This window comes from Stigmatopora nigra, chromosome 11 (genome assembly GCF_051989575.1).
Source record: "Stigmatopora nigra isolate UIUO_SnigA chromosome 11, RoL_Snig_1.1, whole genome shotgun sequence".
In the NCBI taxonomy this organism is placed as follows: Eukaryota; Metazoa; Chordata; class Actinopteri; order Syngnathiformes; family Syngnathidae; genus Stigmatopora; species Stigmatopora nigra.
Window position 1 is genome coordinate 12307763 of NC_135518.1, and position 256166 is coordinate 12563928.

At 40.6% G+C, this 256166-nt stretch overlaps 27 protein-coding genes and 3 long non-coding RNA genes across 47 annotated transcripts in view; 16 read left to right on the forward strand and 14 right to left on the reverse strand.

Moving 5' to 3' along the window:
* Positions 1-364, forward strand: part of kpna3 (karyopherin alpha 3 (importin alpha 4)) — an 11464-nt gene extending 11100 nt beyond the window's left edge. Inside the window, exon 17 of the mRNA XM_077727714.1 lies at positions 1-364. This exon is cut by the window's left edge and continues 3133 nt beyond it. The gene's annotated coding sequence lies outside the window, so the exon portion shown is untranslated.
* Positions 365-799: 435 nt separating this feature from the next.
* On the forward strand, positions 800-4843 carry LOC144204467 (RCC1 and BTB domain-containing protein 1-like). Of its 7 annotated transcripts, none has more exons than XM_077728472.1 (13): positions 800-965; positions 1144-1291; positions 1779-1992; positions 2103-2253; positions 2334-2500; positions 2595-2765; positions 2821-2934; positions 3035-3177; positions 3254-3444; positions 3545-3671; positions 3778-3929; positions 4007-4149; positions 4221-4843. In XM_077728472.1, exons 3-13 carry the CDS (start codon positions 1867-1869, stop codon positions 4359-4361), a joined length of 1626 nt encoding a protein of 541 aa, XP_077584598.1. In that variant the 5' UTR covers positions 800-965; positions 1144-1291; positions 1779-1866; the 3' UTR covers positions 4362-4843. The 7 variants fall into 7 exon arrangements, with proteins under 7 accessions (XP_077584598.1, XP_077584600.1, XP_077584601.1 ...); XM_077728474.1 differs by having other exon boundaries at positions 801-965; positions 4007-4137; XM_077728475.1 differs by having other exon boundaries at positions 801-965; positions 2836-2934.
* Positions 4844-4952: 109 nt separating this feature from the next.
* On the reverse strand, positions 4953-6263 carry dnajc15 (DnaJ (Hsp40) homolog, subfamily C, member 15). Its single transcript, XM_077728480.1, has 6 exons — positions 6106-6263; positions 5674-5725; positions 5488-5561; positions 5335-5411; positions 5199-5269; positions 4953-5116 (listed from the first exon to the last, which is right to left on the reverse strand). Exons 1-6 carry the CDS (start codon positions 6217-6219, stop codon positions 5046-5048), a joined length of 459 nt encoding a protein of 152 aa, XP_077584606.1. The 5' UTR covers positions 6220-6263; the 3' UTR covers positions 4953-5045.
* Positions 6264-7409: 1146 nt separating this feature from the next.
* On the forward strand, positions 7410-18638 carry plekhm3 (pleckstrin homology domain containing, family M, member 3). The gene is made up of 8 exons (XM_077728701.1): positions 7410-7476; positions 8203-8695; positions 10565-11491; positions 13205-13350; positions 13405-13598; positions 14221-14284; positions 16655-16812; positions 17244-18638. Exons 2-8 carry the CDS (start codon positions 8263-8265, stop codon positions 17398-17400), a joined length of 2079 nt encoding a protein of 692 aa, XP_077584827.1. The 5' UTR covers positions 7410-7476; positions 8203-8262; the 3' UTR covers positions 17401-18638.
* Positions 18639-19808: 1170 nt separating this feature from the next.
* Positions 19809-23509, forward strand: fzd5 (frizzled class receptor 5). 2 transcript variants are annotated; one of them, XR_013327909.1, is made up of 3 exons: positions 19809-19972; positions 22576-22651; positions 23112-23509. XR_013327909.1 is itself a non-coding variant. In XM_077728584.1 (2 exons), the coding sequence occupies exon 2, from the start codon at positions 20201-20203 to the stop codon at positions 21932-21934; it is 1734 nt and encodes a 577-aa protein (XP_077584710.1). In that variant the 5' UTR covers positions 19809-19972; positions 20195-20200; the 3' UTR covers positions 21935-22559. The 2 variants fall into 2 exon arrangements, 1 of the variants encoding a protein (XP_077584710.1); XM_077728584.1 differs by lacking the exons at positions 22576-22651; positions 23112-23509 and adding an exon at positions 20195-22559.
* A 1301-nt stretch (positions 23510-24810) lies between these two features.
* ccnyl1 (cyclin Y-like 1) lies at positions 24811-29744 on the reverse strand. Its single transcript, XM_077727887.1, has 10 exons — positions 28633-29744; positions 28393-28467; positions 28247-28290; positions 27881-27981; positions 27763-27798; positions 27632-27683; positions 27381-27500; positions 26442-26608; positions 25677-25839; positions 24811-25570 (listed from the first exon to the last, which is right to left on the reverse strand). Exons 1-10 carry the CDS (start codon positions 28793-28795, stop codon positions 25454-25456), a joined length of 1038 nt encoding a protein of 345 aa, XP_077584013.1. The 5' UTR covers positions 28796-29744; the 3' UTR covers positions 24811-25453.
* Positions 29745-30050: 306 nt separating this feature from the next.
* Positions 30051-32666, reverse strand: creb1b (cAMP responsive element binding protein 1b). Its single transcript, XM_077727888.1, has 7 exons — positions 32559-32666; positions 32332-32478; positions 32142-32242; positions 31870-32021; positions 31614-31796; positions 31323-31476; positions 30051-31255 (listed from the first exon to the last, which is right to left on the reverse strand). Exons 1-7 carry the CDS (start codon positions 32661-32663, stop codon positions 31111-31113), a joined length of 987 nt encoding a protein of 328 aa, XP_077584014.1. The 5' UTR covers positions 32664-32666; the 3' UTR covers positions 30051-31110.
* Positions 32667-48068: 15402 nt separating this feature from the next.
* Positions 48069-63092, reverse strand: klf7b (Kruppel like factor 7b). The gene is made up of 4 exons (XM_077728629.1): positions 62628-63092; positions 52091-52634; positions 49824-49947; positions 48069-48929 (listed from the first exon to the last, which is right to left on the reverse strand). Exons 1-4 carry the CDS (start codon positions 62727-62729, stop codon positions 48878-48880), a joined length of 822 nt encoding a protein of 273 aa, XP_077584755.1. The 5' UTR covers positions 62730-63092; the 3' UTR covers positions 48069-48877.
* A 5606-nt stretch (positions 63093-68698) lies between these two features.
* LOC144204732 (MAGUK p55 subfamily member 4-like) lies at positions 68699-73562 on the forward strand. Its single transcript, XM_077728875.1, has 20 exons — positions 68699-68742; positions 69298-69451; positions 69517-69635; positions 69697-69769; positions 69846-69934; positions 70035-70166; positions 70250-70331; positions 70388-70473; positions 70542-70613; positions 70689-70885; positions 71133-71209; positions 71408-71440; positions 71552-71572; positions 71738-71776; positions 71854-72027; positions 72152-72232; positions 72313-72406; positions 72478-72586; positions 72659-72793; positions 72859-73562. The coding sequence occupies exons 2-20, from the start codon at positions 69436-69438 to the stop codon at positions 73042-73044; spliced, it is 1815 nt and encodes a 604-aa protein (XP_077585001.1). The 5' UTR covers positions 68699-68742; positions 69298-69435; the 3' UTR covers positions 73045-73562.
* Positions 73563-74028: 466 nt separating this feature from the next.
* LOC144204731 (transmembrane protein 237A-like) lies at positions 74029-77188 on the forward strand. Its single transcript, XM_077728873.1, has 11 exons — positions 74029-74189; positions 74816-74973; positions 75097-75216; positions 75297-75399; positions 75470-75624; positions 75714-75837; positions 75934-76125; positions 76206-76279; positions 76634-76721; positions 76794-76915; positions 77018-77188. Exons 2-11 carry the CDS (start codon positions 74910-74912, stop codon positions 77083-77085), a joined length of 1110 nt encoding a protein of 369 aa, XP_077584999.1. The 5' UTR covers positions 74029-74189; positions 74816-74909; the 3' UTR covers positions 77086-77188.
* Positions 77189-77509: 321 nt separating this feature from the next.
* Positions 77510-80078, forward strand: cnot11 (CCR4-NOT transcription complex, subunit 11). The gene is made up of 7 exons (XM_077728872.1): positions 77510-78259; positions 78618-78782; positions 78855-79007; positions 79091-79293; positions 79356-79558; positions 79640-79736; positions 79810-80078. Exons 1-7 carry the CDS (start codon positions 77956-77958, stop codon positions 80005-80007), a joined length of 1323 nt encoding a protein of 440 aa, XP_077584998.1. The 5' UTR covers positions 77510-77955; the 3' UTR covers positions 80008-80078.
* lcp1 (lymphocyte cytosolic protein 1 (L-plastin)) lies at positions 80067-85626 on the reverse strand. Of its 3 annotated transcripts, XM_077728870.1 has the most exons (16): positions 85481-85626; positions 84835-85005; positions 83713-83788; positions 83494-83642; positions 83302-83425; positions 83042-83174; positions 82714-82961; positions 82513-82655; positions 82342-82437; positions 81856-82051; positions 81698-81776; positions 81522-81636; positions 80797-80927; positions 80610-80733; positions 80410-80534; positions 80067-80339 (listed from the first exon to the last, which is right to left on the reverse strand). In XM_077728870.1, the coding sequence occupies exons 1-16, from the start codon at positions 85574-85576 to the stop codon at positions 80207-80209; spliced, it is 2139 nt and encodes a 712-aa protein (XP_077584996.1). In that variant the 5' UTR covers positions 85577-85626; the 3' UTR covers positions 80067-80206. The 3 variants fall into 3 exon arrangements, with proteins under 3 accessions (XP_077584996.1, XP_077584995.1, XP_077584997.1); XM_077728869.1 differs by having other exon boundaries at positions 82342-82655; XM_077728871.1 differs by having other exon boundaries at positions 82342-82655; positions 85429-85550.
* Positions 85627-85870: 244 nt separating this feature from the next.
* On the reverse strand, positions 85871-97841 carry nek5 (NIMA related kinase 5). The gene is made up of 23 exons (XM_077728622.1): positions 97810-97841; positions 97601-97731; positions 97416-97512; positions 97256-97353; positions 97111-97194; positions 96974-97044; positions 96805-96891; positions 96680-96734; positions 96439-96552; positions 96286-96354; positions 88328-88382; positions 87885-87970; positions 87735-87802; positions 87518-87661; positions 87347-87425; positions 87172-87276; positions 87022-87102; positions 86849-86926; positions 86711-86785; positions 86443-86638; positions 86232-86372; positions 86109-86172; positions 85871-86024 (listed from the first exon to the last, which is right to left on the reverse strand). Exons 2-23 carry the CDS (start codon positions 97724-97726, stop codon positions 85871-85873), a joined length of 2127 nt encoding a protein of 708 aa, XP_077584748.1. The 5' UTR covers positions 97727-97731; positions 97810-97841.
* A 1079-nt stretch (positions 97842-98920) lies between these two features.
* On the forward strand, positions 98921-101407 carry dhrs12 (dehydrogenase/reductase (SDR family) member 12). The gene is made up of 10 exons (XM_077728493.1): positions 98921-99066; positions 99350-99483; positions 99553-99635; positions 99695-99787; positions 99854-99935; positions 100070-100131; positions 100231-100335; positions 100403-100493; positions 100851-100988; positions 101064-101407. The coding sequence occupies exons 1-10, from the start codon at positions 99011-99013 to the stop codon at positions 101174-101176; spliced, it is 957 nt and encodes a 318-aa protein (XP_077584619.1). The 5' UTR covers positions 98921-99010; the 3' UTR covers positions 101177-101407.
* A 183-nt stretch (positions 101408-101590) lies between these two features.
* wdfy2 (WD repeat and FYVE domain containing 2) lies at positions 101591-105799 on the reverse strand. The gene is made up of 12 exons (XM_077728492.1): positions 105467-105799; positions 104908-104975; positions 104551-104624; positions 104428-104482; positions 104206-104356; positions 104004-104116; positions 103731-103857; positions 103462-103567; positions 103290-103391; positions 102891-103021; positions 102711-102819; positions 101591-102384 (listed from the first exon to the last, which is right to left on the reverse strand). Exons 1-12 carry the CDS (start codon positions 105601-105603, stop codon positions 102355-102357), a joined length of 1203 nt encoding a protein of 400 aa, XP_077584618.1. The 5' UTR covers positions 105604-105799; the 3' UTR covers positions 101591-102354.
* Positions 105800-106755: 956 nt separating this feature from the next.
* On the forward strand, positions 106756-113882 carry ints6 (integrator complex subunit 6). The gene is made up of 18 exons (XM_077728577.1): positions 106756-107292; positions 107424-107501; positions 108450-108599; positions 109455-109544; positions 109616-109799; positions 109891-110016; positions 110171-110316; positions 110388-110540; positions 110625-110757; positions 110822-110916; positions 110995-111105; positions 111167-111385; positions 111459-111585; positions 111655-111797; positions 111881-112066; positions 112161-112530; positions 112599-112692; positions 112768-113882. The coding sequence occupies exons 1-18, from the start codon at positions 107182-107184 to the stop codon at positions 112859-112861; spliced, it is 2610 nt and encodes an 869-aa protein (XP_077584703.1). The 5' UTR covers positions 106756-107181; the 3' UTR covers positions 112862-113882.
* A 198-nt stretch (positions 113883-114080) lies between these two features.
* On the reverse strand, positions 114081-116948 carry serpine3 (serpin peptidase inhibitor, clade E (nexin, plasminogen activator inhibitor type 1), member 3). Of its 2 annotated transcripts, none has more exons than XM_077728389.1 (8): positions 116802-116948; positions 116002-116277; positions 115391-115606; positions 115066-115299; positions 114692-114991; positions 114542-114628; positions 114398-114481; positions 114081-114184 (listed from the first exon to the last, which is right to left on the reverse strand). In XM_077728389.1, the coding sequence occupies exons 2-8, from the start codon at positions 116267-116269 to the stop codon at positions 114132-114134; spliced, it is 1242 nt and encodes a 413-aa protein (XP_077584515.1). In that variant the 5' UTR covers positions 116270-116277; positions 116802-116948; the 3' UTR covers positions 114081-114131. The 2 variants fall into 2 exon arrangements, with proteins under 2 accessions (XP_077584515.1, XP_077584514.1); XM_077728388.1 differs by having other exon boundaries at positions 115066-115326.
* Positions 116949-117921: 973 nt separating this feature from the next.
* trappc2 (trafficking protein particle complex subunit 2) lies at positions 117922-124012 on the forward strand. Of its 3 annotated transcripts, none has more exons than XM_077728263.1 (7): positions 117922-118036; positions 120058-120177; positions 122384-122461; positions 123219-123320; positions 123410-123552; positions 123653-123740; positions 123860-124012. In XM_077728263.1, the coding sequence occupies exons 4-7, from the start codon at positions 123228-123230 to the stop codon at positions 123956-123958; spliced, it is 423 nt and encodes a 140-aa protein (XP_077584389.1). In that variant the 5' UTR covers positions 117922-118036; positions 120058-120177; positions 122384-122461; positions 123219-123227; the 3' UTR covers positions 123959-124012. The 3 variants fall into 3 exon arrangements, with proteins under 3 accessions (XP_077584389.1, XP_077584390.1, XP_077584388.1); XM_077728264.1 differs by having other exon boundaries at positions 120058-120167; XM_077728262.1 differs by lacking the exons at positions 117922-118036; positions 120058-120177; positions 122384-122461 and adding an exon at positions 122892-122983.
* On the reverse strand, positions 118300-122546 carry fam124a (family with sequence similarity 124 member A). Of its 2 annotated transcripts, XM_077728259.1 has the most exons (4): positions 122377-122546; positions 120742-120773; positions 119085-119803; positions 118300-118875 (listed from the first exon to the last, which is right to left on the reverse strand). In XM_077728259.1, exons 1-4 carry the CDS (start codon positions 122430-122432, stop codon positions 118414-118416), a joined length of 1269 nt encoding a protein of 422 aa, XP_077584385.1. In that variant the 5' UTR covers positions 122433-122546; the 3' UTR covers positions 118300-118413. The 2 variants fall into 2 exon arrangements, with proteins under 2 accessions (XP_077584385.1, XP_077584386.1); XM_077728260.1 differs by lacking the exons at positions 120742-120773; positions 122377-122546 and adding an exon at positions 120416-120706.
* Positions 124013-124353: 341 nt separating the features above from the next.
* Positions 124354-126004, reverse strand: rab9a (RAB9A, member RAS oncogene family). Its single transcript, XM_077728261.1, has 2 exons — positions 125763-126004; positions 124354-125151 (listed from the first exon to the last, which is right to left on the reverse strand). The coding sequence occupies exon 2, from the start codon at positions 125091-125093 to the stop codon at positions 124482-124484; it is 612 nt and encodes a 203-aa protein (XP_077584387.1). The 5' UTR covers positions 125094-125151; positions 125763-126004; the 3' UTR covers positions 124354-124481.
* Positions 126005-126966: 962 nt separating this feature from the next.
* Positions 126967-145776, reverse strand: tlr8a (toll-like receptor 8a). Its single transcript, XM_077728289.1, has 14 exons — positions 145636-145776; positions 142112-145158; positions 132036-132142; positions 131181-131273; positions 130936-131055; positions 130749-130868; positions 130290-130424; positions 130089-130216; positions 129781-129838; positions 129266-129487; positions 128272-128346; positions 127657-127752; positions 127322-127584; positions 126967-127263 (listed from the first exon to the last, which is right to left on the reverse strand). The coding sequence occupies exons 1-14, from the start codon at positions 145636-145638 to the stop codon at positions 127156-127158; spliced, it is 4575 nt and encodes a 1524-aa protein (XP_077584415.1). The 5' UTR covers positions 145639-145776; the 3' UTR covers positions 126967-127155.
* Positions 140061-141227, reverse strand: tmsb4x (thymosin beta 4 X-linked). Its single transcript, XM_077728288.1, has 3 exons — positions 141074-141227; positions 140534-140644; positions 140061-140466 (listed from the first exon to the last, which is right to left on the reverse strand). Exons 2-3 carry the CDS (start codon positions 140631-140633, stop codon positions 140441-140443), a joined length of 126 nt encoding a protein of 41 aa, XP_077584414.1. The 5' UTR covers positions 140634-140644; positions 141074-141227; the 3' UTR covers positions 140061-140440.
* A 651-nt stretch (positions 145777-146427) lies between the features above and the next one.
* On the reverse strand, positions 146428-149481 carry LOC144204145 (toll-like receptor 7). Its single transcript, XM_077727949.1, has one exon. It carries the CDS (start codon positions 149379-149381, stop codon positions 146520-146522), a length of 2862 nt encoding a protein of 953 aa, XP_077584075.1. The 5' UTR covers positions 149382-149481; the 3' UTR covers positions 146428-146519.
* Positions 149482-150554: 1073 nt separating this feature from the next.
* LOC144204147 (uncharacterized) lies at positions 150555-165273 on the forward strand. Its single transcript, XR_013327835.1, has 3 exons — positions 150555-150764; positions 161514-161574; positions 165167-165273. It is a non-coding gene; the product is annotated as an uncharacterized LOC144204147 (long non-coding RNA).
* frmpd4 (FERM and PDZ domain containing 4) lies at positions 150688-174225 on the reverse strand. Of its 5 annotated transcripts, none has more exons than XM_077727944.1 (17): positions 173899-174225; positions 162619-162738; positions 159690-159841; positions 159443-159545; positions 158754-158799; positions 158505-158609; positions 157931-158038; positions 157730-157861; positions 157042-157161; positions 156810-156946; positions 156518-156644; positions 156336-156425; positions 156036-156218; positions 155832-155961; positions 154817-155758; positions 152976-154070; positions 150688-152354 (listed from the first exon to the last, which is right to left on the reverse strand). In XM_077727944.1, exons 1-17 carry the CDS (start codon positions 173940-173942, stop codon positions 151297-151299), a joined length of 4692 nt encoding a protein of 1563 aa, XP_077584070.1. In that variant the 5' UTR covers positions 173943-174225; the 3' UTR covers positions 150688-151296. The 5 variants fall into 5 exon arrangements, with proteins under 5 accessions (XP_077584070.1, XP_077584071.1, XP_077584072.1 ...); XM_077727945.1 differs by lacking the exon at positions 173899-174225 and adding an exon at positions 170245-170684 and having other exon boundaries at positions 150689-152354; XM_077727948.1 differs by having other exon boundaries at positions 152212-152359; positions 173899-174224.
* On the forward strand, positions 169556-175709 carry LOC144204146 (uncharacterized). Its single transcript, XR_013327834.1, has 3 exons — positions 169556-169737; positions 172496-172547; positions 175574-175709. It is a non-coding gene; the product is annotated as an uncharacterized LOC144204146 (long non-coding RNA).
* A 4234-nt stretch (positions 175710-179943) lies between these two features.
* Positions 179944-192091, forward strand: LOC144204200 (rho GTPase-activating protein 6). The gene is made up of 13 exons (XM_077728019.1): positions 179944-180192; positions 186197-186356; positions 186427-186498; positions 187263-187528; positions 187604-187802; positions 188575-188630; positions 188707-188857; positions 188931-189079; positions 189820-189999; positions 190326-190423; positions 190490-190680; positions 191318-191395; positions 191484-192091. Exons 1-13 carry the CDS (start codon positions 180034-180036, stop codon positions 191843-191845), a joined length of 2121 nt encoding a protein of 706 aa, XP_077584145.1. The 5' UTR covers positions 179944-180033; the 3' UTR covers positions 191846-192091.
* Positions 192092-192607: 516 nt separating this feature from the next.
* On the forward strand, positions 192608-195574 carry LOC144204476 (uncharacterized). Its single transcript, XR_013327898.1, has 3 exons — positions 192608-193311; positions 194132-194315; positions 195427-195574. It is a non-coding gene; the product is annotated as an uncharacterized LOC144204476 (long non-coding RNA).
* A 17144-nt stretch (positions 195575-212718) lies between these two features.
* On the forward strand, positions 212719-222614 carry mid1 (midline 1). Its single transcript, XM_077728665.1, has 10 exons — positions 212719-212949; positions 214071-214777; positions 217233-217328; positions 218885-218992; positions 220225-220373; positions 220449-220576; positions 220907-221050; positions 221119-221280; positions 221896-222103; positions 222174-222614. Exons 1-10 carry the CDS (start codon positions 212937-212939, stop codon positions 222520-222522), a joined length of 2064 nt encoding a protein of 687 aa, XP_077584791.1. The 5' UTR covers positions 212719-212936; the 3' UTR covers positions 222523-222614.
* Positions 222615-223528: 914 nt separating this feature from the next.
* Positions 223529-237146, forward strand: cog3 (component of oligomeric golgi complex 3). The gene is made up of 23 exons (XM_077727964.1): positions 223529-223723; positions 223908-224054; positions 224123-224184; positions 224715-224880; positions 224971-225045; positions 225180-225272; positions 225384-225509; positions 225793-225873; positions 225953-225996; positions 226064-226190; positions 226411-226502; positions 227934-228073; positions 229235-229395; positions 229480-229588; positions 229658-229776; positions 231515-231604; positions 232742-232862; positions 233159-233247; positions 233321-233455; positions 234681-234756; positions 234904-235031; positions 236262-236360; positions 236502-237146. Exons 1-23 carry the CDS (start codon positions 223553-223555, stop codon positions 236529-236531), a joined length of 2481 nt encoding a protein of 826 aa, XP_077584090.1. The 5' UTR covers positions 223529-223552; the 3' UTR covers positions 236532-237146.
* Positions 237147-256166: the final 19020 nt, after the last annotated feature.

Below are 256166 nucleotides of genomic sequence, written 5' to 3' on the forward strand. Positions count from 1 at the left end.
GTCTTAATCCTCTTTGGTCATGTTGCAAATATTAATATAGCCTCTCTTCTTTAAAAAAATATATCTGAAGGTGCAGCTTCCCACTTTGAAAACTTTTGTTATGAAATATTAACCCACCAAATGTTCTATTTGTACATGTGACCTCCTATACGCACACACATACACCCCACATGCTGGTTGCCATGGCGATGCAAACACATTTTTACTTGTGTGCCCCCCTCCATCACCACAAGCCATCGTCGCCACGTAAACTCATTGAGGGGGAGTTTTTCATAGCATTTCTTCTCATGGCACCCTCAGGACGTGATCTATGTGGTTCTGATCCGAAGCAAAATAAAAACCTGCTGTTCAAGCCGATTGGTCATCCGACGCTTGCAAGTGTTGTGATTTGTTTTAAGAAATTATTTTTAAAAATCACATTTAAAGTGTTATTGGGGTTGGGGGGCACATGATAGTGTATTTGGTTTGTACTCATTTGTATTGTTTTAATTTAGTTGTTTTACATGCTATTCATATATACCCCACCTTGTATTTTCTCAAAGAAGCAGAAGAAAACAGCAAAAGGCCCCAAGTTCAACTAAAAATCAGTGTTTTTTTATTTTACTTTTTGTACTACCCACTTGCTCCTTTAGTTCAATCAAAACAAGGTAGCTCGACTCTACGATCGACTATTTAGCCTGCGTCATAAAGCGACTTCCGCAAACAAGATTAAAATCAGTGTTGCCAGATTGGTTGGCTTCCTGTCCGTTTGAGTTTATACGTACGTCATTATTTCTAAGTTGCTTTAATCGTTAATCTTGCTTTCGCCATAGGGAATACTCATCCAATAATGCACTTCGTAATGGGTCATGGAAAATATTGTTAGTTTATAAACGCATAACAATGAATTAATTAAAACAAAAACAAAACAATCGGAGAAGAACTGTATCTCCCATGATGCTCATCGGCGACACAGCCAACACAATGTAATCATTTCTGTTAAGTCTTTTTTAGTGGTTCCAACGCTAACATTTGACTGAAGAAGGAAATAACTTGTCTTAAAGGGGAGTTTGTAATTTGGGGTTTTTATTTTATTGAAGTGAAGTCGTATTAAGGTGTTTTGAACTGGAGACTGTCTTCCCAATCTGGCAACTCTATTTGCAGGGGCGACTGAGTACACGTAAAGACTTCCTCACAGTCCTGTAAACGCCAGTAAACATTAGCGACCAACGGCCACTTTAGACCTCGAGTGCCATGGTGAAAACCAGTAAAAGGCCTGCTTCCTTGGAGCCCAAGCACGTATTCACACAGGGTGAGTTTTGGTCCAAGAACTTGTTAATTGTCGATGCTAATTAGCTCGGGAGCTAGCTAAGCCGCCGCTTTATAAGGCAGAACCGAACCACTACTCTAGTTAGGATGGCGTTTGGGACTTCAGTCATTTTAGCTTCCCTTCCGGCGTTAAACTAAGTCAAACCAGTCTCAACTTTTTTTTAAACTTAACAGCCAGTATTGTTGGCTTTGAGATGATTCGGTGCGAACCGATGCAATTAGGGTTTGAACTCAGGTGTTCTCTTTTAAAGCGGATGGAGCCTTTCAAAATAAAATATCCATTAAATCATAAACTGACAAATGAGAAAATAACTTTATTCAGCAGGGTGACATCCCTAATGATCTTTTATACCCAGCAAACTTTTCTATATAAATAACAACATGGCCGAACTGTACCCATGGTGAACTTTTTTCCCCCCAAGCGGTCTGTTTTTTTGTCAAAATATTGAGACACCTTTGCTGTTTTTCAGCACCCTTCACCGCCTCCGATTTCCACCTGAGGGGTCTCCTTCCCACGGCTTTCGCTTGAGGCTTCCCCGACTTGGCATTGAGAACAAAATGGTGGACGTCTCTAAATGGCCGCTATTCAGTCTAATGCCCCCCCAGGATCTGGCTTGCATTTGGAAAGCGTGCGTCTTTGGCGCGTCCGCCAACGAGGCCATTTACATAAACCGGGACCATGAGGTGAGTTTATACCTATATTACATCATATCTCACGATTCCATCTGCTCGAGCGAGTTTTGACAAATTTCTTGGTAGTGGATTGCGCAAGCCAATTTGAAAATGTTTAAAAGGTGTTCGTGTTGGGGCTGAACTGCAGCAACTGCCTATGCACCGGTGACAACCAGAGCACCATCGTTCCCAAGAAACTGGACTTTCTGAGCGGTAAGAAGGTGGTCAGCGTGAGCTACGGTAGCGGCCCGCACGTCCTGCTGGCCACTGAAGGTACTGTCCAGCCCAGACACCCATTCCTGTTAAGAAAAACATATTTTCTTGATCCTAATGATTGATTTTTCGGCCTCCAGAAGGGGAACTTTTCGCCTGGGGCCACAATGTCTACTGCCAGCTGGGAAACGGCACCACCAACCAAGGGCTCTTGCCCGTGTTGGTATCCACCAACCTGCTCGACTTCAAGGTGACCGAGGTGGCGTGTGGCTCTCACCACTCCATGGCACTCACTGAATTTGGACAGGTGCGCCTTCGGATATTTAACGTTAGCCGAGATGCTAACGGTATACGAGAAGCACATTTTGTGTCGATGCCATTATTTGGACAAATGGTACTAGTCATCCTATCAGGTGTTCGCATGGGGTTACAACAATTGCGGTCAGGTGGGTTCCGGTTCCACAGCTACGCAGCCCCACCCGCGTCGTGTTTCCAGCGGACTCCAGACCAAGATCGCCGTCGGCATCGTCTGCGGGCAGAACTCGTCCATGGCGGTGTTGGACAATGGCGAGGTGAGTGCCCAGCCTCCATCTTGCGCTAACCGAACGCTCATCCCGGCTTGACCAGCCATGGTTTGGACAGGTGTACGGTTGGGGCTACAACGGCAACGGGCAGCTGGGCCTGGGAAATAACAGCAACCAGTTGACTCCCGATCGACTCGCCGGTTTGCGCGTGCAGCAGGTGAGAAATGACTAAAATTGCGAGAAACTAAAATGGCCCAATCGGGGGTCCCCCAACATTTTTCCATGGTCAATGTTTTTCTGTTTTTTTTTATCTCCAGCTGGTGTGCGGTTATGCGCATTCCCTGGCGCTAACAGACGAAGGCGACCTGTACGCGTGGGGCGCCAACGCGTACGGCCAGCTAGGCACGGGCAACAAGAGCAACCACCTGAGTCCCGTCGCCATCATGGGCGAGAAAGGAAGGTGAGGCTCGACGCCGTTCTGGAATGTGGATAAAAAAAGGGGCGTGGCCTGACGGTTTTGGCTCCTCCCTCGCCAGGATCGTGGAGGTGGCCGCCTGCCACTCGGCGCACACGTCGGCCGCCAAGACACAGAGCGGCCAGGTGTACATGTGGGGGCATTGCAGGGGGCAGACGGTCACGCTGCCCCACCTCACGCACTTTAGCTGCACAGACGACGTCTTCGCCTGCTTTGCCACGCCCGCCGTCATGTGGAGGCTCCTCTCCGCAGGTAGAATAGCCGAGTGGGCACACGGGGGAATTCGCAATTGGAGATTATTATGGTGCAAATAATATTAAAAAAAACATTGACCTTTGTATTTTTTTTGCAGAGTTAGATGATTTTTTGACGGTGGCCCAGTCACTCAAGAAGGAGTTCGACAACCCGGAAACAGCCGACCTCAAGTTCCGTGTGGATGGCAAATTCATCTATGTGCACAAAGCTGTTCTGAAAATCAGGTTAGACGCACATAAGAGCACAAAAATGGAAGGCCCACAGCCTAACTAAATCTGGCTACCATTTTGATGTAAAGAATATTTAACACCCGTTTTTACCCCACTTCAGGTGCGAACATTTCCGCTCCATGTTCCAGTCGCACTGGAACGAAGACGCCAAGGACGTGATTGAAATCCAGCAATTCTCATTCCCGGTTTATCGCTCCTTTCTGGAGTTCCTGTACACGGACGACGTGGAGCTGCCACCAGAAGACGCCATCGGTCAGGCCAAGGAACGGCATCCCCATTCAAAACCCAATCTTTTAACACTTGTTTTTTTTTCCCGTCATCCCCTGCAGGCCTCCTGGACCTGGCCACCTCCTACTGTGAGAACCGCCTGAAGCGCCTGTGCCAGCACATCATCAAGCGCGGCATCACGGCCGACAATGCCTTCACCTTCCTAGCGGCATCCGTGCGCTATGGCGCCGAGGTTCGTTCCGCGGTAGGAAGAGCCCCGCCTTCCCCTCTCGCTCTCATTCTAATACTTCATCTTCCCCGACCGTTTTTGGTCAGGATCTGGAAGACTTCTGCTTTAAGTTTTGCGTCAACCATTTGACCCGAGTGACGCAGACAGACGCCTTCCAGCAGATTGACGGCGACTTGTTGAAGGACTTTATCTGCCGAGCCGGACGCTGCGGCGCCTTCAAGAATTGACCGCACCGCAATTTCATTCCATCCCAAAGATTCACCGAATCGCCAGATGACCGTTTGCACTTGTGGGAGGAGCCAAACGTCTTCCTCTCTCTCTCCAGCACTTGGAATCAGAAGTAAGATGTTTTCTAAGTATAGTGGACTAGTTTGTACCTATGTGGTGGCACTTTAAGAAAAAAAAACTCAGGTTACAAAAGACATTCAATTTATTAAGGGCGAGAAATTGCGGTTATTAGATGATTAGGGCACCTGAGGCGACTGCTGGTGGGAGTTGTGCTGCTATTTTTGCCCCCAAATTTGTGGAAAATCAGACTTTGTACAGGATTCATTTACTCCGTTGCATCTTAACCCCTGCCCCTGTATAATTCCCCTATTTGTATTTTTTTTATAGGATATGGAACAATGTTACAAATTGTTGAATTTTCTGTAGCATTTGGACACCCAAGGGTTAATGACCACTACTATTAAACAAGATTTGAATTGAACATTTTTTTGCACAGAACCCAAGATTTTAGAAGTATTAAACAGCACCACCGATATTAGATGTATTTAGGTAGGAGTTAAATGGATAACAAAAAACTATAAAGACATATCTGTGCCTTAGAAGAAGACTTTAATAAATATTTGTAAATGGAATTAATCAAGGCCTAGTGGAGAGATGTCCATATTAGTGGGAAGAAATGCAGGTCACCGCTTCAGCTCTTTTTCGAGAAGATCTTTAGCCTCATTGATTTTGGCTGCGAGATAAGGCGAACCCCCTGTGAGTAAAAATAAAATAAACAAACAGCAAAATTAGCTTTTTTTTCATCATCAAAATATCTTTGATGATGGGTAGGTCACCTTTATCAGGATGGTTAAGGACCATGATCCTCCGGTGTGCCTCACGTACTTTGGCCTTTGTATTGACCGGACTGAAATGGCACATGAAGATTAATGACACGTTATTTGGCGTCTAAATGCTTTTTGGCAGCCTTACCTGATTCCGAGGACGAGGCTAGCTTCCCGTTTGGACATCTTGCCCTCGAAACCTCCTTTGTAGTATGACGAGAAATTCTGTCAATCAAAGAATGTGGTTTATTTTTAATTGAAATGACAAAGAAAATAAGAAGCGAGTTTAAGGTTAACTCACCGACGTCGGCATTTTTCGGACCGTATCTGTAAACATCTGGCCGAGTGGCTTCCAAAGTTGCAAGGCGTAGCGACCTAAAGAAAAAAACAATGTGATGGAGAAGAAACACAGAAGGAAAAAGTATTTTAGTCTTGCTAATATTTTAGTAGGATTTTTTTTTAGGAACAGAAGTATATAAAATCATACCTGCAAAACCTGCAGCAGCAACGCCAAGGCCGACTGCAATTAGCGCACCACTCTGTTGACAAAAATTAACATTACTTTCCCTTTCAGATCTGTTGAACATCTTTTAAATGATGACGTAAGACAAACAAAAATGCTAATTAGTATTGTTAAATGTTCACTATGCATGCGTTCTTTTGCTAAAAAGCATTCTATTGCCTTAAATTTAATTTCTTTCATTTTAAGCCTATTTTTAATCTACTTTTAACTTTTATAATTTCCTCAGGTAAAGATTTAGCATAAACGTTGGTTAAAATATGACGTAATAGTTTTATGCTTGTGTAAACAGCTAATGGAAGAGCGAGCTAGTAGCGGTCAGCAAGGTGACGAACTAAAGACTTTTTAAAGATCGCGTCCCTTAACAGACATTTTTTAACTTGTCTAAAAGACACTTACCAGCCGGCGGTCAATCTCTGCGTCGCCCCTGGTGTTTGAATTCGAACTATATTCAGGGTATCGCATCATTTCTCCGCCATCCATGGCAGAATAGCTGCTTGAGGAGGTCGCCATGTTTGTAAAGGAGCTTCTAAGCCTGTGCACTGACTAGTTCTGCTTTACACCCTTCAAAATAAGAGCGTGATAAGGAAGTGCCGCACGTCAAGGAATTTTGGTAGGCAGCTGTTGGTGTAGTTCATGTTTTGACCACAAGATAGCGACATTATTTAACTTAACTATCTTAAAACTGATTCTTTTGAATTTATTTTAAAATACTACTGACAACTTTTGTCGTATTCTTTGCAGTGTATTTCTAATATTGCAAGTGTATGAAGTAGGGTGCTTTACTTTTTGTGGGGGTTTGAGTAGTATTTTTGTGGCATTTCTGTGCAGCAGTTCTAGAGTTTCATGTTGATGATAGCTGTCCAACCATGAATACTTAATTACATAATAGGGCCTTTTCAAACTTGTGCTAGGATATTTTAATTCGTTTGCCCACTCCATTTGAGGTCGGAGGGAAACGAGTGTACAATTGCTCATTAGCTGTCAGGCCTCCCACCTCAAATGGCTTGGACACCCATGAGCGTCAACAGTAGCCAATGAGATGCATTGATTTGCAAAGTCAAAACAAACCCATACGGGTTTTCTGCTTTGAGGCTGAGGTTGGAAAAGCGAGCAGACACCCACGTGTCGTGTTTCCACGGAGACGGAGCCCACCACTCGAATGGCGGGCCCTCTTTGTGCACCGCGCCCGCTCTTGGGGTCAGAGCGGCGCTTGTCAAGCCGAGAGGGGGTCGCGCGAACCCCGTGACAGATGAAAGCGTATTCAATGCCATCATCATTTTGTCATCAGGAGAATGAAGAGATTATGCAGGCTCATTCAGAGGGGAAGCACTCAATGGCACAAAGGAAAACAAATATATCTGAAGGGAAAATGGCCATGTAAAAAAAAACATTTTGTTTTTATGCAAAATGCTTAGTTTTTTCAAAAATATTTTTTTTAGGGAAAAAGGATAACAACATTTTAGGAAAATGTTAGTTTTTTGCTTAATGTAAAATGTTTCTGATCAAAAAGTACTTTAGAAATTGGAAATTCATAGCTGTAAGAAATAAATCGATATATTCTTCATTCCTACTCTAAAATATTAAATTGTATCTTTAACGTATGGCTATTTAAACTCATTCATATTAAATGACCGTTAAAAGCATGCCCATAAAATAACAATAAAAGGCTTTCCAAGGTCGAACATAAATAAGTTCCGCTTCTAGTTTCCACCCGGACATTTTATTCAGAGGGAAGGCTTTCAAATGACTAGATGGTAAACATCAAAGGTGAGTCCCCGTTCATCTACTTTTTGTTCTGCCAATACTGATGCTTTCAAAACAACCCCAAAACCGTTAAAAATATCTCATAGCGAACGTTTACGTTGCATGAAATTGGTCAATTTTAGCATAAATAGTTCGAGGATGGATAGAAAGCCAAGTCGTTAGCTCCCGACTCATTAGCCTGCCTCGCGTTACATTCCAGAATAAAGATATTGAGCCTTTTTGATTAAACAAGGTTGATGAATTTGTAATTGAATAACTTTAAATGTAACTATTTAGCTACATCGGGGCGTTTTGAGAAGCTAGCTTCCCTTAGCCGAGCATCATGGGAGGCTGACCGTGACGTCACCTCTGTCCTGTTTACAGAGCACAGATGCGTCTATTTTTCTCTTCTAAAAATTGACAAATACTAGTGAAAAACAAATAATTGTACACAAAATACTGTATATCCTATTTTCTATGCAAATATTTAATGTAAAAAAAAAAGTTTGTCCGGGTGTGACCTGCGATGCGCTAATGGCGTTTTCAATAATTCATACAAGGAGACAAAGAGGCTGATCCCAGCAGAAAAATCAATCAGACCGACCCCGAGGCAAAAAGAGCACACAAGTGGAAGGATGCTAAAAATTTAGCTCAACTCTGACTCACATCCACCTAGCTATGAAAAACCACAAAGCTACAATATTTCCCCTTGCACTTCCCATTTAATCTTCCCCCTTCTGCCCTTCTTAGATCACCACGCAAGGTTCCCGGCCTGCCTGTGGAAAATGTCGGGACGTCTCCACTAGACAGATGGAGGACCCGAGGCCGTCGGACGCGGTGGGCAACATCAGCCCGGCTCTGGAAGCCACCGAGGACTTCGCCGCCCAGGGAGTCATGCTACATTCCGAAAAGGTGACTGAAGCAGCCGCCGCAGTGGTCAAATTGGCCTCTGGGGGCGTGCGGGGGCTCCTGAGCGGTCGGCGGCCCGAAGTGGGCCCGCTTGGGTTGGCTTGGGCCGACAGCTTGAGCGCGGCGGGCCTGAGGCACGGCGGCAAGAGGAGCCGGGCGCGATCCACCAATGACTTGCTGGCGCACGGCAAGGACGGGGCATCCAATGCCGCCTTCAAGAAGGGACACAACAGGTCCAGGTCGGATGTCAACTACCGGGCGGCGGCCTATACTGACAATGGGCTCCCTGCTGTGGACACTTTGAAGAACACTATACTTAACCAACATGTGGAAGGTCAGTGCAATTTACACTATCACCATAAGGTATACACATAAATAAGTAATTGTTAAAACTATTTGAAGTGAGGTAGAAAAATTAAGTGAGTAAAGTTGTTGGCGGCACATGACGTTTTTAGTTTAAGAGCTAATTGACTGCAAATTTCAGTGGCTGGGAATGATAAAATAATACAAAAGTACAAGGATTTTGGAAGAGAACATTTTATACTATACATTTATATATGAACATACATTAAAGAAAAACAAATCTCATGCCAAAAAACACATTGGAACCTTCTCCCAAAACCAAACCCAAAATAAATGTAATCTTGAATTTTGAAAGATTTTTTTAGATCCTTGTTGTCGTAATGGTAGAAAATGATGGTGAACTTAAATGACACACACACATACGTGCACGCGCCCAGACACACTGTGGAGGTCTCGGGGTGTGCGGGATAATAGCCGGTAATCCCGTCGGCAAATGGACTCAAATGAGGCGAGCGCGCGGGAAGCTAATTAAAGCGCCTCCTGACACGGGCGGGATTACGGCGCATTAGCATACATGTGAAAAGATAGCGGGCCATTTGGCCTGAAAAGTGCAGCGGGGACAAAGCCTGTTTGCTTTCCCCATTAGCAACCGCTGGTTAGCATTACCACAGCGTACGTCTCGTATCCTCATTCGGGCCTTTCCTTGGCGACCTTTCAATGATGTCAATTTAACAAGAAGGGATATGTTTTCATTTAAATCCCCCGCTAGGCTAAAACTCTCTGTAACCATATTAAATCTATTTAACTGTTAGCTAGCAAATTAGCATTATGTCAGTGATGTTAATTTAGCGGCCCTTCCACCGCAACAATACGTTTTTATTTAAACTCCTGAAAGGGGATAATTTGAATTGAATTTTTGACTTAGAATTGAATGCCTTTATTATTATTTTAGAAGCATAATGAGATTAATAGCTTTAGCATAAAGTGCATAAATAACAACAACAAACAAACTGACAGACAAATAAATTCTCAATAAATAACAGTAACTGCACAAATAACAAACAAAAATACAAATAAATCCTCAACTAATAAATAAAAAACCCAAAAATAACGAATAAATTAATAAATATTCCACATAATAAGAAGTAAACATCATAAATAAGCATGAAAAGGCACAAATAACAACAACAAAAACAAACAATCAATTAATAAGTGGTCAACATAATAAATAACTAGTAGTCACCATAACAAATAAGTAGTAGTCGACATAGTTAAGTAGTCAGCATGAACAAGAGGTCACATAAATCTGTTTTACTGTTAGCAAATTAGCATCCGAGGTAGTTTATCACTCAAGCGTCGTCCAGTCTAATGGGCGGCGACATTTTTCCCCTCTCGGAGCTCCGGAGCGTGACGGCGGCCATTCGGCTACTTCTCATTTGCATATTTATAAAAGCTTGGTTAACACACTGACAAATATGTTGTGATAAGATCGATGAGGTCATTTTTACTGGCTCTGATCCATTTCTTGAGCCGGGGAAACAAAGTCCCATTTTTGTCATTAGAATGAAAGTAGAATTTGCATTTTGGGCTTATTTTTCTTTTTAAATAAATGAGTGCAGTTCGACTTTGCTTGATTTATGGATACGCTAATACAAAGACGCAAGCTTGTTTCCATTGCAATCAATGGGAAAGTGTTTGAAAAATGGACCCTGCCATGGCAAACTATGATAGAAAATGTTTTAAAAAAAAATTAAACATTATTCTGGCCCACAAAAATCCAACGTTGCAATCTAATATCTCAGTAAAGTATCTCTAAGTATTATTATATTGATGAATACCAAAAAAAAACTCAAGTGAAGGCTTACTTTTTGACACAAATTTGTTTTCCAATCCCATCCAGGCGAAAAAGGAAGCATCAGTAGCAGCCTGATATTGAAGCAGGCCGAAATGGAGTACCGCGAAGGCCCGCGGGGGCGCTGGAGCCAGTGCCACGTGGAGCTGACGCCCTGCGAGCTCCGCCTCTACACCTTGGACAGCAGTGCCAACCGCCAACTGGGCACCGCCTACTCTCTATCGCACTGCCAGGGCGTGGCGGCGCCCGCTCCCGGACAGCCGGCAGACCAGCGCTCCCTACAGGCCGTCTTCTTCAACAACAGCACGCGGGTCCAACTGAGGGCCGCCACCCAGTGGGAGGCTGGCGAGTGGCGGCGACTCCTGTGGGAGAAGGTGCAGGCGGCGCGGCCCGCCAGGCAGAAGTCAGAGAAGACGGTCAGTTTCCCGGAAGAAAATGAAGCCCCGCCCACTAGGCCCACCACGTTGCCCCTCTTCAACCAGCACTGCCAAGACGTCCTCAAATCGGGGCTCTTGGACCAACTCCTGGACCGCAACCAATGGCGAGCCTTCACTTTTGTCCTGACCGGGACCACCTTGCAAGCCTTCCCCACCGAAGGCCGCGCTCCAGCATGGCGCCCCGTCCGCCAATACCCGCTAGCCTCCTGCTTGGGCGTCCAGCCGGACCCCGAAGCCCCCGATCGGGGGGAGCGCTTCCAAGCGGCGTTCGCCACCGACACCCTGAGACTCCGAGCCCCGAGCGTAGCCCGGGCTAAGGAGTGGACGGAGGCCCTGAGGGGGGCGGCGGCAGGTGCCCGGAGACCCGCCCGGGAGGAGTGCGGCGCCCCCTTGCTGCAGGGAGTGCCGATGAGGTCCAGGGAGAGGAGGCAGAGGGACCAGAGGGCCAAACGGCAGTCGGTCACCACCAGCTTCCTCAGTCTTCTCACCTGCGTCGCTGTGGAGAAAGGACTCACCGCTCAGGGATTCACTTGTGCAGGTCAGTAGGCTATTTAGCATCATCCATTAGCTTAGCATGCATGTTTTGCGGATGTGGGAGGAAAGTGGAATACCTGGGGAAAACCCATGCAAGCCCAGGGGGAACAATAAAGCTCTCAATTCAATTCAACATGCATTTTCCACAGTGAGGAGCCACTTGGGATCGAACCCACGGTCACAGAACCACAAGGCCAATACGTCAACCACTTTTCCACCGAGCCGCCGTATAACTTTTCATTTATTATTTGTTTTATTGGTCTTTTCTCACTTAACTACTTTAGGCATGTCTATATTTCACTTAAATTGTTATTGATATTGGAAGAAAACTACCATTTACTAAAAAATTGCCCATTTTCTCACTATCCTACCAAATTCATTTTATGACATAATTTAACATCAGATTTTTCAAGGTAACCTCAAATTCAGCATTTCATTTCCTACCCCGGCTTTGGCTTTCATTGTGGAAGAATCACACACGTCCTTTTTTTTTTAGCGTTCACCCGTCACTGAAGCTTGAGTGTTTTGTCAGTCTGAAAAAAAAATGACATCAAAGCTCCATTTTAAAACACACACACACATTGCGTCCTCTTAGAGGCGTACAGGTCCAGACCCGCGGCGAGCAGATGAAAGCCCACCGTCAGCCCTCACGCCGTCTCCCACCACCGTGCATTGGTCTCTCTCAGGTCAAAGTGAAGCCCCGGCCCCCACCGGATAGCCCCCCACCCCACCCCCTCGTCCCCGGCACCGCGGCAGGCCTAGGTCCAATCGGTAGACCTTTTCAGCCACGTTTGAATTCCCATTCATCTTTTTCGTCCCGGCCATAAAAGATCAGAGAGCGCTGGCGGAAACCGCCAAGAGCTTTAGCCACAATTCCACAGGAACTTAAGCGACAATTAGCAAAAGGGCGACACTCTCAAGATGGTCGACACTTAAACGATTCATTTTGTAGGGAACATCGTTGTCAAAAGCGGGAAAGTAAATATGTTCAAAGAAAGTGGTAGCTTAGCTTAGCCTAGCCACATTGTCCAATCAATTTAGCATTTACGTTCATAAACATGCATGTTTTTGAGACTTCAGCTATGAACAACCAATTCCTAACAGGTAGACGGAACACCTCCATACAACACACAACAAAGTGTGGTCTTGTGGTTGCTGATGCTAATCTGGTCTTCATATTTTTCAAGTCGTCGCGGCTTTTGATACGCCGCACCTGTGGGTTTGTATGGGTGTGCGCGTGTCTGGTATTTGGGTGGAAATGGGACAAAGCCATCAAAATGATCAGAGGGACGGATTTATTTTTTCCACCGGGTTCTTGTGTTGTGACTACAACCCGAAGCGTGGCGGCGCGGGTGGGTTTTTTTTGGGGGGGGGGGCAATGTCGTTCAAAGTTGGATTTACAAACCTGAGATTTGGTAGATATGTTTTGGTGCCTTTTCACGTAGAGTTAGGAAATTTGTCAATGAGTCATTGCCAAAAAGTCTTGGAAAGTCGGCCTTTTGCAGGCTTGTTTGGGAAAATTTAGCCCGCCACGCCAAATTTTAATCCATACTAACCTGAAATATGGTTGGCCGGTCTGCAGGTTTGTTTAAAAAAATTCAGCCCGCCACGACAAATTTTCATCAACAAGTAGACACTCAACTGTTTTTTCCCCCCTATTTACCCAAATCCTTCACTTATGATGCTAAACCGCTAACTATTTTTGTGCTATTCACAGGCTGTCAACGTCCAGTGGGCGCCTCACGAGGCAAAGCCAAAGTTTGCCACTACAGCGGCTGGTATTACTGCATCAAATGCCACCAGGACAACAGTTTCCTGATCCCGGCCCGTCTCCTTCACAACTGGGACACGAGTAAGCACAAGGTGAGGCCCAAACTCGTTAGAATGGAGCCCCGACTAAAGCCACTTGTCCATTAGGTGTCCAAGCAGGCCAAGGAGTTTTTGGAGTTTGTGTACGAGGAGCCCTTGCTGGACGTCCAGCAGCTCAATGGGGGGCTGTATGAGCACTGCGAGGCGCTCAGTGCCGTGCTGCGCTTGCGTCAACAGCTGCAGTCGCTACGCGCCTACCTGTTCAGCTGCCGCGCCACCGTGGCCGAAGATTTGCGCCGGAGGTACGCCCACACTTGACATGCGTTTGCCAGTTCATCGCTCAAAGTAGTGGTTTAGTCGGTGTCAGTTTTAGCTAAAAATAGTCTTGATTTTCTTCAGAAAATAACAAAATTGTTGATTTCTACAGTTCTTTTAATGGCAAATTTAGGATTTTTTTTTCAGATGTATTTCAAATCTTTATTTACATTATTTCAATGCTATGATGCATTGAAATTCATTTTTTTAAACAAAAAAAGTCCCTATTTTATGACTTTCAACTTCAATATATCCTGTAATCATTCCACATCCTTTTAATTCCTATTTTTTTTACCAGAATTCTGACCCATGTCCATTCATTTCCACCTTTTGGCCTTTTTTTTATACTACTTAAAGTTCAAACTTATTATTATTATTTTAAGTTTTTAGGAAAATTAGAAAAACGTGTACAAAGCGGCACTTCCATTGATTTATTTGGCCCTTCTTTTGAAATGTTTATTTTCCACGCACCCAAACGACTTCCCGGCCTTAGTTTTTGTCCGTTTGAACGCGCTCCGCCCACGCGGCCATCGAAGCAAATCCCCGTTTAAACACGGTGACAAGGACGAATGAGGCACCTGTGTTCATTTGTCTTCCCTTCCTCCACAGAATTTCCCCGCGAGAATATTTGCTGCAACACATTCACCTCTACTCCATTGCCGACCTCCAACAGGTAAACACACAAAAGCCACGTAGTATTAATTAAAATAAAGTTAAAAATTCAAAATAAAAGCACAAATTGGAGAATCCTGCATAAAAAAAGGTTAAGGGCAGAGAAAAATATAGAAAATTAAATAATAATTGGATGTAAAAAAAATCTAAAAAAGGAATAAATGTCTCATTTTTATTGATTTTAGGAATAAAAAAAAATACATTTATTTTGAAATGCCATTTGTATTCATTCATGCAGTACTTCCAAAAAGCCATACGCTAGTGTACTACTGCCAAACCCTCCCAGTTAAAATGGATGGGCTGTCTTTTGCCATAAATGCTAATTTTTCATAAAAGGCATAAAATGAAAAGCACAATGCTAAGCGTTCTCATTACAGTTAAAGATGCTAACTTTTAGCGAATATGTTTGTGTGTGTGTGCGTGCGAATGAAGCCAATGTGGCAGCCTTGAAGTGGAGGTAAATTGAGGGCTGATTTGTGGGTCTGCGGAGGCTTGGGGGGGATTTTTGGGGGGGTTGGTTATAGGAAAAGCGTCTACAAATGAGTGAAAAGTTCTTTTGTTAGTGATTATGTTGCACCCTGCCCTTCTTTTCTGTTCTGATGGGGGGGCTCCCCCACTGGCCCGCTCTCACGGTGAAAGAGCCCCGCACCCCCTCGCCCGCTGCCCCCCTCCCCAACCACCTCCTCCTCCACTCCCACACTGCTCGGCTAATTGCTCTCATTGAGAAGCAACAGGCGGGAAAACAAAGCGTGACATGCCTGCCTTCGCTCTCACACACATGTTAGCAACTTAGCATCTTAGCTCATCACCACCCAATTCTGGGTCATCTTTTTTATTATTATGTCCAAAAATGTTTTTCACAGGTAAATTAGTCATTGAAAAAGGTTTTATAAAAATAGTCAATTTTTTATTTGGAGATCACTTTTGGAAGGTATTTTGCAGGGTAAATTACATTTTTTAGCATATTTTGTCTAATTTACACTCCTTTTAAAGGTATATTATTTTTTCTTTTTGACCGTTTATTGGGAATAATTGTGCAAAATTATATTTAGAAAGTATACATCAAGGGTGCGTTGATTTTTGTTTGAAAATCCTCAGATTATAAATTCATTTGAAATAACCCAAATTATGTTATATCTTATTAATCGACGTATTTGACTAGCATATCTTTAGCTTGCCTGCGTGCGGGTTTTTGACGAGCAGCTGTTTAACGTCCGCTTTGAGAATACAAAGACTCTGCGTGCGGTAAGGAGGACAAGCTTGGACTCCAGTGTGTGTGTGTGCACATGAGTGTGCATGTGTGTGTGTATGTGGACAATCCCTGAATGTTCCCAAGATACAAAGGTTAATAGGTTGTTACCACAATTGTTAACTCTATGTACTTCCTAAACACAAAGACACCTTTTGTAAATAGATTGTTTTCATTATAAGAAGGACACGGATTCGTAAGCTAACTTAACTACATGTGCGAGTGGTTAGCGCTTCGGCCTTGCAGTTCCAAGGTCGAGGGTTTGATCCCAGATGGGTCCTCACTGTGTTGGAGTGGGCTTATTAGCCTGGGGCTTGCGTGGGTTTTCTCTAGGTACTCTGGTTTCCTTCCATATCCCAAAAACGCTCATGCTAGGCTAGCTAGTTGGATACTCTAAATTGTCTCAGTCCTGTTCTTGTGCCTTGTTATTGTCTGGCCACCAATTCAGGGTGTCCGTAGTTGGCTATCATACTAGACTCCGGCACCCTTGTAAGGATAGGCAGTACAGAAAATGATTGAATGAAAAAATAAATTAGTTTTTGTGGGACCCACCCAATAACATAGTGGGCTAAATTTGGGCCCCCGAGCCACAGGTTTGCTAAATTCCAAGCCCCAATTAAGCGATAATGAAGTTTTTGTATCTTTTAGAGTAAGATTTTTAATCTGGGATTTGAATTTTATAGCATAAATGTTTCTGAGGTTGTGCTGGGTTGTCGCATACGCTTGTTTGTGTGCGCGCACGCTTTCCTCGCGGCCCAATTAGAGGCCCGCCGTTCATTAGGGAGCCTGTCAGCACGCATCACGACAGCCATTCGTCAACACGGGCGGTGGGGGGAGCCCACAAAGGGGGGCGACCACCGCAAACATTCGCTGTCAATGTTCCATCAATTAGGAACACTTTGCACGGATCCAATAAGTGTCTTTTTGGGTGCTTTTTGCGCCATTTGCATCCAATCCAATCCAGCTAGCCTACAATGCATGTTTTCGGGATGTGGGAAAACCCACACAAGCACCCGGGATCGAACCCTTGGTCCTAAAAGTGTGAGGCTGACATTACATGTGCTGTAATGATTTGGTGGAAATTGCCAACGTGTTTAATTCTGTGCCCTCTTCTGTTCGCAGGTGATTGACGGGCAGCTGGCGCCATTCCTGTCCAAAGTCATCAAATTTGCCAGCGCGCACGTTCTGGCGTGCTCGCTATGTCGCCAAAAAGGATTCATCTGTGAACTGTGCCACAGCGGACACGTCATCTACCCCTTCCAGGACGGCGCCACCACCAGGTTGCTCTTTGTAATTCATTGACAGCAGGCGTTTAATCACAGATTACGTTTACTAATCTGGTCATTTACAGATGAAATTTATTATATTGTTATATTACACAACTTACATTTATATATAATATTTGAGATAAAGACTATTTGGACAAATTTTAGGTCAAAAATATCTTTGTTTTTAAATATATGAAACATGGAAATTTAGCCTTTTGCATTAAAATGTGTTAAAGAAAACTACAAATTAATACAAAATCACTTTAGGTCACCAAAAATAGGTACTAGATGGTTTTAAAGGAATATTTACAGCATTTGGGCTCTTTTTAAATTTGAAAATGTCAAATAACCCCAAAAATAAGCAAATTAGTAATGCTAATGAATTGGCAAGCACTCATATTTATTAAGCCTTGTTTGAAGATGATGTCATTTTTTCTTGGCAGATGCACTGGCTGCGACGCCGTCTTCCACAGCGAGTGTCGCCAAAAGTGTCAACCATGTCCTCGCTGTGTCCGTCGCGAACTCCACCGCGTCCAACGGCCGTTGTCCTTCTGGTCGCCCGATGACGACGACCCTCACTTGCCCTTCCGGGACGCCTGACACAACCCACAATGATCCCAACCAGGCCAACAAGGACTTTTTACAAGGTCAAAAAAGGTAACCGTCGTTGGAAAAAAAATGCCGAGTCATCGGAAGTGAGCGGCCCTTCGTCCCCCTAACCGCCATTTTCTAGCTAGCCTGGTGCTAAACGGGTGTTAAGACACGTTTTTACAACAACGGCACAGCTTACGTTAAAATTGTACGGGATTTTTTTCCCCTTAATGTTACAGAGCAACAACTACCGTTTGTATTCGCTAGTGAGCCATTTCATTCGGGGGGTAAAGTCGAGAAGTAGACGGGTATAGCCACAAACGTGCTAACGAGGAATTGGGATTGTGCTAGCGCAGCTAGCGCTTAGCTTATTGGCACTTTTTTCACTTTTGAAGCTCCGTTCTTGTACTAGTTTTTCTTTTCTGAAATGATTTTCTTATATTCCTATAGGAACATCACCTACCAAAAGTATAAATATATAAATTATTTTCCATCAATTGAATTGAAATCTAATTTTTTGGAGAAAAAACAAACTTAAAAGACAACAAAAAATATTAGTCATGACAAAAAAATATTTCTAAAAATAATATGGAATAGTTGTAGAATTGTCATGAATTGGAAAAGAAAATGTAAATAACTTTTGACACCCCCAAAAAAAAGACAACTAGTGTGTGTAAATGAACATTTAATACAGTATTTGATCACTAGTTGTTGTTTTTCCAGCTTAAAATGTTGTCCATACTTTTAAATGTTAACGTTCCCAATCACATTTCATGTCCTAATATAGTCTACTACGTTAAAAAGGCTATACTTACTTAAAAAAAATACTTAGCGTTTGATTTGAACAAAAACGTAACCATTTGTCATCGGGCTCATTTCAATAGCGCTCTTAGCTATTAGCCATTAGCAATTAGCGTCAATGCCGGTGCGTTCAGGTGTCACCAACCAGTGACGTTAAAACTCGCTTAACTTATTATTTGCATTTCAATGAAGGGACAAAATCTATTGTGTTATGAACATAATGTACATGTATTTTTAATTTATTTTGAAAAGATTTTTGCCATCCAGTGAAGGGAAAAACACTGTTGAATCCTGCTTTACTTTGTTTACATTACCAGCAAATAGGTTTATGTATGTGTGTTATTCAAAACCCAACCACTCCAATTTCATTGAAATCTGCACTTTTCATGTGGTTTATTTTTTGCTTCTTTCACTTTTGCTGGCAGCCAATAAAAGGTCATCCATTCCTTTTTTTGTTGTCTTTAGTGAGGCATTCAGGTTCATCTGGTATCTCATTAGCCACAATTGACGGCAAATGACGTCCAAATCAGTCGCCACGGGAAATACTGAAACGGCAGTTAGCATGGGGGTCAGCTAGCGTGTCCGCGGAGACTCGTCCAATGGCCGCCTTAATTGTCCGGGCCAATTAGTGCTGACGAGCCGGACCACAAAGCGGCAAGTGTAGCCGGCGCAGCGCCGCTTTTGTCCCGCTCCACTGGCCCGCGGACCCCGGCCCCTCATTTAGGGCCCGAGAGAGAGACCCCCACACTTGGGGAGGGAGACCTCCACATGCCAGTGCAAATCAAAACAAAAGACACTTTAAGGAAGGGGGAAGAATTACCACAATGCCAGTGTGTGTTTGTGGGAGAAAGTGGCTTTCAATGTGTCTATGTGCAACGTGTGTGTCTGATTTTGTGTATGTGTTGCTTTTTCTAAACCTATTTTTTTGTTTTCAAGTCTGGTTTATGAATGTGTTCTTGCAAGTCTGCATTTTTTGTGTCTTTGCACATTGGACTTGAAATACATAGATTTTATTTCAAGTCCAATGTGCAAAAAGGACCAAGTAGTACCCCTAAACCTTCAGTCACCCAAGTTAACCTTTGGACCCTTTGACATACATTGAAGCACATCAACGCCAATTCTTATGATATTGTCATTACATTTTTATTGAAAATGTCAAATCAATGCTCAAAATGTTCCCCCCTCTCCAAATGAATCACAATCTGCTAATTTTGTTTTGATTGCACGCCTTTTTTTACAAGCTTAACCGACTGCCTTGACACTCATTCATCATGACGGTCAGATATTAACTGATGCGTTCAAGAATCGTCAGGAAATGCCCTTCTTATATTGTCAATGTTCTTGAGGCACGCTTTCAAACACATTTAAACCAAGGGGTGATGCGTTCAAATGCATTCAAAAGTCAGTACTTGCTATAAATGTTTAATTCATATGGACTTTAGAGACCTGTTGTTACTTCTTTCTCATGAAGCTTACACAGGACTCATTTAAACGAAGTCAGTCGCCTGATTGGTTCAAACGTCGGCGAGCGGTGCTGTGATTTCCGAGGGTCCTTGAAAGCAACGGACAGGCTCACAGGAGGCGAAGGTTGAGTAATTCAGTCTGTTCCACCCTCCGCACCTGATGGGATGAGACTTGCACGCCGAGTCGCTAAATGAGCAACAAAATCAACTTTTGCCTTGCAAAACGTTACTTTTTATTTTTTTTCTAACCAGCGACAACTTCTTAAAGGGTGCAAAGACGACGGCACGCGAGATCCGTTGGATTTTTCGACCTTTTGGTGAGTTTATTTGACTTTTTGCATTTATTTCCTCTTCTTCGAGGATTCTGCAGCAGGTGGAAGTGCACTCCGCACATGGATTATTAATCAATTATAGAGACATCGCCTTAAATTTCAATCTTTTTTTCCTGTTCTACTATGAAATGGAAAAGCCCAAGACTGCAGGAGCACTTTAGTTTGGCTTCCAAGCCTTCTTCAAGGTTTATTTTTCAAAAACTTTAGGTTCAAATGGAGTCCGCCGTGAGGATCCTTCTGGTCTTGCTGGTCCAGAGCGGATCTCGGGTGGGGGCGGCATCCAAGGAGATCTCGTGCGAACCCCTGACAGTACCCATGTGTCGCGGCATCGGCTACAACCTGACCTACACCCCCAACCAGTTCAACCACGACACCCAAGAAGAGGTGGGCCTGGAGGTGCACCAGTTCTGGCCCCTGGTTCGAATCCGCTGCTCCCCGGACCTGCTCTTCTTCCTGTGCAGCATGTACACGCCCATCTGCCTGCCGGACTACCGCAAGCCGCTGCCCCCATGCCGCTCGGTCTGCGAACGCGCCAAGCGCGGTTGCTCGCCGCTCATGAGCCAGTACGGCTTCGAGTGGCCCGAACGGATGAGCTGCGAGCGCCTCCCCCGACTGGGCGGTGATACCCTCTGCATGGACCACAACGGCAGCGAGGCCGGCACGCCGTCACCCCCTCCACCACCGCCGCCGGCCTTGGCGAAGGCCACGCCCAAGCATCGTCCCAGAGCAGCGGCCGCCGTCCCTCCTCTGCCGCCCCCACCCAAGGGCGAGTGCCGTTGCCGTGACCCCTTAGTCCCCATCAAGCGGGAGTCGCACCCCCTGTACGGACGTGTTCGGACGGGACCCCTCCCCAACTGCGCCCAGCCTTGCCACCAGGCGTACTTCTCAGAAGACGAGCGAGCCTTCACCGGCCTGTGGGTGGGGCTGTGGGCGGGGCTGTGCTTCATCTCCACCCTGGCTACAGTGGCCACCTTCCTCCTGGATGTTCAACGCTTCAAGTACCCCGAGCGACCTATCATCTTCCTGGCCGCCTGCTACCTCTTCGTGTCGCTAGGCTACCTCATCCGGCTGGCGGCCGGCCACGAGCGCGTGGCCTGTGCACCGGGCGGCGCCGACCCCTCGCACATCCTCTACGACACAGGTGGCCCCGCCCTGTGCACGTTGGTCTTCCTGCTGGTCTACTTCTTCGGCATGGCAGGCTCTATCTGGTGGGTAGTCCTGTCCTTTACCTGGTTCCTGGCGGCCGGCATGAAGTGGGGCGGCGAGGCCATCGCCGGCCACTGCCGCTACTTCCACCTGGCCGCTTGGCTGCTCCCCGCCGTCAAGACCATCTTGGTCCTGGCTTTGGGCGCGGCTGACGGCGACCCGGTGGCCGGCATTTGCTACGTGGGCAACCAGAGCCTGGAGAACCTGCGGGGCTTGGTCCTGGCGCCCTCGGTGGTCTACCTGGCGGCCGGATCCTTCTTCCTGCTGGCCGGCTTTGTGTCGCTCTTCCGCATCCGCAGCATCATCAAGCAAGGCGGCACCAAGACGGACAAGCTGGAGCGGCTGATGATCCGCATCGGGCTCTTCGGGGTGCTGTACACGGTGCCCGCCGCCGTGGTGGTGGCCTGCCTGTTCTACGAGCAGCACCGGCGCCCCGACTGGGAACGGGCGCTGGCCTGCTCTTGCGCCGCCGAGCGCCAGCAGCTGGGCGGCGGACCCGACTACGCCGTTTTCATGCTCAAGTACTTCATGTGCTTGGTGGCGGGCATCACCTCGGGGGTCTGGATCTGGTCCGGGAAGACCCTGGAAACCTGGCGCAGGTTCCTGGCGCGCTGCTGCCCCTGGTGGCCCTACAAGGTGGCGGCGGCGGCCGTGGCCACGGCGCCCCCACCCATCTACCCCGACGCCGCTCTATTGGGGGCCATCCCGGGAATGTACCACAAAGCGCCATCGCATATATGACACGCCAAGTCCTTAAAACTGAAGATCTGGAACTTTTGGGCGAGTTTGACGTCCTAAACTTTATTTATTAATGTAAATAACAGAAGACAGGATTATCCATTTGGTCATCAAGTGTGAACATGTACACCTTTGCGCCCTCTGCGGGTAACAACGGGAACTGCTCAACATTGGTGCTTATTAGTTATGTGACTTGGTTTTTTTCCCCTTCTTTAATTTCGACGTTAACTTCAACGGTCAGGTTTGTTAAATGTTTTGTCATTTGCACTATATTTTTACAGTTTACAAAAACAGTTAAATGAATCATCTAGTAAGTATTGATACTTAGATCATGTTGATGTAGACTCCACAATGTTGCAAAATGTGCATTTTTCAAAAGATATCTTAATTTGAAATTGTACTTTTGATTAGCATTCCCAAAACAATCTTGCTAAGTTAATTCATTACTCCAAATTGCCTTCACTATGATTACTTGTCACCCTTTGTCTCCTTGTTTTCTTGTTTATAAAATGTGACAACTTTTAGTCCAAAAAAGACTTAAGTTCTTTCCATTTTTCGTGTGCTACTGTGACCCGCCACCCACTTGAAATCCAGTTTACATCCCGACATCCCGTCTGTCCACTTGTCCCTTTTTCTACTTGCAGCCCAAGTCACCGAAATGGAAGAAAATGTGCAGTATTTGCTTGTCAAATGTAGCAAGGAAACGCCAAAGCAGAGGCCGTGAGTATACATGATTAGTGTTTATTTTGAAAATACTCCGTGTGCAAACGGGTCTTTTCCATTTTTAAAAAGGACACATTTCACAGCTAGTAAGTAGCCTACATAGTAAGCAAAACCAACGTTAGTTTTTATGCATTTTGCTGTAGCGTCCATTCCGTAGCTCTACCTGCCTTCTTTTCCACTGGTGGCGGTGACACAATACTGAGCTGGATATCATTTCAGTAGTCAGATTAATGTCCATGTGCACCAATAGTTAATACACGTATTCCTCTCGTTTTTAACCAAATGCCTTTTGTAAAGAAGCGTATTGCTGCCACGTAAAGTACAGGCTGTTTGACCCCATTTCGTAGGCTAATCATTTTAACAATTTTAGTTGCAATGAGCTCACATTTTCACAGTTTGTGTAGAAATGTTTCAAGTTTGTGTATGTAATGTTTGGCATTTTTGTCAATCTTTTCAGGGGAAGAAATGCTGTTCCAAAAGGCATTTTGGGGCTATGCACAAACCTGCTCCACTGTCTCCAAGATATTGGCCAATGAGAAGAAGTCAAACATTTGGGAACATCTTATGTGTATGGGCCAAACTCAATGAAAAAGCTGCACTAAACAGGTCAGTTTGCTTTTGAAAATTATAACTGCTACTCAAAATGTAAACTATCGTGTCCATATTGGGCTTGTGGCATACTACCCTGACAAATGCCTTAAGTAAAGCAGGGTTGTGCATGGTTACTATTTGGATGGGAGACTCATCACTCTTATGTTTTCTCACTTAACCTCGTGAGAAGTAGTCTGAGCCACAATATACACCAAGCCCTCACTCAATCTTTACTTATAAGTATTTTTGTGGCAAACTTCATAAGTTTTCTCTTGGTGAAACTATAGATGGTGCTACTCAAAACATCTAATATCATGTACTGGTGGGTAAAGTCATGTCAAGTGTTATTTTTTTGGAGGTAAAACTACAGCAGCTCTGGTGGCTGAGTGGTTAGGGCTTTGGCCTCTAAGATCTGAGGTTGCGTGTTCAATTCCCTGCTCTGTATACCTTTTATTTATTTTTTTCGGGCCCAAAACCATGTCAATTTTATTTTATTTTATTGAAACTGCAAACTACTTCGGCTTCTAAGATCTGAGGTTGCGTGTACAAATCCCCACTCTGTATACCTTTTATTTATTTTTTTCGGGCCCAAAACCCATGTCAATTTTTTTTTTTTTACTGAAACTGTTGAGTGCTCTGATGGCAGAGTGGTTAGAGCATATGTCTCTGACATCCTAGGTCCTGGGTTCGATCCCCAGTCACTACCTGGAAACAAAAATCTTGGTTCCCTCCCTGTGTAGGTCCCTCCCCTTGCCATGGGTGGGAGGGGACACCAAGACACCTAGTCCCTCCCCCCTGCCTCCGGCGGGAGGGGGACACCGAGACAAGTGGTCCCCTCCCGCCAAAGGCGGATGGGACCAAAACACTTATACACTTATACCACTTTTTAGCAAAAGGTTATTGGGTCCCCTCCCGCCTTCGGCGGGAGGGGACATTAAGACACTTGGTCCCCTCCCGCCTTCGGCGGGAGGGGACCCTAGAGACACTTGTCTTGGCCCACCCACAACACCCTTGGTCCACCCCCGCCTTCGGCGGGGGTGGACCGACGGTCTTGTCCCACCCACAACACCCTTGGTCCACCCCCGCCTTCGGCGGGGGTGGACCGACGGTCTTGTCCCACCCGCAACACCTTTGCCCCCCTCCCCCGCCGAAGGCCGAGGCAAGACACTTGGTCCCCTCCCGCCTTCGGCGGGAGGGAACCAAGATTTTTGATTCCAGGTAGCGACCGGGAATCGAACCCAGGACCTTGGGTGTCAGAGGCTGATGCTCTAACCACTCTGCTGGCGGAGCCCCAATAGTTTTAGTAAAAAAAAAAAAATTTGACATCGGTTTTGGGCACGGAAAAAAATAAACAACAGGTATACCGAACCGGGATTTGAACACGTGACCTCAGGTTTCAGAAGCCGACACTCTAACCACTCGGCTATCGAAGTCGTTATAGTTATACTTACAAAAAATAACACTTGACATGACTTTACCCACCAGTACGATATTAGATGTTTTTGAGTAGCATCATCTATAGTTTCACCAAGAGAAAACTTTGAATTTTTTTTATGAAGTTTGCCACAAAAATACTTATAAGTAAAGGTGAGTGAAGACTTTGTATATATTGTGGATCAGACTGCTTCTCACAATGTTAAGTGAGAAAACATAAGAGTGATAAGCACTCAGTGGGTTTGCCAAGGCAGTCTTCCATCCAAGTACTAACCGAGCCGGACCCTGCTTAACATTTGCAGGTATTTGTCAGGGAAGTAAACCATAAGGCCAACTAGGACATTAGATGTAATATTTTGAGTAGCACTTATATATGCACCAAAACCAAACTTTTGCCTGTGTAAAGCACATTTTTCATAGAGTTTGGCCCACAAATAGATTACAATTGTACACCTAACGTGTTTCCCCTTTAAACATTTGTTTTGTCCCCCGAATTGACTGTACTAACATGTAAAATGTTATATTTTAAGATTAAAAAAAGATTCATACATTTCACTATGTAACAAGAATGTTTAATATAATACTAATCTTCCTTGATTTATGCTATAAATCTGTGGCAGCAATTCGTTCCGCTAATTTTGTAATGACTATTCGGCTACGCGGATGCACTCGAGCGACCGGGGTGAGTTGCGTATAAATAAAAAGGAGGACTAGGAGGGGGGGGATGTCCAAGCGGCGTTGGCGTGGGTAAGAAGGATACGAGTCCAGGCGGTCTCAGGAGAGCACGGCGTTGGAGCGACGGATGCCGATGAGGTTGTCGGCGCTGAGCGAACGGCGTACGGCGGCTCGGCTCAGGTCTTTGTACTTGTCCTCGCACAGTCTGGAAATAGCCTGGACAAAAAACAAAAGCATGTTGACAATGGCCAACAGACCGCTGCAAAATGATGGCCAACCATTTTGCAAAAAAAAGAGGGAAGTAAACTAAAAGGTAAGTTACCTCCAACTTTTGGGCGCGCTGGTTGTTGAGCGGCTCCAGCGGGAAGCTGAGGTTGTTGTCATCAGCCAGCTGGCGCAAGTCGAAGTAGTACTTGGCGTAGACGCTGGCCGGCACGTTGATGTTAAACTGCAGAAGCTCCAAGAAGTGGCGCTCCATCTCGTTCCTGCGCCCACAGAACAAGACTGAACTTTAACCAATGACACAAAATGGCTGCACACATTAACAGTTGCAGTTTGTTTCTATGTTTTTAAACACAATTCTCAAAACAAATGCACATTTACAGACTTAAACACCCCAAAGGTTATTTCAAAACCCAAAAAATATGAAGCCAACAGCCAAAAAGCAACGTCCCCCTTCATCATTCTGGTCGCCATGGAGACCGCATCCAAGTTTTTTTTGCTTTGTGGGCCAACGAAAGGTGTGTGCGTGCGCGCGCGTGGTCTCCCTGGGCAACTAATGGAGTAGGCGAGAGGAAGGCCCATTATGTGGAAGCGGCAAGAGCACTTGAGAGCCCCCCCCCCTTCCATTTCAACCCAAACAAGCCCACCTCTTCATTCTTGGCCCACAAAGACTTGTACATCTAGCCATGACAACACACTATTTGTTTTTCTTACCAAGTGCACCTCTGACCAGGGGGTGCATGTTTTTTTATGACCCTTTTAAAATTCATTTGTCGCCATAGACGATGAGAGACGTCCCTCCTATCCCATTTGACCTCTAAATTTATTAGAAGTGATCTGTAAGTACCCTAAAAAACAAACTCACATGTCCTCCACAGTGATGTCTTTAAGGATCTGGCAATAGTCGACGTTCCACACGGCCTGATCGTCCCAGACTTTGGAGGCCAGCAGGATGGCGCCAAGCACGATACGCTTCCAGTTGGAGGGACAAATGTCCAGCTCAGCGTACGTCAGTAGTCGCTCCAGGTAGACCTGAAACGGCATCAAGAAAGAGTCCAGTCAACCCGTACAAAAGACTTTGAAAAGACCCAGTGCGATTCTCAGCATGCTTTTGGTGCCCTCGGCAGGCCAGCTATTGTATGGCATCAAAACAGATGGTTTCTAATGTTTCTCATCTAATGACAAACAATTTATTAGAAGGTATTTTATACATTGTTTAGGAATGAAGTTGTTTATGGAAAAAAAGCCTTACTATACTATGTCGTTTTTTAAGAAAAAAAGCCTTACTATACTATGTCGTTTTTTTAAGAAAAAAAGCCTTACTATACTATGTCGTTTTTTTTAAGAAAAAAAAAGCCTTACTATACTATGTCGTTTTTTAAGAAAAAAAAGCCTTACTATACTATGTCGTTTTTTTTTAAAGAAAAAAAGCCTTACTATACTATGTCCTTTTTTTTTTTTTTTTTTAAAAAAGCCTTACTATACTATGACGTTTTTTAAAGAAAAAAAGCCTTACTATACTATGTCGTTTTTTTAAGAAAAAAAGCCTTACTATACTATGTCGTTTTTTTTAAGAAAAAAAGCCTTACTATACTATGTCGTTTTTTTAAGAAAAAAAGCCTTACTATACTATGTCGTTTTTTAAGAAAAAAAGCCTTACTATACTATGTCGTTTTTTTTAAGAAAAAAAGCCTTACTATACTATGTCGTTTTTTTAAGAAAAAAAAGCCTTACTATACTATGCCGTTTTTTAAGAAAAAAAAGCCTTACTATACTATGTCGTCCATCCAAAAATTCCACTTACGAGCGTGACAATGGCACATTCAGCGGTGAGTTGTGCTGCACTGAAGAGCGTCCTGACGAAGCGATAGATAACTTTGTGCTCGGGGTCCATGCAGCTGTACTCGTCTGGGACCACCTCCCTCTGTGTGCACGCACCAAAAATATACACTTTTAACTCCTTCCTTACATCAAACTAAAATGATTTCAAATGTCTGTTAACGTCAATAATAGCTGAAGTTTGTGAAGATGATTGCAATGCATGCTGGGTCTCACTGATAAAGGGTGCAGCTTCTCATCAAAGATGTCCAGAGAGCGGTTAGAATCCCTGCAAAAAAACACAAAAATATACACACTGAGTCCAAATTCACATACTTTATTGTACATACGATTGGGCATGACGTTACCTGTTCTTGATGTGGTAGTAGATTGCTAAAGTGACACTGAAAGGAGAGAAAAAGTTAAAATGGGATGCCCTTTGATATGGTAATTCTTGTTATATTTTGAATATGGTCAAATGGTCACCATTTGATTGTGCTTTTGAGGTTGGGCTGGCTGACGGTGCTGTCGTCAATAAAGATGGTGGAACACGAGCTGTACTTCTTGGAAAGTGGCCCGGGAGACACCTGCATATGGGATGAATAAAGTTTCATATAATCATATATAAAGTGCTCTTTTTGTTTTTACACTTGTATAATCATTACTAACTAAAATGGGATAAAATATTGTGATTTTACAGGCAAACTGTTCTATTTGTCAAGATCAATCTATGTATTTTCATGGAAAAAATACTTGTTTCATGTTAAATGAATTGTGATATTATATGAATAAATATATATCCAAACAAATGTGAAAAAATGTCTATTAAATGGTAAACAACATTGTTCTTACATGACTGATGTGGTTAATGTGGTTGCTTTTCCGCCTGTCACGCACTGTCAGGAAAAGAAACAAAAAAGAGATTTACATTATTATCAGGAATTATTTCATATCTGTATATATGTGATGGAGAGTAGGTATACTTAGGATTTGCTCACCGTCTGTCTGCGATTTGCAAAGGAAGATGGTGCTCACTCGGGCATGGTCTGACGGGTTGGACTCTAGAGCCAATTCTGAAAAATTCAAAAAAAATGTAAATCAATAACTAACAAAGATAATCAAAAGCAAAGTTCCCAGGCGACGCCCACCAAACCGGTTGTCCCACTAATTGTTTCTCATCTACTTTTACTTTCAATTTAGCTGAAACGCTCAAAACCCCAATAGCACAAATTACGCACCGTCGGGGACTTCTCTGTCGCTGATGTGCTGCAGATAGGGGGCGCTGTTGTCGTCGCTGACTTCCGTGCTGGTAAGGAACTCCTCCAGCCGCTCCGCCGGCTGCCTGGACGGCAACTTGGGGCTCGACTCCGGGGAGACGCAGCATGACACTGTGTTTCCCATGCCGTGACGGCCTGAATGCACTCAGTGTTCCAAAGTGGTCCGAATGCTTGTAACGCTAGGCTGCTTCCCACCGGGCGCCCCGCTCTCACGCACCAGGGCTCTGTGTTAGCATCTCATTACCTAGTCATGCCAATTGGACGCCGTCCGCCAACTTCTAGCGACGACATTCCTCGACCATTGGCTTGGGTCAATAAGTCCCGTGTAATTACCCCCCAAAAAATGGCAGACGAGGGCAACTTTTCCCTATCTCAAGCGATGTTCTTAAGCACGGTAGTAATTCTAAAAGCCGCCTGCTCTCATTCATTCATTCATTCGTTGCGCTATCGACCAGAGTATTTTAGAAAAAAAATAAATAGATATCACGTGTAAACTCACTGTAATTAACAAATTAAAACAACTTAGTCAAGTTTAGCTTGTTACAATGTTATGTCAATAAACCAGTGTGAAGCGACTTTCCGGCCCAGTTCCGGGTGTCCTACTGGGCTAGCATAAAATTTAGCCCCAGGTTTCTGCGGCCTTATCAGGACACCGTGGGAATAATATACGAAAATAAAATATACATGCAAACGTGTGTTAGTTTTACTTAAAAATAGATAAAGTACTACAACTGTTATAACACGTCGACGCGTCGATTAGCGAGGCGTCGTAAACCGCTAGACTTTAATTACGCATGTTCTCTTGGGCTTGTGGAGGAAATCCAGTCCGAGGTTTCTGCGGCCTACTACAACAATATGTGTAAATTCAACGATCCGAGACGGCTTGTCGAAATAAAATTAAATCCTCCAGACCTTCTCCCCGTTTCCCATTGTCCATGCAACTTTGGAAAATCCTCCAGAATCCGGATCGTTGTTGTTTGTAAGCCGGGTTGCTCATAAAATCGCCATGTCGTAGCTATTAGCGCTCATACCACCGAAGAATTGTTTGGCGTTGAGTGTACTGTGGTCCCGCACACTCAGGATTATAATCATTTCTATTGGTGGAAGATTCACAACAACTATTTTCTCCAGGCTGCCCATTGGTTGAAAAATCTGCCAGTTACACGGATTTGCGATGATGCTATTTTCGTAGGGTCACGCCTTTTTTTCTGAAATGAACCCTTCACTGTCAATCAGAAACATTCATATTGGATTATGGAACTATAAATGTTTCTAAACAAAGTCAGAAAATACTGCAACAAATGAGTTGTATGTCAAAATAACTAATACATTGATATAAACAATCAAAACATAAAAAGGACAAAATCAACTCGAGTACATTCGTGCTTTCATCTTTTTAACTGTGATAAAATGTTATATATATCATACAGTTGGCTGTAAGCCGAATGAAGACAATGAACACCGAGTATAGAAAAATATGGCACTGCAACCTCGTACATCGTCAATAACCTCGTAGCTGCCATGACCGCTAGGTCTTACACACACGCTCGCACACACTCACTGATGTACAGTATGTTACAAATATATCAATAAACAGCGATACATCAAGTCTACACATGCAGTAGCATCTATATACACATAAAAGTTGTATAAAAAAAAAATAAACACAAGACTGGACGTGTTACTCATGCAAACATTTGAAGTCACAGATTAGTCTTTTTCATAGCATAAAAATGCTCAAGCCTGGTCTATTTACTTTAAAAGTTAAAGAAATGATCGTAAAAAAGGGAGGCATGTTAAACTCAAGGGCATCATTGATAAAAAATATCCCATTTTTTCAGGTTTTAGAGTGTGAAAAGGTGAACTTTGTGTTCAAATCCCACTGGTTGTAGTCGCGTGGTGTCCTCCAAAGGAAAGTAGTCGTTCCTAACAGGTTCAAAGTCTTTGCTATGTACCAGGCAAAGCTTGCTCAATCTGTCCCAATATGGCTGCCGTGATCCACAATGTTATGGAAAAAAAAATTGGGATTGCATTTGAATCAAAATGATGCTAATAGTTCAGGTTATCATTTTTGAATGATTAAGTTCGGAACAAAGTGATGACCTGTACCTACAAATACTGTACATGAGCAAGTATTAAAGTCAAAGTTAGCACCAAATCTGTAGTTTAGGTTAAAAGTTTTTTTTTTTTTTTACTGCAGTTTGGAAAAAACCAATGATTTGCTCATAAATTGAGCATTTGTAATCCCTCCTGAGCCCAAAAGGACATTTTTTTAACCGATTTTCCAGTTTGTTGTAGATTGTCCACTAACGTTAAGTGTAAAATTTGAGGCAAGTACAAAGTAAAGCCAAATAGTCAAAGACTTTGAACTGGCACAAGGGCTACTTGAGCCCAAAGCGAGGACGTTGCTCCGTGCTTGTGGGGTATTTTTTCTCCTTTTTAGTCAGATTTATGACAGTAAAGGTCTTTGAGTGCTTTGAGCTCTTCAATGAGTGTCTTATTTTGGTTTTCCAGAACGGCGACTCGGTTTTCCAGACACTTGACATACTCCTTCTTCTTTCTGCGACACTCACGTGCCGCTTCTCTGTTAGGAGATAGCATTAGATGGGTGCAAGCTGTTTTATTTTGTGGGTCATCTAAGTTTTTGGTACCTGTTTTTCATGAGGCGGACCTCCCTCTTGCGGGTGACTTCTTCGGTAGCGCCTTGGGTCGGGAGGGCGGGCGACGAGGCCATGACCACCCCGGAGGTGATGGTGTTGGCGGGCGCCGTTCGGATTTGATAGGCTTGGACGTCCCCAGAGGCGGCTGAAAATGGAGTTTCAAAAAAAGGACTAAAGTATTAACATACTCATCACTCATCATTAAAGTAAAAAGTATAAAGTAAATATAAAATATTCAAATTGATATGGAAAGAGACATGAAAAAACTTTTCCCGTGCTGACCTTGCACCACCACTTGGTTACTGGGAACCAGTATCTGCTGGCCGTCACTTGTCTGCGCATACTGAAGGATGGTCGTCCCGGGTTGAGCGGCGGCGGCGTTGGTCATGGTGAGTGCCTGAAGGCCCTGTACGCCATCGGTGCCGTTGTTGGCCAACTGAATGGCGCCGCCTTGCGTGATGGCGACTGCGAGTGACGCGAGCGAGGTGGAGGTTAGCATGACAGTCGGCTCGATGAGGTCGCTTGATGAGAAACGTACTGTACTGGCCACTGCTGGTTTGGTAAATCGGCGTGGGCACGGTGACTGTGGTGATGGCGGGCGTGGCGGCCGCCGCCACGTCGTCTTCTGCTTTTTCCTCCTCGATGCGAGGGACGGCTGGCGCGTCGGATGACAGGTCGTTCAGGATTTTCCTGTTAATAGAAAAGTAAAAAGATAAGATGGGAGAAATTTTGTCAGTAGAGGTACGACTGTAACTGAAATCAGGTCCAATTATATATTATATTATTATTTTATTCAAGGTGACATCTAACCTATACGAGGGTCGGCGTGATAGGATCTCGCGGCGCTTCTGTGAGTCGGTTACGCTGTCCACTGACTCCTGTGAATCCTCACTCTCAGCAATGGTGGAGATCTAAAACAATGCAAATAAGGTGCATTATTTTTGAATTAAAATATGCAGACTTGAAAAATGCTAACGAGTCCAATCATATGAAAAATGACCTGCACAGTCTGCACTTGTGGCGACTGTATGACAGACGACTGGGCGGCCTGTATCACGCCGTGCACTTGGACCGTCTGCCCATTCGGAAGCTGCACTAGGGTGACCGTGGGACCCGTCGTTGAGCCGTGGCCCGTTGCCATGGATACCTGGGGGGAAAAAGGAGGGAAGAGAAAAGAAAAGCTGTCATGGGCTGCTCTCCCGGTACACAAACGTGTCGGCCAATTACCTGCGCCAAGGTGGCGAGCTGCGCCGCGGTGATCTGTTGCTGATTTTCCGTCTCGGCAGAGTCGGCCGTCTGCTGAGCCTCGGCTGCCGCTGACTCCATCTTCATCAGCTAAACTGGGGAGACAAATGATGATACACGTTATGCGTCATAATAGCTGGAAGACATGGACTTAAAAGTTTAAAAATGATAACCAAGTTACATTTATCCCATTAGTGAAATTATAGTCCTCTACATTGATTAGAAATAATGGAAAAGAAATGCTTGGAGTTTTAGCACCATCTAGCGGTATTGTCGAGATGTGCAACAGAATGTTGGCTACACTTGGGATTCTTGTGGGGGTAATATACAGTGATATTTTCATAATTTGTAATGAGCAACACAAACTAAACAGTAGACGGTTAATTGACTATAGATCAATGATATATGTATATAGAGACAAAAAAACAAAAGCAATAAAAAGAAAGTCACGTGTGGAAACACTAGCACAGAAAAAGTTTAGTGTATTTAATTAAAGGGAAAACACTTGTTATTTCAACGTAGCCTGGAGAGACAGATGAGTGCAGTGAATACACAATGCATTGCGTGACGTGTGTCATGGCGATAGTGGTGAGCTCACTCTTTGCGTGTCCGCTGTGCGCGCCATGATTGGCTTTGCGCATTTCTCCCTCGACTTTTCAAAAACAAGAACCGTCACCAGCACTCGCCAAGCCGCCGTGACAGCCGAGCCACATGGCCGGCTCGGGCGACGCCCCCTTCGGCCACCATGTCCCAGACGACTCGGTGTGCACACCGGAGGAGCCCGAGGGACTCTTTTTCACCAGGAACTGGACTAAATCCGGTGGCGGACTCCCCGAACGAACATCTTAGTTATGTAAAATCATTACAAAACGGGGGAATTCTCGTCGAAATTGGTCCAACGCGGGCAATTTATCGGGACAAAATGGAATTCACGCAGAAAAAGCGGGAATCTGATCCCAAACTAGCTTTGCTATTAGCTCATGCTAATCGCTTAGCCACAAGCAAAACAGCGCCAGCTAATCCGTCTCGCCTTCCATTCATTTAAAGCACCTAAATGGATTTTGGGTCCATTCGCCCCACGAAAATTACCGTAGACTCCCCTCCCTCCATCCCAGCAAAAAATACACCACCGAGCCGCCATGATTTCTTTGTTTCCTTCGGGCCGAACCCGACCGAGACAGAACGTTCCCCCTTCCAGCCGCAAGCCGTGACTACTTCTGCCGCCCTTACCGATACGGACTCCGTTCGTCTCTCCCCGGGCCTCCGGAGCTCCACTTTTATTGTGGCCGACACGTAAGAGCCCGCGTCAGGCTACACCTCCGCCGCGTCACCGCCGACAACAAGACGGAGATTGGAGAGAAGGATCGAGGCAAGCGAAGCAGATGGCGACGCCGTCCGGAAATGGCCGAAGTTGCTTTTCCGAAGATAGGCGGAAAAGGACGAAGTTCGGTGGGAAAAAAAACGAACGGAGGCGGACAGAGCCGAGGGGTCAGGGGCCCCTTTTCTCGCTAATATGTGCAATAAAATAAAAATTAAAATGTCATAATCGGATCTTTATTTGGGTAACCACTGAAAGTACCAATGGAAAACGTTTCACTAATGATCCAAACTAGTTTACTCAAAAGCTCTTCTTTTTTTTGCATTCCCACAAAACAATTAAAATATAGTTACAATTAGCCATTGAAAAAATAGCCCCACATTGTTTACAATGCACATTAAAATTTTGTGTCTTGTGGAAAACGCTTTCAAATCTTTCCTACTTACCATACTACCAAATTACAATTTCGTGCAAAATCCAATTTAAATTTATTTAATATTCAGAGGCACTTTCTACAGAAATTACATCATCTAATTTGCATTAAAGTCCAAATTAAGTTTAAAACTTAATATCAAAAGGACATGATATTCATAAACAAATGGCAATACATAGCTGTACCGCTAGAAGGCATTAAATACCACTTTAATACGGTCCTATGCTGTACCTATGAAAACACAAAGGCGTCGCTATTACCCCAGAAATCATCAAGAGTAACTTAAAATTTTGAATAAACCATTACTTCAGGAAAAAATAGTCTAAAATTAATTTAAACAGCTACAAATATGATGGTCTACCAAAATAAAAACGTGTACTCTAGTAATATTCTTCAAATATAAATGAAAACAAACCAGAGATAGCTAAATTTGTCAACTTGCCACATAAAACTTCAAAAAAACTGCATTTGTTGTGACTGCTTATAAAATACAAACCCTCGAGCTATTTTCATGTAGCAAGTTGAAACATGAAAAGCATCTCACAAAAAAATGTCCCATAGCAATTCTGACATTTAGCGTCAATGCGGCTATTATTATATGCATTTTTTTTCAAAGTGTCAAGGTGAACTTGTCCTTGAAAGTTTGTCCAGAAGCCATCCCATTTAAGCCCCTATACAATAGACCAGACAGATGGGTGACGCAAAATCGGGAAGAGTTTGAGTTTTTAATCATTGTGTGTGGGCTGAGCATGGCGGCAAACTTTGACGACGTGCCATAAAATACGGAACTGCTTGCAGTCTGCCGTGGGTGTAAAAAGTCTACCGCATCAGTAGAAGAGATGCATCTAATATTTCCAGCCTGTCTTGCTTGCGTCTCTATTTAATAGCCATGATAGCAATAGATGTCCAATTTACTTCAACTATGAAGGCTTGGTAGTAATTTTCCGAAGCAAAATGTATTGGAGTAGTCACAAAATAGTTTGTTTTCATGAATTTTTTGATTAAATAATATTTTTGATTTTAACATTGACAATATAATTTGATCACGATTGAACCTGATACTTTGCATTTCAACAAATATTGTAATTTTTGTATATTGCTTTGGAAATAAAAAATCTAAATGGACATGAAAGTATATTGCTATCCATTTAGTTCCGTAATCACTAAAATAAACATTTTTTTAATGTTTGTATCTTTTTTATAACCAGTTTCTAGTGCAAGTTTAGTCCAAATCTGCTTAAATTCTGAATTCTAAATATACAAAAAATAACTAAATCTAGCATTTAATATGTGATTTCATCTAGGAAACAGCGCCCTCGTGTGTTCAAACACAATTACTGTCTATCACGAAAAACAATGGCTAACTACCACTTACTAGTGGACACTGGTGGTAGTGCATCTAGCTATTGTTTATTTCCACCCCAAAACACACATCACGATCGATTCAGCCTAATATCTCCCTGCAATATCGCGATGTATAGCAAAATGGATTTTTTTTTTTTTAAAAAACCTCTAGACCTGGCACCTCACGGCGGCACTAAAGAGCCACAGACCCCCTCCCCGGCCCCCCCAGCACGCCCCCTCTCCGCTCCACCGAGGCGAGGACGGCGCAGCTACGCGCGGAGTTTATCAAGGCAATTCCTTTTATCATCCTCCCGATGCTCGTTGGCGGCTGTTTTATCTGTTTAATAGCGTTTTACGGCCCCGAGGCCGTAAAAAGAGCCTTTTTATTGTGACACCAAACACATTGTTTGGGGAATTGACCCCGCCTGACTAATGAACAGCCGTGAATTTGCAGCCCGTTGTGTAAAACGCAAACGCGTGTTCGCTGATGTCCCATCGGAGAATTGAACAATAGCGTGGCTCCACTTTACGATGGCGAGTGAGCCAAGGAAGCGGCCGATGTTCCTTCCCCAAGCCCAATCCGGAGGATTTTTTTTCTCGACGTGACCAACAAGAGTTTTTAATGTGTGCGCCTTATTTACAGCTTTTCATTAAATGCAACCTTTAGGAGTGGATGCAGCAGAAAATGGAGTATCTGATAGTTAAATGGACTCTATGGAGCTTCTCGGGTGAAATGCGGCGGCGGAAAGTCGTCACAAAACTTCACTTTTTTGTTACCCAGCTGTTTTTAAATACTAAAAGTTAAATTCAATGAGTTGTTAATGAGCAAATTTATTGTGACAGTGGTTAGCACGTTGGCTGTACACCAATTTAGGGCATCTGTAGTTGTCCATCCTAGGCTCCGGCACCCTCTGCGACCCTTGTGACCCAGAAAAATGAAAACTCATAATTGCCTTACCCTATCCATGATTGGTCGTCCTTTATCTCCTGCGATTGGCTGGGCACTGTTTCGGGATGCCATTTTTTTGGCTAATCTGCAATACAACATTTTCAACATCAATCCCCCAAAAACAATCATGAATGGCATTTTTTTTCGCAGAGGGATGCGAAGCAATTTAAAAACAGAGGCCGACGTCAATGTGGAAGCAAACGCGCACACAAACCGGTTAAAAAAAAAGAAGGAAAAAATCAATGGAAGCATTTGGTCTATTATCATAAGTACAGTGTTGTGTGTGCGTGTCCAGATGGTTGACTGAGACTTGGCGGCTGTGTACAGACCAGAACCAGCGTACGCATTCGTGTGTGTGTGCGTGCGTGACCTTGAGAAAGGATTCTCAGTTGGAGGAGAAAGGGATAACACACACCGACCCCCTCCCTCAATTTCTCCGCCTCCCCTAACTCCCCCCTTCAGGGGTAAGGATGAACTTGCCTTTTTTCTTAGTCTGCCTTCTCGTCTATTTTGGTCTCGCTGTTGCATTTTACATTCCATCCCCTCCCTTTTTTTCACAGATGTTGTGAAAATATGATTATAAACTTACCTGGATGCTAAATCTCCATTTCTGTTATTCTACTGACTTACTTTCTGAGTTTTATTCTAGTTTTGGCCTGTTTTGCTGTGGAGTATTACGATATTTTTCGCACCCGAGTATAAGACGAAACATCTAAAAAAAATACACAATGAATAGAGTAAACTATGTGACATTTTTTGGACGGCAATTTCTAATTTTTATCCGAAAACATGAACAAATATACATTATGTAACAGTATTAAAAAGTGAACCACAGGCTAATCTGTTAACATAACAGTTTTTCAGATAACCATATCCTTAAAAAACCCACATAACATAATGTCGCTGGTAAACTTGAGTACTAGACACAATTCCGTGAAAAAACTGCAACTTATAGTGCGGAAAATACGGTCGTTTTGTCGGAAAACAACTTTATCGTGAAGTTGTTTTTGTTTTTTTCCAAATGCCAAAAGAAAAGGTTAGCAAGAAAGAAAAAAAACAACATAAAGTGTCTCGGAGGCGCCTCGTCGGGGCGATATTTTTATGGAAGGCGCCGTAAAACTATGCCTAGACGAGGCCCGCTCCGAGGGGACCTTCCCCACGCCCCCTCTCGCTCCATTTCCTGGGCCAAGGCGGCCAAGGAGGCACCAGCCTGCCCCCAGTTGGGAGCAGAAAAGCTTGGGACGGGATGAGACAAAAAAGATCAGGTGGAAGGAGAGGACGGCATCTTTTATTCATTAACACGCACACACTTTGTTTGCCGGGTAGGAAAATGTAAGACATCGTGTTTTGGTGAGAGGTAAACGTTTAGCGTGGCACGATACGCTGCTAAAAAGACATCATTGGGATGGCAAAGGAGGATTTAGTTTCTAAGTGGCGGTTGCCCCATCCAAGATGGCTGCAGGCTATGCATATCGCAGTGAAAACGTTCTATAGCTAATTCTAATTATCCTTCTGCAGGGAGTTATTTTGTAGTAAATAAACATTTGGGAATGTTTTCTCATATTTATAACTTTTTATAATACTTTTTTTCATGTTTTTTTGGAATTATAACAATACTGATATTAAATGTATGTAAACTACGTAGTTGAAAAATTGTAATATGGATTTTTAACGTAGATGAGGTTTGCAATTTTTAGATGTTTTTCTTACATTTTTTTGTTGAGATTACTCTTAAATATATTGAAAAAGTACAATAATATACTTTAATACGTTTTTACCATCTTTTAAATGTATAACAAAGTAAATCTTACTTCAATAGCCTGGTAACCAATTCAGGGCCGATTGCTCGCAGTTGGCTGGGATTGGCTCCGGCACCCCCGTCATCCCTGTGAGAATACAGAGAAATTCCAACATGAATTATACATTTCAACTTCGACAGAAATATTTGTATACATTTGTATTTCAGGTTTTCCTTGTTCAATATATCAAGTTGTAATAAAAACTGATTTACATATTTTTTGCATTAAAACACGATATCTACTTCAAAAGTAAAAAATGCTCCCACAAGATGAACCGGCATAAACGGGCGACCAATCATCATCATCACAAAATGGTACGATTGCGCAAGGTCCCCCGGACACGCCAGACGTGGCATCCGTAACATGTCGTCAGTCGGCCACCTCTACGCCAAGCGACCTCTGACCCCCGACGGCCGCACGTCAAGGCCCGCGTCCCGTCCGCCCGACCTTCTCCTTGGACGAATCATCCCCCAATAATCCAAGACGTCGTCGTTCCGTTCCATCACGTGGCGCTTTGACGGCGGCGTTACAAATGGCGGCGAGCTTGAGGGACTTTTACGAGGAGCAGAAGCTTTCAATCACAAACGCTCATGGCTGTCGCCGCAAATACTCCCGACCTGTCAAGGGTGCCGTTATTCAAACCATAGCGTATGTGACATTATTCATTCTTTTTCTGAAGGAAAAACATCGTGGGGGGTGCTGAAGCCTAACCACTAGCCCCAGTCGGCAGCCAGCCAATCACAGACCACTAGGAGACAAATGACAGCCAATCATGGGCTAAGGGCAATTTACAGTCCAACCAGCTAGCCTAGCATGCATGTTTTTGGTACCGGTAAAAACCCACAAAAGCCCAGAGAGAACATGCAAACTCTATTAAGTGACAACCACACTGGGTTTGAACCCTCGGCCACAGAACTGCGAGGCAGATGCGCAAACCACTCATCCACCGCGTCACTCATGTGACATATTTTAAAATAAAACACATTTTAACCCACATTTCTTTCAAGGATTAAAGAAGACGACAAAAAGGAATTAAATTGGACTTCTACTCACACTAATATCAATAATATCATATCAATCCATATCAATTATCTCTCTTACTAACTACCACAACACATACCCTGCAACCCAAGCTAGCCTTGATGGAGTTAGCCTAATGATAACGAATTAAATACATATCCTCTGTAGTCCCAGTGCAGTATTAACCTAGCATAACACAAATTAGCAACAACAGAAATATCATCTTTCTACCATTCCACGCCGCAAAGTAAAAGCCAATCAAAATCCAGCGTGCTTGAACGTGCACCCCAGAAACATCCAAAAAACTAGTTTGGTTGGCGAGCCCCACATCACTCTACCCATGTATTTATTTCCACTTCATCATGCGTGCTTGAGTGGAGCCCACAACAATAACAAGCCATCAGAACCAGCAGGGACCGTGACCACCATCTGGGTACGCGCCTTTCTACGCTATCCACCTGCCCTCCTCCTCTCATTAACAAAGATGGCGGGGTGCAAACAAGCAGACATGACGAGAGCAGACAAGACGCCAATGGAGACGTCACGGGGACCCGCTGGAAAATGTCCCTCGTTCCTGGAAATATGACGAGAAGGTTTTATTTTTTTGGGGAGGAAAAGTTGCCAGGTGGAAACACGCTCACACATTTCCAGTAAATCGGCCTTCCCTGTGGATCTTCCCAATTGTGATGTCATATTCTCAGTGGATGAAAGGGAGGTCATGCTAATTAGGCCATTATTCACATATACACACTTACACACACATTCATACACACAGAGACATTAATTAAAGAGTAGAGCAGCTGAGGGTCAAACAGCAGGAAGACGAAGACCGACATGAGACGTGTCGAGACGTGCCCAAAATTGCTCCGCTGCCATTGACGGAGGGGAGACGGCCATTTTTTTTTACTTGGAGGGGCTAATATAAATTCTTTGGATTGACTACTGTTTATTGTGGTCAATGGCAGGTGCTTAAGTCAATTTTTGGGCATTTTGTGGTGGTTTTTAAAGCATTTTGCATTGTTTTTTGTTGAATGTTGGGATTTTTTTGATGATTTTTTTGTTTTTTGGTCGCTTTTTCTTTTATTTTAGGGCCTTTCAGTGTTAATTTTGGGGCATTTTGTGATGGATTTTATCATATTTTGCATCGTTTCTTGTTGAAGTTTGGGATTTCTGGATCATTTTCTTAAAAATCCTAATTTGAACCTTGTCCAACACTAACACCTATCTTAACCTCCTCCAAGCATGAACATGAACAATTCTCCCCGAATAAAAGCCAAGTACTCGTACGGCATCACGTCCTTGGCGTGTCCGCAGGTGACATCGGGCGTCGGGTTCCTGACAACGTGTCAATGTTAGCCTTTCGCGTGGAGGCCAGTTGGCCAGCGCCACCATCTGGATGTGCGGGTGTCAAATATAGGCCAACACACACATACCCACACCCACACCCACAACCACACACACACACAGTAATGAGGGGAGCAGCTCTGGCCTCCCGAGAGCAACAAGAGGCGATTTGGACATGAGGCGAGCATCTCTGACAGCCTGACAAAATCACCCCCAGCACGCGTACACCCATGTACACACACGTACACACACCCACACACTATCTGTCTATTCCACAGTCTCACTGGACCTTGGCCATGTAACCCGAACAAATACCAGTAAAAATAACTAACCAACAAGACCAAAAACTTTAGTCAAGTGAACCCATAAACTGCCTAACGAGCACTATTTCTTAACCAAATTGCCAAAATTCAGTCTGATATAAAACCTTTTTGTCTCCCCCTATTTGTGCTGTGAACCCCCAAATACAAACCACAAAAAAACAAAGGGAAAATGTGTCTATTCAAAAAATAATGGCTCAATGTACCTTTACTGCCAATCTTTCCACTTGCAGTGGATTGGACGTCTACGAGTGACAATTAAATTTAAAAAACCTCTTCAAAACGCGGTTAAAAAAAAAAAAAACAACCTTCACTTGAAATCCTAATCCTTCTCTGAAACCTTAAATCTGTTTGAAAACCCTAGCGGTAAACCCTAATCCAGTCTTTAAACCCTTTCTTGAAACTATAAGCGTCATTTGAACCACCTCAATCCGGTTTTTAAAAGCCTTACTCAAAACCTTCCCCCTTCGTCAGAAGCCCACAAAACAACTAAAAAACAAACAGCCACAAATATTACAAGCAAAAACACTACCAATGAAACCAACCAATCACTGTTGACCTCCATATTGACCCACAACCGACATTTGTTGAAAATTCCAAACATCTAATACTGAAAAAGTGATTTGGCCCTGGCACTTTCAGACTCAGTCCCAATAATACAAGTGTTGTGTGATGTTTTTTCCCAGCATGCACTGCACCTCATCCGCCCTCCCGCCCGGCCGCTCGTCCATCAAATAAAGATGAAGGTGTCGCCGCGGCCGACAATGTCTGGCATGAATGATTCAGCGCTGTTAGTCTAACGTTCGCCTTCCAGGTCAGCGCGTCTCGCCGCGACTCTGTTGGGTTCCGCCCACTTCCACAGCCTCCGCCCCCCTCCTTCACCTCATCCCACCTCGTCTTCCTCATTTTCCCCCCCAAGGAGAATCTAGCTGAAGGCACTTTTGTGCTGGAATTGACAAAATGGGATGCCATAATGGAATACACATACTTATATAGTGATTAAATATTTCAAATTTTATGTAGTTGTGGCAAAATGAGCCTTGTGATTGGCTGGGTGACCCCTGGCGTAAACTCCAGCACCCCCGGCGAGCAAAATTGAAAATGAAGGAATGACTTCCAAAATAAATGGATTAATTAGTTGAATGTTTATCAATTTGTAGTTATTTTGGTTTATTTTTGGTCAATAAATGATGTTGAAATAATTGCAAATTGATATAAAAAATGAAATTTCATTTTAGCACATTATTATTTTAGTAAAAAAATGTCAATTGAAGTGAATACAAATTTAAATGGATGGAAAATATAATATAAAAAAGATTATATATAAATATTAATATATATCTTGATATAACTAAATACATTATAGTATACTGGAGTAACATATTTAATGCTTTGATTATTTATTATTTTTTTGCATTCCTGAATGGATTTATCTAAACAAAAATAAATTTTTATTTAGTATTTCTTCATAAGTCTTTGTACGTTTGATAGTTTGACATTTGAGGTAAAAATGGAGGCCTTTTTTCCTCACTTGAATCGACTTTTAGAGGACAAAAGAGTAGTACTACGAAAGGACAACGTGAGGAACGATGTTAGGACGCACATACACACATGTACACACACACACACACGTGGACAAATGCACCGTTGCTAGCATTCCGCTCCGTCTGCGAGTCAAAGTAGGTCAAGAGAAGAAGCATTCCTAGGAGACGACGTGAACTTGTCACCTTGAATGGAACCACCAGGACGGAGACAAGCCGAGATGCGACAGAGAAGAAGAGAGAAGAAGAGAGATGAGGATGCCTCAACAACGTTGACTTCCTTAATGTCATTTCTTGTGTACAACACCACAGTTGGTGGACTACAGCTCAATCCAAAACACACTGACGACAAAAGCCCAAATGACCAAAACATTTGTTTTTAAAAAAAACCTCTTAAGTTAACTTAATAGACTTTAGGATCAAATTAAAATGAAGAGTATGGATGTATATTAAATTTCCTGATTTTCCCCCTTTTGAATCAATCAGTCATTATTTAATCTATTTTTTTAGGTTAAAAATCATTTTGTAAAATCTAAAAATACATAAAAAATACTCAAGATCTACTCAAAGCTATAAAAAACTGAATATTCAGGGCTTTTAATCCAGTTATTTTAATCCATTTACATTAAAAAAAAAATCTAAATATTATTATATTTTTGTAGCATCATGTTTGTAAAACATTTTTTTATGTGAAACCCAAAAGTCAAAATACACAAACAGTAGGTTGATTTTCTTTAACCAGTCAGACTTTTCAGTTTTGGTTGAAGAATCTGGAATAAATCCATAAATGTCATGTCGACTTGACTGTCCTGTTTTGGTCTGGTTTTCAATTGAGTCAAAGTATAAAAAAAAAAAAAATGACAGTCAATTCAACCCCCCACATGACAAATAAAATGCCCGCAAAGCTTTAAGCAGGGAAACTAAAAAGCAAATCAAAGGATGAAAGCCATTAAAAAAAGGAACAATATTTTAAAAATGTCAAATAACGTCGGACGCCGCTCTCTTCTCATGACGAGCGCATGAAAGGATGTCGGAACGCTTTCATCACCACGACAACCTGCCGTCGTTTGCACGCAAAAAAATCATCAAAACGCCGCCATGGAATTGACTTGCTGGAGGCTTTGTTTTCTTTTTAAAGCGGCGCAAGCTAACGAATAATATTATTTACCACCCAGTGTCATTTTATTACTCTACATTGTTCAAAAAACTAAATTAACTAACAGTAACAGTTGTAGCATTAGCGCAATGTGCTAATTTAGCACTAGTACACATGGTAGCACAAGTTAGCAACTAATTTTTTCACTATATATTTAATTTACTGCACATTGTGCTTCTATTTAAATCAAATATTTTATTCAAGTTTCTCTACATTGTTAAAAAAGAGAAATTTTGCATTGGCACGACGTGCTAACTTAGCATTAGTCAATAATACGCGACAACAATTAAAATTACCATAAGCTAGTAAGTTCTATATTAATTTATATTTTCTTACTATATATTTTATCAGTTTCTCTCTTACAAGAAGATTTGGAGAAATAAAGAGATTTATTGACGTTTCTAGTTGGAAAAATGAATGAAAAAACCTCCCCATCGTTAGCAACAAATGCTAAAATAGCAACAACAGACGCAATAAAAGCTGTATTTTCTCACCACATCCCCCTTTTTTTATCTCTCCATAGAAAAGGTCCCAAAAAGCCAAATAAAAACCAAAGTGCACTCAAGAGTTGACATTTTGAGGTCTATCAGGACATTTCTAAGCTTTTAATCGATCACAACAAAGCCACAGTGACCATTAGCGACAGTAATTAGCACCCATTAGCTCACAAAAAAAACAACAACATTTAACGAGAGCTCTTGATAACGAAGCTGCATCCAATTTCTGAAAATCCTTTTTTTAACCAAGTCACATCCTCTAAAAACATAATTCAAAAACTTCCAATGTCCTTCCAATCTACATTCCCTGTCACGGATACCAAAATGCGACCAATCGATCAGAGCGGCCCGAGTCAAAACGGATTAGACGTCTAACAGCGTCAATGTCAAGCCATGTTAAAGTACTCCAAAATCCATCCACATCCGATTTCTCATCTGGCGATGACTTCATGCTTTCCTCTCTAGCATATTTTATTCAGAGATGACATCATTTTACTGGAACATCCACACACACACACATATACACACATGTACACACATATACACACATATACACACAAATACACACATGCACGTTCCCATTCTGCCTCCTCGTGATCCATTTTTTTCCCTCCAAACTTGAACTCACAACCTGCACCCACACACACACATATACACACATACACACAGATATACACAAATATACACACATTTATACACACATATACGCCTCCTCACCTGCTGTCTTCCTGTTTCCAACTTCCTATTTCTTCTTCTTCAACTTGATGGATTTCCAATGAACTGAAGAAACATCACATTTTTTGTTACAAAATAATAAAACAGTGTTTGGGATTATTAGGGTTAAAAAAATTACACTGCTCATTATTTAATTATTTAAAATGACTAAGAAAACAGCTTTCGGCATCAATTGATCACATTTTGGAGAAAAATATACCTTTGTTGTGTGAATATGGATTCTTGTGGTCTTGTTCTTGGGGGTCCAAACTGGTCTATTTTGAGGGTTTTCATTCCAAATAATGATGATACTTTTTCACCAATCTGGTGTTAAACTGTAATCAATTGAGCAGACAGCTCATTGGTTGAACAGTTTGTGCCAGAACAATAAACATTCCGGAATAGATTGGACGCCCCTGCCAAACCTGTTTAACAGAGATATGTATATTAATGATATTCTCACAAAATATAGCAGTTACAAATAGTTAGCATGCAACCTAGCTGACATAATCAATGAAATGGGAACCAAAACAATGGGTCATTATTGTTAAGACCAGTTTAAAAAAATACAAAATAACAGTGATGATGTCATGATGATACATTATTAGATGTCCACATTTAGGCACTAAATAATCATAAATGTGAAATATTTACCATTCAGTAGAGCCGTGGTGATGGTTCTTGAGCCTTCTGCTTTGAATATGTACAGTACAATTTCTCTTGATAAGAACTCGTCTACATCATCATTATTATTATTTTTTTACCATTTCAATAGTTATGGCTTTGAAAATTGTTTTTTGAATAATCTGACAGAATTCCTCCACTTTAATTGGAGTGTAAATATCCGTGAAAGTGGGCCTTTAAAGGGCATTCCTGTTTCCGAGGAGGTTGTTTCCGTGACAACCAGCCCCCCCGCGACCTCTCTCTCTCTCTTTCTCTCGGCTACCGACTCGGCCAAGCATCCCCGGGCTTCCTAATTTGACGCCGACAAATCAAAAAGTTCCGGCTCGTTAGCATCTGCCCGGCTAACGAGCGCCACGTCCAATTAGCGCTAACGAAACAGACGCCAAGGAGGAGTTGCCCTCCGTCGTGTAACCAAAAGTATTTGCAGAATCCCGATTAAATTTGATACCCGCAATTACCATCCGATAAATTCCTCCAAATGCGGATTACAATTAAAATACAAAATCTCCAATTCCAATACACTAACGAGCCCCACCTAAAAAAATCCAATTAGCGCTAACGAGATGCTACGTCGTCCTCCACTGCGTAAACAAAAACGGCTTTTGCATGCTGGGAAAATATGTTCCATAAGTATAGGAACGGCTATTGCGTCCTAAAGTATTTCTAACATGAATGAAAAGACATAGAAAAGAAGAGAAGTTGAGCTTCTACCATTTATGACACGTATTTGTACATTCTTAAATAAAAAGGCTCCACTGGACACTCGTTGCATAGATATAATACAAGACCAATTTAGAAAAAACAATTATCAAACACATCCAGTAACAAAAATAAACTCTCCCTCATCAATAAACAACACGATGTCGTATCGTACAAATCAGATCGTCTCGACAATATGTACAGCGAAAAAAGGGGCGGAGTCGGTGAGCGCAAAGAGTTTTTTTTTCTCCCAAAAAAATAACTTTGAAAAAAAATGGACGACTTAAATGAGCAAATAAGCGCGTTTTTGTAGTACCGCTTTGCTTTTTTTTTTTTTTTTTAGGGGTGTGCCATTTAGTCAGTGGATGTCAAATTTGATTGAAAAATATTTGATATTGTCAAATTTGATTGAAAAATATTTGTTTGTTCAATGTAAACATTTATATTTTAAAAACTTTTTGGGGTTCAGAGTAATTATTTGCCCCAAATGAATGTGCAAGTCATGATAAGTGGTGCAATTGTGACATTTTTTTTGTTTAAAATGTAACATTTTTTTCTCTCCAAATTTTAAGTAACTTTTTGCTGGAATTTTCAACATAATTGGTGACTGTTTTCGCAAAAAAAAATGTTTTTGTGGTGTGTTTGGTTTGTAAAAATGTGCTAAACGAACGCAGGCTAATGACGCTAAAATTTGGAATTTTGTTCTCAAAATTTGATGTAACTTCTCCTGTAATTTTCCACACAATTGGTGACCATTTTCGCCAAAAAAATAATATATATGTGGTGCGTTTGGTTTGTAAAAAAGGTGCTAAACAAACACAGGCTAATGGCGCTAGTGAGTAACGTGATAGCAGCGACGCCAAGAGAGTCACGTGACTGAGTGTCAAGGCATTTGATTGACAGCTGCCGGATGTGTGACGCGTCGTTGTCTTGGCGGACGTGCGACGAGTGCGACGAGACGACGCCAGCAGTGCAACAAGTGTGATCGCGTAGTGCAACGTTGGCGAGAACCAAAGCGCAAAAGTGGTAAAGGAAGTCACGCTATTTACAAAAGCTAACGAGCGACTGTTGAGATAGCCCCGCCTCCCTCGTGATTGGCTGGTGAGTCTCTCTTTGGAATCATTCAGAGTCAACGATGCTAACCCTAAGCTAAAACTAACCCAAGAAGACCCCCGCCAATGCTAAGCTACTAGCGTTGTGCTAACATGACTTGACTAAAGCTACAGCCCGAGTGGCTAACTTGGCTAAAAAAAGCCACATTATATTAAACTGGAAGGCCGTTTTTAGCACACGCTGGACTAATTAGTTTTTTGTGTTAGTGTAGCTAAGATTAGCCGGTAGGAGGCTAGCATAGCAATACGGCGGATTTAGGCTGTTACTTTTTAAGAATGAATAGTAGATTTTTTTTTTGTTTTTTGACTGAAAAACAAATGGCGACTGGCTGAATAGGCGCAAACATGGCGAATGGATGGTTTTCTTTTTTTTGGTATTGATCGTGGATTTGCACCATGGACCCCCCTCAGGTGTTAACGGCGTGAGGGAGGGCGGGCGATTTTTTTTCCGTTTTCCGTGTCTGTGATGAACATTTCCAAAGAGAAAAGCATGTCAAGCGGCTCCACAGAAAGTTGCCATGGAAACCAGGATAAGACTGCCAGAAAAACAAAACGATGCTAAGAGACATTTGAACATGAATAGCGTGCGTGTGGGTGGTTTTTTTTTGTATTTTTTTTTTGTGGGGTTACTCCATTTTTTTTGTTCATTTTCTTTAGCCTTACAAAAAAGCACAGAATATTAGAAAAAGTCAGTGCAGTCATCGGCTAACAAGGTAGCAACTAAGTTAGCATTAGTTGCATGTTGGCATTTTATAATGGCTAATTTAGCACTTAGCTTAGCCGCTAACTTAGCAACAACTTGCTTAGCGTCATCTCTCGGGACCTCGCACATTTTGGGCCACAAATGGGAAGCTTTTGAAAAGTACTTCCTATATTTTTTTGTGTGTCCGCCATTGGCTGGTCTTCTCACATTCTGCTGAGTTCAAAACGATTTCCTCAAAGTGTCATTCGGGGAAAACATCGTTGTGGTTTTCCCAGTAGAAAAAAAAAATCAAAGTGTCGCTGCGCATTATTTTCGAGGAGAGTCTTCGAGCTAGCCTCGAGCTAGCGGCGTGCTTGCCATGAGCTAGCCACGAGCTAGCGGCGAGCTAGCGGCGAGTCTCTGGGATGTCAGATTGCGCTGGCAGCGTTCCGGTGAATTAATGCCACTAAATGACATCATAAAAAGTTGAACTGTAGAAAAACGAGTAAGTGACGACTTTTCCCTAGGAAAAGTCCCGAAGCTAAAACCGGCGTTGAAAGACGTAAAAAACGGCAAACGGGTGTGGAAGTGAACGACAAGCAACAATCTAACTACTCCTCTTCTTCGCTTGGGCGCCCCCCGCTGGTTGGGGGACCGTCTGGACGCGGGTTCGAGCGCCTTGGCGCGCATTAGACGTGACGCTTCATGTGCAGCGCCAAGTGGTCTGACCTGGAGAAACACCTGTGTACACACACACACAACCATTAAGTCTCCAGCTGCCTTTGACGGCTATGGACGTCTAATTTTGGTTGGATTTGGTGACCATTCATCCATTTCTCTGTCAGTGAAAGCACCAAAATGAACACTCTCGCATGCACACACACAAATACACACACAGGACTTAAGCGCGTCCATTTGGACAGATGGCCATGTGGTTAGTTAGTGAGTGGCAGTTTTGGGGGTCCAGCTGGTTACTTTGGGAGCCCCTCTCATTCAAATCCTCATCATCTTCACTTTTCTTTGTGTCTTCTTCCTCACCTCAAAAGGGGGAGGGGCTTTTTGATCAAAAGGAATATTGTAGATGTGTGTGGGAAAGTCAATGAGTGCATGTATGTTTGGTTTTTTTAAGTGGTTAAGTAAGTCTATGTGTATATTTTTGGGGTAAAATGTGGGTGGAAAATTGTGTAATTGTGTGCAAGTGTAAATGTTTTTAGAAATGTTAGTGGAAAACTATGTTTATGTAACTGTGTATCTGTAAATGTATGTTTCAGTGTAAGTTACTGTATTTGTGTGTATAATTAGTGGGTACATTTTTTTAATGAATAAAATGTACACTATATGTAAAACACTATCTAGTGGTAACCTCTTTCTTTAGTGTAATCTTAAATTATAATGTCTGTGTTGTGTTAGTTAGTAAAAGAAGCAAATTGATGTTGAAAAAAGTCTGACAACATGACTTATTGTGTCTGCCAATGTTATTGCATAATAATGTGTCACTGGACGTGTCAAAACTCAACTCATTTTGCTTTTCCTTTCGATTATTTACGTCTTCACCTGAGACCAACAGCCAATGGGAATGAGGATAGACTTTGTTGTTTGCGTGGGCGAATGCGTGGGCTTTTTGCGTGTTATTACCTGTCGCAGTGGTTGCACTTGAACGGCTTTGCGCCCGTGTGTTTGCGGTAGTGCCGCGTCAACTCGTCGCTGCGGGCAAAGCGCCATTCGCAGCCTTCCCACGAGCACTTGTATGGCTTCTCACCTAATACACACATACACACACACAATAGGGGGTCACTACTATGTCCCACGCCCCACCGCTTAAACACAATAAACAGTCATAAATGAGCAGGAAATTAAGCCTTTACTGGCGCACGGCACTCATTACAAATGCCATACACACAAATACAAACACAGCTTGAGGTAGTTTTATCTGACATGTAAATGAAGAAAAAGAGACATTGTTATCCTTGCAATTTGGTGTGGGTTGGTTGCCAGGTCAAAATATGAGAGGCCGTTCCCAGTATAACTAGTTTTTGATAATAAACACACTGACAGTCGTTTTTAAATGAACTAAATGAAAATGGTTTCTCGGTCATTGAGAGACTTTAGTGTTAACATTGTGACATCACGTGACCTCGGTCGTGGCGTCTCATTGGCCAGATTAACCCGCCGCTAATCCAGTGTTATGCTATGCCAATGCGCGTGTCGTTTTAATGCGGGTGGGCGGCGGCTTCTCCTCCCATTACGAGCAAAGTGGCTTCATTAGCACTTTTATTTGCCATTTAATTCAATGCTGCTTTTTGGGGATTTATGGTGAGGAGAAATAGATTTTCACAGGAATTTAGCGCTTTTTTTAATAGTTGGAAAATTGAATTAAAGTGGGATTTGGAAGGGGAAAAAAGTTTCGGTTTGAGCCAGGAAGACTTTTTCCTTATATTTACATAGTTAAATATATGCATGAATGGCCATATATGGATGAATATATGCATGGTTAGATATATTATTTGATAAATTAGAGGATAGATGAGTAATTTACTATGAGCAATGGGTGGATATTGAATAAATGGATGGGTGGATGGATGAATGTTGCATGGATGAACGCATGAATGACATACAAAGATGGACACCCAGATGCATGATAGATGGACGGTTGAACGACTAAACAAACAAACCACATGGATGAATGAACACCCGAAAACCTGTCACGGTTGAAAAAAAAACCTGCTATTATGAATGAATACACATGATTGGGACAGACAGATGTTCTGATGGCCACCATTTTTTTGCCTTTTTTTAACATGTGGGATCTAATTTCAAAAAGCAAACCCGCCAAAAGTGCTAACATGCTAACTGACAAAAACAAATAGCCAAAACACTTATTTATAAAATAAATATGAAGGGGTGTGCTCATATGTGTGTGTGTGTGTGCGCCTACACAAAAAAAAGCAGCCCATCCCCCTCGGTGCCCCCCTCCCTCCTCCCCTTGCTTGACTGAGGTTGCTAGGCAACTGCATCACTCTCTTCCCTAATTGGCTGGTGGCTTGTTGGTGTCGTTCTCTCTCTCCCTCTCTCTCTCTCTTACTCCAGCATTCTCACCCCCCCTCGCACCCCTGTCGCACGCATGCTAGCTCAGTTGCTAGGTGACTTCCCGGCAACACATTCTGGCCTGGCCTTGCCATAGTTGGCTAGCGTCATGGTTGCCGTGGTGCCAGGTCTGGACTTGCCACTCCGCGGGTGTGTGTGTGTGTAATCTTAAAAAAAGGGTCTGGCTTGAGTGGGGCAATTACAAAAGTCGGGTGTAGAAGCATGGGCTGTCTGACACCTGCGTCCATGCAACACATACACACGTGCACCAATGCGCCTTGTTGTCATATGTCAGAAATCCAAAGTTATCTCAAGACATGACACTTGAATAGTAAACAGTGTATAAATGTGTTTAGTATTGTAGTGTTTTCATGATATTTTGGAGTACCACAAGACTTTGTATACTTTTTAGAATCATTTAATTTTTTTTATTTCACTAGATTTTCAAAGTGCTGTTGTAAGTTAAATTTATTGATCCACTTGATCAATATTTAAAAAAAACGTGTTATAGTAATGTATCAAAGACCAGAATTAAGTAAAGTACTAAGAGTAAACATGCCAATGTGGTGCAATATATACTTTTTTTAGTTATTGTTTACAACCCCTGCTTGACCCACGCAAGATGGCCGCCAAGATTGTGCAAAAATTCTGGAAATTGGGTAAAAATTGAACACCAAATATTTCTTTAAATGTAAAAATGATATATTTTTCTTAAAGCACCGGTTGCTTTAATTTCCGTGCGTTTAAATAATACGCAAATATCATATCAGAACTACAGCAATATGGCAAAAGGTGCAAAATGTTAAATGTAGTCTTACCTGTGTGAGTCCTCTGGTGCGCTTTAAGATGCGAGCTCTTGGTGTAAACCTTACGACATCCGTTGAACTGACACCTGTGTATTCTCTTCTTGTTCTCCGCCGAATCCCCCGCCGAGCCTGGCTCGCCGTCACCCGGCGCCATTGGCCCCGGGGGCCCCGGCGACGTCAGCGCCCGGGCCGCCACCAACTTGGCGGCCCCCAGGCCCACCTTCTTAGCCACTAGTTTGAGCGTGAGGGCGCCCCCCGCCTGCTTCCCCAGGTGGCGCCCCAACTCGGGGGACGAAGGCGGCGTCAGCGAGGTGACGGCGGCGCTCAGCTGGGCGGCGCTGACGCCCGCCACCAGGACTCGGTCTTTGCCTTCCGTCAGAGTCTGGAGTAGTTTGGCGTGGACTTTTGGAAGCGGGACGGGTGGCGCCGTCAGCTCCTCGTCACTGTCGCCCTCGTGCGCCAGGGCCGGCGCCAGGAGGCGGTCCAGGTCCTCGTCCAACAGTTCCGAAAGTCTCCTGGGCTCCGTTTGGAGATAGCGCTCCAACTCTAAACAGGTCTGATGGACAAAAAGAGGACAAAGACAGGTTAACGTCGCACGAATAATTAAGTCATTTTGGCCAGGAGCTGCATGTGGCTCGAGAGCCACGTTCTCGTCGCATGTTCGCTCTTGGGTTCAGATAAAATTACAAAAAGCCAAACTTATACATATATTTTTCCTCTTCATGCATAATTTTGCTGGTGTGACGTATTATAGTCCACAAAATACTACTTTTTGAATGTATATTAAATATAAACTCAGTCATCAATGGGTTAAAGACAAAAATGGACAGTGAGATAAAGTTACAAAAAGCCAAACTTATACATGTATTTTTCCTCTTCATTGTACATTATTTTGCTGGTATGACGTACTATAGTCCGCAAAATACACAATTTTTTTTAATGTATATTAAATATAAATTCAGTCATTAATGGGTTAAAGACCTAAAAATGGACCATCTCGGTCATTTTGCTATGATGAATAAATATGGAAGCTGTGACTCAAATTCTGGCATTTATTTGGCTCCAAAAGTCCAAGCGTCAGCTGACATCTGCGGGTTGCATTTTTTTTTTTATACCTCAACATATATCGTCATTTACAAAGAACAGCAACGTGGGTAAAAAAAAAAAGCCAATCGGCAGGTGAGGGGCGCTTTACGAGATAGTATAAATGTATGCATGTGCCAAAAAGGGAAGTCGTGTTAATGTCAGCATCATCAGCTCGCCAGCTTGACGTCGCCAACATGGCGCGTGCACCAACGCACGCGCCATATGGAGAAAGGTCACTTTCAATAACACGCCAACACTTCATTATCTACATTACCTTGCATTGCGTTACCCTGACAATCAGATTTATACACCCTGAATATTTCATGTATCAAATCCCACGTGACATTCGGAAAACTATTTATAGACGCGCCATCCCAAAATATCGACGTTCGTAGTGGTTTTTATCGCCATTAAAATCTAATTTTTCTTCAAAACGCCAACATTCCGGCGCTATAAAGTTGCCTTAAATGACATGAAAGATGACTCAGCACGATGGCGTCGGTGTTCATTTCCCTCTTTGGCCGTGGAGTGTTTTCTTTCCCTTTTTTGTGCACCAATGACTCCTAATTAAAACGTTTTACGGCGTCTGGAAAAGAGGCTTTTTGAAGTGGCGCCGCCTCCTCCTCGGCGGACGCCAACGCTCAGATGGCTCGTTAGATTCAAAAGGCGCGTGTGTGAAGAGCAAAAGCACTCGGATACGCGTATGTCAGCAAACACCCGCATTTGTACCAGGGACACCAAATGTATCTTTTTTCCAAGTGTACAAACAGTAAATTAGCCTTTAGCTATCATCATTAACATGACATGTATATATTCTTAAATAAATCAAAGGTAATTCGCTATTATCATTTAAATGGGTGTTTTTTGGGGGAAGAGATGTTTTAAAAGTTGGCATGTTCTCCCCGGGCTTGTGTGGGTTTTCTCCGGGTACTACGGATTCAGCCCAGACCACAAAAACATCCATGCTAAGCTAATTGGCCAAACACAAGCTATGATTGGTTGACCTTTGGGTCCTCATGACCTGCGATTGGCCGGCCAGAGATTCAGGGGGTTATCCTAGTTAGCTGGGATAGGCTCTGGCACCCCTGGTGAACCTTGTGATGATAAGTGTTCCGGGAAAATGAGTAAAATGGTCTGAAATGGGAAAATGAGTCACCTATTTTAAAGAAAATCTAAAGAAATATGAATGTAAAGTTTTTTGGAACATTTAGGAAGCAGCAAAAAAATGAAAGAAATTATATATATATAGAAAATATTCTAATACAACTTTAAATTTTGAAATGCACAGCTAATGAGCCATTTTGACTTCACCTTATATATATACTACATGATACTACAAGATACTACATGATACTACATGATACCACATAATTTTTAGCATCACTTTTACTCATAAAAAACTAAGGAAATTAAAACAAAAAAATCCAAACTAGATGTGGCATCCCTAATTTAAAGCAAACCCCAATGACAAAATAATCCCATTTTCCAGCCGCATGACCAAATTTCCCAAAATGTCGACAAGTCACAAACACACTACTCAGACATGCAACCATCTAGAGACTCTCGAACACACCAACACACACACACTGAAGCATGCACAAATTTCTGAACAAAACATCACTGTCTGCGCTTATTACAAACACGGCGGCCCGAAATTAATTAAGAGCTTAATCACACGTGCGCACAGCCAACAAAACACACACACTTGACTAAGGGGACAAGGCAGGTACAAGCTTTTAATTTCAAGCATAATTTAATACTGCTTAAACCAGCTTATGCTCATTCTGTGTGTGTGTGTGTATGTGTATAGAAATGGACTATGTGTGTGTGTGTGTGTGTGTGTGTATGTCCCTGGCCATTTGAGTAATTGGCTGAGATGGAGGGATTGGAATCAGCAGTAGAATCATCTGTTCCTCCGTCAGCTGAGCTTTCTCTTAATTAAACTCTCCCTCTGTGTGTACCCGCATAAACCCGCAAAATGCCAAGGGCTCTTTGTATCCAATTCCAGTGGAACAAAAACAAACGCCCATTTTCACAGGGAAAGAAATAGTACAACACTAATGACTAGATTTAGCGAATCGAGTGGCATTTATTGGATAAAAGATGCTAATTGGACTCGTGGGTAAGAAACATTTAGGGGTGAAAAATATTGCAAAGAAATGTTAGTGGGGAGAAGTTTTCAATTTTGAAGAAAGAAAGTCAAAGCCATAAAAAGCGGGACGAAGTCGAGAGAGAAGACAAACGACGGCGCCGACAATAAAACAAGTTTAAATCCAACACGTCTTCATCGTTTCGGCCCTCAAGGTCGGACAATAAAACCAACACACACAAAAACACACACACGCAAATCGGATTGTGGAAAAAATATTTTTTTAAAAGTATTATTACCAACAAAAAATCTCACCTATTAACATCTTCTACCATTAACAATAATGTCCAATCCATTCTAACTGGGAGACCTGGCAGTTCATTCATCCACAATATGGTTCATTTAAAACGGATTAGATATGTTAATAACACAATATGATATAATAAAAACCCCAGACTTGAGTCAATGTCAAGTGCACACAAACGCACACAAAGGCAGACTGTGTGTATTGCTAATTGAGCGTGAAAGTAGCGCATCAACGGCGTGATTTAAAAGTGCGCTTGTTAATGTGTCCAGACTAGCTTCAGTCAGTCACCTTCACTCGGGCATTTCCTTCAAAATTCACCCTGACACTTTCACTCCAGACACACCAATGCAAAAGTAGTATTCTCCTCAAATACATCTGAAAATGAACTGTTTTAACTGCATTATCAGCCATTGACAACAATCGACGTCCAATTCATTTTGACTGTGAGCCTTTGGAAAGACCAGCATGAAGACATATGGTCCTCCAAACTGAAATGAGTTGGACATCTTTGTTGTCAATGAGGATTTAAGCTTTATCAAAGAGAAGAAGCTGCTCTTTGATGGGCCATTGACTGTTCAAAAACAACTAAGTCAACCAAGTGAACCTGAAGGGGACTCAGCTGCTCAATGGAATGCATTAACCCTTTGTCTTGTATGTGTGTATGTGTATGTGTGTATTTGTGTGTGTATATGTGTGTGTGTGCTGGGGCAGGATGATTTGAGCGATGAGGTCATTGTAAAGTGTGAGCATGCGTGACTTGGTGTGTGTGAAACAAAGGTTTCCAAGGGGGGGTTGTGTGTGTGTATGTGTGTGTGTGTGATGACTTCACTGCTTATGAATGTATTTATGATCACTGAACGTGTGTGTGTGTGTGTGTGTGAGTGTGTGTCTTTGTCTGGACGGATGGTTTTAACGTTAAAGTGATAGTGCCCTCACAGGCAATTGGCAGCCATTTTATTAGGGACACGTTCATAACGCCCCTCGTGAACCTGCCGTGTAAGTTATGTTGCATGGTCATTAGATTAGGGACACCTCTTGGTTTTGGTGTAAAAGTAACAGTACATATGAATACTATCAATTTGTGAAATAATGTGTTAAATTAGAAAGAGGAGATGTCTAGAAACATTTTTTGGGGTTGTTTATCTGATATACTTAACTTTTTTTTTAAAAATACCATCAAAACTATGAATGAAATTAGTTTTACACACACTTATCTACATATACTTATCAATTATACTTTGAAATTTAATGTGAAGGAGTTGATTACATTAAGTACACTTAAAAAAATACAATGTTATAGCATTTAAACTCATAATTAGTCCATAACATCAACAAATTTCCTTAAAAACAATATCAATGACGGCCATTTTGCCCCAAAAATATACACAATCCATTCATTCCTCAGTCCTCATCAAATAAAAAGACAAGTCACCATGAATAAAAGCACTTCCACCTCACTATGATTGCGACCAATCACGTCAATGTGCACAAAACGCGCACCTGCTTGCCTCGGGGGACCTTCATCTTCATCACCATCACCATCACCATCACCATGTCACCATAGTCTGACCTCCAGAGATTTTTTGGGGGGTGAGGAGGGGGGGTGCACCCACTTTGCTAGAAAGCAAAGCTGTTGGTCACATGACTGACGCGTGCACGCGTGTGTGCATTAGCAAGCCGTCCCGGGGTGAAAAGAGAAACACCCTCCACATTTCCATTTTGCTTTGTCCTGCAGTTCACCCCTAAATAATTCACATGTACTATGCGCACACACACACTTATACACACACACACACACGAAAATGGTGGCCTCCGAATGGCATCGCGGCGATGTTTGCCTCCTGGAGTAAAAAAAAAAAAAACACACTCACACACTCAAAAATGAGGTCATCTTGGACGTGTCCCAATTTACTCACTAAAAACAAAGTGGAAAATGAATTTTTTTACACTGTTTGTACACACGATCTGATTGCGTCATCATTTTTAAAGCCAAAAATTGCTGAGGTGGCAATAATGAATCACTTATCATATAATGTAATATTCATATTAGCATATACACTAGATTTGTCCCAAATCCATTAAGCTTCTCAATAAAAAATACTTAATTTTTTTTGTCATTTATAATTATACTTAACTTATTTTTTTCCATTTATGGATTGGCTGCCCATAGTTAGCTAGGATTGGCTCCAGTACCCCCACAACCCTGCTGAAAATAAGTGATTGGGAAAACGAATGAAAAAATAGTTAAGTGAAAATAATAGGATACTGGGAGAGGCTAATGAATAAAGGTTCAAATGGATTGGACGTCCATCAACGTCAATGGCACGGAAGATAATCATTGGCTTATCAGCTGTGTCAACTTGTGTATCCACTCGACATAGTATCCTTTTATTGGCTACTTCCTTGCTGTCCAACTTGCCCTCCCCATGTTAGTCTTAGTGCTGTGAGACAAACGTCTGCGCTCTTATTGCCAAGGTCACTCTCCACCTCTTTGACATGGGTCCATTCCATACACACACATACATACACACACACACACACACACATCGTTCATGCATGAAGCAGCGAAGCGGAATGTTGGCACACTGTGTTCTCCGACGGAATACGGAAGCCAGCATCTAAAACAAAGCGACGTCGCCAAATGAGCGTCCTGAGGGTCTTTGATGTTGTGTCGTTGAGATCAATTTCAACCTAAATGCTGACTTGGAGTGGATCAATATACACACACACATACACACACACACACACGAGTGGGCATACATACACAAGAGAAAACAAAATGATTTCAGGTTTTCTAATAGTTCTTGGGTTGTGGGTTCGAACCCCAATGGATCCTCACTGTATGAAGTTTACATATTATCTCTGAGCTTGTGTGGGTTTTCTCCGGGTATTCCGTTTTTCTCCCACATCCCCCAAAATATGCATGCTAATAAATACTACTACTATGTAAATCAGACTCAAACCCAATTGAACATGCTAAATTATTATTAGCTATGATGTTAATGGCATGCCAGATTTCACATCCCTTGCCTTCAATGAACTTAAATTGTATTTTTTTTATTTTTTTTTTTAAATCATGCCTACCTTGCATTTCCCCCTTTATCTTCATTTTTAGCACATATACACACACACACACACACATGGGCCATGTGTAAAGATGATGGCGACTTTCACAAGGCAACTTTGTGGTCGGGCCTTATTTGTTCCGCTTTGACGGCGGCGCGCCGCACACCCGACTAGTTTGTCGGGGTAATAGTCTCTTATTTAATCTCCCGCACCGGAGGCTGAGCGCCTCATTCGCTTGCTGAGTTATGGCTGGCTCAGGTGTGTGCGTAAATGTGTGTGTACATGTGTGTATATGTCTGTCTATGTGTGTGTGTAACCTCACCATGCAGTGCCAAGCCATCAAATTAAGATTAGCTGGCATTTTCGTCACTTTTTTTGTCAAATCTGATGATCTGCACTTTGCGGCAGGATGTCACATTTTCGACTCAAAAAGGAAGTTGGATTTTTTGTTATTCTTCTATTTTTTTCGTCAAAAGAGGACAAATACGGACAGTCTAGTCATTCAGTTTAAACGGATCGCTTCCTCTTTTTTTTATTCTCTGCTGGGTTTCCTCTTTTTGTCTGGCTGGGAAGCAGCTGGTCACTTACACAACAACGTGCGTGTGTGCGTTTGTGTGCACAAAGGACGGCCATGATTAATTGATCGGAAATCGGGGGACTATTTTCGGAAGAGGCCGCCGTGGCCACCGCGACGACTGGAAGTCAGGGTGGCCGGGGGATGTGGGTCAGGAAAGGGCCGTCCGACTCTGGCGTGGGAGGAAATGAACTATTTGAAAGACGGAGATTGCCGCCGGCTTCCGAATGGACGCCTTGGCCTTGGGACTCTAGTGTCAAAACATGGGATTTCAACATTAAAAAGCGCTCGGAGAGAGTGGACAGCCACCCGGGCAGCCAAAGTCAAAGCATGGCATTGGCCTGGCATCCCAAAATGTCATCACCCTTCGTCTCAAATTTGAGTTCAATACGGAACGACTATCACAAAATGCCTTCTATGACCTTTGACCTTAAAGTTTCAACATCTCTTCCTATTGCAAATGTGATGGAAATCCCTTGAGTCGCTCTTAAATTATCTTTCTCGGTGACCTTTGACCTCAACACCCCAAAGTTTCGTCATTTCATTTGTTTAACGCATCCTACAAATTTGATTATAAGGCCTTGAGTCACTCTTAAATTATCTTGAACACAACACTCATGTGACCTTTGACCTCACCTCCCCAAAATGGAATAATCTGACAACATAAGCTCCGCCTCCTGTAGATAGACGCCTGTATATTTGATCCACACGAAACCTGTTTATTAAAAAAAGAGAAAAAAAGTCTCACTGAACAGGTCAGCCATTTTGTTTCGCACATTTCGAGTCTTTACCCCAAAAAGTTAGCTAAAATGGCGCTTTGAATAATAAACAAGACCCTGACACTATTTCCTCAACCCCAGCAAAACTTGCTCGACACGGAAAATCCACAAAAAAAGACATTTCTTACCCTTACAACTATTTCAACTAAAAAAAAACTACTGACGCACAAAAGTCATTTACACGAAGACGATAGCGCTCAACGTGCGCGTCCCTCGCCATCCTTATCTCCCTGCACCGCCGCGATTCCCATCGGGAATTTAACGTAACGGATCGACGGCACACAGGCGTCTGGAAACTCGTCGTCGTCAATCAGGATGAAAGTAAGCCAAACGACCGCGGCGAGCAACAGGCGGAATGGGGGAAAAAGGGGGAAAAAAACGCTTAGAATGCGGTAAAAATAGCGGGATTCGAGTATCTGGCGAGCCTGGAAAGTCTGCGTTTCTTGCCGCGCACTCACACAAATCCCAAAAGGCCATCCCATCATTCCCAATCGGCACGGACGCGGCAATTATACGGAGAGGAGGAGCTGCTGCTGTCAGGCGCAACAAGGCTAACAGACAGCTCGCGCTGTTTTTTTTTTTACGTGTGTGTGTGTATGTGTGTGTGTGTGTGTTTATAGTGGTGGAGCAAAAGCGCTTGATGAGAAAGAGGACAAAGAAAAAGAAGACACAAGCGACCAAACATGACGACGAGTGTGTTTGTGTTGGCGCAGAAAGTATTTTGAGGGAACTTGACGTTGCTGGACACTTTTAAGAGGCCATATTTCTTTTTAAAGAGCCTCTGTAAAGCACAAAATGTTGGACCTATTTTTTAAGAGTTTGGTCCAAACTATAGCTAGTGGAAATAAGGAAAATATGGATGAAAGTGGCCCGCACAAGAAGCTTAAGTGTGGTTGCACTTCTAGTCTTGAACACTAGATGGAGCAGAAATGAATGTTGGGAATGTTTTTTTTTTTTATTTGAGTTTCTAAAGACGATTTGTGTAAACATTCTGCCAAAAAGTGATGTCATTTTCACAGCCTAAACTTTCTCACAGCATTGTTTATGTTCCAAAACACATTTCCTGCTAAACGGAAAGTCCCACACACAAAAAAACTGAAATGATCAGATCAATATCCGAACTAGTTTGAATTTCAACACACTGCCATTGACGGAAATTTAAAAAATGGAGTTACTCTTGAAGTGAGCAGAATTTAATTTGAGCAACTTTGGCATATGATCACTTTTTAAGAGATCAACAGCCTACAAGGAAGCTCACATTGTTGCAGCTCATTTGAAAGCCATCAAGACGTAATCAGTGCATCATGCCCACATTTGGCTTTTGTAGTCCTCATAAATGTCAGGAAGCTTTTTCTGCTCTTAACTCATTGCCTCACTCCCTGCCAGCCATCCTGGTAAAAATGGCTTACCACATATACTACAAATCAACTATTTTCCTTCTATATATTCATAATACATGACATTACCTCATACCAAATGACAACAACATCCCAAATAGAACCATTACGAAACAAAAATAGTCATCTACCACACAGTGCAGCATCCCTATTCCTACTCGAATGCTAATCGTTGCTAAAAACACAAACTATGTGACCAAAGTTAACGACTTCCTAAACCATGAAAATCCAATTCCCCCCAAAAAATGTCAAAATGGCCAATTTAACGGAAGGACAAATCCACCAAAACGTCTTATTTCGCTATTCCTAAATAAAAAAACACTGAGGCTACCTCTGAAGACAGAATAGAGTATTCCAGGGAAGAAGCACTTTGTCCCACGTTCCGCGTCGCTGGCTTTTACGCGGGGGTGAAAAAAAATGTTGAAAAATGACAGTTTTTACTGCTGTCGAGTAAATGTAGACTTAATGGATGGGACGGACCTTCATTCACTACTTTAGGCGTAATGGACATGTGGGCCACACATGCACGCGCGCGCACACACACACACGCACACACATGCGCGCGCACACACACTGGTCACAGCTGTGCCCATTCAATGTCCATCAGTGTGGAACCATCACACACACCAATTAACATACCACGAGCTCATTAATAGCTTTCAGCGAGCACGTGATTGAGCATCAATGTGATTTACGACGGGCCCTGACGTCATCACAATATTTTTTTGCACGCGTGCACGCGCAAGCAAGATGATGATACATAATTCAGTCTGCAAATTCACTGTGACAGGCGTGCATGTATTATTTAGTAAGGGGAGCCAGCGGCCATTAGGCGCGTGCGCGTGAGCGCGTACATATCAATCAGATCGACGGGGGGCGCGCACGAGAGAGAGGGGGGGTCAACATGGTAGGAGAAGAAAACAAGTTTGGCGTTGGGGGAGAGAGGATAAAGTCGTTTTTGGGGAGAGAAATGGAAATAAATGAGGTTTGGAAAAAGGACAGATTTGTTTAAAAGGAAACGCGCACGTGACTGTTTTTACGAGTGCGTGCGCGTGCACGAGTGCCTGTCAGCGGACCGCGTTGCGATCCATGTGAGCGAGGAAATTACGCTGAGAAACAAAACTGCAATAACGACAAGGCGAACTGAACATGAATGCTTCAAACTAATCAATACAATTTTGTTTTGTGTTTTTTTGTCAAAATGTACATAGTGTTTTTTTTTTGTTTAGAAAAAAAAAGATGCAAACTGACCTGCTGCCAATTCTCCTCCAAGGAAGGCATCGCGGAGAAATAACCAGTGTCGTGCACCAGTTGGAGTTCCTGGAAAATACTGTAATTAGCCAGCACGTCCATTCTTGTTGTGCACGTACAAGAAGAAGAAGAAAAAAAATGTCCACAATCAAACAACAAGAAAAAAAAAGTCCGCACGGAAGTGTCACATCCAAACAATTATTTCCCCATTTCCCGTAAGGAGAAAATCCCAGAGCACGAAGAAAAAGAAAAAACTAGAGGCGAAAGATTAAAAGCTCCAAACGAGCGCGTAGTTTAGTTCAAATTTGAAAAAAAAAATCGGGGAAAATGAGCTTAGTTTTGCGGGTTCCGCCTCTGGGAGCTCTGCTTCCGCACAAGCAGCTCGCCATGCAGGCTCGAGCTGCGGGTTGCCAGGTCTGCTCTTCGCCATGCAAGGCTTCTGCGGGTTGCCAGGCTCCACGCGAATGGGGGGGGCGTGGTGACACCTGTCGGCTGCTTGCTCGCGTGACCATATAAGGTTAATAGGCTGCGTGATGTCAGTACAGGAGGGTGAAGATGAAGTAGGAAGAGGCGGGGATTGGAGAGGACGAGGCATCCCGTTGGCCAGAGCCCACCGTTAGCTCCGCCTCTTAGTGGAAGGCGGGGGTGAGTTATTTTTAGAGGCCTTTAAGAAGACTGGAGTATGAGAAAAGCCAGTCAGTCCTGAGAGGACCTCAGAAAGAGCCTGTTCTTGCTTCTAGCTTGACAATAACAAACGGCATGAATGTACTCGAGAAGCATGATTCCAAAACAAGCGCATGTCATGTGACTTGGACGGCTGTGCTTGAAGCAAAATGTGTTGTTGATTAAAGCGAATGGACGACAAAGTGGCAGTGGTCTTGTTTTGTAATAAAATGTAACAACAACAATGTTAGAGCTATTTTATGCAATATATCAAGCTTCATTTCAAGTTTCATTTATATACTATAGTTTTATAGTGTATTTATAAAGGAATCAGATTGTAAGCGTTGAGAATGTTAAAAAGTTCTCCGAAAGCTATACAATGGGATGTTTGTTTGTTTTTTAAAACCAATTTGGGATGAAAATAATATTGCTAATATTATTGATGAATTTGAATTGGCATTGAATTATCATGTTTGCCTGCCATTACATACTTGGTATGTTTACTTTGTCCATTCTCCATCCATTGCTACATAAATGTCCAGCTAGTCCAAATGGCCTTGTTTTTTGGGTGCGTAGGTGGCCTACATTTAGTCTAAATGTGCTTGCTAAGCAGAGGGAATCACGTCGAACAAAGAAGGCATCACGTGATGTCCCCCACAGGTGCGCCGGCAGCGTCCCTGGGGACGGACGTCGGAGATGCGCGTCTCGGAGAGCTAAAGGGGCGGCAGATGGCTCCTAGATGAGCTCTTAAGACATTTTCACCATTGATTTTGACCCAGAGGGTGGACGGCTTGATCAATATGGCTGACAGATTGACAAAAAACAGCTGCTTGCACTCAAAACACAAACCTGCATCACTAAAAACCACCAGAATGTTAGCAATAGCGAGCAATGCTAAAGTGCTAAAATAACAGCTAGTTCTCCCTGATAACAGAAAACCAATTACTACTACCACAGTACTTAAATGCTACATCAGCTAGCACATTACTGACAACTAGCTAAACCGTTCCCGCGTTAGCATGCTAGCACACTCCAACTTGCGAACGATATAAAAGTCACATTGTAGCCCTCACAAATGTCAAAGTGTTTCTTTTTAAATTAAAGTCACATTGAGACGTCTCATGTGGTTAGCAGAGACAAAATGGCTGTTTAGAGCTGCTTGTGTGTGTGTACGTGGGCGTAAACAATAGAGGTGTGTAGTAGAAGGGAGATGTTATCTACTTTTACGAGGCTATAAAACATCTCGGCAGTGACCTTCCTTTGATGGCCGCCCTGGCTAATGCGAGTTTGTACGCGGCAAACATGTAACCGCGTCATTACTTTCTTGCCTGCTGATTGACAGCCGCAAATACATCATCGCTAACGTGTACGCACTCCATTAGCGGTGGTGTGTGTCCTATGTATTGTTATCATGCCACGTTAGCTTCTTTGCGCTAACGTAACGTAAATGGTGGCGGCAGGGGAATTGAAATTAACCTGGTGTGGGGTCAATTATGAGGGTTCAAACAGGTTAGCATGAAGGTTTTTTGCCGTGTGGGAGGTAAACGGACAACCCGGAGAAAACCCACCCAAGCCAAGGGAGAACATGAACTGTATATGGGAAGGTTGGAATTGTGGAGGTGTTTTTTTTCTGTTTATGTTTTATATGTACTGTTAACAGAGGCACTTTTTTATATGTATCGTATCTTGTGTTGACCCGGCCCATCTGGAAAAAATAAGATTATTTATCTATGGTCATCTGGAGGTTTGAAAATATTAATTTTGTTATTATAAATAGTAAATTTGTGATTTGGAGAGGGAAAGTAGCCAAATATATATGTATTTTTTTGCATTTGATGATGAAAAACTAATTTGCTTCATCCATCCAACTAGTGACAAACAAATCCGAGTCTCAATGGAGCGCTCTTGATGTTTGCACAGCATCGCCATGACGACATTTCTACTGGGATCTTTAGAATGTGTTTGTCGTCTCTTACCAAACGGTGCATGAGCGTTCTCCCGTGGATCCAGATGTTTCCCCCGGCGTCGTGCTTGAATCACCTGCGACCCCGTCTTTGGTGCCATGTCAACGTGACAGTCTGTGGGTTTCAATAAAATAAAATAAAAAGAATAATTACCATTCGGGTAGAATAAACCAAATCTAAAAACTTCAGCATTTTAAATTATTATGGTATGAAAAAAATGGAGGATCTAAAAAAAAGCATGTCAACAATATAACATCTTTATAAATGACAGAGATTTCAAAAAAGTAATCAACAAAATGTTCCTAATCAAAATTACATTGAATTAAATGCTTTTACTGCCATTATACAACTACAATCAGATTTAAGTCTTTACTTACAAACTTCACAAATAACAGCAACAAACAGTAAATACTCAACCATCTTTAATCAGCTTTACTATTGGGAATAAAAACCCCACAAAAAAAAATGGTCGCCTCCATGTAACCAAACCTGATGGCGACTAAATCTAACGATAATGACAATGATTTTTTGGTGTTTAGTCAGTAGGTCAGCACACGCGTTCCTCAGCCCGCCATTCATTCCGGACCAGTGGAGTCCACCAGGGACTGACATCATCTAAAAGCCTCCCCACTACATCACGGCACCCCCCACAGCACCACCACCACACCACCACCACCGACGCCTGGACCCTTTTCTGGCCCGACCCTCCATCATTCCTCCTCCTCTGCCTGCATGGCCCACTTCTTCCTCTGTGGCGTCGCCCCGGGTCCAATTCAGCGGCAAACTGACACTCTCATTTAGTTTGGATTGCGATTGGACCCCACGACCTCCCCCCAACCACCCCACCACCACCACCACACTTCCTTCCTGGAAGTAGAAGAAGAGCAAGAAGAGGCTTCGCACATAAATCTTGGCTGGTGACACCTCGCTGACCCACTTGGAGCGTCATGGCTTCTTCCGTCCATAAATCTCACGCCGTCCGTCTATTAGAACGCAAAAGTGCAATATTTGCGCGGGGAAATGCCACGCTTGACATGTAAACTTGTCCTCAAAATAACCAGGGAATTCACAGTGGGCCATTAAAAAGGAATATGTAGCATTATTTTGCCTCAAAAACAATTAACTGGCCAGAACTATTCCCTATAAAGTGGAAAGGTTTTTTTAAAGGCTGGCACACAAAAACAACCAATTACTACTTAACGATAGGGACAATTTAGCATCCAATTAGCCTAGCATGCATATTTTTGGTTATGTGGGAGGAAACTAGAGTATCAACAAAAAACCCATTCAAGCCTAAGGACAACATGCAAACTCCACACAGTGAAATCCAACTCGGGATCAAACCCTCGGCCCCAAAACTGCGAGGCAGATGTGTTAAACCACTCGACCACCGTTCCGTAAACTTGTCCTTTAAAATAATCAGGAAATTCACAGTAGTCGATTAAAAAAAGAATATGTAGCATTGTTTTGCCTCAAAAACAATCAACTGGCCACAACCATTCCCTATAAAGTGGAACGATTTTTTTTAAAGCGCTAAGCTAACTTATTTAAGGCTGACACCAAAACCCCAAAACTGCAAGGCAGATGTGTTAACCACTCAACCACTGTTTTCTTCAAGAAAGTGAATCATATAGTGTATAAAAAGAAGCAAAATAATGCAAAAAAATTAGGGAACATGTTTCACTCACAGATGTCATAAGTCGCCAAAACAACCACAATATAATAATAATAATCATCATAATAACAATGTGGGGGCAAGAAGCAAAGATTCCAGAAAAGGAGATAAAGTCAAGAACAAGTTTGTCCCAAAAAGTGCGACAAGATGGAAGAGATATCTGGCACACCTCAGGCAAGAAAAGCCATTGACGTGACCAAGTCAGTCCGGCCACACTCCATCCTAGGTGCTAATGCCTTCAACCTTTGTTTCCTGTCTTTTTTTTCTTGTTGAGCGACAGCCGGCGTCTGGCACGAGGTGCCCTTTATGTGTCACACGCATGTAAGTTGGCCATTACAGCAACACGTAAATGCTAACACGCGTGTAAGTGTGCCATTAGCATGCTTGTCATGATGCGAGCACACACACACACAGGCAAAAAAACACACACACATGCCGGCTCTTGTTACCAGGCAGAGTAGACGCCATTAGCATTGATCAGGTGTGCGTCTGCGAGTAACTGAGTGAGTGAGTGAGCCAGCCAATCATATCTTTTCAAATTAAAGTGCTCCTCATCCAAGTATTGATTTATCCATATGGGAGGAAAATATACAATATTATTAACTATAGGAGGGGAGGATAGATTTGATATTTTTTTTTGTGGCTTGAAATGACTCATTGATTGCCAGGGAGAAGGTTACATGTCCAATTTATTGAAGATAGAAGGACGGGTTGTGGATGCTCATCTTTCAGGGACACTCATGGGGATGCATGTCCAATTCTTTTTGACAGGGAGGGTTGGCAAATGAGATTAAATTCAAAACAATTCATAGAAATCACTTCTCTTTTTAGGTCAATTGGAATTTTAGAGGTTTAATAGTACATTGTTTTGGTCACACTTGTTGACAAAACGTGGGGTTTGCTCTACAGCGCCACCTGGTGATTACCAAAAGCACATTTTAATTAACAACACATTCAAAATTCAAGTATAAGACTCCGGGAAATATGAAATATGAATACGAAAGCAGGGAAACTGAGACTATGACTCCTACCCGAACCACTTCGCCTCAACTTTTCTGGGTAACAACACCCACATATTCCCATGTCAGTCTGGAAGTACCCCCAACATGTCCTGAGTTGTCCTAATGGCAGGACATACCCAGAAGACTTCACCCAGCATTCCATCCGGATGCCCGAGCCACTTCGTCTGGCTCTTCTTAATACCAATATGGATTTTATGTTCTACTTTTTCCTCGCTAGTGAAGAAGATGGCAAATGCTCAAACGTCTATTTTTTGGGGGGGGGGGGGGGGGGCACGTAATCTTAAACGCGTCGCCTTTGCAACAAAGTCGTTATGTTAAATGAGCTTGGTGCCCGCGTCCACCTCTTATGTTATAGCATACGTACGTCCTTTATGGTACACGCTTATTTCCCTGGTGCGCTCGTTAACTAAAAAAATGATAAACATAAAACGGGAATGCAGTCGGACGCTGGGGAGATTTGGCTCGGACCAAAATGGAGGCCGGTGTAAAAATGCAGACATTCTTGCTCAAATTAAAGACATTTACGTTAAAAGATTGTTAAGAAACAAATACATAAATAATGTACATAAAAAACACAAATATTTTTTTACTAGTGGAGTATGTTTTAAAATATATTCTCTAACTCTATGCAAGATGCAACATCACCCTTTGGTGGCATTTGTTTCGAATTACAAGACGTGTTAGTGTGAGAGCGTGTGGGCGAGTTTAAAGAGCTTTTACGGATTAGTTTTTCCATTTGAAGCCAGTCAACGAGAGTGAGAGAGCACAAACATCAGCGCCAGCGACCAAAGGTGAGTTGAAACTTTTTCCCAACCTGCTTAGCGGCTACCTTTAGCTCAATGCTAACCTAGCATGCTAACTATTGAGTTGGCATTGTTAAAAACAAAAAAAATCTGTATACTAAATAGCATATAGGTCTTAATGAGGACTTAAACAAACATAAACACTGTATTTTTTTATTTCGTATTATTTTATATATTTAGCTAAATGAAAAGACAACTACCCGTTACGTCATGTGACTTATAATTTTCCAAATCAATTGACTGAATTGAATGTTTTTATTGTCATTATACAAGTACAATGAGATTTAAATGTTCATCACAAATAACAACAACAAAAAAGACAAGAAATAATAACAGTAAATAATCAGTCAATAAGTAACAAATAGTAAAAAAAAAATAGTAGGGAAGTACAAAAATAACAACAAACAAAAGAACAGATACATAATCAATAAATAATAATAATAATAATAAATAATCATTGCAATCTCCCCACTTTTATTTTGAAAGAAATGATGCATGCCATTATCTGAATTCAAAGTTTCAAGACCCTTTTTTTCACGTCAGCTTGTTCTTGGAAGCACTAAGAAAAGAAAGCTCAAGCTGGCACGCCGCCACTTTAAGGTCTCCACTTCTGTCCTTTAGTGCCCCCTAGCGAAGGCAAAAAGACATGCTTTATTCCCCGGCTGTAAAATAACCATCACCATGACGCACACCAACGGTAAGAAAGACGCATTGGCAAACAATGTGAATTTTTCGCACTGGTTTGAGGCCTTTTGCACCCAGGCTTGATGGGGGTGTTGTCGACGGTGGTTGAAGAAGCAAGCGAGGCCGTCAGTAGAAACGTGATGACCACGCACCTCCACCGGATCCTCGGTTCTCCGTGGCTACGTGCCTTACTTCAGGTAGCGTTCCCATAAACAGGCAATCGGTAGAGCAAGGACATCATCTTCTGTTTACCTGCAGATTTACGAAGGTTTGTTGAAGTTTCGGGGACTACGGCCTGGTCCTTCGTTGCCTGAGGCTTCGGGACTCTCACGTGAGGTTGCCACCAACAATTGTTACACCACTTGAAGAGCGTGGCGACTGACAAAATGCATGGTGTGGTGTTGCAGTGGAGGTCCGGAGTCTTCTGCAGATGGGGCCCCAAGCTTCCGCCGAGGCCGAAGAACTTCATCTGATCCTCGGCTCTCCTCACATGAAGGTCCTGCAGGTCCAAGTGTCATGGCCTAGAATGCCTTAGCTTGTACTTGTTCTGAGAACGATAAAGATATCCATTCCATGTCCATTGGTCTTTCCAACAGGCACTGCTGTCGTGTCATGACACGGTTGCCCAGGCGGACTTCGACCCCGTCTTGGCACCCATACCGGATGAGTTGTTGGAAGACTTGGAAGCCGTGAGGATCGTTTTGCTGGACAAACACGAACAACCTCTGGTCAGGATGAATCCCAATGACCCAAGAATGGACAGAGGTGCAAAAGTTGTCCTCAACTTCATAGGTCTTTGTGTGTACGTTAGGGGGCCACCATAAGAAAAGACAAGGAGTCAGGAGAGATCATGATCGCCAGGGTGATTCGTGGAGGACTTGCCGACCGAAGCGGTGCGCCTTGGTGACGCCATATTTTAAGACACCCAGGAACAAGTTCTCCATTTCAGGTCTTCTTCATGCTGGAGATCTTCTGGCAGAGGTGGACGGGAAGCCCCTACTGGGGATGGAACCAGAACAGGTCATCCAGATCCTGGTTGGTCTGCCAGTATTTGACTGTCACTATCTGTCCTCCATTTCTTCCGTGTTTGTTTGTGTACCCAGATGAAGTCGGAGGGCGCCATCCAGCTCAAAGTATTTCCAAATGTGTCCCAGCTGTGCGGCATCGAAAAACCAGTGAGGAACCTTCGGGAGGGCAGCCGAGAACAATGGTGGGCGACCTTTGCTGAGAGTCTCCTTCTGTTGTGCCAGGTCTACATGAGGGCTTTGTTGGATTATTGCCCGCAACAAGATCCGTGCATCCCATGCCCCGATGTGGGAGTTATCTTCAGTAGGGGGGACATCCTGGAGGTCTTGGAGCAATCGGATCAACACTGGTGGCAAGCCAGGAAGATCACCAGTACAACCTCCTTTGCCGGATTGATTCCGTCTCCCGCCACGTTCAGGGGGTAACGAAACCTCGATTAGCAAACGAGCTAGTTGACCTACTATCTTCATACCTGACTTAACAGCAGTCCTTTGACCAATTAACGAACCCTAAACTGACTGACGAACCAACTAATTACTAGTTAGATTTCAATGTTGGCCTATACTACAGACCTATAAGGGAGCCTAGTATGTACATAATAACGTACATTATTTGCTCAAATACTACCCAATTTTATGGACATGTTTTATTTGTGATGATGTCATCAGTAAGCAGATGGAGCCCAAGGATTGCGTAGAAGACAAACTTGACAAAGACGAGCGTGTTGAAGAAGGCTGTAAAGCAGGTGAGGACCATGTTGCAACTTCGCCAAGGTTACCAGATCAGAGAGACAGTCTTCCGACTCAATCACCCCGTGAAATTCAACAAAAAACATGTTTCAGAACACAAAACCAATCCAATCAAATACTGTGCAACCAATTACATTGCACTATGATATACAATGACTATGATATTTATGTACACTCAATTTCTTCCATTTCAGAAGAGCAGGAACCTCAAGATAAAGGAACTTTAGGTAACGTGTACTTTGAAAATACTTTATCTATTTTGTATACTGTTCATGGCTGGAAACCATGTTTTGTAGAATTCAATACAAAATGGCTGTTGTGTTTGTTTGGTCCAACAGATCAGGAAGAAACATGTTTTGGTAGGTGAGTCTCCATCTGGCAGTCAGTTACTTTAGATAATGTAGTTAGTTCAATCAAAGTTAGTCCATTGGAATGGTCACTGATTTATTTGGTTGGTTATCAAGTTAGCATTGCAGTGTGCTAGTTCTAAGTCGGACGCATGTTATGCGTTGTCATGTTTTCAGAGCCTGAATCATCGGATATACCCGAATGGCTGTATCTGGGTAAGATAACTCCAAAGAAATACGGTGTGATACCTATCGTGGATTAATTTCTAAATGACATGGGGTCAATGTCGCAGTCTCCTCAGCGGGTTTCCGTCGCAGTTTCTGTCTATTGAGGAGGTCGTTGTCCAAGAAGCGCCGTCAATCCAGCGGTAGCGTTAGTGCCTCCTGCCCTCCTGCCACGCCCTACGAAGAAGTGGTCCTCTACCGACGAGGCCCTCAGGAACGCCACCGCCTTATGATCCTTATAGGTCAGGTCATCAATCAGTCACTCGGTCTGCTGGTTAATGAGGTTAAGTCTTTAAGAAAATTCTATTTGACTAACATTTGTAACCAGTCGGTCTTTTTGTGTCAAAATGGCGCATTGTCGTACAGGTACGCCAGGAGTATGTATCAATGAACTGAGACAGAACCTCATCAAACTCAACCCGGACACTTTTCAGGGACCTGTACCACGTATGCCACCCCTTCCTCCTGCCTACCAAACAAAAACCAATCGATCTCTCAGAACTGTTCATTGTGATTGGCTCCCACAGACACTACCCGGCCAATCAGAGCATGGGAGCAGACGGGAAGAGAGTATCACTTTGTAAACAAAGAACTCTTTGAATACATGGTGTGCAGCAACAGGTGAGATTCTCTTAAAACTGAACTTTTAAGTGCAGTTGACCTGAAATCCACATGTAAATCTGGGTTCTCAGGTTCGTGGAACATGGGGACTACGTGGGTCAGAAGTACGGCACCAGCTTCGACGCCATCAATGAGGTCATCAAAGCGGGACATGTGTGCATTATTGACATCGAGCCACATGTAGGAATACATACCCTAGCCTTACTGATACCTCTACACATTTTACAGATAGTGCCTTATTTTCTACCGTAGAACCTTGCTTCCGTGAGGACCAGGAAGTACAAACCATACGTGATCTTCATCAAAGCTCCTAGCTTGGACAAACTGGCCCAGAGCCGAGGAGATGCAAGAGTCATTTGCAGTTACCGAAACAACAAAAACCTCACCGTAAGAAAATACACCCTTCAAAACATTGGCTAGCTCCCGCAACTAAACACGGTTTCGTACTCCAGATGCAGGACCTGGCGGACTTGGCAGAGACGTCTCGCCAAATGGAGCTGAAGTACAAGCATTTATTCGATGAGGTGCTCATCAATGAGCAACTCACCGATACCTGCGCTAAGCTACATGCTGCTGTTTGGCGGGCACAGGAGGAAGCTACCTGGATCCCTGCCAGCTGGACCCGAACTCAGGACTAGCCATGTGCTAAACATGGACTCGCCTCAGGGGAAGCCATCGGGGAAATGCTAACGACTCATTTTGAGGACAATAGCGGCTAGCACCACCTGTCAAATGCATGTGACCATACAACTACTTACTGATCAACACTGCCAAGCTAGCAACTTACCTACTTGTACATACCTAACTAGCTACTATACATGCTAACCATTTGATATTTTGTAAACAAGCCACCATTGATGCCAATAATATGTAAGATTAACATCTACCCACTGACCTAAACTTACTGGAGCCTATACTTAAGTACGTATCTAGTTAGCGTCCGACTTACCTACGATGAACCGACCAATCTGAGAGCAGCTGCTTGCCAAGCTATCTAGAAACTATAAACGACTTATTTGATAAAATCCTTGAGATTTCATCTGAATGTAAAGTACAATGAAACCTGAAATTTGAATGAAAACACACATTTTGCTCTTTCATTTCAAACACAAGCAAGTGTTTACAGCAATAAAGAAGTTTTATTTCAGCGTCTTAATATTTCTGAATGCATTCAACATTGAACTCAAAAGCATCTTAAAAAAAAAACCTAATGACTTTCACACGTATTTATCTCGCTACTGACTGATCGACCTACATACGTATCGAACAAAAACACCTTGCTCTCCGTCACTGCTAATCCGCTACGTGGAGCTAATCAGCGCAAACAGGATTTACTAGGTACCGGCACCCTTTTGGGAACATATTCATCATGGTTTTGTAGACATTTATTTCCACATGTCATATATTCAGTTATATATACCATATATTTTTGAAATTACTGGATAGTTATCTGTTTTTTTGTTACATATATGCTGTTTAGAGAAAATGGAAGCTAGCCTTTTTCTTAATATACTTGTTTTATTACATGCTTTTGTCATCCGTTTAGTTTGACTCCTTTTTAATGTTATTATTAGGATTCGTTTATAATCTGAGGTGATTTGTATCATTACCAAGGAGCTTTTGCTAGCATACATTTGTGAGGCCTCCTACCAACTCAGATTAGCGTTGGTGAATACTTGGCTAATGACATCATCACAAAGCTCTCGCCAAGGGTTAGCATATGTCCACCTGTCAGTCACGCCGGCGTCCACGTCGCCACCGTGAAGACGAGCTTCCCGCACAGGTGAGTGATGTTGATTTAGGATGAGATTTTTGCCAACAGCAAGTACAAAATACACTGCTAACTATGTACTAATATTATAGCATAGTTGAATTGATTGTTGCTTAACAATAACAAGAGCAAATGTAGCAATAGAGTTTGGACTTGCACCTGTAGTAATGCAAGTAGCATAATAGAACCACAAGTTGTAGTAATAAACTTACCTTCATTTAGTATTTGGTTGCATATTAGTAATGGTGTGCAGTACTGGTATTATTTGCAATATAGGATGATTACTATAAGTTTTACATGTAACTGTAGTAGATGTAGCATTGACAGTGATAATAGGAGACGTGGGGGGTGCATGAGTACCAATGGTAATGGGTGAAATAGAATAGAATACAACAGAATCAAATAAAATGCAGCATTGGGATTGTAGTACTACTCGTGGTATAGCTGTTACAGTCTTAATATGCATAGCATCATTACAGTTGTAGACATACATCTGGTATAATTATTTATAACTATAATGTTAATGTAGTATAGCGGTCAACTAGTAAATGGTTATATAAGTTTAGAAAATGTTTTTCAGTAACCTTTATGTGTTTTAATTAAATGTGACCTGACCAAGTTACAACTTTTGCTGTTAGCTTAACAGCAGGTGATCGGTCAGACTAATCCAATCACAGCGAGCGGTTGGCACTAATTGACTGACCCGAATCACTGGTTGTCAGAGTGGTCGCCATGCCAACGGCCAAGGGCAGGAAGAGGAAGACCCGGAAGGAAATCAACGATGGCGATGGAGAAGGTGAAATTTAGTGCCAACTGCTAGTACCAATATACTACTTGTTCTGCTACTTTTAATCATACGAGTACTTCTCGGGCTAGTACCAATAAGGCTAAATATATGAAATGAAGTTTTCCTACCCAGGAGTTTGTGTTGACCTGGAAAATGAAGACTTGACTAATCAGGGCAGAGAAGCATCCACGCCAGACTTCCTAGATGCAGCACCACAGAAGAAGAAGAAAAAGAAGAGAATGCACACTATTGGTTAGCTACCCACTCAGCTTTTAGTTCATACACCTCATAGACAACAATTGTCATTCCTATTTTTATTTGTATTTTTTCAGACCAGGTGGACCATATCGACACGCCAAACGGGAACCCGACAGAAGCCGCGGGTGAAGACGAGGAAGCTGCGGTTGCAGTGAGCAAAAAAAACAAAAAGAAAAGGTTGGAACACAAGCACTTTAATTTATGGCAACCCATTTAGACACAGTTGTTGTGTTGTCATCTTCTGTAGGAAGACCAAGTCCACGGAACATCACAACAACGACCTCGGGGCTGGGAATGACGACTTTGTGGCCGACGCCCCTTCGCCTATCCCCCAGCATTCCTTGTTCTCGGCCCCCCAAGGCCAAAGTCAACCCGTGGGGAGGGTCTTTGTAGAAAGAAACAGTAAGTTTAAACAGCTGGATGTCAAGTATTGGTTAGTTAGTCAGTAAACAAACCATTAACGCTAATATATCATCCAAATGTGTGTTTAGGGCGCTTCCAGGCCGAGCGGGTGGAGCATCTACGCCATTTGGACCAGGCGGAAGACTACTTGGAGCCGAGACAGATGTCGTGGACCACCAGAGACATCGCTGTCAAAGTCCACAGCAGCTTCAGGTGTACAAAGCGTATGATTGGCCGAGGCCCGTGAAAAGTCCCACTTTAAACAGACTAGCGCTGTCAATAGCCACGAAACGACTTCTACGCTCGCAGGGTCCTCGGTCTGTTCTGCCACGGATTCCTGTCGGGCTACGCCGTGTGGAACGTGAGCGTGGTGTACGTGCTAGCTGGCGAGCAAATGTCCACGCTGTCTAACCTGCTGCGGCAGTACAACGCGCTGGCCTACAGTGCGCAGTCGTTGCTCTACCTGCTGCTCGCCATCAGCACCGTGTCCGCCTTCGACCGGTATGTCCTATATATTTTGGGCCTTTTGCGGGCTGGGGCCTCACCTTCAATTTGATTTGTGGCTGTTTCTTGGAGCGCAGGGTCAACCTGGCCAAGGCCTCAATGGCGTTGAGGGGCTTCATCACGTTGGATCCCGCCGCGCTCGCCTCGTTCTGTAAGTTCAAAGGCTAAAGATGAGCAAAATAATGTTTGTTTTCATTCACAAAGCGTACTATTGATGTTGATAGACAATAGACTAATTCCAAGTTCCTTTTTTTTTAGGTTTTCATGGTTTGAACCATTCGTGTTTTAGCTCGCTAGCACTTAGGCTAATAGTTTTTGTTTATATTGAGGTAGTTTTTTTTAAATGGTCAGTAAATAGTCATCATTTTTATGTATAGCTGTATTTAACTTTTTAATCTATTAATATATTTAAATAAGAAATGTACATTTCTATGTGCATATGTTACTCTTTTGTCACCAATGATAAGAAATACAGTATTATAATGTATCGTTTTTGTCTTTACAGTGTATTTTATAGCATTGATCCTGTCCCTAAGTCAACAGATGACTAGCGATCGCATCCACCTGTATCCCACCGCTAATGAGACTTTGTGGTAAGAATGGAACAAAAAAAAAACGAATTTTACCAGTATTTTACCATTCAGTTTATAATCCAACTCACCCAGGCCTCCTGGTTCTGAGGAGCAGATCTTGCGACCATGGATTGTGGTCAACCTGGTGGTGGCATTGCTGGTGGGCCTGGCCTGGGCCGTCATCTCCACACGGCCAGATCTCGACTACACAGAAGGTAACATAGCGTTAACTTTGTTGTTATCGACCATCGATGCTAGATTTGTAACCAATATATAAAAGAGGCCAAGTCAAAAAGATTATAAACATTTTTTTGCAGAGTTTTTGATGTCCATGGAAGTTGAAAGCTTTCCCAGAAGCGATGAGAACTTGGAACTTCCAGCCTGAAATCCTGTCTAAAAATCACTGTATTTTCAACTATTTTTGTACAATGTCTTTTACATATTTGTGGTTTTGTTGACATGAAAATAAAGTAGTGCCTTAGACCTAACTGTATTGTGCTTTCAAAATAATGGGGGCAAAACTAAAGGAAAAGAGAGCAAACTATTGATCGTCTGTTTAATCTTTCTGTCTTCATACAATCAGACAATCAATCAATCAATGACTGATGTTTTGACAGTTCATCTCAATTGCGCATGCGCGTCATAAATAACATTTGAAACGGCGGACTTAATAACCGTCAAAAGTACGTCCAAACATCCTTGTGCGTTTCTGAAGTCGACCAACATTCGTCGCGTGTTATTTACACTTTGCAAAAATACAATTTTAAAAGCGTCGTTCTTTTTTTCGGGCAAGGAAATCAGACTACGTCACTCATGATGCCCCTGTCGAAAATGGCGCTGCTGATTCGCCATTACGTTTGAACTACACGTCCCGTGATTCCCTTCTCGAAACGAAACAGTCAAATGCTAATTGAAAAAGTACAACCTCGCTGGATTTCCCCGACGTTCTTTCGAAATACGACGACCGCTAGCATGAATTAACTTCTGTTTACGGGTCCGCTAGACTTTTGAGGGACTACTTTCCGGACTCGAAAGTTGACCAGCGGGATGGCTTTTCTTTTTGCCATGGCTTCAGCGTTTTCTGTCGGTTAGCAGGGCAGAGCTAACTCGCAGCTTGCTAGCTAGCTAGCCTACTCTGAGAAGGAGCCACTGGCTCAACTAGTTGACTTTTTCTCATGTAAATATGCCAAAAGTGCAATATAGCGCCGCGTTTAAGTAGATATATAAACATAAACATAAAAAAACAAAGTGCACCATGACGCTGGCGCCGAAAGAGTTGTCTAACCTGCTGGGCATCATCTCGGAGGAGGCTTGTGGCAACACTTTCGAGGCTCTGTCGGCGCACTTCCATCACTTTTTCGGCAAGGCGGACCATTTCCGTGCAGGTTCGGTTCTCGTCATGCTCCTGCAGCAGCCCGACCTTCTGCCTAGCTCGGCGCAGCGACTCACGGCGGTCTATTTGCTGTGGGAAATGTACCGCACCGAGCCACTGGCCGCCAATCCATTCGCAGCTGTTTTCGCGCACCTGCTCAACCCGGAGCCCGAAAAGCTGCTCTCAGGTCAGTCTAATTAGTTATGCTTTGAGAAATGAGAAAATACACCAAAAATGGCTGAAATTGACGTATAATCTATTTAAAGTTGGAGAAATTAAATGGGAGCGATGAACTAATTGGTCAGAGAAATGAAAACTTTAGTTTTATTAATTATTAATTGACATTGACAGTTTTAGACGTCCAATTCATAAAAAGTTGGAGGGAACAAATGTTCATTTGTTTGCCTCCTTCAACTTCAAATTGATTGGATGTCTACTAGTGATAAATTGGGGGCGTGTCTTGGCCGGAGGAAGAACATATTTTGTTTTGGTCGTATTATTTATTGTTGTTATCATTTTTCTGAGCCTCCATACCTCGTTATCAGGTTTCCTGCCGCCCATCACGCAGCCGGAGAAGTTCTTCCTGTCGCAGCTGATGTTGGCGCCACCCCGAGACTTGTTCAAGAAGACGCCCCGCCAGGTGTCATGCATGGACGTCAGCGGCACGCCGCAGACGGTCGACATCAGCGGCCTGCAGCTGGCCCTGGCCGGTAAAGACCAGGTTTTCATTCTCCACGTAACTTCCTGACGGCTAATATTTTTTTTCTCTCCTCCCCGAGAAGAACGTCAGTCGGAACTTCCCACACAGAGCAGGGCGTGCTTCCCCAGCGTGCTGGACGACCCCGACCCGGACTCGTCCAACTCGGGCTTCGACAGCTCCGTGGCCAATCAGATCATCGAGTCGCTGGTCACTGGCCCGCGTCCGCCTCTGGAGAGTGCGTACCACTAATAACAGTAACCGCACCTGGGGTCGAGCGCTAATTCACAACAGGCACGACAAAATGTTTCCACTGTGCAGGTCACTTCCGTCCCGAGTTGATCCGCCCGCCTCCTCCGCTGCACGCCTGCGAGGACGAGTTGGCGTGGCTCAACCCCACCGAGCCGGCCCACCGCGTGCGCTGGGACCGCTCCATGTGCGTGAAGAACAGCACCGGCCTGGAGGTCAAGCGGGTCATGGCCAAGGCCTTCAAGAGTCCGTTGTCGGCACAGCAGCAGTCGCAGGTGGGGAAAAACGCCGGTCGCCATCTGGGATGTCATCGAGTCCAATAATGGCGTCTGTTTAGTTGCTGTGCGAGCTGGAGAAGGACCCCAAGCTAGTGTACCACATTGGGTTGAGTCCGGCTAAGCTGCCCGACCTGGTGGAGAACAACCCCCTGGTGGCCATCGAGATGCTCCTCAAGCTCATGCAGAGCAGTCAGATCACCGAGTACTTTTCCGTGCTCGTCAACATGGACATGTCACTCCACTCCATGGAGGTCGTCAACAGGTATGCCAAAGCCGCCGTCTTTGGAGGAAAATGGCTGACAAGAATTTCTGCCTGTTCAAAAATATTTTTTTTGCCTTTTAGGTTGACAACAGCCGTGGACTTGCCTCCAGAGTTCATCCATCTTTACATTTCCAACTGCATTTCCACCTGTGAGCAAATCAAAGACAAATATATGCAGGTAGGACAAGCGCTCATGCCGGTGGAGCCCATAGGCGGAGTCTAACGTGCGCTCTCTTTCCACCGTGGCGCAGAACCGCTTGGTGCGTCTGGTGTGCGTCTTCCTGCAGTCGCTCATCCGCAACAAGATCATCAACGTTCAGGATCTGTTCATCGAGGTTCAAGCCTTTTGCATCGAGTTCAGTCGGATACGCGAGGCGGCCGGACTCTTCCGCCTCCTCAAAAGTCTGGACACCGGCGACGCCCCCCCCGACGCCAAGACCGCCAAATAACTGTCCAATAGCTTCTGTATTATATGAGGGGGAAAAAAATAAAAACGTGGCTTGATGCGTCCATTGTTAAATCATCAGTTTTTTTATTTTGATTTAAAAAAAAAAGAAAGAAAATAAAACGGTGTTTAGTCCTCTGGTCCACCCAACGTGTTTTGGGCCAATATGACATCGGTGTTATGACATCATCAGAGATGTGGCATTATGCCCGCTTAATGGCGCGCGCCATCAGGCAGGCGAAAACGGTCATCACCATCTTGGGTTTGACCTCCACTAAGTCCTCGGGAATGGCGTACACGCGGGCGCCAACTTTCCTCGCCGTTGAGATGGCGTACCTGTGAATAATCGTTAAAATTGGCTGTTGTAGAATTTAAAAAAAACAGTTGTCCTAGAAAAAGTTCCTACTTGGCATTATTGAATTTATCTTCAGGCCCCAACTGGTTTCTCTTAAGGAGGTCGTAACGGATGGATCCGGGCTGGACGGCGTCGATCAGGTCCAGGACGGGCATACTGCTGCTGATGGAGGGGTCCTAAAGCCAAAACAGGCAGGCTTACGACTCCACTGGATGAGCCGCAAAAGAAAAGTACACAAAAAGCGGGCTTACTTTAAAACTGGAGATGCAGGAAGTCTTCTTGGCTCCCGCCAGCTTCTGATTGGTCCACGATACAATGGTGTCGTCGTTGACTTTCTGCCCGTCGCCAAGGTCCTCCAGGATGTTCAGCGTGTACCTGCCAGGCGGGCAAGGAAAAAAATTAAGTTCCCAAAGCGGCTTTCAGGGGTCGGTGGGCTACCTCCTCATGAGCTGCCACAGCAGAGCCAGTGTGAGGGTTCGATTCCCGGCGTGCAGATCGTGGCCACCGATGCCCACCAGTGAGAATTTGGCCTTCTTGCCTAGCTCCACTGCGTAGTTGCAATTCTCCAGCTTGAAGGGAAGAAGTGTATACTAATACTAATACAAACTAATACTAACATACTAATACTAACATACTAATACTAACATACTAATACTAACATTCTAATACTAACATACTAATACTAACATACTAATACTAACATACTAATACTAACATACTAATACTAACATACTAATACTAACATACTAATACTAACATACTAATACTAACATACTAATACTAATACAAACTAATACTAACATACTAATACTAACATACTAATACTAACATACTAATACTAACATACTAATACTAACATACTAATACTAACATACTAATACTAACATACTAATACTAACATACTAATACTAACATACTAATACTAACATACTAATACTAACATACTAATACTAACATACTAATACTAACATAATAATACTAACATACTAATACTAATAATAGTGTTAATAAACAGACATAGTCTTTGTCATCATTATCAACAACAAAAGCCAAATTGTCATTAAATCCAGAAACTGCGTATAAAGTATTGGTATTAAGTCAGTTAAGGTAATTTCCCCAATACTTGATGAAATCAAGTTCAATTTCCAGGGGCGTGGCTTCACCTTTTTCATGTTGCTACCCAGTTTGGGGTACGGCGGCTTGTTGACGCGCTCCCAGTCCACTGGAATTTTGATCTTCTCGTAGAGCTGGAAGATGGCCAACGCGTCGGCGAGGTCGCTGCAATGCACAGGCTGTGAAAATACGGTGGTCCAGGAAAATAATCCCCCCAAATACTTACGCATAGAGATGATTGACACGAGGGTGCACCCCCAAGGAGTTGATCCAGTTTCGGAAAGTGCGTTCTTCTCTGGTTTCTCCTGGAGAAAGGGTATAAAAGAAAAGGTTCGGGCCAGGTCGACTATATTGTCGAGCCAAGGAGGCTGGTCATTATGCCACCTTCGATGGAGCCCCAGTCAATGTCCTGGTTGTCGGGTTTCTTTAGGGCGGGGTACTTGTGGAAAAGGTTGGCCACGAAGGCCAAGTTGAGTTTGGGGTTCCCGCGAACCACATCGGTGGCCGTCACAAACTGGCGGCAGCCCAGTTTGTCCGCCTGCTCCAGCATCAACTCGGCCCGCATGGTTTCGTCTTTCTCCTGGAACCATTTTACATATAATATTTATATATTTTTTTAATAAATGGATTAAAAGAACTGGATTGACAGCCCTGAATATTCATTTTTTATAGATCTAAAACAATCTTCATTTTAGCTTTTGTAATACACATCTATACTCTTCATTTGAATTTGATCCTAAAACAGAAAGTTGGCACTCATGATCGACTTTCCCTGGCCACACAAAGTGATGCAGTGGGTCAGATTTGGCCCCCAGACCGCCACTTTGACACTTGTGGTTGATTCTAAAGACGGTTTTGAACAAGCCTCACCTGGATTCCGGTCATGTCGATTTTGATAGGAGGTCCGAGGGGGTCGTTTCCTTTTGGCGCCACCTGATGCAGAAGGTTGAAGTACGCCCTGGAGTCCTGAACACAAGAAACGCAAGTGTCAATCACTGTCTTGCCTCCTAGCATAACATGGAGATTAGCGACGAAAACTACCTTAATATCGGAGCTAAAATTGTTAATCTTGGGGACTTTAGCGCCTTCTAGGTGAAAGTTGGCCCATCGTAGCAGCAGCTCCTCCGGGGACAGCTTCATCAAGTCCTCCAGACTTTCTCCATCTCTCAGCAGAGCGATCAGAGCTGCAGACATCAAGTCCATCAAATCCATCCTGCTCCATCATGGCGAGAGTTGACGTACCTTCGTTCCGGCTGAGTTCGATATCGGCGAACAATCCGATCTTGATGATCTGCCAGAGCAAGCCGAGAACCAGATGCTGCCGTCCTTCCTTCAAGTCCTCGGCGCCGATATTGACCACGTGGCACCCGATGGCCGAGGCCGAGTTGAGGGCCAGGTTGAGGTTCTCTTGGATGGTGAAGGGGGTCAGCTTCTTCTTGTTGATGGTGCGCTCGTCGATGGTGTCTTCCACCGACAGGTTGATCATCTTGCTGACGATAGAGACGCACGCGGCTTACAATGGGGAATGGTCATTTGCGGCGGGGCGACCGCTCGTTTGATTTCCCGCTACCAGAGAATGATTCCGTCTCCCACGGCTGTGAAAAGCTCGTCCGTGTCCGGGTCGGCGGGCAGGACATGGTTGCAGTCGGGGTCTTTTTCCAGAGCTTTGTTAATCCAATTGACAAAAGCTACCTTCTCCTCCTCTGGGGGATGTAAACAAAAAATGTTTTATTCAAAGGAGCCATGTTGTTTCTTTGCAATCATCAACTATGGATTTGCAAAAGAAAAAAAAATGGTAAATCAGTTCTTCCTCTCCAGCGGATTTCTTACCCGAGTACGAGTGCTGCGTGCCGGCCTGTTCCGAGGTTCCGGCCACATTCCGGATCCCCTCCTTCTTGTTGATGGCCTTCCGGAAGGTCTTGCCCACCTCGGTGCTCTTCAGGCCTTTAACGATCTGAGAAGAAAAGAACATGATTTGACGACTTGATATTATTTTTTTAAGGGGGGTGGGGCCAGACCGACCTCAGTGAACTGCTGGAAGCTGAGCTTCTCGCTGGTGCTGGTCATCTCCTCGATAATTTCTCGGACCCTGAAACCCGGCAGGGCCAGGTTGGCGGCCCGGAATAGCTCGGTGAGTTCTCCTTTGCTAATGAAGCCATTGCCGTCAATGTCTGGGAAAAAAAACAAAGGATAAAAAAGTGGGTCCACGCACGGGAACAAAAACCTGGCGACCATTCTCACCGATCTTGGCGAAGGCTTCTTTTAGGTCGTCCAGCTCCTCCGGGGCGATGCTTGACGTGTCGGCCATGACGGTTTTCTGTGAGAGATGAACGAGATGTATAAAAAAAAAAAAAAACAAGACAGAAGAGGAACTAGTGGTTTCGTACTCTGATGCAAATGCTGGTTCTTTACTTCCTGCTTCACATCCTACACTTCCTTTCTGATACTCACCTATTTGATAGCAGGGAAGTTTTATCCAAAATGTAATGATAAAAAAAGCCTACAAATGCAACATGGCATATATTTACTTAGTTAAAAGCAGAAAATTTTGTTCAAAGTGGGTGGTGGGGGGGGGGGGGGGGGGTGGTCCTTTTCATTGTGAGCTATGATGCTGACAGCTTGACTGTCTGGGTACATTGCTTGCTGACACACTATATGTATATAGTGGAAAGGCGCATTTGTGGGGAATCATGCTTAAGGCATGATAATATTAGCAGTTGACGATATGTTTTCTATTAGTGACTGAGATGATCAAGATTAGAGCCAAAATGGATGAAACCATATCAGTTTCACAAAAACTTACTAAAAAATATACCGTGCAAAAGTTGTTATATGCCATACACAATTTGAAATGATCAAAAAAGGTATGAATATGGGAAAAATGTAGTTATGCATTCATTTTGCTGTTTGTCATCATTGCATTAAACAGCAACGTTGGCTGAGAAGGCCAACATGGCTGCCAAAATACCAGGAAACCTCAAACTTCCTTTTACTGTCATTTGACTTCTTCTTTCTTGCCATAAATAAAATCTCCCTCAGATTTGCTTTTCAAGCCACATGAGCTTCAAACTCGTGTTTTCAAATAAACATAAGAGTCGCTTAGGAAAGCTAGTTTGCAAACAAGGTTAAATGGGGATTAATTAAGCCTCACAGGCCTAAAATAATGACATAAATATCAATTAGGTATTTCAGTTTTGGGATTTGAGTTTGAAAATCCAGAGTGCATGATTTCAAGACACGGTAGGGTAATAAAATCTCTAAAATTGCTTTCAAAATATCAAAGATAGGTCTTTGAAATCGAGATTCCCACATCAGGGTGCAATCAGGAGGCCGGCGCAAAGGTGTACAAGTGGCATCGCTCACCTGAGTGTGAAGGTGAGGACGAGCGGAGGATGGCGGCGACCGGTCTGCAGCACGCTGGCGTCTGAGCGACCGATCATGGAGTCGCAGCGAGTAGGAAGGAAGTGAGTGACACACGCCTGTGGCGTCAAGCCCCGCTTTTGTCTTTATAAGGCAATGGAGGGCAAGGTGACACTAAGGAGGACATTTTACATATTATAAGAAAACATGAAAAGTCATTGTGCTCATTTTTAGATATGAGCACTAGTAAATCCAGATTAAGGATTGGAACAAATTGAGATTGCAAAATTCAACTTTGCTTTGCAATAGCAGTTTAAAAAAAGGCATAAATAAGCAGTTCGCTTTCAAATTTCAGCATTTAGAAGCATTACAAAGCAAGTTTTCAAGTTAGAGATAAGACAATAAACAACTATTCCAAGATTTTTGAGTACATTTGGAGTTAGGGTTAGAAATTTCAACAAATACAACTTCAAGGTTTCCAATCAGGCTAATGTTGTTGTCATGGTATCGCTTTTTTTACGCACTCCATTATTATTAGCTTGATAGCTCATTAAAGTTATGTCATGTATCAAGTTATCTTCTTTAGGTCATCCTTACTTGCTGTCTTTCACCCACATGAAAACAAAAAAGGAAACGATGTGAAACTCACTGGGAAGCCGTGAAGAAATGGGTCTGTTGGGCCGCTGGGGATTGATGTCTGGCAACATGGCGGACTCACGCTGATGACATCGCCCATGGACATCATGGGATTTTGTCACAGAGGCGTCTGAGTCACGTGATTCCGTGATGTCACAGCTTGAAAGAAATGTACTTTGGGCTCTCAAATCGAGGGTTAGCTCGCAATTTTGCCGTCAATGGCGGCCAATGCGTTTCAAATGATAGTGTGTTGTGCTGTCAATCAAAAACAAACCTGTATGCTGTGTATTAAACATGCTACATTTTAATGCAATCTTATGGGCAGTGTGAATAGATGGATTGCATTACCCTTTCCAGGTCAAATACTGCTTGTTGAAAAAAGAGAAAACACAAATACTGAATGTCAAGCTGGGGATTCTCCAACATGGCCGCCTTCCAACGTCACCGATCCGGCGTTGGTGTCGTCGTCATCATCGGGGGAGACAAATAAATTCCTCATGGAGTCGGATGGCGGCATTGGAGGAGGCCCAAGTTCGTCGTCTGAATCCTCAAAGTTGCTGCAATATAACAAAATGGCAATTTAACCCAAAGTGACTTTTTAATCAATGTGTTTATTGGCCGCAAACATTCCCAGTTCTTACGTATCATCGTCGTCAGACTCTGGACGCTGGTGGTCGCTCACAGAGTCTTCGTCCTCGTTCTCGTCTACGTGAAAGGGACGTCACTTCACAGTCGGTGCTGGTAAAACTGTACGAAGCGGTAACCTGCGCTTGTCGAGTCCACAGTGGAGGTCGTGACGTCGGCCTGGGCCAGGGCAGCCAGTAAGGACTCTGGGGGCTCGGGAACCCACTGCCGACGACCTCCCTCCTCCTCCTCTTCTTCTTCATCATCGTCATCCCCATCACCTGAGTGGATAATCGTCATTCATTAAAGCAAATGAACTCATAACGATCTTAAAACAAACAAAAAACGGACCTAGCTGAACATCCATGGTCTCCCCAGGGTCCACATCCAAGTTGACCAGAGCGTCCATCAATGTCTTAGGTGGTCTTCGGCTCCACCCCCTCCTGGGTTGAGCCCAATCCCCCACCTCCTTGGGCGTCTCGTCGTCTTCCCCCTCCGAGGTGTGGCTTTCCGGGTCCAGACAGATCTCGAACATGATTCCCTTCTGCTAGAGAACAATCTGAGATTTGAACGACAATAAGGTCCACCTGGGGGCGTGGCTTTTGGTCCTTCATATCACCTGATTCTTGTTTTGCAGGTCTCTCCTCTGTTTTCTGTTATCCTCCCTGATTTTCCTCAAGGCTGCTTCAATGTCCTACACAACACACGGCATCCATAACGCTGACATTGATACTTCAGTAATATTTGCACATAATACCTGCACAGATTGATTTTTTTGCTGTTCTTTAGGCTGCATCATACAAGCTTGCTCTTCTTTGTCCAGCACAAGCATGTCCTGTCCACATGGTGGCTGATTAAACAAACACAATATTATGCATTTATATATATATATTATATATATTTATATATTGTGTATGTGTGTGTATGTACCTCTGCTTCAGCTCTCAACCTCATCTGTTTCACGTCCTGCTTATATTGCTGTCTGATGGCCTCTAATTGCTTCAGGTACTCCTACAAAAACATATCAACATGGTCTTGGTTTCTAGGCAGATTTTTTTATTATTACTATTTGCTAATTACCTGTTGGCCATCCCGCTTTCTACCCACAGGTTGCTCTCGCGGTCGCATGTCATCGCCCCACGCTTTGTCGGCCCAGCAGCTCTCCGCTGTGCTGGGACGTAGACCCTAAAAAGGTCGCCATTCAAATGGATTGGACGCTTATTATTGTCAAAATATTGTGAAGAACATAACTCACTAGCTGTTTCTCCGCCCTCAGCTTGTATTGGAAGGCCTCCTGCCTCCTCTGGAGATAGTCTTCACGAGCTGCTGCCACCCTGAAACAGAAAATAGTTACGTTAGGCCAGTTAGCCCATAAACATGTTTTAAAACAAAGTAAATGCAAAAAAAGTAATTAATGCCGACTCACAGCTGATAAGGTTCCAACGATGGAGCAACAACATCTTCAAATGGCTCACAGGGAGGAAGATAAGGGGCAGGTGACGGAGTAGGCCACACGTCCACCCCATTAAAGGCATCCAATTGGACAAAGTATTGCTCGTACTGTCCAATCCTTGAGTGGTATAAATAATAATAAAGCAGAATTTAGTTGAGGGTGGCAAACAAGCCCAAATTTCATCACACACTTTTTATCTGGGTCCCCAATGGCGTCTCCTGCTGCGGCATGAAGAAGTCGCACTGGTCGGTTGGAGGGCTTTTAAGGACAAAATACATTATAAATCGCCAGTTTACACCATCTTGTTGCATGTAGCGCATGTATGTGTGTGTATTATTACCGGGTAGTTAGCTGGGCTGCACACTCGCCATTCTGGCTTGACATTAATTTTTTTCACCGGTGCGGTGCACTTCTTCATCTTTCTCTCTAAAAAACATCATATAAAAAGCTAAGTGCTCTGCAAGTGTCACTTACACATGTTACGGCCATGTGATGTGTGTTAAATACGGTATGTATGTACAACATTTTCACATTTTTATGAACTTACAAAAAAATTATTAAAAAAAAAAATCCCCCAGAAAAAAATCAGTAATGTAGTGAAGCTGCGGTATTTGAGGGATTACTGTAAATAGATTCAAAGTATGTTACTAGTGATGTATAGCTCACACTAATTTTAGAGAATCCATTGAGTGCATTGTGTTACACAGTATTTACTGCATGATGGTTGTTTTTTGCATATCTCTTATATGTGTCCTCTTAATGTGTTTTGTAAGGGTGAGGTACCTGTTGTTGCTTCACATTGGTGAATAGGCGGTACTTTGTGCTGGTGACTCCTCTCCTGCATACACATAATGAAAGTGTCAGGTTCATTAATAATTACCTTCGTCCGTAATTATCAATAACTGCAGGAAGACATCTTATTCAATTATTGACATTTAATTAAATAGAAATGGATACAACAGATAGCCTCCGGAGGGAGAGTTACAGCAAGCGTCACCGTACGACTTCCGAACGTCTCCTCGAATAGACATTTTCGTCCTATTCTTATGGTCACAAGTTACAGAGTTGTTGATCATTCCATCACGTATGAGTAAAAACAACATCTGGGACTACAATAACAATCAAGGTATTTTACTAATAACAAAAACAGGGACTAGACCTAACAACATTTAGATTAGAGTAATTATACAACCTCCTTGACCTAAGAATCATATAATATAATCATAATCATATAATCGTTACATACAGAAAAACCCGAAGTGTACGGTTACATAACGATAACAATATTCTTGTTATTGTCCGAATAGCCCTGTCCTCGTCACCAAGGGCCCACCAAATCTCAAGGACCCAGATTGGGTGGATTGTTTGTATAACCATCCTGGAACAGGCTGTCTAGGTTAAAGATGACTTGGTGTGACCTCAAGACTTTTGAAAAACAGAAAGAGAATGATTTAACAAAGTAATGAATTAATACAAAGAAAAGAAAGAGATTGATTTAATAAAGAAATGAATTAATATAACTATTATAATAATAAAACAGAATAAACCCAACATTCCCCCGTTTTTATAATATGTATGTTATTAGTCATTTCTTAGTAATCACTAAATGGAAATGTCGGTGACTGCGATTTTATCCGCCTACTCCTTACTCCCATGGCTGGTCTGAAAGAGAAAAAACATAATTATATTCGTCCAATTGGTCCTCGGATTTACCGTACTCCTGGACCTCACTGCTTTCCCCAAACCGTCCCATAAGATACAACTCATGTACTTTAGAATTTGTAGGGGCAATTTCAGTAGTTATAAGTCGGCTTAGCAAGGAGCGCAAACAGGGGATACTACATCACCCACACAATGTTAGGATAGCGGTAATTGTGCCTATAGTCCAAATCTTTAGATTTTCCAAAGGTCTTATCCCACCAATCTGACAATGCGGACGTATCTACTCCAGAGTGCTCTTGCATATTGCGGTTCAGTGTTTGCAGGCCAGTAATGGCCCTGGTGAGAGATCCACTGGGTGACGCGTTGTTCGGTATGAAGGTGCAACATTGTTTTCCAAACATTGCACACACGCCCCCTGTTTCAAGGATCATATCCACCGCTATGCGATTCTGGAACGCCATCAGACTGGTAGCTGCCAGTTGTTCCTTCATGGCCACAAATCCCTGTTCAGTATAATTTCCAAGTTTTGAACATTGTAATGTAAGTAATTTATTCTATCCACAATTTTGTTTGGGGTGATTAGAAGGAAGATAGACTCCCAACCTGCTGCGATCTGATTAGCCAGCTTATACTCATCTGGTACGCCCCGGGGGATGCCAATCGCATCAATGTATGTTGGATCTCCTTCCCTCCATGCCTCTCGACGATGTCGGGAGGGTCGACCCTTCACCTCCGAATTATGAGCCGCCAATTGTATCTCCTCCACTGTGGATGGAAAAACAGACACCGGTAAGAGCAGTGAGACCAAAGTACCTAGTCCTGCCGCGTTTCGGCAGGAGTCGTATAATTTATCTACCACCCCGCCACCATAGGCCAGAACGTGGTATCAGGGGTGTAGTTTGTTTTAGAACGCCGGTACACCACGTCTCATTTATCGCCCCCAGCTTCAGACCATGCCCTGTAAGGTTTAAGCAGGTAAAATGATTAAACAGTGGAAAAATTGACTTCCTATTTACCGCGTAACAGGATAAACACTGCTTCAATATTTTTTCTTGCCAAGTAGGACACGTTTTTTCATTTGTAAAAACACTTTTCCCCAAATGAATGGTGATTGAGGGAGTTGTTAGACCCCATCGTATTTTCCCTTGTCTGGTAGGTTATCCTAATCCTTTGTAAGATGGTTTAGTCTCAATTGAAACCATATGGAGACGTCAAACCCAATATAAAAGAGTTCCCTATAGTTTTATGGTATTGCTTGCTGAGCAATAATCTTTTCAATTAATATTGGTGTTTCCCGTATCTTATTAAGTCAGAAAGTTTATCTTACCCGTCCCCTCAATGTTTCAATTGAGACCACCCTTTTACCAAAGTAGCTCCACATAGTGCTTGCCTTCTTTACACTCCATTAACAGCGCCCAATTATCCCCCGTTTGGGAAATCCCTGTTTCAGAAATAAATTTCACAGGTTAATATGTCAGTCCAAGCTTTCCAATCTTGACCAATTTCTGCAACAAGGCTTTTCCCAATCTTTAATTTTTTTTGCTGTTAATGTACCACACATATTTCCCACCATAGATTGCCCCTTTGTATGGCAACCGGGACGTCGCCGAGTCCAAATATATATTTTCATTTTGGAAATTTGATTTAGTAGGTAATGTTAATTAAATGTAAATGTGTATGTTTCTCGGTTTACCCTCCCGTAAGAAGGTGTATCCTCAATTGAAACGCCTCCGCCTTTTTCTCCAACTGGAGAAAACAACCCTACTGTGGAAAGGAATAGAATCACAATCATCATTAATCTCATTGCCCCAAAAGCAATAATTGTTTTCAACATGACTTTTTGTCTTTGTTTAGGGAGTTTTCCTCTTGAAACGTTTCAATTTAGACAACCTTCTTACTGTGGGAAAGGTGCATCCGTGTCCCCTTTCAGTAACAAGGACCCTCCCACTTTGCGTTGCTCCGATGTTTCTTCTTTTATGCTGCTTATCAGCATCCAGTCTTCAAGAATCACCGTCGCTTCGTCCGTTTCCTGTTGACAAGCAAAATCTCCCTCTGATAGTCTAAATTTGGCGTGTGCGTTTTTTTTTTTTTTTTTTTTTTTTTTTTTTTTTTTTTTTTTTTTTTTTTTTTTTTTTTTTTTTTTTTTTTTTTTGATTGATTCGCCTCATCATCCAATTGTCTTTGTGTAGTGAATAATAACAATTTGTAAGGTCTACCAAACAGGACTTCATATAAGGTCCGCCAATTGTGGATGGTAGACAACTATTATATTAACAAAATGGGAGCCATTATCACTTATAAATAGTTTCTGGAATTCCATATCGTGGAATGATATCCATATGATCTAATAAAAATAAAATAAAATCTATATGTATTTTTTGAAATGGATATGTGGTTATGCATTATAGATTTAAACCCTAAGCCTTGTAGTGCCGTTGTAGCAAGGCCACCTCCCCCTTGTCGAGACATAGGTCTTCCCTTGACTCAAGCCCAAATTATTTTCTTTATTGATCTTTTATTGATAGATTATGTCTCGGTGGTCTGCCAATCAAAAAACACAAAAAGACAAACTATCATTCACGCTCACACTCATAAACAGAAGAATTTAGTGTGTTCAACCAGTCTAGCATCCATAATTTCATTTTGTGGGAGTAAACTGGAGTACCCGGAGAAAATCCACAAATTCTCGAGGACGCCATGAATACCCCACATTCCGGAAAGTCTGGATCCACCCCGCATTCATTAGTAGATCCTTTAATATACACACCCCCACTCTAGCATTTTAACCGTTTGTAAAAAATTACCTTCAAGTTTCACACAAAGTTATATCCTTTTTAATGCTATCAGTTTACCTGTTTGTTCCCCGAATTGAGGTGGGAATAGTTTCACATCTAAAGTTTTTATTTTTTACAGCCGCCATGACCTAATGGCCCCCTATCATGTTTTTGGAAAATCCCAATTCCCTCTAATAGCATGCCAATCACCTTTCAATGCGGCCATCCAATTTTGTTTCTACTTGTTTCAGGTGATAAGATAATCTCCCCCATTTGTAAAACAAATTCATCCACGCCTAATTTATACAACATGACGCCTATGGCCTTTATTACGTCGCCTTGACTCCAAATTCTATGAACCAAGATAACACGCCGAATTTGTAAGCGAATTTCCCCCATCCCATTTTGTTCATAGACAACCCATCTACCTAAAGCGTCACTTGTTTCAAAACATGAAAGGCCCCACTAGAATTCGTGCATCCAGCGCCAAATAGAGCCTATTTACACATTTGTCTCAAACTTGTTTTAGATATGGGGTCCCCAATTTCCCAAAATTTCCCAGAATTAATGTACTACCACATCCTGTCAAAAACCCAAAACGACTAACATAACCTGTTTCTAAGCCAGATTCTGGAATTTGGAGAATTTCTCCTTTCCCTCCCTTATCTAAGCTTGTTATTGTCACTCGTTATCACTGTAACATTCAGGCGTATTAACCCCATCGTTGCTAAAGTTCTCACCAATTTGCATGCCCTTAATGCCGTAAAAGCAACGTTATTTGGTTGTATCAATTGACCAATGCTTATCCAATCCGTAATATCCTTAAAGTCATCAATATGACCTGTGACAAAGCATATTTCCTCCTGCCAGGACAACAGACAATGTTCTTTCAAGTGCACTTTGAAAAACATTCCATGTTACTCCATTCTTAGGGAAAATATGCTCATCCTAAACCAATTATTTTATTTACAATTCACCTAATTATTTGGATGAATGCCATGAATTTTATCATGCCACTATTGTATTGTAAATTTCCCATCTGATGTCGTTAATCAGCCAAATAATTCAATACCTACTATACTTTGTAAATCACCTCATATGATGTTTACTTAAGACACGAGTCATTTCCCATAGCCTGTTACCAAAACAAAAATCTACAACAATTAAATGAGACAAATCAACCTTTTGTTGGACAATTCCTAATTACAAACTTTAATGTTTTAAAAACCTTATCGTCACCAATATACCATAATATTGTAAATTTTGTCATCCTGGCCTTTTTTTTCTTTTAAACAGCCAACCTCCTGGATTAAAGTATTTTGAATAATCAAAAAATTCTGAAATAGTATTAATATTATTTTATCCTCCAAAAGCTAGTTTCCTTTAACTAAGAGCCCTTTGAAATCCACAATTGCTCAAAAATGACTATTTTGGTCTATTTCCCAAATCCAAAGCTTTTTACCAAATCAACCTTTTACTGAACAGATTTTTCTATCCTCTTAATGCATTTCATTTTAAAACCCAAAATATCAATGCGAAAGCATTCGCATAACCTTGCATTTCTTGCAGCCCATGTATTGTTCTTATTCTGAAAAGTCCAAACAGAAAACGCAATTAGTCGTTAACTATGACCTCCACTCTTGCTGCGAAAACAGCATTGTTATCTTATGTTTACAAACCAGCTTTTTCCCTGTGCCCAAATACAACGCTTTTTAGAGAAGACAACCATTAAAACGTCAAATTAACCCCTCTTCCGATATTCAACTACATAACAATATTTTTCCAAGACCCCATATATCCAGAATATGTATGCTGCAAGCACAACAATATGGCAAAAACCCATTTTCTGCCCTCAAGTTTGCTTCAGCACCCCCAAGGCCAATTATTATTATTATAATGTCTTCACGGAAGGGATCACAAAATTTTAGTCGTTTACACGGTCCGAACGCTCCCGAAAGCCCAACACAGTTAAATCGTCTGCCCCGCGGCCCACATGTTTCACTCCCATCTAATCAGCAGCCGCTGCACCAGAAACGCTTCCCCCGCAGTTGACACATTTTTTGGCAAGTCTAGAGCATAATAAAAACACAGGTGACATTCCCTGCTAAAATTTAAATGATCATTTTGTATATATTCTTTTGTCTTTTTAAACACCATCTTCCCGCTAGCGGACGGGATCAAAAACCAAGCTGCAATAAGCCATCACATTGCTGTAAATTGACAGTACATATAGGTTATATTAACAAAGCACCACCAGCACTTGGAAATAACCATTCTAATTGTTGTTATACAAGCCCAAGCATCACAAAAAACCCAATTTATTGTAATCACAAAACGTCATACCCGGATTAACCAAATCAAATACCAGTGTCCCCATTAATTTTCTAGCTCCCTTTATTTTTTGTTAAACTTCCTCCGCGCCCGTCACCTATCTCGGTAAATATTTTCCCCGTCAGCCGAGGAGGCCCCGCTATTTTTTCCTTACCAAACAGTACTTTCCCGCCGCCACGGTCTTAAATATATCCCCGTTATCCGAGGGAGCCCCCACTATTTTCCCAAAATAGTATTTTTTAACTTCTCCCCGGCCTTATTTCGCCATTAGTGTCTGTGGAACAAGCTGTTACACTTTTATCCACTCACATATTATTTATATATGTATATTACCTCCATTAGTGTCTGTGGAACAAGCTGTTACACTTTTATCCACTCACATATTATTTATATATGTATATTACCTCTATGCATTAGTGCATATATTATCCTGCATTTTATGCATTTTAAGCTGGCCAGCAAACCCATATTTATTTATCCATAAATATAGCTGTGTAATATTTTTAAAGCGCTTTGTCTTACCAATTTTTTTTTCAAATCCCTACAAGTTAGACGTATTTTTTGGAACGTCATCCAAACCCGCCTTACAACACGTGTTTCCCATATTTTACTTTTTTGTAGTGAGTTCGTGTGCCTCACAGAGTTAACTTTATTATATCTATTTTTATTATTATCACTCCTTCGACTGTATTTCCTAGGCTTATCTTAATTTTACTGCAGAAACCACACAAACAACATACAACGTATATTCGTGCCTACCCTTTAGACACAGGACACTCCCCGGCCCCAATATTGTACCTCTAGTACAATACATTCGTGCCTACCCCTGAGACACAGGACACTTTCCAGCAAAGTGCCCCACCGTACCTGCCATTGACTAGTATAAACACAGGGTTTTATCGCCGTCACCCAGGACGCGAAACCAGCCCAACAATGGGCCTCACATACAATGTCCTTTTAACGCATTTGTAAACACCTTCACAACATGCAGACATTAATGTGGACTTACCCGAGATCCATCAGATGTCTCCCTCCAGCAGGAAAAGTCTTCAACCGCCGAGAATCCAGGCGCCCCCGTCGAAAAACTCCGGCCCACCAAGGGTTTTGAAGACGCCGTGCGCACGGTCACTTACCAGATGTCGAACAGCAGCGCCTGGGTTCTCGCTCCGGTATATTGACCTCCATGGCTCAGAAGGACCAAAATGTCAGGTTCATTAATAATTACCTTCGTCCGTAATTATCAATAACTGCAGGAAGACATCTTATTCAATTATTGACATTTAATTAAATAGAAATGGATACAACAGATAGCCTCCGGAGGGAGAGTTACAGCAAGCGTCACCGTACGACTTCCGAACGTCTCCTCGAATAGACATTTTCGTCCTATTCTTATGGTCACAAGTTACAGAGTTGTTGATCATTCCATCACGTATGAGTAAAAACAACATCTGGGACTACAATAACAATCAAGGTATTTTACTAATAACAAAAACAGGGACTAGACCTAACAACATTTAGATTAGAGTAATTATACAACCTCCTTGACCTAAGAATCATATAATATAATCATAATCATATAATCGTTACATACAGAAAAACCCGAAGTGTACGGTTACATAACGATAACAATATTCTTGTTATTGTCCGAATAGCCCTGTCCTCGTCACCAAGGGCCCACCAAATCTCAAGGACCCAGATTGGGTGGATTGTTTGTATAACCATCCTGGAACAGGCTGTCTAGGTTAAAGATGACTTGGTGTGACCTCAAGACTTTTGAAAAACAGAAAGAGAATGATTTAACAAAGTAATGAATTAATACAAAGAAAAGAAAGAGATTGATTTAATAAAGAAATGAATTAATATAACTATTATAATAATAAAACAGAATAAACCCAACAGAAAGCATATAGTCTAATGTCTTTTTTGGGTGTAAAAAAGTGTGGCTAAAAAAAGAGGTCCAGGAAAAACGTATACCGGAGCATGGCTTTTGATGAAAGGACGCTGCAGGACAGAGCTGACGGAGGGACGTTCACGAGGGTTAACCTGAACACAAGTTCCATAAAGGGAAAATTGTTTGTGAATGACCAGCACGGGCTGAAAAATTTCTAGGGCACTATTTTGTTTTACCTTGAAGAGATGTGTGATGAGTTGGCGAAGGTCATAGGAGTAACGGGCCGACACAGGGTTGAAGCGTCCACTGCATATTTTGCTGAGCAGCTGACTTAGGCTGCTGCCTTCAAACTGGAAAGGACATAGTTAATGGAGTTGAACATGGATATACACATTACATGTATTCCAATAGTAAAAAAAACTTTAGCTTGAACAAGTATGTGTATTACAAGACAGTTTTTTTTTGTAATCATCTTACTGGATGTCTTAGAGTGCAGAGTTCATAGAGGACACAGCCCAAAGACCAGATGTCCCTGTATGAGTAAAAACATCATCTTATAGTATATATATAGTATATATTTTATCAACCAAGTGTGTTCGTACGTTTTGTTGTTGTAGGGGCGATTTTCACAGATCTCTGGAGAGAGGTAGAGTGGAGTCCCCACACAAGTTTTGGCTAGTTCCAGAGTGCTATATGTATATAAAATGCACATATAGTAGTATTATAAGATAGTGTCCACTGTTTGTATGTAGGTGGATGACAACAACTTACTGAGTCAAAGTCCTTGCAATGCCAAAGTCACCCAGTTTAATTTTGACATCTCGCTCCGCTAAAAAAATGTTCTATAAAACACAACACAACATGTGACAGTTGCAACATGTTTTTTTGTCATGGTAATTTCACAGTACCTGACTTTTAATGTCTCGGTGCAAAATCTTCCTGTCATGAATGTGTTTAAGGCCGAGGCAAATCTGAACAAACCAAGCCAGGATCTGAAAAACAACAAACAACAAATAAAAATAAGTCACATAAGAAATGTCTGTCAGTCATTACCTGTTGCTCAGTGAAGAAGACTCCTTTCTGCCTATTAATCTTCATCATTAGATCTCCTCCATCACAGTACTCCATCACAATGTACAGACTCCCTCTGTCTATATACATACACCATAAATATAAATATATATTGGACACACCCCCACACACCCACACAAACCATGGAAGGAGTGAATGAAGGCTACAATATTGTCATGTTCCAGGTTCGATAAAAGTACAACTTCTTTCTTCGCTGCTTCCTTCTCCTTACTTGACATCTTAAATGTATACATGAAATAAACAGGCATAAAAATATAATGTACTAATGAGACGTTGTTATATATATCAGCATGTGCCCATAGTGACCTTTGCGAGGTTGATCATTTTGACCACACATGGCGCCTCGTCATGATTGGCGGCCTTGGCTCGTACCAGGTAGGCCTTCCCAAACGCACCCTCTCCGATAGGACGCAACACGTCGTAGGCGTCCATCCCGGGCTGAAGGACACAAAAAAATGACATGGTTAGTCAAGTTGTATAGAGTATTTAGATTTGCAGGTGGATTATTATGATACCCGAGTGCAGGGGATGCAAACAGTGGGTGCAGGTTTTCATTCCAACCCATAAAGAGGACACCTTTTCACTAATCTGGTGTCCTACAAGTGCAATCAGTGGATTGCAGTCAGGTGCTGCTTGTTTGAGCACAATTCCCATTGCTCAAAGTGTCTTTACTGGATCGCTTGGAACAAAAAGCTGCAACCACATGAGCCCTCGAAGACCGGTTTGACTATGTCAGTGCATAAGTTACATCTAGTGACCTAATTTGTTAGCATAGTGGTAATGAAACAGCTAATTTTTACTTTTATTCTGTTAAAAAGTTTTTTTTTTGGTGTTTGTTTGCCTGTCCAGAAAGCTATCATTGTCTCATATTAATATACATACTGTATTGTGGTATCTATGTGGTCATGTTCAATAATATCCATAAAAAATAAAGGATTAAATTGATTAAATGAACAATATAACATTTGCATTAAATGATGAAATGGTCAGTGACCAAAACAAAATTTAACAGACATATTTCAAACATAACGAGTCGATGGGAGTAGGTTGCCATGGCGACAGGTACACTTGCTAGCCTATAGCTATCATGCTAGAGGAATGTGTCACCTTATTTGGAATTAAACTTTGGTTTCATGCAGTAAGAAATTGTTTTACCTTTCTTTAAAATAAACGTCGCATGAGTCTGCTGACAAGCAGTGTTTAATCGCTACGTGAAACTTTACAATCCACAGGACGATTGGTAAAACAGGTAGTAGCCTAGAGCAATGTATGCTGGGAATTGTATTTTTTAAAAACTTTATTCAGATCTGGTGCAGAAACATTCATTATTCTGCGTTTGAAAGCGACTTCATAATTAGATTTTAAAATGATTACACTTGTTATTTGTCAAGTAAGTCACATTGCACCCCGTGCACTTCACTATAAAAAACATTGTATAATTCTCACGAAAAATGCAGATGATAAAAACAAATAATGTTGAAGTATATTACGGTTATGATCTCTCGACAGTATTCCAGAAACCAGCATAGTAAATACCCACAGTTTAAGAATGAATTCCCTGCTAACATGAAGTGGACAGTTCCTTTATAGTCCACAGAACGGCGCTGTGAGCAACCATGTTACAAAGGTACATTTCCGGTTCCCGAGTATCAATACATAACCTGTAATTTTCAGTTTTTAGTACGAGTGTAGAGGCTGTCACTTTTGGGGACAAATATGTCCATGTACAGGAACGCAGTATGGTTTATGAAAGGACTACAAGAATATACCAAGTAAGTGAAAATAAATAGACTTTGTAACGACTCGATCATGTTGCATAGGCGGAAAAGTACAATTTACATGCACACTGATCATGTGATTGTGCAATCAATAAATCATTAAAAGAAAATAAATGTTTTTTTTGCTTAAGCTCAACATTTTAGTCTTTTTACTATTGTTTTTTCAAGATAAAAAATACCTTCTGAAGAAACTTTTGCTTTTAAAAATCAATGTCAAAAAAATGAACATGCTATTTCCTACTTAAAGAAACTACGCATTTATGTGAATTTTGATTAGAAGCGGCTATGAGGCGGCCGCCAAGGCATTTGTGGCGTCTGATCTGGACGTGAACGTAAGTGGGCGTTCATTCCTGATCACGGGGGCCAACAGTGGCTTAGGCAAAGCCACAGCCCAAGAAATCGCCAACAGAGGTAAGTAACAGCAAACCTCAATGCCTTCTCTATGTTGTGCATTAGCATTTAATTTCATTACATTTTCAGGTGGAACTGTACACATGCTATGTCGTAACAAGGGGAGAGCCGAGGCTGCCAAGGAGGAAATTGTGCAGCTCAGTAAAAACCAGGTAAGATGGGTGTGGTCCTTTTGAACTCAACAAGATGGATGACTGGACTTTTATTGCAGAATGTTCACATCCATATCGTGGATATGTCCAGTGCTAAACAAGTGTGGGAGTTTGCACAGAGTTTTTCTCAGGCTCATGACTTGCACGTGTTGGTAAGTGGCTTACGTGCGGGTGTGTGTGTTTATTTTCTACTAAATATGCGGTTGTACTGTCACCAGATCAACAATGCCGGGTGTATGGTTAATCAGAGAGAGCTGACAGAGGAAGGTTTGGAGAAAAACTTTGCTACTAATACGCTCGGTGAGTAAAACTAAAAACTAGCAAGTTACATGGACTTGGTGGATTTTTTTAGTATATTTTTTATACATGTACTCTTTCCGCTTGTGCAAGTATTTACAAAATAAAAAATGTAACAACACTTACCTTGATTTCAGGCACATACATCCTCACTACTGCACTCATCCCAGCTTTGAAGAAGGCAAAGGATCCCCGAGTGGTCAGTGGACTAACTTCCCAAACACTATGGAAGATAAACATTAAACTTTGTCATTCCAACATCCAAAAAAATATGCTAAAAAAATCACTATTCCCACAGGTGACAGTGTCATCGGGCGGTATGCTAACACAGAAACTCAACGTGGACGACCTGCAGTTTGAGACGGGAGCTTTTGATGGCACCATGGCATACGCCCAGAATAAAGTTAGCGACACATGCTAAAAGGGGAGCATGCGGGTGGACATTTTTGCATTGTTGTTTGTTTTGGCAGAGGCAGCAGGTCATACTGACCGAGAGATGGTGCACACAGCACAAAGAGGTCCACTTTTCCTCCATGCATCCTGGATGGGCCGACACACCAGGTACAGTAATCCCTTGAATATTGCGGTTTATGTTGACCAGACATGGATTTTCACATTTTTATGAAGTTAAAAAAATTTATAAATAATTTTTAAACATTTATAGCAGAAAAAAATCATCAAAGAATTGAATTTGCGTTAATTGAGGTCAAAATGTACACACTTAAGGCCAAGCCTAATGGGTCCAAATTACTTCATTTTGGCTATTTGCATAAATTTAGCTAAAAAAGGGGACCCATTATTATTATTTTTTAAATCATTCCCAAAAATATCCGCATGTGTTCCACCTAAAATGTTATTTATTAATAACAGTTACCCAAATCAGCTCATTTCAGTCCTCTTGATTCTTCTGGTCCATAGCCGTCCAGTCATCCATGCCATCTTTCCACGCCAAGATGCAGAACAAACTACGCACTGAGGTCATGGGTGCCGACACGGTGGTGTGGCTGGCGGTGTCCGAGGCCGCTGTCAAGCAGCCTAGCGGTCTTTTCTTTCAAGGTCTGAAAATAGATCTTTTTCATGTCTAATTCTGGGGAGGGAAAAAAAGAGTTTACATCAAGTCATTCCTTCCAGATCGACGTGCTGTGGCTACCCACCTCCCACTGGCCTGGTCCAAGTCCACCATCCAGGATCAAGACAAGCTACTGGAGACACTCCAAGAATTGGCACTAAAGTTCAAACCTTGAGGGTTTTAAAATGATTTTTAAACACTTCTCCACTAATGTTTACAATACTTTATAATAGTAATTATAGTGATCAAATGGGAAATTGTATTATTGAATATTTATCTGTTGATTGCAGCTTGATTATGAGATAAACAGGGGAGTATTGCTGTTTTTTGCATACTGTTCATAGACATAAATGTACTTTTATAATTTAAATGTTGAGAAAAGTATAATATAACTAAACTAATCATGCCCATGTTCGTATGTGTCCGTTTCAATACGTTTTTGACTGGTTTAGTTCATACAAAGTTGAAAAAAATCCAAATTTCAAATTCCCAATTCATACTTATTGACAATACTAAACTCAAAATAGCAACCTTTTTGGAGGGTGATGAACATCAGAGCTTCCTTAAAAGAGACTTCAAATCGTGACTTTTCTTGTGGAGGGCCTTTTTGTGCTCCTTTAATGCATATTGTTCAACAACACAATTCAAAAAACATGTTATCAAAAACAAAAATCAACCTTCACATACAACTGTTATATTTTTGTACATCTAAGTCACTCTTCAAAAATCATAATGCAAGTTAATCAAGTCATTCACATATTAAGACTTAGTAAATGTAATGATTAAAGCGCATCACCACCAATGAGTGGACCATTCCCTTTTTTGGGACATATTTAACATATTTTCATGCCCTGTCAGCCTTTTTTTTATAAATGGCTTTTTTTCTTATACTAGCATCAGCGGGAAAGCTTGGTAGAGATTTTCATGTTATCCAGGAACATTTATATTTAAACCTTGAAAAACCAAAAACCCAAATTCCTGGCACTTGGGTGGAATGCTTAGAAAATCTTTCTTGAAGGTCATATCATTAAGACTGTTGATTTAAAAAGCTATGAAATGAAAAACATCAAAAACCATCATTGCATAATTATATTTCTTCCATCTTTGGACAGTATTCCAGTGCTTGAACATAACTTTTTGAACGGATATAACAGTAACATTGACATCAGAGCACAGCTGATGATCCAAAAGTGTGTTTTGTGCTAATACATGAACACACTGCTAGATAATAAATAATTACCAAGCGTACACACCTTTAAGTGGCATTGACAGCCACTATCCAAAATGGCTGCCACTTCCCTTTTCATCCTGCTTGAGACTCATGGACGACGTCCTTGCGGAACTTTTGGGACGTCACGATACCACAGGTGTCATGTCCCAAAGCTGAGGAACACATGTGACCCATTATAATATAACCCTTCAATTACAATTTTGTTGTCATGGCAACCAGTGAGTTAATTACTATCAAATTTAACAGAGGTGAGTCTATGGGGAGCATTACCTGATAATATTTCAGTTTTAATTCATGATAGTGATTAAAAAAGGTTGCAAAGTGGCCTTAAATGAATAATGTGCCTCACCAATTTCTATAGATATTGAGCGACACCGCCCTCCTGTGGTCCGGAGGACGTGACATCCCTTGTCAAAACTTACCGCATTTGCCCTTAAGATTATGAAATGCTTTATTTACAATAAAAATAAATTCCTACCTTTACCACTTTGTCAGTGCCAGAAGTGAGCAGGCAACCGGTAGTAGGCTCGTAATGCAAGTACACGATGGCGTGCTTGCTGTCGTGGAAGGTCGCTGTGGGGGCGCGGCTACGGAACAAACACAAAGTATGTGACCTTGGCCTCGATGGGAAAACGGCGGCAGGCGTCGTCATGCTTACTCCTCATCCGTAATGGAGGCGTGGCAGTCGTCGCATACGCGTACTTCAAACTCGAAGCCCATCAGCGGGATGGTGGAGCGCTTGGAAGAACACTTTCCGCACAGAGCTTGGCCGCACTTCCTGCAGTGATGCTGACAAATGGAAAGACAATAGGAAAAGGCTCAGGCTCCTGAATGCTAAGAATTGCAAACTAGAAACTAGGAAATGTATGTAATACAAATATTTGCCAGAAGGTGGCAGTGATGGCCCGTTTTCGATTTGATATAAACTGTGAAAATGTCAAAAACGGGATATCAATAGAAAATGGAGTTATTACAAACACTATTTTTAAGGTGCTTACTTAGTAATAACTAAATTAAGTGAAAATATAGCACTGCTAGGTGAAACATGTTTCACTACCTGACGTAGACCAATCTTCTTACTGTCCCACATTTGCTTGAAGTTCCAGAAGAAAGGCTGTTCACATTTTTGACATGAATCGCTGTCCAGCCACTCTGGAGTCTACAACAAAGTCATGGAAATCAACACAAAGTGGCCCAAGGGACTCAATCATAAGGTAACGGAGTTTTACTTCTTGTCGCGTCACGTCCATGTTCCATATGACGATGCCACCGTCAAAGCTGCATGAGATGAGCTGGCGTGTGTGTGAGGCGAAACACAAGCCTTGCACTTTGTCGCTGTCACCCAAACAAAGTGCAGTGCATGAGAAAAAACACAGAATAACTTTTCATGTAGAACAGAATTGTAATTGTAAAAATATGGGTCAAATGTACTGAAAAAAACCCTGCAAATGCAAAACAGGAATAAAAACAAAACCAAAAATCTGCCTAATATGCTTACTTGTGTCCTTGCAGTTCAATGGCGGTTCCTTTGCGCCCTCCGATGTCCCACATGATGATGGAGTGATCCGAGCTGCCTGAAAACAGAACCCTCTGGCCCGGGTCCCAGCACAGAACAGTCACACTACCTGAGGAGGAACAAAAATGTTACTTTTATATGACGACATCCAATCCTTCATACTATTAGAAAGTAGTATAGTATTTGGTCATTCATTCAATCCAATTGTACAAAGAATGTAAATTCAGGCATCAAATGGTTAATGTATTTATGTACCAGTGTGACCCTTGAATGTAGTTACTAAGCTGCAGTTGTCCTGCTCCACTTTCAAGATGGTGACTTGCCCTGACTGGTCGCCAACAAAAGCGTGTCTGGTCTCGACGTCAAATCTTAGGCAGTTGAGTTAAGGGTGGAAAAAAATAAATAAACAATTAAACACAAGCAATGGAGTCCATTAACAAATGTGTTGGAAGGATACTGCAGTCCAGACACCCATGCCGATGTGCGGTACAGTCCCAACTGCTGTCCACTTTCCGAACAGTGCCAGGTGAAGGTCTTATCCTGACCCGTACTCAGTACCCACTCCATCTCCAGAACAAATAAGACCACCGTCACCTTGCCCTGGTGGGCTACAAAGAGCGTCCGCGTCAAAAACAAACAATGACAAGCAAATATGGTAAAACATGATACACCATCTCACCCTGGTAAGTGCGTGCTGGAGTTATCTTATTGTAATCCTCCGACAAAATGAACTCCTGGAATTGAATGGTCAAAAAATGACGAGTTTAAAGTTTAGAAAATGGATTTAACTGTGGTAACTTACACAAACGCTTCCTGTGTCCGTGCCCACCAACAAACGTCTGGTCTCTGGGTTAAAGGTCATACAGGAGCACGAAGCTGGGTGCAAAAATAAAAGATAGGTTCAGTTAGTTCTGTCAGACTGATTCCCCTTAACATCACCTTAAGTATTGTTTGCAATTAAAAAAAAGAACAACATGGGCATTTTATGAGTTTTGGAGGTTAACTTGGCTGTAAACATTCTGAAAAATCACACCCACAGTTGTTAAAGAGGCACGTGACTGAACTCTGAGTTTGTTTCGGGCAATAAAACAAAATGGCTGTTTTGTAGGATATTGTTGATATGTCTAGTATTTATATAGTAAAGGAGAAGGTGACTCACTTGGTAGAGTGTGGTAGATGCTAGGCCAGTATTGCCCTCTGTCTCGCTTCATCCACACTCGAATAGTCCTGAATGCAAAAAAAAAAAAAAAAAAAAAAAAAAAAATCATACAAAGAACTGACAATTTTGGAGAAGTGTGTCAAGAACTACAAGTAAACAAAACAAAAACTACAAACATATGTAGTCATTGTTTTTAATATTGCCTGGAAGAAAAACTAAAATTACTCGAATTGTAGACGTATGTGGTAACAATAATACAACAAAACTTGAAAATAAGAACTAGATAAAGGAATGTACACTAAATTATGCACATAGAGCAACGTAATTGGTAACTAAGGCTAATAACAGGAGCACAATTTAGCATGTTGCTAGCTAGCATTTTTTATAACTAGCTTTACGTACGATGCCAGGGAACATTCGAAATATTGTTTATTTCGTACCAAAGGGCGAAATTGTCTTTCTAGTCGACTTGTGACTCATGCGGTGGGGAGAGGGGAGCGGAACAGGGCGAGAATTGCGTTTGAAAGCGGACATTGTGCATGTCTTACGGGGGACTCACCTGTCTTCAGACACGCTGATGACCCCATCCTCTTTGGGGATGATGACCGCGGCGCTCACCACATCCTGGAAACCGTCGATTTTGCTCAGCAAACATGGCTTCCGAACCTGCGGTCGTGGTTCTATTTCTGCCGCCATGCTGCTGCGGTTGTTCGAGAACCCCCACGTAGAGAAGCGTAAATCCTACGGCCGGTAGGAGGTAGGCAACCCCGGGCGGCGGTGGTTTGCTGTTGCGGGGGAAGGTGGCACTCACTCGGTCGAACAGCCAGTCAATCACTCGCAGGTGGAGGCGGGGGCAGAGCGGAGGTGGTCGGATGTCAGCTGACAGTAATCAAGCGCATGGAAAAGCAAACCGTATTTCCGGTCACATAGTTCTATGTTCCTGTTTCAAAAATAAAGTTGAAAACAACACGTTTTGGAAAACAACACGTTTTGGAATATATAAATGTATGCGATTCCCATTGCCCACCCAATTTAAATATACGAGTTATGGAAGTATATGTTCTATTGATCAAGGTTTTTAGAATTTACATTGGTGTTTACATGTTGTATATGTATATTTTTCATTGTTAAATTGGGTCAAAAATGTTTTGAGGGGCTAAAATTATACAGTATGAATGTATAAAAGCCTGTAATTGATTAATATGAATAACAGGGGGGTCATCCCAGGTGGCAAAATCTGTCAGAACCGCCTCTGGTACATAGTGCAAACCACTTATATGTTAAATAATTAAAAACATAAATTCACTTTCTTTATTTATCACCACGAGTTTTATTTCATTATGCAAACTGCGTGTTGCTCAATCGCAACCACCTATTGCTACTACTCGAGTGTCGAGGCAATTCCAGAGATCCTTTTTATATCTCTATATATTGGGGTTGTGAAATTCACACATCCAAACCATGTTTTTGTGACATTAGTGATATAAGCGTCACAGGAAGCGTGCGTCACTTTTAGTTGTCTCTCCCTATGAACTTTAGAGCGTCACAAGTTGCCATTGTCGCCAAAAGAAGTGGCAGTGGGTTCACTGTAGACATTAAATTTAGTTAAATAACGACGTGTCAACACAGCAGGCTACTTGTAATGTAACATTAGCTAGCCGCGTGTTTAGTGACACATGACGTATGTGAGAAATTACGTTCCTTTGCATTCCTGCCATCGAGGCGAGTGAGCATGCGTAGATCACGATGGAAGGCTAAGACCTTTTTTGGATATGGTAATTAGCCATTAGAAGAAGCCAATGGGACATCGTCATTTGATGCATGTGACGTTTAAGAGGCGGGGCCAAGCAACAAGGCTGCCAGTAAAACTGCCAGAAGCCGCTCGGCATGTTCAGTGCAGGGAGAAGCAGGGACCTTCAGTGGACGAACTTTGTCGCTATGAAACTTAGGTCTATTTGCGAAATATTGTCAAAATTGCCCAAAGCCCTCGTGAATCCATGTCCTGACCCTAGGGTGGGAGGTTTTTAGCTCAGTTCGCCCGTCTGGGGGGGCTCGCCACTCACTCTTCTGACACTTTTTTTGTGTGGTGGAAAGAATGTGTGAGACAGACAGTTAGCCGGCTAGCTAGTTAGCAGCTAGCTAGCCGAGGAGGTGACACGGGCGGCAAGCAGCGGCAGAACAAAAGATTTTTTATTTGGATTTTTTCTTTTGCTGGTATTTTTGGTTGTGTACTGACACCCAGGTCCATGCAGAACGCGTTGTTAGCACCACAAAATGCCCGTTTTACTTTTCCTGGTAGACACGTCCGCGTCCATGAACCAGCGCAGCCATCTGGGCACTACCTATCTGGACATAGCAAAAGGCGCTGTTGAGACTTTTATGAAGGTACTGTACTGGCGGGACACATCCCGGTCGGCCCGGGTGACATTTCCGTATTTTTCCTCCCTAGCTCAACCTGTCAACCACAAACCCCCTTCCAAACTCTCGCGTCTAAATCATATCTACTATCTCCACAGCTCCGAGGGAGAGATCCGGCGAGCCGAGGGGACCGGTACATGTTGGTAAATTATGAAGACATTCCGTTCGGGATCAAGGTAGAGTTCATGTTCGGCACATGTCGCCTTTTCACTGGACCAGACTGAAAGTGAACGCGGTGATGAGTGTCCCCCCCTTCTCAAAGCAGGCTGAGTGTGTTGTGAGCTCCACCAAAAAAAAAGAAAAAAAAGTCCTCGGCTCAGGAGGAAGCTCGCCGTTTGTGCCCCCTTTAAAACATGGCCGACATTTTGTAGGGAGCAGCGAGGAATTCTGGGAGTTATTTTTACAGACATCCTCAAGGGGGAGTGGGAAAGTGGGGGCACTCACACTCCACTTCTAGTACTTCTAACACTACTTAAACCACTACCAAGATCACTACTGTTGCTGCAAATGCCAACACCATAAAAACATTCATAGAACTACTAACATAACTATAATTTAGGGCTACTACAGTAATCACAGCAACATTTTGTGTACTATCACCACCACTAACACCAATAATACAGATGCAACTACTTGCACAAATTTTGCTACCACCATCACTACTACTACTACTGTTTATGACCACAACAACTACAGTCCTAATCAAAACTACAAATGCCACACTACTACACTTTAATACCATCACACAACTACTATTACCAATACAACTTATCTACCATTACTACACTACCATATTTCAACTACTACTATGCAAATACTATTACAACTCATACAACCATGTCATATACTAACACTATAGTAATTCACATCAAGCATAACTGAACAAAATGTATTAAGCAGAATTATTATATTAAGAAATTATTGGTTCACATTTTTCTCAGTTATGCTAACTGACATTAGCATGCACGTAAACCTGCTTGTTAAAAATCATTCACGTCATAGTTATTACACAGCTTTAGAGGAATGTTTTCTGCTTTCAGTCTCAAAAGGAAACCTGAAATGTCACAGTCTGTGCTTTTATAATTGTGTCACAAATATAATATGCGTCTACTTTGTGTGTAAAGGCGGGATGGAAGGAGAGCCACGCCACGTTCATGACGGAACTGAGGAATCTACAGGCCACCGGGCTCACCAGCATAGGCCAATCCCTAAGGACGGCCTTTGACCTGCTTAATCTCAATAGACTAGTCACTGGCATTGACAACTACGGTCAGGTAGGCGGCGCTCAAGAGCCACAAGTCCCCTAAAACACCCACCACCCGACAACCCCCCCACCCCCAGTCCTCCAAGTATCAACCACCTGCATACTGTGACAAAAACGCTCTCTAGATTCTATATTTAAATGACTCTTGACTGTCCTCAACACATACCCTAGCGCCTCCCTCCCTCTACTCAGACAAATGTCTTACTGACCAGCTGAGTCCCTATAATTGGAAAAAATATATATAATTTGCTCCACCTAAATTCCAAAAATGATTATTTCAGAGCTGGAACACTGTATTTGCTATTTTAATCTCTTCCTAGTGAAACTCAGGGCATATACAAAGCTGGCAAATACTACGAATTTTCCATAGTTTACTATATCAGTCTTTGTCTAACTGCTAAGTCCACATTTTGTATCAAAACTACAAAGATATTTTTTTTTGCCGCAATTTACATGAAAAAAATATTTAATTTTTGGCTCGCTAGACAGTAAAAGAAGGGCTTAATATCAATTTAATTAGCAGAAAAGCAGTCCTTGTTATGATCAGGGTGTTCTGTGATGTTGTTAGCCACCAAAGCAACCGGTTGCTAGGCAGTGGTACTACATTCATTAATGTAAGACAATATCCTTATTGTAAAAAAGACATTTGGATACAACAAAGTAACAGCTGTCATGGAGACGGTCTTTTTTCCCTCAATTTTATATTCATCATCCATTGCCATTTATGGAAACAGATGTTCAGTCCATTTTGACCTGGCAACCCTGAATTGAAAGTCTAACACCATCAATGGCGGCTAATAAGTCACTGTTTTTTTAGCAATATATTCCCATTAAAATAATGGCAAACATTCTATTGTTTTTGTAGGGAAGAAACCCATTCTTCCTGGAGCCCGCTATCATCATCGCCATCACCGACGGCAACAAGTTAACCACCACTGGTGGCGTCCAGGACGAGGTCAGTCATGGACTAAGCAGATTTGTCATACTTTGCGCCGAAATTTACCGTCCCATGACTTTGCATTGTAGCTCCACCTACCACTGACGACGCCCCTGCCGGGTAGCGAGCTAACCAAGGAGCCCTTCCGTTGGGATCAACGTCTATTCTCGCTGGTCCTGCGCATCCCCGGCCACGCGTCCGTGGAGCCCGATCCGGTCGGCGGCGTCCCGTCCGATGATTCGCCTATCACGCCCATGTGTGAAGTCACTGGCGGTAAGAAAAAGAAAAAAAAAACTTCTATGTCTTTTTTAAGCTAGTTACGTATGAGCTGCCTAATTTCAGTTATCCACCTTTATTTTTTTAGGGCGCTCGTACAGCGTGTTTTCCCAACGCATGTTGAACCAGTGTCTGGAATCACTGGTCCAAAAGATCCAGAGTGGCGTCGTCATTAACTTTGAGAAGACGGGGCCTGACCCTCTCCCGGTGGATGGTGAGTTCTCCTATAGAAATCTTAAGACATCTGAAAATCATCTAATTTCCAACTATATTAACAATAGTCATTGTCATCAAAGTTCATGTTTCTACAAGTCCCAAGCTAGGATAGAAACAAAAGTAGCATAATGGCTGTTTCTTTCTTGCTTTAGATGCGCCACCTGAGAAGCCAGGCCTGCAACCTTGGCATTGTTGCCACAAGCTCATCTATGTCCGGCCCAATCCTAAAACGGGGGTTCCTATTGGACACTGGCCCATTCCTGAGGCCTTCTGGCCGGACCAGAACTCCCCTACGCTGGTAAAGAACATTAAAAAAAATGTGTTTTTAAATTTTTTTTTCTAAAATGTCCTCTTTTTCCCTTCAACCAGCCTCCTCGTTCAGCGCACCCCCACGTTCGCTTCTCTTGCCTGGATGCGGAGCCCATGGTGATTGACAAGGTTCCCTTCGACAAATACGAACTTGAGCCCTCGCCTCTCACCCAATACATCCTGGAAAGGAAGTCTCCGCACACCTGCTGGCAGGTACGAGTCCGACAAAAAATGTCACTAACAAATAAATTCCAATACAAAGGATTTTCTCATATTTTTTATTTTTTTGTACTTCAGGTGTTTGTATGCAACAGTGCCAAGTACAGCGACCTGGGCCAGCCTTTTGGCTACCTGAAGGCTAGCACGGCGCTAAACTGCGTCAACCTATTTGTCATGCCCTACAACTACCCTGTCCTCCTACCGCTTCTTGGTGAGCCTTTAAATCTGAAAATACATCCATCTTTACGTTCTTACATGGTCTTCTTTCTCCACAGACGATCTTATCAAAGTGCACAAGTTCAAGCCCACCCTCAAATGGCGGCAGTCCTTTGAGAACTACCTAAAGACTATGCCTCCCTATTACATTGGGGTAGCTACAAAATATAAAAGGGCCTTTTAAAAAATTGAGCTTTCTTGGTAATCTGTTTTTTTCCCCCTCATTTTGCAGTCCTTGAGAAAAGCGCTAAGGATCATGGGAGCTCCCAACCTTCTGGCAGACAACATGGAGTACGGCCTGAGCTACAGTGTTGTTTCCTACCTTAAGAAGCTCAGCCAGCAGGTTTGACCAAAACCAAACTTTTTTTTTAAATTTCCAGTCACATGACACTATTTCCCTCCAGACCAAAATGGAATACGACCGCCTGATCGCTTCCATCGGAAAAAAGGCACCACCCGAAACCGGCATCAAGGTACGATGGAGAGGCAGTGGCGGGATCTCACTGGCCCAGCGCAGAGACTTCATTCAACAGCTTCAGAGCATCTCCAATGACGCTCCACCGCCTCTCCTGGAACTCAATCCCAAAGAGTTCCAAGGATTTCACTTGGCGCTCCTCAACAAGGTTGGCTCTAGTTTCACTCACTCCAAAGAGCTCGACAACAGGGCGCTTTATCTTTTCCAATGTCTTTCACCAGGGCCTGAAACCTCAGAGCTTCCGGAACCCTTACGACATCCCCCGCAGTCACCTTTTGGACCAGCTCAGCCGTATGAGGAGAAACCTTCTTAACACCACCGTCTGTACGCTGCGGGGCTGCGATGCAGGTACAATAGATTTCACCTTACAGCACACTCGCCATCAAATAAGGTATAAAATATCTATCTGGTCCACAGATCAACTCCACAGCGTCCCCATTGGCCAAATGGGCAACTACCAAGACTTCCTAAAAGCCGCTCCCCAACCCCTCCGCGACGCCGACCCCGAGCAGCCCAAACGCCTGCACACCTTTGGCAACCCTTTCAAGCTGGATAAGAAGGTCCTCCCATTCGCCATAGCGGCAAAACCTTCCCCATTGCGTCCTTTTTTTTAACCAAACTCCATGGCTCCTCCCCCTTACAGGGCATGATGATCGACGAGGCTGACGAATTTGTGACGAGCCCTCAAAATAAAGGGAAAAGACCCGCCGACAATAACACGACGGGCGGAGGACCAAAGAGAAGACGATGCATGTCGCCACTGTTGCGCCTGGGTCGGGCTTATACGCCGCCAATTACCCCGCCCGCTAGCCCGCGGCCCACCTCAGGTGTGTACCTGGCAGACCTGGAATACAGGGGTTCTACTCTGCATTTCCTCATATTTGAAATCAATTCCAGATGCGGACGACGAGGACGCCGACGAGGACAGTGACGGGGATGAAGACGGGGACGGCGAAGGCGAACCGGAACTGATCGTCAACCACTTGGATCAGAACCACCGCACCAGCCCAGACCCAGACTCGACCCCAGAATCGGACAATCCTAGTCCGGCAGAACCTCAGGAAAACCACTCGGACCCGCAGCACGTCTCGCCGCGGGATAGCGAGGACGAGAATGGTGAGGAAAGGGAAGAGAGCGGAGGCGGTGGCGACGACGACGTAATACTGGTGGGTGAACACCTACCTCGGTACCTGTCGCCCACCGCGCTGAAGAAGCACATCCAGACTGAGACCACCAAAGTCAACAATGAGCTCAGGGGGCTCATCACCAAGGAGATTCGAAAACCTGGCAGACGTAGGCAGCCATAACCGACCAGATTTTGTTGTTGTTGCTGATTGTCTTAATAAACTTGTTCTTTCCAGACTATGAGAAGATCTTCTACTTCTTGAAGCAAATCCAAGGCACTCTGGACACTCGACTTATTTTCCTTCAAAACATCATCAAAGAGGCGGCCAGGTACCACCACCCATTCATTTTTAGTCATAATAGCAGTAAATGAGTTCATTTTTTGGTTTTTTATTTGACATTAAGGTTCAAGAAGCGCGTTCTGATCGAGCAACTGGAGAATTTCCTGGAGGAAATCCACAACAGGTCCAACAACATCAACCATGTGGATGCACTCTGACCACCATCTTGAATTGAACTGAACTCCTAACCAACTAACAAGGACAATTTTTTTTGTTTTGTTTTTGTTTCCTGACTCGCCACACGCAGACGACCATCTTGTAGGTTTCTCGCAAATACTTTTCATCGTTTTACGATGACGAATGTGAGCTTTTGAACTTTTTTGAGGAGAAAATGAGTTGCGGTTTCTGTGAAACTAATTCGGATGACCCGCCAATCCAAAAGTGCTCCATGTTGAGTTCATTGATTTCTTTTTTTTTTTATGAAGTGGCACTTTGTGAGGAGTTTTAATTTAAATTTGAAGCTCCATAAACACAAGCACTCCTCGTAAATAGTCCAAAAAAAAAAAAAAATTGACAGTCGCTTAAAAATTTGATAGAAAAATGACTGGCAGTCAACCAAAGAACAAATAAGTGAGTGGCCATTGTTGGCTAAAAAAAATTGGAAAATACTTACTAATGATTCCGTAAATGACCCACAGGCGACCAATCCTTGACTGACAGGTGACGGAAATGACGGATACTCGTTGAGTGGTAACAAACGAGTCGTTTTGATTGGTTGGCGGTGTTGACAGGGACAAAAAAAAGCTCAGGAAGTGGCGTTTCATTTTGAACTCACATGCACTTGTGTACAATTGCAGATTTATTTTGTGTCAATTGGACAAGCTTCTGGTCGTACATGGAATTTTTTTTTTTTTTGTTGGAAATCTTCAAATGACGCAAATAGGCATTGCTTTGCGTTTTCTTTGGCGAGGGTTTGCGTGATCTTTAAAACCCACGTGGAGAAACATGACTTGTTTTCTGAGCTGGACCAAAATCTGCCATGGATTTCTTTGTATGTGAGCAGGCTACCAAAAGAGTATTTTGAATACACTGTAAAGCTGTACATAACTCTAGAGTAATATTTAAAAAAAAGATGTGGTGGATGAAATAATAATTGCCTTTTTGTAAGTATTTCCATGAATAAAAATATTTTACACTGATCGGACAATGTCTTAATAAAGTCTTGCTAAAAACTTTCAACCTTGCCATCTATTTTTTGTAAAAATTCATCATTAAAATCAACTGAAAATACTAATATTTATTATATAATGAAAAATAAAAACCCCAGATTTCATTCTGATGTGTAAAGGATATGTTTAGCTACAAAAGGGGTAAGCAGAGTGAAAAAACAACTCAAAAAGTATTAAAATTTTATTTACAAATTTACAAAAATATCGTCCCTCTTCCGCAAATGCCTGCAAATAAATATGGTTTAATATCCTAAACATTTCAAAGCGATGAGTCGGCAGGGTTCATCACTCGGCCCATGAACAAAATGGACCCTGTTGAAAATAAAAAAAACACAAAATTGCTACAATTACTTAAAATGCATGGGTAAGTTAGACTAGACTATGTTAAGCTACATCAGTTTGTGATAACATGACCCCTAATCTTTCATTTTTTTAATATAAAACAAATATCATAGAGTACTAAGCTAAACTAACATACTATAAAGTCCATTTAAATACTGACACACTAATAAGGAACTTATTTACCTGTTTTGACGTGTTTCACCAAGAACAAGAAAGGTCGGTCGGCTTTGAAAACGGGGGAGCGGGAGCGCTTCAGTAACAGCATGGCTGAAACAAATCTTAGTTTAATTTCCACTTTTCAAAGAAATATTCCCGATTTACTCTTACCCGTGGCGGCAGCCGCCTTAGTTCCTTCCTCTGTGACTTCAATGGTGACGTCGTGGAAGGCCTCGGACACGTAGAGCGATTCCTCAGCTGCTGGCGCGAAATTTAGGGGTTAACATTTCGGAAGGGCACCTAACTTTAGGTTGTACTGACCCGACATCCCAGAAAAGTCAGCCTCCATCGGGTTGAACGCGTCTCCGATTCCCATGGCGCCGAGGGTGGAGCGTAAGTTCAACCTGTTGTGCACTTTGAACCTTGGCAGAAAAACGTCCATCTTGGTTCTGCGGAGGGCGGTTTCCCAGGAGGCCACGTGGCGATAGCTAAGCTGAGCTTCTAGCGAGGACAAGGGTGTCTTTCGGTCCCAAGGGAGTACCACCTGGAGGACCAGGGACTGACCGGAGTAGGGAAGGTCCAGGACCGAGTACCTTTGGGATGATGGCATCTGGAACTGACCTGAATGGAACCACAACAGGATTTAAAAGTGGAACCCACTGATTGGTCCATTCCATCTATATTAGGTTTCTTACCAAAGCGCGCCTCGGTGGCCTGGTGCATCATGGGTACTTTAACGGTGCTGCCATCCAGGAGCAGGAACTGGAGATAGTGCGTGTTGACAGCATGGAACTGTTTTTGCCAGACGCCCCTGAACGCCACTGTGCTCAAGAGAGCCATCTGCTGGCCAGGTGACCACCATGCTAATGACGCGGAAGCCTCGGCCTGTTGAGCTTCACCGGACCCCGACAGTTCCCCGCTGCTACTTCCTGCTTGGAAAGGATGCCACCCTTCATCTGGTCGGTACAAAGCGCGTTACCGTGACAACCGTGTAATGAGGATGCTAAATTTTGGCTTTACCTTTATGTGTGTTGTTAGTCTGCTGCTGATTGGCTCTCATCAGGCTGACATCGGCCCAGGCTTGGAGATTCTGTGCAAATCCAGAAGCTAGTTTGATGCCACTCTGGACCAATAGGATGCATGTCTGCTGTAGCCACGCCTCCTTGGATGATAGTGGACTACTGCTATTGTTCAGGTCAGTTTGCCATCGCAGCAATAGCTCGTGAACTTGGACATCTGCAGATAGTGAGGAAAATTATTTAATATTACATGAAATGCCTCAAAACGCATTTCTTGAAATGTCATGTTTTTATTTTTTTTAGCTTTTAAAGTCCCATTTTGGTCGACCTCTATCCTTTCCAGGTCCACTTAAGCCACTGGACAGAATAAAGCTTATTTATGAAATATTTGTCGTCCAATCATTGCGTCCAATCAGATCGTCAAGTTAAATTCGGTTGACCAGTCGCTATCTTCGTGTTTGCGTTCCGCTGCCACGACCTCTCGACCCGGCGGCCTCCGAGCAGGCACGCGGGTAATGAGATTAGCAACGCGGTACATGGAGGCGGGTATCACCGCTCGAGCAAGCGCGCCGCTGCACGCCGCCTGGCACCAATGGTTCCGACCGCTCTCACCATTGACGTCGTAGCCCAAGGCGGCCACCAGTTGGGTCCTGGTGTCGCCCCGGGCGCCCAGTTGCAACAGGCCCAGGGCGGCGGCCGCGCCGGATGGCGAGACTGCCAGGTTGACGTCGGTGCGAGAACCCGCCACCACCGCGCCGTACAGGGCCACGGCAAAGCCGCCCTGTCGGTTCTTCAAGCCGGCCTGTGGACTGTTCGTCCCACCAAGTGGGGATGTCAGGTAGAGGAGAGCCAAAATGGCCGACGCGGGGAGCCGACACATTTCAAGTTCTGGGAAAAGATAGCAAATATTGATTTGGGCTTTGAGTGGTACACTATATTTACATTTCAAATATGGTTAGCCTGCCTCACAGTTCTGGGGTCAAGGGTTCGAAACCCGGTCGGTCATTTCTGTGTGGAGTTTGTATGTGCTGTGTGGGTTTTCTCCAGGTGCTCCAGTTTCCTCCCACATTCCCAAAACATGCATAGTAGTAGTACACTCTAAATTGCCTAACCCTAGCTATGATGAGTTATCCTTTCTCTAATGTGATTGGCTGAAACCACTAGTTGCCTGGTTCTTGAAGTCAGCTGGGATAGGCTCCAGCAACCCCTGCACCTCTTGTGAGGATACTTGGTTGAGAAAAACATATATATAAATGAAAAATTGCATTATAATTGTGCCCCTTTTTATGTTGTTGAAAACAGTGCTCCCTACAGCCCATCTGCAAAAATCTAATACTAATGCACTATGTCGTTTGTGCGCGCATATAAACGACAAAAACTTATGATGTGATGATAAAGTAAAGTCCTCTTACCTGAAAGTGTAGGGTTGCTTCTCTCTCGCAGTCGTCCACTCTTTCCACTCCTGAGTCATGAGACCACCTTAAAAGGGGGGACCCCCAGCTCCCTGCTGCTCTCTACTTGCTGCCACCGCTTCTCTTCCCACCGGCGGTGGCGGTGGCGACGGCGTCCGACTCTGCATGGCGGTGACGTCCGTACCACCGACTCCAGGTACCAGCCCACCTCCGGCTGGGAGGAGCCACAGCAAAGACCACCACCCTCTGGCCTCACCACACACACACACACATACACAGCATACCATTCAAGAATACCCATAAAAACCCACACAGGCCCAGGGAAAACAAGCAAATTCAATTGGATTTGAGCCCAGGACCCTAGAGCTGCAAGGCCAACATGCTATACACTCAAGACACCGGCCTGATTTTTCAAATACATTTTATTTTTTACTCCAAAATATAGGATTTTGTGGCCGGTAGAGGTTCTTTTCCATAATGAGGTCCAATTTGATTTGATAGGGCGGGATGGTAGCATCCAAATGGACAGACCTTAAACAGTCAATGACCCCAAGAGAAATATACCTCTTTGTTTGAACATCAAAGACACATGGCTTTGTTTTCTGTCAGGTTCAAGTGGTGGATGCACCACCGTTGCTAACGCTGGCCCACAAGCTGGCGGATTAGGGGTGCCCGCGGCATGGCGGCGCCGTCGCAAAGTGCCAGGTACGCCGTGAGGATTAGAAACGATGGAGCTGGCCCACGCCGCCGACGCCAGTGGGAAAGAAAAGAAGCATAGGAACCCAAGCGGGCGGGATTTGCACACATGGAATTAAGACCATTTATTTTTTGTTCTAATTCAAATGTATTAAATGTGTAGTATTAAAACGTTAAGAGTTTGGATCTCCTTTTTGTTGTCATCAGTTTTAGGGTATCTAGCTTCCAAATAAGGCTTGCCCAATCAATTGAGTCGATTCTATCGATTAATCCATAGGATTAGAATAATAAGATTTTTTTTAGTAATAGAATTAGTGTATAGTACGTATAAAGTGCAGGTGCAGTTATCATTCCTCACCACGGCACGGCGATAATGAGACCAAGCGTTCAGATTTTGCGCACCTGACGTTAAACAACAGAGTTAGTGCTAGCAATAGTAAGCTAATATAAAGTCAACATTGAGACCGAAAGACTTTTATAACGAAAGAAAGAAGAGGCCTTCTACAAGCAAGTTTTCGGCGCATACACTTCATTTATAGGTAATGGTATGAGGATAACATTTTGAAAGTTATTGTGTATTATAAATTCAATTTTTTTTCCGCAAATGATGGTTAATTTGTTTGTAACTGAACTTCACTGAGTGTCACTGGTTCTGAATATACGTAATAATATATCATTTATTTATTGGCAAAATGTTTATTTTTTCCCCATACTTGTGTAAGTTTTCTCCAAGTGCAGATAAAACTCTCCAAATTGTAATAATCTCTGGACTTTCTTTGTTTTTAAACAAAACAAAATGGGAAAATGTTCATATTTATTTATTCATGACCTGTAAACATCAAATTATTTACACAATGTAACAACACTCATTTTACCCATAATGCCCTTGGCCCAAATGGCAACGCGGCCTTATGTATCAAATATAAAATTCCTCTACATTTTCTTCTCTGCCTCCTTCACGCTCGACTTCCGGATAACGTGACGCCGGCACCCCCACTTTGGGAACGTACGCCGACACCACGCTAAGGTCCACGCCGCCCGTTCGGAACGTGGTCCCAGTGTCCACATCCGTTTCGTCGGCGCCAAGAAGGGCGTCCACGTTGAGGCGGAAGGGGGGGACAAGGGTGGCGCTCCTCTGGAGGGAGCCGCAGCGCCGTTCTCCGCCGCCGGGGGGGCTGCCCGGAGGCCCCGGCGAGCAACTGAGGTTAGGAAGTGAAAAAAGCGAATCGGACCGTCCTCCCCTGCCCTCTGAGGTTAGACGCCACTCGGGGTAGAAGTCCTCATCACCGCATAGCGGGAGCGAGCGTAGTGAGGCCTGATGACGGGGCGCCCGATTGGCTTGGTGATGATGGCGAGCACTCCACTGAACATCTTGTACCTGATGAGAAACACAAGAGCAATAGTCAAAGTTGTACCAGTTGGAAGTGGATTTGTCACATTTTGTCAAAAAGGTACATTCTAGTAGATGTGTCAAAGTGGCGGCCAAATCTGGCCCACCGCATCATTTTGTGTGGCCAGAAAATTCCAAAAGCAGAAATTGTAAAAAAGCAAAAAATGAGAAGAGCCCACCAAAACCCAAGTTCTCACCTGAAGCAATATTTTATTCCCATCATAGTCTTGCGTCTGCCACCTGGCATCGCTGATAGGCCTGCACGCATTGGGCAAAAGCGGCACCAGGGCTCCCACATCTCGAACCCGCACCTCGACCACGGCCGAGTCCAACGGCGCCGGGCGCCTCCCCCTTGGCAGCCTCCGAAAAGCCATCTGGACTTCCATTCTGGCGTTGGAGTACGCCACCAGAAAGCAGAAGTCTTGTTTCTTGTAGGCCAGGCGGCGCCCCAAAAGAAGCTTGTACAAGCGCACGGTGTGGGCATAGTTGTCATGGCAACAGTACAGCGTCAAGCGTAGGGTTCCTTTCCCGTAGCGAACCTGTCTGACGGCCCACAGCGGACTCCCAGAGCCCAGGGTGAAAAAGTCCTGCGTGGATGGCGCCGCCTCGGACCTTCGGCTAGCGCTCACTTCTTCGCTGTGGTGGTAGCGCCAAGGCGGGCGACCCAGCTCCTCACCGTCGCTCTCCTGGAGGAATAAAATGACCGCCAAGGCCGGTCGAGGGGTGCCGCCTCGGTGGTTGTGATGGCGCTTGGCTCCGGCGCGTTCGGAAACCCGGAAGAGTTGAAGGTCGGGGTGGAGACGGGCTAGGAGGCTATCTGTCGCCCTCTGGAGGACGCTGCCCTCACCCGGGTCTGCGATTAGGTGGACGCTGACCAGGAAGGGGTCCCGTTGGAGGTCGGACATCCACACTTCGCCTGAACAAATAAAAAAATAAAATAAAATTAATTCTACCTAAAGTTTTAAGAAAATATTATTTTAGCCAAACTTAGTCTCAAACATGTTATTTTATTACAGTTTTTAAAAAGTTACATTTGAAATGATATATATAATTTTTTTTATTTTATTTTGAAGGTTGGGTCTGCTGCTCACAAGTTCATTACGAGTTGGTTATTGCAGGAATGCTAGTTTTCCTTTTTGACATAAAAACATCTTTTCTTTGCGTTCACAGTTGGCACGTCTCACCATGATGTCATAGAAAAAAAGACCAGATGAAAGACAAAGTGAGCCAAGAACAACCATGACTCCCTGTGACTAAATATATGTCTTGGCATAATAAATGTAAGTCCATGTGAGTATTTCAAACCTTTTTCCTAACTTATCTCAACCTTTGCCCAACATTGGTATGCACACATGTTCCAAGAGAAACTATTATACTGCACCCTTGCCTACAATGATCAAAATCTTTAGTCAAACTCAACCATTTTGGTCAAAATTATATAAACTGCTTCCCCAAAACACACAAAAACTGACCTAACTAACCTAAACAAGCTAAACTTGCTAAACTAAACTTTTTTTCCCAAACATACCAAAATACCAGGGAAACTAGGCTGCTGCTCGTAACCAGGGCAACAATACAATAACAATCTGCCGATTGGTTGTGACGTGCTTCTTCCATCCACATGGCACAGCACTTCCGTTTTTTGTAGATTAACAAATCATTGGCTCTAATCCTCTTCATGACCCAGAATCTTAGAGCTGGGAGGCGGAGCAGACCGAAATCCACTCTGAAATGTCCGTCGCCATCAGTGGAAGTTAATAATGAGTTAAATGTGTCCGTATTTATTCATAAAAGAAACAAACAAAAACGTTTTAACTAATTTTGCATGTGCCTGTGTGTGTTTATAGTACTTACTGTTAGTCGATGACAGGGGACTGTAATCAGACCTGCATTGAATGGAGAAAAAAAGGGCAATTTTAACAACATGGTTGTCAAAAACAAGTGCAAAAACGTTTATATGTTTTTTTGTAGCGGCTGTAAATTTGTGCCAAAACCAATTTTAACTCAACTGTCACAATGTAGTCATTACCGGAATGCGTGGCCGCGCTAGTCAATAAAAACGCCAAGTGGAAAGGTCACCAGCCGGGGTCAAGGCACAGCGTGACGGTTTCTCTGAAGCCTTTTTTAACCCTGAAAGTGATTTATTTGCTCCTTTCCAAAGCTGAAAATGAAGCACTTCCGCAAGGATGTAAAAATAAGGAAAAAACAGTGGCAAATGTAACAATTTGAAGCTCCGTTATGCTACGTCCAAAAACTATAATAGCCACATAGCGGAAAGAAAAACAACGAACCACTATGGGATTGACTCCAATTTGACCCGACGGCTTTGGATTACCACCAAACTTCCTCTACTTTTTTTTGGAAGACGTTACTACGAACGAAGGCCTTTTAAAATCCAAAATATTCCCATCCTGTGAGGTCCGCTTTATGGAATATCCCCCGCCTGTCATTAAAGCGTCACGCCGCTTTGTCAAAAATGCAAATAAATCCGTTTTTTGACTCCATTTTCCGCTGCCAGGAAGAAAATCAAAGTGGACTGTCGGGGATTTCCAGCGTCGACGTCGTTTTTTTTAATTCCGCTATTAGCGCGTTAGCTTGCCGGTACTTTCCATTTACTACACAGCGTGGCAACATAGGGATTTTTGCAAAGTCCTTAAAAGGTGGTACAATTGTCCACTTTGAGAAAGATCAGTGTGATGGTATTTAATCCTGACATGTTGCCCTTAATCCCATTTTAGGGGAGCCCTAATTGGGAAGGACACCTCGCGGGTTAAGATTAAGGACGTGGTTTGGTCCACACACAAATGTAGTTGATAGAAAAGTGAACATGTTAATCCGCAATGCCATCCAGATTATTGACAGACAGATAGTCTAATCAACAACAATATTAGATCAGATTAGATTAGTTATTCTTGAAATGACTAAAATTATGATTCAGTCAATATTATATTAGTCCATTATATTGTGGGGGAGTGGCTAGTATGATGTCAAATATTTTATGACTTTATTCTATTTTGGAGAATGTTATTACCAGAAATACTCAAATATTTTTCATGCTTTATGTAATAATTATGTTATATATTTTTTCTTTAATTTTAATAATACTCATGAAACCTATTCATTTTTAACAAAATAACTAATTATATAGTTGTTTTACACATTAATGAATAGATTTCATTTTTTGCATGACATATACACACACCAAAATAATTTATAGAATAGAATCCCCCAAATAATAATAATAATTAACTGTCATTGACGGTGATAGACGTCCAAATTTGGCTTGGATCTCGTGAGATTCGTCATTCCACCTTGTTTGTATAACAACATCAATGTCATATGACTTGTGTCGTCCATGTATGACAAAAGTCCGAAAAACATGGATTGAAATGACAATTCATGTGACTTCAACATATATGTTAGGTGTCATATGAAGTGAAGCATCTGGTAGTGATTTCTTGCCTCATTTTTTTCTTTTTTGCTACTCACCCTGCAGTTTCTGCTCCTGAATCCTCGCACTCATCTTCTACGCAGTCCTTTTCCATCTCAAGAAGACTTTTAATGGATGTAAAAGGTAACGAGGCACATTTTTGTTGTTGGTTTAATCCCAGAAAACACGCACTACACCGGGGAAGTTGTGTGGGCTTCAATGACCGTCTGCGGGCGGCAACAGGCGAGAGACAGGAGTCAGACGATGCTGCCTTCAGTGTAGCCTGGGAAATTCAGCTATTTGCATTTATAACGGTTCCTGGATTTTCCTAAAACACGCAATTTTCGCCCCTAGTATTCATTTATTATTAAATTAGAGCCATTGAATGGAAAAAAGTACACATGTAAATAGATAAAGTGTGCTTTATTTATAACGTATTAACAATAATTGAATTTATATTATCTCTGGCGTCTTTTTAACGCACGTCTGTTAGTCGGAGAACAAGGCATGTAGTATATGTACTAGTACTGTAGTAATGCAAGCATTGACGTATCGTAATACAAGTATTTAGGTATGTTTTCATACATCGCCACCAAAAAAAACTAATTCTCTGTCGTCATAACTATGCGACAGCCATCGCTGCTTGTCGGAAGTAGCAACCTGCAGGTAAACAAACTGCTCTTACCCTTGTTAATAGCCACACTTTGTGCATAATATAACATTAACTCTGCATTTATTCATCACGTTGCTTTTGAATGTGACACGCATTTATGTTTTAATAAGAATCGCGAAGCATATTCGGGAAGTTGCGTCTATCGTTTACGCACTATAGAAATGCTGCTAACATGTCAGACTGACTGTCGTTTTATTAAATGTTTGCATTTAATTCTTCTGCTCACAGGACAGCATCATGTCTGGTAGTTTTTACTTCGTAATGGTTGGTCATCATGACAATCCAGTCTTTGAGATGGAGTTCTTACCATCCGGGAAGCCTGAGTGCAAAGTAAGTCATACTATACTACTACCTTATAAATGGTGTAATATCAAGTCAAAGATATTTGTCATTTCAGTTGTTGTTGTTTTTTATCATAGGATGACCATCGTCACTTAAATCAGTTTATTGCCCACGCCGCTTTGGATTTGGTGGATGAAAACATGTGGCTTTCTAACAACATGTACTTGAAAACGGTGGACAAGTTCAACGAGTGGTTTGTTTCTGCTTTTGTCACTGCAGGACATATCCTTTTTTTCAATGTGAAAAATTTCAGGGCGTCTGTCTACTGTAAGCCAATTGTGCATCCATTATTATTGTTATTTTCTTTAATTCCTTTTCCTACATATTCGATTCATCATGCTACACGACATAAGGCAAGAAGATGGAATCAAGAACTTTTTTAATGATGTCTACGATTTATACATTAAGGTCAGTTACTTATCATTGACATCCATAAATGATGAATTTGAGTGTTCAATGACCAAAATATACTCAATTTGAGTGTACTACATAACCTCAAATAAGTGTACATATTTTGTGTTTTTCAGTTTGCAATGAATCCATTCTATGAGACCAACGCACCAATCCGCTCCACAGCTTTTGAGAGGAAAGTCCAATTCCTCGGGAAAAAACATCTCCTTAATTGAGTGATTCCAGTAAATTTATCTTTTTTTGTATATAAAGTCATTAAGAATAATGCAGATTCTTAGTTGCTTTATTTATTGTTGGGCAAATGAATTACAAGAAATGCAAACGCTCATTATACCTTCAACTGTAAAGTATATAAAAACATTTCCCAGGTTTATCATCTTAGACAACAACCTTACCTAAAGTCTTCTTCAACATTAACCCAAAATTCAGTAACTTTCCGATATTAGTGCTTAAATAAAAGACCAGTTTTCACGTTTATCTCAATTCCGGACAAAAATCAGGTTTGTTAATAGCATCTGGCTAAGCAATAATGCAAATCTAAATATGAACAAAAATCATGGACATGTACAGATAGATTGGCACATATTATACTACTCAGGCAAAGCCACAATAAAATGCACTTCATTTATTTCTTGTTAAAAGGTGAACCGAGTGAAGGATTCAGTGCTTTCCGTGTTTATTTGCAGTAAGACCCACTTTGTGCTTCCCCACTTCTAAGCCAACGCGTCCTTGGCGGCGTTACGAGCAGCAGGCGGCGGCGCCGGAGCGAGGTTTTCTATGAAGCTTGACCGTGTCCGTGGGAATGAGGTGGTCTGCACGCTCATCCGTTGCCAAGACTCGTCGGACGGCCTCCTCGAAGGCCGCCGCCACATTGGTAGCATCCTTAGCGCTGGTTTCGTAATACGGATGCTCGCCATTCTCCTGACACCATTGGCGAGCCTCCTCGGCGCTCACCTGTCTCTCACTCACGTCCAGTTTGTTGCCCAGCACTACGAAGGGGAACTTGTCGGGCTCCTTGACGTCGGCGTAGTAGATGAACTCCTTCTTCCAGTTGCCTAAGTTGAGGAAGCTTTGGCTGTCGTCCACGCTGAAAGTGAGAAGACAGCAATCGGAGCCTCGGTAGAAGGGAGTTCTCAGACTACGGAAACGCTCCTGGCCGGCTGTGTCCCAAATCTGTAAGGTGACTTGATGGCCGTCCACTTCCAGGTCTTTGTTGAGGAATTCCACGCCGATGGTGTGGAAGAGATGGGCGTCAAATTTGTTGGTGACGTAGCGGTTCATGATGGAGCTCTTGCCCACGCCGCCATCGCCCAGGAGGATCACTTTTAGCAGGGAGGTTTTGGTGGACATGGCCGCTGGAGATTCTTGATGTGATGAAGGGATGGATGACACATGCAATGTCTCAGCGCTTTTCAAAAAGAACAGAAAAATACTTTAAATAAGGTTTGTGCAAATACTCTGAACTGAAATTTAGCGCTATCTAATATTAGCATGTATGCAGATGACTAATAGGCACTTATTTGTGGATAAAAAGAACCTACAGCTATTATTTAAATATTCCCATGTAGTTTTTTTTGATTTTGAATAGTTGTCACTCAATATTTTAGAATTTTAAATGAGGAATAGGTGGTTTTTTTTTAAATTGAAATGTCTATTCTCAGTATTGATTTTAACATAGTTTTTTTGGTGCACAATCGATTGAACTTTAGCCCCCTTTTTAAACACTTATAAACTTGCACTTAATTTGAAATTTTCCCAACTATCACACAGTTGAACAGCCTGTTTATGGTAAATATTCTAATTGACACCACATAGTCACAGAAAATAAGCTAAAAAAACAATTGTAGGACTTGAGGTTGACATTATGTGTTGTTTTATGAGCTAGAATGACTTTTAATGGATGAATATTGGCTTTAAGACTATCAAGAGCAAATGAAATTCCTATCAAAATACAATCACGAGATGCCATGGATGATTGGACACTCACTCACTCATTCACTCAGTCAGTCAGTCACTCACCAATGATTGATTTAGGCTTCCTCCACTGGTCCAGATCATGTGGTTGCAGACCCTTGCCACTCAGTCACATGCTCGTTTGTTCACTGTTGCTGTGCTCGGCCATGTAAGCTTCAATCTCACTGCCTGCAACACAGCGCTTTACTTGTAAATACTTGGCACGAAATGGCGACTTCATCTGGGAAGATCGCAATGGACGAACGTGTCAAATACTACCAATGGGCACTTGTCAAAAAAAAAAAAAACACAAACAAACACATCTTAGACGTTAATTGCACAAGTGATCAATCAAAAATAAAACGCGATCGTACACTGTCATGTTCAAAATTGTTGGCTACATATAATACATCATAAAAAACATGACAACAAACCATTAGCATAGTTGCAGGTTAAAAAAGGTATCGTTATTAGCTATGTGGTGTTAGCAAAGTTGAGAGCAAAAAAAGCGATACATTGTACTTCGATCTTTAAGGTGAAAACGCCGGTTTTAACAGGGAAAGAATGAGATATGTGTGTTAAGTGTGTTGGACATCTTGCCTTTAAATGTGACCCCAGATCGAAGCTGTCAAGTCGTTTCCTGGAGGCTTCGAAGGTTCTAAGCTAGCGTGGCTAACGTGTATGGATGCTAACGATAGTGAGCTTGGAAGGGACGGATGGCCCCGGTCATGTGACACGAGGGGCCAATCAATGAAGAGATTTCGATAACCACGAGGTGGCGACATTAATTACGCTCGTGGCGTGTAAATAACCACCACATTTGCACTTCATCGTCTGAAATGTTTGCTCAATTCTACGGTAATGTAACACGTTAATTATCTAATTTCATTTATGCAACAAAGTGTATGACTACCCAATCTATGCATTCATATTTGATCCGAATGAATGGATGCATATTAGGAGTTAACTTAGTATACATGTACAAACCGCAAAGCCGAAAAGGAAGGGGGATAACTAACATGTAAGAATTGAAAGTATTTTATGAACCATCGCTTTTTTTATGACGGATCTCGGGGCAAATATCATTAAAAATAATAGTGTAATAATTTAGTCAAAACAGCATCTTATCAATAGACAAAATTTAGAGCAACCCCAGTTATAAAACATGAATTTTAATGTTAAGGCATTCAAAGCAAAGATTTACAGCAATAATAATATACAAAAAAGTTGTGCTAACTTCAATTAAACTAATCCCTCCTAAAATAAACAATGGACATCACACTAAATTTCAAAGTACACAACAACAATCCTAATTCAAATTAATCATTTATACCTAATAAGAGATCTCATCCTTTCACTATCAAGGATTTTTCAAGGTTTACATCAATCAAAACAGGGTCATTCGAGATGAAAAAAAATGCAATCACAATTTTTGATATAACCATCAAACAATTGATTTTTAAAATCCCGGCGAGTCATCATCTTGACACGGTCCGGAGGTCAACACCACATTGTCTAATCCAATCTCCCCCGCTAGGCCTTTTCCACGTTCAGCTTCAAAGATAATCTGTAAAAAAAATCCATCATTTATAAATGTATATTTGCAAGGTGATGGAATAACTCACTGATTGTGGTGCTTCTTCTTTCCAGGCCACGGTGAGGAGCTCCGTCTGCCATTTCTGGTTCCTGCTGTGTCGTTGCTCCCAAACCGGGTAAGAGTTGTTATCCAGTAGCACCCTCAGTGTTCCCACATTATGTCCCACCACGCGGTAGCTAAAGGTCAGGCAGAAGCTGCCCTGTTGGGTTCGGTCACTGAGTAGCAATTTGAGCTTGGCTACATCTTCTGGCTCCCCGTGTAGACCACTCATAGACATGTAGTATTCACCGCCTATGGAGAAGGAGGGCTATTTTCTCTCTGCAAAACTATGATAGTATCCATTATTCTTATTTTTTTTTTTACCTTTGGTATGATATGCGACACTCCAGTCCATATCATCCGCCTTGTCTTGGACCCACTCGCATCCCCCCTGATCAAAGTTGCAATCCATGATAAACTCTAGGGGAAAATAAAATAAAAAATGTTGTATTAATACAATTTGGTAAACAAAAAAATCATCTTGCCTGATAAAAACCTGCAGAACCGTGAATATATTTAGACTTGCTTCCGATAGTATTTCGTTTATGCATTTTTTGAACTGCTTATCCTCATCAAGGGGGTGCTGGAGCTTATCCTAGTTAACTGTAGTGAATCAGTAACTAGCCAATGGCTGGGAACAAGGAGATAAAGCATAGCCAATCATAGATAGGGCCAATTTAGAGCGTTCCACCAGCTAGAATGCATATTTTGGGGATGTGGGAGAAAACCGGAGTACCCACACAAACCCACACAAACCCAAGGACAACATGCAAACTCCACACAGTAACGACCAACCCGGCATCAAACCCTCGACCCCACAACTGCGAGCCTGACATGCCAACCACTCATCACATTAGTACTATTACCTTTTGAAAAAAACAAAAACAAATTCTTAATCTACATCCCATAATTATACAGAAAAGTAACTTTTTTTTATACCTTCCTGAATGTGCGTGGTTCCAAGTTCTGTGACTCCCTTTCCTGGACCAAAAACGGATTCAAAGTCTTCAGATACTACAAAAAAAAAGCAAACAAATGGTCGTCAGTTCACTGTTACTGAATTACACGTCATTCAAAAGTCAGTTCTTTCAAACAGCAGCAGGTTTTGACCTGCCCCTTTCGTCGCTCATGTCCTGGGTCGCCAACAACTGACTAACATCCCGCCCCAGGCTCTAGAAGGCCTCCAGGTAGACAACCTTGGACTTTTCCACAGCAAGTGACAGCTGGGCTTACTGAAGCGGAACACCTTAAGTGGTCTAGTCTAAGATCTCCAGACTTGATGACAGACCATCCCTGGAGTCCATCTGTTTGCACAACATCTGTTTTGGGCAAAACTGTAATAAAAGACCCTTCTCTCGGGGGTATTTGGAAGCGGATCCAGGACAGGACTACTTGTGTCCCTTGGCTCACACATGTCAAAAGTTAAAATTCCTGTTCAGTAGCTGATGGATGTCTTAAAGCATGTCTTCTCTCTTGTTAGGTAACGTCTTTTGCAGACTTTAGTGTTTCCTCTCTAGATTTTGGGGGTAATTTGACCTCAGGTAAGATACATTTCACTTTTAGACCACACTATGCTTCGTTTTCTGAGCACTATAACCCATTTCTTGACAACTTGAGCATTATTTTTAATATTCCAGTCAGTATCGATGGGCTATTTGTTTCTTTTGGTCCAAGATCAAGGCTACTTGGACTTAAAATTCATGACAACTAAAAGTCTGGAAATGTACTCACAGATGCTAAGTTAGCCTATGTTACTTGGCTCTACTTCTATGGTGGTCGTTTCTCAACCTGAAGATGCTTTATGACCATTTCCTAAATTCCTTCAGTAAGAAAAACTCCAATGACGTCACTTAGTTGACTTAGAAGACATTTTTAAATTGTTTTGAGGACCACAAAGTCCAAGTCCCATTCAGGCAAAAGACAGACCACTTACTGAAAACATCTCCTCTGGGATTTAGAAGGTTGTCTTTGTCGTCTTCGTCCTCGGGAAGTTCTTCCACTGGGGTCACTACAGTCGGCTCTCCATCGTAGTTAAAAGGTTGTATATGGAGCCTTGGAGGCGGGGTTTCAACTGGCTCGGGAATGATATTTCTAATGTCCTCATTTCCAAATGGAACGTCCAGAAGTCCTGGACTTAGTTGAGAATCCGGGATGGCTACGAGAAAGAAGAGAAACCAGATCAAATTCGCCGGATTGCCAAGCTGTGAAGGAACGAGACTTCAGATGGTATCCAACTTGAACATGCTGTTAAAAACATTATGGCAATGTGAATCTTGCAAAAAGCATTTATTCAGTTGATTGGAGGTGCAAAGGTCATGCGGTCATTTCCAGGCCAGATGTATCAAAATTAATATTCTATGAGACAAGATAACCACAAGCAAAAGTTGAAATGAGTTGCCAAAGCAAGCAATTAATGGATCGGTTCATCTGAAAATTCCTCAGTCTCACCATTAAAGAAGGGATCAGCATTGCCTTGGTTTCCATTCCACGGCTTCTGATAAAACAGCTTCACTACAACAAAATGGAACTTTCAAGATCTTCTCCCAGACAAAATAACCCATGACCTGGACCAAGTTGAACAAGTCTTCCTATTGGTCTTCAGAAACCAAAACCCATCTTACTCAAGAATCCTAACAATTTCTGTCTTTCTCCTCCAAACATCTGCAAAATCCAACTAGCTAAAATCATAAAATCTCCAAAGATTCAGAACCTATCCAACGGAAACCTAGAGACGACTAAGTCTACATTTCTATGACCTTACCGGAACATTCAAAGCCATTCCCCCGGAATCCCGACTTGCACTTGCACTTGTACGACCCCACAGTGTTCAGACAAACGGCTTGAGCGTTGCACTTGTTACCACCGGATGCGCATTCGTCAACATCTGGAGAGGACATATTTCATCGTACTTCCCTGGTGACGACTTTTGAGTGAAGACAACGTTGGGGATACTTTACCCACGCAGTCGTATTTCCCCTGAACGTATTTCAAGTCGTATCCTTGCCGGCATTTGCAGAAGTAGCTGCCAAAAGTGTTGACGCATTGCCGATCGTAAGGGCAAAGGTTGCTTCCGGTAGCGCATTCGTCGATATCTGAAGGCAAATTCAACACAGTTTATTAAAAGATGGAGATTTCAGAAACAACAACTCCAGACACTAAGAAGATATTTTTGACTTTAGGGTCTCCCTGTCATTTTTCCAAGGGTCGATGGAACAACTGCAAATTTAGTTGCCTCTTAATGACTTACCAGTTTAGCAAAATTGCCATAATAGAACATTTTATCATGGTTTTTACTAGTTGTAAACAATAGAAACAAGCCAAGGTCTTCTTTTACATCTGACATCAGCGCTTGTTAAACTAATGATTTGTCCAGCTGTTCCTTTGAAAGTCTTTTAAAATGTTTTTTTTATGCTCACCTATGCAAGTCCTCTCATCTGGTGCCAACTGGAGACCCCCAGAGGGGCAAAGACAGCGGATCTCCCCGTCTATTTCCTCACAGCCGTACTGGCAATGAGCAAGCGAGCAAGTCCTGGAATCTAACGTGACACGGATGTGAAAATTGTCATTTGGCCATGTCCAATATGGCCACCGCCTGGGACTCACTGGCACAGGATCCATCGGGCATCAAAGTGTATCCGTTGAGGCAGTAACATTTGTAACTGCCGTGGGTGTTCATGCAGCGATGTTCGCACGGGCGAGGGATCAAACCACATTCGTTCCAGTCTGGAAATGTGGAAGCAGTTTTTTTTATTATTATTTTTATAAAAATCCAACTCCCAAACCACATTCGTTCGACTCTGGACATTTTTTTGGTAGCCCAGCTATTTCCACTTGGAGCTCATATTTACCCTGATTGCAGGTTTTCCCGGCATAGCCCAGGAAGCACTTGCATTTGTTGGGCCCGACGCATTCGCCGTGTTTACAAGGTGGTTCGCACTGAGCTGGACAAACAGTAGTCAACATATATAAGTAGTCAACATATATAAGTAGTCAACATATATAAGTAGTCAACATATACAAGTAGTGTACATATATAAGTAGTCTACATATATAAGTAGTCTACATATATAAGTAGTCTACATATATAAGTAGTGTACATATATAAGTAGTCTACATATATGAGTAGGCAACATATACATGTAGTCAACATATATAAGTAGTGTACATATATAAGTAGTCTACAGATATAAGTAGTCAACATATATAAGTAGTCAACATATGTAAGTAGTCAACATATATATGTATTCAACATATATAACTAAGTAGGAGTCAAAATAATAAATAAGTAGTAGTCAAAATAAGTAAGTAGTCAACATCGGTAAGTAATCAACATAGATAAGAAGTGGAACCAACATAACTAAGTAGGAGTCAGCATTGGTAAGTAGTCAACATAATAACTAAGTAGTAGTCAAAATAATAAATAAGTAGTAGTCCTCATAGGTAAGTAGTCAACATAAGAAGCAGTAGGAGTCAACATAGATAAGTAGTCGACATAATAAATTAGTAGTCAACATAGTAAATAAGTAGTAATCAATATGAATAAGTGGTCAGATGAATAAGTAGATACAAAAGTGACTAAAGGTGGTTAGCAGGTTGTGTAGTTCTAGACAAGTACCCCAAAGTCTCTAAGATTAGAAAATTCTGCATTTGCCATGAAAAGAATACCTGGTGAATGTTATGGGAGTGTGTGTGACCTTTCTTACCCTGACACTGGCCTCTTGCATTTCTCTTCCAGCCATAGCAACAATCCAACCTCCTCCCATAGCGACACACACCTGCTTGCTTTCCGGCAGAAACTTGCCCCGACTGCCTTTTTGTAGAGAAGCACAGAAGTTCAAGGTAAGATGCCTACCATCATTTGACAGACTTTTGTGATTTATGCAAAATACGTACTATGTTCAAAGTAGGATTCCCCATAAAATAGACAGGATGTTTTTTTTAAAGAGGGCCCCCCAAAAAGACCCTAATCACATTTTTCCTGCTTCCTGCACACACCGTCTCATTACCGGTTGCAGTGGTTTTTATTTTATGAGAAAAATGACATTTTACTTTTTTGTTTGATTTCTGAAAACTATTAGATTTTGTGTAACAGTACATGATGTAGTTTTTCTTCTATCCTGTCAAATATCGGATATTTTAGCGCGTTCTGTTTTTGTCTGCTAGTATCTTCCTCCAAGAGATTAAATGACACCCATATATTTTTAACCCGTCGATAAAGTATTTTTATGAATGGAATGCCTATTACGACCAGTCATTGGACAGCCATTGGGCTCCGTGCAAAAAACACTCGCACACTTCTGAGGTGTTCTTCAGCACCCCCTAAAAGCTCCCTGGTCCGCAGCGGCACTTGAGGAATCCGAGACTGGAGTGAAATAACCAAAATAGACCACTGGAGACTGACAGGTGCTTTTTAGACGTATTTAGTGGGCAAAGTGCAAATGGGACATTATAATAGTGCAGAATTTTTAAAAATGGTGGATGGAGATTTCAAATAAGGGCGAGGAATTTACAGAAAATGGATAAGTTATGGATTAGTCTCTATTCTGGTCCACATAGGTCAATGGTGTCAGACTATAGTATTTATATATATTTTTTCTATAAATGGATTAAAAGAACTGGATTTAAAAACCCTCAATATTCAGTTTTTTATAGATGTAAAACAATGTTTATTTTAGCTTTTTTAAATATATTTTTAGATTTTACAAAATAATTTTTGAACTAAAAACACAGACAAAATGGATTAAAAAATGACAATTAATGATTTAAAAAGGGGAAAAAAATCAGGAAATGTAATATACATCTACTATACTCTTCATTTGAATTTGATCCTAAAACAGAAAGTCAGCACTCATCATTTACATTTTCGGGCCCCAAAAAATGAGTCGGCGGGCCAAAACTTGGCCCGCGGGCCGTCACTTTGACACCTCTGACCTAGGTATTATAAAGCAAGATAGTCATGCTCGTGAAAAACTCACCTATTGGCTTCTGAAACTGGACTGGAGATGTGGAACACGAACAAAAGAGCATTGATGAACGTAGACGGCTTCATAGTTGGACTTCTTTCTCCTTTAAATTGACTTTAGATCGCCGTCCTTTTTATTTCTCCAATGCAAGAGTCTTTTTTGATAGAATTTACTAAGATACTGGCTGGCATGGACTTCCAAAACATAGGTTTTTCCTTTCAAAGCTGCAGCGCTACTACACAAGGGCCCATCATTTGAGCTTTCCTCTCTGGAAATCCGAAGACTGAGGTACTAGTTGCAAAAAGTAGGGGTGGGCTTCCAAGTGGGGGGGTGGGGGGGGGATTACTAAGACTCCTACACTCACTGAAACCCAATACATGGACGGACGGCATGGAATTCCTATTCCCAAGTCTGGAAGAAGGATGAAAACACTCACATTGTTGTCATCTGGGAAATGATTTGGGATGCATTTGTTTGCTTTATCCTTTACTTCTTCCAAGTTCACTTCCTAAACCGGTTTAAAACCACATCTGGTCTTGTTTAACCTCCATGATGGACTCCATTACATTTTTTAATGCTAACCAGCTTCAGCCATGTGATAATCTGACGTAAACTAGTTTTAAATCGTCATTTTCCAACCATGAATCGGCTCAAATTACTGTTTAGTCCTTTTTTTTAAGTAAGGAGAATAATGTTAAGTATTATTGTGGTATAAATTTGGCAGATTTTTTTGACTACTTGGTTGTAAGGAAGCAGGTTTTGTTTTCTAAGGGTATGGTTTTATTCAGTGTAGTTTGAGTGTCATTTTAAAGGGCGCTAAAAGACATCTGGACCCTTAATTTCATGTTTTTTTTGTACTTCAAGCCGAGTGGTAAAACTGTCAAAAGCATCAAGAACTTTGTAGTGCTGAAGGCTGTTATTTCACTTGCTTTTAATGGGGAACATCAATATTTAACCCTCAAATGTAGTTATTTTTCATTGAATCCTATTATAAGATGTTATTATTTACTTTTTGTACTGGTAGTGGAACCATGATGGCATTTTACCATAAATAAGTTGCTGTTTGAGACAAAGGAAGCTGTTTCCTTACTATACTATAGTATTAGTACTCTTCTTCTCATTGCACTTCTACTTGCTAACCAGTAGAGGGATTCCTAAACCAACATGCAATACAGATAGCAGTTCTTTGCTCCATAAAAGATAAGGATATGAATCTGACTGCTTTAATTCATATTTTCTGTTGATTTTACTCCACTTAAACATGTTTCCGTTGTTTTTCGTCTTCCTAGTTTTACTACAACGCAATACAAATATGATACTTTTTATGGTAGGCCATCCATTTGGTTCTGGTAATTGCAAAGTGGGTTTGTTGTTAGTTTGGATTTATAGTTTAGAAAGAAAAATGTTCAATACAAATTCCCTTAATGCATTTCCTAGCTAGTGGGCAGTCATATTTATATCTTTGAAAATAGATTTATCCATTTAATATTGTAGACATGGCAATCCGACTCATTGCGACTTTAATAGCCTTCCAAACAATAAGTTCCAATTTGATAACGATGCCATTGGCCTTATCATACGAGAAGCCCCGCCCCCACAGCAGTCAACCATGAGACAGAATTTGGTCCACTCACAAGCTTTTACTATAAAAGGAGACGATGTGACAGTTGAAGGGTGATTTTGCAATGCGCCTTCGCAACCACATCCTGCTGCTTTCAACGGGAGACGACGACGACGACATGCATCAGCTGTAATGAGACGCCACATAAAATGTTCATGCCCAAACCACTTCAAATGGGAGAAAATGGAAGTCTAGAAAAGTTTGTGTCTTAAAATAGTTGATAATGGAAGTCCTTCGCCATCCATCGAATTGACTTTCATACTCGATAGCGTCTTATTAATTCAGTTTGAGACGATACTAATAAGTAAACATGACTTTTGGGATGTCAAGTCAAGTGTAATGCTGACCTTTAGCGCCTCATTACAAAACAACGCCTGGTGTTTTTTTTTTTTTCGGAGAACTGACTTTCACTTCCATCTTTGTTCTCAACTGGAACAACCAACCACCGCGCAATGAAATTTCGAGATCGAAAACGTGTCAACAATCAAAGCAAAATGTCTAAAAGTCCAAAAAATATCATATTTAACTTGAGAAAGTCAACCATAAACATGACAATGGATATTTTAACAGATAAGCTCAGGAAACAATATTAAATATTATTATATAAAGTCAATGCAAGTCTTTTCCTGTCTCGGGCCACATAAAATCTTGCGGTGAACCCAATCTGGCCCCCAGGCCTTGAGTTTAATGGATGTTTTTTTTTAAATTTAATCAGCAAAGTGTCCTTAACCTGAAGTGTCCTTTTGATTTCATATTTATTGGCTTGCATTGTTTGGATTTAAGCGTGCGTTGGTTGGTCTTGAAAAGCCTCGTGAAAATGAAAAGAATTTTCATTTCCTGTGTTATGCTAAGGACTGACTTTGTTGACATTGCTAAACTCGGCAGTATTATCCCTGGAAAGTCTGCAATTCTGATTAAAGCGCTTTCATGGTAGTCAAAAATTGCATATACTCCACACACACATAAGTGGATGAGCTATAAATATTAAAATACAACAACAACTAAGATTTAACTTCAACTCAGAGGTATGCATATTTAAGGAAGTACAGTTGAGCAACTTTAAAGGCAGTTTTATAGTATCTGGAGGCCTTACTCCACCCTACATCTGTGCACTCAAACGTATCAAATAACCTTTTTTTTCGTGTTTATGGAAAGCATTATAAAACACCGTCAATTACGGGAATGTCTAGTTCAGGCATGTCAAATGTAGACCGACGGCCACATTCTTGAAATGGTCGTCTTGCGCGCACACTCAAAAATGTCGCCTTCAATGAGATGACTCAATGATAAAATATACGTGTACGTGAGTGGAGAATTGGCCATTGCAGTAATCCCTCGATTAGCGCGGTTAATGTAGACTAGACATGTCCGTGATAAACAAAAAAACATGAAGTAGACACACCCCTATTTAAAAAAATATATATTCATTTATTAATTAATTTGAAAAAAAAATTAAAAACATTTTTTTTAAATTTAAATTAATTTTATATTTTTTTACTTCAATGCTAAGTTCTACTAGCAAGTACAAGATGTGGGAGTGGCTTTCGCATGCAAGTTTCAGTGTAGATTTTCACATTTTTATGAACTCACAAAAAAAATGTAATTAACGAAACATATTTTCTCCAGAAAGACAAAAAAACGTGGTGTAGTGAACCCGCAATATTTGAGGGATTACTGTACAATCAATGCCTCAGCTGAGCTTAACACATCACCTATAGCTTTTAAAGCCACTTCCTGTTACCCAACATCAGAACAAATTGCTTCACGGCAGGGTTACATGCATCGAAACTCAAAAAATCCGACTCAAGAACCTCCAAGTTCACCCTTCCGTCAAACAACCTATTGAAGCACTCCACCATTTTCCTCATGTCAGGTCACATGATCCAAAATGTCACGCAACCCACCTCCTCCCCCCGGTTCTTCACTTCCTTCTGTCTTTCTGTCCCAAATCTATTCATTCTTGCGCAATCTCGATACACTCGCTCGAGTACGAACACGCGGAGTTGTCGATGGGGGGTGGGGGGTGTCGCAGCTGGAGATGCTACGCCGCCGAGAGCTTGCGAGAACACGTCACGGCGCATTAGGCTACGCCACGTCGCCCCCAGGGACGTATCCATCTAAGTCAGGAGTTCTACTTAAAAAAAATATACATGTTTAAGGGCCGAAGAATTTCAATTTGAACAAAAAGTGAACATAACCGCTTCATTATAACGTCAGTGGCGAACCATATTAGTCAACTGCATTTTTTGGATATTGTCGTCTTACGTTCAGACCTGTTTTGTGCTATGCGTTCTCCTATATAATTGACATAGAGTCCGTGCCCTGGAGGAAGACAATATCTAGCCAAACGTGTTATGGTGGTCCACTACACCGAGAAAGGTCGATAGGTTCATGTGAAGTTACTCAATTGGGATAGTGTTTTTCTGAGCATTCCAAATATATCTTTGCAGTTCTCCATTGTTTCAGTTGGATTTATTTAATATAGGGACAATACATACATATATAGTCAACATAGTGAAAAAAGCATTGAAATCATTAAGCCAGTTTTAGAGCACATGTCAATCACATACACACATAGACATACATACACATACATACACATTGAAGAATATGACATATTTTACATATATATATACACATACATACATATACATACATACACATACATACACATTGAAGAATATGACATATTTTACATATATATATACACATACATACACATATACATACACATACATACACATACACATATATACATACATACACATCATGTCCATTCATGTATTTATTTATTAACTTACTTATTACTTATCTATTTATGTCTAAAATGTCTTTTTCTGTGTCTGTATTCTCACTCTCTTGCTATTGTGACATGAAAATCTCCCAAACACGGGATGAATTAAGTTATCCAATCCAATGATTCCTCTTCAACCATCCATTGTAGACAGTGGGATATGTTCTGTGAATTTTCAAGTGCTCACCAACCATAATAACCCACAAATCAGGATCATTGCAGCATTGCTATTACCATTGCAAGCAGCCTTTTTATTTTGATACACACACATGGGCAGGCAGTCAACTTTTATTTTGGTAGAACGCTTCTTTTTTTAAAAAGAGCAGCACTTCTTCCAAGTTGTTTGCAGACATTTTTTCGCAAGTTCATATGATTCAAGCATTGGGGAATGTGCCGTCTCTCTGCAGCGCTCTTTCTGCCTTATTTAGTGACTTCTTATGTTTCACATCAACAGCCTATTGGCTCATTTCCTGGCTCTGCACTTTTCAACTCCAAAAGACAGCACAACAGAAAGAACTAGTAACAAAATACCAATCCTTCTTATCAAAATCACTCATTTCTACCAAAATCTGCAACCATTCCCATTCATAGTCTCACTGCCGGGATTCAAACCCACGTCTAATCTTCCCCAAGTCAGGCGAGTAAACCCCTACCCTTGATAAATCCATTGTATCCTTAGATTTGAGCGTTCACACCCTCAACTTTTGTATCCGACTATCCCCACAATAGCCGCCCAGAATTTTCCCACCAAGAAGACAAAGAAGAAGTGTTCTTTTCTTTAAAGACCGCCCAAAAAATGCCTCGTTTTTGGGGGCTTTTAATCCTACAACCCACTCACATACTTTTCATGTATACATTGTAAATGAACCAACAATCTTTTGTCTTTGTTCTTGAACTTAAGATATGAATACTCTTGCTCCGTATTGGCGATTGCGCTGTTATTTTCTGACTCATTTCCTTTTTTTGTGTTTGTCTGGCTTCCTTTTCCTGTTCTGGCTATCTGACTCTTCTAGAGTCAGAAAATATACTCTTGTATAAGCCTCAGTAGCCTTTTTTAAACCCTATTTTATTCCAATATTGGACTTATTGTCTGCCATTGATGTCCAATCTCTTTTGCTTCTTTTAAAATGGACACATTTTGACTATTAGGGGGAATTTTTTTAATTATTGTATTTGTGGTTTGCAATTACCACAATATTTATCAATGTCACTTGTAAAAATGTGCCACTGTTATGCGGCCCATCCCCAAAACATGCCTTAACTGGAAGCAACATTCTTTAAGCGTCCCTTCCCTTCCCCCCCAAAAACTTTTCCGAAGCCAGAGGGAAGGTTTTCTTGCAATCAGCTGACGTACAAAAAAAAAGCACAAAGCTAGACTGACTTGACTTGTTGGATGTTTTCAGAAGTTTTATTGCGTTCTGCTATCATTGCAATTTTTTTAAGCCTGTTGGATTGTCTAAAAAAGTGCAGAAATGGCAGTGATGGGTTGAATAGGGGAAAAGTTAAGATTTTTGGGAGATAATAGTAGGAAGTTTTAGGATTTTTTTTAGCTCTTTAATGAGTTTTAATCATTATAATGTATTCTTGTAATATTTCTCATTGAGCAATGTTTTTTTGCATCAACAATGCAAAACAATGACCTTTTTAGTGTTTTCTTTTTGCAAAAAACTGATTGTCACGCTATTTTATTGGGAGATAACTTTTTAATTAAGTAGATTATCCAATTTTATTAGAAATATTTGCAAAATGTCAAAAATTGAATTGATTGAAATGTTCGACAACTGCCAATCAAAGTAAATGTGTTTTGGTTTAAATTTAATGTCAATTAAACTGTAGTTTCTCTGAGAAATACAGTATATCTTTAATATGCCCATCTTAAAAAAAAAATCAGTATTTAATTGAAAAAGAATGTTGTAATATGGAATTTAGGAGATAAAAAAGTAAAAGCTTAATATGTTTCAGTATCCAATCAAATGCAAGTATCATAAAATACCCACCCTTCCTCATTACATAACTACAACCTATAATCATGTAGCATGATTATCTAATTACTAGCAATTTAAAAACAATGTCCAAAAACTATGAAATATTTATAAATGCAATAGTTCTAAAAAACAACAACAAACCATCGATGTTTTGTCATTCGATCACATTCATTTTTTCTCTTAATGGGAGGGGCTATGCTATCCAATTTTTAGATTTGCAGTCTACTGCATGTTAGCAACAAAAATCCCATTCTAGGCCAAAAACCAAAAAGAACCCTTTGTTTAAAACACAGCTGTTCACTTTCCTCAAATTACACAACTGTCATCACTTAACCTTTCTTCCCACCAGTAAAATTCCACACCACTTCCCATTTTTTACAATTTTATTTTGCATATTTAACAAACATGGATTCCAGATTTACAAAAAAACTGAAAAAAAACTGAAAAAAAACCAAAAAACATTTCTGTGATAGCATTTCCAGGTACGATCGAGTGTGCTTAACATAGGGTGTGTTTCCACTCTACCTCTCCCTGAAGTTGCCACCACAAAAATCAAACTAAAAAGACCCCCCAAAAAAGACTGTGGACCCTTTGTGAACAAGCCATTCTCCTCAGCTGTGCCAGAAACAAAAAAACGACCAAAAAATTGGCGTCCAAGTGTCGATGGTGATGGCATTTGGCCAGCCATTGCAGGTGAAGTTCACTCAAAAGGGCTTGTGGAATGTACAGCACGTCATCTTGGTCATTATGCAGTCTTTTCCTGCTCAATTGCTGCAAAAAATGAATTTTGTTAAGCAAACTTAATCATTTATAGACTTTAAAAAGGCACTAAGCTTACTTTCTTTGGTTGGCAGTGTATTCTTCTCTTGCGTCTCAGTCTTCTTCAGTTTGGTTTTGTCAAATTTGGTGACTTCATCGACACTGGGTTTGTCAGACATGATGGCGTAGACTTCCAAAAAAGAGAATCAACATAAAAAGTGTTAGTTTGAGGACTAAAAAAGCATAGTTAGAAGGAGTAAGAGTGAAAGTGGAGCACAAAGAAACAAAGAAAAGGCACTCAGGCAGCATGTGACCCAACCAAGACGCTCAAACGTGCAGACAAGGAACCAACGCCCTTTTTTTCTTGCAAGCTGCTCAAGATCCAAGCCCCCCCCCAAAAAAGACCACCCTAACATTGATAAATACTATATTTCCAAGATTATTTACAAAGCTCTTCTCCTGTTTTAAGGATTTTTAGGGGTAGCTTTTCATTTCATCAAAGTAGCCTCTTGCCTGATCAGCACGAATGTTGGGACAACGTTCAAAATGGGAGCTAAAAAGATCTTTTTTTCTTCAAAAGAAGACCTATAGAAGGAAAAAGATGACAAAATTGACTCACCAGCTGCTGGCGATGCAACGAGAAAGACGTCAAAATCGGAGTAGGAGAAGTGGCATCGACTTCCGCGAGTAGCCGTTAAGTATGATGCTGTATGCAAATGAGATGTGACGTCATCGCGCAGCTCGATGTTTACATCCTTTTTTCACATTTAATTATATTTTTTAATTCTGGATTTAACGCAATTAGCGAACGAAATGCGGCATGTGCACCAATGTGTTGTGATGCATTTATTTACAATAAAATTATAATAATAATAGTCATCTTTCTCTCTTTTTTTGATTGTGGGGATTTCCGTCTTGCTCTCAGGGGATTTAACTGTGTTCGCTCCCACTGCAGAAAAGGAAATGTTTTACTTCCAACTATTCTTAGTGGATAGAACAACAGTTTTTAGGTTCCCAAACACTTTAACAATGGACAACGTAACAACAGTGCCTACCCGTGGACGCAATGTGTAACTGCAACGTTACATCTTGCTGTTTGTGTGTAGAAAACTCAGTCAGACATTCAATTCCTTTTCAAAATATTCATTCATGGTGTAAAAATATTCATTTCAGTGTCAAAACATTCCAATATTTGTAGACCTTTGTCTCAACAATACTTTAGCCACCTACATTTAAAAACATGCTAATTAAGTTCCATTTTCATCTAATCTTAAAACAGTTTCCCCCTTTTGAAATGACAATTAGCCTTGATTAACTTTTTGGTAAATAACATGATGTTCATCTCCAAAAACAGGCACAAATGCCATTTTTGTTCACTGCACATCTTTAACCTTAACAAAAACACAAAAAGTATTTCTTCATTGTACTGTATAGCCGATGAACTGCACTTATAAAGTATTTAAAATGAATTTCAAGCCTATTCCAGCTCACATAACCCCCATTTTTTTGGATCATAAAAGGCATAGACTTAACCTACTTTCATTTATTGAAGCCTGCAATGCAATTCTCAAAATTTCCTGGTCAAAGATTAATAATAGCAGATCATTGAGACCATTGTTGTCATTTATCAAGCCAGTCACATGCATTGCATGGTCACCTATTGGAGAAATAACCAGTGTATGTTTTACTATACATGACCTGATTGTCCACCCTAATGACATTCCTCAGGTTCTGCCAAAACCAAGGCTCGGCAGCCGGCGTCTTGGGCCACTCCACCACGCTACGTCCGCACAGCCTCCGCCGAAGCCGCAACAAATAAGACCGCTGCATGACGGGTTCCAGCATCAGCAGGACGATGACGTCCACATTTTCGTCCAGTAGTCGCTGATGGGCCAAATACATGGCCAGACGGAAGACCCCGGTCTTGACGTAGCCCTCGGTCAACACAAACATGGTCTTCCGGCTGTGTTGGATGCTGTGGAGGAGATTGTCCACCAGGGGGACACCAGGCGACCAGTCTCTGTCCTCCAGACACAGAGGTAAGGACATTTCCCCCTTCTCCTCTAGCTGTAACCTTAGATTTCTCATGACCCAGTCGGAAACTTGCGGGTCTTTGGTATCGTAGGTTACGAAGACCTCGTAGGAGTTGTGGTCCGATTTTAGAGAGTGGTAGCCCCTCAATTTGGCTTTGACGTAAAGTAAGAGATAAGACGCGTCCCAGTAAAACAAGTGGGCGCTGATGGCAGTCAGCATGAAGATGCAGACCAAGGAACTGGTCACCAGGTAGAGCCAGAAGGCCAGGTTTCCATTCACGCACTGGTTGATGTCAAAGTAGATGAGTATGTGGTTGGTTTGCTTCCCAGTGGCGTCGCAAGTCACGTCTGTGGTCAGGCGGGGGATGTGTACGCCACTGGTCTCGATCCATAGAATGAAGTCCAGCATGTCACAGGTACATTGAAAGGGGTTATGGCCCAGGAGCAAGTTCTTGATGGGACTGTCAGGGCTGGTCTGGAAAGTGGATTGGTTGACCAGGCTTAGTTTGTTGTAGTTCAGAGATAGGGTCAACAGACTCCTGGCGCCCCGTAGGAAGCCGTCGTCCAATTGGGAGATCTGGTTGTGGCTCAGGTCCAGGGTCAGCAATGTGTCGGTGGCGTTAAAGTTCATGCCGGTCACGTTAGCGATCTGGTTGAAACTCAAGTCCAGGATCATAAGTCGCGGAAAACTGTTCAGTTTGTCCCATCGGAAACCCTTGAGCATGTTGTTACTCAAGCGCAATGTGGTCAAATTCCGCGGCAAGAAGTCGTAGACCTCGTTGGGGAGCTTGGTGATACGGTTGTCCGATATATCCAGGATGGTCAGATTGGTTAGATTGTAGAAGAGTTTTATGTACGAGCCATCCCTCACTTTCCACAGGTTTCCTAACAGGTTGCCATGGAATTGGAGTTCGGACAGAGATTCACTGTGCATGTGCTTGGTGGTCAATGTAGAAATGGCGTTGTGGCTCATGTTTAGCACCCTCAGGACCGGCAGATTTCGTAGAAAGTGGAGATTGTGCGTCACGCCGAAGGAACGGAAGTAGTGCGAGTTGTAACTGATGTCCAACACTTGCAGATCTTGGAGTTCCTTGAAGGCATTGTCATAGGCCAGGTCCACCTTGTTGTAGGACAAGTCCAGATAGGTCAAGGTCGGGATGGAGGTGAACTCTGTGCCGTTGAGCGCCTGCGAGAAGCCGTTCCCTGACAGGTTGAGGCAGGTGATGTTCAGGTAGCCCTCGAACTGCTCCGGGGTGATGAAGAAAAGATTGTTGGCGCTCAGGCTGAGTACCGGACCTGAATCGTAGCATTCTTGTTTGACAAAGCTGTGGGTGATCTCAAAGTACTGGGGGTGGTGGCTGGCGAGCGCCGAGGGCCATCGCTGATCAGATGGCGCCGGGGAGCCTACCTTGGCCGGGAAGAGGCGGTTTTCCGACAAATACGTCAACCTCAGGTTTGGGAACTTGCTGAAGACTTTGGAATCCGAGTAAATGATGAAATTGGTCCCCAAATTGAGCGCCGAGAGGTTTTTTAGCTCGTACAGAGGTTGGAGCGACTCGCTGGTGATTTCCCGGAAGACCAAACCCTCCAAGTGTAATGTTCGTAGCGACTCCAGGCGAGAGAAATTCCCGGAAAGTCTTAAAGTTTGGGGGTAGAGCTGCATTAGGAAGTTGAAGGACAGATCGATTTTTTCCAAGTTGGGTAGCAATGCCAGAAATCCCGCCTCCCCTGTGATTTCTCGCTCTAACATGTTAAACGAGATGAACAACTCTTTCAGTTGGGTCAAGTTCCGGAACCAGGATGGGTTAATGCTAGTTAGCGAGTTCCCTCCTAGACTCAAAGCTCTCAACTGCGTTAGACTTTGAAAGGCATCCGGATGGATTGCTAAAGACTGGTTTTTGCAAGGGACGCATGGATAGGGGGCGTTGCTGCACCTGGGGCAGTTCCCTTGGATTTTTAAGACTTTCAGTTGGTCCATACCGCAAAAGTCCCGTTCTGAGATGTACTGGATGTGGTTACTCTCTAGTCTTAGTACATGTAATGACAAGGGAAGGCCTTTGGGGACCTCAGTGAGGTTGTTGTAGCCCAAGTCTAGTTTTTTCAGCCGGTGCATGGCCCCAAAAGTACCCACTGCGATTTGCATGTGTTTCCCACAAGGGTTCCAGTAGTAGCAGTTCTTGGCTAGCAATAGCGTCCTGACTCTTTTCAGCCTGGTAAAGTTTTTTCGATTCAGGGATACAATCTTGTTGCTGGTTAAGTCCACATAGTCCAAACCCCAAGGTAGTGTAGTGGGCAGCGCCTCCAGGTGGTCACCACTTAGCTTCAGGACGACCAGTTTGCTTAGATTTTTGAAGCTGTTGTGGTCCACCCGGACAAATCGGTTCTTGTTTACCCAACTCAAATCCAGTTCGGTGAGATTAGTGAGGCCGGAAAAGGAATCGGATTTGATTTGCTTGATGTTGTTTTCCGATAAGTTTAGCACGGTGGCGTTGCCGGTGATTCCGTACGGGACGTTTTCTAGTCTTCGGTCTTGGCAGTTGTATATGATGCTTTTATTGCGGACTTGGACGGCGCAGGGGAACTTGGGTAGCATCCAATCGGGTTTGCTGGCAGTGGTAGCCGGACAAAAACAAACACAAAGGAGCAGAACTTGAACCCAACGCGTGGCAAGCTGTGGATGGACAACAAAACAAAGTCAGGCAAATAATAGTAGCTATTTGTGTAGTACCAATTCTGTCCAGTAGTTAGATTAAGCCATGCCTTTGGAATGAGAGCTATAGTGACTTTTAAAATCTTACTCCATAAACAAGTGTACTTAGATATGTAAACCAACAGATGTAGATGTTTTAAAAAAGAAAACAAATTTAAAGGAACAAAGTCCTCGAGTCAGAAACTTGAATTTCTTGTGGTGCAAGCGACATAAAAAGGATGCGGTGGCTCGTACAAAGTTATTAAAGTCAAGAACTGAGATTTTTCAGTTTCATAACTTCATCGTTTGCAGTCTGAGGGATATGTAATCAAGTTTTAGCTTAATTCCCAAGGCGAAATTTCATAAATAAATGGCTAATTATTGTGAAAATGTGGGAAAATAGGCGTTGCCAAATGTAAAATGTGATACGGTAGAGACGTTAGAATCTATGACACTCACCATTGTGGATGCTGCACAAATTCCTTTGGATTCACAAATGCTTTATTGATTATAAATTGGGAAAAGTTCTCTTTGCATTTGTTGTTTTCTGTCAAAAAAAGCTCCTATAAAAACAGCTGCGCAGGTCCATCAGGCTTGAAGAACAATGTCTCAGACAGAAATAGACAATATTTGCAGAAGTACATGACTTCCCTGTTTCATTAAATGTTGAACTTATATCAATAGTAATGTCAGCTTTTTAGACAAAAAGACATTCACACAACCAAAATGTCGTTTTTTTTTTACAATTTTAAACCCTAATACTTTGTAATGTACCAGCCTTTTTTGACAGCTTCACTTTGTATCACTTGCAGTTTTTGATGGACACAAGATTCAAAGTCCAAAACATCAACAAAATATCAATCAAGCAATAAAAATAGGTATAAATATAACATGGCAAATATTTACTCACATAGGGCGCACATAAAAGTCAAAAACTTGCTACAAAGTGGACAGTCGGTGCAGTAAATTCAAGATACTGGATGACAATATCAGCTTGACTGTTTGGATACATTGCTTGTTGACACGCTATATGTATATAGTGAAAAGGCGCATATGTGCTTAAGGCATGACAATATTATTATGATAATGTTTTTGTCTGCTACCAGTGACTGAGACGATCCAGATTAGAGCCAAAATGCGTAATACCAGATCGGTTTTCCAAAAAAACTTACTGAAAAAATCCTGTACATAAGTTGTAATATGGTGTACACAATTTGAAATGATCAAAAATTTAAAAAAATACAGGTAATAGTCTACAAATATGAAAATGTAGTCCCAAAAAGTGACAAAATTGAGAGTTAGCCCATAGGCAAATGATGTAATTCCGGTCAAACCGGTTTTATTTACAATGTCTCTTTAAAAAGGTTATTGTATTGCTTGTGGCTTTCCGTGGCTAAAACGCTCCTCACACTAAACCAGAAGTAGGGTTGAGCCCGAGGGTTAGCGGGCCACTGTAGAACCGATCGTTTGTACAAACGCTTCCGCAGTCGCAAGTACTTGGAGTTACAAGGCACGTCCTCCAATAGGATCAACACAATCACATCCGTTTTTTCGTCCATCAACCTCTGGTGGGCCATGTAGAACGCCGTCTTAAAGTTGCCACTCCGTATATACTCGTTGGTGAGGACGAACACCGTCCTCTTGCTCTCGTGGATACTCCGCGAGAGGTTGTCAATCAGCGGGTGTCCAGGGATCCAGTCTCGATCCTCTAGACACAAGACCAGCCTCCGATCCCCTCGTTCCTCTAGTTGGACGCTCATTTCGCCGGCTACCCACTCCGTCACGGCGGCGTCGTCCTTGTCGTACAAGACGAAAGCGTCGTAGAGAGAATCCCGGGTGGGTAACGGGCGGTAGCCCTTGAGCTTGGCCCAGCAGAAGTGATAGATGTACCAGACATCCCATAGGAAGAGATGACTGGAAATGCAGAGGACAAGCGAGATCAGGACAAGGGACGAGTTCACCGCGAAGAGGACGGCGGACAAGCCACCGTGCTGACAAGCCAGTAGGTCCACCGAGATCACGGCTCGACCCCTCTGCACCAACGGGGCGGCGCAAGTCACTTGGGTGGCCAGATTAGGGATGAACACCTTGGTGGCATTGAGCCAACGGACAAATGACGTCACGTTGCAGGTACACACAAAGTCATTGTTGTCCAAAAGTAGCATTTCCATCTGGTCCACTATGTCGTCCGGGAAACTGGATTCCTCGATGTGTCGGATATGGTTGAAACTCACGTCCAAGTACTTGAAGTCGTACGCCTCGGCTAGAAAATTGGGGCTGATGCTTAGGATCTTGTTGTGGTGCAAGATGAGCTTCTTTAGAGATCTGCTACAGTTGGATAAGACACTTGGGAGTGTGGACAAGCTGTTGCTGGAGAGATCTAGGACTCGCAGACCTGGGATCAGTCCAAGTTTTTCCCATGGGAATGATTTCAAGCGGTTGTGCTTCAGCAAGAGCGAGGACAAGGTTTCCGGCAGATTCCCGAATACCTGAGAAGGGATGAAGTCCAGATTGTTCTGGGAGATGTCTAGTACTTTCAGGGCTAGCAGTTTCTTGAAATAGCCTACATATCTGGTGTCCCCATCTCGCCAAAACACATCTAGTCGGTTATCTCGGAATTCCAGTTTTTCCAAAGACTCGCTCTCCATCTCTGTATTCGTAGAAGTGGAAATCTTATTGTGGTTCATGCGCAAAATCTTCAGTTTTTTCAGATTACGGGTAAAGTTCAGCATGTGGGTCAAACCCTCGGACTCAAAGTAATGGTTGTTGTAGCTAATATCCAAGATGACCAGTCTTTTGAGTTCCTGGAAGGCACTAGCGTAGCGTAAATCCATCCGATTGAAGGTAAAGTCCAAATATTCCAGGCGACTTAGGTAGATAAATTCTGAGCCGTTTAGACTTTGGCTCATGGCGTTTCCTGATAGGTTTAGGCAACGGACTTCTGGTAGGTTTAAAAAGCCAGCGTGTAAAAAGAAAATGTTATTCCGGCTCAGGTCCAGAGTTTTGCCATATTGGGAACATTTGCTTGTAGCCAAAGTTTTAGGACCTGCAAAATCCTTCTCCTTATATCTGCAGCTTCGTGCGTATTCGTCATAACGGAAGTATTCCGGTCCTCGGACTTGCTCGTACTGGTACTCGGCCAACGTTTGAGACCACAACGATGGCCCCCCTTCGTTTTGTCCTTGCGCTGATATTTTATTGTTGGAGAGGCTAACGATTTTATAATTGGGAAAACCCATTAACACGCTAAAGTTGGTTGTTTTGATAAAGTTGGTCCCTAAGTCGATGACTTCCAAGTTGGGTAGATGCCTCAAGGGGGCGACGTTTTCCAATTGCAGAGTCTGAAACACCAGGCCTTCCAGACGAAGGATTTTAAGGGATTGGAGTTTGGAAAAATGCTTGCTCAGAGTCAGAGTTCGAGGATATTCCTGTAATTCGTAGTTAAACGAAAGATCCAGTTCTTCCAGTTTGCTCAGGTACCTGGTGAAGTCACTAGTCCCGATATCACTTGCTAAAAAGTTTGCAGACAAATCCAGGACTCGTAGATCTGTGGTACCGTGGAACCATTCGGGTAGAACACGTCTTAAAGAGTTGCTGTGCAAAAGCAGGCTTTGCAACTTCCTTAACTCTGTAAAAGCCGACATGCTAATCCCAAGCGGGGAGTTTTTAGGACATGGGGTACACGGGAACGGGACATTATAGCAACGGGGACAGTTTCCACTCAAGTCTAGGGTCTCTAAGTTTGTCAGGTTCCGGAAATCGTCCTCTGTTACCTCCTCGATGTTATTATTGTGTAGATATAACGACTTCAAACTCGCGGGCAACTGGCGTGGAACGAAAGACAGGTTGTTGGACTTGAGAGACAACAGAGTCAGATTAACCAGCTGGGAAAAAGTCCCGTCTTCAATCCTGTAGGACACATTGCATGGATTTCGATAGTAGCAGTTTTGACCCAGGTATAGAACCTCCATGTTTCTCACACTAGAGAAATTAGAGGCGGAAATATCGTAGATTCGATTGACTTCTAAACTCAAGAGGACAAGACCGGGAGGGAGACCAGTCGGAATCTGATCCAGTTGGTTCCCGTCCAGGTAAAGCGATTTGAGTTTTCGAGAGCTGCTAAAGGTGTTGTCGTCCACCACCAGGCTTTGAGTACAGATGTGGTCTTTGGCTCCAACTTTTATGGGGACGCAGTTACAGCGCATGTCCAGCTCGGTCAGGTTCTCCAGACTCGCAAAGGAGCTGGAGTTCAATTTGGGGATGTGGTTGATGGTCAGCGTCAGATTGGTGACGTCTCTGGGGATCCCCGCCGGGATGGCTTTGAGGCCCCTGGCGCCGCAGTCTACCGCCAACACGCTTCCGTTGTTGAACTGGCTCACGTCGCAGGGGAGAGTTTTGGGGTATGGGGCCATGGCCGCTGATTTGGACGGGTAGGAGGAAAATACCAGTAGGACTGCGTAGCAAACCTGGTTGTGGAGAGATGTAAATGTTCTTAGTATGTATTCTACTTCCATCTCAAGAATAATTTACCTTTATTTTTTGAGTTTTTTCATTTTCAGAAGAAAATTGACCTCACAAAACGACATTGTAGCATCAAATGATTTGTCTAGTGAATTAAATTAGATATGATACAATTAATGATGCAAGAACGCAGTATTATTTTATATATATACATATAGTATGTATGTATTTATGTCTAAAATGTATTTTTCTGTGTCTGTATTCTCAGCCTCTTGCTACTCTGATTGTGAAATTTGCCAAATATTGGATGAAAAAATGATTTAATCTAATCTAATCAATTTTTTTCTTGGTTTGTTTTATTTTAAGGGGTCGTGGGGTGCTGGAGCCTATCCCAGCATGAAAAAAAATCAATATTTCATGATTCTTTTAGTCCTAGTACCTTTCATCTAATGAATTAGCATCTATCATAATATTTTCACATTTAAACTAATTAAAAAAACCAAATCCACTAATACACAAAGCTTTTTTTCTGATAACATAATCCCTTTCTGTTTCAACTAAAATCACAAAAATATTCTCAAATATTGAGTAACCTTCTGACAGTGTTTAAAAAATAGATTTTCCCTTTTTTTAATTTAAATCTCGTATTTTTAAACCAAAAAAGTAGAAGTCACCAATTTGTTAGTTTAAAAACTGCAAATGCAACTCACCAGATAAAAAGACATGATGTTCGCCAGCCAGAGCTTTTAATTTTAAAGTTACAATCCAGACTGATGGTTGTGAGATGAAAGTAACAGGTGCCCAAATGTCGATATTTAGCCCATCGGTATCACTTCCCCATGGGCGGCGCATCTGCCATTTTTCTTCCTACTTTGGCCTTCCAATGACGAATACAACAATTCATCTCATTATCCAAAAATGGCATCATTTTAAATGCCACTTCATTGCTATCATACAAGTACATTTTTGCCTGCCAAATCATTAAATATTTCATATTTTTCCTTCTCTTTCCTCCAGCCAGACATATTAAAATGATGCTTGACTGCACGCCACCACCATCATCATCATCATCTTCATCATCATCACTAATTCAAAAGACATGGCCAGCACTCAAGCCCGAAGAAACGGTAAAAACATGAATTATTTTACGTAATTATGAAATGACACGTGCAAATTAAGCCATCCGCATTCTCACAACTCGTGTTATTAATATTTAACGCCTGGGGAATAAGTTCTCGTATAAAAAAGCGCGTTGGTTAAGTGGGAAATAAAAATGCAAACATTGCAAGCTTGTCAGATTTAAAATTTTTAATCATATCCACCAAAAAAAATGACAGGGAAGTGTACGTCATCATCCGTAAAATGGAAAAAAAAGTGCATTATTTTAACCTGCTTCGTTTCCTATGCAACTGTACATCATATTTCTTCCATATATTTAATATTTACGTTTTTTAAAAAACAATATACTTTAAGATTCCTTCATTCTAACCAATATATCATTGAAATAGTTCTTATTTACTATTAAATACTCAAGTGGAGGTCCATCATCTTTAAAATCCCGTGATTCACTGTGTAATAAAATATATAGTGTACACAAGGCATTTTAATATTTTTCTAGCAGTTCACATTGGTTACACCCATTTTATGGCTTTTAAAACTTTATTCGTAGCACGCCGTTGTCAATAAACGCACTAATCCATCAATGGCGGCGGATACGTCAACCGAGTCTTGCGTCAACGTCTTCACGCTAGGGTCTTCGGGGGTGCCGGCTAACGACGCCTCGGCCGATTCCAGCAGACGTGCGTAGTTGACCGCCACCCGGTCGGCTTGGGCTAGCACGCCGCGGCGTTCCGAATCCTCGCCAAGGCTTTCCGCTAGCGACATGCAAGCTTGCGCTAGGCAACACAACGTATGGAAACTGTGAGTTAACGTTAGAAGAAGTTCTTCCGGACTCCCGTATTCCGCCGCCATCTGAGCACAGGCGCCGCTAAGCGCTTTAGCCTGCGCCACCAGGAGTTCGCGGGTTTCCGCTTTGGCGTGGTATTGAACCCGAGTCCCGCGCTGGCTGCCCCGTAACAAGGTCGCTAATTCTAACGCGTCAGTCCGCGCTAGCGCAAAGCCGCTACGAAGACTGTAGGTTTTTCCCTTCATGGAATTGACGCACGCTAACCGCGCTTCTAGGCTTTGTTCGGGTTCGCCGTCGGATGGTTCGCCGCGGTGGCGTTCTGTTGACGTCTTTTGTCTCCAGAGGAAGCAGCAAGCCGGTCTCCGGCACCTCCAAGCGCCCGTTTCTAACCACGCAGATGTCGGGTTGAAGGAGAGGGAATTTCGCGATGATGTTTTGGGGAGGGTTTTGGCGTAGAGTATGCGCCGGGTTTTGAGGCCACGCCGCGATTCGGATTTCTGGGCGCCGTCCTTCCCTGCAAATGTCGCTTTGGTCCGTTCGATTAATGCCTCGAAGCTGGTAGAGGCCGGTAGGACAGAGCTCCAGTTCCTCCCGTGTGTTGGAACCCTTCGTGGCTTTCCTTTGACAGGTGGACGCGAGGATCCGCTTCGGAGGGAAGGCGGGGCTTGGGGGCGGGACTCGGCCCAAGGTGGACCGCTGGGCTCGGTGCAGCTTGTTGATAATGATGGTGATATTACGGTGGTGGCGATACTGGTCTGGTGACAGCACGGTAAGGATGTTTCTTCTTCAGGCGTCCTCTGTTGTGTGCAGGCTACACTAGGGGGAGGAGCAAAAGATAGCCGTTAAGCATTCGCTTGATGCCATTGGATGAAGACGCTTAAATGTGCAATGCTTTTGGTGTCAAGTAGAATTAGATTTGTATCACAAGTAAGAAGGACAGAACAGTGGAAACTGATGTTGCTAGTAGGACATTGTCTGAGGATTGTTTTGAGCATGTAGACAGATTAAAAAAGGAAGTCATGTGAGCGGTACAACCAGATCTAGTTGGTCATCAGGCTGGTACAAATTAGTGAGTTTTAATTTTTTATTTCTGTATTGGCAGCATTGTTTTGCGTTTTTGCAGTTTTGTGCATTTCAACTCTAATTTATGCTCGTATAAGCCGCACCCTTGATTCAGTCATCATTTTTTTTAGCAAAAAATATGGCTTATATGCGAGAAAATACTGTAGGTCTTGTTTTTGTCTCGGGCTTATTAGGTATCACAGGGCTAAGATGCTAATCGTTGTACTGATTCTTTTATGCAATAATTTTGAGGCCATTGTTAGCAAATTGTAAAGGGCGCACAATTATCTTCAGTCTCAGTTTCATAGAATATATATTCATGTATTCATTGAGGTTTGTGAGGGAGTGGCATGTCATGACTTAGTTTTACCTGTGGTTTCTTTAATCTTGGACAGGCGCTGACCACCTTCCCGGCTACTTCCGAACCCGGAGTCGGAACCGGTCGCCGCCGGACTCTTCCGTAGTGTCGCCGCTTCTTTACTTTGCCCCGAGAGAACGTAGACTTTCTCCTCTGGGGCGTAACTCAACCCCTTCAGGGACGACTCGGACAGAAGATGTGGGTTGTCCGCCACACACAGGGGCGAGTCCATGGGGGTGACGCAGCTACTGCTACCCGTTCCGCATCCGGCGTCTATGGAGGAACACTGGGAACTTTGTAGGGAATGACCTTCACTCTGCAAGGACGACATACGTTTGCTCAAGTGGTATTCGTAGATCCTGGTCACATCCTGTTCCGAGGACGCCGCCCCAACTCGTGGCTCGCCCTCCCTCCAAGGCTCGGTAACTTCCGTCCCTTTGGAAGGAGAACGGAGTTGGTTTCGTTCCTCCGAATCGCTTCCCTTGACCGCCAATCGGTCTACGTGGGCTGCCTGTGATTCGTTGATGTATTCCGGGGCAAGAACCTCGTCTGTTTTGTTAGCCGACGCTCTGTGCGGCCATTTTTGATGGCGTTCCTTAAGGGAGGTTCGTCCCAGATCCAGTTGATTGACGTAGTAGGAATCTCTGACTGTGAAAGTGTTGTATCTCCCCACTATATGGGGAGGTTCTTCTTTGGCTTGCTCTTGGTTTGAAGTCGTTGGTTGACCCGGAATGGGGTTCTCCGACTCCCCAGGTTTGGATTTGCGTTTGCTCATGAGCGAGTCAACGTGTAGCTTTGTGAAATACTCGCTGACTGATTTGATTTCCATCGTCTCTGGCTCCATCTCGCCGCCGTCCGAGTGGAATAGTCGCGAAGAGGCAGCGGTGGCCTTGGATTTGAGATCTTCGTCTCGTGTATTTGTGGCTCCTTCTGATTTGTCCTCAGTCGTGGCGTGGTAACTTTCCGCCGCCGCCAATTGCATCCTCAAGTGATGGTCGGAGTGTCTCTGAATGGACGCCAACTCGGAACTTTCCGTCATCTCCGAGGAGTTGGTCTCGTTGCCGGAATCGGACGACTCGGGGCTGAATGCTCTGGATATTTCGACACCTGTGTGCCAAACAAAGACAAAATCCTCATCAGCGCCTTCATTTTTTTTTTTTGGAGGCAGCCAGAAAACAATCGGATGAATGAAAAGGAAAGAATGTAGTCGAGTGGCTTTGATAGACTTTTTGACTTTGTGTAAGATAAAAACTGGCAAAGGCAAGTTGAATCTTTGTCATTTACAAATGAATGAATGACATCTAAAATCTGCTGACGATATGCTGACAAATCAGACTGGATTTATGCAGTTTTTATAACAGTTTTTGGAGGATGACGTATTTTGGTCTATGGATGAACTGGTGTACTGCCAGATCAAAGACACGGCCTTAAACGGTACTGTAATATATATATCTAAAAACATGGGGGTTCTGGTTAGAAGGGGGTCATGCCTTGGAGTCAATGGCATTTGCAACAAATCTGCACTCAAAGACCCCTCAAAGACCATTCAAAAACCCCTCAAAGACCATTCAAAGACCCCTCAAAGACTAATCCAAGACCCCTCAAAGACCATTCAAAGACCCCTTCAAAGACCAATCCAAGACACCAAAGTCAAACCTCTAAACAAAAAAATACTAGAATGTATGGTAATGAATATGAACTCTTATGAAGAAATGAATGAAGAAACTAAGACAAATGCAACTAGAAAACAAAATGGGCTTTATTGGTAAAAATGAAGAACATGAAATGAAAAGTGAATGAAAGGAAATACTTGTGATGTTAATGAATGAACGTTACAATAGCAAAAGGGGAACCTGTGCTGTTCTCAGATTGCGCCGGTTCCTCGGATGCAGCCAAGGCCTCCAAGGCCTGCAAAGTGCTGACCACAGCCTGGTCCAGGGGCTCCCCCTGATTCTGTCCACCATGAGCCGGCACCCTGTCGATCATGGACACGGGGACGTCGTCCCGGCCCCCGGCTTCCCGCTGCTCCTCCTCGTCCGAACTGTCCCTGAAGCCAGGAGGGGGCGCCGCGATGGCCAGGTTGAGCGAGTGTAGGAGTACATCACTATCCTCCTCGTCTTCGCACTCTGGCGGGGGCGGGAGGGAGGTTAGATCGATGATGTCATCACTAGACCCCGAGAGGGAGAACAAGGCGGGTTTGTCCAGGTCGCCAAGCACCAGGTCCTCCTCACAGCTGACGTCGTCTTCGTCTTCCGCGTCGTCCGTGGTCTCAGCATAGCAAATATCGTGTAGTAATGGCTCCTCAAACATCTTGGCAGAGTACTGATACACCTCGCCGTCTTCCAGGGCGTCCATCATCCCATACTCCTCCTCCAGGCGCCTGTAGGCGGGGCTGTGATTGTCCACAATCTCCGAACTGTCGTCCATCAGTCTTTGGTAACCCAGATTTTGCGGGTTGACCGTATCCAAAGGAGGATCTCCAAATATGAAAGACACCTTAGCGTTCCCACAGGGTTCTTGGCTTTTGGTCCGTGGGACGTTGAGGTACGTCTGGGTGGGCGGAACCCTACAGAACTCCGCCCTTTCTGCTAGACGTATGGAGTGTTGAGCTTGATGGATCTCAGGCATGTAGGACAACTGGCCTTCGCATCTACCGCCACGGTCCAGGTACTCGCACTCCTGCTGGGAAAAATCCTGGCTACACCGTTGATTGTTTCTGTCTTCAAATCCCTTGATGGGGGTGCTATAAGTGCACTCGATGGCCCGGTATGTCGGCTTGATCCGTGTGGCGTGGCCTGGGAAGAAGAAGACAAGTAGAAACAACCAGTTTTTGGACCGCATTGAGTTTTCCATGGTAGATAGACGCACTTGTGTCTGAAGAGTCGGTCTTAGCCATGTTGAAGATAGAACGCCGAGAGTCTACCAGCAATCTGTAGTACCCGGCGGTCAGACAGGCCAGATTCATGGCGTCCACGCACTCCATTAGAAGAGTAATGGGCTGCAAAACAAGGAAGATTGGCAAACAGAACTAACAAGACAGAACTCAACTGACTTTTTGGCAAAGACGCTAACCTTAACATCCAGAACATGGAGCTCCACTCGAACTTTGTTATCTTCCTCTGCGTACATCTCAATGCGATTGACATGGCTGAAATCCGCCAGAAGCGCCACCAAGTTGGTTTTGGTGTTAATCACATGACTGATGCCATATTTAGGTCCAACCAGCAAAGTCACTTCAGTGTGCTTCTCGCCTTGCTGCAAAAAGAAGTGCAAAAGTCCAATGCCTTGCTTCTGACCAATGTTCCCTCTTATTTTTGCGCGCCATATGATTGCAATTGCTTCGAGGGAACATTGCTCACAACTACCACTTACAATAAGCGTAGACTTGAACACCCGACCACCGTAAAGCCTCAAATCGCTGAGATACTTCAGATAATGGACCTTAGCCTGCAAAGCCGTCAACTGCAACACAATCAAAACATGGTGCTTTCTGAGAAACTATCGTATGCTTTCACAGTAAGATCAGCCAAACAATTTGGTCTACAATTCTTTACCTTTTTACCCGGTGGAACCAAATTCTGGTTGCTTTTGAGAATGTGACTGAGGGCTTTTTTGATGTTCTTCTCTTTCATGCTGGACAGCACGGCGGGGGGCAGGAACAAGGCCAGCCCCCACTCTTTCCTGCGGATATACAATTCACGGAAGGTCAATCCATCGTGGGGGAGGAGCATGGCGTGGTACGTAATGCCGATATCTGGGTTATTAACTCATTGGTGGTCTTCTTTTAACACTTGAAAAAAAATGGCCTTAGTTTCCATTAAACTAATCATTATATGTTGTACTTACTCGATATATTTAAGGGACACTTTCTGGGACTGTTTGGTATTGAGAGTTAGGATGTACATCTGTAGGGCGGCCAGACGGAGTGCCGTATCGTATTTCAACTCCGACCCAAATCGTTCCAGTACCACATCGTTACAGCTCTTTGGAAAAGAGGACAGTGGGTTATGTTACCCATTGAGCATAGCTTAACGTACGTCTAATTATCCACAATATTAATGGATCTATCAGTACTCACCTGAACGTAGAGATACTCAAAAGCCGTGGCGTCTCTCCTAAGCAGCTCTAATGGGTCTTTTGGGACGAAGGTGATGCGGAAAAAACACTTCATCTTATGCGAACCTGGCCTCTTTGTCACCTTTGATAAAAAGTAACACATAAATGTTAAAGGCAAATCCTCTCAACGGTTTTTCAAAATAAGATAACGGTTTTCTCGCTGGTCTTTTGGTCGCCGGTCAAATGTACTTAGATATTTAAACAGTCCTTAGATATTAAACACTACTTAGATATTTAACAGGACTTAGATATTAAACAGTACTTAGATGTTAAACAGTACTTAGATATTAAACACTACTTAGATATTAAACAGTACTTAGATATTAAACGGTACTTAGATATTAAACAGTACGTAGATATTAAACAGTACTTGGATATTAAACAGTACTTGGATATTAAACAGTATTTAGATATTAAACAGTTCTTACATATTAAACAGTACTTAGATATTAAACACTACTTGGATATTAAAGACTACTTAGATATTAAACTATCTCTCTTAGATATTGAACATTACTTAGATATTAAACTCTCATGAATATAATTTTGAGAGCTGGCTTCAACAGTAAACTCTTAAAAAGTAAAATACTGGAATAGCAACTTTCCGTAATGTAGCAAAATGAGTTGTTGAACAAGGTACGCCGTCTTACCTGAGTTAGCATCTCTTGCTCGTGCAGTAGCATGAGCTTGCTGGCCGATCCTTCAGCTCGATGTTCCAGAATTAGGGAGAAGTGTTCAATACTCTTGATAGATAGCTTCTCTTGCAGTGTTAAGATCACATCCTTTTCAACCAGAAATGACCATTCAGATTCAGGTTTGAATCCATCAGATTTCATCCTGATCCAACTTACCTTAATTGACGTGTTGCTGTCAAACTTAAACGATTTGGTTTGACCATTTTCCAGGTAGACCTTGAGAACATTTGGCATAAAAAGAAGCGAGTTGTCCTTCACAGTTTCCTGTGAAAACAAGAAACTCATCAGAACATAAACAGATTCTGTTTAAAGATGGTCTTTGCAAGATGGTTACTTAACGATAAAAGCCTGCGAATAAATACCCTGGCTATTTATCATTTTCAAGCTCCAGTCAAAGGATAATGAGGTGGCTTTGTACAATCGGAACACGCCATTTAAAGTCTTGGCCAGGCAATTAGCGGATTTTTCTGTTTACACTCGGATATACAGTGGTGCAAAATATAGATTATTCTTGCTACACTTTCCCCGAATGATAAACGTTCTTTTTAGTGCACTGTATAGTCATTACTTCACCCAACTGGTCCATTTATTTAGTCTTAATGGTTAATGTAGGCCAGCCATCTTCTATTTGCAGTTTCTCAGCTAAAGGCCTTCCGAATCAAGGCTATAGAATTCCCATTCTTTTAAAACTACTGATTTAAAATGGATCAGAAAGAAAAGCTGGACTTACGGGAACCTGGCCATTGATGATGACTTCTTCGGCAAAGCGCACTTTGACGGGATTGGTCCTTAACTTGGCCTTTTTGGCTGCGCTGATGAACGCCGACTTGGGCGACTTTGAAAGAGAAAAGAATAGTTTTTGTAGGACTTTTGGCACTTTGGAACGACAGTTGAAACTAAATCTTATTGAAAATGGATGCTTTTTAGTAAGGTAACAACTCCAATTGCCATCAAGTCTTTGGCAAAGCAAGACACTCACCGGGTAGGGCTGGACAACCGTCAACAATATGGACTCCTTGCAGCTCCTGTAAAAGAAAACATTTATGGATGAAAATCCTTATCCTTTGAAGGAGAAGTTATTTTAAAGATTCCATGATTTGACTTCCCTTTTGGTCCCTTTTGGTCGCCTATTTTTTGGTTGCGGGTCAAATGTACTTAGATATTAAAGAGTACTTAGATATTAAAGAGTACTTTGATATTAAAGAGTACTTAGATATTAAACAGTACTTAGATATTAAAGAGTACTTAGATATTAAAGAGTACTTAGATATTAAAGAGTACTTAGATATTAAACAGTACTTAGATATTAAAGAGTACTTATATATTAAACAGTACTTAGATTTTAAACAGTACCTAGATATTAAACAGTACTTAGATATTAAACTCTCTCTCTTAGATATTAAACTCTCTGATGAATATAATTTTGAGAGTTGGTTTCAACATTAAACTATCTGTCACCAAAAGACCGGCGACCAAACGTCCGAGCACCCCTGGATTCCAGCTAAGTCGACTTCTAAAGTCTCCAAATCCCCCAATATTTAGAATTTGCAGACAATGGTAAAACTGCCAAATCTGGAGGCAACTTCAAGTCTCCAATTTGAATTTGTAGCAGTGTTTGAGGCTTTTGGCGGTCTGCACAGAAAACCATGAGGAAGGTCTTTGTCTTACCTGACCAGGTCAATCACCCTCTCCCTGGGCGCCGAACCGACTGGCTCATCATTGATCATGATGATCTCGTCTCCCGGGATGAGCTTCCCTTCCGACGGACCCCCTGTTCATCATACAAATCGCCACCACGTCTCGTCAAAAATGGTCCATCACGGATAGAAGAAGCTAAAGCCGCTACAAGTTGAGCCTTTCTGTCAAATAGCAACTACTCATTACTTTTAAACCAAAAAACACCCTAACAGTTTACCTGGAGTGACCGAACGGACCACCACCGGTTTTTCACTGCCCGCCACGAAGCCAAAACCAAGTACGGGGTCTCGTCTCATCTCCACCTTTCGGGGTGCCGGTGGGACGAACTTGTCTCCATCTAAGCGGACTTCTTCCAGGGAACTGCTGGAGCTGTTTATCAAAAATAAAGGACCAGATTCAGACCCAAAGTCATTCTTACGGAAGCCTTTTCAGCACTGTCATCTCGAAAGCGCCCGCCATGTTGGATAATTAAAGCCCCGGGGCTCGGTAGTCGGTGTATAATTCACATTCATCCTTGACAAATGTGCTATTCTGCTGTAATGACTAACAATTAACCAGTCACGACACAAAGACGCAGCCAGATCAAGAAAAGGGGAGAAAGTGGAACACAATACTTCATAGCTGAGGGCCTACTTGTGTACCGAGATGACTCCTCAAATATTCATCAGTGCCATTAAAACGTGTTTAAAAGCATGCTACAAAGTGTGGACATTGTTCCTAAATAGTATTTTTCTTTGACTTATATTGTTGTTTTCAAGGAAAGTAGGATTTTGCTATTCCGAGTGTTTACCTTCAATTTATTTTGTATCTTTCACTAAGTACAATTTTCTTTTATATTGTTATTCAATATACTTGAATTGGAATAATACTGTTAATGTGCCACCTTAATTTACAAAATCTTGCAACACAAAGATGCATTTTTGGTTCAAATCAGTGGGAATTTGCTACCAGTTCAAATGGTCGTCAATGGGATTTTTAGGCATATTAAAAATTTGGTCATGATATGCATTTAATAATTAATAATCGGACGAAAAGTATGACAAAATTTTCCATGTAACATATTTGATATTGAATCACCCAATGGAAGAAATCTCTGGCCACCTGCTAAACATGGCTTCTTCTTTCCTTCCCATTGTTTAAACAGCCATGTACTACATGATGACCCCTAATTAGTACACCCAAGAACAGCCAGCATCGCTCCGTGACAAACGATTCTCTTCCAAAAAAGATTGTCCTTTAATGTTGTCCATTTTATTTCAAAACGAGCAAATCAATTTCCATTTTCCAAAAGACCGCCACCCGTGTTTATCCGTCACGGTTGCTCATAACTGCTTCTTACTTTGTTCACCGTCTTGGCAAACAATGACTCATGCTCCTTTGTTTTTGTCTCCAATCTTATAATCCATTTTTCCATACTTAAGAACAATGTTCTTCTGCCAAAAGTCTGCATTTACGCGATTCACTCTATTTGCTTACATAATGCAAACATGGCTAACCTGCTCTTGTTTCCTTCATTCATTTTCCCAACCACTTATTCACCCTGAATCTTTGGCCAGCCAATCGCAGGACAACCACGCAACATGCAAACTCCACACAATGAAGGTCCAACTGGGTTTCGAACCCTCGACCTCAGAACTGCGAGGCAGACGCGCAATCATTTTTGTATTTTTTTTTATATATCATGCCTGACTGTAATTATAATTTTCCCCCCAAAGTTGGAGTGTGCCTTATAATCAGGTGTGCCTTATCTATGAATTCTATTTAGGCTTAAATGCTGCAGCATAGTACTTTTATTATACTACCCAAGTAATGTACTCAAGACGCACATTTTTAAAACCCATACATAAAGCAATGACACCATAATTCTATCCTTTAATATCTAAAACTACAATTCCAAGGTTGAATGATAAAGAACAAATGATAAACGCAGTAAACTTACTTATTGATCGAGCCCCCCCATGATACACTATACCCTGAAAACCAAAAAATCCAGTGCTAATATTAATTATTATTATTAATTTTTTGATTTTTGTTTTGGCAGGCCACTCCCACATCCCAGGACAAATTTCAACAGTTGGAGTTTACAAGATGGCAACGTAAAGGTAAGTAATGACCCATTCAAGTTTTCACATTCCATTGTACTATCATTTTAATTCATATTTTTAAAGTATCCCTTTGTGCTATGGCACACTTTTGCCTTAAATATTAAAAGAACTAAAAATGTAATAACAATAAGTGGGTTACTGGACATTTAAAGCAAATTTAGAAGCATCTTTTCCCCATTAATACAATCAACCTTATATCTTTAGTTGACAAATTTTCCAACCAATCAAAACCACTCTACCATTTACTAAAAATGCCACATCCTTACATTCATTTCACCAAGGCCACATTATTTAACATTCCTCCATTGGGAACACTTCCCAGAGCGCATCTCGCCCCGTTAATATTAAACGACCTCCGCTTTAAGGAACTGGCGTTCCGGGCACGCTACGAGCCGCCAACGTTTGATTATTCACGAGTCTGCCGCAAACGTTGACGAACCAAGTCTGACGGGAGCCGATCTGCCTGGCGCAGATGCACTCTGTGACTGCGTCCGGCGCGTTCACGTCTTATATAACGCCTCTCCGCGTCATGCACGCCCGCCGGCCGGTCGGTTGGACGGACGGACTCTAACCCACGGGTGACTGAGTTTTTCCAACCTCCCCTTTGCCGCATCATGATAACACACAGCAATTGAAAGCAAATAAACTTGAGAAAAGCGCCTGCTATAGAGTATAATATCAATTATATAGAAACTCCTTTACCTGAGGGTCAATTAAGACGCAATCCTCCCTGGAAAAAGCCAGTTTTGGGTGATTTTTTTAAGAAAAACGGGGTAAAAAGTCCATTCTTAAGACGGCGTGCAGACTGTAAGTGGGTGTGCGAGAGGCAGATTGTGGTGTGCGGGGTAAAGAGAAAGAAGAGAACGAGAGAGAAAAAGAGAGAGAGAGAGAGAGCACAGCAGGGTAGAGAAAGGCGAATCAGTATTCCGAATGCACAGATGGAGACGGCGTGGAGGCAGTGACGCTGCTGAAATAATCATAGCTTTGCCAAGTGCTTGGGAAACACGGGAGGATTGGAAGGAGCTTCTTTAAAACACTCACTTCATGTAGCAGTCACGCCCCTCTCTAGTGCTGCTGCCTATGTCCCATCCGTTGGGGGGTCCCTGAGAGGTGCTCCATGTCCCTGAAGGGGGCAGCCAGCCTGGTGACTTGGTCCTGTGGCTGCAAGGTCACAGAAAATGAGTCGGTCAAGGATGGGTCAAGACATTTTGGTTAATAATATGCAGAGAAAAATGGGGGATTGTGGAGAACAGGGTGCTGGATGTGGAGGAGATGTCGCTTCTGATATGAAAGTCAATGTGGAGTTGAATTGGATAACTTTATTCATCCCGTATTGGGGAAATTTCGTTGTCGCAGTAGCAAGAGGGTGAGAATACAGACACAGAAAAAGACATTTTAGACATAAATAGAAAGTTAATAAGTCAGTTAATAAATAAATACATGAATAGGTATATAAATAAATAAGCGTGTTGCTGAAATATATATGTATACATACACACATATATATATATACATACACATACATATATATATATATAAGCATATATACATACACACACATATATAAGCACATATATACATACACACGTATATATAGGCACATATATGCATTCATATACATGTATACATATAGATATACATATATACATACATATATATATATATATATATATATATATATATATATATATATATATATATATATATATATATATATATATATATATATATATATATATATATATATATATATATATATATATATACATATATATATATACATACACACCTATATAAGCACATATACATGCATATACATATATATAAGCACATATGTACATACACATACAAATATATATAAGCACATATATACATACACATACATATATATAAGCACATATGTACATACACATACAAATATATATAAGCACATATATACATACACATTCAATTCAATTTCCTTATTGACGCTTTTCCAATGCAGTCAATGCATTTCCTCCAATACATTTCCTTCCCATTTCTCTTTTTCCAACGTTAATAACACCCCAAAATCCCTACTTTGAATTGGATCAAAGACCTTTTCTCCGCCCTTTGTCTCGCGGCGTTGCCTCCGAAAGCGCCGCCACAAAGTCATGTGGCTTCAAAGACCCGCCTTCCACGTAACAAGCGCTCTTTACATCCATTATTCACACAACCTCCCTCCAACATTTATTCCCTTCACTAAACGCTTCTCCGGTTATTGCAGCGGCCACAATAGGTCACGCACGGCGCCACGCCATCCGCACGGGCGCGTACGCTAATGCGGCCCGCTGGCGTTGACGCACGTGCCCGCGTGGAGGTGAATAACGGCAAACACGGGCGGGCGTCGCTAGTTCACGCCAGGTCGCGTGTTCTTTTTGCGCGGGAGCGTGTTTGCGGCGTACGCGCCTTTCCGGATGCGTGGCTTTATTTGACACACGCCGCATTTGCCCGGGTTTATATTTAGAACACATTTCCCGCAGCCCAAATGATGTGCGCAAGCTGTCGCCGCGCCAAAAGGGAGCTCGCTTCGTTTTTTGGCGTCCATGTTTTCACATTTTCGGTATAAGAAGAATACGTGGGCGCTGTCCAGCAACTGTCGTTAAGCGGAAAACGAAAAACATCTCAATTGTGATGGGGGGATCCCAGTGGAAAGAATTTGGGTTGTTTGACCCGGAGAGTGCATTGTTATTATTATTTTTTAACCCTTAAAGAGTGCATGTTTAACTCAAGTAGATGTCCAATCCATTAAGACTAGAAAGGACAAATTAATGTTCACTAATTGATTAATTCCTCACATTGTGGACTTCCTCTGTGTGGCTCCAGTTTTTTTAACTAGGTCTACAATGTCTTCTGTGTCTGTCTTGCTACTGTAACCAAGAAATTTCCTGAATACGGGTTAAAATAAAATTCTAATCTACTCTAGTCTAATCTAATCTAAAATATCTAATCTAATGGATTGGACGTCTAATACATGACGATAATCATCCCTAATTAAACAAATAGAAGGACTATTGTTACCAATGCAATTAATTAAATACAAAAAATTCAAAAATCCACTTGACAGTGTCCTGAATTCCCGTTTTTGTAGTTTATCAGTGTTTTTGACTGAAAAAAAAATAGCTGTCATTGTTAGTAGGGTCATATTTTTCTATTTGTTTACACATTATTTTCTCCATTGCTTTAAGAAATGACATATTTTCATGGCTTTTCCTTCTATGATGCAGACCACTTATTTCCCCAACCGCCTCATTGGACAATTTCCATTAAAATAACATCATCCAATGGTATCTTCAATAACTTATTGGCCGCCAATTGACGTGGATATACATCCAATGCCCATAACCATAACCCACACACTCCCATCTCTGAATATTTCTGGATAAATAAGTTAATAATAATAACTCCAAGTTACAGCAAATGGCTTGAAACAATACTTACATCTCCAGAAGCCACGCCCCCCATTTTTTTCTCCCAAATGACAAACAGTCCCTTTAAATCCATTTCCCGAACCTCTCGTGATCTTTGATATTTTATGTCTTTTCCTGAGCACTTTTCCGTCGTGTTACAGGACTGGAAATAACGTTCAACCCTCCGGGCGGACGGTGAAAACGATCCCCCGCCGGCCGCCATGAATAAATGATGGCGGCACCGTCGCGTCAAAACCAAGCATTCAAACGGATGGTGAGTACACTATGCTGCAAAATTCAAGATACCCAAGGGTCGCTTTACGGGGAATTGAACCGTGGTTGACGGTGTTCGGCGTCCAATCCGTGGAGACGGGGATTGGACGCATGTCTTTTGAGTTGCGCTGGCGAGGGATCACTTTTCAGGCCTTCATAAAATGTGCATGTCCAACGTGATCCTTGCTTTATGGCCGTGGTTGTTCCTTCACTTTTCTTTTCATCTCGTTTGAATTGCACGAAGGCTCGGAGCCGTGTTATGAAACGGCGGACGCGTAATCCCGTGCTTCTGCATGCTGACCATGCATTATGGAAAAGCCTCGTGATAACAATGTGCATTCCCATGCCTTTCAATCAGGAACATTGACTAGATTGATTAAGTGTTGCTATAGGGACAAATGTGTTAAAGGGGCGGGATGGGGGACAAATATGGCCCGACGTATCATATTGTGTGGCCCGGGAAAGTAAATGATGAGTGCCGACTTTCTGTTTTAGGATTAATTAATTATTTAAAATTAAGAGTATAGATGTATATTAAATTTTCTGATTTTCCCCCTTTTAAATTAATAATTGTCATTTTTAATCATTTTTTCTGTGTTTTTCGTTCAAAAATCATTTAGTGAAATCTAAAAATATATTTTAAAAAAGGTAAAATAAACATTGTTTTAGATCTATAAAAAACTGAATATTCAAGGCTTTTAATACAGTTATTTTAATCCATTTATTAAAAAAATAATCTAAATATTATATCTAAAATGGACTAACTTCAACCAATCATGGCTGCAGTTATACAATTTAGTGTTCAATCAGCTATCTTAGCCTGCACCTTTTCTGAATGTGGGAGGAAACCGGAGCACCCGGAGAAAACCCACGCAAGCCCGGGGAAAACAAGTAAACTGTAGCACCCAGTGAAAACTCACACAAGCCCAGTGAAGAACAAGGAAACTGGAGCACCCAGAGAAAACCCACACATGCCCAGCGAAGAAGAAGGAAACTGGAGCACCCGGAGAAAACCCATTTTAAAAAGGCTGAAGATTTTAAAGTCCAAAACCGCTCACAACAAGTGACTACGTACTTTTTTGAAGATTTTGGACCCCCACTCGGTCCAAAATCGTGACGGATTTCCACCCCCGTAATGAGCCATCGGAAACCCACACACGGCACCCCCCCTAAACCCAACTCGTCCTCGTCACACAGCTGTTATCTTTTGCATTCAAAGCGACGCAGCCCGAGCAGACCCCTTTAATGCGATTCCGTTTGCGGCGGAAAAGACGGAAGATGAGAGGTGCACCTCCCGCAAAGAGGCCCGCGGAAAAGCCGCTCAGACGGAGAGGAAGCGCCAAGATTAAAAGCTTTATTCCTCTCAAAAAAGCAAAGACATCTTTTCTTTATTTTTCCCTGCGCCCTCCCACATACTTTTTTTATGCATCCGATTAGCTGGTAGCTAATCGGGATGAGAGTTTGTTAGGTCAAAAGTCACTCTGGTAGGTCTTATGATGTATTCTTTGTCATTTCCAGAAGGGGGCGTTAGCACATTTACCCATTAAATGGGTGTTCATTTTCTAATCGAATAATAATTTCATTAGAATTAAATAGTGCTTGATTTTATAGGACAAATATTCACTATTTGGTTCGTGTATAATTTATGTTATTTACTGTTATGTTATGGTAAAATAATTAAATAAAATAGAAAACACACCCAAATAAATATATTAGCTTTTCTCCTTCTTTTTGAAAAATATAAATATGGAAAAATACATTAAAATGTTTTTTTTCACCCCCAAAAAATTATAAATAGAATATTTTGGCTCACAAAATATATTTATCACAATTTTTTATCCATGTTTTTGGGATGTGGAAGGAAGCCGGAGTACCCGAAGAAAACCCACACAAGAACCCTCAATCTCAGAACTGCAAAAAGGATGCTTTAACTTAATTTAAATCATTTTTAAATGTTAATACTCACAGAAAATACACACATCGATACTACACTTTGATTTTGAAATGGGGACCTTTAAATTATCATTCCGTGGGCCTCAATTGGCCCCCGGGCCTTATGTTTGAGTTAAAAATTTGTTGATTTATAGTGGAAACGCCCTCAAAACGACCACGTGACACTCACACGAGCGTATTCCCGCTAAGTAACATCGAGTTCACGAAAAAGCCGCCGGTGTTTTGCTACTTTAGCACATTGAATGCTGTGTTTGTCTTTTATTAGCGCGGCTATTGTTGCCACGGGCAACCAGGGGCATATTCAGCCTCTCTTTGTATGGAAAGAGCTTGTGTGTGTGTCTATGTGTGTGAGTGTGTGTTTTTTTTTGCTAGCTAATCTCCTCTGGGTAGGAATAAAAGTGCATCTGGGAAGCATCCCACCCACGACGATCCCCGGATATTTAACTGCGCGAGTAAGCGACCCTCCCTCCCGAGAAGTCGAGAAGAAATGAAAATCAAGGGCGAATTCATAAATGACAACATGTCAAAGTGATTAATCATACACTGAATGTTAGGTTTACCATTGCTTTCATATTAAAGCATATTACTAGAAATGTGCTAGTTTCTTATCTACTCCATCTGACAACATACCAAAAAAACATAGTAAAAGACCTATCATTTTCATAAAAAGTCATTCAAATGCACTGACAACCAATTCAGGGTAGTTGGCCTGGATAGGCTCCAGCACCTCCGCCCAAAACCCTGTGTAAAAATAATCAAAACGTAAAACCAATCAACAAATCTTCAAACTTGTACACTTTATAAAATGTCTATTCACTCTGCAACAACCTTAAACGTATGACTTTCTAGTCTTTGGCGGCCATGACAGACTCCAAATAATGTTTATTTTTTTCCTCCAAGATGGCGCCGGCACGCGGAAGCCAGTGGGAGTAGCTCTGTCCACTCTTATTTGTTTTTCATGTTTTTACAACCCCTCTATCTGTTTTTAAATGACATTTTAATATTTCTTAATACATTCCTTTACTTACTTGACTTTGTACTTTATACTTTTTACTTGAATAATGAGTGATGAGTATGTTAATACTTGAGTCCTTTTTTTCTCTTTATATTTCATATGTACTCTTAACGGATGCACTTTTTTATACGTATCCTATCTTGTAGCTGACCACGCCCATCTGTCACATTTTTAAAGTCAATATGGCCCCCCCCGGTCCTAAAAATTTGCCCACCCCTGGTCTAGTACATTGATCCACATACTTATAGACTTCCTTTATGTGGCTCCAGTTTTTTTAACTAGCTCTACAATGTCTTGTGTGTCTTATATCTGTCTTTCTACTGCAACCAAGAACAATTTCCCTCATACAAATTCTAATCTAATCTAATCTAATCTAATCCCAGTAACATCCCCCTTGACCTCATCCCTCAGCCAGCTGGCCTCCTCCTCCGAGATTGGTCTTTCCACGTCAGAGCACTCTCACCCAACGTGCCAACCAATCAAAACGCATCTACGCCGGCCATTTACAGGCCACGTGCACGTGCGGGAAAAAAAACACACGCTTGAGCGCGTTTTAACGATCTGGCAACCCAGACTCCATTCCTATTACGCAACTAGAGCAACCAGGCACGTCATTCTAGTGATTTAGAATGAAATAGGCCCCCGATTTGTAGAAAAAAAGATATAAAATAATGCAAGGATTGAAGAGGGAGAGCAGGAATAAATGCCGACATGTCGTATTAAATGCTCCATCAACCTGAGCTCAACGGCTTTACCGCCGCCGCTGACTTAAATTCGAGTTGGCAGCTCATGAGGGAGGAAAAACAAAACCCTAAAAATGGCGGCGAGGATTTGATCAAGTCCGCAGTGACGTGGGAGACTCGTCACCGACGAGAAATACACGTAAAGAGGAAAATGGGGGCAGGACGCGATGAGGGGACGTCATTGGCTAGATTCAGCGTCTTTAGTTGAAATGTGCTATGGGACACTTTTTGTATTGGGATTCTTTATTTGGGGGTTTTGGAAGAAAACGTGGGAACAAACCATTTTTGACCTAAAACTTGATAAAGCCTCTGTTTTTTTTTTATAAATCTTTGACTTTTTGTATTAGAATTTAAAGTCATTGGAATAAAAAAGGGGATTTTTTGGGGTATTTTTAGAGAGCAAGGTTTTGAGTTAAATTTGTGTTTGAAGAAAACAGATTCAAACTAAAAAATACAAACAAAAATGTAAACACAATGTTTAGAAATCCATGAAAATTCAAGGAATATGGAAATCATAATAGAAATATACTTTTATGAACTCAATAGAGTAGATTTACATTGGTTAATAAAATGTAACAAAAAATAGGCAAAAATGGATGGAAAAATTAAGACCAAAAATGTCATATTCCCCCTGGATGTATTTAATAATTCATTAATTTTTAACACAGGTTGCTCTTGGCAGGGTGCCGGAGCCTATCCCAGCTGACTTACAAGGCAGACTACAACTTGGACTGGTCGCCATTCAGGGGTAGGTACAAATACTCTAAATATCCCCCCAAAAATTATTATTTAACCCCTCGGATACCAATACATTCCCAAACAAGTAAATCCAGCATTTCTAATACCTCCCAATAATGAATTGACCACGACAACCAACTTAAACACGGCGTCCATTCCCCGGCAAACCAACTCTGACGTCAAATATGACTTTGACGCAAACTACTGCTCATGTTCAAGGGAGGCTTGGCCACCCGGAAAATGAACAAACGCCGTTTGGCCTTAACTCATTGGCCGCCGCCATCCTTCCAAATAAACCTCCCAACCTCATTTCATTCCATACTGCGCAAAACATCACATCTTCAAATCCACCTAAAACTGCCAAACACTAACTTAAACGTCACCGTAGTCTCCCGCATCTTATTTACGACTTCCCCACCTTCATCCCACATCCTTCTCCCCATCCCACCTCATTAAAAAAAACGTCCTTAATTCCCTCTTTCCATCCCAAAACGAGATCTGACATTCTCAAACTCACCCCGCCAGCTTTGGCATCTTCACAAAACTGAACACATCCATGCGTGCCGCAGGTCGCAGTCAAGGCGACGAACGTGCCAAACGTTTCACTCGCGACCCATCGTCCAATCTCCGTCTTCGACAGGCCGCCGGAAAATGAATAATTGAAGAAAAATATTTAAAAAATACAAGCGTCGCTTCCGCCAGTCAGGTGGAGAGATTATTCCTGTCGTCCTCGCATCTGCACGGCTGAGCGCTCGCTGTATTTCCCCCCCTTCTCGTCAATCCACTACGGCGTACTGGAAAGGATCTGGCGGCATGTGTGTGTGTGTGTGTGCGAAACGTCCCCCCCCCCGCCGCCGCCGTTCGCATCCTTCAAAGCGTGCCGCCGTTAAGCCACCTTCATTTAATTTCCATCGTGGTGGAATTATGTGTTGGAGCCGAGCTGAAACAACAGCTTTGAAGGGGTTGGGAAAGTGGAGAGATGGAGGGGAGAGAGAGAAAGAGAGAGGGAGAATAGAAAGGAGGGAAAGCTTTAGGGGTAAGGGTAGGGAACTTGTGGCTCCAGAGCCACATGTGGCTCTTTTGATGGCTCTAAGATGAAATATGGAAAGCGAGAGAGACGACACCCGAATGCACCAATAGGAATGTCATGTTGGCACTGTGGCATTGATTTTTTTTGCTTCTGCATTCATTCTTTCATTGATACTCATTGATCTCATTGATATTTGTTGATTAGCAACAGTGTAACATTGCTATCAAAAGTATTTAGATACTTTTTGTACTTTAAAAGTAGTAAAATGATAAAAATAATTGCATATTTTCATATATTTTGACTTTTAAAATTCTTCTGCATCTATTCTCTCATTGATACTCATTAATCTCATTGATATTCATTGATTAGCAACAGCATAACAATGCTATCAAAATAATTCAGAGACTTTTTGTACTTTAAAAGTAGTAAAATGACAAAAAAAATGAGAATATAGTACAGAAAAGTCTCTTATGATTTAAATAGATTTTTTTATGCAATTGTCACATTTTTTTATGTAACGTAACAACCAATATACTGCTAAAAATCCACCCACTATGTGAAAAAACAACAACTGAGAATATAGTACAGAAAAGTCTGTTATGATTTAAACAGAATTTTTGTGCAATTTTTGTTTTTTTGATTAACATAACATTTAACATAACATAACAGCAATATACTGCTAAGAATCCATCCACTATTTAAAAAAAAAAAACTGAGAATATACTACATAAATATCTGTTACATATTCCCTGCCAAGGAATTTTTTCCATTTACTGGCAACCCGTTAAGAGTTGGCATTCTACTTTGTGTCACAGCTCATTGACTCCAATTTAAAGCGTTATTAAGCGAGCCTCCACTGTTTACACGCGCAGCTTTAGGCATTTACCACTTGACGTTGGACTGCATTTTCATTTCGCATTTCTCGCTTATCTCCATAATTCCGTGGACACTTGACTTTCTCATTTGTTTTATCTTTAGATGTCGGCCTTACACTTTAGATTTATTTTAGGCCATTCTAGTTTTCACTCAAAAAAAATGCTAATGCTAAAACAAACTGCCCAAAAAATGATGTCCATTGTAAAGAATGTTACTTTAGTTTTTGTCCAAGCCAAAATCCCAAAAGAAAGGTTAAAAAAAAAAGTCCAAGGGCGCCTTGTTGGGATTTTTTTGTGTGTATTTGATGGTACAAAAAAAATCCAAGAGCTCCAATAGAGCCAAGGGAAGACAGAATGAAGTGATGAGTTCTGATTGGCTTTAAATATAGCAAGTGTCCTTGGGCGCTATTTTTTTGAGACACTCAGCGGATTCCCGGACGCTTGTGTTTGCCCACTCGGGCTCGCCGGCCCGGAGCCAACGTAAGTGGAAGCGAATATTAAGGTCAGTCGGCAGCGTGATCTAAAGGAGAACGTGCATTCGGTCTCTGATCCTGTGCTCCGTCACCCTCCAGTCACTTTGAAATCAGCTGAATGGGGAATACATGGCTACAGAGCTTCCATTTTGGAAAAGCGCATCCTGCTGAAAATACGCAAAAAACAAGGGCAGCAATGTTTATCCTGGCCTCAGACTGGATTTTTGGGGGATTTAAAATGTTCTTACCAAAAAAAATCTAACCATTTAGGTCTACAATGTCTTTTTCTGTGTCTGTATTCTCACCCTTTAGCTACTGTGACAATGACATTTCCCGAAAAAAGTGATCTAATCTAATCTAATGTAATCTAATCTAATTTATTCTTTTCAGGACATCTCTGCCAAAAGTCAGGACACTTCAACTGGTCACCAATTGGTCGCAGGTCAGTCATTTAAACTCTAATTCTGCTTCTAACCCAACATTAGGTCTTACATATTGATTTTTAAAAGATATTCTATCCATCAAAAACCTCAGTTTTAGAACCCAGAGTTTTTCCAAAGAATTACCCAAATAAAACTAAACTCCCTCAAAGGGTTTTTTGAGCTTTGAACCGGTTTCAGTCTGACTCCGTTAGGCCACGCAATCACGCAGAAGACTGCTGACATGGCGGATGTCCAGAGACCGGTCATTGACACCCTTCGCAAGTATGATAATCTTTCCCAAACAAATTGATGGGAAGGTAAAAAAAAAACAAGTGAGCTAAGAAAATGCCCACCGGGATTAATGGCTGTTTTACTGTGACTCACCGTGCACAAAAACAATCTTAGACATTATCTAAAAATGTTGCATTCCTTGTGTCAAGCCACCCTTGAACCAAAGATATGTTTGTCTTGGGCTATGGAGAGAAAAAATCGGACCCACTGTTCTAATGAATGCACATTTGGGAGAATTTCATTAAGGTAAAAAAACATAATGCGAGTAGGATGGCATAAATCGACATTTTTTGAAGTCCAGTGTAAAGTTTTCATTTAACAGTTGATCCACTTTGGCCTTACAAAGTCTACACTAGATTTGGCAATCCATCCAGAAATTCTCAAGCACCCCATGCGTGCTTTTACCAAAAAAAACTGCATTGTCGTGTCATTATATAATTTTTTTCCCCAAGGAATTGCGTCCCATATGAAAGCTAATTTTATTGACCAAAATATTCTTTTAGTCAATTACCCAGCAACCCTCTGACCCAAACCCCATAGAGAATGCAAATTTAAAACATCCTGACCCGAACCCCATTAGAGAATACAAATTTAAAACATCCTGACCTGAACCCCATAAAGAATACAAATTTAAAACCCCTGACCCAAACCCCATAGAAAATGCAAATTTAAAACCTCCTGACCCAAACCCCATAAAGAATGCAAATCTAAAAACATCTTATTCTTTCATAATATTCTATTAATCTACACATAATTCATTTGACTGTCAACCACAGTCATCTCAATTATAACAAACAAATATTTCAAATATCCCACTACGTCTCCTTGCAAAATATCTCACAAAACCTCTTCACCAAAAAATAATCATACAAAATGCACTGATATAAAAACAATGCGCTTCCCTGCACAATTTGCACCGAATGACTAAAACGGTCCCTTTTTACAACTCTTCCATGTTCCACAACAAAAACCCCAGGCTGGAATTTGCAGCCATTCCGTGCCGTAACTTGATCAAGCAAACGCCGCCAGCCGACCTCGTCATATCACGAGACAACAACAACGCCAGGCCGCACTACTCACTGAATGACGGTGAAAATTCCCAGTTCATTATCGTCCGAGTTCATCCTGGCTGACGGCTTCTCGGCGTTCCAGCGCCCCCCTGGCCCTCCCCGGATTCGCCAAAACGGGCCACCCTCTCGCGTCTATTCGCACTTTGGCTTCTCATCCGACGAAGCGTCCGATGGCGTCGAGCATCCCCGTCCGAGTGAACGCCGCCGGGGGGGCGGAGAGTGAGCTTCTGGCTTCGGTTCTAGCTAATGAAATAACATCACATTCCGGGCCAGTGCATCAGAAAACAGAGGGATCAATGGCTAACAGCTGGACGCCGATAGGGCGCCATGCCGGCCCCCCCCGACCGCCTTGATGAGCGCCACGTTGGGGTAAAATTGGCCTCCGCTCCAGTAGGCCGCCGGCGGGGACTGACGCGGTGGACGCCGTTTTTTTTGGGGGGGGGAGTGGGTGTTATTTACACTATTTGCGCACTTGCAGTCTTGCAAATGGCGCGTTGGGCTTTTCAAGATGGCACGTTTTACAGGCAGGAGAGCTTAAAATTAAGCTGAAAACATAATCCAACTCTGTCATTATCTGCTCGCCAACTGTCAACCTTAAACGAGCCAAGCCTAAATCGTATATAAACCAACAAACTAGTTCTTAACCTAAATGCCACAGCATTATTTGATCATTATAAGTCTCCGTTCCAATGGTGGAATATTTCCATATATAAATGGTGATAGAGAGTTTACTGTTGAAACCAGGACTCAAAATTATATTCATGAGAGGGTGTTTAATATCTAAGTACTGTTTAATATCTAAGTACTGTTGAAAACAGTAGATATTTAGATATTAAACTCTCTCTCATAAATATAATTTTGAGAGCTGGTTTCAACAGTACTTGGATATTAAACAGTACTTGGATATTAAACAATACTTAGATATTAAACAGTACTTAGATATTAAACAGTACTTAGATATTAAACAGTACTTGGATATTAAACAATACTTAGATATTAAACAGTACTTTAATATTAAACAGTACTTAAATATTAAACAGTACTTAGATATTAAACAGTACTTAGATATTAAACAGTACTAAGATATTAAACAGAACTTGGATATTAAACTGTACTTAGATATTAAACAGTACTTAGATATAACACGGCAGCATCGCGTGAGCATATGGTCCAAACGTAAAGGAGACCAAAACAGACTACTTTTTTTTTTTCTGGGAGCAAAATCCAGCACGGCAAAGCGGCCAATCACAGAGCGCGCCCGCTGCGCCGGATCGCCACGTGCCTTGAGGCCACGACACGCCGCGTCAGTGGCCTGCTTTTCCATGACACACGGGTCACGGCGTTTGAAGGAAGAACGCAGGCTGTGTGCGCTTGCTCGCGCCAAACTTTGGGCCAATGCTACATGACTAAGATGCATATTCAAATATCACGTTATCAGGCAGCCATGGAGATAATGAGACCCGATTTTAACCTTTTAACGGGTACTCATTGCCTGCCATAGGCGTCCTATCCCTTTACAATGTCCATTTGGCCCTTAAAGTCAAAAAGGATTGAACGTCTTTATGAATCTGTATAGGGTCACAGGGGGTGCTGGAGCCTGTACAACCAAGCTACAACTGTATTTAGTTGTGTATTCATTTTACTTTGCTTTAATTAATATTCTGTCTATCTTGTCTGTTTCTTAGTCTGCCCGACGACTGACCGGCAACCAATCTAAAGTATCACCCGCTCTTGGCCCCGGATTCTGCTAGGATGGGCTCCAGCACCCCACAACACTGACAAGAAAACTGCTATTGAAAATTCAGTTCCTGAACAAAAAAAGGTAAGGAAATATTATCTTTATTTATTTTGTCCCCTAACATCATATGAGTCCAAAAATGTACTGTTGCTAACATGCTAGAGCTTCTTCTATTTTATAAAACTTAAAATACTATACTATATATACTATACTTTACTATAAAAAAATATCATGTGATGTCAATTAGGTTATGTTCTTCATTACGAAAACAATTGACCAACCAAAACTGCAATTAATTCCAATTATAGAGCCCCACAAATTGTTTTTAAATGAAAAGAATATAAACAGCCCAAAAAAATAACATTTCTCCATTTTATTCCACAATGCCCAGCAAGTACCAGATGTGCTCATTTGCATAAAACAACCCGATTGGCTCCCTGCTTATAGAACGAAATACTTTTCCTCCCAAGCAAAATATGCCAAGATAGGTCATTTATCCAGCTTAATTAGTCATTCCGGAAGGCCCATTTTTACCAATTCATCCATCGTCCATGTCAATAGACGCAAAAAAAAGAGACACGCCCACTCCACAACCCCCCCCCCCCCCCCCCCCCCAAATGAACGCTCCATCCGTAGACAGGAAGCAAAGAGAGCAATGGGTCAATGAGATGACGGGATATCACATTCCTCAAATCAATGTCAACACGGCTGCTGCATAAGCCCCGCCCCCTCCGGGCTGATGCCCCCTGGGAAGATAGGATTCACAGCATTCAGCCATTAGCTGTAATGTGGGAGAGAGGAGTGAAAAAAAAGGGGGAAAAAAATCAATGCGTCCGTGTAAAGCTCGCCAAGGTCATGGCGTCGGCGGGCCAATTTAAATGTCGCGACGTTTGACGTGTCCCTGGTTCATTATTTGTTGGAAAATATGAAGGATAATTGATGGATTTGGTTGATCTAAGGTAAGGGGTCGGGAACCTTTTTTGACAGAGAGAGAGTCATAAACATTTCATATTTTTTAATGTTATTTATTGGGGTCCATTTTTAGATTTGAATGGTGGAAATACATGAAAATGTGATTTTTTTTAGTCATTTCATAATTCTTAAAGTACAAATGTCTCGGAGTGTTATGCATTTGCTAATAAATCCGTATTAGGGATATTATACATTAATTGAAAAAGCGAATTATGATTGAATAGGTGGTAGAAGTAGTGTCACAGTTTCTATAATTTACCTCACAGGTTAGTGGAGAGCCATATGCGCCCTTGGAAAGAGCCAAATGTGGCTCCTGAGCCATAGGTTCCCAAACCCCATGATTTAGATAAATGTAGATGTATTTTGCGGACTGGATTTTGTGCTAAAGTACATATTGCATTTTTGCAAGTAATTAGTGGATGATTAATTTAGTGGTTATATACAAGTATTCATAGTTAATAAATATAAAAACAGAGGAATCTATAAACTCAATAAGAAATTAATTGATGAAGCAAAAATGGGTAACAATAATAAATGAATTAGTGAAGCATATTGACAATAAATAAGAATAATATTGACCATGGTAACAAAACACAATCTGACTATCATACCTCTGTGTGTCCATCTTGTTTTCCAGAATGGCGCTTTCGTCCTTGGCCTCGCCATTGTCGTCGTCCATGTCTGCGAACAACCGCGGCAACTGCACAAGAAGGTAACCAAGGGCTCGGTCTTGATGGGAATCGGGGAAGGGAGGGAGAGTAATTTAGGTTCGGTGTCAGCCTCCTTGAAACATTGATAGCCAGGAGTCAATTCTATCAACGGCGAGATGATATGCCCCCCCAAAAAAACCCGAAAAATCAATAGTTTGTGGAGGAGCTGAGTGGAAATGCAAGATGGCGTGTTATTGCACGGATGCAAAAGTGGTTTGTTTGGCCAAGAATTGGCTTTTTGTATATATTAAATACTTTGAAATTGCTGCAGTCAAGTAATGATGACAATGCATTGTGTTGTTGCTATGTTTTGCTTCTGAATCCTAAACACTGCCATCTGCTGGAAGTAGGACGTCAATGACAGTGATGACTCATTGAGTTGTGCAGATTTTTTTTTCCGAAAGGTCAAAATGTACATGGCCAAAGATGGATTCCATCTGTTGTGCACTTCCATTCTCTCTCTTTCGCTTTATGTGGGTGGAAATCGGAGTACCCAGTGAAAACCCACGCAAGCCCAGGGAAGAATGTTCAATCCCTACACAGCTGGATTGACTTTTTGTTAGATTAAACGTCCCGTGCTTGGGAAAAATGGTTTGGATTCTCATCAAAGGTTTGATATTGTTATAATAATATCAACTATTTTGACAATGTTGTTACAAAGTCACATTTGAGAATTTTTGATGTTGCTTTCAAGTGTTTTTGCTTCAATTTTGGTTGAATTCCAAATGCTTCTTCTACTTTAGTCATGGAAATGATTATATATTTACTTATTCCACAATATGGCGCCTGTTATAGGATTAATCCACTTGATGTGTAAAGGTCAGAAATTAGCATTTAATATTTTCCACCCATTCCTATGAATATTTTATGACCCACTTTGCACAATTACAGTACAGTACCGTGTTTTACTACAGTATTTTAGCACCATCCAGTGGTCTTACCCCTTTAAAACATTTTTAAAAGCAATTTCTCATCATAATGATGACTCACTCATATATAAAAAGTACAAAAAGTCAACAGTACGTCATACGCAATCAACCAGACAAAACAACCTTGGCCAGCCAGCTATAAAAACATACTTTATTTTCATTTTTCTTCGATAATAATTGCCTTTAGTTCTACCCCCCAAAAAAATATAACCTCCTCCATACATAAACACTAATCCACTTGTAAAAATCCCCCCAAAAATGCGTCATAATCCCTTTTAATTCACCACTCAAATTGTTAATAAAAGCAAAAAATGTCCTTATTTTATACCGTCTATTCAATGTCGTTATTTCACTGGAATTGGATCCTTAAAAAATGTCAAGAGCATCCGTCAAAAGGTCCACTTGACAGTGTCAGAGTGGGAAGTGCGGCGAGTCCTTAACATGGCCGCCAAACGCCAAATAAGTAGATCAAACACAAAGCCGACATTGCTCTTATCAGTTGGGTACTTCCCGTGTCTGTTTGGGCCGAGTGGGCCTATCTGATGGACCCCTTATCCAGGCCGTCCAGTGGCGGTTCACATGTCAACTTATCTCCCGGGTCCTTTCCCCGGAGGTCCCACAGGAAGGCCCTGGGCACAGCATGCCAGCCTTCTGGAGCGCCCTCAAAAACCAGAGTTTAGTAGAAGAAAAAAAATGGGCGGAGTGGGAATGTATATACCACTTCAACATTCTTCTCATTGGTTAATGACACGCAATGAAAGTCAAGGCCTATTTAGGATAAATCCACATAGTCATGATCAAGTACAGTAATGTTTATGTTATGTTATGCTACTGCTGTATTGCACTTTATATGTTAAGCTAAAAAAAATGGAACCCATTTTTTTTGGGCTGAAAGATTGCATTCTTGGTCAGTGTAACTTTCGGCCATTTTTCTTTTGGAATTTTGGAGTATGAATATTTGAAACAAGGCTTTTTAAAAGTTTTTTGGACAAAGTACAGTTCAGTTGTATTTAACTTTTTTTAGCCAATTTCATTTATATTTTGCCTTTTAAGGGCCATGTTTTGAAAATACTCACTGCTTCTGTGCAATACACATACTTAATTTTGTTCATTCATTATTCAGTGGTTCATTCATTATCCTCACAAGGGTCGCGGGGGTGCTAGAGCAGGGCACCCTGAATTGGTTGCCTGTTAATAGCCATATTTAGGCAAAATTCAGAAAGTTCAACCAGGCTACCATGCATATTTTTATCATGTGGGAGGAATTTGCAAACTCCATACAGTAAGGCCAACCTGGAATCAAACCCAGGACACCAGAACTGTGAGACCGAGGCGCAAACCACTCATCCACTGTGCCAACTTAATTCATTTTTTGTAAATATTGTCCTTTATTTAGTTACAATAACATTTTTTCTTTGACATGTCATGTTAGTTACAGTTTTCATGACTCGTCTACTATAAATACTAAAAAAAAAGTTAAATACAACTGAACTGTACTATGTCACTAGTTTAAAGTAATATCGCCTCCTTTCTGGTGCTCTTGCAATTTGTCACTGCACTTTGTTAGGGGAAATAACTAGGATGAAAAGATGGATGACTCGAGTTTATCTGGAGATCTCAAAGGGGGGGACTTAGGGGGGGTTCCGCCTCAGGTCTTGAGTCAGACCCAGGGTGTGTGTAGAGAGGGGGGACTTTTTCGTAATCCCACGCAGGGCGATGAGTCGTGGAACGTCTCTGCAGCCTCTGTTAAGGACTGGCGTCCACCAAATGAAACCTGCGTCTTGTGTGGATTATTAATGTGTTTTAAGAGCAACATGTCTGCTCATGGACTTCTAAGTAGCGTCTTCTCCTGCTCCCTCAGCCCCAAAACCATCTCAAAACGTGGACTGAGGCAGACCAGAAGCTTGGACCCGGCACTGATGAGGCACTATGCGGTGGAGAGTACGTCCTATCAGGTTAGACATTGAATTTATGCTGTTTTTGGTGTGATTATGGGTTTTGGTTGATGTTTTATTCGGGGAAAAATAGGGTTGAATTCTTAAAGTGAGGGGAAATCCCTTTAGGGCAAACAGATTGGGATTCCAGGCGTCTTTAGCATGTATATATGGCGTTTATGTAATGTATAAATACAGTTCAAATGACATAATAGTATGCAGAATGTAAAAATATTCAGGAAAAATCACATACAGGCAATATATTGAATGTAATATAGTTAAATATTGAAAAATAAATGAAGAGATAACTGCAGCAAAGTAAACACTAGCAAGAAAAAATACACACAAAATATCTAATAATATTTTCATAATTTTTCAAAGCATATTTAAAAAAAGAAGAAAATAACATGATAAATGGAGCAAGAAAAAAGCTGACATTTTAAAATAATTATAATATAATGGATGAATAAAATTCAAATGACATGTTAGTTTATACAGAATGTAAAAATATTTTTGGAAAAATTATATACTGAAAATATATTGATTATAACACACACAAACAGTTAAAAATGAAAAATAAATGGAGAAATAATTGCAGCAAAGTAAACAACACTAGCAGCAAAAAATACACAAAAAATACAATGATATTTTCACAATTTTTTAAAACAAGTAAAAAAACAAACAAAGAAAATAACATGACAAACAGAGCAAAAAAAAAGCCTGACATTTTGAAATAATTATTGCACATACTTTAGAAAACAACAGTGAATATTTACAGTAGCACTGAAAGTTTTTTAGCATTAAAAACACTCCCATTTACATTAAAATTGATAACTAACACATTGCATTGCAAAAATATGAGTCAAAAACAGTGACTATCTTTCCACCATTGCAACATTGCTGCATTTTCACAATAAAGTGAATAGATTGAATTCCCAGATTCAAACCATGTGTGTGTTTGTCAAAAAAAGGGGCGCGACATCATGAAAAAAAACACACTGACACATTTTTCAACTATTCCACTGGATACGACTCAAAACGCTTGCCTCATGTCACAATAACGTCCAACCCAAAAAAAGTTAACCCTTTGTTTTACCCCCTTAAAAGAGAAAGCAGTCTTTTTAATAGGCCGTTTCTTGAAAAGCTGTTACGTGTATTATTATCACAATGACATTTTCCCTGCCATTTGTTTTTAAGGAACCAAAAAAGCTTGTTTTGATTTACGAGTTAGCCACGAGCGCCTCTTTTAAATCTGCCGTGGCAGTAACACGCGCATAATTTAAGACTGTTTGTTCTGCACAGGCAGTGCTCATGGTAACACTGTTTATTTTGTGCAATGGAACCTTGACATTATAAATAGGCTCGTAATGAAAAGCAGATATCTGGACCATCTTATAATCGTCAGCAAGAGAGAGAGACAGACTCACTACTAATGTAATCCTAATGAAATGAATTCACACTCATGAAAATACATCTTAAATGTCTACCATAACTACTTTCTACTGAGTACTGTATTTTCACGACTATAAGGCGCACTTAAAAGTCTGAAATTTTCTCCAAAATAGACAGCGCGCCTTATAATACAGTGTGCCTTATATATGGAAAAAACAGAAAACCAAAAACCACCACTGTCGGATATTAAAAAAACACAAATGCCTGAACTGAAACAATACTGTTAAATATGCAGATGCCAGCTTAGTTTACTAAATCTTCCATCATATAGCTCCTCCCCCACTGCAAGATTTTATCCAAAACATCAACAATGGCTGGCTCTAGAGGTGACTGTGCTTCATAAGTGCTTCATACCTGGAAGTCAATAGCAATTACCGTATTTTCACGACTATAAGGCGCACTTTAAAAGTCTTAAATTTTCTCCAAAATAGACAGTGCACCTTATAATACAGTGCGCCTTATATATGGAAAAAATGTAATTCATTGAGGGTGCGCCTTATAATGCGGTGCGCCTTATAGTCATGAAAATACGGTACTTTGAATGTAGTATTTGTGTTGGTTAGCTCATTTGTTACTACCCACACTATTCCCAAATTTGGGTTATGTGTGAATGTACGATACGTGCAAAAATAGACATTTTATTGGAATATTTTTCATGACATTGGCAAAATACTGTCATAATCATGATTTCGAATATATATATGAATGGGGATTGTTATGCAAGATGTCATAAAGTGTTATTCAGTAAATTATGGTAGTTTTGGGGCAATTTTTACTGTTAACGTCAACTTTTTTTTTTTTATAAATGGATTAAAAGAACTGGATTAAAATCCCTGAACCTCACATTTGAACAAAGAGGAGTCATCTGGTTTACATCGTGGACCAGAACCACTTGATCCGTGGTTTTGCCCTCCCGCAAGCCCTTGTATTTCTTCCCACGGGAGATTGCCCTTTTTAGTGCACGGCGTGGAATTAAGCCCGCTGATTTACCCGCTCGTTTCTATGGCAACTACCACCGAGTCCGACAAGCCGCCGGGCGGACGGATGCGCGTTAGTGGTGGGGTCGCTGTCAGTTCATTCAAATCTCATGTTTGCTCCCAACTGCTTTTTATCAACAGTGTATTGAGTCACATGCTGTTAAAGTGACAGTTGAGGAATTGGGTATTGCACTTTGTGGTTAAAATGAGGGTGTTACAAGGGTTAAACCAACAGGTGCTGGATTTTGAGAGATATAATATGCTTTCTGAAAGGCTTTTGCATGTTTAAGTATTTTAATAACCCTTATAGTAAGGTTTATTAAAGGATTTATTAAAATTGGACAGACTTTATAGTAAATATTCAGTTTTTTAACTAGTTAAATTGGCAATGGTGCCTTAAAGTACTATAGAAAATGTTTGGCAGTTTTATTTCAGGATAACTGAACGTTATTTACTACAAAAAGGAATGTAAAAGCTTTGCAAATGCACAAGGTAATTAGCTTGTAAAATTACATCCGAGTATGTATTTCCGTCTTGAGCTGTCTCCATAGCAACGCAAGCGCAGACTCCTGGGAATTGGTGTGTTTGGGGTCGGTGTACTGTTAAAAGTGCGCGGTGAAAAAGTCACCCAAACTCGTCAATGCAAACGCACGTAAGACTGGAGTAAAAAAATCAACGTAACCTTATTATAGTTAAATAGATTTTTTTCGTCTTTCGCCGTATTTTAAACTTTTCCTGACGAAGTACTCCCGTAACCGAGCCCATCAGTCAGTCCGTGAACGCACCACACTTTCCCTGATGTCAAGAGTTTGGACCTCAGCTGAGAACATGTCGACTCCTCCGTTACTTATAGAGGTTTGCAATCCAAATCAGGAATAATTAACCTCGCGATGTTGCATGACTACTTTCCAAGTGCAAAATGACTGAGTCTCGATTGAAACGAAGCGTCACATTTCATGTAAGTTACGATTTTTGTTTGTCTGAGCAGGGTGGTCTTTTTAACTATTTGTGCGCTCCTTGCCATGATAATGATGATGAGGAGGAAATTCTATGCACACAATGTAAACACAACGTTAAAGTTACATACAAAGTTAATGAATACCATTAATTATCTTCTTTTCAGTATAAAATAGCTGAGATCATGAATATAGTTCATTTTTTTGCTTCAAAACATCTGGCTGAGATGGAAAAAAAGTGTAATAGTGGCAAATGTATGGGTTTTTAACATATAAGTACTTTTTGGGGGTTAAAATTCAAAGATTTCTTGGAAAACATTTAAAAGGAAATCAAAGTTAAGCTCTATTGAATGGTTTCCTGAGATTTGGGGACTATTGCCACTCCTCTCTGTGCACTTTAAGTGCATTTTTCTTCTTCTTCAGTGTTATCGTATGTTTGGATCTAACAGGATTGTTTCAACTTCATCCAAGCTTTCCTGTCTTTGTGTTCCTTGGAAGGGACAACACAAGCTTTGCATCCCAACAAAGCCTTTTAATTGGGGTTAAGTGAGTTCTGCAAACCAAGAAAAGGTGTGCCACTAGCCACATTTGTCCGCTTGTACCGGATTTAAACCCTCAAACGTAAGCATTAAAAAGGTCCATTTAGAATTACAATGCTAAAAAAGTATAGAAAACACATTTACTGTAAGTATTTTGGGTTTATTTGTTGAGAAGAGTTTATTTAATGGTAGAAAAGGACCTAAATTGCTTAACTCGTGTTTTTTTGTTGATTATTTGTGTTAGATCAAGTAGTAAATTAAACTTTAATTATCTGCTACTAAATCTACTGCAACTGTTCATTGAATATTTCCATGTGAAATTAGTTGTACTTGGACAATAAGTAGGAGAATGCCGGTGACGACATTTGTGGGAAATATTTTTCCATGTGGGAATATGATGTTAAATTGAGTCGAACAAAAGGATTTGTACAATGTTTCATAACATCGGACGGATTTGCGCAATCCAAGCAGATTTAAGGCATGATTCTCCATGTGGATTATTAAGGAAGGCTGTTTTGATCCAGATGTCTTGCAGATTTCTTTTTAAAAGTTGTTTTTGGTGCAATTTTATCAAGGTTTATCACAGGTGTCAAAGTTGCGGTTCGGGGGCCGGATTTGGGCCGACACATCACTTTGTGCAGTCCGTGAAAGTATATCATGAGTGTTAACTTTCTATTTTAGGATCAAATTAAAATAAAGAGTATAGATGTATATTAAATTTCCTGATTTTTCCCCTTTTGAACCAATAATTGTAATTTTTTAATAATTTTTTCTGTGTTTTTAGTTCAAAAATAATTTGGTAAAATCTAAAAATATATTTAAAAAAAGCTAAAATAAACATTGTCTTAAATCTATAAAAAAATTAATATTCAGGGCTTTTAATCCAGTTCTTTTAATCCATTTATATAAAAATTTAATCCAAATATTATATCTAAAATGGTCCGGCCCACGTGGATTTTTTCACTATGATTCTGCTCGCTTGTATTAGAACGCCTGGCAAACATGGCCTAATAATATTCCCAACAGGTTGTCCTCCCGAACCCCGCCAATATGGCATGAACCTAATTCTCATTTAATGGAAGCGAGCCACTTGAATGTAAGCCTTATCCCGATAATGAGCGACTAAGCCTCTTTGGAACACGGCTCGTATGATTATCTTGACTCGCCTCGAATGGATCAAGGCGGCCCGTAATCTGCAACATGGCCACGCTCCACAAATTTCAGGATTGCATCTCAGATTATTAGAGCCGTCGTATCGGAACGGCGGATCGCCGCGTGCGCCTTTTTAAGTCTTGGCATTTTGCCCTCGAATAAAAATGGCGTTTTGTCTATGTCACCTTACACTTTTGCGCATATAAACCGTAAACTTGATTTAGTCATCATTTATTTGTATTACTAATATGGATTATATGCGAGAAATATATATTTACTAAAATAATGGGAAATTATTCCAAATTTAAATATATTTATCAGGTATATATTTCCCATTTTTTTAGGAAATATAGATCAAAATTATTTGCTGAGAACCTTAATTCAAAGATTAATCTCAATGTTTTATATACTGGTGTAAATGTTCACAATTTCCTATTATAACTCCTTTTTTTCCTTCTGTCATTATAGTACTTACTGTTATAACTACATTTTTTCTTCTCTCACTTCTGTAAATGCATTTGTTATTCTAAATGAATGTTTTTATCTGTAATGGGCCGTATATGGCTCGCCGGCCGAGGTTGAAAAACAATTCATTTTCACTTTATTCAGTCATCATTTTTTTTACACACCAATAAGGCTTATATGCGAGAAAATACAGTACTCCATAAATTCATTTTCAAAATGAAACACCCTTGACCTACAATTCATTTTCACTGACATTAAATGCTACTATTTCCAAGCCATCTGCATTCGCTGCCAACCTCTCGCGGCCAAACGAATTGGTCACACTATGAATGCCAATTAACAACATTAATAAAGGCGGAGCAAAGTCCCGTCACACCAATAAACCGCGCTTCTATCCTATTAAACTCAAAGCATCCGCGTATAAATTGAATAATTGAGTTTTTGACATATTATTTCCATTTTTTTTCTACGTTTACGTCCACAGGGAGGCTTCACGTGGAATAGCGTATCGGGACGCTCAGTGGGGTTGAAGCCCATCCCCCTACAAAGCCTTTCCGAGCTGGAACGAGTTCGTCTACGGGACGTGGCCTTCAGGCGACTTCTTCGAGATCGCCATTTGGGTTGCCATGTCACCATTCCTAAATGTATGTACGCTTTTCTTGTTCTTTTTAGCCATAAAACTAAATTTTTTTAATCAATTCATCTCCTTTTCAGATGGTTACAAGTACAAAAAGTCACTCCGCTGTAAGTTGGATTCGCTGTCCAAGGAAAAGAGTAAAGACAAAGGTAAATAAGCGTTAAATGCATTTTTAAATGGGCTGAGTCACAGTGGCTTTAGACTCCACTTAAGAGCCCAGCCGAAACTCTATAAATGCCTTCAAGTTGATGAAAGATAAATAAAAATAGTCTTAAACGGCGCCCGATTGGTTGCGGAACATCCTCGCGATAAGACACACCCCCTTCCTTTCTTTTTTTTCCCCCATTTGTTCTGTTTACTAAAGCGTTAAGTGCTCTTAAACTTGGAGGAGTGAGCGCTTCTATGCTTGCTTTAATTCACTTTATGTAATAAGAAGGAATTCTGGAGTAGAAATATCCAATCTAAACTGTTCTACTTATAGAACATCATCAAAAATATAAATATAGTTTGCTAATTGTTTGCCAAAGATGTAAAAAAAAATACTTCATGTAAAAAATATTTCATTTAGACATAAGTTATAGTAAAATAATACAATGTCAAATACCTGAAGTACTTCTACTTACGAAATGAATTATTTTCAGATGTTTTTTTCATTAGTAGAAGCATATTTTACATGCCATGACCATAATTTGTTCCATAATTGAATACTACCAAATATCTTAAATATGTATGCAAAGAAATAATAAAGAAAATACATTTTTAAGCCATGAAAATGAATAGAAAACACAGACATTTTCCAATGGGTTGTAATTTCGAGTGACAGCTGAGTAAACATACATGTAAACAAACACACAACATAAACTTCAAAAAGCAGAAATTGACCCATGTATACTAAACTTTTGTCTTCTTTCAGAGGCGATGACCCCCCAAGTCTTCGGCATCCCCCTGGCTCAGGTCATCTGCAACGACCGCAAACACAAACGTCGTCAAGACCGTCCACCGGAACAGCACTGCGACCCCACCGAACTGGTTCTCTCCTTCCTTCACTTCACTTCAACCTTCAAGAGGGTCAACAAGGAGCTGTCCAGCAGCAACTCTTCCCTCAGCTCCAATTCGGAAAGCCCCAACAAATCGCCTTTTGCCGCGGCCCTGGACGTCCCTCCTCGGCCACACAGGAGGGTACGATACCTTCTACTTGAATATGGCAACAAAAAGACTCTAAAAATGGCGGTTGTTTTTTGACCTCTTTTAAAGGGTGGCGTGTCGGTGGACTGCATCACCGACCTGGACGATAACCAGTCGCAGCTGTTGGAGGCCCTCCAACTCTCGCTGCCAGTGGAGGTGACGGGCAAAAACAGGAAAAAGCGGCATGACAAAAAGCTGAGCCTCAACCCCATGTACCCTCAAGTCCCAAGGGTGGTGGAGCTTTGCTGTCAGCACCTGGAAAATCATGGTAAGAAAGGATGTTCCATATTTTCAGGTTTTTTTTTTTCCTATACTTTCTTTCCTTTTTTATTCTTTAACTCATTCACTGCTATGAGCGGCGCTAAAATATTTTTTGAAGGCATTTGTAGGTTTATTTGTTCTTTTTTTGGTAGTGTTTATCCTCAAAAATGTTGTGGGGGTGCCGGAGCCTTTCCTTAGCAGGCGCCGGAATTGTTGTCAGCTCATAGCTGGGATAGGCTCAAGCACCCTCTGCAATTTTTGTGAGGATGAGTGGTAAGACAAATTAGTATTTATGATTTTTTGTGTGTTGTAGTTGTAGTTATTCCCCCTTTTTCATTTTATTTGTTTAAAATGTTCCCTCTTTCTTTAATTGTATTTTTTGGGGTCTATTTTGCCTCTTTAATTGTATTTTTTGGGGTACATTTTCTTTAATTGTATTTTTTGGGGTGCATTTTGCCTTTTTAATTGTATTTTTTAAGGTCAATTTTTCCTCTTTAAATGTATTTTTTTTGGGTCCATTTTCCTTCTTTTTGCATTTTAGCATCATCATTTTCTTTCATTGATATTTTTCTCATATCCAAATAGTCACTTTTCCCCTTTTCACTGCATTTATTCCAATTTAAATGACCATATTTGTCCATTCAATATCCTAACATTGCCCATTTTCTCATCTTTTTTTCCCCCTTTTCCCTCATAATCAGTCCATTTTTTTAGATTACATTTAAAACTCTATGTCATCCTCTTCAATCATCACTAAACTCACTCTCATCTCTTTCCAGCTTTACAAACGGTGGGAATTTTCCGCGTGGGCAGTTCCAAGAAGAGAGTCAGGCAGGTAATAAAAAGTCACTTTGAAGGAAGAAAAGCCCACCAAAAAATCCCCTAATCATTTCCCCATTCCTTTCACCCAGATGCGCGAAGAACTGGACCAGGGATGGGATCTGCAATTGGACCAAAACCACAGCGTTCACGACGTAGCGGCGTTGCTAAAAGAATTCCTCCGCGACATGCCCGACCCTCTTTTGACGAGAGAACTCTACGCCGCCTTTGTCAACTCAACACGTGAGCGAATAAAAACGGGCGCCATCCGAGCGTAACGTGACGTCAAATATGTTTTTTGTCTCGATGTCGCAAGTGTTGGAACGTGGCGAGCAGCAGAAAGCCATCCAGCTGTTGATGTTCTTGCTTCCTCCGTGCCATTGTGACACGCTACATCGTCTTCTGTGCTCGCTCTCCGCCGTGGCTGCCCGGGCCGAAGATATGCTGGATGACGACGGTCATAAAGTAAGGAATTGAGGAATTATTTCAAGTTGCCAAATGTCAAAAATCCCCCCCAAAACCCCAGAATTTTCACATTTTGTGACTTGCTTTTACAGTGGCAATGTGTACAAAAGTGAATCTTAATTAGATAATATTGGATTATATTAGATTATATTGGATATTAGATTATATTATATTAGATTAGTTTTTATTATATTACATTTGATTATGTTAGATTATATTAGATTATATTATTTTAGATTATATTACATTATATTACATTATAATAGTTTGTATTAGATTATATTAGATTATATGAGATTATGTGATATAATATTAGATTATATGAGATTATGTGATATTATGTTTGATTATAAAATATTATACTATATTATATTACATTATATTAGATTGTATTAGATTAGATAATGTTAGAATAAACTAGACTAAACTAGACTAGACTATATTATATTAGCCCAGACTAGTAGATTAGACCTTTATTTGTAATTTAATGTATTTGTTTATTGTATTTAAAAATATTATTTACAATTTTAGTACATTTAAAAACTTAATCTATAATACCAATAAACGCATTCCATTCAAGTTAGAATATCCAGCCAAAAACAAACAAAAACATTGCCTGATTATTGTATATTGGATACAAAACTAATAGTTTGTCATTTGGGCAAAACCGACGTCGTAAACTACGAAATAATCGTACAATACTTCATTATTAACCTCTCTATAATATTTTTTTTGTGCAGAAACCGGGAAACAAGATGACATCCCTCAATTTAGCCACCATCCTGGGCCCCAACCTCTTACACAAGCAAAAAAACCCAGAGAAGGAGTTTGCGGTCCAGAGTTTAGCCCGCGCCGAAGAGAGCGGCGCCATCATCGACGTCCTCCAAAACATGATCAATGCCTGCGACTCGCTCTTTCTGGTAAGTGGCGCTCGCTCTCTCACTCACTGTAAACTGTTTACTAGCAAACCCGCGGAATTCTTCTAATGGAGTCGTGACGCCAATCTCAAATGTAAACACCGATTTAATACGTTTTTGTTCGTCCATTATTCTAGGCAACGATAAACAAAGTACAAATTGGGGTAGCGTTGAAGGAAGTTTGGTCAAATTTTGGCAAATATAAATGATTATTTACACAATTTCATTGATTTCTTATGACATTTCAGCCTTAAAAATCTGACTCTTAATGCAAGAATGAATAAAAGTACTACTTAAATATTTGTTCAATGGCTTTTTCTGACTTTTAGGTTCCTGCCGATCTCCAAAACGAGGTTTTTCTCAGTCTCCTGGAAACAGATCCCGACGTGGTGGACTACTTACTTCGGCGGCAGGATACGCGCTACTCGTGAGTCTCACTCGAACAGTTGTATTTCACCTTAAAGCACTTCAAGACAAATCTTGTCTCTCTTAGCCATTCTAACCTGGTAGCACCAACTGAGTCCTCCTCCATGGAAAGATGCTCCTCCAACGAGTCGGTGTCCAGCGGCGAGGCTTCCCCTTACGACAACAGCTCGCCCGTCATATCCGAGCGGTTCCTAACGCCGGAAGACGACGGGGCGTCCGTGCAAAGTGCCGCCAGGAGCTCGCCAACTACCACAGCGGGTACATTTTGATATTGGAAGAACTTATTTAGACTCCTTGGTAAAAGTAGGGGGGTCGGGAACCTATGTGACTCTTTTGATGGGTGCATATGGCTCAGGAACTATCATATGTGGCTCTATTGTTGGGTGTATATGGCTCTTTTGATGAGTGCATATGGCTCTTTTGATAGGTGCATATGGATCTTTTGATGGATGCATATGGCTCTTTTAATGGGTGTATATGCCTCAGGAGCCAAATGTGGCTTTTTTTGATAGGTGCATATGGCTCCACACTAACCTGTGAGCTAAAAATATGGAAACCGTCAGTGAGAGTTGATACCCGAATGCACCCATAAAAGACTTTTTCCTACTTTAAAAGTGGTGAGATTAATTTTAAAAAATGCAAACATTTTCTTGTATATATTTACTTTAAAATTTTGAATATGGCTCTCAAGGAATAATATTTGAAAGTATGAATGGGTCACGGCTCTTTTCATCAAAAAGATTCCCAACCCCTGGGTTAGCACGTCGGCCTCGCACTTCTCGGGTTCTGGGTTCAACCCCAGGTGTGGTGGTTTTTGCATGTTTTGTAGGTTTTCTTTGGGTACTCCAATTTCATGAATGAATGACTATTTATTTCTGACTTTTTAATTGCTTAGGTGACTGCTCAGAGGATCACTTCTGGGACTCTTGGCATCCACTTTTCAGCAACGACGTCATCGACCTCAACCTGAATGGTAACATTTCTTTCACACAAACAGGGTGACCCCCCCAAAACGTTCCAAAACTGGCAACAAAAAAAAAAAGACATCCCTTTTGTCTCAGGCTCCCTCGGATCCATTTCTGAGCGAAAGTCCTTTGGATCATCGGAGGCTCTCGCCGGTCACCAAGGTAACAACAAGCTGCCCGTTAGCCCCTCGCCCATCTCATTGGACGCTTCAGAGCGTGAGCCACGCCTTCCCGCGGGTCACGGCAACCAATGGGGCGTCGCCCGCTCAGACGCAATCGAAAGAGAACGAGGAGAACGTTTGTTCCGACCGCTCGGCGAGATGCGCCTTTTTCATTCGGCGCCGTCCATCGGTCAAAGCGCCGGTCCCAGAACTGCCCCACACCGGAAAGGAAATGGCCATATATGGCAAATCCTGTCCAAAAGCAATGGAGACGCATTGCCAGAAACTCTGGTTTGACATACAAAAACTTTTTTTGTACAAAATATGTACATACAATGTATATAAACATTTTAAAGAATTATAGCATCGATCAAACTGGTTTGCGCCCCAAATTTTAGTCATAAAATCAGGCCTGTTTATTAAAAAACGACCTTTTCTGTCAGTTTTACAAAAACTTTTTTGTGCTAAAGTGTAACCACACCAACTTTTTTAAAATACTGTTTTCATCTTTTATGCATTAAACACATCCTCTAAAATACACAATTTATTATCATTGTGTTTAATGCACTTGTTGTCAATGATTAAAAGTAGACGTATAATTCATTAAAATTGTTAAATTGGATATTGATGCAAGTCACAAGAATGGAAGTAATAATCACCAAAAAATACAAATTTGCATACTTTTATTTTTTAAATTAAATTAAATAAAAGTACATTAGCTTTTGGATAAGAGGAAGAATAATTGACACTTTTGGATGGTTTATAATTAAATTTTAGTTCATATATCAGTACACAATACGGCAGCGCTCTCTATTGGTCAAGTATTTCCATAAAAAAAATACAGAAAAATATTTGTGTAAATATTGAAATAAATTTAAAAATTAAAACAAAAAATATGTCAATATTCAATAATATAGTAAAACTTAAATAAACGAATTAATTATATTTAAATACATACTTTTATTTTGGTTAAACTGGATTCTCCATTTTTTATAGTACTATTAATATAAATTAAATCAATTTAAAATGTCAATAATTGCTGACTTTACAACCAAAAATGGGGAAAAATTGATTGTGGAAAATATAATAAATTCGTCAATAAAAGTTTTGGAATACTAGTAATTTAAATATTGAAATAAGAGGTTAAATATTTGTAGATATGTATATACATACAAGCTTTAAAATCAGTCTATTTCTCCTACTGACCGCATGGTGACAGTATAATACCAACTGTAAAAAAAAAAAATATTCAATTGTAGTACTATTTTCAAGTGTGTAATTCCTCAGGGCCCCAAAATATTTTGCAGTCTGTCAAGTCTTTGACATTTAAAAAAAACAACAACAAAAAACAGTGAGTGAAAAGGTGACACACTTAAGTAGAATGTCGCCATCTTTTTTATGGATCAATATTTTCCCTTACAGACGTTTGTTTGGGTTTTTCCACTATGGCTCAAGGCTCTTTTTTTTTCAATCCCTGGCTTTACTTTGAAGGTCTTCACCCATCTAATAGAGCCAAGCGACCTCCTCCCGACACGCCATGTTTCATTTCTAATCTTATCTTTTTTGCAGACCTTTTTTTTATTTTTGGACTTTTTTTGGGGGAAGAAAAGGAACCTTTTTTGGCCCCCTTTAAAGCCCAGCAGGCTTGCCATCCATCCTTCGTTTTCTGGTCTGGAGCATCTGGATGAGAGGAAAAGACCAAGGTCACCCAGAAAAAAAACAAAAAACAAGTGGAGGCGGGTGTCGGAGCGTCCAATCAGGAAGTGAGTTACACCGTCGTGTTGTCTCAAGGTCAAGCGTGATAGAAATAGCATAACAGAGCTCCCGATTGGCCGTGCTACGTATGCGAAGAGCTTGACCGAGTTTGTTGGTTTATCCAATTATTTAAAGTGCCAATTCATTGTGCAAGATCCGGCAATATTTCAGAAAATGATCAAAAAAATGATGATATTATGTTGTGTGTTCTCAAAGGTGGTGTTTAACAATTGGTGCGTCGCGAGAAATTACAAAAAGTTATATATTGTAGAGAAAAAATGTAATATTATGAAGTTAAAGTTATTTTGTTGCTTAGTTTTATGTAAAGTAAATATAAGTTCTTTAGTTTTACGGATTTTTGGGACTTTAGTGAGCATGAAATGGCTTTTTTGTCATGTTTTACCACCAAAAACTATAAGTAAACATATTATAATCCTAGATTTTCCACAAAGACAGTATTTGTTGCTTAGTTTTATGTAAAGTAAACATAAATTCTTTACTTTTCCGGACTTTTGGTGAGCACAAAACGGCTTTTCCCGTCTTGTTTTTCAACCAAAAACTATAAGTAAACATTATAATCCTCGATTTTCCAAAAAGAGAATATATGTTGCTTAGTTTTATGTAAAGTAAACATAAATTCTTTAGTTTTCCGGACTTTTGGTGACATTTACCAGCACAAAATGGCTTTTCTCATCATGTTTTTCAACCAAAAACTAAAAGTAAACATAATATAACCTAGATTTTCCACAAAGAGAATTAATAAGATGAAAGTTGTCAAGCCAACTGCTTGCGTTTAATAACCAGGCCTCTTTTTGGAAATGATTCCAGATGAATACATTCCTTCGAGGAGGAGAAGAAGAAGAAGCTAACGCTGCTTGTTGTTTAGGCCGGATGACGGATCAAGTTCAATTCCAGTGCCGCCTCTTCCGCCTCTTGCGTTCATTCTCCTGGGAGTGAAGGAATTTGGTGAATCAGCAAAAAATTCCCAGCCAAGCCACCTGCGCCTTTTCAAGTGAGCAAGTTGGGGCAGATTAATCCTTGTAAAAACAACCCGAGATAAGACCCAAAAGTACCCAATATAAGAAGGTTGTTTGCTTTATTGATTCATATTACTGGAAGACGGGACTATTGTTCCTGGATATACACACAATTTTTTATTATTATGTTTGACAGTGTCTATACAAGAATTCTCATGGGTGAGAAAGAAGTGTCGTTCGCTGTAAAGTTGAGAAATGTACGCTTTTGTTGACCTTTGGCTAAACCACATCCATCCAAACACTGACTGGACAATTTATATAGACTTTAATGTAGTTAGTATAGTGGAATTATTGGGATAATGTAGCAGGATTTATAATTTTTTAAATGTTTTTTATAATATGGTGGGCTTAACCCCTTTATAAAACAAGTGAATAGTTATTATGGTTAAATTATTTAGCTTCTTTTTTATTTCACATGATTAATAATTATTGAATTGGATGTTTTTATTGTCATTCTACAAGTATAATGAGATTTAAAGTGCACAGATAGCAATAAAAAAAACAAAAATAAATAATCCATAAATAATAATTACCACTAATATGTAAATAATTCATAATAAGTCATAAATAATAGGTAAATAAGTAGTCAATAACATAAAAAAGTGCACAAATAACAACAAAAAACAAATAGATAAATAATAAATAAAAAAGTAATAAATAGTCAACATAATAAGTTGTATTACTCAATATAAATAAGAGTAAACATGAATAAGAATAATTAATATTTTAAAATCCATAAATAGATTCCTCAATGATAAAAATCTCAATAAAAGCAACATTGATTCAAATCAAATACATCCAAAGCTAAGTACACTCCGATTATTAACTCTAATCTATTAATAAATGAATGAATCTTAGCAAAAATTATCACTTTCCAAAATAATTCTCAGTTCCTAAAAATAGCTTCCCTCCCAAAACAGGATTTCCTCTTTAAACAACATCATTTCCCCAAACTTTCCCTTTCATTAAACCTCCACATAGTATTTAACGTATTTCGCCCTCATTCTAAACTAGCATTTAACACATCTGCTTCATATTTAAGACTTCCCCATTCAAATCCCAGCTCAATAATCTCTTTTTTTGCAGGTATTCCTTCTCCAATAACCACGTGGGTGTGTCTACCATATTCCATTCCCACAACTGGATAAGTAAAAAGGACAATGCAGATTCTCACGTCCCCCCTAAGCGGCATTTAAGACCACCACGGGAAAAAAACAGGCGAAACTAAAGCGGTAAGAACGCTTCACGTTTCATAAAGTGTGCTTATTCACTTTAATGGCGTCCAAGTCCAAAACTAACAGAAATCCAGACCAAGCCGTAGGAGGGAAATGCAAAAAAAAAAAAAAAAACACATGAGAACATAATATTTTTCTAGATGATAGTCTTAAATATACTCCTAGTGGACAAACTTCAAAACCAACGGAAATGGGAATATAAATCATGTTTTTTTTCTGTTTTTTTTTTCTTAAATTAACTTCAGTTTAAAACATATTTGAATATAGTCTTCTTGTCTACTATTTTTTTCCATTGGCTTACTCATTTTGGAAGAAAATTTCCTAAAAAAAAAAAAAGATCAGACGTACTATTTGGTGAGTTTGTCGTTTGTCAGTCCGCAATTATGGTTGGAACTCTGTTTGAGGTTTTCCAGTCTTGAGGGATGAAAACCACATTCCTTAAGCGTGATGTCATTTTTGCTAGCGTGGGATTTGTACCATGTGTGTGTATGTGGGTCAGGTTGTCCTAGAACGATTGGTCATCTTATACTATATTGTCCATTCTTCTAAAGATTTTTTTTCTATCACTAGCTGGCTTGGAGCAAAAGGTATTCGACACCCTCGACTGGTCGCCAGTCAAAGACAGATGACTATTTGCACTCACAATCATATCACCAACTCTGGGAATTGAACCCAAGCCCTCGTCAGGTGAGTCAACCTCTACACTGTCATGGAAATATCGTTTAGGGCAATTTTTTTTTTATTAATGGATTAAAAGAACTGGATTAAAAGCCCTAAATATTCATTTATTTTATAGATCGGAAAGAATGTTTATTTTAGCTTTTTTAAAACATATTTCTACATGTTTTTTCATGTTTTACCCCTTTGCCTCGCCCATAAGTAATCAAATTAGTTATGGAAAAATACTTTTCATAAATTCCCCATACTAAAAGACGACTAAAAAAAACATTACCTACATTATTATTATTATTTTACCTTTATTTTAAAGCAATGGAAAGAATACATGTGATTTTAAGAACTATTTCTACTGCCTGCATCCAACTTGACCATAAAATGTCAAAAAAAAACTATAAAAATGAAGACAAGATGTTGAAATGAGGTCTTCTGGGTGGGTGAGTTGAGGTGGACTCCGTTCAATATTTGGGGGGGGGCCAAAGAGTGGGATAAACGTCAAATTTAAATTGGGTGTCCTCAGTAAACCTTTACTATATTTTGCAATATGCTCAAGTACCAAGGGAAAACCCGCATATGGACGAAAGAGGCGATACTAAATGGATTGCAGGATTCCAGACTATCTACTTGGACGTTTCAGGACTCCAAGTTAAGCGCTTCCAATTGCCCGGAGCCAAGAAATAAAAAAGTGAAAAAAAAACCTTCACGGACACGAGGCCTTAATATAATACATGCTTGGTCAGGCAAGCGTATGAAAACATTTGGAGTTGGCCAAATGTTTTGCTGGTGATTCATTCGGAGAAATGACTGCCAAGAATCCACGACAAACGTGTCTTTGGGTCTTGCTTTTTCATTGATTGATTGCTTCCAGCCTCTCCCAGTCCAAATGGATTGGTCGCCAATTGACGTATATGCAAGCCATTCCATTAAAAATTGCATTACATAGGCTAAATAGGGAGATAGTAGCTAGCAGGTGGCAAAAAAAAAATTGTTTACCCGGAACTTTGTGTCAAAGTGGTGGCTCGGGGGCTAAATCTGGCCCACTGCATCATTTTGTATGGCCCGGGAAAGTCAATCATGAGTGCTGACTTTCTGTTTTAGGATCAAGTTAAAAGGAAGTGTATAGATATATATTAAATTTCCTGATTTTCCACCTTTTAAATCAATAATTGTCATTTTTAGTCCATTTTTTTCTGTTTTTAGTTCAAAAATCATTTTGTAAAATCTAAAAATATGTGTATAAAAAAAGCAAAAATAAACATTGTTTTCGATCTATAAAAACACAATATTCATGTATTCTAGATTGTCTAAATGTTTTGTTTATGTGTCGTTTAAATTTGGACTATTATTCTATGTTTTATTTTGTTATGTTTTATTCACTTGGAATCAAATTAGTACATTCTCAAACCTTCAATTTAAAAAGAAATACTGTTTATTGCAGGGTACACACACAAAAATACCACCTCCTACAATCCAGGTGTTAGCAAACCAGTTCAAGGCCAAATTTCTTCCAGCACCGACAGTTTAACCAATAAGATTTCTTCTAAAACAAAAAAAACACCTGACTGCCCTCCACTAATTACACTTCTAACATACCACATTTCTGTAACTCTTCCCTCTTTATAGGTCGGAACACAATCCCACCCCTATTCCACACACTCCTGTGTAAACCAGCAGCCCAGATGACAGCCAAGAATGCACCAGCCCGCAAATATAAAAAAAATAAAAACGTAGGAAAACTTTCCACCTCCCACCTCGTGCCTTGTTTACCTGCGGGAATGGCGGCATCGGCAGCTGCTACCCGACGCCGACCTGCCCTCCCTCGGCTGTAAACCACCAGGGAGCAACACTTAGCACCTGAACCATGGAGAAACAGGTAAGATCTAATGCAAAAAATAAATGTGAGAAAGTGAGGGTGCAAAAGAGCTACTGGCAAGGCAGCAAGTTTATCCAAATTAAGAGCAGGTCTTTTATCTCCACTTTACAGACGAGCCAAGTTAGTGTGACAGAGGTGACTGTGAGGGCATAAATCCTCCAGCATGAACTCAAATACAGCTGCAGACATTTTTTTTGATGCTCTAATACTTGGATGCTAATTTATGGAAATGATGACAGCCTACACGAGCGCGAAAACGCGTTTGTGCAATTGCAGTTTGGCTTTCAAGAAGGTGCTACTAAAGAGGAAGAGGGAGAGTTGTGTGAGGGTAGATTGATTTTTTTGTGAGGGTGTTTTTTGTAGTTTGGTGGGGGGAAGAAATGAAGTTTAAGGAAGGAATGTGTTCAGGCTTGTTGGTACTTTTGTTAGCTTGTAATGTTGGTGTGAACAGATAAAATGTGCAAGAAGTTTGGTTTTAGGGTTGTAAATTGTATTCTATTATCAAGTGATTTCAATATATTGTGGTTTAAACTGTGGGTGTTACATTGAAGGGCCAAGGGGGCGGTTCCTGCCCTTAATTTTGTGTGGAAATTATCTTTCTTTCTAAACTCACATTTGAAATCCATTTCAGAACTACTCGCCCATTTATATTGTTGACTACTTATTGTGTGGTTACTCATTTTTTGAGTATTTGTTGTTTTTCTTACTATAAAAGGTAAAGAAAGTCAATCATTCGTCTATTAGGATCCGACATATGTTTCTGACCAACATAAAAAAATTCAACTCTCTATGTTAAACGGTTTGGACAAACGTAGCGAGAGAATCTTAACATACACACACAAATTCATAAATCAGGCTTTATAGGGGTTATAGCTAGTTTTTTGTTGATATTTTGGCACTTTGTGAAGGTTTAAGTCTCATTAAACTTGTAAAATGACAATAACAGCATTCAATTTAAAAAATTATAATATATCAATTAAAAAAGAGTGGTTGGGACGTTAGCCTCGCAGTTCTGGGGCAATGGGTTCGATCCCAGGTCTGTCCTCACTGTACGGCGTAGCCAATAAGCGGAGGTGGGGATTGAAATGTGCGTTTGGAAGCGTTAGCCCACCCACTCGCCAGCTGTCCGGCTCAAGAACATTCTTTTATCAATGACACCACCGCTGCTGTGAGCGCTCATGTTTAATCCATTCCGATTGCCAAATCATTTCTGGCATAACAAAATGGCCCGAACAACCCAATGGTTTGTCACTATGGATACTTTGTTTGTTTCTGCATATTTGACAACTGTCTCACCTTTATTGAGCCTTTGTTAGCAAACTGGCGAGAATGCAGATGAGTTTTTTTCTCTTGTTTTTCACTCCGCGATGTTGCAACATCTGGACTTGCGCCTTCGGACATTACTGATGTGTTTTTTTTTTGTGCTTTAACACTCGATGATGCTGGAACATACCAGATGTTTGCGCCTTTTTCTTCTTCTTGTTGAAGTTTATGAGTTACACCAGCGTCACCTCATCAGTCGCATAAACTTATTCACAACCATTGGACGCCAATAGGCTTTAAATCCAGTTTTAACGCATTTAATTCGATCAAAAGTCCACCAAAAGTATGAGTAAGAGTATCTAAACTAATAGTGTTAACCGCCTCAAATTCAATTCAAAATAGTCACTTCCGTATTTTGCTGTTTAATATATTAAATGATTTTTGCTTTTTAGAGCCTTCTGTTGTGCGCCATTTAATATACCCCTGCCATTTAATATACCCCTGCCATTTAATATACCTGGGTATATTAAATAAGGGGTTATATTAAATAACAAAAGTACTACTACTCATCTGGCTAGTTATAAGAGCGTGTATAGATTTGTGCAATTGCCTCATATTACTTCCTTGTATTTCTTCCACCTGAGCAGTGTTTTTTTTACATTATATATATTTAATTTGATTTATTTAATGAGGGACAGCACATATTAATGAACATAATTCATATTCATGTTAATGAACAAATGAATGTAAATATGCAAGCTTGTAGCAAGGCTAATTTCCATCTTTAGTCCCTTGTGTAGGTTGAAGACCTTTAAGATGGTATGTGAGGTACAAACAGACAAAGTACTTTGGCTAATTTAGCACTCTTTTTGAAGGGAACTACACAGTCACCTCTAGAGCCAGCCATTGTTGATATCTTTGAATGTTTTTGTACAAAATCTTGCAGGGGAGAAGTAGCTATATGTGGGAATTTTTTTTTTATAGTCCACCTATGATTGGATTCCCAGTAATTTCACAAATTAACTCTCCTATAATTATGGCCACGCCTTGATGGTCCTCCCATAACTAGTACGATGACTTCATCAGTCTTTGCGGGAAGAATTCCGATAAAGAAATCGGCCGTCTTCTCTGTTAAACACTATGTAGAAGCTGCTGGAACCAATTAGAAGGTTCTCCGAGAAGTGAAGAATGCAGAAGGCGCCTTTCAAAATGAGTATGCAGCCCCCCCAAAGTGCCCAAACCTCCCCCCTGTGGTTCCCCAAAGCCGTGTTGTCAAGCGCTGTAATAATACACCCAAGTTGCTTTCACTCTAATGAAGTGTACAACGGCTTTTCTTTGTCCGTATAAACTAATGTGTTCATTGACCTTGTTTTTTTTTTTGCCCTCTGCTTCAGTGTTCTAAAAACGGCTCAATCTAACCTTGACTGCCAAAAGTATAAAAGAAATATGCCTCCTTTTTTTTTGAAGGCATATTGGCCACATGACTGGATTTATGAACAGTCCCTTGGGCTACTTTATTAGATTTATACATGGATTTTGTTCGTACCCGCGGGAGTCCGTAAAAAGTAATGTTGCGAACAGGGGATGACACAAAAGCGACTTAACAAATTTACATGAGCTTTGTGACGCGTGCCCGGGAGCCACCCATTTCATTTTAGAGGCGATTTAAGGCATTCTATACACTTTTATTAGCTATATTTAGCTATGTGTTAGGACTCATTTCTGTTGACATAGCCTCATTTTCTATGGAAGTCCGAATTCAAAGTTAAAGGCAGAATATGTTGTATTAAAAAAGCAAAATATGTTATATTTGTTTTAAAAATGTAGATTTTCGATGGTTTTATTTGCAATTGAACGCATGGAAGTAAGCAGGGGTGCCGGAGCCTATCCCAGCCATCTTTGGGCCACCCCAAATAGTTTGACAGACAATTGTAGGGCACAACAATATAAATAATTAGTCATTTTTAATCTTTAGGGAATTAATCACAAATCTATTGAACAAAATTTTGTATTCAACAAAGAAGTGCAACATAATGGTTGAACTTAAGCTTCTTGTGTGGGTCATATTCAACAATATTTATATTTTATATCACATTTTTGACCTCCCTGACCTCCAGCTACTAAAATTACTTCAGTCAAATCTCATAATACACAAAAAATAAGATATAATTTTCCACAGTTTTTATTCAAATATAGCCTCTTATCCCCCACAATGCAACACTATACTTTTGCTACCATTGCTTGGGCCTCCAATTCAAAACATTGGTCAAATCTCCCTAAAACACAAGACAACATATTCACATAACATCTCCTCTCGTCTCCGTTAAAAACTCAATTCCACCTTTCCGTAAAATACACCCTCATTTATTTCCCTTTATTTGTTTTGACTGTGTCTATCCGACCCCACCTGGCCTCCACTGGGATAAAAACCAATTAAAAATGGCAACCCGACTCTCCAGGGAAGAACCCATCACTCGTTAAACGCCCGTTAAAAGACCTCCTCCAAAAAAATGGCGCTTCTTCTGAGCATGTGCGAGATGGACCTAATCATACTTTGACGATAAGGGAGTTCCCTCGTACCATGCGCAGATGCGACCACTCGGGAGACCGATCCCATCTGTTTGTTAGCTTGGAGCATACTCCCCCCTTTTGCTGTTTCTTTGTCTTTCCCTTGGTGGAAAAAAGGGGGGTCGAAAGGGTCCAAAGCACGGAAGTGACATCTCCAAGGCCGCATTTTACGCTCGCGTGAGCCCCCCGGCTGTGGCCCAAGGCGGGTTTTGGGGTGGGGCGCCCCATGTGTGTGTGTGTGTATGTGTTTTTTGTTGAGTCAATCATGCGTGGGTTCTTGGAGGCGATGCTGAAGCTGAGCCCGCACATCACTCTCTCGTTGGAACCAACGCTTTACTGTAAGTAAATCAGGCTTGTTTTGGGGGATTAGCATTAGTGTTCGTTGTTTTTGGGTGGGTGTGTGGGTGGGTGTGTGTGTGGATATGTTTGTTTGAGTTGGAGTTTAGGGATTGTGAGGCCTGATGGGGTCATGTTATGTGTTTGTTGTTAGTTGAATGGATGCTATTGGTGGTATTAGAGGTCCAATTTTGTAGGAATTCATTGTGAAATCAATCAAAAACATTATTTTTATTTTTGAACTAAATAATTGTTGGCTTTTATGAGTATTTGTGAATAGTATTGCTCGTTTCCAAGTTTAAATATGTATATTTTAGTCACTATCCTGTAAAATACTCATCTAAATGTTTTTATTTAAACCAAAATACTCATTTGGTATCGTTAAATGTTTTTGACCTTTATTTTGTAAAGCCAAAATCCCTTTTCTTCTTGTTTTATCAACTTATTAGCTATTTTTTTTATCAATGTTTGCCCCTCTCATTTTTAAATAAATACTCAATGTGTTCTAATTAGAACTATTTAGCTTATAGTAATCATATCATTTGTGATATCTTCTTTTCAAAGTTCTTATAGTTTTTTTTAATACATAAAAACATTTTTTCTTCGTATTAGCTCCTTTTTGCAGGCTTTTCTGGCCTCTTTCCAGTTTTGATGGGCCAACTGGCAAACACAGATTCTTGCTCGAGGCTGCGAACGGCCTTATTTAAACTTAATGAATATTCATTTGTTTTCAACACTTTGACAGCCGTGTTGCTTATTGATTAAGCAGTATTTTTCATTTTTCACTCTTGTTTTTCCATCTTTATTGAGATTACATAGACACATTTTTATTTTTGGTCAAATGTTTCATATGTACTGTTAACGGATGCACTTTTTTACATGTATCCTATCTTGTGCTGGCCCAAAAGTTTGCCCATTCCTAACTTAACGTGACACAATTGAGATCAAATGTTAGTATAAGCAGAGAATATTATCTTTGTTTTGGTTTAAACCTGTAATTGCGGCCTGGACGCAAGAATGCGCAAGAATAAAAGTTCTCCTGCCAGACAAATTTGGCGTCCAACCACGCCGGGGTTTCCGCGAGGTGAGGTTGGGACGGCTCCGGAAACCACGAAATTCAGACCATCCTTTTTCGAAAGAATCAGAAGCAGATTTTTTTGTTATAGGAGCGAAAACCCCGATTTAGTGAAGCGTTTTGACCTCCCAAGATTCCCTTGGCCTCCAAGGCCGCCACGGTTCAAAGTTAAATGTCAGTGGTTTTATTGCACTTTATTGCAGAGCCGCCATTCAGCCGCCGAGATTCTGCCAATCCCTTTTCCTTCGTTGACAATTTATGGATATTTATAGCTACCGGCTGCTAGCGGTGACACTTTCAAGTCTGTTAAACCGGCTGTAAATTATTCGTGGCGCTGCCGTGAATGAGAAACGACTAATGTGTGAAGGCTTGTTTTTATTTTGGCAAATTAGATTGCCACAAAACATTTAGGTAGAGGGAAAAAATCGACATTACCAAGCATTTGTTTTCAGTAAAAAGTACGTTAGAATTTTGTCATGTTTTGGGAGAAATACTTACATTTATTGTCTTCATTTTTTTCCCCTCATAGATATCATCCTATCCTGTGACGTTACAGGCTAAGGTCAAAGTGTAAATGCTATTTGAAGTGAGCCACAACTATAAAAAAAACTGACACAAGGCGACTCTTTGAATTGGGTGAGTCACAGACGCAAATAAATTCCTTCAAATCTCATGATTTTTAATCATACTTGTTATAAAGATTGAATTTAAAAGCCTAACTATGTATAGATTTAGCTGATTGTAGTTTTTGAAGGTTTTTGCAGTAGCATAGATCACATAAAACTAAGCATTTACTTTTTAATACTTTTTTTTTAGATATAAAAACAATATACTTTAAACTGCAATAGTACTCTTTAAGTTGTAATAAAGGGAATTTAGTCGATTTATGAACTGCCTAAATCACATTACAAGATTCTTACCAAGAGGTTTTCTAAAGTCTTAAAGAAAACTTCTCATAATTCATATAAATAAAAGCAGTCTATCAACATATGTATTTATTTTTAAGTCAAGAAGAAATAATAAGAAACATGCAAAAGTAGGAAGCTATTCTTGTGGAAATATAACAACACATTTTGTAAATTTGCTAACAATATTCCAAGCGAAATAATATGTGAAAGTATGAAACCAATGTATAACCAATTAGCTGCCATTTATGTATAAGTAAGTGTTCAGGTTTCAAACCCTCCCAGTCCAAATAGATTGGACATCTATTGCAGTTAGTGACTTAATTGTACTGGAGGAACAAATGCAAAAAACCCCCGAACATTTACCCGTGAAATACAGTAAAAAGGCTCGTCATTGGGGTTGCTTTGTCACTACAGGGCCTGGACTGCTATATATAAGTGGAAAAGTTGCAATGTTAGCTTGAACCCATTTGGACAACTATGCTATTTGCTGGTTCTGGACATGTATCACTATTTATGCTTTAGGGTTATCCATTGTTTTTACACCCCCAGCTGCTTAAAAACCCACAAACGCCCCGCAACATTTAAAGAGTCACCTCACCATTGGCCTTTCCCTAATTCATTCATGGTTTCCACTGGGGAGGGGGGACTCACTGGGATCCGAATGACCCCTCCTCTTCAGGTATTGTACTACCCCCGCTAAGAGTGTCTCACAAATTTGCATTAGCGAGTTTAAACTGGCTCGGGATGCCGCGGGGAGCCTGCCAGTGACAGCCAGCGGGGGTCTGCGGCCAGAAACAAACAGGGGGCGCCGCCATCCAATGCGAAAGGTCCGCCAGTAAAAAGACCCAAGTGGCGTTTGGCTGTGGCTTCGGGGATGCGTTGTGGCTGTTCCCGTAACGCCATGGCAACGTGCGGCGCTCTGGGTCCCCGTTGAGTGTTCGGGTTGCGTTAAAAAAACACCCAAAAGAAGACAAATTGTTTAGAAAAGCCTCATTTGACATTTTTTGGGCGATTCGTCTTTATTGTAAATGTTGGCGAGGGATTCTCAGCTGTATGTCATCCATCATGTTCAATTCCCAGAGTGATTGACAGCCTCCCAAGGGAAAGAGGGTCTTTTAACAATGTTCTCACGGGACAAAATGTCAGTGAATAAAAAAAAAACTGAGGGGGAAAAAGCTTGGGAAGTCTTGTTGAAGCAATTGGAGCAATCCCGGCTTCCTTCAGGGGGGATTAGAGGCGGCGTGAGGAGTTTTTTTTTAGGAGATAGAGCTGAGAACGAGAGGTTTTTGCGCAAAAGGGAAGCTAACAAACGGAAATTGAGGTTTTGGGAGATTGACGGTGACTTTTTGGAGGCTTATCGAATCGGATAGAGGTAAGGGATGGTCTGTTTGCTATTTTTCGTTGATGTTTCAGTGCTGTGTCCAGTTGTTTTAACATTCTGACACGTTGCCATAACATTCTTGGAATTTGCACTTATTTTGAGCGCGCCCACATGTGTTTTCATATTTGGATCGACCCTGTAGGCCAAGCCGGGGGTTTTGTTTCACGTCATTCGCTGTCACCAACAGGTCATGAGGAGTTGTTCTATCCCAATTGTGATGGCGAGAGAATTGTATACTGCAAGAGGGTTAACTTGATTTTTTTACGTGGGCTGGACCATTTTAGATATAATGTTTAGATTTTTTTTAATAAATGGACTAAAGGAACTGGATTAAAAGCCTTGAATATTCCGTTTTTTTATAGATTGATCTAAAATATATTTTATAAAATATTTTTTAAAATATATTTTTAGATTTTACAAAATGATTTTTAAACTAAAAACACAGAAAAATGGATTAAAAAATGACAATTAATGATTTAAAAGGGAGAAAAAATCCGGAAATTTAATATACATTGGACAATTTTGGATTAAAAGAACTGGATTAAAAGCCCTGAATATTCCATTTTTTTTTATAGATCTAAAACAATGTTTATTTTAGCTTTTTAATATATTTTTAGATTTTACAAAATGATTTTTGAACCAAAAACAGAAAAAAATGATTAAAAAATTACAATTATTGATTTAAAAGGGTAAAAATCAGGAAATTTAACATACATCTATACTCTTCACTTGAATTTGACCCTAAAACAGAAAGTCATCACTCATGGTAGACTTTCCCGGGCCACACAAAATGATACAGCAGTCCAAATTTGGCCCGTGGGCCTCCACTTTGACACACATGTGGTATATACAGGCTCCAAGCCACAGTTCTCCAAACGAGATCTCCGTGCCAGTCTTGTTGAACTTGTTTTTTTTTTCCACGGCGCCAAGATAGGGCCAATTGCTGCCAGCAATCAGAGACAACTTTCAGACAGAGTGTCTCTGCTTTAATGCATTCCAACGTGCTCTGATTACAGGGGAAAATATATTGAATGATGGATAAGATCTTTCTATTACTATTGCCCTGCCACTCATGTGACAGACCCCATGCCCATTCCACAGCGGGGGGTCTTTTACATTCTAAAATCGTCGTTTGTGATCACATAGATTGACCAAAATGTATTTTTTGGCAATTATTGAAGCCTGCTCTCCATTTCTTTCTTGTTGTAATGACTTTTCAGAAGCTTGGTGGGTTAATTTGACTGTCTTTTTGCAAAGAAATTGGTTCTAGGCTTGAATTTATGAGTTGTGAAGTTATATGGGGGTCTGCAATAGGTTTTGACCTTGTTTGGGGTTTGTGAGAATTTAAGCTTAGGTTGTAAAATTCAATTTTTGCTGTCATGTGGGTTTAAATTCATTTAAATTCAATTCGAAAAATCCACTCAGGTTGAAGAAAGCAAGAATGCAATTGATTTAAAATGTAATTGATTATGAATCACATGATAACAAAGACTCTCCATTGATGACTCTTATAATGCCGGACATATTGATCAAGGTTATTATCGTTATGAAACTGAACAAAAGGACAAAAACGACTATAAAAAAACAAACTAATTCAAATCCAAGAATAAAAAGTCACTAAAAGCACATCATTTTCATCAACTTTAATTTCCCTTGTGAAATTTAAGACACTTCTATTTAGTTTTATAAAATAAATGAAAAAATACATTTTAATTTCGCATTTTTCCGCCCTAGCAAGCAAACTCAAAGCATCACCAGATTTAACAAACTACATTTTAAGTATTAAAATGTATCATCATTACTACCCTGCAAATTAAATAGCCTAACCAGGGGTAGGGAACCTATGGCTCATGAGCCATATGTGGCTTTTTTCATGGGTATATATATATAACTCTCTGCGAACCTGTGTGGTAAAATATGGGAACCCTTACTTTCAAAGTGGTTAAATGAATAATAAATACTCAAATTGTCATGTATTTTGACTTTTAAATTCGTAATATGGCTCTCAAGGAATAATGTTTAAAAATATGAATTGTTTATGACTCCTTGGCTTAATCTGTTACCTTTAAATTCCTTTTCTGGCTACTTTAACTTCATTATGGCAAGAATAAAATGCTTTTCCTCCATTTTATAGAATAAAAATAACATGTAGTTTTGATAAACATCCTTTTATCGAAAAATAAATGAATTCTAAGGGATATATAAGTATTTTAGCAGTAGCTTAAAGCCACCATCCATTGATCAATAACTAGTTCCAGATCATTCTATATGAGGTCACATGGAGTTCAGGTCAGTTTCCAATTGGTTCATTGGACAGCGATCAATCACACAGTTGATGGGTCCAATCAATATCAAGTTAATCAACTTCAACAGAATGCACTGACTTTTATGGGCCAATCTCTCGTAGAATTTTAACCAGATGCAAATCTGACCTATCAATGTTATTGTCACATCTGCGTCTCCTCGCTAATGTTTTATCTGATGTGAAAATATGTTTTTCTGGCGTCCATCAATGTCAATTGAATGCCTTTATTGTTGTTATGAGATTTAAAGCTTGACCATAAACAGCATCCTAAAATGTGGTTGATAGTTTGGTGCTTCAAAAATGGGAGTGCGGTTAGTTGTCTGTATTTGTTTACATATGTTTATTTCATATTGCTGGATGCATAAATACCTTGTTAAGTTTGTTATAGTAACGCTACTTTCAGTTTTAGAAGGCTAGCATGTTTATAGTTAATTACAAGACTGTTTAATGGATTATTGTTTCTTTTTCTGGTAAGAAAAATGTAAAATCCGGACTTTTCCATTGAAAGAAATTATATAATTCATATGAGTGACATTTGCAGTATTCAGAATGTTAATAATAATGAAAATAATACCATTTTAAAACCATTCCCTTCCCAAAAAGCCCTTTAAATATCTTTTATTTAATCCCCCCTCCATTCACATGTACACACCACACCCACTCTGGTAAGAAAAATTTAAAATTATAACCTTTTTCCATTGAAAGATGCTATATAATTGACATGAGTGATATTTGTACAATTCAGAATGTTAATAATAAAGAAAATAATACCATTTTAAAACCATTCCCTTCCCAAAAAGCCCTTCAAATATACCTTATTTAATCCCCCCCATACCACACCCATATTAATTCATTTCAACTCTAAACGTCCAATCAATTTTGAGTGAAATAGCTTACCTATCGCCTTAAATAACTCCAAAACATAACCACCACTGCCAACCCTCCCACTTCCAAACCTTAAACATCCCATAATCATAAATTGCACCCATAAAAACAGCTTCCGTGATAAAACCCATAAATCCCATTCAACATACCAAGCCATTGAGCCCTATTACAAAAAAAATGGCCACGGCCTGGAGCACCCTATCATCTCCCAAGCGCGACGATCATGAGGATAAATACTTCTACACTTTAACATCCCTCTTAACAAACTCCACACTTCAGTATTTAAAAAAAATGCAACACAGCCTTAAGCTTCATTCCATCTATTCGTTGTTTTTTTGAATCCGAGTCAATTCTGGCCTGTTTCCACGCTCTGCCCCCTCCTTCCTACTATTGGCGATTGACAGGATTGCACGCCTAAAAAAAACGAGGCGAGAGGCCGGCTGGAAACTTTCGATCCTCCCGTTGAAGCGCACAAAATTCACTCCCTCAATCGTCGGCGCCGCAGTCGCTTCGCAGCTTCCTTCCTCGATCGTTGACCCACGCCATCATGAGTCGTCGGGTAAGTTGCCGGGCGGAGTAGAGAGAAACAATGAGTCATCACTAACTCAGGTCAGGTCGCGTTTACTGATTCCTTCCAGTAGGGACCAGATGATAAAGCAAGACGGAACTTTTCCACGTCGTCAAAAAAGCGTTTATTGCCAGTTTAAAAACAAAAAGAAGGAAATTCCTTATATGGAGATTTAAAATACACTTTTGTTTCCAAGTGAGTGACTTAAAGGAGACTTTATTGGTCAGCTATTCACGCATTACCTGCCGGGTTGATAAGATAACTGGAATAAACATGGGCTTGGTTTATTCCATATGTGGGTTTTTGTGTTGCTAATTAGTTACTTATTTGTTTTTATCTATAGCGGAATGTTTGACATCTTCCCGTGAGAGTGAGTTCTTGTCTTTGATTGCCTCCGGGACGTACGTTACCATGGAAACGTGCCGGGGGGAGGGTGCCGTGAGGAGTGTAGGGGAGGTGAAGGTCACAATCTGGAATCTGCAAGGTTGAGATTTCTTTTTTTTTGGGTGGTATTGGTAAAGAGGGATGAGGTTTATCTTTTGTTTTTTAATGTTTTGTCCAAATTGGAGTGCTAAGATTCACACTTTAGGAAAATGGAGTCTTGTAAACTCAATTGTGATTGTTTTTTGGGGGTCTTGAAGAGTGGTAGTTATTAAATTAACCACAGAGTGGTGCACTCAGACTGCATTGCACCGAGATTGGTCTTGGAAGGAGGAAGAAATTGCTTGCTTTTGTTGCTGTTGGAAATAACATGTTGGAAGGCTTATTGTTTGCAAAATGTTCCTTTCTGGTCTGCTGGGCACGTGCTGTTTTCCCCACTGATCACACACAGGAAGTTTTTGCAGTTGACCTCATTGAAGTACAAGGAAAGTTGAACTTTTGTGCCCATGTTTTTGTAGGTTTTAAAAAAAAATAGATTTCCTCTCACGGGATCCAGTCCAAAACCACCACAAATTGTTTAGTGGTCACTGGTTATCTCCAGCCACACCACAGTTGTAGATGTTTCCTCATTTTTTTTGCTCATATTTGGTCTCTATTACAAAAAATATTGTTGTAATTTGCTCGTTTACGACACAATTGTATGTTTTTCCCTTTAATTTTGTCATCTTTTCAATATCACAGCCTCCCAAAACATGCTAAAATTTACATATATATATTTTTAGCTATATTTGTAGCTTGTTGCCATGCACAATTGTATTCCACCCATATTTGCTGTCATTTCCCAAAAGTTTATCACAAATCGTCATTTTTTGAGATATGATTTGCACGTTTGTTAAAATCACATCACAATTTTAGGCCCCACCCCCTTGATATTGTTGTTTCTATTAGGGTTAGTTGGGAATTTTGTTTGTTTTGCATGCTTTTAGTGTCTTGAGTCTCTCCAGGCTTCCCTTTCTCTTGTAGCAATCTGCTCATGATTTGGTAATCAGTTCATGTCTATCTATTGAAAGCACGTGTGCTTGTGAGTCATATATCGACGCCAAACATGCATAACAGTTTCATACCGATCGTTGAAAAGTTTTGGCAAAGTTTACTAGCAAAGAAAATGGCAAAAAAAATCCTTTAAAAATGAAGCACGCCAATCAGGAAGCAGGAAATGCGCGTCTATAATCACAGCATTGCGTCGGGCTGAAGCTCAGGCTACATTTGTCGGTCTAATGAAGCGCTTTGTCGGCCTTAAGCCCTAAATCACATTACAGGCCTGAGCGGGCCGCGGCGGAGCGTGGCGGCTTGGCCCCGGTACCGGCAGGCCCGGGCGCCGTACGTCAATGGCGCTAGGGTTGTCGTCGTCCAAACTGACGACGATACGGCTCCATCTTATTCTTCGGTCGGCGTCTGTCATTAAAAGCTGATAAAAGAGCGCGACGGAGTGGATTAGAAAGTGCTTGAGCGAGAAATTTCCCCTCTATCTTCTGACATTGTCGTCGTTTCATCTCTAAACGAGCCATTACTCGCTAATCAAATCAACGTGGCGGTGATAAGTTCATTTTTCGACAAAGACGCACGCATTCGTAGCCAACTCGGCGTTCCGCGCTTAATTGGACGTCAAAATGTGTTAGCGTTACGCCGGGAATTTTACGCCCTCGTCCAAAGCGCCGCGATGGAATAATTGGACTTTAATATAGTACGTGCAGAGTTATTTTTTTGCAGAAAATGGCGTCTATTTGACCTTGACTTTGACGAATTTAAGATTGAGTGGTCACTGTCAATCCTTTACACATTATTGTCTGAATTTAGATTGAATTCATTGACTGGTATAGACAGTTTTAATCTATTTTGACGAATGAATAAATGCCCAGTCTCCAAAAATGGTTGTTTTTACTTAACAGTAATCCCTCATTTATCATGCTCAATAGGTTCCAAGAACTCCCGCGATTGGTCGATAACCGCGATGGACAAATAGTGTATTTTTTGGTGTCTATTTAATATTATTTGGACTGATTAAACCTTTTTTTGTAATTGTTTTTGGGGTTCAGTCACTTTGAATAAGGAATTTTTGGGAGAAAACTAGCCAAGTTTAAATAATCAGCATTAATTAATGTCAATGAATTATAGAATTGAAATGAAATGATCTTATAGGCTGTTGCAGTAATGATTCTGTAAAAAAATAGAGGTTGTAATGTAAGAAAATGAGTCAAATAATAATAGTTATCTAAATATTTTTTGCTAGGCATAGTACTGGATATTTTACTTTATATTTGTACTACTCCAGCTTGCTTATTTTGTTGTAGAAAAATAACCATAGTCCTCCAATCTTATAATGTGTCTTAAACAAACAAACCAAAACACTGTCAGTGTTTTCTGTCAAAAACATTGTCAGTGTTTTCTGTCTTTTAAAAAGAAAAAAAGTCAAATTACCAATTTTTCAAACAAAAAAAATGACCATAGCTACCCTAGTCCTCCAATCAAACAATTTTTGCATACATTTCCTCACAAAAAATCCCTTCCATCCTCCTTTTCCCCAAAAATTGGACATCTCTCCCCTTCTACAAGCCTGAAAAACCTGATTCTCCACTTCCAGTCCTTCCCATTTTCCTCTTTTTTCGCCTGTAGCGCTTCACATGGCATTACATTGTTAAAAAAAAGGTCAAAGGAACACACACAAAGGAAATCATGACACTGATACAGTTTGATGTCACATAAACGTACCTGTCAGCTCACCGCCATCCCACTCTCTTTCTCACTCTTGCTCACTTTCCCTTTAACACACACACACACACACTTAAACACACACATAAATACACACTTTTTTTTTCCTGAAACCGGCCATCCCTCCAGTGGAGGTGGAGTCGAAGCTTTCCTGGAATTGTCAGCCAACTTTTCCTGTTGTGCCCGGCCGGCTACAGTCTCACTTTCTCTCTCCATGAATCCGAAAAAAAACGGGATTAACAGGGAATAGCGGTCTGGAAAAAATAGCGTTTTAGGAAAATAGCGGTCTAGGAATGTCGCCTCCTTGTCTTTGGTGGATGTAATTTTCTTTAAAAAAGTCTTCTTCCTTCTGCAGAAATGAATCGGAACACAAGATGGAATCCATGGGTAATTTTTTGACGGATTTGTGGACTTTATTTTAGGATTCTTGTCTTTTTTTGACCTGAGGAACTTGAAATTGAACTTGAGCAAGATTTTCGGCCTCCTTGGCATGGTGTCAACGTTTTTGGGGGTGCCGGAGTGGGTTAAGGGTGGTGGTGGGGGGGGTGCTATGTCCTTTCACAGCTGGGGTGTCTGACCCGGTCCAGGAACAAAAGGCTTGTGGGTGTGTGCGATGGCGTGGAGTGACGGAGGCCCTCGCCACGGGTAAAAGCGGGACAATCCGCTTCTGCTTGGCTGAGCCGTCAGTTCTCGCTGGGTGGGGCATATGGGGAAAGGATTCTTAAGTACTTGATGTAGGACAAATTAAAAAAAACGGATGAAGCAGATCCAAAATGGATGATTTAGAGAGGCAAAGTTCAAGTATTTTCTTCGTTGAATGGCTTGTAATGAGGTCATGTGGTTTTAACGGTTAGATATAGCAGGGTATCATCGGGCTTCTTATTTAATTTAGGTTACTAATGTTTTTTATTCATGATTATTGTTGGTTAAGGGGAGAAGGATTTAATTGTTATCAATTTTTTGGTTGGTTTTTGGACTGAATAAGGGTAAAAAAAGAATGAACAGTGGAGAATTATGGTGGAAGTTGCTTGAGAATGGGTTATTTTTGCGATTGGTCGCCGAATGGAGTTTCATAGAGACCATTTTATTTACTGTAACATGTTTTGCATGCAAAATAAAGTCAATATATTTGCTTTTTTAGAAAAAATCTAAGAAATGCATATAAAAAGCACCTGTAAAACCACATTTTATCGATTAATCGTGTCTACAATGACGACTACCAATTTTTAAGACATAAAATAGTGACTACTTTGGCTATTTTTGGAAAACTTATAAACTAAACTCAACTCATTTAATAATAATAATAATAATAGTCTGACATAGGCTTTGCCAAAAGCCAAATTGTCATCATACCAATCTGCTTATGACGAAAATGGTTAAAATTCAGTCTACACCTAAAAATCATCCTCAAAAATCCTTAAAAAATAACCAAACCATGCCTCAAATCCTCCTTATTTCATTTCCCCATCCACAAATAACCCCATTTGTCTCCCCCATCTTCTTCTCAGATAGCCGAGCGGCTCGACTGGATCCGGCATCCCTCCCTACTCCACTTAGCCTGAAGATGGAAACCCTGGAATCCGAGCTAACCTGCCCAATCTGCCTGGAGCTTTTCGAGGAGCCTCTTCTCCTACCCTGCGCTCACAGCCTGTGTTCCAACTGCGCCCGTCGCATCCTGCTGTCGCACTGCACCCCCAGCGAACCCGTCCAGTCCGTACGAGCCTTCCAGTGCCCCACCTGCCGCCATGTCATCCAACTCAACCAACGCGGCCTAGAGGGACTCAAACGCAACGTCACCCTGCAAAATATCATCCAACGCTACCAAAAGGCCTCCCTCAGCGGACCCAACTCGCCCAGCCAACCTCGGCGGGAATCGGGCGCCATGACGCAACCTGGAGAGAGGGTGCCGTGTCAGTTTTGCGAACGCGAACCCCCGAGGGACGCCGTCAAGACCTGCGTCACCTGCGAGGTGTCGTATTGCGACGATTGCCTTAAAGCTACGCACCCCAACAAGAAACCCTTCACGGGACATCGTCTACTGGAACCCCTGCCGGACACTCGGCCACGAGGGCTAGCCTGCGTCGAGCACGAGGACGAAAAGGTCAATATGTACTGTTTGACGGATGAGCAGCTGATTTGCGCCTTGTGTAAGCTGGTCGGACGACATCGGGACCATCAAGTCGCCGGGTTGGCTGACCGCTATGACAAGCTTAAGGTAGGGTAACATTTTTTGTTGTTTTTTGGGGGGTTTTGCGTTCATTTAGGGTAGGGGTAGGGAACCTTTGGCTCAGGAGTCATATGTGGCTCTTTTGATGGCTGCTTATGGCTCTTCGCTAAACTGTGAGCTAAAATCTGGACACTATGTCTAGAGTTGCTTTAATCTTCCAGTTTTTAATTAAATATTTTTGCATGCATTACATTTATTAGCATCAGGGTAACAATTTTTCTCAACATAATTCTGAGACTTTTTCTACTTTAAAGGCAGTGAAATGATTAAAAATGCATGCATTTTCATGTATTTTTACTTCTTGTAAATTCTGAATATGGCTCTCAATGAATAACAGTTAAAAATATGAATTTTCTATGGCGCTCTCTGTCAAAAAAGCACAAGCTAAAACAGTTTCAATTGTCATATTTTTTGTTTTTAAGCAATTGCATTGTGTTTTCATGGCATTGGTATTCAAAATTCGGAAAGTTTGCATTCCAAAAATATCATATTTTCCATTATAAATAGCAATACATAATGTTCTATTCAAAATATGGCATTTGAAAACCAAATTTTCCTTCAAAACGGCCTACTATTTAGTTTCAATCCGAACATTTACACGCATAATGTTGAAAAATATGACTAAAAATAGTGTGAATGTGTGTCTGCAATGTTTTATGGCACTTTTCCACCAAGACCCCATTGATGACCCCCACATTTCATCACGTAGACCCACATCAAACAAAATCTCCCTAAACGCCGGATTTCAAGGTGGAGACCCGAGATAAAATTCCAGGGTCAAAACATTGACATCTCAAGCCAAAAAATAGGAAGGAAGGAAGAGTCAAGGCGCAAAAAATCACAAAAAATCTGACTCGGGGGTTAAAAAAACACATAAAAAAAGTTGAGAGAAAGTTTCTTCCGCCTGATTGGCTTAAAATTATTTTAGGAAAAGACATATGTCCACATCAGGCGGCTGTCCAAATTTAAACAAAGGAATTCCATTAGGAAATGCTGGTGGCGTCTTTTCTATTGGCTGATCTTCCACCTGACATTTCAAATCCGGTGTTGGAAACAATCAGAATGACTTTGATGGATAGGCTTGTTTTTGCCATCTTTCTTCCTTCTTCTCTATCTTTTTATTTCTTTATTTTTTTATTTTTTTTAGGTGCTGCATCTCCATGTTTTAAATTGCTTTTAGCCTCCTTTCCCTCAAACGTATGAATAAATCATTTGTATTGAATATAAAGTCTATTTTAGCTCACACTCACGTGCACTTGGCATAATGTGGATTTCAGGTTGCCTTTTTTCTCTCTACACTTTTCAAAAGAGGCTTTTAAACGCTATTATGCGCCGGATGATGGAAGTAAATGCAAAAATAATGCTAATATAGGATCGGCTTGGGTACTTGTACTCATTGGGGTTGAGGGCGAAGGGTTTTAAGGGAAGGTTTTGCTCACAGGTGTCAAAGTGGAGGCCCGGGGGCCAAATTTGGGCGGCCGCATCATTTTGTGCGGCCCGAGAAAGTAAATCATGAGTGCTGATTTTCTGTTTTTGGATCAAATTAAAATGAAGAGTATAGATTTATGTGAAATTTCCTGATTTCTACCCTTTTAAATCAATAATTGTCACTTTTAAATCATTTTTTCTGTTTTTAGTTCAAAAATCAGTTGGGAAAATCTAAAAATATATTTAAAAAAAGCAAAAAAATAAACATTGTTTTAGTTCTATGAGAAAAGTGAATATTCAGGGCTTTTAATCCAGTTATTTTAATCTATTTATATAAAAAAATCTAAAAATATATTAAAAAAAGGTAAAATAAACATTGTTTTAGATCTATAAAAAAACTGAATATTCAGGGATTTTAATCCAGTTATTTTAATCATTTATTAAAAAAAACAAACCTAAATATTATATCAAATGGCATTTTCTCAGTTTATCGTTCCTAGACTCAATGCATTTTGACTTAAAAACCACAATTAACACAATTTACATGCAAAATGATTGCTGAATAACTGTTGACAATTGGACTATAGCAGCCATATTGTCAATCAAAACCAATCTTATATCTACTTATCCTCAGGTGCCCATTTAAACACATGATTACCGTTTGACTCTTAATGCACGATATATCGCTTCATTTCGTTTTATGGAATGACACATCATCAATCTTTAATTTACGGGTGATAATCTTTCATAATAGGAGAGTCATTACAGCCGGCCAATTACAGTCGCAGACGTGAGCCCTTTGATCGGAGGGGGTGATTAACAGGGACGGGGTTTAGTTGAGTGGACAGATGCTTTGCGACCTCGGCGGCTTCGGATTCGGCGGATTCTTTGGCACGCCGCGAGGCCGTCGTGTCCATCGCTGGCCAAATGTGCTCAGGCTGGCGCTTAACTCGCTCTCATTAAATATTCTTTCTCATGCTTTTTTGTTTTTCTGCCTTTTATTTGTGTTCTCCAGCACGCCTTGGACACCAACCTCAGCCATCTCATCAAGAGGACCAGCGATTTGGAAAGTCTGATGGGCAAACTTATCCAGACGTGCCAACACGTGGAGGTGAGGTCGTTAAAATCGCCCTGGGCTGACGTTACATTGTCGTCAAACGCTTGTTAGTTTGGGAAAGTACAAGTATTTCCGTTGAATGCATTTATTCTCATAAAGTCTCATCAAAAAGTGTACAATAACAACAACAAACAGCCAGATAAATACTTCAACCATATATAATATCAATAACTAATGAATAAATAATCCAAAAGTGATGAAAAACAAATAAATACGTAGTTAACATTAGTAGTCAACAACATAAGTAGGGATGTGCACAAATAACAGTAGTAGTCAACATTATAAAGACGTAGTAGTCTACATAATAAATACGTTGAAGTCTATATAATAAATACATAGGAGTAGTCTACATAATAAATACATAGGAGTAGTCAACATAATAAATAAATAGTAGTAGTCTACGTGATAAATAAATAGTAGTAGTCTACATGATAAATAAATAGTAGTAGTCTACATGATGAATAAATAGTAGTAGTAGTCAACATGATAAATACATTGTAGTAGTCAACATGATACATAAATAGTAGTAGTCTACATGATAAATACATACATAGTAGTAGTCGACATGATAAATAGATAGTAGTATTCAACAGGACAAATGAATAGTAGTAGTCAACATGATACATAAATAGTAGTAGTAGTCAACATAATAGATAAATAGTAGTAGTCGACATGATGAATAAATAGTAGTAGTCAATATAATAAATACATAGTAGTGGTCTAACATGAATAAGTGGTGACATAAATAAGTAGTCAGGTACAAAAGGGACTATAGTGGTTAGCAGCTTAGTGCAAGTACAAAATAAGTCTTGATTCTCCTCTTAGGTGCAGAACTCCAGTTGAATATGGAAACTGTCCTTGAGTCTGTTTGTCTTGGCTGTTATTATCCTGTTGTGCCTGCCAACGGGCAGTAGATTGAGAATGTGGAAGATAATGTGTATTATCTTTTATGTCGCAGTTAGTTTAGGAGGGTCATTAAATTAGTCATCCGGTTAGCACTATTAGTGGAATACATAGTCAACTATTTATTCAGCTGTCAATCAGTCCGGTGCTTTTTCTTCCAATTGGTTTGTCCGTTAGCGTCTTGGTCAGTTTGCCTTGCAGTCCATTCAGTCCAATTGTTTTCCTGTCCTAACAGCAAATGACCCCATTGGTTCCCTCTTAATCGACTTGATAAGATGCCATTAGTATCTGCAAGCTTCCAAAAAAGGATTTGTTTCCAGCTGTCAGGATTTTCCTCCCTATAAACTAACACACTCCATTTTTTTTCCTTCTTCTTCCCTAGTTGCCAAAAGATTCATCAGGAATCAATCCACATTTCTACATTTAATTACACTCTAGCAGGGCCATTTTGTTGATGTTATTTTTTTTTTTAATCTTCCTTTTACCTAAGCTTTGTTTATCGTCTACTCGAAATCAAATTGCATCATTGGCAGTCTACACAAATCAAGACTCTCACTTGGGATTTGTATAGACTCCAAGTACACATTACAAGACGACGTTTCTGTTATTGACTGGCGATTATCTGGACTTGTCTCTCTTGTGCCCAGATAAATGCGTCCAGGCAAGAAAACAAGCTGCTAGAAGAGTGCGACCTCCTGATCAATATCATACAACAAAGAAGGCAAATCATCGGTACCAAGATAAAAGAAGGAAAGGTACTCGTGGTCACCTTTTATATGGCGATAACCTTGATAACCCACACTGCCTTAGAAACGCCATTGTTCCATTTTCAATGCAGAAATAGCAATAGCATGCCGACCACAATCCGTCCAAACCTTGAAAATAAAGTAATATGCGATCAAAAGTTTTTTTTTTCATTGCAAAGACGCTAACTTTTTGAGTGACAGGTGTGGAATTTAAAAAAAAAAAAGTGGGGGTCACTAAAGGACTAATGAAATACAGTGGCTGCTACAAGGTCGGATTAAATTTTATTTGGATGGAAGATTAGTTGGGTTGTTAGTTAGCTCAATCAATTTAATCATTGGTATTTTTTTTTACTTTTAACTGGAAAATTACAGTTTTCAATTTTCAGTTATATTTTTTTTGCGAGAAATACGGCTTATATGCGAGAAGATACGGTAATTTAATTCGTAACCGTCCCTAAAGTTGACAGTTAAATATTAATTAGTCCCTAGAATTGTTAAGAGAAATACCTGAACTGAGAAATACCTGAACTGAGAAATACCCAAACTAACAAATACCCGAACTAACAAATACCCGAACTAACAAATACCTTCACTGACAAATACCTGAACTGACAAATACCTTCACTGACAAATACCTGAACTGACAAATACCTGAATTGACAAATACCTGAATTGACAAATACCTGAATTGACAAATACCTGAACTGAAAAATACCCGAACTAACAAATACCCGAACTGACAAATACCCGAACTGACAAATACCTGAACTGACAAATACCTTCACCTAAAAATACCTTCACTGACAAATACCTGAACTGACAAATACCTTCACCTAAAAATACCTTCACTGACAAATACCTGAACTAACAAATACCTTCACCTAAAAATACCTTCACTGACAAATACCTTCACTAAAAAATACCTTCACTGAAAAATACCTTCACTGACAAATACCTGAACTGAGAAATACCTGAATTGACAAACACCTGAGTTGACAAACACCCGAACTGACAAACACCCGAACTGACAAACACCCGAACTGACAAACACCTTCACTGACAAATACCCAAACTGACAAATACCTTCACTGACAAATACCTTCACTGACAAATACCTGAACTGACAAACACTAAGTGACTACTTTTTACAATTTTCTGATTCATTCACACTGACTAAAAACTTGCCACATTTCCCCATTGCCTTTTCCCACCTATCGATTAATTCCCTCAATGCTATCCAGACTGTGCGCCTTAGGAAGCTGGCCCAACAAATCAGCAGCTGCAAGCAATGCGTGGAAAGATCAAGCTCACTCATTGCTCAGGCTGACCACACCCTCAAAGAGACGGACCCCTCACGATTCCTCCAGTCGGCCAAAAACATCTGCGAGAGGTCAGTGGTTGCCGGGCGGAAAATAATTGATAAAAATGTCATTGCCTCACGGTAGCATCCTCTAACCTCCTGCAGGGTTTCCATGGCAACAGCATCCTCACAGATTCTCCTCCCAGAAATCAACCTCAATGACACTTTTGATACTTTTGCCTTGGATTTCAGTAGAGAGAAAAAAATGTTGGAAAGCTTGGATTATCTCACAGGTGAGTGTCGGTAACAATCTGAGTTTAGGACAAATTTTATCGCTTTGTAGAAAACCAGACAAGAAGAAAAAGGTCAAATGCGCAAATCAAAACATGTTTATTTCTGTGTAAATTTATCTGGAAGGATTACAAGGCCATTTGTAATATATTTGTCAGCCGTTCGACAAATGACAAAACAAGCCGATGCTAATAAGCGGCTGTTAATCTCTGAGACAAATTGTTTTTTGTTTGCTATTTTTAACCCAGAGTAGAAACGAAGCCTTTGATGTTAATCTCCGAAAAACATTTGTTGTTGTGCGTTTTTTTGTTTCTTTTTCCCCTTCACGGCAGCACCAAATCCGCCCGTAATCCGCGAGGAATTATGCACGGCTTCGTGCGACACTATCACGGTTCACTGGACGTCAGATGACGAGTTTGCGGTGGTGTCCTATGAACTTCAGTACGCCATTTTCACCAGCCAATCCAATGTCGTCAGTAAGTCGTTTATTTTTCTGTCTTTTTAATAAAACTGAGAGTTTGACCAAGATTTTTTCGTTCTGCAGGTTTGTGCAATTCGGCAGACAGCTGGATGATCGTCCCCAACATCAAGCAAAACCACTACACTGTTCACGGTCTCCAATGCGGCACCAAGTACGTCTTCATCGTCAAAGCCATCAACCAAGCTGGGAGCCGAAGTAGTGAACCAGGAAAACTCAAGACCAACAGTAAGAACAAAGTTTTCCCAAGAAAATATTCCCAATCTGTGTATTCCATTTTTTATCTCAATTAAAAAACTAGCCTGGCCAAGTGGTTAGAACCTTGGCCTCGCCGTTCTGAGGTCCTGGGTTCGATCCCTGGTAGGTCCTCTCACCCTGTGGAGTTTGCATATTCTCCCTGGTCTTGCGTGGGTTTTTTCCGGGTACTCCAGTTTCCTTCCTCATCCCAAAATCATGCATGTTAGGCAAGTTTAACACTCTAAATTGCCTAACTCTAGCTATGATTGGTTGTCCTTTGTCTCCTAGTGCCCTGTGATTGGTTGGGCAACAAATCAGGGCCTGAAGTCAGCTGGGATAGACTCCAGCATCCCCTTGTGGTTCTTGTGAGGGTTCAGAAAATGACAGATTGGTTACCAGCCAATCTTTAAATACTAGTTAACAAAAAAGCATAATGCAACTTAAAACAAGCGAATCAGAATACAGAATACTGACTACCTATCATTTTTCAATCTCAATTAAAGCAATTTCATGCCCGAAACAAAAATGCTACCAATTTTGCTTTAGATTTGTACTTGAAAAAGTGAAACCCAAACTAATGGCAAGTCCATTTCTTCTCATCCCAAGGTCAACCATTCAAACTGGATCCCAAGTCGGCTCACCGCAAATTGCGGATATCCCACGACAACCTGACGGTGGAACGAGACGAGACGTCATCCAAGAAGGCTCACGGCCAGGACCGCTTCAGCAGCAACAGCAGCTACGGCGTCACTGCCAACGTTTACATCGACAGCGGACGCCATTACTGGGAGGCTCTCATTGGAGGAAGCACCTGGTAAGTTCTCTCACTTTTTGTTTTCATTCAAAAATCATATGGCTAAGATATAAACACCAAACCATCGCAGGTTCGCAGTGGGCATCGCCTATAAATCGGCTCCCAAGCACGAATGGGTGGGCAAGAACTCGGCCTCGTGGGTTCTATCCCGCTGCAACAACACGTGGGTGGCCCGCCACAACGGCAAGGAGACGTCGTTGGAACCCTCACCCCACTTGCGGAGACTCGGCGTACTGCTGGACTACGACTCGGGATTCCTGTCGTTCTACGACGCGGTGGGTTCGCAACACTTGCACACTTTTGACATCGCCTTCACGCAACCCGTCTGTCCCGTGTTTAATGTCTGGAACCGATGCGTTACTGTTCTTACCGGATTGCCCGTCCCGGATAACTTGGAAGGGAGTGATTCCAGCCACTGACACACATTCACGTGGACTTTAGTTGAGCTGTAATAAATAAACGTGGGTTCAAACCTTTTCCTGAGTTTCCCCTAGGTGGCAAACAAGTTAGACCAAAAGACCAATCATTTTAAAATGTGAAAGTTAAGGAGCAGTGACTTGGAAAGCTGATTGGCGGCATAAAAAAAAACAAAATTATTTTTTAAAATATCATTTTTATTCGTTTTTTAATGGGGACTAATGAATTTAAGTGAATTCAAGTATAAAAATAATTAGAAACATGAAACAAGGCAAAGAACCAATTTATATTCAAATTATGATAAAAAGCATTCATGTTGGCCAGGTGCCGAATGTGTCTCGAGAGCATTGTCTTTGCCACCCCTGACCTGAACCATTTGTGAAATTATTTTCAGCTATTTTATTTTGCACATGTATATATATTATTTTGCTGGATTGTTTTAAATCGCTAACGAAATTGGCACAATTTTTTTGGGCCCATTAATCTTTAATTTGTGAATTTCTATGCATTTTTTGGGAAGTGTGTTTCTTGAGGGATGTGTAATAAATGTTTATTTTAATACTGTAAGTTTTTGCCACCCTTTTAGCACTTTGAGACAGAAAAAAATGACAATAAAATTAATTTTGAAACCATTTTGAATATGTTTTGCTTTCCTTCAGCACTTTCCTTTCAATTATCTAGTTTGCAAAAATAATTTCCAGCTTTCCTAATCATTCAGATAAATTCCTCCCAAATATAGCAAACAAAATCACACATTTGCAACCTTCTGGTTAAAAAAACATGACAAAAAAGGAGTATTATATATGTTTGTGCAAGTGCAGCCAGTTCCAATGGAGTGGACGTCTATTGCAATGGTGTGTGATATACAGTTCTGTCTCTTTAAATTTTAAGGAAAACTCCAAATCGACGCCGTAGAATTCTGCAATCCGATTGGCTCAGCCACCCCGTCATCTAAACCCCACCCATTCCTATCCCGGAACCGGAAGAATAGTTTTCATGTCCCTTGCTGACGTTTACGCACCACAGTCGACGATGGCGTCCACCGATCAGCAGTCTCTGCTCGACTTAACAGATAAAGAAACCCGTGAAAAACTCTCGCTTTGGGATCGCGGATCAGACTCCACGGCCTCTCTCACAAGCAAGCAAGCGGACTCGATTTTAGAGATCCGATCCGCCGCCGAGACGATCGCGATCCCCACCGAGGTGAGTTCCGAAGCTAACGCGCTAGCATTAAATGCTAAATCAGTAACAGCCAGGTGCGCCTATTTCACCCAAGTGTTGTATTAACATCGATAATGAATAAAACAAGGAGTGATTTCTCCATAAACTTTCTGATCTCACTTAAAAGTGCGTAAAATGATAATTTATTGCGACGATCGTTGTATAGTTACCCATTGAGGACCTGGGAAGCCTGTCATCTCGCCCCCTTCAGTCACCATTCACGGCCAGCGTACCCCATTCAACAGAAGACGTTTTCGATAAAGGCTTTCAAATGCTCAAAATGGATAATGATCGGATCGAGACTGCACAACAGGTAAACAAATACAGATCTACACGCCACGTATTCATTTCAGCTTCACACTAAGTTCATATGTTTTGCAGTTTTTTGCCTGGTTTGCAAAGTTGCAAGCCCACATGGATCAGAATGAAAGTGCAAAGTACAGGTATGTCAATAATAGTGATCTGATGCAATTTTTGATGCCTGATGTAAAGCTCAATAAATGTGTACTTACCACCTTAAGTTTAAGAATATGCAAGCTTTTTCACTACACAAATAAAGTGAAACCAAAGTTAGTATTGCAGTGAATGCAGTATGCAGGAGGACTTTGACAGAGTTCCTTTTTTTGTAATCAATCGTGTTAAAATTGTGTTATTTACTCTTATATTACAACGTCAGGCTAGGGATGTCCAGATTGCATAATTTTGCAGGATTTTGTGGCTCTGCAGATACCGAGTCCCATCCCTTTATGCATGTATTATTGCATTGCAATATTATTTTTAACATATCTTTTCCAAAATTAAATGAAATGTTATAATAAAAATAGAAATGAGAATTATATGAACTATTGTCCCCATTTTTAAACTAAAAGGCTAAGAAAAATAATATTTAGAGTATTTTTGGGTCAGTTATGTCCCCAAATAATTCATTAATAATCTGTCAATGGGAAAAAAATCACAATTGTTTCGTTTTCAGGCGAACCCGAGATGAGCTAAACTGCTACCAGGAGCAATGTGACGCCATCTTGAAAGATGTCAGTGCTGCTCTGGAGCAGCTGGATTCCCTACAAAAACAAAACTTGTTTGTATCCAACAAGACGGGCACTTTACACGAGGCTTGCGAACAACTTTTAAAAGAACAAGTAAGCCCTAATAGAAGCCTTCATTTTTGCCAGTATTAAACCCTTCTCACCACCACCATTTTTGATTCTAATGTATTTATTCCCTTGCAGGCAGAACTTGTTGACCTTGCAGAGAGTATACAGCAGAAACTCTCATATTTCAATGAACTGGAACACATAAACAAGGTCAGCCATGTTTTTTGATTTCTTAATTTTTTTCGGATGGGATCGTGGGTTTTCTCCGGGTACTCCAGCACCCCCTGCAACCCTAGTGAGGATAAATGGCTTCAGATTGATTGAATTTCTGTGTGGTTTTCCAGAAACTGAACTCTCCAACCCTGTCTGTAAATAACGAAGGCTTTATACCCATGCTCTCCAAACTAGACGACTGCATTGACTATGTCACTTCGCATGTAAGTACTTTTGTTGAAAGTTTTGATGATTAGAAAGGCTGCATAATATAAAACCTATGTGATTACAAGTGATTGGTAAAAATGTTGAATTTTCTGCTTCATTTCTTTCAGCCAAATTTCAAAGATTACCCGGTTTACCTGGCCAAGTTTAGGCAGTGCCTTACCAAAGCAATGCACCTAATGAAGGTCCACATTGTCAACACAATGCAAAATCTCTCAAGCACATTAACAAAAAGGGTAAGACATCAACATAGTTAAATATTGTCTTTCCAGTGGTGCCTTGAAACGCAACTCTTAACTCAAATCACCCTAAAAAAAAGTCATCTTATTTCATCCAAATGTCATTTTCTTGTTTAGGTTTGCAATATTTTGAAACTAGCATAACATGATTTAATTGGCTGGCATTAACAGTGACGGATATCCAATCTATTTTTAAGACCATAATAACACAATATTAATATTCATTATTAATAATTAATAATAATGTTTCATAACTCATTGCAAATGTCTATTTTTTCAGGATCCAATGGGTTTGTCAAACGCCGATAATGCCTTTACACTTTACTACGTCAGATTTAGAGCAACAGCACCTAAAGTTCGAGTACGTTTTTTTGCATTTTCTCGTTTTTCTTCTCAAACTAAATGTTGTACAACTCTAAATCATTTTTTTTTACCTCCAGGGACTAATCGAACAAATCGAAAAGCGGGCGGCCAAAATTCCAGAGTAAGTACTCTTAATATTGACCAACAAACTTTACAAGGTTCCTAAGAACGAATTATCTTCCCTTTAGATACCATCACCTGTTAGACGAAATCCACCAATGTTACCTGGACCAACGAGAACAGCTTCTCAGTCCCAGCATTACGTCCACCATCACAGATCTGACCCAGCAAAACAGCAAAGACCACTGCGCCCTGGTAAGGCTCGACTGATCTCAAAGCACGGCTGGCCTTTTTAAAAGCAGTCGCGCTGACATTTCACATCAGACGACAAGACGTCTAAGCCTAACCTAAACATTTTCTCTACACGTCGATGAGTCAGCGGACATGATAAATGGCTCCGACATCCGACATTTGGTGTTGTCCGCCCTGTTCTTGGCCAATTACAATAGACTTTTCCCCACTTTTTTGCTTGCAGGTTCGCAGTGGTTGTGCCTTCATGGTTCATGTGTGCCAGGATGAGCATCAGCTTTATAATGAGTTTTTTTCAAGGCCTACGCCCAAACTTGAGTAAGCAACACCTCTATCATTACTTTTAAAAAATATATATATATTTATTTTTATTGTTTTGTGCTTCTGTTCTTTGAAAATATGCATGCTTTGCATACACATTTTTGTAACTGACATGAAATGCTACTTAGAGGGTGATATATGTTTACATGTATATGTGTATGCATGTGTATACATGTGTGTATGCATGTGTATACATGTGTGTATGCATGTGTATACATGTGTGTATGCATGTGTATACATGTGTGTATGCATGTGTATACATGTGTGTATGCATGTGTATACATGTGTGTATGCATGTGTATACATGTGTGTATGCATGTGTATACATGTGTGTATGCATGTGTATACATGTGTGTATGCATGTGTATACATGTGTGTATGCATGTGTGTATACATGTGTGTATGCATGTGTGTATACATGTGTGTATGCATGTGTGTATACATGTGTGTATGCATGTGTGTATACATGTGTGTATGCATGTGTGTATACATATATCACAGTGAAAAAGTACTGATGGTAAAAAAAGGAAAATTTTAAATCAAAACTGCCCTATTTTGTTAATTAATGAATACATGAATAAATATATATATTTATTATATATGTTTAAATGTTTGACAGCTTTCACAGTGAAAAAGTATTGATGGTAAAAAAAGTATATTTTTAATTCAAAACTGGCCTATTTTGTTAATTAATTAATACATAAATAAATAGATATTTTATTTATATCTATATAAATATATATTTGCCAGCTTTCACAGTGAAAAAGTACTGATGGTAAAAAAAGGACATTTTTGAAATTCAAAACTGGCTTATTTTCTTTCACAACAACTATATCAACAAGTAAAATAGCGATAGTTATCACAAATAGAAGTAAATTGTTTTTTCACATATAATTACTTACTAATTGGTATTGAAAATGGATCTTTGGAAATAGTCTAGTGTATTCTTCTATTCATGACCACGCAACAAAACTATCATGACGGCAATTTAATCTGACAGCAGGTGGGCAATTTTCAACTAAATGGCAGCTGACTGAGATGAATGATAATTGAAGTATTTATCACCATCTTTGTTATTCCACCAACACTACATCAATCACTATTCCGTGTTTCCACTTCAGCTCATAAAACCATTTTTTTCATGCAAAATATGCTTGTCATTTTCCCTTTAAATCCAAATCAGACCTAAATTTATATTCAAAACAACACTACATGCAAATATATTACAATAACAAGTCCCCCAATTTTTTTTTGCATGATTAAAATCTATTTTTAGTCAGTATAACTGATATAAAAAGTTCACCAGACTCTTTCAAGGCCATTGACGATGATATACGTCCAATCATTTGCCTTTTTTGTCCATCTACTGTGATTTTAAATGAGCTAAATGTGGCATAACCGTAAAAAATGTATTTTAATGTCTCACAGCGAGCTGTTGGAGAAGTTGTGTATGTCTCTATACGACGTTCTACGCCCTCTAATCATCCACATCATTCATCTGGAAACTCTTTCGGAGCTTTGTAGCATCCTCAAGACGGAGATGTTGGAAGAACACGCTCACCATAACGGTAGGTGGCAAACTTAACGCAAAAGATCACCTCATTTTTATATCCAACACAGTGGAAAGAATCTGCTTCAATGAATTAAACACAAAAAGAGAAACTCCACGGAATTTCATTTCTCTGATGATTAACAGTGGAGGAAGCCGTTAACAAAAAACGGCATGTGTCCAAGCGGTATGGGGTAGACATTTTAGCAATGTCTTTTATCCTGAATTACCCGTTTTTTTGCGTCTACCTGGGTGAGAGTTTATTCTGGTCTTTGTGTGGGTGGAACTGACTTTAAAAAAAGAAAAAATTGCTTTGCCCAAAAGTCTGTTAATCCTCTATTATTAGGGGTCTGGGGAATTTTTACACTTCAATATTTTAGGGAATTTCTAAAAATTGCTGTGCCCAGAAGTCTGTTATTTCTCTATTATTAAGGTTCTGGGGAATTTGTACACTTCAATATTTTAAGGAATTTCTTAAAAAATGCTATACACAGACGTCCATTTCTCTATTATTAGGGTTCTGGGGAATTTGTACACTTCAGTGTTTTAAGCAACTTTAGAAATTGCTGTTCACAGAAGTCCGACAATTCTCTATTTTCTGGAGTCTGGGGAATTTGTACACTTAAATTTTTTAAGGAATTCTAAAAATTGCTGTGCCCAGAATTCCATCAATTCTCTATTATCAGGGGTCTGGGGAAATTTGTACACTTCAATAATTTAAGCAACTTCTAAAAAAAATGCTGTGCCCAGAAGTCTGTAATTTCTCTATTATTTGGGGTCTGGGGAATTTGTACATGTCAATATTTTAATTAATTTTTTTGGTGATTGTCATCATAATCGTTGGAAAGACCAGATTAAAACAGTAACAATTAAAACTGGGCTGACAATGAACTTTCAAAATGGTGAAAATCTTGGTTAAAACTATTTCTAGAAAAAAACATGTTTCTCTAATATCTATTGAAGTATTACTGCCTTAAATGAATAATTCAAGTTTGCACATATAGCTTCTTTAAAAGCCCCAATGATCAAACGATCGTTATCACGGTCAATGGGTTAATTGTCTTTAAAAAAAGGGACATTTTCACACATATTTAAGTATAACTTTAAATTGAACCCATAAAATGTGGATCTTTAATTTCCATTTCATTTTTTAAGCACAAAAATGCTTATTTTTAAACAGGCGGACAGTCAGGAGCCTTTGATGCAGTGGTCAAGCAAATGTTGGAGGACGTACAGGAGAGACTGGTCTATAGGACACACATTTACATCCAAACGGACATCACTGGCTACAAACCCGCCCCGGGGGACTTGGCCTATCCTGAAAAACTCGAGATGATGGAGGTAAGGCCAGACAAGAAGCCATCACACCCCTCTCAAGTCTTTTAGCATCCCATCACTCCCCTCCGTGTCTGCTTCTCTCGCCAGAGAATCGCTCAGAGTTTGAAGGAAGAGGAGACGAAACAAACATCCCAAGGGTCCGCATTTTCCAACGTCGTGCTGGAGGAGTCGGACGGGAAGAGAAACGACAAAGCGGGTGCGTGTCGGTGAAGCGTGCTTGTCGGCGGAGTGACGCCTCTGACCTTTTTCTACCGTCGGCTCGTAGGGAAAACGGAGCCGTCCCGCATGCAGGCATCCGTCTCGCCTGCCGATTTGCACGGCATGTGGTACCCGACCGTCAGGAGGACGCTGTTGTGCCTGTCCAAGCTCTACAGATGTATTGACGTGAGTACCTGGCTTGCACACTTATAGAGATACTCTAGAGAAATACAGATTTTGTTAGCAAATCCAACTAATATGAATTAAAAATAGAGTAGAAACATTATTAAACCTTGATTATTAACCCTAATGATATGAAAATGATCCATTCCATGACCAATCAGGTAAAAGGAATGTGCTTCTATCATGAATTTAATTTCTCTATTAGAAATAACTGAATTCCGGTTATAATGTGTGTAACTTCTAATGACCTAAATTATATTCATAGCAGAATTTTTAAGTTTCTTTATTTGGAAAATATATTAAAACCAGTATTATTTATATACAAGCAGTTAGGGGTAAAATATTAAAACTAGTAGTGTTATTTATATCCAAGTACTTAGCATTTGATGGCAGTGAATCATGATCAGCCAATAGCAGCCTTCCTAATTTAAATTATTTTGATGACCACTGTCAATGTTTGTGAATAAGTTAAGTGCAACCAGCAACAAAATATATTTATATTAATACTTGAAACAATATCCTTACCAGAAAGAAGACATTCCCCAACAATATCGCATAATTAATTTAAAAAATATATAGATATATTTTTTATGTAGAAGAAAATATAAAATTTGACAGTTTTCAACATGAGTCCAATAGCACGTAGACTGAACTTAAACTTATTGTGCTGGCTGTCCTTATTGAATGATCGACTGCAGGCTCCCCTCACCTCTGACGTTAAATTGTTCCAAGACCTTTAGGTAATTCGTGTGTTTCATACTGATTTCATTCTGTGAAGATAAGAGATTGTCTTCCAAATGAGCCAAAAGCCAAGATTGCTTTGGGGGGGGGGGGAGAAGGCAGCACATAGTGGCTAGCTAGTCTCCTGTTCACGATTCAAAACACTGATTCCCATTTTCTTGACTGACATGTGTTCATGTTCTCCATATCCATGCTTGGATTTGCACCAATTTCCTCCCATGTGGAACTCAATGGCTGCCATTGGCAGGGTTGGACGCCCAATCCATTTTGATTGGGAGGTTTTGGCAGCCATCGGATGGATTGGACACTAATTAATAGCGATGGAACATAACCGTTCAATTTGTTGAGGACAAAACCTGTGACCGGACGTTTAGTCGCCAGTCTTTTGGCCGCCGGTCAAATTTATATTAAACAGTACTTAGATATTAAACAGTACTTAGATATTAAACAGTACTTAGATATTAAACAGTACTTAGATATTAAACAGTACTTAGATATTAAACAGTACTTGGCTATTAAACAGTACTTAGATATTAAACAGTACTTGGATATTAAACAGTACTCGGATATTAAACAGTACTCGGATATTAAACAGTACTCAGATATTAAACAGTACTCAGATATTAAACAGTACTCAGATATTAAACAGTACTTGGATATTAAACAGTACATGGATATTAAACAGTACTTAGATATTAAAGATTACTTGGATATTAAACATTACTTGGATATTAAACAGTACTTAAATATTAAACTCTCATGAATATAATTTTGAGAGCTGGTTTCAACAGTAAACTCTCTGTCACCATTTGACCGGCGACCAAAGGGACCAAAAGACTGGCGACCAAACGTCCGAGCACCACAAAACCAGACCACTGCAATGATAAATATTTTCTCTCCCATGCATTTTTGGCTAGGCGTCTGCAAAAGAATATCGGCACATCTTTTTGTTTTCCTTCCTAATTCCCCTCCCCATTATTTTGTCTTTTTTTTTTCCCAGAGAGCCGTCTTCCAAGGTTTATCTCAAGAAGCCTTATCTGCTTGCATCCAGTCCCTGCTGAGTGCCTCCGATAGCATCCTCAAGAACAAGGTTTGCCACACTCGCTCAAGCCAAGTTTTTTTTTTTAAGTACTTTCCCTCTATTTTTCCTCCCATTATCAAAACAGCTGGAAACGGCGGCTGTCTTTTTGGACGCCGTGGCCGACTACACTACCTCATTCCATTTCATTAGAACTGGCCGCGGCGGCGGTAGGCTACTTGTGCTCAGGCAGCTGGGGTGTCATTTAAAGTTTATTGTAATGGCGGCGTTATTATGCTCCGCAGACTGTTCAGCCAAGCGTCCTCTTATTTATGGGCCGCTCTCACCTTCAAATTTGCCGTTAATATCGCCGCCGACCGGCCCCCTTTTCAACCCGCCGTTTGGAATTAATGCCGCCACATCAATACGGGATGACGAGTCTCCTCCCGTTCTCGCCCCCAATCTTCAATAACGAGCCCGGCGATAAACGGCTTGACGCGTACCCCCCCTCCTCCTCCCCGCAGAATTCTTCGTTTCTGCCCAAGTTATTAATAAGCAGAAATTTCCTTATCTTCTCTGAGCGAGCCCATTTCTAACCAAGTCAGTGCTCGGACGTTTGGTCGCCGGTCAAATGGTGACACAGAGTTTACTGTTGAAGCCAGCTCTCACAATTATATTAATGAGAGAGTTTAATATCTAGGACCGAGTTTAATATCTTAGTAATGTTTAATATCCAAGTACTGTTGAAACCAGCTCTCAAAATTATATTCATGAGAGACAGTTTAATATCTAAATATCTACTGTTGATTCATGAGAGAGAGAGTTTAATATCTAAGTGCTGTTGAAAACAATTGATATTTAGATATTAAACTAATAAATATAATTTTGAGAGCTGATTTCAACAGTACTTGGATATTAAACAATACTTAGATATTAAACAGTACTTAGATATTAAACAGTACTTAGATATTAAACAGTACTTAGATATTAAACAGTACTTAGATATTAAACAGCACTTAGATATTAAACATTACTTGGATATTAAACAGTACTTAGATATTAAACTCTGTCTCCTGAATATAATTTTGAGAGCTGGTTTCAACAGTAAACTCTCACCATTTGACCGGCGACCAAACGTCCAGGTGACCAAACGTCCAGGTCACGGTTAAATCAGACAATGTTTTTCTAACCCGGCCTTGTGTCTTGCAGACGCAAATAGACGGGCAGCTTTTCCTGATCAAGCACCTCCTGATCATGCGCGAACAGATTGCTCCCTTCCACGCCGAATTCGCCATCAAGGAGATCTCGCTGGACCTGAAGAAAACGCGAGGTGAGATAATTAAACGTTGGTGTTCGGCTCCATAAAGCCCGTCATTACATTCCCATGCTCATTAAGCAACTTGTGCCCATCACACGCACCGGTGGCAACCATTAATTGGGAAATGACAGTGTCATCCGACACCTTAATGTACGCTAACCGCCAGCAGCTCTCGGGGGCGCCGCCGCCGCCGCGCTTGCCCCTCCCGTCACCTTCTGTCAAGGTCATTTCTCATTGTCCCCGCTAGAGGGCACTCCGTTGCCATACCCTGATTTTTTTCCTGCTCTCCGTTCTCTCTTTTGTCAAAGACGCTGCCTTCAAAATCCTCAACCCCAAGGCCGTTCCAAAATTCTTCCGGCTTAACAGTCACAACGCCATTTTGGAGTTCCTTTTGGAGGTTTGCCTTTGATATTATTCCTCCTTTTTTTTGTCCTTGGAGCCGTTGCTGGAAAAAGTCCTTGATTCCGCAGGGGACCCCCGAGATTAAGGAACACTACATCGACTCCAAGAAGGATGTGGACCGCCACCTGAAGTTCAGCTGCGAGCAGTTCATTCAGCGGCAGACTCAGATCTTCACGCTAGACCTTGAGGAGTTTCTCACCAAGGTAAAAACCAAAGCGTCAGTCGTGGCCTCTGGCGGAGACGACGCGTCCTGACCTTCAACACGCAGCTTTTAGCTTTATTGCAATCCATTTGGACTGACACCTTTCTCGCTCCGCGGCAGACGAATGTCTTCCCCTCGGCTGGGAAGTGCTCTTGTGATGCTCCCCTATTGTTTTTCTTTCAGCACAATTCCTATCAAATCATATCCACTCATCCCACTCCTTCTTATTGTTTGTTTTTTGTGTCTGCCAAACAACAACACCAATTGTTCATTTGTCAAACTAACAAAATTGGGACTGTTTCAAAGATAATCCCAAAAGGGATTTTCCTACCCTATATGAGAAATGGTCCATTTTTAAAAGGGTGCCATTTTTCAAATGGCCAAGGTCATACTTCAGTTTGAGTGATCCAAGATCTGTTGTTGACTAATTCATTTCAACTAGAATATACACATAGTATACACATATACACATAGTATACACATATACACAGTATACACATATACATAGTATACACATATACACAGTATACACATACACAGTATACACACACAGTATACATATATACACATAGTTTACACCTATACACAGTATATACATATATACATATACACAGTATACACATATACACATAGTATACACATATACACATAGTATACACATATACACATAGTATACACAGTATCCATAGTATACACATACACATAGTATACACATATACACATAGTATACACAGTATCCATAGTATACACATACACATAGTATACACATAGTATACACATATGCACATAGTATACCCATATACACATAGTATACACATATACACAGTACACACATACACATAGTATGCATGTATACACATACTCATGTACACACACACATAGTATGCATGTATACACATATATACAAATATACATGTACCTATAAACAAATATACATATATTTACATATCTACATATACATACATGTATACACATATATAGCATAACTTAATGAACATATATTCCGATGTATATGCTGCAAGAATCACGTTTTTTTTTAATATACCTGTTTAAAAAATCTTTCAAGGACTGTAAACACTTGAGCGTACTTCAATTATTCGTCACAATTTTAATGACGTCTTTCCCTGTCATATTTGCACTGAAGCTTGATTTGAAGTGCCCAAAAATTTAAGCACCTGACCACAAAAATGGCATTAAACCCTATATTTTTTTGTCCACCTGACCAGGTTGCAGAACTGAAAAACACGGCCATTCACGGCGGCCCCGCGTACACCTTGTCCAAGCAGCCGTGGGCTCAGCCCGGTAAGTTCGGGTGGGGGGGGGCGGCTCGGGGAAAGGCCGGCGGCGTCTGGCGGCTTCCCATCTCAATGTGTAGCGAGTGCGCTCCGGGCAATGTCTGTATTTTCTTCCTGATTTTCTTTTCCCCCCCCCCTCCCCTCTTCTCCTCAGCAAAGATCAACGATCTGGTGATGGCAACCTACCGGGTGATGAAGAACAAGCTGCCGAGTACGCTGCAGAGCATGTCCTTGTACTTGGCCAACAGAGACACCGAGTTCATCCTTTTCAAGCCCGTGCGGGTACGTACGTGCCTTTAAAACAGCGGGGGCTTCTCTTCCCTCACTTTAATCATCCGCCGTTTAAAAGAATGTCATATTTTTGGAGATAGAGTCGGTTTGAAGTCGTCTGCGGTGGAGCATTAGCATATTTCACTTAATCGCATTAGTCACACTGCTGTAAATTCTGTAGTGAAAAGAGGCACTAATTAGTTTGGCAAAGCAGAAGGAGCATTCCTCTTCAGGTGGATAGTTCACTGGTGGAGGGAGTCATAGTATGATTAATTACAGGATACTTTTATTTTTTATATATGACCAAAGTAGGGTGGCCTTGCTAACTGTAGGGTGAGAACTGTATCGTAGTGTGCGCGAGTTTATTTTTTTTTAACTAGTGTATATTTGGTTTTTTGATCATTGGGTGACATTAATGGTGTTAGACGTCCCATCCATTTTGACCGGGAAAGGTTGGCAGTGAATGGCATCGTTTAGATCCCATCAATGGCAGTAAATGAGTTAATTAAGTCATTTTTGGGTTCTAATTTACTGTAAATATTCTAGTGACAAGATGGGTTCATTTTAGGCTAATGACAGTTTTTTTAGTGTAGATTCTTAATAAGTTAGCCAAAGTTAAATTATTTATTTAGTCATAGGAATTGTCTAAAGACTTTTTTGTGTCTTTTAATAGCAAATATGCATTCTTAAAATTTAAAACAACAACAAAATGGTCAGAAAAGTTTCTTTTTTTGGGGGGTTCTTCATTTTTGGTGGACCAGCTTGAGTTTGACATCTGTGATTTTTATTAATCTTAATCCCCGTATTTTCACGACTAAAAGGCGCATTTAAGTCTTTTATTTTTTCCAAAATAGACAGTGCGCCTCATAATGCATTGCGCCTTATAGTCGGGAAAATACGGTACTTATTTGACTCATGGATAAACAAGTTTTAGATCCAAACTTCAATTGAAATATAGTAAGTTCATTCTCTTAAATGTGTAAAAATTGAATTAAATTGCTTGAAAGTTCTCTCAATTGTAATCAGGGAAAATATTGTGATGGAATAAGTGCTCTATCACCCCTACCATCCATCTAAATGTATAACTAAAACATAGACAAATATGGCCAGTCCTCTTTTTGCTATACTGTCCTGTACATTAAATTCTTATAGCCTCCTCTAGACAGGGGTCTGTCCTAACACGTTTGTTTGTATGAATATTTCAAATCTGGTGATGTTTTTTCCTCCCTCTTCCCTACACAGAATAACATCCAGCAGGTATTCCAAAGACTACACACTTTGCTCCAGGAGGAATACAGTGGCGAAGACCTCCAAATCATCGCATGTCCGTCAACGGAGCAGGTACACCCCACCCCACCCCACTGAAAAAGAAGCCACACACCAGACGTGCTTTCAATAATGCATCTGCATCTTTCAAAGCTAGATGAGTCGCAGAAGGCCTTTAAATAGGCTACACAAACAATTTTTTTCTTCTTTTCTCAGATTAACCTGCTGCTGTCCGTGAATAAGTAATGATTGGAAGGCTGTGGCAGGAACTACACTTGGATTCGACACACAAAAAATGTAATGCGTGGACGTATTTTGATTTTTTTTTTGCCTTTTTTTGATACATGGGTTAAAAAAAGCAGGCCGCTACTCACTTAGCAACTAATAGAGAAGGGTAAAGTGTACCTGCTTCCCGAAATAGTACCGAGCCACAGGGATGAATATATTGGAGTGTTGGAACGAGGACACTTTAGGGTGTGCGAATAGGGGTGCTGGAGGGCTGTTCATCCGCCATTTAGCTAACGGTAGGCCAGTTAGGGAGCTAGCTTTCCCATTCCCTCGATGGCCATCGGGAGGATAAAAAGAGGAGAGGAAAAATGTAGCAAAAAGCCTTTTATTTGCATATTTTAGTGCAGTACATACAATGTATATAGAACGAAATATATCTATATATATATATAAATATACACTACTCCTGTGCTTGAAGATGCTCAGGTTTGTGATTATAGAAAACCCCCATTTTCTGTCACAAAGGATGTAAAAAATGGATGTTTTGTACTTTATTTTTTTTAATATTTGGCTTCAAAGTTAATAGGGCTAGTTGGGAAAATCAATGGTGTATGTACAGTTGTGTTTATTTATGATTGATTAAAAGGTTTCTGCATAAATTGGACTTGAATACGAGTGGCTAATGAGACTTTGCCCTATAGGGAGCCCACTTGTCAAACACGCTGTTTTCATTTTGCACCTGCGCCGTGTGACCTTCTACGGACTGACAGTTCGTAATCCTGGCGGAGGAACTGAGTGGACGTCGATGGCCGGTTGAGGTGTGTCAAGGCTTTACAGCGTGACACTTTCCATTTAAACGACATATCTACAAGATATTACAAGGTAATGATGTTTCCTTCCCTTTTTTGAATGTAAAAAAAACAGGTTTTATATGACAAATGTCTCCAAGGAGGAAAGTAACTTAGAACTTGAATCTGTAGATTTCTTATGATCAATCGTAGCCCGATTTTAGCCTTCTCCTGTCAATCTTAAACGAGTTTATCACTATTTTGCGTTACTCCCGTCTTCTCTGCGCAGCAGCAATCAAATGGCGTGCGGTAAATAAAATCCAAACTTCTTTTTTAAATTTTTTAAATATTTTCTTTTATTTTCTGTACTCATTCCCCATGGTGGCGCCGTTTACGTGGCAGTAGCTCTGTCCACTCTAATGTTTTTCGTGTTTTACAGCTATTTTACATGAAAAATTAGACCAAACCAACGAAAAAATCAGGGAAAATTGCTATTAGGCGTCCAATCCATTCTCTGCCGAGTCTCCCAGCCAAAGCAAATTAGAAATATCACTTTTAAAATTAGCAATTGATCCATTTTTTGATGATCTAAAGCTTCCAATCACATTCATCTGAATTTGTTTTTGCATTGGCTCTCTTATACCAAAACCAAAACACCCCGCGGATATATTTACATCACATGGTGGTATTTCTTTGAAGGGCTTTGATGTATTAGGCAGTGTTTTTATTTTTTTTCGTTGCTTCTCGGCACGCTTTCAATTTTGGAAGAGAATTGCATTGGCTATTAGCGCACTCTTCCTGTGTTCTGTCAATCACGCTTAAATGAGAATATCCTCGGACACTACGTTGGCGGCAAATTTACATAGTCTTTCCAATTTTTTTTTTACACACACTGCTGTTGCAATTGTTGCCTGGAAGATGGACACATTTTGTCTTTTTATATTCCAAATTCTGGAACTAATTTGGCTGGTTTTACCGACTAACAATTACACCGGCACACTAAGGCCAAGAAAAATATGGCCTACATAAGAAAATACCACATTTTTGCGCCTGTTAGTTGACAATTGACAATTTACTGGTTTTGGAACAAAATATTCTGACAGCTGCTCTTCCGTTAATGTATGTTTTTAAATAATTAAATGTCAAATTACACGGCCAAGTACAACAGAAACACTGTGATCGTTGTTTTGATTTTTAAAGCAAAAAACAGTCCGGGAATACGAATAAAAGACGACAATGTCTCGCCAATTAGTAAACGAACGTTTGTTAAATTAAGGGAAGGTAAGATTCTCTAAAAACTGTTAATTTAAACCAAAATAAAATGGAAGGTAGGCAACTAACTGATCAAAATAGATGGCAAATTCAACCAATGTGTTTCCATATAACTCCGTCCTATTTTGGTTTCCATTAAAATTACAAAGTGACAAGAAAGACGGCGTACTTGTCGCTATAACCCTTTTATCCTTGCTTAATTGCGCTCTAAAAATAAGCAAGCACTGCATTAGTCATAAGAGTAAAATCAGACACCAAAAACGCTAATCCACAACGACGAGTCTTCCGTTAAAATATAAACAATCATGATCTGACACTTGTCTCATTACCACATTTATTTCCAAAGCTTTTATAGTCACTTTCCCGGCAGATGACACTCTCCACAATTCATTCATTTTTTAATAATTTACCATGTGATTAGATAACCTAGTATTTTAATTGTTTTTTTTTAATCTGTGCTAACATTTTAGTCACCCCCATCGTCAAAAAAATTATAAAAATAATTAAAAATCCTTTTTCATTTACAGCAACGGAGATACACATCTTTCCCATGCTTGATCAGTTCGTTATCTTAGCTAATTAATGCATTGGCCTTGAGATAAGAGCGTGTAAAAGCGCACATATCTACACACACACACACACATTTAGCTGACTTAGTGACTCCAAGTGCAAGTAAGGTCTATTACAAGTGTATTTTCGAAGGATGTACTTCTGTTCTTATAAAAATGTCCTTGTAGGAAAATGAATGGGCAATTATTTGAAATTAATTAATAGGGAAAAATCTCTTTTTCTTGGACTAATGTGTGTCAATGCTAGGTTACTAATGAGTTGAGTTATCTAGGCCATTTGAGGAGAACTCTACAAACTAATGTCGTTTTAAAATGGTCCTGTTTTACTAGACATTTTTCCTCGAAAAGTCATAATATGGGAAAGTAATAGTCAGTTTTTATATAGGTGGATATTTTTTTACAAGGTTTATATTATTCTGGGGGTTTAAAAAGTAGCTTTAAAAGTTTTGAGATGACTTTGTCTTATAAAAATAGACTTTTTTGGGAATTAAAAGCATAAAAATCGCTGGTAAAAATGCAATTTGACTAAAGTTTTTTTGTTTTGGGGACATTTCAATTCCTTTTCTTAACTTACTTTACATAAAAGAAGTAATTTTTGTAGTCTTGCTTTTTTTTGTTGCATAAAATACCTTCTGATAATGTTTTTTTTATCCCTCAACGTAAAAAAAATGCGACTCAATTCCCTTAAGACAATTTCCCCCAAGCAGTTTCTTTATTTTTTCCCCCTTCTCATCTATACAGTCCCTAAAATAATGAATATCTCTGTTGTGTCAATCAAAGGTATAAGCATCGTTATTTTCCTCTGAGGTTTGAAGCAAACATATTCAAGACTTTTCAAGCACTCTATCTTTTTTTTTATTTATTTCCTTATACGTTTCACCTTGATCCAGCACTTCATTATAAGAGGATATACACAGCATTTGTTCGCCAATATTTGTGAATACTTCGAGGGTCAACAAACTAACTTTTCATTACATTCTTTTGACATTGTGGTTAGAACGATCCATCCTGACCTTTAAAGTCCATTTTTTTGTGTATTGTGCAAACATACACTTTAGGTGATGTTATTTTCTCCATTTTTATTTATTTTTTTCCCTCCAATTTCTTATCCATGATGCGATTTTCCATATCTGGTCTTCCGATCTTGAACTGCAACCCAATATTTCTTGTGTCCTGATAAATAACATTGAAGCATCATGTGACCCAATGGCTAGTTAGCATTAGCCCTCCATGTCTAATTGGGAAATTTCCTAAGAATGGACATCACGGTTTGCTAAGCTCATAAGTGAAGTAATTGGTTTCTCGGGCTGGCGGGAAGCGTTTAAGTTGGAATTAACTTGGAATTCAGTTTGGCTACTTAATAATCACGGCAATACGTCTGGGTGTGTTGAGACCGTTCATTTGGATAGTAAATGGATTTTTTGATTAATCTTTGTGTAAATGTCGCATATTGGAACGTGGAGCTCGCCGGTAATTGTAATGTGTCTGCTCTTGTTTGAAGGAATTTCGGTCTTACTCCTCCTTTATACAGTGGTACCTCGAGATATGAGTTTAATTTGTTCTGGGATTGAGCTCGTATGTCGATTTTCTCGTAACTCAAACACATTTTTCCCATTGAAATGAACTAAAAGCAAATTAATTCGTTCCAACCTGAAAAAAACACCAATTGGACTTGCGAGTAGTATGTGGAATTGCAAGTAGTATGTGGAATTGCAAGTAGTATGTGGAATTGAAAGTAGTATGTGGAATTGCAAGTAGTATGTGGAATTGCAAGTAGCATGTGGAATTGCGAGTAGTATGTGGAATTGCGAGTAGTATGTGGAATTGCGAGTAGTATGTGGAATTGCGAGTAGTATGTGGAATTGCGAGTAGTATGTGGAATTGCCCATATCTGGAATTGCCCCATATCTGGAATTGCTCGTATCTCAAGACAACACTGTATTGTGCTTTATCGTCCCGAATATATAAAGACTGATTAGTACTCGTCAAATACTACGAATGACACACTTAATGTCCAATTCCTCTTGACCGAAAGGACAAGTGAAGACGCTTCAGACATAGAACGCCATTCCTTAACGTGTAAATTTGAGCGTTGACGAGCATTCCGCCCCTTTTGATTGGTTCAGACGTCTATCGTTGTCAACGTGTTGGAATGTTTTATCAGTTCAACCTTGGTGATGCGCTTGGCTGCACTCAATGCTTTTCTCATTAACTTGTAAAGTCATCTTTTTTTTATCGCGGGCCTTACATCGGATCCCATTAGCTCGGCGGGTGCGCATACATTCCGTGCGCTTACACCGCACGTGAATTCCAGAACATTTGTCCATGCGGACATGTCCTGACCCTGAAGCGTATACGCTCATGTCATCCGTGACCTCCATCGGTGTTTACATGCCTGGCGGCTCCAAAGTCTTGACCCCCAAAGACACGGGCGCCGGATAACCCGCCGCCGAAGACGTTCGATAAATTTCTCTCTCGACATTCGGCGTATGCTGAATTAATCAACGACCCCGTTTCATGTGCAACCACTTACCGGCAATCACATCGCCGTGGCGGTGATTTGCGGCGACGCCTTCGCGTACACGGCACTCCGTCCTTGTCCCGTAAGACGTCTTTGGCGAGGATAAAATGATGACCACTTTCCTCGTCGGGATAACATCATCTTTTAAGATCATTAACATTGTACCCAGCTTCGGAAAGGGGAACAAACGTTTTATTCCCATTAAGCCACGACCTCGTCCTTGATCGCCGACTATTCGCAGACGGAAGGAAAATCAAGCTGGCCTTGAAACACAATTATTAAAAAAAACAATTTTAGGATGACAACTGGGTTCTCTTTTAAAACAATGTATATGTATATATGTGCTTATATATGTATGTGTATGTATATGTATATATATATGCTTATATATGTGTATGTATATGTATATATGTGCTAATATATATATGTATGTGTATGTATATGTATATATGTGCTAATATATATATGTATGTGTATGTATATGTATATATGTGCTAATATATATATGTATGTGTATGTATATGTATATATGTGCTAATATATGTGTATGTATATGTATATATGTGCTAATATATGTGTATGTATATGTATATATGTGCTTATATATGTATGTGTATGTATATGTATATATGTGCTTATATATGTATGTGTATGTATATGTATATATGTGCTTATATATGTATGTGTATGTATATGTATATATGTGCTTATATATGTGTATGTATATGTATACATGTGGTTATATATGTATGTGTATGTATATCTATATATGTACTTATATATATGTATGTATATCTATATATGTACTTATATATATGTATGTATATCTATATATGTACTTATATATGTATGTATATGTATATATTTGCTTATATATGCACTTATATACATGTGTATATATGTATATATGTGCTTATATATGTATGTGTATGTATATCTATATATGTATGTATATGTATATATGTGCTTATATATGCACTTATATACATGTGTATATATGTATATATGTGCTTATATATGTATGTGTATGTATATCTATATATGTATGTATATGTATATATGTGCTTATATACATGTGTATGTATATGTATATATATGTTTGTGTATGTATATATATATATTACAGAAATGTGCTAATTTATTTATATATTTATTTATTAACTGACTTATTACCTATCTATTTATGTCTAAAATGTCTTTTTCTGTCTGTATTCTCACCCTCTTGCAACTGTGACTACGAAATTTCCCAAATACGGTATGAATGAAGTTATCCAATCCAAATATGGCCGTTCTTTTACGTCGAACTTTTCTACGTGAGGCGAGGAACGTTTTCATGAAATATCTGGCAAATACGGCGATAAATCACCAGTCTGGAGTCATTAGCGAAGCATGAACTCCTGTCGAGCCGCTTTGACTCTTCATGAAACATTCCAGTCGTATTTTTCTTATTGATCTGAAGCAAAGCGAGCCTTGTCGCCGTAGCCCGAGGGCGGATTTTTTTTCTTTATCTTGATCACAATTTGATCCACGCAGGCATCACTAAAATGTCCTCCGATTGATGTTTTGTCTTCCAGAAGCAGCTCGCCTTGAAACACGTTTTTTTTCTTATTTTTTAAGATGACATTATTACTTTTGACATCAATTCCAACTGCGTTTTCTTTCAAAACAAGCCAGAGCTCATTTTACGCAATGTTAATGTTGATTAGCAATTCAGGTCGAGGTTTTATTTATAGGATTGTACAATCAATTACAAGTAAAAAAAAAAACACCAAAAAAATGTGGAGACTTAAGACTGAAGCAGAAATTGTGCAAATTCCACGTGGCTTTTTAATCCTCCCGGCTGCCAGAGATCCTTTTTGCCCGCCTCCTGTTTGCTAGATTTATGCTAAACGAGGACAGTTGAAACCCCAAGTAATTATTTTCACGTAAAGCACAGGGTTTCCTAACTATTTATTACTTTTATGTCAAAGTATACACTAAAATTTGCCAGATTTTAAGCCCTCTGGGCGACCTATATTCCACAATAGTCTCCTAAATTGCCCCAAGCCTGAAAAATAAAGTGCGATGGGCCATAGTCTGGTCACCCTGATGTAAATTCATGCTAATATGTTACTTGCAAAGTTAGATAATTGTAGACTTTTTCAATCAAACGTAGCAAAGATGTACTGTATGACCAAAAAAATCAATTTTAGTGCATCATTTTCGCCTGAAGAAGAAATTGTAAAGAAACAAAATGACCCCAATTGGTGTCTCAACCTGGAATGATCCACTAAAAATAAGTTATTCATAAGAGTTTCAACTAAGTGCTACTTTCTTCAATTCTTTAACAACGATCATCTGCTTCCGACTTAAGTTTGTATTCCTTTTTTTATGTTACGTTTTAGTCCCAACGACAGTTAAAGATGTAAACTAATTGTACCGTATTTTCACGACTATAAGGCGCACTTAAAAGTATTAAATTTTCTCCAAAATACACCGTGAGCCTTATAATACAGTGCGCCTTATATATGGAAAAAACAGAAAACCAAAAACGAAAAACCACCACTGTCGGATATTAAGAAAAACACAAACGCCTGAACTGAAACAATACTGTTAAATATGCAGATGCCATCTTAGTTTACAACATCTTCCATCATATAGCTCCTCCCCCACTGCAAGATTTTGTACAAAAAAAAATCCCAAACATCAACAATGGCTGGCTATAGAGGTGACTGTAAAGTAGTGAGTGCTTCATACCTGGAAGTCAATAGCAATTACCGTATTTTCACCACTATAAGGCGCACTTAAAAGTCTTAAATTTTCTCCAAAATAGACAGTGCGCCTTATAATACAGTGCGCCTTATATATGGAAAAAAATGTCATTCATTGAGGGTGCGCCTTATAATGCGGTGTACCTTATAGTCGTGAAAATACGGTATATGAACAAATACTTTGGTGGAATATAATGTTGTTAAATTTCTAGTGGAAGTTTAAGTTAGGGGAATGTTTTTATAAAATTTTTAATTTTTTTTTACACTGTAACCTGGTTCATGCTACCCTAAGGCACTTTTCTCAACTAACTCAATGAATGTTAGGGTGTGCTTTAATTATGGCAATGAAAAAAAAAAGCCTGGAGCTTCTTGCAGTGCAAAAAAAAAGAAATTGTTGCATCATATTTTTACTTATGATTAATTCATTGCAATTTACTTGGATAAGTTTTACCCATGAGTACAATCACACCCCTCATGTAATTGACTTTAATGTATTCAATCGCAAACTAGCATCTCAACATCATCAAACGGATGATTTAATTAAGAATACTTTTCTGTTTTAAATTCCATATTTTGGAGTACTATTTTTAACGGTAAAGTCTTAAAATAAAGTTATCTCTCTTCACCAAAATATCAATATCAGTACAGTAAATATTTAAGAAAAATCTAATAATATTTCCATGTAGTTTTTGTCCAGGGAATACCTTGAAAATATCTTTAGATATTTAAAAAAAAATCTAGAACTATTTCCATTTTGTTTTTTTAAGGTAAAACCTTGAGAATATACTTTGATATTTTATTTATTACATTTTATTAAATCAAGAAATATTTCCATGTAGTTTTTTTTCCAGGGAAAACCTTGAAAATATCCTTAGATATTTATATATATATATATTTTAAATCAAGAAATACTTAATAATAATAGTATACCATTTTTTAGTTGATTTTCAGGGTTAACTGAAAATATTCGTAGATATTAATATTTTTTTAAATCAAGAAATATATCCACTTTGTCTTTTTCAAGGAAAACCTACAAAATATACTTAAATATTTATGTATATATATTTTAAATCAATAAATACTTAATAATAATAATATGCCATTTTTTTGTTCATTTTCAGGGTTAACTGAAAATATTCTTGGATCTTATTACTTTATTTAAATCAAAAAATATTCCCATTTTGCCTTTTTTCAAGGAAAACCTTAAAAATATCTTCATCCATCTTTTAAAACCAATTTCAATTAAGAATAACCTTAACCATAACAACACCATACTTTCCCAAACAAACTTATAGAATCTCCAGTGACATATCCGTCAATCCTCAATTTAAAACCCCCCTGAATTGGCGAATTCCCAAATCCTAAAGCACATTTCTCCTCTCCTTCCCAATCCTCTGGCGGCATATCAGCTTGCATTCAGCTCCTCCGAGTGAACATAACCTCAAAAATAAATAAATGTGCGTCAGTTGATTTTCTTTTTCTCCTTGTAAATGGAACACACGTCTCTCCTAAGTGCAGCCGGCAGCTCGCATCTTTACCGCATATATTTTAGACGTTTTCGCCTTCACGTCAGCTCTTGTATCAACCCCCCCCCCCCTCCTTCTTTTTCTATCATTACTCCGACTGGGACGGAATACAAGAAAAGCACGATCACAGCACACGGCGGGTGAACTTTCCCTCAACCGCGGCGTCTCTCCTTATTTTCCCATGAATTGATTTTTACATTTGAGTTTGCCGTTATTTCCCTGATAGATTGCTGTCTTTGAGGCCACTGACAGAAAGCTGCGGGCGAGATTCTTATTTGGCTTGCAACTCGGAGAAATGAGATTTCCCATCGCTGCCTCAGCCCTCAAACACACACATTTTTTGTACACACACACATTTGCCCTTGTGCTTTTTACAGTAGGAGTAGGGAATCTATGGCTCGGGAGCTTCATGTGGCTCTTTGGATGTGTGCATCTGGCTTTTTGTTAATCTGTAAGATAAAATATGGAAATTGATAGGTGGCAGAACTGAGATATAACATCTAAAACTGCTTTAAATTGTATTTTTTTTTGCAGTAGACTCTTCTGGAACGCATTTTTTCATTGATTGGTAACAGTATAAGAATATTTTTTTAAAATATTCATTTTTTTCCACTTTAAAAGTGGTTAAATTACTAAAAAAAATGAAAAGGCACTTGTTTACATGTATGTATTTTGACTTTTAAATTCGTAGTATGGCTCACAAGGAATAACATTAGAAAATATGAATTGTTTATGGCACTCTTCGTCAAAAAGGTTCCCGATCCCTTGATATATGTTATCCAAGATGGCCAGCTATTGGGGAATTTACATTTAGCTAAGTTTCGGATAAGGATTATAAAGAATTAACTAACTTTGTACTGCAAAAATGAGTTAAAATGAAAAGGCAAAATGACAAAAACGAAAGATTAAATGCAAATCCATGTATTGTAATGAGGCCAAATCCTATTAAACGACGTATTGGCCAATATTAATTGAAAATATTAATTTTTTCCACTTTAAAAATAGTTAAAAATACAAAAAAAATTGAGAAGGCACTCGTTTACATGTACGTATTTTGACTTTTAAATTCATAGTATGGCTCACAAGTAATACCATTGGAAAATATGAATACTTTGTCTCTCTCTTCGTCAAAAAAGTTTCCGAACTCTGTTTTACAGTAACGAAAATGCCATTTTTCTAGACTTTAGACTTTACAAATACGACGTGACTTGGAAGAAAGACGCCATCACAGATCCTTGTTGCCGTTTGATCCTCTCGCTGTTTTATTTTTAAGGCGGTGCAAAGAAATAATTAAGCAGGTAACAGATGTGCTGGTCCTGAGAGGCCAAAAGGGGGGGTTGCAGGCGAAAACTGATGACATGGCAATGTGTGACAGAAGAGATAGGGGGGTCTGCCCAACCCACTTCCAATCAGAGGGGTAACAAATCTCCCATCCGGCATGTCTATTAAATCCACCGGGACCACAATCAAATGCGAGAGGGGTCCTTTCGGCAAGCTTTTTGCGTTTACGTATCGGCGCCCTAGGGGGGGGAGAAGGTAACGCTTGACTGAGATTTTTTTATTGGGCGAACTGACAAATTCCAGAAAAGTCGACAGACCATTTTCAACTCGGGGAGGCTCGTGTCAAAATAGCCGCAGGTGCTTATTTGACAGCGGCAAAAAAAAAAACACATAGTGGACTTGCTGTGCTCTGCTTTGACCCATCAAAGCATTGTAGCAACCTCCCGCAGCATAGTCGATACAGCACAAAAAAAAGTCTAGGTTAGATTGACGCTAGAGTGCGGGTAAAAAGCTAGAAATGACTAGTTGCCTGGAGCTCATTCTTAGGTGTCTTTAAAGCAAAAAAAAAAAAATTGAATGGTCAAGTCATTACCAGACTTGAACCCAATCAAGTTTGTATTAAATTCACAGTAGACTCGAGCCCATTAGTAAAGTGTATTTCAAAAAATTATAATGATACATTTAATAAAAAAACAATATGGAATGGTGGAGTCATTCCCAGATTTGAACCCAATGAAGTATGTACTTAATTAACTGAAACATTTATTCCCATTTAAACATTGTACTTTGTTATTGTTATGGGATGGTTAAGTCATTCCTAGACTTGAACCCAATGGAGCATGTATTAAATTCACCGTAGACTCGAGCTCATCCTTAGTGTCTTTAAAAAAAAATATATTTAAAAATAACACTATGGAATGGTCAAGTCATTCCCAGACTTGAACCCAATGGAGCATCTATTTAATTCACAGTAGCATCCAATAGGATTTTTTTCCCCATTTAAACATTGTACTTTTGTATATTTATGCAATGGTCAATTAATTCCCAGACTTGAACCCAATGGAGCATGTATTAAATTCACAGTCGCCTCGAGCTCATTCTTAGTGTCTTTAAAAAATATCTATAATAAATTAAAAAAAAAAAACTATGGAATGGTCAAGTCATTCCCAGATTTAAACCCAATTGAGCATGGATTTAATTCACAGTATCGTCCCATAAGAAAATATATTTTCCCCCCATTTAAACATACTTTTTGTATTGTTTTAAAGGTAGAAAAGGTGAGTTTCTCCAATCCCTTTTCAGGAGTTATTCCTTTTAACTTTAACATTGGTTTCTCTCGAGCTATTTTGGTTGACGTTTCTAGACAAACTGGGCACAAGTTGTAGGGATCAGGAGGGAAGCGACGGGCGCTGTGATCACGTTTTCTTGCACTGTCAACACGCAAAACAACACTGATGTTTGCACGGAAGATCTCTTCCCACATTTTGGCGCCTCGGCTGCTTGCCGACGCTTGCCGTGACTTTCATTGAAAAATGAATGACTGCCAGCTGCTTCTGTCGCTTGTCAATGTTTGCATGCGCAGTAAACATTGTGAAGAGGGGGGAAGAAAAAAAATGTTAATTTATGCACTTGAATGTGGTATTCTTTAGGGGGTGCCGTGGTATTTAAACTTGTATTAAGGCTGCAGAAGTGGAGCTGACAGAAGGGCTGAGAGTTGTAAAAGTTCCCACTTTTAGAGTTTCACATCAGCTTCTCTGTGGACCTCATTTCAGACCGCATCAAAGGTTCAATGGCGCTAGTCTTTTGCTTTTGGCGGACAGACTGAAAACAAATCCATGCTATCGTCGGCTGCGCAATTTTTTTGTCAGTACATAGTAAGAGATTCTGATTTAGCCCAGATGGTTTATCATTTTTAGGGAAATAGGTATCTCATACAAATGTGCCATTTGAAGTCAAAATTCTTTTGTTGTTGGGAAAATCACAATTCTGTGTATATGTATATATGCGTATATATGCGTATATATGCGTATATATGCGTATATGTGTATATATGTGTGTATATGTGTATGTATATATCTATATGTATATATGTGTATATGTGTATATATGTATATATCTGTATATATGTGTGTACATGTATATATGTATATATCTGTGTATATATGTATATATCTGTGTATATATGTGTATATCTATGTACATATGTATGTGTATATATGTGTATATGTGTGTATATATGTATATATATATGTATATATAGGTATATATAGGTATATATAGGTATATATGTATATATATGTGCATATGTATATATGTATATATATATGTGCATATGTATATATGTGTATATATATGTGCATATGTATATATGTGTATATATATGTGCATATGTATATATGTATATATATATATATATATATGTGCATATGCATTTCAGCAACACACTTATTTATTCATATATTTACTCATGTATTTATTCATTAACTTACTTATTACCAATCTATTTATGACTAAAATGATTTTTTTCTGTGTCTATATTCTCACCCTCTTGCTACAGTGACAACAAAATTTCCCAAATACGGGATGAATATAGTTATCCAATCCTATCGAATCCAAGAAAGCTCAGCCCATCGGGTTCATCATTTTTATCAAATCAGGTATCTTCGACAAATGTACAATCTCAAACTCAAATAACCTCAGCTCATTGCCCGAAACACGCTCATTCATTGTGAAAAACATCTTCTAAAATTCACTCTCCATCTGCCCTGAAATGGACTTTTCCCTCATAAGCACCCATCTTGACTGACACCACTACCCAATTAATTGCGTCCATATCTAAAATTGTTATAATTTTTATATTTTTTTCACCCAACTCGATCAATCAGTCACGACTCAACGCCTCAGATAACTGCCTATCCTCTCCCCCCCCATTTTTCCCTGTACGGTCTCGACTGTCCAACGTGACAAGGCCTCATTAGAATATTTGAAACAAGGCAAACAAATCATGTCATCAATCAAGCGAAGCGCTGACCCAGTAAACAGCGTACACTTTTGTAGCCGGCTGAGCGTGACAGTTTGAACCAGCAACATAATGAGAACGGCGCCAGACAAGTACATGCACGCCGCGGACATCTTCCCTATTCCATTCATTTAAAATCGCAAACAAGCTAGCGAGAAAGACGGGAGGGTTTGTGGCTTTTTCAGCACCGCCACCATCATAAATGGCCTTAAAAGACAAACAGGAGAGATTTAAGCGGACAATTCTGGTCAATAATAAAAGCCCTTTAAAGCCTTAACGTGGTTACGCCAGGGATTGTTTTTATTCTTCTTTATGACTCTTTCAGACAGGAAAATGTTCCTCGCAGCTTTGTTTCTTTTCCGCTTCTATTTTATAGGCCGTGAAGTGTCTCGGCGTTCTCCGGTGACCTATATAGAAAAACATTGGTAATAACGTTGTATGTCAGACGCCTAACGGAGAATACTTTTCATACACCGGCGATTTCGATTCTAGCAATTCTTTCTGCCTTAATCGCTTGTTTTTGTGGAAGTGAGCCAACACATTCTTCACCAAGGTCATTTCTCGCCGGCCAAGTACTAGTCGGAGTTTTCAAAAGACAGTCGGGATGCAATTAACAACGGAATGTTTCTGCTCACTGCACGTCTATTGTTCCTTCGGGCACGTTATTTCGTCCGCCGCGGCCCCGTCGAAGAACCTCGGGTGTCTTCTTAGCCCATTGCAACTTTAGGTACACCCACATGACTTCAATTTAGTGGGATGGTAACACTCGGTTATGAATTTAGTGGCCGTTTTAAAAAAGGTTGTAATCCCTGGAAACAAACACCATCATGATGTAGTTTACGAGAAAATATTGAAAGGTGATACGATAACTTTGTAACTCGTCACAGTGCTAAAAAAAGGGGCTTTTTCAATGTTTTTGGGGGGCTGAAAATTAAGTTTCAATATATCTGTATGTGTATGTTTATATATGTGTGTATATATGTTTACATATGTATATGTATGTGTATATATGTTTACATATGTATATGTATGTGTATATATGTTTACATACGTATATGTATGTGTATATATGTTTACATACGTATATGTATGTGTATATATGTTTACATATGTATATGTATGTGTATATATGTTTACATATGTATATGTATGTGTATATATGTTTACATACGTATATGTATGTGTATATATGTTTACATACGTATATGTATGTGTATATATGTTTACATATGTATATGTATGTGTATATATGTTTACATATGTATATGTATGTGTATATATGTTTACATATGTATATGTATGTGTATATATGTTTACATATGTATATGTATGTGTATATATGTTTACATATGTATATGTATGTGTATATATGTTTACATATGTATATGTGTGTATATATGTTTACATATGTATATGTATGTGTATATATGTTTACATATGTATATGTGTGTATATATGTTTACATATGTATATGTATGTGTATATATGTTTACATATGTATATGTGTGTATATATGTTTACATATGTATATGTATGTGTATATATGTTTACATATGTATATGTGTGTATATATGTTTACATATGTATATGTATGTGTATATATGTTTACATATGTATATGTGTGTATATATGTTTACATATGTATATGTATGTGTATATATGTTTACATATGTATATGTGTGTATAAATGTTTACATATGTATGTGTGTATAAATGTTTACATATGTATGTGTATATATGTTTACATATGTATATGTATGTGTATATATGTTTACATATGTATATGTATGTGTATATATGTTTACATATGTATATGTATGTGTATATATGTTTACATATGTATATGTATGTGTATATATGTTTACATATGTATATGTATGTGTATATATGTTTACATATGTATATGTATGTGTATATATGTTTACATATGTATATGTATGTGTATATATGTTTACATATGTATATGTATGTGTATATATGTTTACATATGTATATGTATGTGTATATATGTTTACATATGTATGTATGTATATATATATATATATATATATATATATATATATATATATATATATATATATATATATATATATATATATATATATATATATATATATATATATATATATATATATATATATATATATATATATATATATATATATATATATATATATATATATATATATATATATATATATATATATATATATATATATATATATATATATATATATATATATATATATATATATATATATATATATATATATATATATATAAATACATATATAAATACATAAATACTATTATAGATTGGATAAATATCTATTTTTTGTCAAGGTTTTAATGCTATTAAGTTAGCCTGCGTCTTAGTTGTTCATTTTCTCAATAATACTGTAAAGTGTACAATATGATCATGAAGAAAAGCAATGAGGCAGAAAGTGTCAAGGTTACTTTTGTCCTTGACAAACTGAAATTATTCCATTGTTGGAACATTCTGTAAGAAAATGATAAAGTTAAAGATTGAGTTGAAAGAAAACAGCAAATGCAAACTTGAATAAGGCTTGCATAATTTAAAGCTTGAGACCCAAGCGAAGACTCAAGGATTTATAAGCAATGCATTCTTGTTAGTTAATGTTATGCCGACAACACAGGCAATAAATAAAATAGTTCGATGAAGATTTAACCACATTGATTTGGGCAAGCTCTTTTGGAACAATTCTAACTGACATTTTAACGACACCCTCCAATATAATAAGTTATAGTCAAATTTAAAAACAGACCTGCATTGCTGCTTTAACGTGTGCTTACATACAACATCTGAGCTGGTAAATTACATTATAACTTTATCTGGGAAATTACATTGTCAGTGTAGCAAGAGGGTGAGAATACAGACACAGAAAAATACATTTTAGATTTATCTTAGATTGTGTCATAATTTAGAATTTTTACCTTGCCAGGATGTTACTTTTCATATTTTTATATTACTTGTTCATGTATTTTATTACAGAAAAAACACACTTTGTGGAGTAGCACCACTAATTTCTTTATAATGAGCTATGTATGTTGGCAATATAGACTTTTAATTTGATTTTATTGTAGCCATAAATAAAAAGGTAATAAATAAGTTAATAAATAAATAAAATTGTAATATATTTTATAAAATAGAATGAAAAAATATAAAATTAAATGCTATCATGTCGGATTTTGTGACAGGATTTGCGACGAAGCGGTTAAAAAAAAAAATACACATCAGTCCGTGACCGGACGTTTGGTCGCCGGGACGTTTGGTCGCCGGTCTTTTGGTCGCCGGTCTTTTGGTCAGCAGTCTTGAAATTCTTCTCAAGTGGCCATTTTTTAGTTTACTTGCTAAATAGAAACCTGCTATTCTGTCATGATTTGAACATGTTTGCCATGTATTTCTATCCAATGAACAACAAACAATGGCTACTCCATTGGAATCCATTGACTCAACTTGGTATTGCCAACTAATGAGAATTTCCAATTGTAGATATTAACCAAACTGATCATTTTTTAAGCAAATCGATCCTGAAATCACTTCTTTCTTTGAGTAGAATGCTTTTTGTTTCAGGTATTATTTGTCAAGACGACAACATCGATATTTTCTTCTTGAAAGTAAATTGCGTCGGCTCAATTCGTAACAGAAGTCAGTCTTGGAAAGCTTTTTTTTGTATTATCTCGCTCCTCCAACGTGAGTTAGACTCTTTACTGCAAGTTTCCCCCCAAAAAACCCAGCAACTGTTCTTGACAAAGCATGAAGCAAAAGGGTTTGCCACTCTCACCGTTGATTAAAAAGTACAAACTCCAACACTGCACTAGATTTGTTCGCACTAGATACTTTTTTTTTGAGAGACAAAACTTTACCTGTTCTTACTTGAGGTTGTTGAAAAGCGTCAAGGAGAGGATTATGGTGCTCGGCAGCCTGAAGTAAATTTTTTTCCACGTATAGGAAGCGGTGTGACGGCAGTAAAGCTTCACAAAGTGACATTGAATTGCTTTCTGAGACAGAAAAGCTTCTAGCAGATGTAATTTTGGATTGCATTTCCAATGTCAATTGGCCAACGACAGGCAAGGGAATGATATTCCTTCAAAAACAAAAACAAAAAAACTCAAACTGCCAAATGTTGATAGCCTCTCACGGCTGTCAGAAGGATTCCTGGAGTGAAATACAAGACAATAATACACCGCTTATTTTGGATACTGTACAACCCTTATAGAAGGTTATACGATCGATCGGAACACTTTAACTTCAATTTAACTGGAAATAAGGCATATTTTGCAGACCCATTTTTAAATCAAAAATTTTCAGAATACTTTATCCAACAAGTACTGTATTTTCACGACTATAAGGCGCACTTAAGTCTTAAATTTTCTCCAAAATAGACAGGGAGCCTTATTTTTTTAGTGAATATTGTTAATAAGTTAGCCAAAGTTAAATTATTTAGACATAGGAATTGTCCAAATACTTTTTGGTGTATTTTGAATGCAAATATGCCTTTAAATGTTCTCCTTTCTATTCATTCTTCAAATTTAAAACAACAACAACAACAAAATGGTCAAAAAAGCTATATTTTCTTTGTTTTTTTTCATTTTGGGTGGACCAACTTGAGTTTGACACTTAATTACCGTATTTTCACGACTATAAGGCGCACTTAAATGAGACTTTAAAAAAAGACTTTACTAAAGATTCTCAATTCCCCCAAAATGTAAATTCTATCATAATTAGACTTGTATCAAAGGTAAAAATAATCAGTAAAGTTGCAGGGTTTACAGACATGTTTGTGGCATAATGGATTTTTTGGGGGGTATATTTAATATTTAGTACAACTGCATTGCAGTTTTGAGATTTTGGATTCATTTCCAGGGATTTCAACGGTCTATTACCGTATTTTCCCGACTATAAGGCGCACTTAAAAGTCTTAAATTTTCTCCAAAATAGACAGGGCGCCTCATATTCCAGTTTGCTTTATATATAGATAAAAAAAATTAAATGTCATTCATTGAGGATGCACCTTATAATGCAGTGCGCCTTATATATGTGAAAATACGGTATACAGTTGCCCATACTGCAGTCCATTAAATCAAGTGTATTGTTTTCATGTGACACTCCATCTATTTCCCAGTTGTTAATCCATATAACACTTCAATTTTCCACTACAACTTTCTGCATTTAACAGATCAAAATAAACTCGTTTTTAACTACAAACACATCCTAAACTCACTAGCGTAATACTGTACGATGCATCCACGCGTTAACACCGAAAGTATTCACTCTTCCCCGATACGAGCGTGTCGACAAGATTAATGTTGTTACCCAGAGAGATGATGTTTACATTTTTCAAGATTGAGATATTTTACCTCCGTTGCACGGTATAACCCCGCCGCCGAAAGTTACAACATGATCTCACTCTTAACAGACACTCAGACGGTGTTCTTTTACGCAGGTGATGCATCACGGGTGGTAATTACATTCAGCGTTGACAGATTGATGAATAATGACGACCACGCCGTCTTGGACTATAAATTCTTCCGAATTGCTGATCCGCAGTCTTTTTCTACGAGCTGGCGTCAAGCAACTTTGCGACATTTCTTGATCAAAAAAAAGGTAAGATATGACAATTCATTTTCTAATTACTTTTTGATCAACGTTTCCAGTCACTTTACTGCCAAACTGTCAGCAGCTCTGATGCTAATTACTCTGGTTGCTAACACAGTGCTGGCAAACATAAGCGAGGGCCTTGTTTTTTTTGAAGAAGCCTCAGACAATGTGGGCTGACGCTCTTCTTCTTTGTCTGGAAATGTTCTCATTAGCGGCCAGGACGTTATGTTGGAGATTCCCCGCCAGACTACCGTGTAAAACTCTCTGAGATTGGACAAAAACGACTTCAACGCCTTCTCTAAAG

Coding starts and splice junctions, on each gene's coding strand:
- LOC144204467 (XM_077728472.1), top strand. CDS start 1,867: ATGGTGGACGTCTCTAAATGGCCGCTATTCAGTCTAATGCCCCCCCAG. Junction 1,993..2,102: donor ACATAAACCGGGACCATGAG/GTGAGTTTATAC, acceptor AATGTTTAAAAG/GTGTTCGTGTTGGGGCTGAA. Junction 2,935..3,034: donor CCGGTTTGCGCGTGCAGCAG/GTGAGAAATGAC, acceptor TTTTATCTCCAG/CTGGTGTGCGGTTATGCGCA.
- dnajc15 (XM_077728480.1), bottom strand. CDS start 6,219: ATGGCGACCTCCTCAAGCAGCTATTCTGCCATGGATGGCGGAGAAATG. Junction 5,726..6,105: donor CAGAGATTGACCGCCGGCTG/GTAAGTGTCTTT, acceptor TTTTGTCAACAG/AGTGGTGCGCTAATTGCAGT. Junction 5,117..5,198: donor CCTTAACCATCCTGATAAAG/GTGACCTACCCA, acceptor TTTTACTCACAG/GGGGTTCGCCTTATCTCGCA.
- plekhm3 (XM_077728701.1), top strand. CDS start 8,263: ATGGAGGACCCGAGGCCGTCGGACGCGGTGGGCAACATCAGCCCGGCT. Junction 8,696..10,564: donor ACTTAACCAACATGTGGAAG/GTCAGTGCAATT, acceptor AATCCCATCCAG/GCGAAAAAGGAAGCATCAGT. Junction 16,813..17,243: donor CAGGACGGCGCCACCACCAG/GTTGCTCTTTGT, acceptor TTTTCTTGGCAG/ATGCACTGGCTGCGACGCCG.
- fzd5 (XM_077728584.1), top strand. CDS start 20,201: ATGGAGTCCGCCGTGAGGATCCTTCTGGTCTTGCTGGTCCAGAGCGGA.
- ccnyl1 (XM_077727887.1), bottom strand. CDS start 28,795: ATGGGAAACACAGTGTCATGCTGCGTCTCCCCGGAGTCGAGCCCCAAG. Junction 28,468..28,632: donor CGACAGAGAAGTCCCCGACG/GTGCGTAATTTG, acceptor TGAATTTTTCAG/AATTGGCTCTAGAGTCCAAC. Junction 26,609..27,380: donor AATGTGCCATTGTCACGCTC/GTAAGTGGAATT, acceptor ATGCCGTTTCAG/GTCTACCTGGAGCGACTACT.
- creb1b (XM_077727888.1), bottom strand. CDS start 32,663: ATGAAGATGGAGTCAGCGGCAGCCGAGGCTCAGCAGACGGCCGACTCT. Junction 32,479..32,558: donor AGCTCGCCACCTTGGCGCAG/GTAATTGGCCGA, acceptor TTTTCCCCCCAG/GTATCCATGGCAACGGGCCA. Junction 32,243..32,331: donor CACAAGTGCAGACTGTGCAG/GTCATTTTTCAT, acceptor GCATTGTTTTAG/ATCTCCACCATTGCTGAGAG.
- klf7b (XM_077728629.1), bottom strand. CDS start 62,729: ATGGACGTGCTGGCTAATTACAGTATTTTCCAGGAACTCCAACTGGTG. Junction 52,635..62,627: donor TGGAGGAGAATTGGCAGCAG/GTCAGTTTGCAT, acceptor TTTGTCCATCAG/ACCTGTTTAGAGTTGGAGCG. Junction 48,930..49,823: donor AAGTGCAACCACTGCGACAG/GTAATAACACGC, acceptor GTGTGTACACAG/GTGTTTCTCCAGGTCAGACC.
- LOC144204732 (XM_077728875.1), top strand. Junction 69,935..70,034: donor TCGGCTCTCCTCACATGAAG/GTCCTGCAGGTC, acceptor TCTTTCCAACAG/GCACTGCTGTCGTGTCATGA. Junction 71,441..71,551: donor TCAAGATAAAGGAACTTTAG/GTAACGTGTACT, acceptor TTGGTCCAACAG/ATCAGGAAGAAACATGTTTT.
- LOC144204731 (XM_077728873.1), top strand. CDS start 74,910: ATGCCAACGGCCAAGGGCAGGAAGAGGAAGACCCGGAAGGAAATCAAC. Junction 75,400..75,469: donor AAAAAAAACAAAAAGAAAAG/GTTGGAACACAA, acceptor CATCTTCTGTAG/GAAGACCAAGTCCACGGAAC. Junction 76,126..76,205: donor ACCGTGTCCGCCTTCGACCG/GTATGTCCTATA, acceptor CTTGGAGCGCAG/GGTCAACCTGGCCAAGGCCT.
- cnot11 (XM_077728872.1), top strand. CDS start 77,956: ATGACGCTGGCGCCGAAAGAGTTGTCTAACCTGCTGGGCATCATCTCG. Junction 79,008..79,090: donor CCCGCGTCCGCCTCTGGAGA/GTGCGTACCACT, acceptor TCCACTGTGCAG/GTCACTTCCGTCCCGAGTTG. Junction 79,294..79,355: donor CGGCACAGCAGCAGTCGCAG/GTGGGGAAAAAC, acceptor GCGTCTGTTTAG/TTGCTGTGCGAGCTGGAGAA.
- lcp1 (XM_077728869.1), bottom strand. CDS start 85,576: ATGATGTCCATGGGCGATGTCATCAGCGTGAGTCCGCCATGTTGCCAG. Junction 81,777..81,855: donor TGACTGGGGCTCCATCGAAG/GTGGCATAATGA, acceptor CCCTTTCTCCAG/GAGAAACCAGAGAAGAACGC. Junction 80,535..80,609: donor CCTGCATCTCCAGTTTTAAA/GTAAGCCCGCTT, acceptor TTTTGGCTTTAG/GACCCCTCCATCAGCAGCAG.
- nek5 (XM_077728622.1), bottom strand. CDS start 97,726: ATGGACGCCTACGACGTGTTGCGTCCTATCGGAGAGGGTGCGTTTGGG. Junction 87,971..88,327: donor CCAATGTGAAGCAACAACAG/GTACCTCACCCT, acceptor GATGTTTTTTAG/AGAGAAAGATGAAGAAGTGC. Junction 87,803..87,884: donor GCAGCCCAGCTAACTACCCG/GTAATAATACAC, acceptor TGTCCTTAAAAG/CCCTCCAACCGACCAGTGCG.
- dhrs12 (XM_077728493.1), top strand. CDS start 99,011: ATGTCCATGTACAGGAACGCAGTATGGTTTATGAAAGGACTACAAGAA. Junction 99,484..99,552: donor CCAAGAAATCGCCAACAGAG/GTAAGTAACAGC, acceptor TTACATTTTCAG/GTGGAACTGTACACATGCTA. Junction 100,989..101,063: donor TAGCGGTCTTTTCTTTCAAG/GTCTGAAAATAG, acceptor CATTCCTTCCAG/ATCGACGTGCTGTGGCTACC.
- wdfy2 (XM_077728492.1), bottom strand. CDS start 105,603: ATGGCGGCAGAAATAGAACCACGACCGCAGGTTCGGAAGCCATGTTTG. Junction 104,625..104,907: donor CATCTACCACACTCTACCAA/GTGAGTCACCTT, acceptor TTTTGCACCCAG/CTTCGTGCTCCTGTATGACC. Junction 104,483..104,550: donor CGGACACAGGAAGCGTTTGT/GTAAGTTACCAC, acceptor ATTCAATTCCAG/GAGTTCATTTTGTCGGAGGA.
- ints6 (XM_077728577.1), top strand. CDS start 107,182: ATGCCCGTTTTACTTTTCCTGGTAGACACGTCCGCGTCCATGAACCAG. Junction 112,067..112,160: donor GCCCGCGGCCCACCTCAGGT/GTGTACCTGGCA, acceptor GACGCCGACGAG/GACAGTGACGGGGATGAAGA. Junction 112,693..112,767: donor ATCATCAAAGAGGCGGCCAG/GTACCACCACCC, acceptor TTTGACATTAAG/GTTCAAGAAGCGCGTTCTGA.
- serpine3 (XM_077728388.1), bottom strand. CDS start 116,269: ATGTGTCGGCTCCCCGCGTCGGCCATTTTGGCTCTCCTCTACCTGACA. Junction 114,992..115,065: donor GGCCACCGAGGCGCGCTTTG/GTAAGAAACCTA, acceptor GGTTCCATTCAG/GTCAGTTCCAGATGCCATCA. Junction 114,185..114,397: donor GGTGAAACACGTCAAAACAG/GTAAATAAGTTC, acceptor TATTTTCAACAG/GGTCCATTTTGTTCATGGGC.
- fam124a (XM_077728259.1), bottom strand. CDS start 122,432: ATGGAAAAGGACTGCGTAGAAGATGAGTGCGAGGATTCAGGAGCAGAA. Junction 120,774..122,376: donor TCAGGAGCAGAAACTGCAGG/GTGAGTAGCAAA, acceptor CATTCAATGCAG/GTCTGATTACAGTCCCCTGT. Junction 119,804..120,741: donor TCCCCTGTCATCGACTAACA/GTAAGTACTATA, acceptor TTATTTGTTCAG/GCGAAGTGTGGATGTCCGAC.
- trappc2 (XM_077728262.1), top strand. CDS start 122,942: ATGCGACAGCCATCGCTGCTTGTCGGAAGTAGCAACCTGCAG. Junction 123,553..123,652: donor TCTGCTTTTGTCACTGCAGG/ACATATCCTTTT, acceptor ATTCCTTTTCCT/ACATATTCGATTCATCATGC. Junction 123,741..123,859: donor TCTACGATTTATACATTAAG/GTCAGTTACTTA, acceptor TGTGTTTTTCAG/TTTGCAATGAATCCATTCTA.
- rab9a (XM_077728261.1), bottom strand. CDS start 125,093: ATGTCCACCAAAACCTCCCTGCTAAAAGTGATCCTCCTGGGCGATGGC.
- tmsb4x (XM_077728288.1), bottom strand. CDS start 140,633: ATGTCTGACAAACCCAGTGTCGATGAAGTCACCAAATTTGACAAAACC. Junction 140,467..140,533: donor TACACTGCCAACCAAAGAAA/GTAAGCTTAGTG, acceptor CATTTTTTGCAG/CAATTGAGCAGGAAAAGACT.
- tlr8a (XM_077728289.1), bottom strand. Junction 131,274..132,035: donor TGCAAGAGGCCAGTGTCAGG/GTAAGAAAGGTC, acceptor CTGTTTGTCCAG/CTCAGTGCGAACCACCTTGT. Junction 130,425..130,748: donor AGATGAGAGGACTTGCATAG/GTGAGCATAAAA, acceptor ATTTGCCTTCAG/ATATCGACGAATGCGCTACC.
- LOC144204145 (XM_077727949.1), bottom strand. CDS start 149,381: ATGCGCTGTAACTGCGTCCCCATAAAAGTTGGAGCCAAAGACCACATC.
- frmpd4 (XM_077727944.1), bottom strand. CDS start 173,942: ATGAACTCGGACGATAATGAACTGGGAATTTTCACCGTCATTCA. Junction 158,800..159,442: donor AGGGTGATTGACCTGGTCAG/GTAAGACAAAGA, acceptor TTTCTTTTACAG/GAGCTGCAAGGAGTCCATAT. Junction 156,426..156,517: donor TGGTTCCACCGGGTAAAAAG/GTAAAGAATTGT, acceptor ATTGTGTTGCAG/TTGACGGCTTTGCAGGCTAA.
- LOC144204200 (XM_077728019.1), top strand. CDS start 180,034: ATGTGTTTTAAGAGCAACATGTCTGCTCATGGACTTCTAAGTAGCGTC. Junction 187,803..188,574: donor TCAGCACCTGGAAAATCATG/GTAAGAAAGGAT, acceptor ATCTCTTTCCAG/CTTTACAAACGGTGGGAATT. Junction 188,631..188,706: donor CCAAGAAGAGAGTCAGGCAG/GTAATAAAAAGT, acceptor CCTTTCACCCAG/ATGCGCGAAGAACTGGACCA.
- mid1 (XM_077728665.1), top strand. Junction 214,778..217,232: donor ACCGCTATGACAAGCTTAAG/GTAGGGTAACAT, acceptor TGTGTTCTCCAG/CACGCCTTGGACACCAACCT. Junction 218,993..220,224: donor CCAAGATAAAAGAAGGAAAG/GTACTCGTGGTC, acceptor AATGCTATCCAG/ACTGTGCGCCTTAGGAAGCT.
- cog3 (XM_077727964.1), top strand. CDS start 223,553: ATGGCGTCCACCGATCAGCAGTCTCTGCTCGACTTAACAGATAAAGAA. Junction 223,724..223,907: donor CGATCGCGATCCCCACCGAG/GTGAGTTCCGAA, acceptor ATCGTTGTATAG/TTACCCATTGAGGACCTGGG. Junction 224,881..224,970: donor AACAACTTTTAAAAGAACAA/GTAAGCCCTAAT, acceptor ATTCCCTTGCAG/GCAGAACTTGTTGACCTTGC.